This window comes from Globicephala melas, chromosome 12 (assembly GCF_963455315.2).
Source record: "Globicephala melas chromosome 12, mGloMel1.2, whole genome shotgun sequence".
Taxonomy (NCBI): domain Eukaryota; kingdom Metazoa; phylum Chordata; class Mammalia; order Artiodactyla; family Delphinidae; genus Globicephala; species Globicephala melas.
In genome coordinates this window covers 51,784,773-52,028,565 of record NC_083325.1, presented here as the reverse complement: position 1 = coordinate 52,028,565, position 243,793 = coordinate 51,784,773, and the positions used below count along the sequence as shown (strand labels likewise).

The window sequence follows — 243,793 nt, the reverse complement described above, 5'->3', positions numbered from 1 at the left end:
CAGCGGTGGTGACGGGGCCACCACATAAAGCCGGGTCGTCGGGGCGGGAGTCTCCCAGGCCAAGAGCCCCGATGGGATGGGGGAGGGGTGGCGAGCGAGGGGCCCCCGACCTCCGGGGCTCCGCGCAGCATTAAAGTGACGCGCGCCCGGCTCGCCGAGGCCGCGCCACGCCCCCGCGGGGGTGGAGCCGCGGCCGGGGGCGGGTCCGAAGCTGGCGGCGCCCAGGCCTGGGGCGGGGGCTGTGACAGCAGCTGCAACGGCGGCAGCGGCGGCGCCTGAAGCTGTTGCAGCAGAGGCGGAGGCTGCTCCTGGACGCGTCCGGGCCGCTCAGCCGGAGCCCCAGCCCCGAGGCGCCGGGGGTGCGCTGGTTGCTGCGGCTGCTGCCCGCCGGCCGCCGCCCGGGCCCCCGCTGCCACCCGGGCCCCGGCCGCCGCTCGCGCCCGGGTCGACCCCGCCCGCGTGTGTGCCCCAGCCGGGACGCCGCCCCCGGCCGGGTCTCCACTTCTCGGCCGCACCTCCCATGACAGCGCCCGCTCGAAGATGGCTGCGAAGGGCGCGCACGGCTCCCACCTGAAGATGGAGAGCGAGCTGGAGCGCTGCCGCGCCGAGGGCCACTGGGACCGCATGCCAGAGCTGGTCCGGCAGATGCAGACGCTAGTCGTGCCCGGCGGCGGGGGCGGCCGGCGAGCCAGCCCGAACGCCGTGCTCACCTCTGTGGACACCGGTGAGTGAGGGAAGGACGGGGCCGGTTCACAAGCGCGGAGCGCGCGAAAGGCGCCTCCTCCAGGAAGCGGGCCCCGACTGCGTGGGGCCGGCGGTGGCTGCTTTCGGTATTACCGTTCCTGCAGTGCTGGTCTTAGGAGCAACCAGGGTAGTAAGGAAGGTTCTTCTGCCCAAGGAGAAAACTCACATGCTTTGGGGAAAAGAGAGAAACGGTTTTTGCCCTCTGCCCTTTCGGATCATGTGGGCTGCTCCGACTGCTGTGAAATGGTGGTTTCGGCACGCATCAGATTGGGGCTTAGGCCGGACTCTTGCGCCGCGCCTCCAATCCCCATTCCGGTTCCTAAACTCCGTCAGGTGAAGGCTGTGCCTGTCTCTCCTTGCCCTCCCCCTCTTTCCCCCAAGTCAAATTAACGGCGAAGCTCTGTGCACAGCCAGTATGATTGGGGGCTTAACGAGCGCCGGGTGGAGTGGTGGAGAAGTGGGAAAGAGGCCTGGTAAGCCTCAGTTTCTAATTCTGAGTTCTGGCTCGGGACGCATCTAGCCCTGGCAGTCTGTGGCTTTAGCAGTAGGGCTGGTTTGGCTGGGCTGGGCTCTTGTGCTGGGGTTGGAAGGCACCCTGATGTGGCAGTGGGAGAACACCCCGCCCCAGTCTCCAACCTCAAACCTGTTCCTGGTGCCTTCAGCTCAGCCCTGAGCCCTCTCTTTGTGCGCAGCCAACTTTAGAGCCTTTGTGGAAGGAGGCAGGGAGTAAATAAATACAGATATAAAGAGTTTTAAAGACTGCCCAGCCTGTGGAAGGCTCTGTGAGGAGACAGAATGATAACGATAATAGTAACAGTAATAGCTAACTCGCTCACTCACTGTGTGCCAGTGTACTAAGCACTGTAATCAACTCAGTTTCTCCCAACAACCCCATGAAGCAGGTACTCTTGTTTGCCACTTACAGATAAGGAAACTGAGGCACAGTGAACTTAAATAACTTGATCATCCAGCCAATAAGTGGTGGAACCAGGATTTGAACCTAGGTTTCTGAGTACATCCTTTTAACCACTTGCACCATTACCTCTCCAAGAAGTATAACAAAATCCGAGCTTGAAGAGTTGACAAAATGAATGGGAAGGCAGAGGGGCGATCAGAGGGCAATTGTGTTAGATTATGGTGCTTAGAGGAAGAGGAGTTTTCAGGAAGCAGCAGAACTGGTACTGGCCTCTAAGTGGTGTTGGGAAGGGCCGAGTATGTTTGCCCAATGAGGAGGAAGGATAGATGGACATCGAGGGGGCTAGGTGGCAGGGATGGACAGTCGGTTTGAGGCTTTGAGGTAGGTCTGAGCGTGGCAGTGAGGGGTAGTGGCCAGAGCTAAAGATGCACGTTTGGTAGAAACTGATGAGACCCCGCCTTCCAGGGAAGGACAGATACATTTCAGGTTCCCCTCTGTCCCCTGTGTGGGGTGATGTGGTGGGGTGGGACTGGTGAGGGTGGAATGGAAGATGACCCATGCAGAGGGCACTGGGGCCTGGTCAAGTGTGGGAATCTGGGTGAGGTTGGCAGCACCACAGAGAAGCATGCTGGGCCCAAGACAGTAACCGGGGCCACCTGAGTCTATCCAGGGCTTTACTTCCTCAGCTGTTCTTCAGAGGTCCTAAGGAGGTTGAGTAATTAATTCCTTGGTATTCTAGGATAAAAGGGTTTGGGGAGCCAAACAAGCTAAGTCATTAGACCTAACAGATTCAATATTGTTAAACTGATCTTTTTTAACTGCAGGACTTCTCAGAGCCTTTAATATGCTCACCTGCGTATGATGTTCAAGCCGAGGTTAGAGTATAAATACCACATTTCTCAAACTTACTTTGACCGTACTCTATGAAGGATTATTGGGAAACACTGGTATGGCATAGTTTATAAATGGTATGGTATAGTTATAAAGTGCTTCTTCTATTTGAAAAAAACTTTTTTTGTAAACAGCCCTGTGGGGAGGGCAGGAATTATTGTCCCCATTTTAGACATCAAGGCCCAGAAAGGTCACATAATGAGTATGTGGCAGAGACTGTACCCAAACCGGAGTCCCTGACACCAGGTCTACTAGTGACAGAGGGAGGAGTGTGGAGCCTGGGTTGGCTTCACTGTGGGAACTGACTAGCACAAAGAGGGAGGCTAAGGTCAGTGGGGTCTCTCCTGCCAATTTTGGGGTTTGGTCCTATGAGCGATTTTCTCCCATTGTTATTTCCAGATACATTTATCCCAGAACGCACACATGCCTGCACGCACGTGCACACACAGACACACACAAGGAAGGAAAACAAATGACTCCCGAAGCCCATGCTTAGGGCATTTTTTGGATTGTCTGCTATTTTGGTTCTCTCTCCACTGGGTTCCTTGATCACTGGAGGGATCAAGGGCCTGTTTTTTTGAGGGGGTGTGGACACTGAGCCACCTGCAGCCCGGGAGGGAGATTCTTAAAAGCCCCACCTGGTGTGTTAGACTCAACGACTAGAAGCTTCAACATAATTACATAATTTGGGAGAGGTGAGGAAGGTGCTGAGGGAGGAGGACAAACCCCAGCTGAACGCTATTTTACAGACAGAGGCCCTGCTGTATCTGTGGGATTTCCCAAAGAAACGAAGGATAGCCCCCAGAACATGGGTTTCACTCCAGGGAGCACAAGGGGAAGACCCAGCTGAAGAGGGGGGACCTCTTTCTGGTCTGGTGGGAGTAAAGGATCAGGAGATGCTCCTGCGGAAGGGGCCCCCTTTTCCTGTCTGGGGAGGCTGCTCCCCACCACCTGCCCAGGGGGAAGGTGGTTACTACTGTTTGTACATTTTCTTTCAAACTCACATCCGGTTTAGATTTGGTCAGGATGGAGCAGGGGAACCCCAGAGGGTGGCTAGCTGTAAAGGGTTTTGTTCACGTAAAAACAAAGAGCCCCATCCAAGTGGTTTAAAAAGAAACAAAACACTTTATTGAGAAAAATTTCCAAAACGTCAAAAAAGTAGAGAGAAAAATGAATCCCATATACCCATCAACCAGTGTCAGTGATCACAAACTCATGAATAGTTTTGTCTGAGCTACACCCTGGGCCGTTTCTCCCCCACGTTGCAATATTTCAGTATGTATTTATTAAACAAGAACTCCTTTGAAAAATAAAACTACCATATTTTTACTACAGCTCCCTCTCATCTAATTATTTAATTTTACAGTTTGTTTGCTAGAATGAGGATCCAAATAAGGCCACACATTGCATTTGGTTAATGGGTTGAATCTTTCTTTTATCCCCAACATTTTATTATGAAAAGTTCAAACATACAAAAAGTTGAAAGAATTTTGCAGTAAACACCTGTATTCCCACCACCTACATTTGAATATTCTTTTACTGTACTTGCTTAAATCACATCTGCTACTCTCTCCATCCATCTGGAGTCTCTCCTAATCTGTAGTCATCCCCTATCTTTTTTTTAATTAGTGATTTTTTAAAAAAAACTGGAAATTGTTCTGAGCATTTTTTCAGTCGAAGTTAGCAGGAGTAACGTTTGAGGCAGGTGGCCTCTCACTAGTTTTGCCCTCTTCCTCCTCTTGCCGCGGTTGGTAGGTCCCAGCCCTTTGCAGTCCTGTGAAGTGAGCAGCTGCAGAGACCACCGTGGCCCCATTTTACCCAGTAGGGAAGGGTCTGGTCTGAGCACCTGGGCTGCCAGCTGGAACCACCTTTCCTGACTGAATTGGCAGGTGGAAGAATGGGGAGCACTGCCCTGCAAATATGGGTTCCAGGGAGGAGGCCGGTGTCCTTGAAGTGGGTCCCTGTGAACTGGCACGCTGCGAGAGGCCTGGAGAGGGGTGGGAGTGGAGAGGAAGCTAGCCGCCAGAGGCCTCCTAAACAAGGTGGGGAGACTGGGCGGGCCACTAAGTGGGGACTTCTTTGGACCTCTGCTAAGAGCAGAGGGCTGGGCTGGGCTGCCAGAATCAGGAGCCAGGCTCCCAGAGTCTGTTGTACTGTCTGGGAGGAAGGCCTTCCTAATGCCCCAGCAAGGGAGAAGCTGGAACACTTTACCCAAACCAGGACAGGGAGTAGGTTTCGTACGCTAGGATGATGAAGAGCAATCTGTTTTACCTTTGGAGAAGGATAGGAAAGCCTCGATCCACCTGGATTCTTATTTAACAACTGAAAACCTAGAACTTTTCATTCCAAACTACCCTTCAGTTCCATAGACTGACCAGTTGAGAACAGTGGGATGGAAAATGTGGAGCAGGGAAGAGAGTTAGACAAGGAAGAAAAGAAAGTAAATTCCCGATGTCTACTTGAGTGTACGCTAAACGGAAAAACAGAGAGACTGAGTTGGGTGTGAAGAGGGAGGGCAAAAAGGCTCTGGGCAAGGATCGGGAGTGTTAATCTACAGAACAGTCTGAAACTTACAAGTGTGTGACAGTGAGAACTACTCTTATTCCTGCCCTTGGAATTACGATTCGCTTTTAACCTACTGTTTACAGCTCTTAGACTGTTCTTCATTTCCAAACTCTCAGAAGCTCTGCTCTGTGTGGGAGGTGGGGAAGAGGGACTGTTCTTTGGCTGTGTTATGTTATGTGGGTTGTGACCATAACAACATTGCATCTTTATTGTCATCTATAAAATGGGAATCATTTCTACCTATCAGGGCTGTGCAGATCAAATGATACTATATAATAAAGTACCTGGTACTCAGTGGGCGGGCCATCGGCAAATACCAGCCCCCCTTTTTCAGTAAAAGGCACTTTTGAAGTTTAGAGCAGTGCTTCTCAAACGGTCTGTGGTGAAGGCTCAGTTTTATGTTCTGGTTTTTTTTTTTAGATTCCCAATCTGTTGTGTTCCGATACCTTCTTAAAATACATAAACTGATACCTGCTCCCCCCACCACCAGTTTTTTAGTATTTGATTCAACAATTATTCTGTCACATGGTTATCAGCGTTTCTGAACATATACTCTAAATTTCTGCACTCACCCCGCGGGACTGGGTCACAAAGACGCACAGACCCACCCCAGCCCACGGACCACACATGTGTTCAGAGGACATTTTGAGGAGAGGTGTGGGCCCTGGGGAGTATTTCAAGATTGAGGTTTGCCTAGAAGGAAGCTGGTTTCTCTTGGCATGAAAGGAAAGGAACCCTAGGGAGCTCTGGGCGGGGCAGCTGGGTGGCGGAGGCGGGACCCGGTGGCCGGAAGGCTGGGCTGCAGACTGGCACCTGCAGACCGCTGCGGGGCGGGAGCTGTGCGCACCGCTGCACCTGACGGCGGAGGGGCAGGACCAGCCCGGCAGGCGGAGCCTGGAGAGGGATGAGGTTCTGTGGGAAGGAGGAGGTTCATAACTCTACCTCAGGTTTTACAGATGCAAAACAGATTAGAAGGGGCCAGCCAATTGCCAAGTGGCCCACAGCTCAGGAATGCTGCTCAGGCACCCACTTCTAAGCAGCCCACTCCCCCTCCTGGCTGAGCTTTTGGAAACGTAGAAGATTCCTTCTATTCTTGGGTCGATTTAAATTTAATTTTGACTAGGTAATATATTCACATGGGTCGACCTTCCAAAGGTACCCAGAAGTAACGAGTGAAAAGCCTCCCTCGATCTCTGCCCCCGTCCCTGTAAGGTAGAAAAGTTAGCAGATGTTTGTGTTATCCTTTTACATATCTTCATGCATAAACACACAGTGGTCCACTGTGTGTGCTCTACTTTCTAATCAGTTTATCTTGAAGTTCATGTCATGACAGCCCATACAGAGCCTCCTCATTCCTTTTTATGGTGGCATGGTGTCCCTTTTAATGGCTATATCATGCTTTATTTAATCAGCCTTCTGTTGATGGACATAAAGTTTTCTCTGGTTTTCTGCTATTATAAACAGCGCAGCAGGAATGACCTTATATGTTGGTCGTTTTACACATACGTGTTTGAGGACATCTGTAGGCATGGGATTGCTGAGTCAATGGGGATGTGCAACAAATAATTTTGATATATGTCGCCCTTTGTAGAGGTTCTACCAACTTCTGTCCCACTAGTGATGGATGATAGTTTAAACCATCATTTTTGGCCATTTCCTCCTAATGTTACTTTTAGAAATCATGAGGTAGGTCGCAAAGGATGGGCTACTAGGCTGTGGCATCCATCTGGGCTTCCGGGATGCTCTGTGGGGAATCTCCCTCACGAAGAGAGACAATTATCCAGGGACGTGCAATTTTACACCTGTGGCTTTGAGTTGTGAGCAAACTGCAGTGGTCCTGAGAGTAAGGAGTGAGTGGCATTCTGAGTAGGTCTGAGAATGCCATCCTGGCAGCAGGAAGAGCACTAGAGGACGTGGGATCGAGCGCATGTTCCTGGAGGCATTTTGGTTTTTTTTATAAATTTATGTATTTTATTTTATGTTTGGCTGCATTGGGTCTTTTTTGCTGCATGGGCTTTCTCTAGTTGTGGCGAGCGGGGGCTACTCTTCGTTGTGGTGCGCGAGCTTCCCATTGCGGTGATTTCTCTTGTTGTGGAGCATGGGCTGTAGGCGCGCGAGCTTCAGTAGCTGTGGTGCACGGGCTTGGTAGTTGTGGCTCGTGGGTTCTAGAGCACAGGCTCAGTAGTTGTGGTGCACAGGCTTAGTTGCTCCGCAGCATGTGGGATCTTCCCGGACCAGGACTCAAACCCATGTCCCCTGCATTGGTAGGCAGATTCTTAACCACTGTGCCACCTGGGAAGCCCCCCTGGAGGCATTTTGGATGGGCACAGAACTCCCTGAGCCTCAGGGCTTCCCCATGGGGGAGTGGAAAGGATCCCATTACTCAGCGACTATTTATTGGGTGCCTGTATTAAATGGTCCTTGCTCTGTTTGAGGGGGACAGGCCAGGAGCCAGTCACGAAGCACAGCCACCCAAGGTGGTCCTGAAACCACCCTCAACCTCAAACCCTGCACCCTGAGCACCTGGATCCCCCCCCCACTCAGGTCGCCCCTGCTGTAGGTAGCAGGGATACGGTGGCTCCAGGATTGCAGTTTTCAGTGCTGTGGGGGAGACAGCAAAGTAACCCAAGCAGTATGAAATCACTAGCCAAGGGGTGAGGTCTGTGGACGAGCTAACGTGTGCGGGAACTCCAGAAAGTCCCAAGGATTGCCGTGCTACACCAGTAAATCTGCTTCCGGCCTTAACTCTCCTTGGTTGCTAGGTTATCCCTGGGTCATGCTAAAATACCTTAATAACAGAGAAAACCAATTCTGCTACATGGAAGATAGAGCACCTGACAATGTGTTATTAAGCCAGCTTGTATATTTTTCCTCTTCAGTTGTCTGGAGGGAATTCCTTCCTTGTGTAAGAACTTATCACCTTGGAGCATGGGTGTGACTTTGTCCCTCAATATTTTTTTTCCTTTCTAAAATTTAATTTAATTTAATTTTGAATTTTATTTATTTTTTATACAGCAGGTTCTTATTAGTTATCCATTTTATACATATTAGTATACATGTCAATCCCAATCTCCCAATTCATCCCACCACAACCCCCCCCCCACTGCTTTCCCCCCTTGGTGTCCATATGTTTGTTTCTCTACATCTGTGTCTCTAGTTCTTCCCTGCAAACTGGTTCATCTGTAGCATTTTTCTAGATTCCACATATATGCATTAATATACAATATCTGTTTTTCTCTTTCTGACTTACTTCACTCTGTATGACAGTCTCTGGATCCATCCACGTCTCAACAAATGACCCAATTTCATTCCTTTTTATGGCTGAGTAATATTCCATTGTATATACGTACCACATCTTCTTTATCCACTTGTCTGTCGATGGACACTTAGGTTGTGTCCATGACCTGGCTATTGTAAACAGTGCTGCAATGAACACTGGAGTGCATGTGGCTTTTTGAATTATGGTTTTCTCTGGATATATGCCCAGTAGTGGGATTGCTGGGTCATATGGTAATTCTATTTTTAGTTTTTTAAGGAACCTCCATACTGTTCTCCATAGTGGCTGTATCAATTTACATTCCCACCAACAGTGCAAGAGGCTTCCCTTTTCTCCACACCCTATCCAGCATTTGTTGTTTGTAGATTTTCTGATGATGCCCACTCTAACTGGTATGAGGTGATACCTAATTGTAGTTTTGATTTGCATTTCTCTAATAATTAGTGTTGTTGAGCAGCTTTTCATCTGTCTCTTGGCCATCTGTATGTCTTCTTTGGAGAGATGTCTGTTTAGGTCTTCTGCCCATTTTTGAATTGGGTTGTTTGTTTTTTTAACATTGAGCTGCATGAGCTGTTTATATATTTTGGAGATTAACCTTTTGTCCATTGATTCGTTTGCAAATATTTTCTCCCATTCTGAGGGTTGTCTTTTTGTCTTGTTTATAGTTTCCTTTGCTGTGCAAAACCTTTTAAGTTTCATTAGGTCCCATTGTTTAGTTTTGTTTTTATTTCCGTTACTCTAGGAGGTGGGTCAAAAAATACCTTGCTGTGATTTATGTCAAAGAGTGTTCTTCCTATATCTTCCTCTAAGAGTTTTATAGTGTCCTGTCTTACATTTAAGTCTTTAATCCATTTTGCGTTTATTTTTGTGTATGGTGTTAGGGAGTGTTCTAATTTCATTCTTTTACATGTAGCTGTCCAGTTTTCCCAGCACCACTTACTGAAGAGACTGTCTTTTCTCCATTGTATATCCTTGCTTCCTTTGTCATAGATTAGTTGACCATAAGTGTGTGGGTCTATCTCTGGGCTTTCTATCCTGTTCCATTGATCTGTGTTTCTGTTTTTGTGCCAGTACCATATTGTCTTGATTACTGTAGCTTTGTAGTAGAGTCTGAAGTCAGGGAGTCTGATTCCTCCAGTTCTGTTTTTTTCCCTCAAGATTGTTTTGGCTATTCGGGGTCTTTTTTGTCTCCATACAAATTTTAAGATTTTTTTGTTCTAGTTCTGTAAAGAATGCCACTGGTAATTTGATAGGGATTGCATTGAATCTATAGATTGCTTTGAGTAGTATAGTTATTTTCACAATATCGATTCTTCCAATCCAAGAACATGATATATCTCTCCATCTGTTTGTGTCATCTTTGATTTCTTTCATCAGTGTCTTATAGTTTTCTGAGTACAGGTCTTTTACCTCACTAGGTAGGTTTATTCCTAGGTATTTTGTTCTTTTTGTTGCCATGGTGAATGGGATTGTTTCCTTAATTTCTCTTTCTGATCTTTTGTTGTTAGGGTATAGGAATGCAAGAGATTTCTGTGCATTAATTTTGTATCCTGCAACTTTACCAAATTCGTTGATTAGCTCTAGTAGTTTTCAGGTGGCATCTTTAGGATTCTCTATGTATAGTATCATGTCATCTCCAAACAATGACAGTTTTACTTCTTCTTTTCCAATTTGTATTCCTTTTTTGTCTCTGATTGCTGTGGCTAAGACTTCCTAAACTATGTTGAATAATAGTGGCGAGAGTGGACATCCTGTCTTGTTCTTGATCTTAGAGGAAATGCTTTCAGTTTTTCACCATTGAGAATGATGTTTGCTGTGGGTTTGTTGTATATGGCCTTTATTATGTTGAGGTAGGTTCCCTCGATGCCCACTTACTGGGGAGTTTTTGTCATAAATGGGTGTTGAATTTTGTCAAAAGCTTTTAATGCATTTACTGGGATGATCATATGGTTTTTCTTCTTCAGTTTGTTAATATGGTGTATCACATTGATTGATTTGCATATATTGAAGAATCCTTGCATCCTTGGGATAAATCCCACTTGATCATGGTGTGTGATCCTTTTAATGTGTTGTTGGACTCTGTTTGCTAGTATTTTGTTGAGGATTTTTGCATCTATATGCAAAAAGTACTTTATTGCTAAAAATGCTAACCGTCATCTGACCCTTCAGTGAGTCATAGTCTTTTTGCTGGTGGAGGGTCTTGCCTCGATGTTGATGGCAGCTGACAGATCAAGGCAGTGGTTGCTGAAGGTTGGGGTGTCTGAGGCAATTTCTTCCAATAAGACAATAATGAAGTTTGCCACACAGATTGACTCTATATTCATCAGTGATATTGGTCTGTTATTTTCTTTTTTTTGTAGTATCTTTGTGTGGTTTTGGTATCAGTGTGATGGTGGCCTCATAGAATGAGTTTGGGAGTGTTCCTTCCTCTGCAATTTTTTGGAAGAGTTTGAGAAGGATGGGTGTTAACTCTTCTCTAAATGTTTGATAGAATTCACCTGTGAAGCCATCTGGTCCTGGACTTTTGTTTGTTGGAAGATTTTTAATCACAGTTTCAATTTCATGACTTGTGATTGGTCGGTTCATATTTTCTATTTCTTCCTGCTTCAGTCTTGGAAGGTTATACCTTTCTAAAAATTTGTCCATTTCTTCCAGGTTGTCCATTTTATTGGCATAGAGTTGCTTGTAGTAGTCTCTTAGGATGCTTTGTATTGCTGTGGTGTCTGTTGTAACCTCTCCTTTTTCATTTCTAATTTTATTGATTTGAGTCCTCTCCTTCTTTTTCTTGATGAGTCTGGCTAAAGGTTTATCAATTTTGTTTATCTTCTCCAAGAACCAGCTTTTAGTTTTATTGATCTTTGCTATTGTTTTCTTTGTTTCTAGTTCATTTCTTTCTGCTCTGATCTTTACGATTTCTTTCCTTCTACTAACTTTGGGTTTTGTTTGTTCTTCTTTCTCTAATTCCTTTAGGTGTAAGGTTAGATTGTTTATGTGAGATTTTTCTTGTTTCTTGAGGTAGAATTGTATTGCTCTAAACTTCCCACTTACAGCTGCTTTTGCTGCATCCCATAGGTTTTGGATCATTGTGTTTTCATAGTCATTTGTCTCTAGGAAGTTTTTTGTTGTTTTTTTTTTGCGGTACGTGGGCCTCTCACTGCTGTGGCCTCTCCCGCTGTGGAGCACAGCCTCCGGACGCACAGGCTCAGCGACCATGGCTCACGGGCCCAGCCGCTCCACGGCATGTGGGATCCTCCCGGACCGGGGCACAAACCCGTGTCCCCTGCATCGGCAGGTGGACTCTCAACCACTGCGCCGCCAGGGAAGCCCTCTAGGTATTTTTTGATTTCCTCTGATTTCTTCAGTGATCTCTTGGTTATTTAGTAACAAGTTGTTTAGCCTCCCTGTGTTTGTCTTTTAAGTTTTTTTCCCCTCAGTTGATTTCTAATCTCATAGCGTGGTGGTCGGAAAAGATGCTTGATATGATTTCAATTTTCTTAAATTTACTGAGGCTTGATTTGTGACCCAAGATGTGATCTATCCTGGAGAATGTTCTGTGCGCACTTGAGAAGAAAGTGTAATCTGCTGTTTTCGGATGGAATGTCCTGTAAATATCAATTAAATCTATCTGGTCTGTTGTATCATTTAAAGCTTGTGTTTCCTTATTAATTTTCTGTCTGGATGATCTGTCCATTGGTGTGAGTGAGGTGTTAAAGTCCCCCACTATTATTGTGTTACTGTCGATTTCCTCTTTTAGAGCTGTTAACATTTGCCTTATGTATTGAGGTGCTCCTGTGTTGGGTGCATAAATATTTACAATTGTTATATCTTCTTCTTGGATTGATCCCTTGATCATTATGGAGTGTACTTCTTTGTCTCTTGTAATAGTCTTTATTTTAACATCTAGTTTATCTGGAATGACAATTGCTACTCCAGCTTTCTTTTGATTTCCATTTGCATGGAATATCTTTTTCCATCCCCTCACTTTCAGTCTGTATGTGTCCCTAGGTCTGAAATGGGTCTCTTGTAGACAGCATATATATGGGTCTTGATTTGTATCCATTCAGCAAGCCTGTGTCTTTTGGTCGGAGCATTTAATCCATTCATGTTTAAGGTAATTCTTGATATGTATGTTCCTATGACCATTTTCTTAATTGTTTCGGGTTTGTTTTTGTAGGTCCTTTTCTTCTCTTGCATTTCCCACTTAGAGAAGTTCCTTTAGCATTTGCTGTAGAGCTTTTTTGGTGGTGCTGAATTTTCTTAGCTTTTACTTGTCTGTCAAGCTTTTGATTTCTCCATCAAATCTGATTAAGATCCTTGCCGGGTAGAGTAATCTTGGTTGTAGGTTCTTCCCTTTCATCACTTTAGATATAGCGTGCCACTCCCTTCTGGCTTGTAGAGTTTCTGCTGAGAAATCAGCTGTTAACCTTATGGGAGTTCCCTTGTATGTTATTTGTCATTTTTCCCTTGTTGCTTTTAATAGTTTTTCTTTGTCTTTAATTTTTGTCAGTTTGATTACTGTGTGTCTCGGTGTGTTGCTCCTTGAGTTTATCCTTCCTGGGACTCCCTGCACTTCCTGGACTTGGGTGGCTATTTCCTTTCCCATGTTAGGGAAGTTTTCTATTATAATCTCTTCAAATATTTTCTCAGGTCCTTTCTCTCTCTCGTCTCCTTCTGGGACCCCTATAATGCGAATGTTGTTGTGTTTTATGTTGTCCCAGAGGTCTCTTAGGCTGTCTTTGTTTCTTTTCATTCTTTTTTCTTTATTCTGTCCCATGGCAGTGAATTCTGCCATTCTGTCTTCCAGATCACTTATCCGTTCTTCTGCCTCAGTTACTCTGCTATTGATTCCTTCCAGTGTATTTTCGTTTCAGTTATTGTATAGTTCATCTCTGTTCATTTTTTAATTCTTCTAGGTCTTTGTTCTTTAATTCTTCTAGGTCTTTGTTAAACATTTCTTGCATCTTCTCAATCTTTGCCTCCATTCTTTTTCCAAGCTCCTGAATAATCTTCACTATCATTATTTTGAATTCTTTTTCTGGAAGGTTGCCTATCTCCACTTCATTCAGTTGTTTTTCCAGGGTTTTATCTTGTTCCTTCATCTGGTACATAGTCCTCTGCCTTTTCATTTTGTCTGTCTTTCTGTGAATGTGGTTTTCCTTCCACAGGCTGCAGGATTGTAGTTCTTCTTGCTTCTGCTGTCTGCCCTCTGGTGGATGAGTCTATCTAAGAGCCTTGTGCAAGCTTCCTGTTGGGAGGGACTGGTGGTGGGTAGAGCTGGGTGTTGCTCCGGTGGGCAGAGCTCAGTAAAACTTTAATCTGCTTGTCTGCTGATGGGTGTGGCTGAGTTCCCTCTCTGTTGGTTTTTTGGCTTGAGGTGACCCAGCACTGCAGCCTACCTGCTCTTTGGTGGGGCTAATGGTGGACTCTGGGAGGGCTCACGCCAAGGAGTACTTCCCAGAACTTCTGCTGCCAGTGTCCTTGTCCCCATGGTGAGCCACAGCCCACTCCCTGCATCTGAGAAGACCCTCCAACACTAGCAGGTAGGTGTGGTTCAGTCGCCTATAGGGTCACCGCTCCTTTCCCTGGGTCCCGATGCACACACTACTTTGTGTGTGCCCTCCAAAAGTGGAGTCTCCCCTTCCCCCAGTCCTGTCGAAGTCCTGCAATCAAATCCTGCCAGGCTTCAAAGTCTGATTCTCTGGGAATTCCTCCTCCCGTTGCTGGACCCCCAGGTTGAGAAGCCTGACGTGGGTCTCAGAACCTTCACTCCAGTGGGTGGACTTCTGTGGTATAAGTGTTTTCCAGTTTGTGAGTCACCCCCCCAGCAGCCATGGGATTTGATTTTATTGTGATTGCACCCCTCCTGCCATCTCATTGTGGCTTCTCTGCTGTCCTTGGATGTGGGGCATCTTTTTTGGTGAGTTCCAGCATCCTCCTGTCAATGATTATTCAGCAGTTAGTTGTGATTCTGGTGCTCTCGCAAGAGGGAGTGAGCGCACATCCTTCCACTCCGCCATCTTGAACCAATCTCTGTCCCTCATTTTAAATTCTGAAATTCTGGGCTTGTTCCAAGTCCTGGGAACTCCACCTCCTCAAACACTGAACTACAGAAAATAAACCCAAGGGGGCAGTTGGTGCTGTGACCATGGTAGAATGTGTGTTTTTTCTTTAAAGGCTGTTTTAAGTGCATAGAAACTATGTCTTTATTTTCTCAGATCCGAGCCTTTCAAATGCTGGCTTGGGGGTGTTGGGTGGGTACAGGGGCGTGTACCAGTCTCCACATCTGCCATGTTCAGGGGACTACTGTCCTCACGTAGCCACTGTGATCCCTGCCCTGTTTTCCAGATGGCTTTGGGAAATTGCTCCTGGCCGAGGCCCTCCTGGAGCAGTGTTTGAAGGAGAACCACTCCAAGATAAAAGACTCTATCCCTCTGCTGGAGAAGAGTGAGCCGAAGATGAATGAAGCCAGAAACCATCTGAGCAGTATCCTTAATCACGGGAGGCTGCCGGTAAGTTGTAGACCCCCCCACCCACCCAGCCTGGAGCTGTCTCTCCTCTCTCCTGCCTCGTCTCTGCTGTGAGGACCTTCTGGGGTCATTTGGTCACCTGAGCAGCAAGTGTCCCTTAAGGGTTGGCCTGCCCTGTTCAGTACAGTAGCCACTAGCCATATGGCTTGTCCAAACTGAGCTGTGCTGTGAGTGTGAAACACACACTGGATTTTGAAGACTTAGTACAAAACGCAGAATATAAAAGAGCATCAATTCTTTATATTGATTACATGTTCAAATGATAATATTTAGAATATATTAAATAAAATGTATTCTTAAAATTAATTTTACCTATATTTACCTTTTTTAATGTGACTAGAAATGTTTACTAGAAAAATCTAAATTACACTTGTGGCTTGCACTTGTGGCCCAAGTTATATATTTCTATTACACAGCGTTTGGTTGACCTAGTTTGTGCCTGGTCCTTTGGCTTCTTTGAGGATCTCAGGGAAATAAAACCTCAGTGAATGTATGATCTAGTTGGAAACAGGCAAACATTCTGAGTTGGCTAGCAACGGAAGCACTCCATAACATGGCAAGCCAGTTCGAGTCCATGTGCACTTATTGAGCAACTACTATATGCAAGGCACTGAGGGGCAGTATAGAGGGAAGTATAGTCACAGCTTTCTTTAGACCTTTACTGCTCGAAGCATGGTCCACCCACACGCAGTATGGGCATCATCTTGGAGCTGGTTAAGAATGCAAAATCTGATTCAGAACCTGCATTTTAACAAGCTCTCTTGGTGATTCTCAGGCAGTTTCAAGTTTGAAACTGTTCTCAATTACCATGTATCCTGAACTATAAAAGAAGTATGGGTATGTCATTAGAGACCCTAAGGGGAAATGATTTTTCAAGAGATGTTCCAAAGTAATATATTTCCTGACTTACATATTTTATTGCAACCTACTATGTGCAAGGCATTGTATCATGTACTTTCAGGGCAATAAAGATGAGTCCAGCGTGGATCCTGCCCTCAGGGAGGTTGCAAGGCTACTGGGAAGCTAGTCCTATTAAAAAATTATTCAAGGTGTACTGTGACACATGCTACAGGAGTAGCATACATGGGAAGGCAAGTCTGAGGGGGACACTCCCTGGGGTGAGGTGGGGAGTCAACTCAGGATTATGATAGTGCTGGAATTGGACCCATCTGGGGGCTGGACCTTGAAGGAGGTCAGGATATAGACATACACAGATAAGACAAGGCATTCCAAGCTACGGAAGCAGTGTATAATCAAAGAGCTCCTCTTAGAAGAATTTCCTTAAAGTATGTCAGTTAGCAAGAGTGTAAGGGACTGGTGTGTAATTGGTGTAAAGGGACATTAGGCGAGAGAGTGGGACTGGAACAGCAGGCCAAGAAGTGGGGGGCATTTTCTGTAAGCAGTGTGGGGAGACTATACTGGAAGTTTAAGGTAACTGCGTTTAGACTCCTTGACAGGGATTATTGTAGCTCTGGGAGGTTTTGTCTCGGATTAAAATAGCTGCTTGACCCTGAGCCTGTCCCCTGACTTCTTGGACCCTCCAGTTCCTCATCTGCCAATCAAGATGGTTGGACTTGATTCATGGGTCTCAAGCTTTTCCCACCAGGACCCTTTTAATTTTTTTCTTTCCAGTAGACTCTATTATATATTTAAAAATTCTTTTTAAAATAGAAATGACTCGGGCTTATTGTAAAAAAAAATTCACTAAATAAAATAAAGAGTTTGACTAATAAATACATCCTTGTTTCCACCCCTAGCCCCATGCCCACTTCCATCCCCAGAGTTGAGCGCTAGTCACCATTTGGTGTGAATCCCATATGCTTTCTTTGTGCGTTAACAAACACACATACACATGTGTGGAGATTTCTTTTCTTATTAGTCATAGGATTCATATTTGTCAAGTTGCACTTTTGCCCTGAAAACTTGCACTTGAAGCTTTCTGCATGCCGGTACCTCATTCTTTGTATTGGCTGAATGGTCTCCACGTGTATTATTGTGAAAACTATTTTGTCTACCATATCACATTTATTAAGTACAAATTTTACCATGCTTAGGAGTTCCCTGGTGGCCTAGCAGTTAGGATTCTGGGCTTTCACTGCTGTGGCCCGCGTTCAATCCCTGGTCAGGGAACTGAGATCCCGCAAGCTGTGTGGTGCGACCAAAAAACTAAAATTAAAAAATGGCTAGCGGTTAATTTTAAAATTTTACCGTGCTTTGTTAATCAAAGACATACATAGACACCAATGAAATCGAGAAATTCACTGTTTTCTGAGCCAAGGCCAAAAACTTGCTGTTGATCAGGGAAAATAAAATATTAAAAATAGTTTGTGGGATTCTCTATCTTACCCCAAAGGCCAGGGTGTGGCTGGGGGGATGCTCTTTCCTGGCAGCAGATGAAATCTCAGGTGGATTCCCCTGCATCCCGAGTAGCTCTGATGGGATGAGGAGGGGAGGTGGGTCCTGGGGCGCCTCCTCAGGGTAGTTTGGAACTTTCTACTCTTAGTCATCTCTGAGATCCCATACAGCTCAGTGCTTTGGAGGCTGGTGACAATGAGCCATTTGTCCTAACTTCTGTTATCCAGCAAGTGCCAGGCTTTGCACCCTCTCACTGGTGCCTCTCTGTAACCTTCTGCAATGGTATTTACTATTATCCCCATTTTCCAGATGAAGAAACTGAGACCTAGGAGAGGTTAGTCACTTAGCCAAGGACCACAGTGCAGGTCTTGAACGCGGGCCTATTTGCCTCTACTCCCAAGTTCTCATGCTGTCTGCCATTTCCTGGTGCTGTCTCCGTAGTGCTGGAGTAGAAATGAAATAATGACTGAGAAACCTGAGCTAACGGTGGTGGTGATGCTGCCACTCCTGCTTTTTCGGGTCTCATTTTGCATCTGTGAAGTGTTTCCTCATCTCTTCTTCCTATTACCTGGGTATCCACATGAGGTCATTCTTCCCTATTTATTGACAGATACATTGAGGCACAAAAAGACTAGGTGACACGCCTGACCCACCCAGCAGAGGGACTATTCCCCAGACCCAGTGACTTCCTACATAGCATCCTTCCACAGGGCCTGGGCTCTGTGGTTCCCTGACTGTTGGATTGACAGGCCAGGTTCAAATTCAGAGGCATGGGTTCTGCTGAGTGTAGCCAACTTTTCATTCTGCCAAGTAAGGACATTAAAAAAGCCCCAAAACACAACAGCAAAACCATACCATCTTCTATAACCATCACTCCATAAAAGAAAAAACAACACTGAAACACAAGACAGATGTGCTTAAGAATTAAGGGTAACGTTTTCAATAGTATAACTTTAGCTTTAGAAACATTCACCACATTGTCCTTAATTTTCTGCCAGCTTGGTGGAAGCTCTGTTGTCAACTGTCTTTGATCCACCGGGAACCACTCTGAGCCACACCCTGTCATCTTGCCCTGAAACGTGTCCTGAGCTTCGCTGCCCTTTTCCCCCTTTATAGTAGGACAGGATAATAATAATAATTACTCATGGCCTGTGTTTATCTAGCTCCTTTCTAAAGAAAAGTTCAAAGCTGTTTTCTGGACTTTGCCCTATTAATGCTCTTGGCATTGCTGTGCTGGGAGTTGAGGGGTGGCTGTTATTTTCTCACCCTCAGCAATGGGGAAAACCAGGCCAGAGCAGGGAGGAAATGTGCCTGTGGCTTGAGACCAGGGGAGCAGGGATGGCAGAGCTGTTGCTCAGCTTGAGGGACTGTGGGCCACATGCCTCTGGGGGGGTGTGATCTGTGGCCCTGGCCCAGGGTGTAGGCAGCCTGTCTGGGGAGACTAGCAAGTCCCCTTGAAAAATTCAGCCTTTGAGAGTTAATCACTAGTCAACAGGTCAGGCATGCAGAGGTCCAGTGGGTCCACTTGGTAGAGACGTTGTAGGAGGTCAGCAGAAGGGAGCTGTCTGGTAGTCAGGGAGGCTTCTAGGAGGAGGTGGGCCTGAGCAAGTCTCCGAAGGATAGAGGAGGATCTGGATAGACCGAGGGGAAGGGAAGTCTCTTCTAGATGGGGGCTTGTGTGAGCAAAGGAAGAACGTGTATTTACAAAAACCAAAGACCAGTGAGGAAGGAGAATTTGGCTTTGCCGTGTTCCATTTCTCTTCGTTGGCTTCTGAGAGGGCAGTAGATGGCGAGGAGTGGTGGACGCCTCCCCTGGGGTCACAGGTTCCCCAGACTACTCTGCTCTCCCTGCAGGGAGTCAGGGGCAACACCTTCCTGTTGGTGACAGAGGCCGGGGTGCTGACCAACGCTGCATCTCCTGGGAGCTCTGTGGACAGAATTGATGCTGTGTGGCAGGGGTGGCGCCCAGAGCCTGGCCAAGAGGGTGGTGGGTCGGCCGAGCACAGACATGGAAGTGGAGTGGCCTCAGAAGGTGGGAGCTCTGGGCCCGCGTCCAAGGCCAGGACTCTCAGGCAGGGCTGACCACACGTCCTTGGGCTCTGAGGGAGGCCCTAAGAGTCCTTGTATGGGGTGGAGATTTGGGCGTAAGCGGCACTTGGTCAAGTAGGGGAAAGAAAAGCGGTTTGAATGCAGGCACTTGATTCTGATAAGAGGGCAGTGGCCTCGCGGGCCTTCACTCTCCTCCTGTCTTCTGTCCGTGCCGCTGCTGTGGCCGTCTCCCCGCAGGGGCTCTGCTGCTTTGAGTGCGGGCTTCAGCTGCCTCACCTGCAGGACTCTTTCCAAGGCCTTTCACCTAGTTATATATTTGTACATATATGCATATATAGAGGAGCCCCCCAGTTACATAAGCTTTAGGCCCCGCAAAACTTGGCTGGGCCCCTGACTGCCCACTGGTGGGCCAAAGCTTCTGGGAGCTTCAGGAGAGAGGAGTCAGGGCCAGTCTGCAAGCTGCCTGCAGTCTAGTTGGGGGCATAAGGTACACGCACATGAAGCAATTAGGGACTCATAAGAATGTCACTAAGAGCCACAGCATAGGCCACGGACTGCAGGTGTGCAGAGAGGGGAGCTGTCCACATGTGTCTGAGGGTCGGGAAGGCTTCCTGGAAGAGGAGGGGAGTTCTGAGCAGGATCGTAGGCAAACCCTCATGGCTCGGTGAGGAGAGCGTTCATTCTCAGGTCCCCGGTGGGGGTGGGGCCGGCGTCTCTGGGGCAGGACCCTGCTGATGTGGTCCTTGGCCTTTCAGCCGCAGTACATGTGTGAGGCCATGCTGATCCTGGGCAAGCTGCATTACGTGGAGGGCTCGTACCGAGATGCCATCAGCATGTACGCGCGGGCCGGGATTGACGACATGTCCATGGAGAATAAGCCCCTGTATCAGATGCGGCTGCTGGCGGAGGCCTTTGTCATCAAAGGTAGGTGTGAGCACCGGCCGGGTCTCCCCACCACTGTGCGCAGCTCGTTACACTCTGGCCCCCATGTGCCGGGAGCGGGTGGCAGCTGCAGGGCAGCAGTGCTGTGTTGAGGGTGGGCCTGCAGGGCAGCGTTTAAGATACTTAACCCCCGGGAGTGCCCAGGCACTGACCAGCCGGGTGGATGCCAGGGTAACCAACCACATCAGCACATGCCGGCTGACGGCAGGCGCTGGGCCGGATGTCAGGTCAGAAGACTCAGGTTCCTGCCCTGGCTCTGTCGACAGATAGTCACCTGACTGTGTGCCCTTGGGCATATAGCTCTTCACCTTTCTTGGCCTCAGTGGCTTTACCTGAAAGATAGGGTCGAAATCCCTACCCTCACAGGGTTACCATGAACGAGAGGAATCAGTTGCGTAACCAGGGTGAGAAAGGCTTTAAGAGCATGCCACCCATTGTTAGAGTGGCACTAGTGACTGGCGTTGGCTACCGATCAGGTGCTCCATGGCACAGAGCAGCCTGGCTCTCCTCAGGTATTTGCTGGGCACCTGCAGTGAGCCGCCCAGGGAGGCAATGCTGGGTCCTGTGATGGGCAGGTCAGAGCCAGTTCCCAGGGCGAGTGATGCTGTGGTGGGGAGCCAGGCACACAGGGTCAGTGACGTAGGAATTTCATCATGTGCGCTGTGGATGCCCACCTGGGGAAAGAGTGCCCTTGAACTGACCCTGAAGGTGTTACATGGCAGTGAAAGCCTTCCCCCAGACTTTGTGCTTCAGGCACCACCTTCCCTGGATCCTTGAATCCTGGGATCAGAGCCTGAGTGGTGGCTCTTGGTGGCAGTGAGGTCCCAGGAGCCCCTCTGTCCACACTGTTGCCAGGAATCTTGGATGTTTGATCATCTCTTTATTCCAGCACAAACCAACCCCCAGAGAAAAGTCTAGAAACACATGTGACCCTGTGGGGATTTGGTGTCTGGCATTGGTAAAGTATTTGTCACCTTCTTTTCTCTTAGAGATGGGGACATTCTCCCATCTTATATACAGGGAAACTGAGGCCCAGAGAGGGGATGTACCTTACCTGGAGTCACCCAGAGATTTGTGGTGGATCCAGGATTGAAACCTCCACTCTCTGACATTGGCCTTGCACTATGAGTCCCCACTCCCACGCCTCTGTGTCCTGGGAGATTGACTGTGACATCTGTGCAGGGCACAGCCTCCTTTAACCATGGCCGATGGGGCTTCTTGAGAGCTGTTTGTCCACCTATGGGTCCCTGGGTCCCTTTCCCCATTGAGAGACTGTTCACACAATCCCAGGAAATCTGCCGAGATCTTCCCCCAGACAGACCTGGTGCCAGCCTGTGGGAGGCAGGTGCCCATCTGGGACAGTCCAGTGTGGGGTCTTCTCCCTTTGCTCTCTCATCCCCTGCTCTGTGCCCCCGGTACAGGCTGGTCTTGGGGGTGATCTTCATTTGGCATTTGGGTCTTTCTGGCCTCTTGGAAACCACTTATGCCATGGACTCCCGAACCTAACACCCTTTCTTAGGGCTCCTTTCCGGCACTTTTTCCTGTAGACCTGGCTCGGTACCTACTGCTCCCTGTCTCCTGCTCTCTACTCTTTCCAGCACGCCTCCAGCTTCTTGGGGGAACACAGGCCCGGTGGTCACAGGTGCTGCAGGGGAGGTAAGGAGCTGGGTGTCCCTGGCGTGGGCTGCTCGTTCATGGGCTGTACTGACTCCCCGCCCCCCACTGACTGCACTAGGCTTCCCCCTTGCTTGCCTCCTCTCTGCCCGTCCTCCCTGTCCTGTCGCAATGCCTGCGCCCTGCTGCTCAGCATGCTGAGGTTCTTCTGACCCTGCGTGTGCTTGAGACTGTGCACGTGGCCTCCAGGGTGTGCATGGTGGTGATTTTCCTGGGTTTGGCGGGACCTGGTGTGGCTCCCAGTGCAGAGAGTAGGGGATGGGGATGGCTGGTCATTGGTCCTGACTTCACTTTTGAGCATGGGGCTTGTCTTAGTCTGCTAGGTTGCCATAACAAAATATCATAGAGTGGGTGGCTTAAACAATAGGAATTTATTTCTCACAGTTCTAGAGGCTGGGAAACCCAAGATCCATGTACCAGCAGTGTTGGTGTCTGGTGAGGCCTCTCTCCTTGGGTTGCAGATGGCCACCTTCTTGCTATGTCCTCACGTGACCTTTCCTCCATGGGTGCTCATGGAGAGATCCCTCTCTCTTTGCCTTCTCATAAAGCCACTAATCCCATCGTGAAGTCCCCACCCTCATGACCTCATCTAACCCTAATTACCTTCCAAAGGCACCACCTCCAAATACCATCACATTTCGGGTTAAAGCTACAACATATGAACTTGAGGGGACACAAACATTCAGGCCATCATAAGAATGGTGGCAGCAGTATGCCACAGAGTTCACAGAATAATAATATATATTTATTAAACACTCCATGCCAGGTGTGCCCTCATTCAATCCACACAGTAACCCCCCTCCCTGAGCAGGTGTTCTCTTCAGTCCCATGTTACAGCCCAGGAGTTACGAGGAGAGAGGTGAAGGGACTCTTGTGGATTTCACTGGCATTGGCAGAGCCAGGATTTGAACCCAGGCAGCCAGAGCTTGTAAACACCCCTTGATGGGGCTGCTCAGAATTCTAGACTGAAAGGAAGCATAGAAATGATCTAGGCCAATTCTCAGGTTACAGATGAGAAAACTGAGGCCGGTGCAAGTGAGATGTCAGTTGGTTTGTGTGTGAACCAGAGTGCCTGCCACCAGGCTGCCTCTTTTCAGGCTGTCAGATGCCAGGCGGCCTCCTGCGGGAGCCTGATGTGCCTTCTCCACAGGACTCGGCCTGGCTAGGCCATTACATGTCAGCTCATTTATCATCTTGCATCGTATTCCGCTCCATGGTTCCACTTGGTATCTTCCAGTGGAGCAGGGAGTTGAGTTCTCAGGCACACCTGGTTGGCGGGAGGAGGGCGGGGCAGTGTGTCATGGTGGGAGGGGCCTGAGCAGCCAGGCCTGGAGGCTCAGTGGGGGCGTGTGTATGGGTGTCTCAAGAGCGGGCTCTGGGTCTCTTCACCCACAAAAGACATACTCAGTGCACCTGCTTTCCCCTTCAGAGCAGGGCTGGCAGGGCTGAGGGCCCTTCCCCTGCCTAGCACAATCCCCCATTTGGTCCCTTCTCCCCCAGTCTTCCAAGCTCCTCTGGTGTACCTGACTTCGATGGTGTACCCAGAAACCCGCGGTGTGGACCCTTCCCCTCTGGAACCTGAGCGTATGATTGTCGAGGGTGTGGGCGTGGTAAGGGTGTGGGATTATCACATGTGCGCCACCCAGGAGTCTAGAAATGTAGATTCTCAGGCCCCTCACCAGAAGTACTGAATCAGAATTTACGTTTTAACAGCATTCCCAGGTGACATGTATTCACCTTACAGTTTGAGAAACACGGCCCTGGAACTCTTGTTTAATAGATATTGATATTTGTGGGCTGGTGGGTTAACTTTCAATTGATCTCTGTAGAATGGGAGGGAGTTGTTATATGCCCACTGTATGGATGGAAAAACTGAGGCTTGTCCACGATCGTGCAGCCTGTGAATAGCAGAGCTTGGGCTGGCCAGTGGTTGTCTCCGAAGCCTGAGTCCTGCCTATGACAGAGGACCCCTCCAGAGGGGTTACCTCCGAGATGCATTCGCACAGACAGAGGAGGGTATGGGACGTCCAGAAGCCCTGAGAAAGGAGAGGTAGGGTCCTGACACTTACTGCAGAGCCTGGGGGCTGGCCAGGATGGATGATGCCTTTGGGCACTGTCATTCTGCCCCTCAGGGTAGCCCAGAGGGGGCCCTAAGTGGGCCCTGGGGACATAGGGGACTCTAGCAAGGTTAGACCCACATCAGGGTTCTTTGGGGGGTCCTGGAGGAATCAGGCCTTTCCCGGGCCGCAGCCTTAGCTCCTGATGGGGTCCGGTTTTCCTGCCCCTTCCAGCACTACCTTCAGCAGGAGCAGAGAACTGCCAACTCCGATTGTCTGATTTGATTCTCAGCCGTCTCTATTTTTGTCCACAGGCAAAAAGGGCCTGTTTGCAAAGCTGTGTCATTCCGAACGGCTGCCGGGAGCGCAGCTTGCCCCTTCCTGTAGGCCTCACTGTGGGCTCCAGCACAGGCTAGTTACCCTGCAGTGTTCTACCAGACAGCCTAAAGCTCCAGCCTTCGTGGCCCGAGGTCTCGCCTCAAGACCAAATAGGCTGCATTTCAACTGGCATTGCTGCCGCCTTGTATCTGGAATTCCAGTTTCTTAGCTGAGAAGTGGCACAGTCCTCACTCCCATGCCTGACCCCAGCTCAGCCAGTCCTGCATTTCCTCCCATGCCTGACCCCAGCTCAGCCAGTCCTGCATTTCCTCCCATACCTGACCCCAGCTCAGCCAGTCCTGCCTTTCACGACTTGTTCCTCTGACATCATGCTTCTAGGGATTGGTTTCTGTATAATCAGACTTACGGTTGTAATGACAAAAATGCAACCCCAGCTAGCTGGAAAAGCAACAACCAAAAGGGGGAGGGACTGAAAACGTATGGGCCTATGTAAGTAGTAAGTCGTTGGGGGCAGATAGCATCAAACATAGCTGGGTCCAGGGACTCCACGTGTTGTGGTCTTTCTCGACAGCTCCAGGTTTACGTGGTCCTGCAGCCTAAACTCACAACCTCAGGAGGAGAGAAAGCCTTGGGGAAGGTTCTCGTTGACCTGGTTTGGTCTCATGCCCACCCTGGAACCAGTTTCAGTGACCGGCATTTAGGTGGCTGGTTTGGTGCCCGGGGTGGGATTTCCCCACTTGAATCTTGTGGACTGAGTTGGAGGAATGGTTCCTCGAAGGAAAATCAGGGTGCTGTTACCAAAGTAGGTGAAAGGTATGGAGGACAGAACCCCAGAGCTCAGGCAGAATTGACTCTCCTCGGGTTACACCGGTAGTGACCAGGTGAGGATTTGAACCTGGCTCTCTCTGATTCTGGCTTTGGGGCTCGTCCCTGATGCCCAGGGAGTACTTGTTTGACTGACACACTCTGTTCCAGAGAGGGAAGTGAGTGAGACCCAGCTAGCTGTGGGGCCTTCCCATGTGAGCTGGGAGGTGAGGCTGAACTTCAGGAGGAGTCAGCTGCTGATGAGTGGAAGAGGTGCCTTCCAGGTAAAGGAAAATCCAGAGGGAGGCCCCTGGGAGATGGAGGTGGCTTGTTTGGAGCGGGGTGGTGTCTTACCTTTTTGGAGCTAAGAGAGGTTGTGCATGGGAGGACTGGGAAATGAGGGGGCACTGAGAGCCCAGCAGGAAGGCTCAGGGTCTCCCTTTTGCTGGTGTTCCAGAACTTTGGCCTTAGGTAGCCATACCATGAAGTGTGGCCCAGCCTGTTTCCCGTAAAGTCAGCTCACCTGTTGGTCAGCATGCTGTCTGGGTCCATCTGGAGCAGAGCGCTCTGGGCCCTAGACGAGGCAAAGCCGTTGTAGATCCAGGTGACAAACTGTCCTCTATTCTGTTGGTTTGAGTCCTAAGGGGTAGCCCCAGCTTTGACGGACGTGCAGGATGCTTCAGGGACTGTTCTTTCGACATCTCAAGCCTTACCCAGTTCAGCCCCCAAAAGCACCAGTGTCATTGTCCGCCTCTCAGAGGGCCGTTCTGTGGCGAACGGCTTCCTTCTCTCCTCCGGCCTGTGTTGCTTTCCTTTTTCTGGTGCTCGCTCAATGTGGTAATGATGTGGGGAATGACCCCCCATCTCTCCAGCCATGAGTCCTGCCCTGAGCCCTAAAGACCGAGTCGTTGCTGCCTAATTTGGGGCTTGTTGTGTCTGTGGGCCCCTTGAAAACCAGTGTTGCCCTGTGTTTCAGCCTAGCAAACCCCTTTGCCGCTTGTTCACGGCCCAGCACCAGCGAGGCCACTCTGGGCAGGCTTGCCTGCTGGCTCACCGATAGAAGACCTGCCTGGCTATGAAGGAAAATGCCCCCGGTTCACCCAAAATACTGCAGTGAGATGCTCAGTTGTGAAGGTGCTGTGAAAAGTAAAAATGTAAAAAACATTAGGCAGCTGTGAGAATTATGATCTGCAAATTCTCTTCTCCTCACCCCTCAAGGTTTTTTTTTTTCTTTTTTTCTGTTCTTTCAGCCTCTGAAACCCCCAGCTCCTCTGCTCTCACCTGGGATTTTATGGCTTTAGTAAAACTTTCAAAAATAAAAGAACACCAGGCTGCTCCTGGGGCAGGACATGGTGGGATATTGGTTTGGGGTTTTTTTTAGTCCTGGTATGGCAGGAATTAACTGTTTACTTTGGCTTCCTTCTCAAAGGGGCGTGGGCCGTCTGCCTTGTGGGGAAGCAGGTCAGCACTTTTGGTGCTGCTGCCCTGGCCACAGACTGTGGTCCACGGAGTGAGAGGCTGGCCTCCAGGTGGAGAAGAGTGAGCAGATGAGGGTGTCTTGGAAGGAGGCTGGGTGTGTTCATTGTGTGCTTACCAAGCCTTCATTGAGGTTCTGCCTGGACTGTGAGATACGAAACAGGGCAGGAGGGCAAGTGGACTCATGGAGGGAGACCACGGGGAGTTGGAGTGGTCTCCCCACATCTTCTCCTGGCAGGCCTTTCCTCCATCGTTGGAGGTCACCCCAGAGAGTAGTTGGTGGAGGTGTGGAGTATGGACAGGGTTTTGGGGGGTGTATTTGAGAAACCAGCACCAACACTAGGGCCCATTCCTGCCAGGTTAGACAGCTATAATTCAGCCGTTGGATACACATGGGAAAGGCAGGCCCCCGTGCGCTGGCCAGAAACCTGAGATGTGGGAACCCCTGGTGGGTTACCGAGGGTAAGGAAAGACGCGTGGAGTCTGGGCCGAGAGAGCGGACGGTGTTGAAGCCAGAAGACCTGGATCTAGTTAGCACTTTGAGCTGAGGGGTGTTGGAAGGAGTATCTTCTCCCTGAATTAGATTTCTCATTTGTCATTCTAGGGAAAGGCTAAACCCCTACATGAGAGGTCATTTTGAGCATCACTTGAAACGTTTTCTGAGAGTGTAAGACCCATCTAATTTAATTTTCACAGCTACCCTATGAGGTGGGCATTGTTAGTGATCTTATTTTGTCTTTGGGGAAACTGAGACTGAGATCTCTCTAAACATTTTGAGGTATATCCTTCCAGTCTTTTTTCCTATAGGTTTTTATGTTTTAAACGAAAATAAGTTCATACAATCATATATTTTATACACTTGTTTTCTAAAGTTAATATTTTACGAAATAGTTTCTAGTATACATCTACATCACTACATAAAATAGCTTTATAGCATTTCATTGTAAGAATCTATTGTAGTTTAGCAAACTTGTCTCCTGTTATTGAACCTGTAGGTTAAATCTCTTTTTTTTTTTTTTTTTGCCATTATAAACAATACTGCACTGGATATCCTTGAAGCTCAACTTTTGCATTTTTTGCATACATTATTTTTTTAAGGATAAATTTCTAGAAGTAGAGTTACTGGATTGAAATGTGTACACTTTTCAGAAACTTTGATACAAGGAGTCAAATTGTCTGCTTTTTTTTTTTCAATTGGTAAAATGTAACATAAAATTTAGCATCTTGGGCTTCCCTGGTGGCGCAGTGGTTGAGAGTTCACCTGCTGACGCAGGGGACATGGGTTCGTGTCCCGGTCCAGGAAGATCCCACATGCCGTGGAGCGGCTGGGCCCATGAGCCATGGCCACTGAGCCTGCGCGTCCAGAGCCTGTGCTCCGCAACGGGAGAGGCCACAACAGTGAGAGGCCCGCGTACCGCAAAAAAAAAAAAAAAAAAAAAAAATTTAGCATCTTAACCATTAAGAATTTTTTAGCTGCATAACAAAATTATTATCCTAAAAAATTTTAAGTGTACAGTTCAGTAGTGTTAAGTACATTCATGTTGTTGTGCAGCCAATCCCCAGAACACTTTATTTTGCAAAACTGAAACTGCACCCAGTAAACAGTTTTCCATTCTCCTCCCCCAGCCCCTGGCAGTCACCATGCTATCTTCTGTCTCTATGAGCTTGACTACTCTAGGTACCTCACAGAAGTGGAATCATACAGACTTTGTCTTTTGTGACTGGTTTATTCCACTCAGCATAATGTCCTTAAGGTTCATCCATGTTGTTGCATATGGCAGGATTTCCTTCTTTTTTAAGGCTGAATAATAGTCCATTGTGTGTATATACTACAATTAAAAAAAAAATAATGGTTTCTTTTTTTTGCGTTGCATTGGGTCTTGGTTGCCGCGCGTGGGCTTTCTCTAGTTGCAGTGAGCGGGGGCTACTCTTCATTGTGGTAAGCAGGCTTCTCATTGTGGTGGCTTCTCTTGTTGTGGAGCACAGGCTGTAAGCACGCGGGCTCAGTAGTTGCGGTGCACAGGCTTAGTTGCTCCGCGGCATGTGGGATCTTCCCGGACCAGGGAATTGATCCCATGTCTCCTGCATTGGCAGGCGGATTCTTAACCACTGTGCCACGAGGGAAGTCCTATCCTACATTTTCTTTATTCATCCATCAGTGGACCCTTGAGTTGCTTCTACCTTTTTGCTGCTGTGAATAACGCTGCTCTGATCATGGGTGTAGTACACGTGTCTCTTCTAGGCCCTCTTTTCAATTCTTTTGCATATATACCCAGAAGTGGAGTTGTTGGATCGTATGGTAATTCTGGTTTTAATCTTCTGAGGAATGGCAGCCTGTCCTCCACAGCAGCTGTGCCATTTTATATGCCCACAGTTGCCCACTTTTGAGTGTGATTTATCAGGGCTCTCTTCCCAACCCGGCCTTGAGGCTTCCTCCCTGAAGGCTGAAGCAATGACTTGCATTTCTTCCTCCCCCCCATCCTCCACCCCCACAGGGCCTACGCCTCTCGGGTGCCCTGTGCTTTTGGACCAGCTGGGTAGGCAGGAGGGCGGGGGTCCACGCATCTGGAAAGTTCCATCACAGGGGAGGCATCGTGCTCTCCATCTCCGCATCCAGTGCCCAGGGCTCCAAGGGCGGGGCCTCTTGGAAGGGCTGCTGTTTGGGATGTGATGAGTCACTGAGACCGCTGAGGCCCGGACCAGCCTGGGTGCTGAGCTGTGCCAGGGTCAGTTTGCCTCCAAACCGAAAGTTCAAAGTTAATGGAAAAGCAAGCGCTCCCCTTGAAAGGGGACCTCCCCTGGCTCGCACGACTGGGTGTTTTCACATAAAGGCCCCTCTGCCAGTGGGAATCAGGAGGCAGTGCCCGTGCTTCCTGACAGCCTCTGGCTTCCTGCCCGCTCAACAGGGCTGGGATCCACTGGGATCCTTTGGGGGCGGGCTCAGAAGCAGCCCGTCTCCATCTTGGAGCTAGTGTTGTGGTCTGGCCACGTGTGCAGAAACACACAGGGCAGAGGATGAAGGAACCCGAGGGTTGGAATCCCCAGTAGATTTCCCGTCAGATGTTTGTGACAGGAAAATGGCCCATCATATGACTCAAAGAGCAAATGTAAGGCAAAGAAACCTCTTTTTTTTTTTTTTTTATAAATTTATTTACTTTTGGCTGCTACTCTTCGTTGCGGTGCACGGGCTTCTCATTGCAGTGGCTTCTCTTGTTGCAGAGCACAGGCTCTAGGCGCACAGGCTTCAGTAGTTGTGGCACGTGGGCTTCAGTAATTGTGGCTCGTGGGCTCTAGAGCGCAGGCTCAGTAGTTACGGCGCACGGGCTTAGTTGCTCCGCGACATGTGGGATCTTCCCGGACAAGAGCTCAAACCCATGTCCCCTGCACTGGCAGGCGGACAAAGAAGCCTCTTTTTATGGGCAGAACTGGGGTGACTGGGCTGTGACCCTCACTAGGAAGAGCTGTTGCCAGCTCCAGGAAGCTTTTTGGTCTGCTATATGTTAGAAATTTTTTCACAGACCACTACCTCAGTGACTGTAGCCCGTTTACTTTGATCTTCATTAGTCCTCTGGAATCATAATTGCTTCCTTTCAAAAAGGAATATATTTATTATTTTTAGATATATTTTTACACAGTACATAGATCTTAAATGTGTAATTTGATGAGTTTGTCAAGTATAGATACCCATGTAACCAACACCGCAATAAAGACAACATTTCCATCTCCCCAGAAAATTCCCTCAGGTCCTTTGCCAATTGATCCCCTCCCCAGACCCACCCCAGACAATGACTGGTTGGTTTCTGTTAATATAGATTATAATTTTGCCCTTGTTTTGAATGTCATATAACTGAAATCACATGGCCTGTACTTTTTGATATGTAGCTTCTTCTGCACAATATAAGTTCTGAGAGATTCACCCGTGTTGTATGTATCAAGAGTGTGTCCTTTTCTTTATTTCTGAGTAGTATTCCATTGTATAAATACGCCACGGTTTATGAATTCCACAAGAACCATTTTTTAGATGGAGAGGGAGAAACGCCATCGGCCTCTACACTCGGCATGAGTTCGTCTGTGTGTCCATCCACTCACTAAGCCCCAGGCCTTGCTCTCGCTGGGTGCAAAGATCAACCAGAAATGGGCAGAGAGGGTGGTCACCATGTAGGGGAAAGGCATACGCAGAGGAGGCGCAGCTAAAACGTGCTGCTGGCTCTGAAGGCGGGAGACTTAAGAAGCCTTCAGAGAAAAGGTGGTGTGCTGTGAGCTTTCAAGGAGGATGGGGTTTAGAATTCTCAGAGAAGCCTGGTGGAGAGGCCCCTGCTGGGAGCAGAAGGAACAAATGGAGCACGGGGAATGTGGCGGCCCCACAGACTGCTGAATTCACCGCTTTGCCATGGCCAGCCCACTGGAGGCTTGGGACTGGCAGCCTGAACCTGGTCCATCCCAGTTCTGGGCCCAGAGGTGGGGCAGGAGGGAACCCAGACAGCAGCACATCTCGGGCGGGTGGGGGGGGGGAAAGCACAAGGATGTGTTAAAAGAGACCCTCTCTGTGTCTTCTGGAGTTGGCTCTGCCCTCCTGCCATTTCCACTTGGCTTCCAGGCCAGGCCCTGAACAGTTTCTATGTCCCACTGTCCTGTAGGGTACACAGGGGCCGTGGGTCTGGAGAGGAGTGGCTGGGCCAGTGCCGGCAGTGAGCCGAGGGGACCAGCCTTCTCCTGCCTTCTTGCCACGTCTTCTCCAGTGTGCCCTCTGTTCCTCCTCCCCCTTAGTCCTTTCCGGGTCGTGAGTCATTTGGCAGGAGGCACGTTGACACTTGGTGACCCGCGTAACTGAGTCTTTGTGTTGAGCAAGGGCCTTCGCGGTCTGTGTCCACCTTTCCCCAGGCCGAGGCATCCCGACCTTCGGACCCATTCACACCCCAGTCTGGCAGAGGGCAAGGTCACTGAAACCATATGAGTTGGGAATCTAGCCAAGGACAGCAGTATCTTTACCTTGTGTTTGTAGAGTACTTTGTACTTTGTCAGACACCACCAGGCTTGTCGTTTCTTCAGCCAGCCAGTGCTTGCTGAGCGCCTACTGTGTGGCAGGTTATAGAAAGGTGAACGTGTTAAGGTTGGTGCCTTTAAGGAGCCTATAGTCTGGCCAAGCAAACACGTGAACAAATAAGGATAACAAAATGGTGGGGCAGGAATACGTAAAGTGTAGATCAGGGCCCAAGGAGAGAATGGTTGGTTATACCAGGGTGTACTGGGGGGGCTCCCTAGAGGAGGGGGCACTCAGTGGCAGAAGGTGAGCTGTAATTTTGGGTGGCCTCTGGGGGGTGGGGTGGAGGGTGCATTCCAGGCAAGAGGCGCAACCCGAGCACAGTGGGAGCAGGAGGCTGGGCGTGGATGCAGCAGGTATGGTGTCATAGTCAGCTCAGGCTGCTAGAACAAAGCACCACAGATTGGGTGGCTTATACCAAACAGACACTTATTTCTCACAGTCCTGGAGGCTGGGAGTCTGAGATCAAGGCACCAGCACGGTCAGGTTCTGGTGAGAGCCCTCTTCCAGGTTGCAGGCTGCCAACTTCTTGCTGTGTACTCCCATGATGGAAGGGGCTCTCTGGGGTCTCTTTTATAAGGACACTAATCCCTATCATGAGGGCTCCACCCTCAGGACATAATCACCTGCCCAAGGCCCCGCCTCCTAATACCATCACCTTGGGCATTAGGTTTTCAACATATGACTTTATGACTTTCAAGGGGACACAAACATTTGATGTATAACATGATGAGAGACAAAGCTGGGGAGGTGACAGGGACGGATCTTGGAGGGCATGGTATGGAATGTCAGGAGTTTGGACCTCACCCTGTAGCAGTGGGGACCCCAGTGGAGGGTTTTAAGCAGTGGAGTTTTAGAAGGATCACCCTGGGATCCTTGAGCAGGATGGATGAGAGCGAGACTGGAGGCAGGGAGGCCAGCTAGGAGGCCAAGGTGGTCATCCACTCAAGAGATAAAGCCTAAGATAAGGAGATAAGAGAAGGGAAGGGGAGGGGGGGCTTGAAATGTTAAGGGCTTGGTCATCAGTTGGATATTGGGGCCAAAGGGCAGGAGAGAGTTGAGGATTCTCCTCTTGGACCTTCCTTCAGTCACTTCATCTTGAGCACCTACTACATATAAAGTACCATGTGGGCACAAAGGTGAGAAGGATCTGGGTTCTGCCCACCGAGAACCGCAGTCTAGGACAGTGCTCTCTAGTCAGGACTGTGAGTTGCACGTGACAGCAACACAATTTAAGTGGACTTTGACCCCACCCCTCCCTGAGAAAATGGGGGAAGGGGTTTATTGGTGCATGTACTGAAAAGTTTCAGGGGGTAGTGCTTCAGGCAAGTGTTCAAACAGTGTCTTTAGGAATCTGCCCTTTTCCATCAAGTCTCATCTCTGTTCTGTGTAGACTTCGTTTGTTTTTTTTTCATGACTGAGTTTATTCAATCTTTTTCCTGTCTCAAAAAAAAAAGCAAAATACCAAAAACCCAGACATAAATATAGTTGTTTCCCTTTACAGCTTTCCCTTCTTAGTTTCTTATAGTTTCGGGTTTTTTTTTTTTTTTTTTGCTTTAGAGCTATGCTTTTATATTTAAAATTTTTTAAATTTTGGTAAAAAACACAAAACATAAAATACACCACCTTAACCATTTTCAGGTGTACAATCATGTTAATGACATTCACGTTATGTAGCTTCATTTTAAGGCAGCCTTTCCCTAACATTTCCAGGCTGGCCTCTTAGCAGTTTAACAAGCCCAGTGGAAGGGGTAAGAATTCTGGGATTGGGTCTTCTCGGCACAAACCAGGCCACGTGCACACCCTTAGCCAATCACTGTGGCCCTGATGATGAGTCAGCCTGGATCACGTGCCTGCCTTTGAGGTGGGGCGGGGTCTTCGCCCTGTGAGCCACAGGGCTGAGCGAGGCTGCACAAATGGGTGCTCAAAGGGAAAGAGAGGTGCTGCTGTGGAAAGAATGGGAAATGGATGCCAGGGACGCAAAAACAGCAAATTCCACTGCAGGCGCATAGGACCCGAGCGGCTGACTTAGGTGAGGTAGAAACTGGTTCCACGGGAGGGGTGCATGTAAATGCTGTGTAATCAAGTCATCTAGCACGTGCTAGGGACTGTGGCAGTCCAAACAGGCTCATTTTGCCCCCATTGAACTACTGGGGGAGAGAAGAGCTAGACGTAAATAACCACTCCATGATGTAAACATGGTGAGTGCCTGGGGAGGAGGGGTCAGGAGTGCTTCCAGCAGGCAGGAGTTGGGCATGGGGGTGCCACCAGTGTGGTTCCCCACGTGGGGCATGGGTGCCTGCTGTCTGTCCACCCCTTGATCCCAACCACTGCTAATACCATCCTTGCTTTAGCCCCCTCCTTCCCCTCCCAGGACCTCTGCCTCCCACTGGCTGCTCCAGAGTCTCCTCGGATGAGCCCACCCTGGGCCCCTGGGAGGGGCCTGGAGTTGGGCCCCCCGTCCCCCACCGAGCAGGGCAGGTCCGAGGTGCTCCCCTCGTCCCGCAGGCCTCTCCCTGGAACGCCTCCCCAACTCCATCGCTTCCCGCCACCGCCTGACCGAGAGGGAGGAGGAAGTGATCACCTGTTTCGAGAGGGCCTCCTGGATCGCTCAGGTGTTCCTGCAGGAATTGGAGAAGGTGAGCTGGAAATAATAGCCCCATTGGTCATCACTGCCCTCTATTGAGCACCTGTATCTATCCAACCCCCCACCCCACTAAAACTGTAGGTCCTGCTTGTACAAATTAGAAAAGAGGACCCTCCACCTGCCCTGAAGATGCTCTGCTTTATCCATTGGAAAACTCATTGTAGTATCCTGATTCTGTAAGCATGAGACTCTCTACTGCCAGAAAAGAGTTTTAATAAACAGAAGAGTCCACGCCCCCTGCGAGCGGCTGGCAACCTCCTTGGTGAGCTCAACTTGTACGACCAAAAATGTGACAGCCCTGTTGTGTTCGTTTACTTGTTTACCCCTCACAGCAGCTCTCTGAAGTAGGTGTTACATTCATCCCTGTTTAATACATGAGGTTTAGAGAGATTAAGCCATTTGCCCGCTACCCTTCCCTTGGAAGGGTACAGTCAGGTCCATGTAGGCACTCTTCCCAGCTCTCAGGTGCTCTGGAAGCTCGCTACTGGACCCTTTAGCGGGGAGGAGGACCATTCTTAAAGCCTTGCAGAGGCTGGCAGAGCTGGCCACAGGGGTCTGGAAATTCTCAGGCCTACTTATCTCCCTGCTTGTGCTTCGGGGGGCCTGAACGAACTCTCAACAGGACAGCAGTTCCAGGTGTTAGCAGCATACTGTGATGTTACCCCAGTTCTTCCCTTCTGGGGACTCCTGGTTAAATGGGGGGGGTACAGGCAGCCATATTCAACAAAGATACTTACAGTGACTGCGTCCCTGTTTTCATGTCAGGCACTACTTTGAGTACTTTACTCGAAGTTGTTCTCTAATTTAACCTTCAAATAGTAACCAACTGCAACAGGTTACGATTGTTATTCCCATCGTGTAGGTGGGGAAACTCAGGTGTGGAGAGTTAAATAGCTTCCCGGAGCTCAGACAGTTCATAAGTGGCGTCGGCAGGGCTTGGACCCTGTATGACTTGTGACTTTGGGGTGGTGCTTAAGCCTTCTGTTTAGTAGATGTTTAGTAGATACTAGATGGCAGGCTTGTCAGAGGAGATTCAGGATTGGCATCCAGACAGAGGAGGTGGGCACGATCTGAGAGACTCAGCACTCAGGAGATATTTGAACCTCACCTACTTTGGCAAATGCCAAAATGTCAACCCAGCCCCTGTTTGTGACGGACCTTTTTGGAGGCGTCCTCCTCATGCCAGGTCAGTTCCCGTGGAGCAGGACTCTCAGCCTCAGGACTTCTGACGTTTGGGGCCAGATGATTCTGCTGCCCTGTGTAGAATGTCCAGCAGCACTCCCAGCCTCTACCTGTGGGCTGCCAGCAGCCAACCCCCCTCCAACTGTGACAACCAAAAGTGTCTCCAGATAATGCCAAATGTCTCAGGGGCGAAATTGCCCCCCTGTTGAGAGTCGCCGTCCTAGAGGCCCTCTGCTTGGCTGGACTTCAGTGGGAAGGAGGTGATTGGCGGCTCAGCAGAAACAGGACTCGAGTGTACTCCCTGGCAGAGGTCCACGTGGAGACTTGAGTTGACCTCTGCCAAGGTCACATGCAATGTTTCAGGAGCTCTTCGTGTTTGAATTACATATAGTTTGGGGGAAGCTTTCATGAAACATTGAAAGTCACCCATTCAGTCAGAAGCCTGGGTTTTGGACTCTTAAAAGGGGATTCAGGTGATGAGCTGGAATGGTGTCCAGGGCTGGAATCAGCGCCTCAGGGGCACTCTGTGGACAAATGGGCCCCGATAGCTGGTTATCTCAGGTCAAGGGAGGGCAGGCCATAGAACCCTGTGCACCCTGTGCACTGCAAAGCTGATGTCCCTCCTAAGACCCAGCACCAACCTCGGAGGAACTAAGAATCTCTCTAAAACCTATTTCAGTTTCTGAAAGAGGTGGATGGCTCGTTGATTTTTTTTTTCCCCCTCATATCAGAGAGGGAGGTGGCATAGTGAAGGCAGGCCCATCTCGGTGGGGCTGGGTGACCCTCTCAGAGCTGTGGCTTAAGCGACAGCTCAGTTAATAACAATTGTTCCTCAGCTTTCCCACGAACCAGGGGTCAGCTGTTGGGCTGTTCTGAGGTCATGGTTATGTGACAGGGACAGTGCAATGTCTGGCGTCCGGTAGGCGCTCGAGTATTGGAAGAATGCGCCAGGAAGTAGTAGAAAGAGCCTGGAATGTGTAGCTGGCCAGACTAGTGTTTGAGGTCCAGGCCCAGGCCAGCTTTGTCTCCTCGGGCACTCTCTGAGCCTCAATTTCCTCATCTATAAGGTGCCGAGAAAACCAGCCTTGTAGGGCTGTTATGGGCATGCAGCATTTGCACAGGGAGAGTGCTTTAGACCTATTTTGAATTAAAGCAAGTTAGGTTGAGTTTGGTCTGAGTATTGCCCTACGTGCCCCTAAGGTGGCTGGGGGCTTGGGTGGCGATGGGGCCGTCACCTCTGCCTGGGCTGACCCTGGCCCTGGCCTCTCGGCCTCGGAACTTAGAGACAGCGGCTCTCTCTGTGTTCCCCTTCCCAGATCACAAGTAACACCACATCCCGGCACCTGAAAGGATCTCACCCGGTCGACTACGAACTCACCTACTTCCTGGAAGCTGCGCTCCAGAGCGCTTACGTGACAAACCTGAAGAAGGGGTAGGTCGCTGGCCGCTGAGCAGGACCCGGACGTTTCTTTCAGGACTGGGAGCTGCTGACACTGGTCAGGCCTCCCTCTTCTCTGGGCTGTGTGCGTGCGGGCCCCCTGGAGAGACGATGGGGGCTGGCTTGTTCCCGACTTGTCAGGCTGAGCTTGCCCAGGCCCTGGTGGGGAGGGCCGAGCTTCAGGAAGCTGCTGAAGCAATAAAGCCTGCACATGTTGGGGGTGGTCATCTTTAGAAGGGGGAGCTCTGGGAGCCCGATGGTGGTGTGGGAAGAGTGAAGGACAGGGAGCTGGGCGGTCTGGAGGTGGTCACTGTCGCCTGAAGTGTCAGCTAAAGTCATTTTGCTTCTCTGAGCCTCATTCTCCCCAAAATTTAATGGAAAAGGTGATTCCTGATAATTCCAACTTTCAAGGGGCTGTGAGATCCGAGGAGAAGTGTGGTGAAAGTAAAGGCCTGGCATCATTTTGGGGGTGCGACTGCCCTGCTGGTGAGGTGGCAGGAAGCTCGTTTTCCTGTGCGTTGACTGGAGGGTCCTGGGACCCAAGAACATGGTGCCCAGAACCCCTTTCTTAGTCTTTTGCTCCTTGGGGTTAAGCAAGGCACCCTCCCTCTGTGAAGAGTCTGGTGGATGCTTCCATCTGGGTGGGAGGGGCTGGTGGTGTTTCGTGGGTGTGTTGTGTGGTGGTGGAGATGGAGGGAGAAGCAGCAGGGCCAGGAGGGCGTGTTGCTGGCCACCGCGGCTCTCTGGCGGTTCTGCAGGGCTGAATGCCTCAACCAGGCTGGAGACTAGTAGGTGGGGGCCTGGGTTTCCTGTGCCTCATCAGCTCCCTCCTCAGCATCATTACTACCCTCTGCAGACACCGTGGGCTGGGGCCTTGAGGACATCCGGGCAAGCGGAGGGACTCACGTGTGCCGAGTGCAGCCACTCACCGTGGAGGCTGGGCACACGTCTCGCCCCTCTCGAGCCTCCCAGGTGGAGGTGGGCCAGCCACACAGCTGTTCCCTCCTCCCCACAGGTGACGAAACGGAGGGTCAGGATCCCAGAGCTTTCTTTGCTTTGGCTAGAGTCCTTTGAAGCCCCTATTTTGTTTTTGGTATGATTTATTTTGTTAAATTTCACTTTATTCATCCTTTTCATTTAACAGTTTTTGGAATAGATGATTCTTGCACAGGATACCAAATTAAAAATGTACAGAAGACTAGACAATAAAACGTTTCCCTTCCATCTCCATCCCCTGCCTCCTGGCTCCTCTGTAGGCAGTGTTCCTAGGCTCCTGTGTCATTCCATGATAGCAGCATACACAAGCGATTATACGCACATATTATTTTCTTCCTTTTTTAAATGCATATTCTCCCCTTTGCCTTTTTTCATTCAAAATATATCTCTTGGAGGTGGTTCCACATCGGAGCTGCCTTTTCTTTGCACTGCTGCATAGTGTTTATAGTATCATACAGTACAGATCTCCTACAATTTGTTTACTCAGTTCCCAACCGAGGAACAGATAGGTCACTTCCAGACTTGGGCTCTTTTCAGCGTATGCTAGAGTCCAGAACAGAACCGTACCTATGCATTGTTTCAGTGGGGATCTGTCTGTAGGGTGGATTCCGAGACAGGAAAGTTCTGGGTCAAAAGGTAGAACACTGGTCATTTGGGTAGAGGTTGCCAACTTGGACCTCATAGAGGTTGTTTCAGTTTCTGTGCCGCCAAGATGTGGGAGAGAGGCTGCTTCGTAAGCCCTCACAACATAGTGCGAGCTTTTTTTCTCTTTTAAGTTTTTATTGAAATATAGCTGATCTACAGTGTTGTGTTAGTTTCAGGTATACAGCAAAGATTCAGTCATGCATGTATGTGTGTGTGTGTGTGTATATATATATATGTCCTTTTTTAGATTCTTTTCCATTATAGGTTATTATGAGATATTGAGTGTAGTTCCCTGTGTTATACAGTAGGTCCTTGTTGTTTAGCTATTTTATATATAGTAGCGTGTACCTGCTAATTCCAAACTCCTGGTTTATCCCTGCCCCACCTTCCCCCTTTGGGAACCATAAGTTTGTTTTCTATGTCTGTGAGTCTATTTCTGTTTTATAAATAATTCCTTTGTATCATTTTTTTAGATTCCACATATAAATGATATCATATGATATTTGTCTTTGACTTACTTCACTTAATATGATAATCTCTAGGTCCATCCATGTTGCTGCAAATGGCATTATTTCACTCTTTCTTATGGCTGAATAGTATTCCATTGTGTATATATGCCACATCTTCTTTATCCCTTCATCTGTCGTTGGACATTTAGGTTGTTTCCACATCTTGGCTATTGTAAATAGCGCTGCAATGATATTGGGGTGCATGTATCTGTCTGAATTATAGTTTTCTCTAGACACATGCCCAGGAGTGGAATCACTGGATCATATGGTAACTCTATTTTCAGTTTTTTAAAGAACTTTCATACTGTTCTCCATAGTGGCTGTACCAGTTTACATTCCTTCCAGCAGTGTAGGAGGACTAGTGCAAGCTTTTTGATGCTTTTTTGACGTTATTAGGCGTGATTGGTGAAGTATGCTATCTCAGCATCATTATTGTTGGCGAGGGAGATGATATTTATCTGTTCACTTTTCCATTGTTGGTACTTGGAAGGTAATTACTTCTTTTGTTTTTTAAAATAATTTCTGTTGAAGCATATTTGATTTATAATGTTGGCAGTTTCAGGTGTACAGGAAAGTGATGCAGTTATATATATATATATATGTACATATATATATACGTATATATGTATATGTACATACATATATATATATATCCTTTTTCAGATTCTTTTCCGTTATAGGTTATTACAAGTGATTGGGTATGTAGGTCCCTGTGCTATACAGTAGGTCCTTATTGGTTCAGCTTTTTTTTTTTAATTTGCACTTTTCTTAGGAGTGAGGTTCATTAAATTTTTATGTTTTAATTGTTTGCACCTTTAAAAATGCATAATTTATTTTTAAAAATCTTAATTGAAGTATAGTTGATTTACAATGTTTTAGTTTCAGGTGTACAGCAAAGTGATTCAGATATATATATATATATGTATATTCTTTTTCAGATTCTTTTCCCCTTATAGGTTAATACAAAATATTGAGTATAGTTCCCCTTATAGGTTAATACAAAATATTGAGTATAGTTCCCTGTGCTATACAGTAGGTCCTTGTTGGTTATCTATTTTATATATAGTAGTGTGTATATTTTAGTCCCAAACTCCTAATTTATCCCTCCCTCCCCAAAATGCATAATTCATTGATCCCTCCCTCCCTCCTAGTGTAAGTAATATAATTATAATGTTTATGGTGGAAAACTTGGAAAATACATAAAAATATAAAACGGGCAAATTTAAAAATCACATATTCAATCTTTAGATCAGGGACTGGCAGGTTATGACCTTCTGGCCAGTCACCTGCTTTGGTGAAGTTTTTTGGAACACAGCTTGCCTGTTGGTTTAGGTATCTTCTATATCTATGGCTGCTTTAGAGCAACAACTGCAGAGTTATATGACTCCAAGCCTAAAATGTTTACTGTCTGGCTCTTTACAGAAAAAAATTTGCTGGCCCCGTATTCTAGGTAATCACTGTTAACATTTTTTAAAATAAATTTATTTATTTATTTTTTATTTTTGGCTGCATTGGGTCTTTGTTGCTGCACGCAGGCTTTCTCTAGTTGCGCTGAGCAGGGGCTGCTCTTCGTTGTGGTGCACAGGCTTCTGATAGCAGTGGCTACTCTTGTTGCTGAGCACGGACTCTAGGCACGCGGGCTCCGTATTTGTGGCTCGCGGGCTCTAGAGCGCAGGCTCAGTAGTTGTGGTGCACGGGCTTAGTTGCTCCGTGGCATGTGGGATCCTCCCAGACCAGGGCTCGAACCCGTGTCTCCTGCGTTGGCAGGCGGATTCTTAACCACTGCGCCACCAGGGAAGCCCCCCACTATTAACATTTTGATGTATGTCTTTTCACATTTTTTAAAGATTTTATTTATTTATTTTTGGCTGTGTTGGGTTTTCATTGCTGTGCATGGGCTTTCTCTAGTTACGGTGAGCGGGGGCTACTCTTCGTTGCAGTGCGCGGGCTTCTCATTAACGTGGCTTCTCTTGTTGTGGAGCACGGGCTCTAGCACACAGGCTTCAGTAGTTGTGGCACATGGGCTCAGTAGTTGTGGTTCGCGGGCTCTAGAGTGCAGGCTCAGTAGTTGTGGCGCACGGGCTTAATTGCTCCGCAGCATGTGGGATCTTCCCGGCCAGGGCTCTAACCCGTGTCCCCGGCATTGGCAGGCGGATTCTTAACCACTGTGCCACCAGGGAAGCCCTCACATCTTTCTATGTACAGATATGCAGGTATATTTTTTTCTTTTCTTTTTTAAACAACAACAAAATAGTATCTTACAGCACTGCTGCTTTGTAGCCTGCTTTTTCCACTCAGGGCTTGGTTGGGAGCCTCTTTTGTGTGCCTGCTAATCTCTCTTCTGCATGAAGTTGCTCCCTGTGGCATCAGGGGAAGGTGCCAAGCCCACGCCTGCAGCTGGGCTTAGGGCTTGGTGGGCTGTGTGGCTGGGACAGTCATCCTTGAGCTGGGCCCCGAGGGAGGGGAGATTCCCAGAGACAGGAGGAGTCTGGGTGGGGCAGAAGAGGTAGGATGAGGCTGAGGAGGATGGGGAACTTGTGAGGGTCCAAGGCCAAATACACTTGGGAAACAGTGGGTTAAAGACTTCTCAGACCCTTTAGAATAGGAATTCCAAGGAGCATGGTTGCAGATAGTAAACTTTCAGGAGGAAGCAAAGACATGTAAAGTTTTCAGTTTCGTTTGACACCGAGCCCTTGTTTGGTGTGGGTCTCTGGGGACCACTCTTTAGGAACCAGCGCTCTGGGACTCCAAGGGGAACAGCTGGACTGAAACGCAGTTTCTGGCCCAGGCAGCTTTTCCATCCAGCAGGCATCCCTGTCCCATCAGAGCTACATCCCATTCGGGGTGTTGGAAGCCCCCCGAGCTTCAGCCCTCAATGCCTGGAAGAGAAGGAAGTGGAGTCCTTGCCCAGAATGCAGAGCAGGCCATGGTGAGGCCACTCCCAGGAAGCAGCGGTGGCTGAGATGGCTGGGGTGTGGGCGTGGGCCTGGGGGGAGGCAGTCCTGCCCCAGCTGGACCCCGGCCTGGAGGAGGCCTGTGTGCCCCTTCTCTCTCACCACCCTGCCCTCGTGTTAGAGAAGGCGGGGTGCCGCACGAATCCTGTCCTCCAGATGGTAAGAGCAGGGAGAACGTCCCGGCCGGGAAACAGGCTCTCTCCCTGCTCTCTTCTCGTACATGAACACCCACCAGAGCACCTGATTCGTCACAGCTGCTTAGAAAATCTAAGGCAGTATTATCATTTGTTTGTATTAGTATTTTTTTGAGGCAGTCCACAGCTGGATGGGCTGCTGCCTCAAGCTTCAAGTTTACACTTTAAAAAAAAAAATTTCTCAAGTGCTAGGCCGGGGAGGCAGTGGTGTCCCGTTTGGGACATGAGGATCGGGAGGCCCAGAGAGCCAAGGTGGTTTACCTCCCAAGGGTGGGACTGGCCTGGGAGCCCTGGGTGCCTCCGACCAACCACCCTGTGGCCAGGGAGGTGGAGCTGGGGGGGAGTCACCGGGACGCATGCTGCCTCTGCTCTAGCTCCACCATGGCTTGTTTGTTCCTATTCAGTTACTGCATTTCAGTTTCAGTGAAACGGTGGCCTAGCAGGCTGGTTCCTGTTTTTACTTCCCAGGCAGCTGCCACCCAGCTGCTTCTCTTTAGCTGGAGACTGTTGTCACCCTGTTTTTGCAAATAAAGTTTTATTGGCACATAGCCACACCCATTCATTTATATACTGTCTCACCCTCAGAGCTGAGAAGTTGGGATTGAGATCAGATGGCTAATCCTGAAATATTTACTCCCTGATCCTTTAAAGAAAAGAGTTTGCTGATGCCTGCTCTCTGTTTAAGAAGTTCTCCCTCCCAAGGCCTCTTGCAGAAGAGGTGCTCTTCTTCCATATGGCAGTCCCATGGAGTAGATTTTGTGGGAAGGGGACAGTTCTAATTTTAGTGTTCTGTGTCCTTCATTCATCCATTTAACAAATAGTTGTTATACTAATACGTGCCACCTATTAAGAGCTGAATTTGTGCCAGGCACTTAAGTGCTTTGCTGGCATGTGTCTTTAGTCTTTCCAGGAGCCCTCTGAGGTAGGTGCTGTTGTTAGCACCCCCATCTTACAGATGGGAAAACTGAGGCACAGAGAACATAAGTGACTTGTCCTGGACAGAGCCAGGGTTGTGTGTGCTGGTACTGTCTGACACCATTAACCACCAGTCTACACTGCCCACGGCAGAAACCCAGCAATTAAGGCCCTGCTGCCGCCCCCGAGGCGCTCACAGCCTAGCGTTTGTTCCCCCGAGTCTGCCTCTACTTGGTATGTGTGGTCCCAGCTTCTGGTTTGAAGAGTTGGTGGGCGTCAGGGCAGGGCCGGGGAGTGGAGGCCACTCAGTGATCCTGAGCGAGTTCCTCCTCTACTCCCCACCCCCACCTCTAATGGGGGGGTGTCTGTTTGTCCTGTATCCCAGGGTGTGAGGGCCCAAGAGGAGGGAGGGAACGAAAAGACACTGGAGTACGGAATTCAGAGCCCTATTAACTCCCTCTCCGCTGAGGTCCCCCCACCTCCACCCCTCAGGGCTGCCTGCTCCCTTCCCCACACCAGCTTCTCTGCAGATATGATGAGGTCAAGGTGAGCGTCCAGGGCAGTCAGGAGGGAAAGAGGGAGAGAGCCAGCAGTTATCAAGCACATGCTGTGTGCTAGGCTGGACCACACGCTCTGTGTACAACACTCTGTGAAGGAGGTCGTGTGACCCCAGCCCACTAGTGAGGGACTGGGGCTCAGAGAAGGTTGAGTCACTTGCCCGACCTCACCCACTGGGATTCCAGCTTTGGATCTGAGTGGCCTGGAAACCCATGCCGTTTCCAGTTTTGGGGGTGTCAAAGGGCAGCCTGGGCACCTGTGGGGTGTGTGGAAGGACGGGGCCCCGGTGATGGGGCTGATCCTTGATGTGCTGACTTACGGCTCTCCTTCCTTCTCCGGGACCCTGAGTCACATTCTCAGAGGGTGGGCCTGCTTCCTGCCCTGTCTTTGTTCTGCGCACTCAGGGCATGCGTGTGTGTGCGTGTGCGTGTGTGTGCGTGTGCGTGTGTCAATTGTGGGCAGAGGCATTAACCAACCGTCACCCCTCCAGGAAAGCCCAAGTAATTTTAGTTAGTTTTCTGTTGCTCTCACTTTGTTCCCCTGTCTTTGTCCTCTTCTTCCTGAAGCACAAATTTCAGTCCTTAAAGCTGATGCTGACTCCCTCCCCACCCCCGCCCTTTATTCCCAAATAAAGAGGAATGGAAACTGAATCATCATTTCTTTCCAAGCAAACAGCCCAAATATTTGAAGCCTGAATGTGAGGAGCAGTTCCCAGGACACGTGGGAACAACTCAGCCCCTCTCTCAGTTTCCTGTGAACACATCCAGCCCCGTGGTGGCCCTGGAATGTGACATACATAAAGTAGCCCTGGGTGCCTGGGTGGGCTTTGAATAATTTCTTTACACCTTTCCTCTTGATAGTAGCTAATATTGTTGAATACTTACTGCATGTCAGGCAGAATGTTAATGCCTTTACGTGTAATCCTGGGAAGTTGGAACTAGTAATATCCCCATTTTCCTGAAGGAGAGGTTAAGTAACTTGCCCAAGGTCACAAGGCTAACAGGTGGTATTGCCAGCGAGCCTGGTGCCGAACTGCGTCTGCCCAACCCCACAGCCTGAGGCCGTGCTCATTACATAGTCCCGGGCCCAGGATACCACCCGCCCACAGTAGGTCTGCATCAGTGAGCTCCTGTAATTATGTATCATGGTCTTCAGGTCAAAGTTACATCTTCCTGGGTGAATCACCGGTTCCAGTGTTTTTCTTATACATTTGTCATTATTAGGAAGTTAAAAAAAAAAGTCAGCTTAGCCCAGGGTTTTCAGCCTCAGCACTGTTGATGTTTTGAGCCAGATCTCCTTCGTTGTGGGAGCCTGCCCTGTACACGGTAGCTTTTAGCAGCATCCCTGGCCTCCACCCAACAGACGCCAGTAGAACACCCCACCCCGCGAGTGTGACAACCAGAAATGTCTCCAGACACTGAAAAGTGGCCTGGGCTGGGGGTAGGGGGCAAAACTGCCCCCACTTGAGAACCACTGTCTTAGCCCAAGGTGTGAGAGGCAGGAGGTCAGGGGGAGATGGGGACGCAGACGCCCGATATTGGGTCACCTTCTCCAGGGCCGCTCTGGAGAGTCTTTTAAAGGGCTCCAGAGCCATTTCCTGCAGGTTAAACTCACCCGCACTTGCCTGGGCTCTTGCGGTGTTTGGGAAGGGCTGGGGAGAAACCCTTCCCTGTGTTCAGAGAGGTCACAGCCCAGTAGGGGGGGATGGCGCTAAGGTGGAAAAGCCCAGCAGCTCATTTCCCAGCTGGCCTCCGCGAGCCCACGGAGTGTCAGGCCCCCTGCCCAGGGCAGGATGAGGACCCACTTCACGGAGCTCACGTCCCAGTGGGGAAATGACAGTGTGGGATCCAGATGTTGACGATGGACAGTGCTCTGTACTAGAGGAAAAGAAGGCAGAGAAGTGCGAGTGCTGTCTGGGACAGGGGGGACTCTAAAGAGACATTTCATCCTCAGGGGCCAGGTGGAATGGAGCCCCCGGGGCTCAGGCGCTGCTGGGTGTTAGAAGAGGTTCCTTAGGGCCTGAAGAACAGGAAGAGGTGGTGGGATCTGCTTCACAGATTCTGGGCTATAACCTGAGAGCCTGAGCTCATTCCCATGTGGGCATGGGGTGGACCCAGGTTCCAGAGGGCCCAGAGGAGCCCTTGCTGAGAATGGGGTGCTCAGCCCCAGGGGCCAGATGGCCACAAGCAGTGCTCTTCCCAGGGTCCAACTTGTCCCTCCAGTTGAGGATTTGACATAGTTTAAAGGGTGTGGTGTTCTCCACTGTGTAATGTGGGTGATGTTTTCTTGGCCTCCAGACAGTGCTTCTCCTTTAATTCTGAGCTTCGGTGAGGCCTGGACCTCCCTTATGCTGCCCACTTACTCATTCAGTGTCTGAGGGACATTCATTTTTCCCAAGGGCCTTGCCCTATTGATCCAGCAGTTAATTCCCCCAGCTGACTCCTGCCCCTTGCTCTTCCTAATTGACCTGGGATTGAAAGTGCTAGCCTGAAAGTCAGGAGCTGGGAGGCCCCTACCTGGGGTCCACTTCCCCTCACTGCCACCAGAGGGCAGCCGTGGACTCTGGTTGGAGCCTCGCCCCGGGCAGTTCTGCGGATGCTTCTGCCAGGAGGCAGCTTTCTGTTGGGCTGGGGGGTTGATGGCTACGGGGCCCGGGGGGTTGATGGCTACGGGGCCCAGGGTCTTGGCCGTGGGGGAGGCTTGGTTCTCCTTTGCACGAAGCAGCCCAGGGGTGAGGCAGCAGGGGACACCTGGGGGTGGTGCAATGCCAGGGAATCTGTTGATGACCCTGACCTCACTAGGACCGGGTCTCTTGAGTATCTCCCAAGAAAAGAATGTGAGCCGGGGCTTCCCTGGTAGCGCAGTGGTTAAGAATCCGCCTGCCAATGCAGGGGATACGGGTTCGAGCCCTGGTCCAGGAAGATCCCACATGCCGTGGAGCAACTAAGCCCGTGGGCCACGACTACTGAGCCTGCGCTCTAGAGCCTGCGAGCCATAACTACTGAGCCCATGTGCTGCAACTACTGAAGCCCACATGCCTAGAGCCCGTGCTCTGCAGCAAGAGAAGCCGCCGCAATGAGAAGCCCGCGTGCCACAACTAGAGAAATCCCGCGCACAGCAACGAAGACCCAACGCAGCCAAAAATAAATAAATAAGAAAAAGAACGTGAGCCAACTTGGCTCCTTCCCCCACAGCAGGCAAGAGGCCGTTTCTCTTTGGGGTGGTCTCTTTCTCTTCTCCCTCGACCTACAGAGCCAATTCTCGGCTCAGGGCTGAGAGTGAGCTTGGGCCATGTGTGTTGAACCAGGTGGGCTGCATGTTTTGTGCGTGCTCTTAAAAAAAATTTTTTTAATCACTAAAGCAATATATGCTCATTGTACCAAAACCAAACAATAGAGAAGAGAGTGTTTTCTGAGGGAGTTGCCCAGGACTTGGCAGGTTGTGCGGCCTTATGAAGACACTCTCCCTTTCTGCTGTGTGTGTGTGTGTGTGTGTAGGCACCTTAGAAAACCTGCTGTTGGGTATGACCCCGTAAGGGGTGTGTTCAGTCAGTAGTAATTTTGTATTCTTAGCAACCACCCAGTATCTGCAGTGCTGGGGGAGGGCACGAGACAGAAGGCTCTCAGGGGCATTCAGGGGCCAGAATCACCCAACAGTGAAGCCCAGGAGAGCCTCCTGGTGGTCACAGAAGAGACCTCTTTGGGCACAGGGAGACCTCTGAGGCCCATCGGAGAGAGCACATCCTTCCAGCATCTCTTAATGCACAGCCTTTGTTTATTGTCAGCACCCACCGCCCCTACCCCACCTCACTAGAAAGCTCCCCTTGCCTGGATGTCTTCAGTGTCCTGCAAAGGAATTGTCACAGCCTTTTTCTGGGGCTGGGAGTGAAGAGGGAGCTCTCAGTTTCACATTTGAAACTGATAATGTGAGTCTGTGGCAAGAAGGAATAGCTTCATAACCATTTGAACTTCACCTGACCTTGTCTCCTGATTCAACCCTCTAGCTGTTGGGATCTGCCAACTGGCTGAGCATTTCTGGGTCTTTGACCGGAAACCTCTCATACACGATTAGCAATGCCAGCCCTGAAACGGGGACTTCTGGCCAGTGTCGTACGTACCAGAGCCTGTTTAGGTTCCATTCAGTGAAAAATTCCATACATTTTCTCATTCTCTGTTTCAAATCCAACAAAATCCCCACCCCCCACCCCAAATTTGTTGAGCACCTACTGTATGCAAAATATTTTGCTAAGCTCTTGAATAAACCATGAGCATGTCTAATTTTACAGACTGTGAGCTCGTTATGTGCAGGGCTGTGAATAAGCTATTCGTTCACTCATTCGGTCTCTTAATTCTTTCTCTCTGCATTAGTTGGATGCCTGTTGAGAACAGGACACTTGGTGTACAGTATCCAGGCACTTGGTATACAGTAGGTACTTCGTAGAGACTTAGTTGAGGGAGTCCTGGAGTTCAAATAGGCAGGAAAGGAAAGGGTAACTGTGCCATTCATTGTCTTTCTCAAGGGTCTTGTTTAAAAGGGAGTGAAATCTGAACCCTTGGTACCTGTGGTGAACCCACCTCTCCCCTTGGGTGATTGATGGCCTGAAGAGGCAGGCATCCTCCAGGCTTTGATTTTGTGATTGGAAAATGAGGATTTATTTATTCCACAATGATTTCTTTTTTTTTTAATTTATTTATTTATTTACTTTTGGCTGTTTTGGGTCTTCGTTGCTGTGCGTGAGGTTTTTCTAGTTGTGCTGAGAGGGGGGCTACTCTTCGTTGCGGTGCACAGGCTTCTTATTGTGGTGGCTTCTCTTGTTGCGGAGCACGGGCTCTAGGCACGTGGGCTTCAGTGGTTGTGGCACATAGGCTCAGTAGTTTTGGCTCGCGGGCTCTAGAGCACAGGCTCAGTAGTTGTGGCACATGGGCTTAGTTGCTCTGCGGCATGTGGGATCTTCCCGGACCAGGGCTTGAACCCACGTCCCCTGCATTGGCAGGTGGATTCTTAACCACTGCGCCACCAGGGAAGTTCCCACAGTGATTTGTTGAGGGCCTTCTATGTTCTAAGCATTGTGCTGGTACCCGGGAATGTGAAGCTTCCCTCACCAACCTCATTAGAAGTTGCAAAGACTGGATAAGATGAAGTGCTTTGGAAAAATCTGCCCCGCTGCCTACTGCTGACCAGGGGCCTGGGGGAGCTTGCCGCCTCCTTGCATGGCTCCCCTGCAAGGGGAGGCCCCCCGTAAGATGAGCTGTTTCCCTTGACCCATCCCTGCATGTACATATCCTCTTTCTCTGCTCCTGGCCAGCCAGAGTTTACTTGAGTTGGAATCCATGACCTCCTGGCTTCTCCACATGCAGCCTGATTCTGAGCCAGGGTTTGTTTGAGGCCCTGTTTGGATATTGTTAAAAGTGGCAGCTTTGCTCAGAAAGGTCAGTGTGAGAGACCAGAACAAAAAGATCTTTCAAGCTGGCCTCTCGTGGGGCTCAGAAAAGCCCCAGCTCTACCTGGCACTGACAGTTTATACCCAGGACAGGATTACTCAAGCTGGTGGGAGAAACCCCATCTAGTTTCCCATTTCCCAGAGGGCTGAGCTGAGGCGGAGGGGCATTCCCGACATTTCAGAACAGGGCGGCACCATCCAGGAGCCCAGATCTCTCCCTGTCTAGCCCTGGCCCCTGGAACCTATGTTGGTTTTTCTCTTTACCTGCATTCAATAAAAAGTGGGATTTACCCCCAAAGATGCCTAAAGGTGATTATTTGCTTTGCTAAAGAATTCCTGGGAGCTTATTTAGATGTCAGAGTCCCATATAGATTTGAAAATAGTAAAAATATACAACTTTGGAGGCACAAGATCCTGTTAAAATTGCAGTTCTCATTCCTAAATTGAGTGTGTATTGGGGGAGGACCCTGAAACAAAGCAACTAGTATACCAAGTCCATGATTTCAGGTATGCTTGATTAAGGTGAGATATCTACTGAAGTAAAAAGAAAGAAGATATAAAGAAAAGTATTACACAAAATAATGACACTGATGGTGTACAGCTAGTAGCAAAAATTGTAGATGTGGTATGCAGATGACAGAAGCCGGGGGGATGCTGATTGCAACTGAAGACCTGATTTTATAGAGGAGAGCGCCGTGCATAGCCCACAGAGGTGAGCTCTGCCCTCAGTAGCAGTGCCCAGGCATGAACCGTCTCTAAGGACCCTGTGGAGCCCTGTGCTGGTTGCCCCTCCTGGTTCTTCAGAAGCTCTAGGCAGGCTGGGGAATATCGTTGTGACTCTGACTCTATTCCCCAGGTCTTTGTCTCCATCCTCAGCCTTACAGACAGGAGTCTGAGTTCATAGTGTTGGTTGTTTGCACATTTGGGCCTTGCTTGTATGAAACCAGAGGTTCCCAGAAGGCAAGGAATTGATCTCCTGTCCTTTTATGCCTCCAAGCTCCAGAGCCCCCAGGAATCTACTTCATTCATGAAAGCTGCAGGAGGGGCTCACGTGACTTTCCCGGCTGCCACCTTTGGCTCTTCACCCTCTGTGATCTTTCATTTCTAAATTTGCTGGCCTGGGAGCCTCTGCTTTCCCTTGCGAGCTATTGATCTAGGGAACCCCCCGGAACAAGTGAGGACGGCAGTCCTCAGACATCTGCTGAGCACACATGCCCGGGCTGAGCTTCAGGAACAAGACTGCCCTCGGGGGGTGCGCAGTGGGAAAGGGGTCAGCCTGTAAATGGAAAATGACTGCAATGCCGTGCTTGCTTCAAAAGAGGACTTAACACGGAGCGAGAGCTATGCAGTCAGGAGGGGTGGGTGTGGGGAGGGGCCCAGGGAAGGCTGCAAGGAGGAAGTGATGTTGGAAAGTGATGTGTAAAAACAGATTCTTTTAAGGATGTGTAGGGGAAGGGCTCTTTAAGGCAGTGGGGGAAGCCTGTTCCAAGACTTGACATAGGGAACTGTGGACGGTTGTTGAGAAAGGACTTGAGTGGTGGGAGATGAGATGGGAGAGAGCCAAGGGGCAGACCCGACAGCCCTGGGACACCGTACTGAGGGCCTAGACTGAATTCTGTAAGCCTGGGGGCACCGACGAAAGGCCAGCATGGGAAGGAACAAGATGACTTTTGCATGTCAGGTAGAGCCCTCAAGGGGCAGTGGGAGTTGTTTTTCAAACTCAGGCCACACCCATCAGTGGGTTGCAAGATTGTTCAGTGGGCTGCCGCCAGCATTTTTAAAATGGGGAAGTAGTGGGAGACGTAAAAGAGAAAATATCGGAGTGGATTGCATTGCACATAGTAGAGATAGGTAATATATCAGGAAACTTAACTTCAGTTTTATGTAAGCAGTGTGTGCATATATACAGGGTTGCAATGTCAGGTGTATTTCTTACCATGGATCACACTTTAAAAGCTCGCAAATGACTTTAAGGCACAGAGGGCTGACTGGAGGGGGTGAGACCAGCTGTCACTGTCATCTAGGCCCCAGGTGATGCAGGCCAGTCTAGGGCCCTGGTGGTAGGGCTTGAGAGGTGAGGATGGATTCCAGTGTAGACCGGATGTGGCAGATGAAGGTGGAGAATTTTTTTTTTTAATCTCATTAATAGCTTTTTTTTTTTTAATTTTTATTTTTTTTGCGATACGTGGGCCTCTCACTGCCGTGGCCTCTCCCGTTGCGGAGCACAGGCTCCGGATGCGCAGGCTCAACAGCCATGGCTCACGGGCCCAGCTGCTCCGCGGCATGTGGGATCTTCCCGGACCGGGGCACGAACCCGTGTCCCCTGCATCGGCAGGCAGACTCTCAACCACTGCGCCACCAGGAAAGCCCTAATAGCTTTTTTAATATGATTTTTTTAATTAATTATTTAATTTAATTTATTTATTTTTCGCTGCGTTGGCTCTACCTTGCTGCGTGCATGCTTTCTCTAGTTGTGGCGAGCGGGGGCTGCTCTTCGTTGCAGTGCGTGGGCTTCTCATTGCGGTAGCTTCTCTTGTTGCGGAGCATGGACTCTAGGCACACGGGCGTCCATAGTTGTGGCTCGCGGGCTCTAGAGTGCAGGCTCAGTAGCTGTGGTGCACGGGCTTTGTTGCTCCGTGGCGTGTGGGAACGTCCCGGACCAGGGCTTGAACCCGTGTCCCCTGCATTGGCAGGCAGATTCTTAACCACTGAGCCACCAGGGAAGCCCGAAAATGGAGGATTTGAGGTTGACTGAAATCAGAAAGTCTGGCACCAGCCCACAGCACTTGGGCCAAGATAACATCTTGTTTGAAATACTCGATCCTGGTCTCTTTCTGGTGGTAAACCGGATGCCTGGGTTTCTAGAGAGCTACGGTGGAGAAGGATCCTTTCTATTCTTTGATCACTGTTGTCCTGGGCCTCTAGGATCATGGTGTTACAATTCTGACCTTTCATACCAATTATTGGATGTTTTCAAATAACACTCAAATGGGCAGGCTCCTCCTAGTGTCTGCAGGTTTGATGAGGATGTCTGTGTGGGAACTAGGCTGGTAATGACCCTGCTTCTACTGTCTTCCTGCTAGGAACATCGTGAAAGGCATGAGAGAACTCCGGGAGGTCCTACGCACTGTGGAGACCAAAGCAACTCAGAACTTCAAAGTGGTAATGGAGGAGGCCCCAGGGCTGGGTGCTGGCTGTGGCTGGTTTATTCAGGAGTTGATTTCAGTGGGAGGCAGCAGAAATCCTAGCAGGCAGCCTCTGAATCAGGGGAGTGTGTGCTTCTCCTCTCCCTGTCATGCTCATGGCAGACATTGCTAGTCAATCTCAGCATTCTTTTCCTCCAAGCCTGGGACACACCCTCAGCATCCTTCTCGTCGCAGCACTGCACATAGCCCCTCATGTTAGATCAATACTGCAACCTCCTGTCATCCCTTCCTAGCAAGGTGGTGTGCTAATTCTTAGGGATTTGTTTATGATCTTACTAAATAACGTTGGCTTGCTTTCCTGCCCCAGTTCAGGCCTACCTTCTTAGGCTTCTACCCCTAATCAGAGCCACAGCTGCTTCTCACTCTAGACTTTTCGGTTAAATATCAGAAAGGTATCTGGTGGAGAGAGCTGCTTGCGCTGAGGGCTTTATGCTTTGCAAGGGCTACGAGTACTCTGAGCCGTGCTGGGCTCCGTGGGGCCAGGAGGAGGAGGAAATGTACCTCTTGTCTAGGAGAAGAGAGAGGACAAAAGATGAAGTCGGAGCCATCACAGGCCAACAGACGGGGTGGGGCAGCTCAGTGCTGGAGCTACGGAGAAGCAAGGGGGCTCCTTGGGGCACAGTGGTGGACCTCCTGGAGGGGCAGCGATTTGCAAGCAGGCAGATTTGGCTGGACGGTGGGTGGAGGGCACGGCAGGCCGCGGCCGGGCAGAGCCAGCACCTGCCTGCATCTGAGCTCCTCCCTCTCTGCCAGATGGCAGCCAAGCACCTGGCAGGGGTCCTGCTGCACTCCCTGAGCGAGGAATGCTACTGGAGCCCCCTGTCCCACCCACTGCCCGAGTTCATGAGCAAGGAGGAGAATTCCTTCATCACACAGGCCCTGCGGAAACCTCAACTCTACGAAGGAGACAAGTAAGCCTATCTGCTCTGGGGACCACCCCAGGCTCAGGCCACCATCCCCAGGGTTCGGTCCCCACTGGCGGCCCCTCTCTCTGCCCCATGCTCTCCTGCAGCCGCCGCCCAGCTCCCTGCCAGGCAGGCTCTTCAGAAGCAGCGGAGCCAAATAGACTAGAGAAGGCAGGTCTTGGGGTGGGGGGTTGAGGGGGCATCCTCTAAGGCACCCAAAGGCCAAACAAATTATTTGGCGGGCGGGGGGAGGGGGGACACCTGCCTTCCTAATGGTCTTAATGCACCGTCTGTCGTGTTTGTGCCAGTAATCGAAGGTGGGGTCTGTGAGCCTCTTTCTCGCTCTTGTCTGCTGCTGGCCCCAGCCGCTTCATGCAGTGCTGGGGGCTGGAAGGGGCATCCCCCTCAAGAGCATTGCAGTGTTTCCAGCCCTCGCCCACCGTAGGCTTTCAGATCCATGCCTCTGGGGCATGATAAAGAGCTGCAGGTGGGATCCAGTGCCTGTGAATTATGCAGGAGAAGGTCACCTTACCAGGGCGGGTGCTGACTCCGGGGCAGAAGGGCCAGCGTGGCAGGGCCAGCCGTGCTGCTTCGGAGGGCCGTGCTGCAGCCCAGGCTGCCATCTGTGTCTTCCAGCCTCTACTGCCCGAAGGATAACATTGAGGAAGCCCTGCTGCTGCTGCTCATCAGCGAGTCCATGGTAAGCTCAAGGCCTCTGGCCCGTGGAGTAAAGCTGTGGGGCTTGGGCACAGCCCACCGGGTCCTGGCCACGCTCAGCCCCCAGGGATGTCCCTGAAGCAGGCCTCTTGGGTCTGTTCCCCCTCAGGGGGTGCAGCTCCCTCATGAGATCTAGGTGTGGAGTACAAGGCCGCTTTCGGGGGCCTGGGTCCTACCCCTAAATGAGCAGGGACTGGGCGAGCTAACAGATTCCCACCTCTTGCTTCTGGAATTACAAAAGGTGTCGTCAGCAAGTCAACAGAAGGTTGCGTGGACAGTTCTGTGCTGGGTCAGTGATGATGGAAGGGGGTGGAAGGAACGTGTACTTTCACGGCAGGAGGCCTGGATTCAGCCACTCAGTAGCTGAGGGCCCTGGGCAGATCACCTAAGCTCTGTGAGCCTCAGCTCCCACCGCTAAGGTGATAGTAACTCACAGAGGTGAGGTGCCTGTACAAGGGATTCACTCATTCATGCCACTCCTAATACAGAGTGTCATCCACTTTGTGCCAGGCCCTGTTCTAGACTCCAGAGAAGCAGCAGCAAACAAAATGGAGACAACGTCCTGCCCTCATGGAGCTTACATTCTAGTGAGGGAGGTGGGCAATAAATGAACTAACTACTCAACTACCCAGGGTTGCGATGTCTAAGTGCTGTGGAAAAATAAGGCGGAGGGGGTAAGGTGTGCCGGATAGAGCACACGTGAAATGCTCTCTAGATTTTTTTCACAAGACCCGCTTCTCCTGCCCCGGGCAAACACACATGTGCACACGCATGCACACACACACGTGCCGTGGAGGCTCAGCGTCGGGGAGAAGTGTGTTGGGTCATCCGGGAGGTGATGAGATGAAGGATGGGTGGTCCAAGGGGGCTGAAGGAAGGGTGAGCAAGAGCATCAAAGCCAGGTGTCCTCTGACTGAGGGACCCCTCAGAGCTTATGAGCTGGGGACCCCCGGGTTGAGAACTAGGTTTTTTAAGATGATGCATCTGAGAGCAGTGTGTGAAAGTGGAGTTTAAGAAACTGGGTCCCCAAATAGCAAAAAAACAAATGTCCCTTTGGAAACCTGGGACTGTGTGATGCCAGGGTTTGTTTAGAGAACTTTGGTCAGTGGGTTGCCTCTGGCTGAGCAGGTCCCCCAGCAAGTAGACAGGAAGAGGGACACTGGACTCGGGGGTGAGAGAGTGTATCCTTCCCCAGCCAGGCGGGGTCCATTCGGATCCAAAAGTGCCGGGGAAGGGGCGTGGATATTTGGATCCCGAGGACAGACTGGCCGGGACATGGTCCTGAAAGGTTTGCATGGTGGGTGCTCGTGTGGAGGTTAGGTGGTTGCTGCCGGGTGGGGACATCTAGCTGGTTAGCCCAACGTGGAGGTAGAGGTACCAAGTGCCAGGTCTGATTGTCATGGGAGAACAGTGTGCTTCTCACAGACTGAACCCCGTTTTTAATTATGGAACCTCAGCCATAGACCGGTATCCTCTCCCTGCCCCCTTCACACACCTCAGCCATCTCAGCACCTACACCATCAGGTGTGACTGCACAGAACTCACCTGTCTCAGGAAACACAGGGCGTTATTGTCACTTTCCTATGCTGAGGGTTACAGTGTTGTCCGCAGGTGGGAAGTAAAAAGGTGAAAATGGGAACGTTTCTTAGTTCCTTTCTCTGCCAGATTCCAAGCTGATTATCTCATCTAGGTAGGCATTGTGTTGAGCGGTTTGAAAAATAACAGTTTCATATGATTCAGTCTAATACTAATATGTTCCCATCTTACAGGTGAGAAAAGTAAGGTCCAGGACAGGTACATGTCTTGGTCAAGGTTACATACTAATAATCCTTGCAGCCATGATTCAGATCACGTCTGTGATTCACTGACGGCTCTAAGTCTTGGTTTTCTCATCTGTCAGAGGCTTAAGGGGGTAACTTTGAGGATCAAGTGCGACAGAGCTTGGGGAGGGCTTTGTAAACAAGGAAGGCCTTGGCTGTCTGTGTGAGAATGGTCAGCATTTTGATCCCTGGCAGGGATAGAGGCTGGGCTCTGTCTCCCTAAGTATTTTCTGTGGCCATTGCTTGATCCGGGTGCCCAGAACCAGAGCTGAGATGCCTTTCCATTAAAGTTATTCCCCCCAAACCCTCAAGCTGCCCGTATATCTCAAAGTAGAGAATGGCCTTTTACTAAAAGGTGACCCATACTTGGAGCCAAGGTGGTTTCCCTCTAAGCAGCTCTCTCAAGAGGGTATGTGGCCGGCTGGCCTCCACCGGCCACTCGGGGGATCCAGGCCGGCTGGCCAGGCGGGTGTCGTGGGACTTCCCTGTGGCCTGCAGAGCAGCAGAAGTGCTCAGACGCCGAGTGTGCCGTAGCTGGGAGGAGGCAGTCTTCCAGGGCTGGCTGGTTGGTTTCCTCCTGCTCACACCCAGCCTGTCACACATCTAGAAGCTTCAGGTATTTGGGGGAGGATGTTGGCGATGGACGTAGCTTTGGTGTCTCATCTGTCGAGGGCTTTCCACCTGGGATCCGGATCTGGCCACTGTGGCTCCGCGCGGTTTCTCAGAGTGACCAGACCGCCTCTGACTTCTCACTCGCCCTTATTTTACGCCCTCCTTTCCTGCAGGTCACATTCTCCGTCAGGTGTGGGCGCCAGGTTCCTGCCCTGACCCTTCAGCCGACCCCTGAGGCTCAGCCCGGCCTCCATGTAACAGCAGGGTTTTCCTCATCTCCCTTTAGTGCTGGCTGGCTTTGGCTCCAGATGATAGGGAGAAACCTCTAGAAGCAGCAGCTGCCTTGGCTGCTCCTTGGGTTCTCCTAATCCCTGCAGAATTCTTTATGCGGCAGTAACAGCTATTCCAGCACAGCCAGCCCAGGAGGCATAATCATCACAGCTCTCCACTTCTCCACAGCTAGCTGCTTCAGGAAAGGGTGTTGCAGGTTTCCTGAGCACGTCCGCCCCTATTTTGTGGTTTGCAGCTCAGAGGAGTAGGCTGCCTGGGGGCTGGGTGTGGGGTTGGTGCCTGAAGTACGGTTTTTGTTTCGGGCTGAGTGTGATCGGAATGAATCGGGCAGCCCCTGTCTTTCAAGAGGTAAATAGAAACCTTACAGATGCTTTCACAGAAGCGCAAGGGACGTGAGTTATAACTGACTAAAGGAGATTTGTGTTTTGAACTCAGTTTTGAGTTTTCAGGACCGAAAGGACACTTAAAAATGCCCATCCACCCACCCACCTACCTACTCATCTCTCCACCATCCAGTCTTGCTTGAGCAGCGACAGTGTGCTGAGCTGTGCCCAGCACCGGGGGTAGAATGAGGAATAGTTAAATCACAGCGCTCGTCCCAGGAGTCTTCCTACCCAGTGGAACATGTGTCTGGGGACACGGAGGAAATCCTGGTCCCCAGATCAGAAGGAATTATCTCAGTCTGCTGAACCTCAAATGCATATTCTAGTTGTTTTTTTTTTAACACCTTTATTGGAATATAATTGCTCCACAATGGTGTGTTAGTTTCTGCTGTATAACAGTGTATCAGCTATACGTATACATACATCCCCATATGCCCTCCCTCTTGCGTCTCCCTCCCACCCTCCCTATCCCACCCCTCTAGGTGGTCACAAAGCACCAAGCTCATCTCACTGTGCTATGCGGCTGCTTCCCACTAGCTATCAGTTTTACGTTTGGTAGTGTATATATGTCCATGCCATTCTCTCACTTTGTCCCAGCTTACCCTTCCCCCTCCCCATGTCCTCAAGTCCATTCTCTACATCTGTGTCTTTAGTCCTGTCCGGCCCTTAGGTTCTTCAAAAACTTTTTTTTTTTTTTTTTTTTTTTAGATTCTATATATATGTGTTAGCATACGGTATTTGTTTTTCTCTTTCTGACTAGTGGTTGAAAGAACCATGTGTCAAAATCAGCCTGATTTTCTCAGTTGGGTAACCAGGAGGTACAGGACTCTGCCATTTCTCAAATCTTGATCTAAGGCATAAAAATATGTGTTAGAGCAAACTGAATCCTCGAGCCCCAGTTCCGTTCAGCTGGGGGAGAAGCTTCTGCCGGTGTCAGGCTTTGGGGAGCTGAAAGGACACAGAGGCTTGGGTTGAGAGAGGATGGGGGGGTAAGCCCCTGGGGCCTGGGATCCTGCAGGTTAACAAACGAACTGCCATCCGTGCCCAACATCAGGCCCCCAGCGACTTGCGTCTTGAATTGGCCGTTCACAACCTGTGCAGCCTGGGCAAGTCTCTTACCTCCCTGATCCTCAGTTTTCTGTAAAATGGGGCTAATAAGGTCTCTCTTGCAGGCATTGGGTGGATGAAGTAAGAAAATGAGCACGAAGCTGCCTGGTACATTGTGGGTGTTGAACATGTATTCGTCTTATCCTGATGACTACCTGGTTCTGAGTCATTAATTTTAGAAAACATTTAGATTCAGGTCTGGTTGGGAGAAAAATTGGTTTGAGGATATACTGTTTGGTTAAAAAAACAAAACAAAACAAAAACGCTTCTCGGGCTTGATTCCATTCGGGTCTCAGCAGATGAGCACAGATAGTTCCAGCTTCTGGCGCCTGGTTTGCTCTGACGTGAGGCCCTGCTGTGCTGCAGGCTGCAAGCGGAAAGGGTCTGTTAATGCTGCCAGCTCAGAACCCTCGGAGCAGTGGAGGTGGGAGAGCCTCGCGCCCTCGTTGGCAGGAAGATTTCTGCTGTAGGAGCCCGATGCGCAGGAGCGTGGGCTGGCGGGGGCCTGGCTGGGGCCGCCGTGTAGATGGGACACGGCACAGAGCATGTTATTCCTTAGCTCTGTGGACTGGCGGCTCGAGAGCCGGTGGTGATGATGGCTGCCGGTGCGGGTGACAGCACGAGCAGAACGGGACAGCATCCTCCAGGGAGGAGGGGCAGGGGCCAGGCAGACTGGCACCAGGAGACTCCTTTCTGGGGCGATTGCTGGAGGTGAGCAGTGGGCCCTGAGGCTGGGTCCTTGGCCAGCAGAGAGGTTGTCCCTGAGAACAGGGCTGACGTGGTCCAAGGAGCTTGTTCTCTGCAGAGAAGCAGCACCTGAGGCCTGACTGAGAAAGTCCAGCCTGTGTTTTGCTTTGGTGCTTCCCTAAGCAGAGACATCTGAGGGCCTCTGATGGCATGGGCGGGGCTAGTGGACACTTCCTTGGAAGCACCTGGAGGCAGGAGAAGAGCCAGGGGTGAAGTCAGAATGTCTAGGCTCTAATCTGGGTCCTAAACCCCCTATATGTATGCCTTGAGGAGCCTTCCTGGTCTCTCTGGGCCTCAGTTTTCTCATCTGTAAAATAGGACAGTAGAACAGGAGATGGTTGTTGTCAGTATTATGAGATACCACTTACAAAGTGCTCTACAAGTTAGTTTCCTTTCCTTCTTCTACCCTGCTTGTGTCCAGGCTCAAAGGAGAAACAGGACTGGGCGAAGTGAAGGTCAGTGCTGTCTGTGGCCCTGCAGCCAGCAGAGGGTGGGGACCAGGGCTGGCAGAGGAGCCCACAAGACAGCAGGTGCTCAGGGCAGCAGAAGCCATCCTGGACTGGCTATCGGAGGTTCAGCCTTAATTCCTGGAGACCCCGCACACGTTAGTACACCCTCTGGGGCTCAGTTTCCCTGCCTGCAAAGGGGGCATCAGCAGTTTCATCCTGCCCCTCTGTGGGGTTACTGTGAGATCATGGCAGGGATAATTCAGTTCCTAAAATGCATGGCACACACATGAGGGATGGCTGTTTGAGCAAGAACCATCTTGCCTGAGGTGTCACGTGGGCTGCCCCCACCTCGGGGAATGGCGATGCCCTTGTGGCCCCGTATTTGCTTCATGGATACGTGTCCAAAGACCACAAGTGGGTCACACTGGATGATGGTGGGGTGGGGAGGACCACGTTTCTTTGGCTTTTCCTCTTCTGACCTGCTGGAGGCCTGGGGTGAACGTCCCTTAGTCTGGGGAGACTGCCCCTGGGAGGACAGCAGAGGGTCCAAGGCTAGGAGCTTGTCTCAGGGACAGCTGCTGAGCCCTGCCTGGGATTAAATGCATGGATTAAATAAGAGCAGGGCACCCCCAGAGGTGGGGTACCTGGGGGTTTTGCAGGGGAAAACAGAGGAAAATAGCCTGCCATTATCCCCAAACCAGTAAGGAGTATGGTGTTGAGAAGACCATTTAGTTTCTGCACGATTCATGTCTCTCACTGCATCTGATCGGAGGATTTCCATGTGAGGACATTTAAATGGTGGAAGGGAAAGAGTGTGACTGGGACTAGTTAAAGGCAGGCTGCTGGTGGAGCTGGGAGCACTGTGTGGCCTGCGGGAGGTGAGTGCAGCAGCGGAGGGAATGGGACACCTGGGGTGCCCTGGGTGGGGACTTGAAGTCCCCAGAGGGTCTGAGGCCCTGTGCACTGAGGCCTGCTCTGGCCCCTGAGCTGCGCGTGAATTCCTACCCTGTTGCCAGCCCCCTCGAGGCTTCTTTTTTTTCTGCCCCAGTTCTCCCCACCCCACCCTGTTGCATGGTTACGTACACATGCTGCCCAGCTGCCCTGCAAGCACTGGAGCATTTCACTGCAGCCCTGCCCCGAAGCCACAGCAACCACTCGGCAAACTTCTGCTTTTGGCTTTCCTTTGGGGACCCACGCTTTCCTCTTGGCACAAATGCCAAGTCCTGAGGACCCCCGAGAAGATGCCTTCCCCACTGTCTGTGTGTTGGGGGGCGGTCCCCAGGCAGAGGAGATGCTGCTGTGAGCCCCTCTTCTGTTCCTGTCCTGCCGACCTAATGCTTGCCCAGAGCTGGAAATTCATGCCTCCCTCCCACCAGGCACACACATTCAGAGACGCTGTTCTCTTAAAGGTCAAGGTCTAGGGCAACAGGAGGAAGTTTCCACACCAGGCCCAGAGATCCTTCTCTTTCTAATGTCACTTGAGAGTGCTGTGTGCAGGCCTGTGCTGGGGCTGGGAGGCTCGAGATGAGCGAGATGCATCCCTGCCCCGAAAACCCATGAGCCAGTGGGGTGTGCAGGGGCCCGGGTGTGTTCCCAGGGTTGGGAGAGGATGGGGGGGTGGGCAGCCTTGCCTGCTGAGATAAGTCGGGGACAGTGGCAGAAGGAAGGGATCCTTGAATTGAGTTTGAGGAGCCAAAAGGCATCCACATTGACAGACGGAACAAAGATGGGCCTCGGTTAGGAGAGGGAGCTGCAGGGAAGGACTTGGGAGCTAGTGGAGAGAAGCTGGCCAGGTGGGCAGCGTCTCATGGCAGCCACAGAAAGTGGGGGAGTTGGGAGGTGGGACTTGGCAGGGGCTGCGCACAGATAGGGCGACCAGAGCTCACTGCTCACCATCCCCTGCATGAGACTAGTCTGCATGGGTGGGTCCCCGATCCTGGATGTGTCCTGCAGGCAGCCTTCCATCAGGACCTCTCTCTCCCACCAGAGTTCTAGGTCAGATCCGCTCACTGTGTTCGTTGTGTACTGCGGCTGCGTCCCGTTTCCAGAGCCCCTCCCTGAGTGCAGGGACCGTGTCTCCCATCCTCTCATTCCCTGACCTCCTGCCCCCGACCCCACCCCCATTGCTGCCTGGTGGGGGCCGCCTCTCCGGGGCCCACCCAGGGCGGCGAGAGCTGGGGCGTTGCTGGAGGTGGAGGAGTGGGGAGGTCCACGGCCAGGCGCAGAGCGAGTTTTGTGCTTCTCACTGTAATAGTTCCTGCCGTGGCTCTCCTTAGAATCTCTTCTCTCTTCCTGTTGCTGCCTGTGTGGGTGGATATCACCAGGAAGGAGGGGGATTTCTCTGGCCCTTTCCCTCTCCATTCCTCTCCCTTAACCCTTTGGCACCTGACCGTCAGCTCTTGTTTACCAGGCTGGCACTGGTGCTCAGCCTTTCTGGGGATACCTGGCATCCCCGGCACCCTTTCCTGGGGCAGGTCCACGCCCGTCAGGGCGGTGGGCAGCCCTTGCCTATTGTACCTAGAAGGGCAGCCATCAGGACCCCTGGCCCCTGGCCTGCCTTACTGAAATGCCCCCCCGGGTGAGTCGCGTCCTTGGGTCTTACAGGTATTTTGGTTTCCAGAAGCCTCTGTGGGAATGTGCTTCAGGCCTGCACGGTAGGACACGTCCAGAGCCTACAGTCTAAAGGCCGTTGAGCTTCTGCCTCTGCAGTCACCACCCTGGGGAGCCTCAGCCCCTGACCTGGAGGAGGGGATAGTAGTCCTGCCCGGAAGAAGGTTGTGAGGACCACCTGTTGAAGCATTGTTTGAACCTGACCAGTGGGGATCTGGGTTTTAGGAGTCAGCAGGTCCCTTTTATTCTGTCAAAAAGGCCAAGTTCTTGGATCTGCAGTCCTTTGTGGGGAAGTAGAGGAGGGCGGGTCCCAACTCATGGAAGGGGGTTCAGCCTCTTCTACAGACGGAGGGGGATGCTGGGAAGAGACCCCTTTGGCAGAGGGGAGAAGAGGCAGGAGAGGGGAGGATGCTGGGAGCAGCCAGTGGGGGCGTCTGGCCAGAACCCAGCTTCGCTTCAGCTCAGGCACAGCCCTCAGTGTGTGTGTGTGTCTGTGTGTAGGAGACATGGGGGGCCCAGAGCATCCCCAGCCTGGTCCCCACCCTGCGGGGGGTCCCCGTGACTCCTGTTTAGCTACTCTCGAGCCTGAGTGCTGTCCCCAGGGTGTGAGTGTACAAGAGAGGGTGGGACCACAGGCCACAGAACAAGGGTCCCCAGTTCCTGATGGGGAGATTTCACCCTGATGGGGTGATAGAGTTCCCCCCTTCAGATCGTACAGAATCGCCCACTCCTAAAGCACGTTTCCCCTCGCCCCTCCCCTCCCTGAGCAGCAAACCCCGCCCCGCCCAGGCAGCTCTGAGCTGCTGGACTCCTGAGGGCCACATGCCCAGCACAGAGACCCCGGGTTTTGAGGAGGGACAGAGAGAGGGTTCCGTAGTCAGAAGGAGTCAGGGATAGGTCTGGGCTGGACGCAGGTGTGATAGGAAGGAGGTATGAGGTTCCTTATCAGAGGGACTTGGGGGGCCTGCAGAGGAAGAGAAGGGGGCACAGAGGGGCCACAGCCCAAACGCCCGTCCTGTGAGTCCAGCTGCAGAGCCGCCCATCTGATCTAGTCAGTTCCAGATGCTATCTGAAGCTCTTTCTGTGAGTGGACGGTTACACACACACAAGGAGCTGTCCCCCAGAACAGCTGGCCTGTATCCTCAATAATGCCAGTATCCTGGAGCCAGGCAAGGGCTGCAGGACTCTTCCCATGAAAGGGGGCACGAGAAACATGGCACCAATCCTGGGTTGGATCCTGGCACGATGACTCTACCAGAAAGGCCATCAGTGGGACAGGCGGCGAAATCTGGATATGAGCTGGTATTAGAGAATAGGAATAACGGTGTTCCACTTCCTGAATTTGGCATTTCTGTTGTGGTTATAGAAAGACTGTCCTCTTTTCTTTAGGGGTGAAGGGCCAAGTTGCCTTAACGGACTACTACTACTACTACTATTACTGCTACTATTATTATTATTAGAGAGACAAAGCCAGTGTGGTCAGTGTTAACAATTGGGTTTACTGCTGTGGTACTGTTCTTGTGGCTTTTCTGTAGATTTGACTGTGTGCAGAATAAAACACTGAAGTTCAGGAGCACGGGCCCTCAGGACTGCCGTCTCACCCCAGCCCGGGCTGTGGGTGGAGGGTTTGCTCTCTGTCCTGGGCGTGGGGAAAGGCTCTGGCTGGTTCTAGGAGTGTGGCCTGGGTCAGTGGCGAAAGGGCGACGGTCACTGGGCCTCAGAGGCAGGGCCCCTGTGGGGACAGGCACCTGCTCATTTTCTGTCCTTGCTCTTTCCTAAACCGTGTCTCCCCACAGGCCACTCGGGATGTGGTGCTGAGCCGGGCACCGGAGCAGGAGGAGGACCGGGCAGTGAGCCTGCGGAACGCTGCGGCCATCTACGACCTCCTGAGCATCACGCTGGGCAGGAGGGGCCAGTACGTCATGCTCTCCGAGGTACAGCCTCCTCCGCTGCCCCTCCCCTGCCTCCACCAAGGGGTACAGCTCTGTTCTTGGGAGACCCAGCTGGGGACTGTCTTATTTCCAGTGCCGGAGAGGGCTGCCCTTCACTGGCAGGGTGGTTTTTGTTTGTTTGTTTTACAGATTTTTTTTTTTGTTGTTGTTGTTGTACGCGGGCCTCTCACTGCTGTGGCCTCTCCCCTTGCGGAGCACAGGCTCCGGACGCGCAGCCTCAGCGGCCATGGCTCACGGGCCCAGCCACTCCGCCCCATGCGGGATCCCGGACCGGGGCACAAACCCGTGTCCCCTGCATCGGCAGGCGGACTCTCAACCGCTGCGCCACCAGGGAAGCCCCGTTTTACAGATATTTTCATGTGTTTTTTCTTGTGAAAGAACGCATGGTGTTGTATAGAGAAGCACAGGAGGAAAGTTATGCACCCCTCAGTTTCCCGCAGAGGTGATGCTGGTGTTCTGTGACTACCTGTCCTGGCAGGGTTCTGAGCTGGGTGTGGTCGGGAGCCTGGAGCACGCCCACTGTACTGGGCAGACACTGCCGGGGCAGTGCTCCATGGGCTGGGCCCAGAGGGTGGTCCCTCTCCAGGATGTGGGGACCAGGAGCACAGAGCTGCCGCTCTCTCCTGCCCCCTCCCCACAGTGCGAATGGCTTGCGCGCTTCTTTGAGCTTTCAGATCCAGGCTGGGATCAAGGGTGGCATGGGGGCCCTCGGCCCCTTGTACAGGTGGCCTTCTCTTTGCACGTGTTTGGGAGGGCTCCCGAGAGGAGGGGCGGGCACGCCTGCTGAGCCCTTACTCATACCGAGGCACCGTGCGAGGTGCTTCCAGAAGATACCTTCTTTAACGTGGTGGGATAAGCGGTCTCTCAAGTTCACCAGTGAGGAAGGCGAGGCCCAGAGAGGTGGGTTTCTGCCCAGGATGGTGCAGGGAGTGTAGTTGAGCCAGCACGGGGGGACCCAGGCCACCAAGCTCTGAAAGTACCTGCTGTGTGGTCCTGTACCCCTCACCTCTGTCCCCCACCTGCCTGACCACGGCCACACAGTGAATCCTGGCCTCGAATGCTGGCTTCTGCCTCTGTCACCTGGAACCACTTCTGATGGTGACTGTCAGATCTCACAGGCAGCGTCTGACTTGGAGTGGCCCAGGATCAGAGTGGCCAGGGAACAGACGGTTTTTCTCGGTGGTCGTAGAGAAGAGCAGAAGGAAGCGTGTACATTTGGGCAGCGTTTTATGCATGGGCTTTAGAGTCGGTACGTCTGCCACCGACCGGCCCTATGACTGTGGCAAGTCGTTTACTGAGCTTCAGCTGCTTCATCTGTGAAGTGGGGGGTAATTAGAGAACCCGCTTCACTGGGTTGTTGGGAAGAGTAAATGAGTTAATACACGTAGAAAGCTGAGTATGGTGCCAGGCACAATAGTAAGAAGAATCGTCAGCTGTTATTATTTTTATTTGATGTTTACATTTTGAAAGCACTTTAACCAATCTCATTTGGTTTTCACCATCGCCCTTGTGAGGTGTTCACATGATCTGGAGGTGGGAACCGAGGGCCAGAGAGGGTGAGAAACTTGCACAAGGTCACACAGCATGCGAGTGGCAGAGACAGGTTACCCCTGGAGTTTTCTGACAGGAACCAAGTGTGAGCTCTGGCGACCTCCTGCGGGAAGCGACTTGGGCAGAGATTCCCCTGGAAGGGTATGGGGTGGGCTGGTGTGGGAAGGACCCCTGGAGGGGAAGTACTGACCGTCTCCCTCTCCCCAGTGCCTGGAGCGAGCCATGAAGTTTGCATTTGGAGAATTTCACCTTTGGTACCAAGTGGCCCTGTCCATGGTGGCTTGTGGGAAGGTAAGACCCAGGGTGCGCTGGGGGTTGTACACTCACCCTTGGCGGGGGAGGTGGTCTGCTCTCCTCTAGTCCTTCCCAGAGGTGGGCGGAGGGCGGGGCAGTGATTCAGAAATATTGTCCAGCAGCTGATTTTAATCTCCAGGGAATGAGGGGCAAGAAGGGTCCCACACAGACCCCTGTGTGAATCTGGTGCCTGCCTGTGAGTTACGGCCGTGCCAGGTAGGCAGGTGTGTCTGTGGATTCTTTTCTCCGAGTATATGTGCACGCCTGGGGCATCGTAGCATTTCCGCCTGTGAGTTGGTTGGTGTGACTGCCTGAGGCAGGCATGGACATGGGTTCCAGGGGAGGGGAACGTTGTTCCATTTGGGCCGCAGCTCTCTTCCTGCCCAGGATGGGGCGTGGCATCAGGAAAGGACATCCGGAACTCGCCTAGGAGGGAGTGTGGAGGGAGCGCTTCGAGGAGAGGAGGACGTGGCCGGGGGTGGTCAGGAGGAACCCTGCTCAGCGCGGGGCTGACCTTATTCCAGTTTCCAGAGCTGCATTTGCTCTCCACCCGCCAAGCTCTGCCCCAGCACCCACTGGTTTTCCCTCCCATGAGAATCACACTTACGTAAGCCGCTATTCTCAGCAGTGACATGAAAGGAAAACCTTTCCGGAGCTGGGCGCTGAGGGTGTTGGGGCCGAGGATGCTACGAAGGCAGGAAGTGAGGAGGCATGAGCTCGCAGATGGTTCCAAGAGCTGTAACACCCGGAGCCCATTTGTGGGGCTGAGGGGATTCCTCCCTGCCCCCCGTCCCGCTCCGACCGCGCCACCTGCCATTTCTAGCCCCGCAGCCATCTCTGAGGAGGGCCCTCCCGGCCTTGCCAGCCGCTCCTCCATGAATGGAGGGTGGCCAGGTCCTGGCAGGAAAGGGCAAGAAGGGCAGGTGCTGCAGCCTGACAGGTGGGAAGGGCCCAGAGAGGTGAAGCCAAGAATCAAGTGGGAGCCTTCTCTGCACCCGACTTCCCTTGCCAGGCATTTGTCTTCCCAAACCTCTTCCCCTTCCCCCATCACACGGGCCACCTCCCCGAACATCCTGAAGTCATGACATGACGTACCCTGGCTCTGCACTCCGCAGGGTCTCGTCGAGGCTCAGAGTTCAGAACACAGACAGGGCGAGGCCCTCGGGGTGGCGAGGTGCTGGAGCTCGTGTGGAGCCTGGGCAGACAGCTTGCAGTGGGTTGCGACAGCTTCTTCCCACCTCCAGGGAACAGAGAAGGAGCCTCTAGTCTTGTAATAGTGAGTATGGTCCAAGAGGCCCAGGGCCAGGTTCTCACCCTTCTGTGGGTCATGGACCCCTTGGAGATGCTGAGGAAAGTGGTGACCCCTCCTGAGAAGAGTGCACTGTGCTCAGAAGTTATCTTTAATTTCTGGGGGTGCTCCTGAAAGCCCCCCCAGTCTCAGGAAAAGGTGTCACGTTACAGGGTCTTCAACCTCCTTACTGAGAAGAGCCAGGCTCAGAGAGGTCCAGATGCAGCCTGGCATACCCCTGGCACACCCCAAGATCCGGGGAGCTGGTGCCCAGACCAGCAAGGTGGATACGAGAATGGTCTTACAGGCAGGAGGTTGGGGTGATCAGTGAGCTCCTCATGCGTGAGGCCCCACAGGCTGGGTTACACCCGCCCCTGCATTCAGTGCAGCAGGAGATTGTTCTGGAAGCGCACTCTCCACCCCGCCGCCCCTCAGGAACCCCGCGCACTGGATCAGTCTGCCGGGTTGGCTCAGGCAGCCCTCGGAAGCGTGGCCAGACCTCGCCTTTGTCAAGAGCCTAAGGTGGGAATCAAGGTTCTGCACCTGCGATTGTGCGCAGAAGGTGAGGCTGAGTGGATATCAATATATCTGGCACCTCCACCTGCAGGAAGAGAGGAGGAGTCCCACGGCATGATTTAGGTCACTCTTCTCGGTCTCCTCGGCAATCACAGTGACTGCGTTGCTAGGTAACCAGAATGACAAAAAAAGAGCCCGCAGCTCCGACTGTGGAGTCCTCAGATGGCTCCTTAAATAGCAGTGTTTTGTGGTCTGGGTAGGGGTGGGACGTGGAGGGTCAGGGTTAGAGAAGGCTGTGTTTCAGGGATGCAGAGGTCAGCAGCCGGGGGGGGGGGGGGGCAGGCCTGCTGGAGTGTGTGGGCAGAGGGGGCCGTGCTGAGGGAGCTGGGAGCGACCTTCACGGGAGGGGGTCTCCGGAGAGGGGGATGGCCTGGTAGCTCTTGCAGAGTCCCTCACCGGCCTCCCTCGCCCCAGCCCAGGCACCTCCCTCCCCCGCAGCCTCCCAGCCGGTCATATGCTAACACCCTCTTGGTCTCATAGCCTCTTCTTTCATGAGAGAGCAGTGTGGTGGGGACTTTGTCGTCTCTCCCCAGCCTTTCTGTGGGCACCTGACAGGCAAGAGCCATGGTCTCTTCCCCCTCCATGCAGTGACCCCACATCCCCCAGCCCCATGCTTGGGGCTGAGAAAAGCTCTCCTTTCTCAGGGGGGAAGGGAAAGGGAGCTAGAGAAAGGCAGGGGTCCGGAGTGGACACAGACCAGTGGGGCCCCAGGTCTCCATCAGCCAGTCTCCACACTGTGCTGTGGACAGGAGAGTCCTCTAGATCCCCCATTTCCCCAGCGGGGCCTGGGGAGGATGAGAGCTAACTAACGGCAGGGAGCTAGGCCCACTGCAGGGCCCAGCTTGTGGGAATTGTAGTTACACTCGCGCGCGCGCGCGCGCGCGTGCGTGCGTGTAGAGCAGGGAGAGAGAGGCCTCCTCTCTGGCCAAGGTAGTCACCACAGAGGCAGCATAGGGCAGTGGTTACAAGCTTAGAGCCAGACTGCTCAAACCCCAGCTCAGCCACTTAGGGGCAGTGTGGCTTCAAACACACTATTTAACTTCTCTGCATTTCAGTTTCCTCATCTGTAAATAGGGACATAGCTACCTACCTCATAGAGCTGTGAAAAGCAAATGACTTCATATTTATAAAGCAGTTAGAACAGGGGTCAGCACACTTTCTGTAAAGCGTCAGAGAGTAAACATTTTTGACTTTGCGGGCCAAACAGTCTGTCTGGGAACTACTCCACTCTGCCTTTGCGTCACAAAAGCAGCCATAGGCAATATCCACATGAATGGACGTGGCCAAGTTCCAATAAAACTTTATTAACAAAAGCAGGCAGAGGGCCAGATTTGGCCCGTGAGCTGGGTTTTGCAGACCTTCCGCACTTAGCCATCCTCAGCACGTCTAGTGTGGCCCCATCCCCACGGCTTCTCTCCTGCTGCTTCTCTGCCGGCCTTTATGTTCCCCGCACTCCCCACCACTGGTCCTGCCTCCAGTCCCCATGTGGGCTCATCCTCATCTTGCCACCTATAAACTGAGGGTGTTGAACTCAGGGGTCTGAGAGAATTCCTTCTACCTCTAAAATTTCTGTGGTTCACATTTGAATTCATTTTGAAGAGCTTCCCTCTGTTCTCACCTTAGCTCTTATCACATCACTTCTGGGCAAGGGTCACAGCCTTCATTCTCCAGATGAGGAAACTGAGACCCGGGGAGGGGGACTTGCCTGCCACCACCGCCTGCGCTCCTCCCGCTGGACCTCTTCCTGGCTTGGGAGGAACAGGGTGCAGAGCCGGGGCTGGCTGTTTGGGAGCTGCCCCCACTGTGGGCATGAGGCACCCAGTCTGCCACAGCCCAGGGCTGCGAGTGACTGTGTTGCCCACCCTTTCTCCTGCAGTCATCCTATGCCGTGTCGCTGCTGCGGGAGTGCGTGAAGCTGCGGCCCTCGGACCCCACGGTGCCCCTGATGGCCGCCAAGCTCTGCATAGGGTCCCTGCACTGGGTGAGTGAGCTACGGGCTCAGGGCCCAGGTCCTGGCGGCTTCCTGTGGGAGGATGGTGGCAGGTGGGCGCCAGGTGATCGTGTGGGCACCTCGCTGTGTGTGTAAGGGGTCGGGGAGCGTGGGGAGCTTCGAGGCGGGCAGGCCTGGAGGGGAGAGGGGGGTGGAGCATGGCTTCTGAGAAAACTCCAGCCTCCATCCCCAACTCAGGATGGTGTCAGGTTTGTGGTTCAGCCTTGAATGTCTCCAGGGAGCCAAATGTGGAGTCAAAAGTTGGGGTGCCCCCCGCCTGCCCAGCAGCAGGGGCAGTGGGCAGGACCTTGGAGTTACCTGGGCCAACGCACCATTTGGAGTCAGAACCAGCTCCTGGCCAATGGGAAGGTGGCCTCTCTGTCAGCCCCTTCCTTCCTCTGGGCTCCAGCCCCCTGGTCCCTGCCTTGTGCTCAGCTCCCTGCTTACCGCTCTGCTGAGGCGGCTGAACTAAAGATGAGCTCAACGTGTGCCCTCTGGCCAGCAGCACTTTCCCTGGAGGAGGTCAGCAGGGGGAGTGAGCAAAGAGCCCTGGGCCAGGAACCCAGAGCCCCAGGCCTCGCCTTGGTGCTCCCTCCGCCAGGCTCCCAGCTGCTGCTCCCAGCCTGGGGGGTCTAGCAGCAGGGCCTCTGCACGGCTGTCTCCTCTCGCTGGGAGCTCCCTTGCCTACATTCCTGGCTTCCTCAGGTCCACATCAGCCTCCTGATGTCAGGGGAGGTCCTATTTCCACCCTCTTGAGTGACATAGAACAGTGCAGCATCTCTCCCATGTGTTGGCTGTCAGCCCCACCCACATCTCCTCTCTTCAGGCTAAATAAGCCCCGTTCCTTCACTGGCCCAGCGTCTCCCAAAGCGGGAGCTTCTCCCATACATGGTCCTCCCCTTCCTGATGTCGTGACACCCCAGCCTACCCTCGCTGTCGGGTGCCCAGCTTGTTCCAAGGCAAAGGGGCCAGGCTCCAGGTGCCTACAGCAGGCACTTCAGAATTAGCAGCCTCTCCAGCTCCTCCAGTCCTGGGGAGGGAGACTCCGCCAGGTATCCTGAGGACCCTCTCCGAGAGGTCCCTGCCTCACGGCCCAGCGGGCCTCATCCCCCCTGTGCTGCAGGGACTGACTCCCTCGCACGATTGGTGGAGGGGGGAGGAAGCAGCGCCTTTCCCTCTGTTCCCTGGTCCTCAGGTCCCCATGTATGATATGCACACATGGCCCTGCCTTGGCCCCAAACGACTGTGGATGATGGGGGAGGGAAGAGCATGGCTTTGGCCCCAGGCTTTATGATGTTTTTCTATAAGACTGATCTATAATAGGCTCTAGGCATTTGGAAGAGGCTTCGGGATGAGGTGGGTAAGAGTTTCACTGTTCCTCATATGTGGCGTAAATGACATAAAGTATGGAGAGGGCTGGACAGGTCAGGGAGGCTTCCAGGAGGAGGAGGCCATGGACTGGGCTCCGAGGTGGGCCAGCGGCGGGCCCTTCCATCACAGCTTGCTTTCCTCAGCCGCATGATTAGTGGGGAAACTCGTCCCCCAAGTGTTTTTAGGGAGACTATTAGCGCTTACACCCCAGAGGGTAGGGTGCCGTTGAGATGTGGGTGCCGGCAGAGTGGGGACCCAGTCTGAGCGCATTGCAGCAGTGGGTGGTGGCGTGAGCCGGAGGGTGGGCTCGCTGACCCGTGGCTCACACCCCTGTGTGTTCCCAGGGCTCCTGAGAGGGGCCTCAAGTGCATCCCTGGGATGAAGCCCAAATACCCGCCTTGCCAGGAGCGGGGCGGGGAGGGCTTCTGTGCTCCCAAGGGCTGCCAGCTCTGAGTTGGCTGTGGGTCCACCCAGCCAATGGCCGCCCTTGCTGGGAAACCCTACATGTAGGTCTTTCCGCAGCGGAGGAGCTGTTTCCCTCAGCAGCATAATTACAGTGATTATGTGCATTCAGATTACATGGTAATAAAATTAGGATCCAATCAGTCCAAATTGAAAACAGATGAGTTAGGAGCAAAGTAATCAATGACAACATAAATAGAAAAGCCAGAAAGGAAACTTAAACATGCAGACTGGACCTCAGAATCGGGGAGGAGGGTGAGTTGTTTAACCTCAGCGGAGAAGTTTATTTGGGTTTGGGGGCTGGTTTGAGCCAGGGTTCAACTCGGGTACAGGCTAGAGCGTGGTCCTGCTGGAGGGCTGGGGCTGGGCTCCAGGCAGCCTTCCCTGCCCTGAACAAAACCTCCTGTGCCTCCCTACCTGCCTTGGACACTTAGCACAAGGCATTGCATTTTTTGCTGCGTGTGTGTTTCTTGAAGGCAGGAACTCGCTCTCTTCTTTCTTGAAACCCTAGCCCAGAGTTAATGCCTAGTGCTTACTGGATGAATCCTACTTGCCAGTGAGCACAGTCACTTGTCAAGGAATTCTGCCTTGTTTGGTACTTGCCTTTCTATCTAAACGGAGAGCTTCTTCACTTACTGTTTCTCACACCCTCAGCCCTTCTCTCCCACAAAGAACCCTGCACATAGTAGGTGTTCAGAAATACAGAATAACACCTGCTTCAGCAGTCCACGAGGGACAGGTGTGGGAGGTCTACATCTGGCTCACGGTTCTCCCTGGCTCCCTGGGTTGGTGCTGGGCTGAGAGCAGGCTGTAGGTGGCCCAGGGCAGCCTGTTCTCCTAGGCGGCCAGGAGAGGGGCAGCCCAGCACTCTCTGTCCTCAGGGCCGAGAGCAGGAAGAATGGGTCTGACGGGAGGGCAGAGGGGTGCTGGTGCTTTATAACGGGGCACAGATCCTGCAAGGCGACCGATGCCACCTCCGCCTCCTGCCTTCACAGCTGTCCTGGCTCACCTCAGCCCCCAGCAGGCCCGGCCATTGCCCAGCCAAGCCCCATGAGCTGGGGCCCGAGATCTGGGGATAAACAGTTTGGCCCGGGTTGCAGGAAGGGAGGCTGAAACTGGGACACTGGAAAAACGAGTTGTGCTGGGTGAAAGCGGACCAGGTGGCCGTGTGCCCAGAGGTGGAGCACCTGCTGTCCCCGCGTCCTGTCCTTATGCCCAGAGCCAGCGTAGGATGCTCCAGACTGGGTCTGGGTCTGAGATCAAGGTTGCCCCTGGGTGAGGGCAGGTGAGGAGGGGCCTGGGCAGAGGTGCCGGCATTGTCCCATGCCGGCTGCCCTGGGTTTGAGAGCACTGGCCCCGCTGCTTAGCCTGAGGCTTGCCTCAGTGGGGGAGGGCGTCCCAGGCTCTGACCCAGTGACAGCAGTGGGGCAGCCCCCTGCCTCAGCATGACCAGCATCTTGCCGGGGTCCCCAGCCAGTTATTTGGGGCAGGAGAAAAGGGAGCTGTAAATATTTTTTCACATCCCTCCAAACACAATTAGTTCAAATTCATTTAATTAAAAAAGTTAAAACCTTTCTAGGAGGACAGGAGATGGGGGTGTGCCTGTGTGTCACACACAGAAGGAGAGGAGGTTGTGGAATGGAAAAGCAGGCCATGCTCATCTTTGGAAAGGTCTGCGGTGCTGTCCCTCGGCCTCTTCCCCTAAGGGGGTGGGATGGGATGGTGGAAGGAGTGCAGGCTTTGGAGGCTGAGAGGATAGGGTTCAGATTCCTAGCTGTGTGACTTTGGGTGAGTCAGTTACCCTTTCTGTGCCTCATCAGTAACCTGGAAACAGTCACATCCACTGTTACAGGGTGGCTCTGACTATCAGAGCTGAGCAGTGTCCCTCTTATATAGCATGTGGGAGGTACCTGGTAAATGGCAGCCATCCCTGTAGCGGACTCTCAGGAAGGATGTGCCTTTGTGTTTTTGCCTTCATTTTTGAGATTCAGGGATGGGGAGGGCCAGGAAGATGGATTAAGTGTTCAGGAGGCCAGAAAGAATGCCAGCTCTCCTGCCACGAGCTTGTGGAAATTAGGAAGAGTACCTGTTCCTTCCAGGAAGAAAAAAGTGCATTTTCAGTAGAGCAGATAACAACAGGTCCTGGATCCTATGGGAAGCAACTAAGGAGAAACTGGAGGTGCTGTTTAAGCAGAGCTCTGGGGGCTCAGAAATGACCTTTCTCTGGTTCCCAGGGAGGGAAGAAGAGGTGAAGATTCCAGGGGTGCAAGCTCTTTGGCCCACTGCAAGATGAACCGGGCAGCCTGAGCCGGAGCAGAGTGTACAGGCCAGGAGCCTATCTGTGTGGGGACCAAATGAGGAGAACTGGAGAGATGCAGGAACTTGGAAAGGTGTGGGAATGCTTTCCGTACTTACAGAAAGCAAAAGCAAAGCGTCAAAACATTACATCCTTCGATGCGTCCTTTTCCCAAAGGGACAGAGAGGAGAAAAATGAAGACCCACAGAGGGCAGCCATGAATCAGGCAGCTCAGAAAGATCCAAACGTAGACTCAGAAGACCTGGGTTGGAAATTCAGTTTTCTCACTTACCAGCCGGGTGACCTTGGATAGGTCCCCTAAGCACCCTGTGCCTCAGAACCTAAGCTGTAAGACACCCATTCCATCAAGTGGCTGCCGTGCTGTGACACGCCAGGTGGGCACCCAGCTGCTCTAGAATTGCAAGGGAGGAAGAGAGAAAGGATCTCCGCGTGGGTTTTGTGACAAAGTTACATGGCCTCCACAGGAAAGGAGGTATTAAAAAGCGGTGTAGGAGGAGAATGGTTGAAAGTTTTGGAAACCCCTCACCCTGGAAGTATTTTGATGAGCAAGGAGGTCCCAGTGCTGTAACCCGAGCAAATCTTGCAGAAGCAGCAGCACAACTCCAGAGCCATTAGCTGTTAACTTTGGAGGCCACAGGAGGAAGTATATGGAGATTGGAAAGGGCAGGTGAGGTGCTAGACGGCTGGGTGGTTGTAGATGGGCAGGCGCTGGGTGGATCAGTCAGCCATTTACTTTTCACACTGTAGGTTGAGACCCATTAGTGGACTGTGAAATAGAACTTTTTCAAAAAAGAAATAGACAATCACAGAATAGCATAGAAAATATCCGAGTGTATTACCCACAGTAGAGGTGAGTATTGTGACAGGATGGGTGGGTGGTTACACGTATGTGTATCCCAGACCACGGGACAGAGATGTTGACCGACCTGGCGCAGCTGACTGCACAGGGAGACTCCACTGTCCTCGTGTAGAGTTGCTGCTTATCTGAGACGAAGGGTCAGGCCAGAGACAAAAGGCAGACAGTGGTGGCCCCTCTCTGGATTCCAGGAGGGTCTTTGATGCCACCTCCTAATTTGTCAGTGAGCTCGTGTAGCTTTAGGCGACAGGGGCTCTATTCAAATGGCACTCACCACATGCGTGAGGCTGAGACTTAAAAAAAATTCTGGAAGATTAACTATAGATCTAAAATCACAAACAATAATAATAATAGTAGTTTATGTTTATTCAGGCACCGTTCTGAGCATTCATTGTGTCTTTATCTCATTCAGTCCTCCCCGCAACCCTGTGAGACACACGCCCGTTATCCTCATTTTACAGAAGAGGGAACGGAGGCACAGCAAAGTGAAGTGACTTGCCCAAGGTCACACGGTAAATAGCCACGCCAGGGTTTGAGCCCAGGAAGCCTGGCCCCAGAGCTTGTGTTCTAAGCTGCTAGGCCGTCCTGCTCTCTGCATGGAAAATTTACCCATGGACATGGTGCTGACTCTGGATTTAGGTGGGATTATCATACTTCAGAACAAAGGTGGCAAAACCATATTTTCAAGGGCTTTAGGATTCCCCCTGCTGTCTTAGATGAACAGGAATTGTGCATTATGTATTTATATTTTTAATATATATTTTATATTTGAAATACATATTGGGGTTTTTTGTTGATTTTTGATGTGACTTTTTCCCTTTTGCTAGCTAGTTAGAGCACCCATGTATAAATCTGTTAATACTGTATGATATCATATCGTATATTATCACATTTAAGAGAATTGATGATACTTCTTTTTGTTCATAATCCCATGACTCCACATGCAAAAAACTGTTTTGTGGTAGGTAAGAGAAATCAAAATGGTGTCGGCCATGTAAGAAAAGGGTCCACGGAAGCCTTGTGGGTTTGATTTGAGACAGATGCTGACACCACACCTGAAGACCATTTTAAACTATGTGGGCAAGGCTGCAAGTACTGGCCAAGGACAGCTACTAACCTGGGGTCAGAGGGGACCACAAGTTGGACAAGCTAAGGATGTACGTTGTCACTTTTTAAAGCTAAAGGAGGGTGAGCTTTGTTAATCCGGGATATGATATGTATAAACTGGAGAGGAATTTTTCCCTGTTTGCCAGTAATTGCCGAGCTTTGTTCCTGGCACCCTCTGTACCTGGGCTGCCGGAGGTAGAAGCTGGCATTTGCTGAGGAAGGACATGGCCGTGAGAAGAGTGTACACACGTGGAGTGCAGGAGGTTTCTGAATTCTGTTTATAATTCGTACTTGGTGGTTTATAAAAAAGCTCGCTCCTGTTTGAATGGGGCATAATGATGCCTAGAGACAGTGTGGGAGACCAGCTGCGCCAGCAGTAGGGATATTAACAAGGAGGCAAGATGCTGTTGCTCACTTGCCCTTCCCTTGGTGCCTCCTGCCCGCCCCCTGCCATGAGGCCTCCTTGGACAACCCCAGCCAGGAGGTTGCCTGCTCCTGGGGAGCTCCCATGGCCCCAGGCCAGCACCATACAGTGGAGCCTTAATGAAGAGCCACCTTGTCCTGTGGGGTCTCTCCCTCCTTAGGGATTCCGTGCGTGCTCATCTGGGCATCCTGCCCCCGTGTCACTGGGCCTCCCCAGCCAGGCCCAGCATAGAGCCTGGTGCTGCAGAAGCCTCCGTGGAGGTTTGTAGGGAGGAGTAGTTACATTGTGGGAGGGGGTCCAGCTCCCCATTTTGCAGGTAAGGCCCTTTGGGACGTAGAACTGAAGTGACTTGCTCAAGGCCCCGTGTCTGTTGGGCCGAGCCTGTGTCGCGAGGCTTGTCCTGTGCTTTTCACTCAGCCTGGCTCCGACTTCAGGGCCCCGCGGCTCTCCTGAGTCCTGCTGGGCCACGTGCTCCAGGGGACAGATCTCCGCATCTACAGACTTGGGTCCACCCGGCCAGCGGACACTGGGCAGCAGGCAGCTGTGGGGTTTACTGAGCTTCTGCCTCCCCCGAAGCCCAAGTCCTCAGGCCTGATGGTGTTACAGGCCCAGCTCCCCAGACTCCCATGTCCTTTCGGTGACCAGCCCACCCACCTGGAGGTGGCCCACTACCCAGGCCGGCAGCTTGAGCCCTACCACAGGGGGGTAGAGAGCTGCCATTGTCGCCATTTGTCAGGGATGGTGGCCAGGCCGCTGGGATCCAGCCCCCCTTCCACCATCTCCCTCTGGGCTGTCACCTCACCTGCTCTGCCTCTCTTGTAGTTTGAGGTTTTTTATCCCCTCTGTTCAGTGGGTTCTCTGCTCCATCAGCCTTTTTCCTGCACATAGCGCACCATGGCTGTGCCCAAATGGTGAACTCAGCCCAACTCGCCTCCCCACGGCTAATGGCCTCTATCTCAGGGTCCCCTCATACTCCAAGGAGGGAGAGTCCACCAGTGCCCCCAGCTGTGGCCAGTGGTCAGGCCACAAGATGCACAGAACTGTCCCTCTCCTGCTGGGTGGGGTGTGCCTGAGCAGGGACGGGAGCAGAGTGCGGGCTCACTGGCTGGGGTGCCAGAACCCAGCTTCACTTTGTGGGCCCCTCCGGATGGGGAAGGGGAGATGTTCCACGTAAGGGAGCCCTGACACCTGGGCAGCAGTGGGGCTGTGGGCATGAATCATTCAGCCCCTTGGTGAGGGCGGTACCCGTTGTTCTTGGTGACACTGCTACAGCAGGCACACGGGCAGATGCCATCCCTGGGTGGGTAGGAGGGAGGAGACCTCTGGGAGGCCTGTGGGCCCTGAGTGGGCACAGCTGAGGCCCCCAGCTGTTCCCGGCCTCCCAACAGGCCTGCCTGCCGTGGGTGCCCCAGAGGGCTGCCTGCGTGCCCCTCTCTCCATGTCACACATTGTGTGTGATGTGCGCACACGTGACCTGAGCCAGCTGGTCCCTTTCCAACTGGAACAGTCCCTCCTGCTCTCAGGACAAACACAACCCCAGGCCTGAAAAGTTAGAGCTCCCGGTGTCAGGGAGCAAGCCCACAGCCGGAGCCAGCGTGGTGGCCTGCCCGCTCTGCAGGGTTGGCGGTGTCCCGGAGGCCCAGTCCCCAAGCCCTGCCTGCCCCCCGCTCCTGCTTCCCTCTCTCTGCCGAGCGGGGCAGAGACGGACACGGGCAGAGTGAGGAAAGGAGCTGGCACAGACTGGCCTGCTCCTGGGTCCAGGCTCTCAGCAGAGCAGCTGTCGGGGAGCTGGGATCCTTGGAGCAAGGGAAGCTTTCCCTGTGAGAGGTGGCGTCCCGTGATCTTGAGCACAAGGCCTCTGGGTGGGGGAAAAGGTCCAGGTTGGTGCTTGTGGAAGAAACAGCTCTCCTTCCATTCAGTGACTGTGTGGCCTCAGGAAGGCGCCTGGCCTTTGTGGTCGGGCGCAAGGAATTGCAGTTCTGAGGGTCCCGGGCTGGCGACTATGAATGGCGGCCCTCCGCGGTGACCTGCGCCTCTCCCCTTTGCAGCTGAAGGAGGCGCAGCACTTCGCCATGATGGTGATTCAGCTCGGAGAGGAAGCCGGGGAGTTCCTCTCCAAGGGCTACCTGGCACTGGGTCTCACCTACAGCCTGCAGGCCACCGACGGTGAGTGCTGGGGCCTAGGAGCCTCTGCTCGGGGTGACTCAGGCCTCCTACTTGCCCCCCGGCACAGCCCACGCGGACCGCTGCCCCTGGAACTCCTGTGACGCTTGCCGTCTGTGATGTGCCACCGGCCCTTGCCCGCACAGTGTCTTCTTTCTGGTTCACCTTTACCGTCAGCACCACTGTCATCTTCTGGGGTCTTTTAAATGCCCCCAGTGCATGGCATAGAGCTGGGTATGCAGCAGGCCATTTGCTGAATACTTGTGCTTGGTGCGTGGGTTTGCCGCCTGGAGTCTGGTGTTCCATCCCCAACCCCGCCAGCTCAGCCGTGTGTTCCCCTAGGGATCGGCAGCCACCTACTTCTGTATCCTTGCAGCTTGAGGGAAAGGGAGTGATAGGCCCCCACCCAGACCAAACCCGGAATAGTAATCAGCTCCAACCCACACCGCCTATTCAGGCGGCGCCCCCGGGAGCAGGCTTCAGAGGCCCCGCACAACGAGAGGTAAGAACAGCTGGCGCTGGCAAGACGAGGGCAGGAAGAGGGGTGAGATCCTGGTGCCGTGCCAGCCGCTCGTTCTTGAGTGACAGTAGTCAGTGTCTTCAAGGTATCGGTGAGGCTCTGATAAGGAACCCTGGGATCCCTCCACACTGGTCCAGTGAGGGAGTCATCAGTCCCTCAGTCAGAGTCCAGAGACCCTCCATGTGCCTTTAATCCTCTAGAAGCAGGGCTGCTTTATAAGCCGGGGACCCCTGACACCCATCCATGCCAGCAGCATCTTGACCTGGTCTGGTTGGAGGCTGACAACAGTCATTTTAAAGCTTCCCAGGGGTTCAGTGTGCTGCTAAGGCTTCGAATGCCTGTGCTCCCCTACTTAAAGATGATTTAATTTACCAGAAGGGTGCCCGGTTTGGGTTAAATCAAGAAGCCTCATGGGGAAAGTACAATAGAGGTTTCTGGTGGCCTAGTGGGAGGGGAGTTGGTGTTCAGTGGGTACAGACAGTCTGTTAGGGGCGATAAGAAAGATCTGGAGACGGATGGTGGTGATGGTGGCACGACATGGCGAACGTACTTAATGCCATGGAATCGTCCACTTGAAATTTGTTGAAATTGGTAGAAAAGAAGAAGCCTCATCAGTAAGGAAGCCCAGGGAGGCATGTGGCCAGGACAGAGGTGGTAACTTTTCCCTAGAGGCTTGGGCCTTTGGAAGGGTCAGGGTGGCCCAGGTGGCAAGGAAGGCAAAGGAGTACAAGGATCTGTTGTGTCAAGAATCATGCCAGGAGGCTAGGACCAGGGCGACACCTGCCCCCCTTCCCCCAGTAACCAGGGCAGACGGTGGCACCATTCTGGAGCTGCTTGAGTGCAAGCATTTGCCGGATGGGGTCCCGGGGGGGCCTCTCCCCGCAGAGCTCTGTGCCCTGGGTGGGACAGAGCTGGGTCGGCCCCCCTCCAGCACCCCCTCATGGCTTCGTCTCCATCCTGTCTCCTGCAGCGACTCTGAAATCCAAGCAAGATGAATTGCACCGGAAGGCACTGCAGACGCTGGAGAGGTGAGGGAGGCCCGACTGGCAGCGTTGCTCGAGGGGACTCCTTCTCCTGTTCTCTTAGGAGACCTTCTGGTGTAGACAGAGCAAAGGTTTCTGTCCCCATGTTGTTGACCAGCTGACCGAGGCTCTGAGAGCTCACACAGGAAGCAGGGACAGGCCTTTGGGGTTGGGTGGGCGGGTTGAGCCCTTCCACATGAGTAGAGCTCCCCCCAGGCTCAGCTCCCGTCCCCCTGAGCTCAGGGGACGCGAGCTATAGCAGGAAAGCACCTTGCACAGTGACCTACAAGTATAGCAGGGACTCAGAAAGAGTGTTTGCCTCCTCCCAGCCCCTCTGCAACCTGAGGGCTGTGAGGAGCCCTACCCCAGGTCCTCACAGAGATTTCCTGGGAGCCCAGAGTCCAGGAGGGAGGAAGGGAGGGAGGGGGCGGCAGAGAAGCCCCTCCCCCAGCAGCAGCCCTTCCTCCCTCTCCAGGCCCATCCTGGCTGAGTCCCCTCTCCACCACAGCCCGGGCACCCACCTGAGCACCCCTCCCCTTCCTTCCTCTGGCCCATCGCAGGGCTCTTCCCCATGAGCCCCGTGTGTCTTTGTCCCTCAGAGCACGGATGGCGGCTGCTGGGTAGGGGCCTGCCCTGGACTCCTCATGCCAGCTTCCTGGGAACTCCCCTCTGGGGCAGGCTGTTCTCAAGCCCAGGGAGGAAGGAGAGGCCCATCCTGGCAAACCCCCTCTGAACTCCCAGGATCAGGGGACATCTCCTTCCCTCCCCCGCTGGCTCTTCATTCCCAGCGCTTCTTGCCCAGAGAGGCCATCTCAGCCCCACATCCTCCGGGAACCGTTCCCTTCTGTCGTGCGGTGGAGAGGGCAGACTCCAGGCTCTGTACCAGGCCACAGCCGGGTCAACAGCTGCCCGGAGGAGAGGGCTTCCCCCACCCAGCAGTCCTGTCCTCCCAGACGGCCCCCACCTCAGCCAGAGCCAGCTCTCTCGGCACCCACTGCCCCTGCCTTGGGCTGCCCGTGGGCTTTCTGCCCCAGCCATGGTCTCCCGCGGGGCACCCTCCAAAGCGGGCCCAGGCAGAATCTCCAACATTGGGCCCTGCAGCACCCAGCACAGGGGCGGGCACGCTGGAGACCCACGTCACACACTGGTTGTCGACGTTGATGGCTGACTTGCTGCTCCCTTGCCCCATACAGAGCCCAGCAGCTGGCGCCTGATGACCCCCAGGTCATCCTCTATGTCTCCCTGCAGCTGGCCCTCGTCCGCCAGGTGAGTCCTCACAATTCTAACACCCAGTTCTCTGGGGGCTGCTGATCTTCTCCTGGCTCCACTGCCTTTATCGGCTGTGTGACCCTCTGCAAGTGACTTGACCTCTCTGAGCCTCTGTTTCCTTGTCTGCTATGTCAGCACCTTCATACTCCACCTCAGAGGGCCCTAGTAAGGATTAAGTCAGCTAACGTGGTAAAGCCCCTGGCCCACGGTGGGCGCACAGGAAGGGGTTATTCTCTGCCCTCACTCCTCCTACAGTGTGTCCGTCTCCTGAGAAGTTGACAGGTGACCACAGTAAACATTTGCTTGTGTCCTCACCTTCTGTTGAGCTTTCCCCAGGGGTCTAGAGTAGAGTGATTGGCACGTGGAGCTGTTTCTGTGTGACGCAGAGCTTTCCTCTGACCCTGTGGACGCCACCGGCAGGCTCGGCCTCTGGGGCCTGACGGGGACCTGCTATCCGCCAACCACCTTCGACCTACATGGCTCTCCAGGCCGACCCACCTTCCTTCTCCAAGCTGTCCAGGGAGTGAGGCCGGGCAACCCACCCAGCCATTGCCTTTCAGAAACGAGCGAGAGCTCCCGTCGCCCAGGCCTCTCAGAGCCTCTGCTTTCACATGTGCCCCGCAGGCTGGTGCTCTGTGTGAAGCAGGACCTCTCGGTAGCTTTGATCGAGTGAGCGTGGACGCTGGGCCACTCGGGACCTGCAGACGAGCCAGCAGGGACCCGGGCTGGGCTGCAGACTGTTGGAGAGGAGTCCACAGAGCCCCCATCTGCTCGTGGTCAGGTGACAGGCAGCCTGGCTGACGAGGGTGCTGCCGTACCCCCACTGGCCTGGGCGAGCCCTGCATCTGATGAGGAGGGCGCCGGTGGCCCCATTTGACACCTGAGGCGCTGAAGCTCTCCTGAGCTCAGGAACTGGGAACTGGCCAGGCCAGCACAGTGGCTGTTCCAGAGCCCACCCTGACCGAGTGAAGCAACCCCATGGGGCTCTAAGTATCCTGTCCCTCTGTCCCGTTTGGAGACTGGGCAGTTGGAGCCTTGTCCACCGGCCGGGTGGTTGGTTTTACTGGTCGATGTCAACTTCTAGCCCCCGGTCTCATCTTCAGGGAGCTGTGTTCCCAGCCCCACTCCCACTGTGCCCCTGGCTCCTGACTTCCAGGTCCTGGAGGAGGCACCTGTCCCTCTCTGCTGCTCTCTCCAGAAACATCGGTCTGCTCTGCTGCTCCCAGGGGCGTGGACGCAAAGATACCCGACATCAGTTTATTTTTAGCCCTCTGTAAAAGAACCGGTGCTTTCCTTGCCAATCAAGTTCCTGATAAACCTTCGGTGATGCATTTTTTAATATCTTTAAGTATTCAGCCGCCTCTGATGAATGGCGTCTGTCCTCCCAGAGAGATGGCTGGGCCGGGCCAGTGGAGCCTGGCACCCATTGTCCTTGGGGACCCAGATCTTGGTAACCTCGGGGTTGAAGGTCCCTGAACGAACTCTAAGCTAGTCCTGCTGCCTGGGTCCCTGAGCTCCTCTGGCCCATCCTGCCCAGAGCATGCATGGCTGCTCAAATAGTGAGGACCGAGGATTTGGACACCCAGCCCAGAATAACGGGGCAGGAGCAGCCCTGGGGAGGCATGGGCAGGCCAAGCCAGGAGCCACACTGACCTTAGCTTCCTCCTTTACTTTCCATGACCTTCCACAAAGGGAGGTCCCCGTGGGAGGACTCTGGGCCTGGCAGTAGTGCCCGCAGCCTGTGCAGAGGCTGGGTGGAGACCGGGCAGGTGCCGGGGACCAGAGGGCCCAGCTGACCTGTGTCCTGTAGGCCCCTCAAGGAGCCTTGGAGACCGGGGTCTGAGGTTTGGTGAAGAACAAGACTTCCTGAAAAGGGCTCCCGAGGTTCCTGGGAGGACGGGGTCCTGGTGTGGATAGAGTCACAGGAGCTGACACAGCTGCCAGGCCTGAGCGCCTGAGAGAACGCGTCCCTCAGGACTGAGAGAAAGTGTCTTACCTGTTCGTTAGCTGCCTGGGCTCTGGGGGCTTGAAGAGGGAAACTCACATTTTCAAACGTGTTCAGTACTCAGCAGGACATTTTTCCTACGTCGTCTCACCCTCTCGGCCACTGTCATAGGTATGACCGTTATCCTCACTTTGCAGCGTAAGGACTGCAGCTCAGACAGGCGAAGTCCCCTGCCCTGGGCGCCAGCTAGGAAGTGGCAGAGCTGGGATCCATGCCCCCATCTGACCCCAGAGCCTAAGCTCTTGCCACTGTGAACCTCTGAGTAGGAGGCAGCATCTATCTGTCAGCCCCCAGCACTGCGTGAATAGGTTCGGAGAAGAGTCCTGTAGCCAGTGGTCCGGGTGGCTTCTCCTCGCAGCCCCACTCCTCAGGTTTAGTTGGTGCTTCCCGGCCGATCCTTCGTGGTACTCTGTGAACCTGCCCCTCTTTTCCCTCTTGCGTGGGCACAGCGCTAGCTTCCAGGGCCTGACTTTGGACAGCAGATCCCTCCTGGCCATGTGATTTGGGGGCGTGTTTTCTCATCAGAGCCCCTGCCTGCCCCACAGTGCCTGGGGTCTCATTGAGTCTGCCGCACCCTTGTTGGCTGGCACCTGGCCCCAGAGTCCGGGGTGAGGTGTGGGCCTTGGGGAAGGTCGCTCAGCTGGTGCCTTTCTCCGGCAGATCTCCAGCGCCATGGAGCAGCTGCAGGAGGCCCTGAAAGTGTGCAAGGATGACGCCAACGCCCTCCACCTGCTGGCGCTCCTTTTCTCGGCCCAGAAACACTATCAGCATGCCCTGGACGTCATCAACATGGCCATCACGGAGTATCCTGAGAACTTCAAGTGAGTTCCCCACGGACACTGCTGGGCTGGCGGGCTGGTCAGTGCACACACTGAGCGTCAGGGTGGGGCGGGGACCTGTGGGGGCGGAGCCTGGCTCTGGCATTCTGTTCTGGCCAGGTGTGAGCAGAGGGCACACACCTGCTGTGTGGTGTGAGGACAGCTCCACATAGCCTGTTGTTTGTATTCGGGAGACAGCCCTGGCTCTTGGTCTGCACCCTGCATTTGAGAGATTATTAGAACTGAAATCGGTTCACTTTAAAAGACAGGTCGCTTAGGGAACACTACACGTAGATAAAACAACCTGTGCGGACAAGGGATTAGTTACCTAATCCCAAATATAATACAGCAAGACCTACTGTGTAGAAGTTTATTTTTTACTTTTATACAAATACACGAAGGACAAAGGTCCTCCTCTTCCAGTACCAGTTACCTGGCTTTTTTCCAAGCTCCATTCTCACGCCTATCTGGCAGGGTCTGACGCACGGTCTGCTGCCAGCCATGTGTGTGCACATACGCGTGTATGAGTGTGCCTCTGTGTGTGTGCGTTTATTGTCGGTTACGCTTCGGTGGAAACAGAAACTGTCACGATGAGAGGGTTAGAATCCTAGAGCGGGGAGGGGTTGCCTCACCCGGCCCCTGGGTCAGAGTGCGTGTCACAGAAGAAACAAGAGGCTGGGCCAGGCATCAGACACTGTCCTTTTTCTGAGTGAAATCTTGCATGCAGGTGGAAACTGAACAGATGGGAGCAGAGCTGTCCTGTGGAAGCCAGGGAAGGGGGCCCACATGCTGGCCCCTCGGTGCCCCCAGCCCCGTGCAGGAGCCTCCCGTGCCCGCGTCTCCCATCTGACTGCACGAGTTGAGTGGGGGGTGGAAAATCCACCTGCCACGCAGCCCTGTGGAGTGACCCTAGGGTGTGACCGTGGCTCTTCGCAAATAAGTCCGTACTTTTCCCCATGGATGAGACCCCTGGATTAGCAGGAAAGGTCGCTGAGTCCATTACTGGTCAGGGATCACTGAACAATGCCATTGCTCTTCAACTGAAAGTGCATCCTGCTTCTCCAGCTGCGTCCTGCATGGGGAACAAGCTGCGTGTGGCTTCCGCTATTGCCACGGCAGTTAATTAAACCCCGGATCCAGTAAATATCACTGCAGCCAAACAAAAGTCAGCCTCCTTCGCCCTGACCTCAGCGTCCTCAGCAAGGTCTGTATTGCAGGCACTTAAAGGCCCCTGGTCTGGGTCTGTCTGCCACCCAGTGCCTCGCTGGGCCCAGGTGGCTGAGACCTTGTAGAGGCTCTTCCTTTCTGCAGAGACTGCCTTAGTGTAGGAGAGGCTGGCAGGCTGGTGTCAGGGGTCTGGGAGGCCTGGCCCAGGGGGATGCTGCTGGGTGGAACAGACCCCTTTCCTCTTGCGCTTGTCCCCATGTGGGAGCCACAGCAAGTCCCCGACTGTCACTTACCTGTGGTGCCTCCCGAAGCTTGCCCCTGCATCTTCTCAGCTGCTGAAAGACTGACATCTGTCCCGCCTCCAAGGACTATTGTGAGACTCAGACAAGAAAAGATCTCACAGTCAATTTACAACTGGTTTCAAGGACAGCAGTGGGGGTGGGTCTGGAAGATGGTCCACAGTATAAGGCCGGGACCTGGGACCCGAGGGAGACGGGTGCCCTCAGTGGGCCGGGAGTGGGGGGAGGGCGTCCTGCACGTGAGGGCCGGTGTTCAAGCTCCTTAGCTGCACAGGAGGTTGCCGTTCCTGGGGGGCAGACTCAAGACTCCAGGAGAAAAACCCAGCTTTCGTGGAGTTGACTCTTGAAAATCTTCCTGAATTCGGGGATTAGAAAGCAAAGCAAAGAGAATCTTGATTTCCAAGCTGTGGGATGACCTTTAGTTAATGGAGCTTGAGTTTAAAAAGGCAGAAACGTGGTGAGGCAGAGACTGATGGGCCTGCGGGGACAGTGGGAACCTGGCACGGTGGGAACCAGACACCCGAGCAGCTTCCTGAAATCCTGAGGGCTTCCGACGGAGCCCTGGACACATGTGCTGGCCTGGCCGTTGCTGGCCAGTTTGCCGGGGGCCTCAAGGGGGCAGCAGGCTCCCTGTTTGCACCTGGGTTCCAAGCCAGGCCAGGCCTCAGAATGCAAGAGATCCGCACAGCAAGCTTGGAGATGCCTTTGCTGGTCCCTTCTCCAGTCCTGGGATTGGGAGGCTCAGCCGGGAGGGTCACGGGGAACAGGCCACTGCTAAGCTTGGTCCCTGAAGCCATGGGCTCCGTGGGGCGCTGGTTTTAGGTAACAGATTCCTTGTGCTTTAGTCAGGCCGCTTGTAGGGGAGGTCGCCATAGTAACCAAACAACATTCCTGGACTAATGATGGGAGCTTTCCAATAACCAGCCTGTCAGTCACTGCTCCCACCCCAGACCTGGCAGCCTGCCAGACGGGTTTTGAAAGCCCAGGCTCTTGGGCTGACAGAAAAGGAGCAAATTGGTTTGCCCTTCCCTTCCCCTCCCACCCCTCTTGGGTTTCTGGCCAGCCCAGCCCAGGTCCTGGGGGCCTTGGAAGGTCCTGGGGAGAGGGGTGTCGGAGCGCTAGGGAGCTCTCCCCAGAGCAGGAGCTGTATGGCCCTCTTGACAAGCCAGAGCTCACCACTTGTAAGCAAATGGAACCGGTCACAGCATCTCTCCCAGGAAACCTGGGCTGTTTTGGAAAATGTTTGAGCTGAGAACTAGGCATTAGCTGGGGCCAGACCGTGACTGAATCCAGCCAAGGCCGAGTTGGCCTCGAGGGTTACCCCTCTGATCTCTCCCTGGCCTGCCTCACCTTTTTCTCAGGTTGCATGTGATAAATTTCTAGTGGTGCATTCCACTGAGCAGAAGGGATCAGAGTCCTGGGGCTTCTGTTAATGTCTCTGACTTAAACCCAGCGTGTTTATTGGACGGTTCTTACTAGGGACTTGGAGTAGATCAAAGGGACGCTTAAAATACCAGCACTCCAGTGAGGGGGCTGGAATCAAAGGTATTAGCACAAACATAGTTTATCACTTTGCCAGGTTCATGAAACATTTTTGGCTGCCACATCCCCTGATGAGGACAGGAGCCATGGGGTAAACTTGCAGGCCATGTGGTGGAGGGAAGTGTTAAACCAGGCATAATCACTGGCACCGGCACACTCTTCCCCAAAGGTCAGTTCCTCATCGGCGAAGCTGGTCTGACATTCAGCGTTTCCCTTTGCTGGTGGTTCTTTGGGGCCCTCCTGAAACCTCACTCCACGTGACGCTGCGGTCAGAGAGTCTTCAGCTGACCCTCCAACTAGGAGGGTAGATGATCTAGGTCACTTTGTTTGGGGAAGAATAAGGAAAGGAAGGAAGACATATATTTGCAGGTTTCTCCAGAAGGAATTCTTTGTTTTAAAGCCATTTGAGCTCTTTGCTCCCTGATCCTCACGCCTATGAACATTTTCTGGTGGCAGGCACCGTGGCCTGGGGCCCTTGGCTTTCAAGCAAGAGTGGCCCAGCCTTTCTGCCCCTGGGAGAGGGCTCAGGAGGTGAATTCGTGCCCATGAAGTGGGGCTGGCCTCCCCTCTGCAGTGGGTGGTCTGCAGGTCCCCAGGTCTGCTCACTGGGCAGAGATTATAGACCAAGACCAAGGTGTTTGCTTCGTGGTGTCTTATACCTGGCTGGGAGCCAACTTTTGTTCCGTCTGAGGACGTGCTTTCCGGAAGTTCTTCCACCCCAAGGTGGTTATGGAATGGCTCTGTGTGGTTTGTGCTCATATCTTTCAAGGTCAAGAATTTGTGTTTGGAGAGTCACCTGGAGGTACCTGGAGGTGACCTGCAGCTGAGGGAAGCTGGGTCAGCCATCGGTCAGCACAGATAAGGCCGGGGATGCCGTGGGCGCAGGCGGCTGTTCTGCGGGTGGGCCAGAGCTTCTGAAGCAACAAGGCGCTAACTCCTGGATGTGGAAGCTTATGGGCTGTCGATTTTAAACAGCGGATCACATTGAATGAATTCATTAAGAGGTAGAGGATCAGTGTGAACCTTAAAAGGCTGGGGGACATGAGTCAGTGTCATCCTCCAGAGCCAAGGAAAAATTACTGTTTTTTTAGGTCTAAGAAAAGCTGCCATAAGTGTCCCTTGCAAGTTAGGGATTAGTCTATGGGAAGGTAATAAAGACGGGCCTGACTGCGGCCCTCTCCCTTTTAGGGAGGTCCCTCCTGTTAGAGCTTTAAAATAATATCCTCAACGAGCAAGTGTGTGAGCTTAGCCAGTTAATTGCCCTGGTGGAGTCTCTCCCAGAGGCATGGCATTTAGAGGAGCCTGAGACCTGTGTCCTTCAGCACTTCCCTGGCCAGGGTGAGAGCCAGGTGATGACAGCCCTTGGAGGCGAGGGAGCGGCTGGTTCCTACTCATATACGGGCTGCCCCTCCCCTTCTCCCTGAGCCCCACCTCCAGGCCTTCAGACCTGTCCCTGCCAGTCCAGCCCCAAGGAGTACCTTACCTCGCCTTGCTTCTAAATTCTGCCCATCCTCAGAGACTCCCCTTGGGCTCCACTTTGCCTTGAAGCTCCTGTACTCAGAGCTGAACCACTCAACTGAGTGTCTGATTCTCTTCTTCTGTTTCGTTTCGTAATGGCCTTGGATGTGTTTCTTGAGCTTCCCCGAGTGTGGAAGCACCTTTGGGGCAGAGATTATGGCCTGTCCTCTGCCTCCCCTTCCTCCCTGTAGGGAACCCACAGCTGGACACCCAGCACACCACTAGACCCCCCGACGGGTAGACCGTAGGAGTTGTTTTGTTCGTTGTTCTGGAAGGAGGGAAGGGAACACATGGGGATGTTGGCGCTTACAACCCTCAGAGCACTCTGATACCCCTTAACCCTGTTTGGTCGTTGCTTTGGTTTGATTTGTTTACTTGGTCTTTACAACCCTCCTGCTCTAAAGGTAAAGACGCTAACGGGAGAGTCAGAGGGTCTCTCAAGGTCAGAAAGCTGATGAGTGGCAAAGCAGGGACTAGAACCCGAGGCAGCTGATTGACTGAACAGCCCTGGTACGCTTGAACCCCAAGTGCTTCAATAATAACAGAATAACACACACCCGGTGCTTGCTCTGTGCCAGGCACTGCTCTAAGCACTTTCCGTGCATTAACTCATCTCATCCCCTCAGCAGCTGTGGGAGGTGTAGGAACTGTTGTTACTCCCACTTTCCAGATGAGGAAACAGAGGCACAGAGGGCTTAAGTGAGCAGCTGTACATAATAGGGGCTAGGTAAGTAGTAATGACAGGTCATACGTGGACTGAACCGTTTATGAAGTGCTAGGCCTTTTATGTGCATTGTTTCCTCATAACAGCCCCCAGGGTGTAGTGATACCATCATTCCCATTTTACGGACAAGAAACTGAAGCTCTGAGAAGTTGAAATGACTGGCCAGAGGGTACATGGCTACAAGAAGGGCAGCTGGGATTTGAACTTGGGTCATCAGACTTGGGCCCCGTTTTCCGGGACAAGACCCACTTCCTGTAGAAGCCCACGCTGCATGCAGGCTCTGGCCTCCTGGCTGAGGAGTTAGACTTTCCAGAGGCGTGGCCGCCTGACTCAGAGAATAGCCTGCTTTTTCCACTCAATTATGTGTTTTCTATAAAAATAGAACTCTTCATTAAAACAATGCAGCACAGCCATCAGCTGGAATTACTAATTACCGTCCTTTAAAGAGATAATACCCCTTTTGTGCATTCACCATGCTTGCCGCCACCCTCTCCTCCACGACAGAGGGCCAGGAGCCAGAAACCAGGGCCCCGGAACGCACATGGGGCAGTGGGACCAGAGGAGAGAGCTTCTGCAGGAGGCTCTGCAGCTTTGGCTCCTGGTCATGGGGACCCCACAGCTTTCCAGGCCTCCGTGAGTCCTTGTGACTCAGCTTTCTTCTTCTGTTATCCAACAAAGATTTGTTGAGTGACATTAGGTGAGGCACTGGGGAGACGGAGATAAGAAAGACGTGGTTCTGCCCCGAGCGTAGGGTCTGGTAGGAAAGACCGGTAATGATGGAGCGGTCTCAGGATGAGGGCTGACCTTTCTTGAGGGGTGGCTGTGCACCGGGGCTGGCTGCCTTGACAGTTTCTGTTGCCCTTAGTCCTCCCAACAGCCCTGCTTGGTGGTGCCGTTACCGTCCCTATTTGACCAACATCCGGTAGAGCTCAGAGAGGTGAAGGCACCTGCTAGGAAGCAGCGGGACCTGGGTGTACCTGCATTGCCTGATGCCAAAGGCCGTGTTTCAGCACGACCTCCTCCTGTTTGCTGGGGAGTGAGTCAGGGGCCAGAGGTGCTTCCCTCAGGTACACAGCAGGTATCGTGTTCAAGTGTTTACTGCACATGCTGAGTAAATTTTATAGGGAACTTCTTTCAAGGAACATGGAAGTAAAAACGTGGGCCCGTTGTGCGTGCCTCCCACACAGCCCATGTCCCTCCCTGCAGCCAGCTCTGCTCTGCCAGCATCCCCCTGCCACCGAGAGTGGGGTGCTGGGGTGAGCAGCAGGGAGGGAACGCCGGGGAAGATGGGTGGAGGCCCTGGGTGAGGGGGATGGACGAGATGACCTCTGACCCCAGGACAGTGCTGGCTTAGCCAGAGCTGCTGTCACAAAAATATCCCCCGTTTACAAAATAATTTTTTTTTAAAAAAAAAGGTTTTGGAAAGGCTCATGCTCACCCAGTTCTGAGGAGGCCCACCCTGAGATGGTTCCTCTTCACAGCAGTGGAAAGAAATGATTTGTCTTAGCCTCAAATGGGAATAGCTCCAAGTCTTAATCCTTTTGACAAATAATTAGCAGGCTGATCCCGGCCCAGGAGTTCAAGCCAGGCAGGGCCTGGGAGGAGAGAGAGGCGGCGGGTGCTAGGCCCACCCGAGCTTTCCCCTGGGAACCTCCATCATCAGCCCTTGGCCAGAGCTCTCACGAAGTTTGGCAAAGCCAGTGACCTGTGGCGACACCCAGAGACGCTGACCTCGCTGGTGTCTCTCTTCCCCCACTGGAGGAGGGCTGGCCCAGATGCAGACAGACTGACTGACTGACTGCAGGGCTGAGATCGTTCACGGTTCAGCAGGGGCTGGCTCTGTTCAGGTGTGATGGGCACCTGTCTTTGGCCCCAGGTGCTGACCCATATAGGTGACTCGGAAGGTGGCCGGCGTGGGCTGCCAAGGCTCCAGTGTCCGTGAGGGAGGGCGTGCGCTCTTAGAGGGTGGGCCCACGGCTACACTGGGCCTCCTTGCTAGGAACAGGGTGCACATGCCTCAGCCTTTGGAGTGCGCAGAGTGCCAGGACCCGGGACTCTTCTCCCCACAGCCCAGCAGCCTCACCCCTGCAGCGGGACAGAGGGCATGGCGTTTACACTGACGCTTGCTCCTTCGCCTTCCCCAGAGAGAACTCTCATCTTTCACATCTGCCTTCAGATGCAATGGCGGCGCTGCAAAGGCGTTCGGCCTTAAAAGACCTCAGTGTTTATTCTGCAGCTTAAAAAACAGGAAGGTGCTTGCAAGACAAGGCCACGGCCGAGGTTCGTTCACCCCGACCGGGTTGGCTGTGGCTCTGTCCCTCCCCTCTGATCCTCTTCCTTTCTCATGCCCATCTTTGGTCCCAGGAACCACCTGGAGCCAAAGGTGCCACCTGCCTTGCTGAACAGGCCATGAAGCTCTGGGGTTTTCTGAGAGCCTTCAGAGACACCTGGCCTGGACACTGCTTTTGGGGGTCTGCTAGGCCTGCATTTTTAAAGGAATCCCTTCCCTGAGCCTTGGGCAGGCCTGTGCTTAAGGACTTAGTACAGCTGTAGGTTTCTCAGCTGCTGCTTCTGGGTCATCACAGTTCATCCTGCAGGAGTCCCTGGGGCAGACAGGGCAAGAGACTCCACTCCTATTTCACAGGTTTGGAACCTGTGACATGCCCAGCTGGGTAGCAGCAAAGCTGGGACTTTGGCTCGGGTTTCTCACTCCTGGGCCAGTGTCTGTCTACCGAGTGACGTTACAGTGCAGGGTTAGGACAGCAATGTGGCCATTCCTCTTCCGGAATGGCTTTTGTCAGGTCGTTGGAGGACTGCAAGATTCCAATACCCCAGCCTTCCTGTCTCAGAGACTCTCCTCAGTTGTGCTGTTGGCTCTGCCTGGGTGACTGTCCTCTGGGATGAAGACCCCCAGTCACATGGAGCCAGACGCTTTCATGTCATGTCCAGAACTCCCTGTTCCTCCCCAGGCCCCGGGAAACTTTGCTTCTGGACAGCTTAAAGTGGAATCAGCCAGCACTTTGCTTGTGGGCTGCGTGAGTCCAGCCCTCTCTGCAGTTCTGAGACATCAGTGAGCAGATTCCTCGCCTGCCTCCTAGCCAGGAGCCAGCAGCGGGACGTGGGGCTGTCACAAGCCGGCTCTGATTCAACATGGGTTGCGAGACGCAGAGCGTGGCTGGAGGGTTGTAACAACACGCATTTTCATAGTGTTAAGCTAAGCGGACACCATGTGCTCAGCTCTGTGCCAGGCACTGGGGAGGCAAGGAGGGCACTGACATAGAGGGAGGCAGGGTCCTGTCCTGCAGGCAGTCGTCATCCAGGTGGGGACATGCGGCAGGACACGGGACGAGATAAATGGTAGTTTTGCCATCTATAAGCAGGACTGGCTGCAGACTGTTTCTAGAGTATTTGAATTTTTCAATGCTTGATATGAGTTTATCTTCATTGTTAAAAGCATAAACCTATGTGGCAAAAAAGAAAAAAGTGTGTGTACACACACACACACACACACAGATATATATATGAGAGAGAGTAATTAAGTGCTAACTGAAGATTGTCCTGAGCGTTCAGAGAAGGGCAGGGGTGGCCACGCTTCTTGGAGGAGGACTGGAACCGTTGGATTAAAATTGTGGGGTTTTTTTAAGTCTCAGAATCCTTTCTTCCGATGACATTTTAGACTCATTCAGCATATAAAACAGGTATGCCAGGGGCTGGGCCGTTTGCAGGGGGCAGGGAGCCCGGGCTTGCCCCTCTGTTCCCCAGCCCTCACTGCAGCGGCCTCCACACGGCCCCATCCACGAAGCACGGTGCTCTGATGAGGCTTTGGCCTGTTGGTGTGGACCCCAGCAGCCACAGTGGCACCTAGCGCACTGCCAGCCTCCTCGTACCGTTGTGTGAAGAACTGGGCCACCCGTCCCGGCAGATGGGATAGAGAGGGAGACCTGTGCTCCAGCAAGACCAGTGGTTTGGTTGTCTCAGAAGAGTGGCAAGGAGTGGGGTTGTTTGCTGATCCCCGTTGCCAGGCGGAAAGAGTTCAGTGGTGACTTAGAGGCGTGGCCGCTGTGTGTGGATGACTAAGTCCCTATGATGTCGTAAAGGCCGTGGGGGTTGGGGTGGGGTGCAGCCCCCATGGGGACGCACAGAAGGTCAGAGGGTGACATCTGGTTAGGAGTTGGCCAGATGTCAGAGAGGAAGGGTGAGCCCCAGCAGGGGCAACAGTGTGAAACAAAGCCTGTCCTGCACGGCAGGGAGCCGCTTATGGAATGGAAGGTGGCACGGACAGTCGGGGCAGGGCCCCTTGCTGAGGAGGACGGTTCTGGCAGCGCGGAACTGCGAGGCCAAGGAAATCTCAGGAGCTAATCTGGAGGCTCCCAGGATCTGGGAGTGAGGGATCCAACCGGAGTGTGATTGTCGGAGTGCTTGCCCCAGCCCAGAAAGGATGTGGTTGGGTTGAGAAATTCCGCTCTGGGTCACTCATGCTAATGGAATGTCAGGGTCTGCGTTGGTAGAAGTCACTGTAATGCCAGCTCAGCATTCAGCCGCTTCTGTTCCGGGCACACAGTGTGGCCAGGTCTGCCACGGACTCCCGCTGGCTCTCAGGGGCGCAGGCAGCAGTAGGGGGAAGGGACGGGGCGGAGAGGGCCGAGCTGCAGAGGAGGCCTGTCTGGCGGGATTTGGGAGCAGGGGAATGCTGCAGGGCTGGTCTGCCCAGGGGAGGTGCAGCCTTGGAGTGGACAAAGCCTGGGTGACCCGACCCTCCAGGGGGAGGAGCTTTCACTCGCACCAACACCTGTTCCAGCCGCAGGCCCTCCTCCTCCCCCATGCTTCTCTTCCCTCCCCCAGCTCCCAACTGTATCTCACCCCACCCTCCTCTTCATCAAACACCAGCCCCGGCAAGACCCCTCATCTGTTCTTTCCTTGCACTGAGTCTGATCCAAAAATACAGCCCTGGATTCTCTGGGCAATTTGTCATTTTTAGCACTGATTGTCACCTTGAAGGCAGAAATTATGTCTTCTATTTCACGTTCCTAAAGCAGAGGCTCCTAATACTTGTGGAGTGTCGGACCTTTTGAGAGTCCGGGAGAGGGGAGTGGGGATGGCAAGACCAGGGTCCCCAGCAGCTCCCACAGGAGTACTGAGACCACGTTCCTCACCAGGCCCGTGCAGTCTGCACTGCGGGGAACACACTTTCTGCCCTCTGGACCTCGTAGGCCTGCCGGGCGATTCGTTAGTAAATGTTCTAAGGAGGGTGCAGGGCATCCTGAGAATCTGGGAGGGCTTCCTGGGGGAGGTGGGATTTACAGTTGAGCATGGGGGAAGGGATGAAAAAGGAGAGGAGATGCCATGTGGTGGTGGGGACAACCCTGTGAGCAGGGGCAGAGAGGGACATGGATTTTTGAGGGAAAGTGAGGAAGAAAAATAATACTTGCCCAGAACCCAAACCCTCTCCACCGAAAAGGGGCAAATTCCACCCTTTTAATTCTCTGCCAACAAGTCACAATCTGAGAAAAACAAGGTGTGAGAAGAAAGGAATGGAGTGAAGCCATCCAAGTCCTTTGTGAGGCTGGAGGCCCAGGACTCAGTGCAAGCAGGGGAGGCCAGGGCCCTGACTGAGGGGGAAGGTCAGAGGGAGAAGCCCCCAGTTGGAGGCCTGGCCTCCCAGTGTGGGGCCTGCTCTCTGCTGCAGCCTCGGTCACGGGGGCGCACCCTGTCTCCAACGCAGGACTCGGCTTCTGTGATCCGCGAGGGCCCGTGTGCCACCCTCAGGTGGGCCGGCAGCACCGCCAGGCAGCAGTCAGATTCAGGGCCTGACACTCGGGTCTGCCCAAAAGCAGTGCCGTGAACGGAAGGGCGTCACTGCTCACCACCCACAGAGAACCAGGAGTCGCAGCCTTGTTTGGGCCTCAGTGGCTCGGCCAGGTTCTCCGCAGGCTGGTGCGCGTCAGTGTGGCTGGCAGTACCCGTGGTAAAAAGATGGCAGTACTTCCGTATGTGTGGGTAAACAGCCACTGCCTTGACCCTCCCCAGGACCCCAGGCTCCCCAGCAGTTAAAGATCTATCGCTTGGCACCACAGGGCATCCAGGCCCCATCCTGGTCCTGCTGAGCCAGTGTTCTGCCGGTCTGTCTGTGTCCTGGGCAGAGGGAGGCAGCCAGCCAGCCCTGCGTCCTGCCTCCCGGTGGGCCAGCACTTTCTCTCTCTTCCCAGGCCCTCTCAGGGCCACATCCCCACTGCTTTTAGCCCAGAGGACTTCAGGGTTGGGGGTTGAGAGAGATTCTCAGCGGTGACGGAATAAGACTTCACGTCACTTTCATCCTATTGAACGTATAAGGAGGGCTGGCAATTTGGGGCTATCCAGGGAAGCATCCTTCCACAGAGTACAACCTGACCCTCCTCAGGTGTACAGGGTCAGGATACAGTTTGCATTCAATTAGGAGATGTTGCCTGCTGGCGAGGCGGAAAGCAGAGCCCTGTGCCCTTCTGTGACCTTTTCACCAGCCCCTTGCTCAGCCTCATTCCTTGAGTCGAAGTTTGCTTCTGGGTCTGTCTCTTATATAAAGCCCCGTCGTGGGCCTGGTGGGCCATATAAGTAAAAAGATAGGCACGTGTTCAGTGAGGATGCTGCGGAGCCGAGGGTGTGGAGGGAGAGGAGGGGCAGAGAAAGCAAGGCCGTAACCACCCTGGACAGTGCTTCAGAGGCTGGCCGGGCTAGTACACCATCGGGACAAGCGTGAGCGACAGGGACACTGGTGAATGCAGAAGAGTGCTCTGCGCTTTGGCAGAGAGGATGGAGAAACTGAGGCACAGAGAGAACACGTGGTCCAGGGATACAGCTGAGGCCATTGTTCTTGTGGGCACTGTACCTTCTAAGGGCTGGGGAGGTGGGTAGAATCCCTCGGGGTTCCACCCTGGGAGGAAAGCCAGGGGAAGGGGGCCCCCTCAGGCATTCTCACTGCCGTGCTGTCTCCCCACAGCCTGATGTTCACCAAGGTGAAGCTGGAGCAGATACTGAAAGGCCCAGAGGAAGCCCTTGTGACCTGCAGACAGATGCTGCGGCTGTGGCAGACCCTGTACAGCTTCTCCCAGCTGGGGTGAGTGGTGGGTCCCTCCAGATGGAGTTGGGAGGCGGTGGTTGCCAAGGCAACAGCACACAGCTGAGTGCCCATGATGCCTGGTGGGTGGAGGTGGTGAGGATGTTTGAATGAGGGAATGGGACTTGCTGCTTCTGGGGCCTTTTACATCCCTGCTCTAATTTTAACCTTTTGACAGTCCTCGATGAAGGACAGAAAGAGGCTGTTTAGGAAACTAAAGTTCAGAGGGGTAAGAGGGAAGAGAAATCATTATTAAGCATCTCCCCCATCAGCTGCTTTTATCTTATCCACTGTCAGATGTTACCTCACCCCAGGGGGTAAACTGGGACTCAGAGACCTTATATAACATGCCAGAGCCGCTCCTGTAAATGGTAGCGGTGGAGCTGGAACCTGGCTCTCCGGAGCCCCAGCCTATGGAGCCTGTCACTTCTTTCCTGGTTCCATTTGGAAGCTGGGAGAGGAGGGGAGGAGGAAGCTGAGTTCTAAAAGGGCCCCCCACTCCTCCCCACTCACCCACTGTCCCCACACATCCCATCTCCTTCTCCAGTTCCCAGCCCAAGCTCTGGGATTCTCCTGGGCCAGAGCAGGGCACTCTTGTCCAGGCTGAATCTGCAGAAAGTCTTTGCTCAGACCTGCTGGGACACCTGGGCTCAGCCAATACAGCCCAAAGCAGAAATGGGCCTCATTTCCAAGTGGGGCGGTGCACTGCCCCTTCCGGGTCCCTGGTACCACCTCCTCCCCTTGTCTGGCTGTCATCTCCTCAAGGGACCCCACTCTGGTAGGTATATGTATTTTCACAGGGACCCTGGCAGCCCAGCAGCCTCTTAGAATCCCCAGAGGAATATCTCTAAAGGTGCAATTTACAGAGGAGGCCTCAGGATAATCTGATGGAATAATATCCTTGGGCAGGGTAGGGTCGGCCCTCTCTCTGCAGGCCTTTGGGCTTGGGAGATTCCAGGGCCCAACAGGACCGGTGGGTGGAAGCTGCCAGCAGGCAGCTCTGGGGTGAGGGACTTTTCAGAAAGGACATGGGGAACCACCTGGCAGCTGGGTGCTGTGAGGGTGAGGGCCAGACTCTGGTGTGAGGGGGGCCCACATTTGGATGCCCCTCGCTCTGCCACTCACTGGCTGTGACAGGTCCCGCAGGTGCACAGCCTGGCTCCCCTTGCAGAGAGGAGCTGTCGCCAGAGCTGGCAGAGAGCGCCTCTTAGCCGGGTGGCCAGTTGCCTGCTCATCCAGGCGATCATGATGGGGCCCCTCTGAGCTGCAGCCTCATCTCCAGCGTGTAGGGCTTAGCCTGGGCCCCCACTGCGGGAGCAGCAGAGCTGTGAAGCTGTCAGGTGCTCTCCAGGATGGGGCGGTCGGGTTTGCCTTGGGGTCTTTTCAAGTCACCACCCGCAGCCTCATCTCTGGGGAACTCCCCGGCAAACGGCCCCTGGCCCCACCAACCCAGGGTGGAGCAGAGCTCAGCCCGGCCAGCTACCTGCAGGCAAATTGTTGGGACCAAAGGATTGGATCCAGTCCCCTCCTGGCTTGCCCAAGAAGAGGAAGCATTCTTTCTGAACCTGGAGCCACAGAGCAGAAACTAGGGCTTGTAAAATGTGGGCTCGGGCAATCAAGGATCAAGGCCAGAATCCACAGCCTGAAGGTCTGGCCTGCCCCGCCCCACCCTGCCGGCTCCACCTCCGCTCTGCTCCCTGGCCGCCTTCCTCTGCTCTGCCTGGCGCCAGCCCGCCCCTCCAGGAGGCTCCAGTGCCCGGCCTCTGATGGCCCAGCACAGCCCTCTCTCCATCTGGGTCTTTGTTAAACGCTCAACTTGGACTGTCTCCTTCCATCTGGCTGTCAGGTTCTTCAGGGTAGGGGCCTAGGACCAGGAGGCAAGAGGTCCCCAAGATGAGCTGTTTCTGGAGCCCTAGGAGAGCCCGCTTCAGGACGAGGAGCTGTGTCTGTGCATCCGCTCCAGGCCAGCACAGGCTGGGCACCTGCCCACGTTCTCATTTAGTCCTCACAACGACCTCATGAGGTGGACATTCTCATGCTCATTAACTGCACAAAATAACTGTGATCATCTCAAGAAGAGAGGGCTAAGATCTAGAAAGGTTAAGCAGGTTTGGCGAGGCTCACATAGCTACGGAGGGCAGCCCCGTGGCTTTCCCCCAGTGTCCCTGGCTCTTTTGCCCTGCACTCAGGTGCCTCCCGGGAATGAGAAGTGGGTGTGAGAGGTGGGAACCAGCCCGACCAACTGTGTTTCTGTGGATGGTTTCCTCTAATGCCCACAAAGATGGCTGTGCACCCAAAGAACCAAGTTCAACATGAACCGGAGTTAGGATGGCAAGGATACCCCGGCTCTGGCGTTATTTGTGGGACCATCGTCTTGGTGCCCCTCTGAAGGGAGGAGGCCTCTGGCCCCCAGCTGGGCCTGCCTTCTCCTCTCCTCCCCTTTCCGCCTCAGTCCTCTAAGCTTCCCCAACCAGCAGGTTCAAGGCCACAGACCGCCCCCCCCAGCAGGGGGCAGGGGCTGCCTGGGGGCTGTGTGTGCTCCAGGATGGGCACAGGCAGTTGTGCTGCCTTTCTGAGCTGGTGGTCCCCCCGCATCCCCACTCTTGAGAAAAGAGGAGCCTCCCTAGCCCTGTGGGAGCTGCAGGGACCTGGGGAATTGGCGGGGCTTGTTTATCTCCCACCCTCGGGCCCCCTCTGGCTCTTCCGGGGCCACCCTGGCAGCCCCGGGGAGGGGGAACCTGAGGCAGGGAGCGGCATCTGGGCCTTCCTTCCCTGGAAGGTAGGGAGCTGCAAAACCAGGCTTCCCTTGGAAGCCGGTCCACAGTGCCTGTGGCTCTCTGCTAGACGTTGAGAGGGTAACGAAAAGTAGAAGAGGGAATAGATGGATGGGAGAGGTTCTCATCCTCGGCGTACGTGGTGCTGGGATCCACGCTGATGGAGAGCAGAGAGGGAAGGCAGCGTGAGGGCAAGGGAGCCACAGGAGGCCTCTGGATGGATGTTGGCCCTCGGGCTGGGTTCTAAACAATGCAGGGTTTGGGTGGACCGAGAAGAATGGCGAGAACATGCTTGGTGGCAGCGGCATGAGTAAGCATGTAGCTTTGGAAGCAAGATGTGGCAGCGTTAGGGAATAGCGAGGAGGCTGACAGCCCCACAGGCACACAGCGGGCACCCTGTGCGTGTGTGTGATCAGGACTAACATGTCGGTTTAGCATCTGGGGTGAGCCACATTCTAGCATCCCAAGCCTGAGCTCCGATCTGGCCTGCTGCTCTGGTTGTCTCCATCCTTCCTAGTGGTCTTTGGCTCTGTTCTCGGGCCTGAAGTCTTCAGCCCCAGAGCCTGCCTGGCATAAGGCTCCCCTCATTCTCCATGCCAGCCCCCTCCGCCTCACCGGGGCCTGGCCCTCCCTTACCTTCCAGAGGCCTGGAGAAGGATGGCAGCCTCGCCGAGGGCCTCACGCTGAAGAAGCAGAGTGGCATGCACTTGACTCTGCCCGATGCCCACGACGCAGACTCCGGTAAGAATGTGCCCTGTGGGCAGCCGTCCACGTGAGCCCGCAGCTCCCTCTCCCACCCTGAGCATCTGCCCGCCTGGTCAAACCCACCCCACCTCCTGCCAGCCGCTGTGCTAAGGGGCCTGTGCTACCTCGGGCCTCTTTAGGGCCCATCTTGGCCGGATGGCTGCTGGCCCTGGGGCAGGAAGTGGGCAGCTGGCGTAGGCGAGCGAAGGACCCCACCCCCTGTGTGGGGAGTGAAGAGAGTGGGGGAGACTGGGGTGGAGAGGGCGCCGTGGAGCACGGAAACCGTGTCCCCTTAGGAAAGCTCCAGGCCAAGGTCTGCCGTGATAATGTCCACCATAGATCCATCGAGTAGAAAGGAAGGGCTGAGCTTCTGGTTACAACTGCAGACCCAAAGCTGACTTGTTTCCTGGAAAAGCTCATCCTGACGTCCACGACTTGTGACATTCAAACAAGTTCGGGATCTGCAAACTTAACATGTTTTAACCCAGGACCTGATTAAAGCAAACACCTTCCTAAAACACAAGCAGAATTAGTCACGGGAATGGAAGCATCAGGGAGCTGTGTTTGGTGGCATTGCTCATCTTTTCCACTCCTGTGGCGGTGAACCAAGTTGTGCCTTCGTTGTCAAGTGATGGAGCTGATTTCCAAAGCCACGCCCAGCACCTGACTTGAGAGGCAGGTCTGAGGATTGCTGGGCTGGACGTGGAGCTGCGGACGCCAAGGAAGCAGTGGTGACGGAGAGTGTAGCTCCCTTGCAGTTAGAGAGGGAAGGACCTGAACAAGGTTATTAGGACTCTGTATACACCCGCCTTATAAACTGAAATCGTCTGTGGTTTGCCCTGAGGTCTCCTGAGTTTATTGGAGCCTCTACTGCCTCTGAGAGAGAGGGAAAAAAGTGCTCGCATTTCACCTGCACGTGAATTGTAAATGTCAACGGCTTACATATCCTGGACGGGGACCCATGTCACTCTGAACTGCCACATGGAGAAGTTCTCCAGAGGGCACAGGGTCTGGCCTGAGCTGCTGCCCAAGGATCCTTCACAGCCCAGCCACCAATGGGACCTTTCTATCAAGAAATAATAGGCACTTGTGAAAACAGGAAGTAAAAATGTAAAAGGAAGAAAGGAAAAGTCGTCCATCAGTTCATCACTCAGACCTTAATAAATGGCCTTTCAGACTTGCGGAAACATGGCCATATTTTCTTGTTTGTAAAAACGTGATCATACTCTTTTGCAATCTGCTTCTTTTTACCAAACTCTATAACGTCAGCCTCTTTCTGCATCGATACCCATATTTATGCATCGTTATTTTAATGACTGCATAGTCTTGTATGATTATACTCTCACTTATTTTTAATCAATCCCAGTTGGCAGACAGTCAGGCCATTTCTGTCTTCAGTATCCCAGGCAGTGGTAGAATGCCCGCAGTTGCCGACATTCATGGTGTTCTTCCCTAGTGATTAACTCCTAGAAGTGGGCTCACCGCCTGATTGCCCCTCAGAAAGCTCCTCTCTCCGGCCTGGGTGAGGGTAGGAGGTGGGCCCCTCCTAGTGGGTCTGTGCGCTGTTTAGCGGCTGCTGGGCCAGGCTGCCCTGCCCTGACACGGCGTGCCCTGTCGGTCCCGAGGGGCTGCGCAGCCTCTGTCCTGGGGCCTGCGGTGGGGCACTCGGACTCTGTGGCTCAGCCCCTCCCACCTTGCTCTGCAGGTTCTCGGCGGGCATCGTCCATCGCAGCCTCCCGGTTGGAGGAGGCCATGTCGGAGCTGACCGTGCCCAGCTCAGTTCTGAAGCAGGGCCCCATGCAGCTGTGGACCACGCTGGAACAGATCTGGCTCCAGGCTGGTGAGTGTCCCCAGCCCCCTGCCTGCAGGCCACCAGGGCCCCCTCTGGCTCCTCCGGGTCCGCCCTGGCAGCCCAAGTTCGGGGAGCTGTGTCCTGAGGAAAACTAGTTAGGACTCAAACCCCCGAGAGCTCATGGGAGAGCTAGAGCAGAGGTGAGATGTGGTGGCCCCAAGAAAGCGAGGCCTGGTGGTCAAGTTCGTTGAAGGCAGAGGGCTGGTAACCCTAGGGTTGCCGTTCGGGTGACAATCTCTCTTAACAGCTAGTGGGCACCGTTGCCACCATGGAGTTTGAGGGTCTGTTAGTACTGGGGAGGCCGGCGGCTTCAGAGTTGCACGGCTCACTTACTGCCTGTCCTGATCTAAAATGAGCTAGTGTGTGTCAAGCAGTTAGCACATAGGAGGTGCTCGGTAGATGGTCCTGGGCTTCTGTCGTGTCCACTATAGTGACGGTAGAGGCAGAGGCAGCGTGGTACCCCCAGCGGTGAGGTTCCTTGATGTTTGGCTAAGGGATGCTGAGGAGTGACTCGCTGAAGTGATAGAAAATTTAATCCCACAGTGGTGTGAGAGGTGGATTAGAGTGAAAAAAGAGAGAATCAAGGCCGGAGATGTACCTGAATGAGATAGAGTGGCAGCTTCAGAGGAAAGAAGAAGGCGGTAGGATAAGTGGAATCCTAAAAATGCACCAGGCCAACACGCTCCCTTGACCCAGGAGTGAAGCTCCTCACCTCTTACTGATTACCCTCCTATCTGCCCCGTCTCCAGCAAGGGGGTGGCGCCGATAGCCCCGAGGGCAGATGGAGAGGAGGCAAAGTAGATATTCCCTTCCTGGGACCTGCGGATTTTGCAAGTCAGAGTTAGAATGTGCTTGTTGATTGAGGATCTGAGGTTCCCCGCTGCATGGATTTCACATATGGACACATTAGTATGCAGGACGCCCCCGCTCTTCCCTCCACAGGCTCTAAATCTGGGGGAAAAGTTGGACCAGGATTCACAGAAAGACTAGACCGGGAAGCATGTTAATAATGCAAATATTGCCCCAGTTAGCACATCAGGTTCCCTTAGGATGCTAGGGATATGGGGCTGTGCTCCACCGTCAGCTTGTTACATCTGAAGTAGGAAGAGGAACTTTGAAAAATCCAGAGGGATAACAAACAAGGCCTTAGTCTGGTTCAAGATAAATTGCATCCCAGTCTGTTTTGGCAGTAAGTTCCGTCATTAACCCAGTCTTAGGTTGGTTAACGTTATATCCTTCATCTCCCAACTGTCATTCTCCTCCCCTCCCTCTGCAAGCCTCTTTCCCATTCCAGTCTGATGTGAGAAGCCTCACGGAGGGTTTCCGCCCGAGAGATGAGTTTCAAAAATGTTGCCTCTTTGCCAGTGGGTTCATGTGAAAATGGGAGAGGCACCCGGCCCCATAGATGCTCCAGGCTCCTGAGTGTCAAGAGATGCCTTCCCGAAGGGCAGGATGGCCCACCTTTCTCTCTCACTGCAGCTCATGTCTCTGGGAGCTAACAACGTGCTAGAGACAGGGAAATAGGTGTCGGGAGAGTTCCCCTGCCCTGGAGGTCCAGGGGCTCACAGGCGGCTGTGGGCTTTCCCTGGGTCAGAAGTTAGCCGGAGTCCCAGCTCCCAAATGGCAGGTCCACACTGTCTGGGCTGCCCTGGCTCTTTAGGTGGCCCCGAAGGTGGAAGCTACCCCTGCTGTCGGCCGGGCAGACTGGGGACCTGGGGTCGGGCAGTCAGGGCTGTGTCTAAGAGCGTATTTATTACAAAGATACGGTTGAGACGGAAGCTACGTCTGACCCTTGGTCCGACAGTCTTCTCTAATTCTAGTTTCCTTCTTTCCTCCTCATTTTTCCCTTATCTTCCTCCACGCTCCATTCTTTCCCAGCTCCCTGCCCTTCTCCCTCCGGCCTTCTGTGCCCGCTTCCCATGGCCTCTTTTCCTTTGCTCCTGCCTGCCCTTCTTTCCTCCTCTCTGCCCGTCAGCCCCTCCTCCTGAGTCCGTGAGGAGAGCGCTCCCGGGGCAGGAAGCCGGGAGCCCAGGCCCGTGCAGCCCTGACATCTGTGTGGCCTGAGGAAAACGGTGCCCCTCGCTGCATCCCAGGGATGGAGGGTCTCAGACCAACCCGAAAAATCCCTTCAGACCTTTGCGTTCTCTGTGTTACTCTCCCGGCCTTTCTCCCTTCCGGGCCCCTGCTCTTCTCTCTCATTCCTCCTCCCCCACCCTTCCTTCTCCTTTTTTCTGGGCATCCATATGTCCTGAGAGTTTGCTCCATGGGGAACTGCTTATTTCCTTTAGGGGACAGTTTGGGGGACCCCTCCTGGGGCTCAAGGTGTATTCTTTTTAGGGTCTAACCTTCTCTCCTGCCCTGGGGGCCCCTGCCCTTTTAGCTCGGGTGGTCCCCCTTCCTTTCTGGGGCCTCACGGAGGGCCTCTAGGAAGCGCATCTCCCCTGGCGAGGCCCCTACAGGCCTTAAGCGGGGCCCTGGGCCCTCCCTCACCCTGCTTCTCAGCTCAGCAGCAGCGAGCGAGGCCTTCCTTCCTGCAAAGAGGGCTCGGCACTGGCAAGACGGGCAGGAAGACTGCAGCCAGCGCTGGGTGCAGGGTTAGATCAGGATGCCTCAGAAAAACATCATAAAAGGGACTGTTGCAAAGCTCCAGGGAACAGATGTTTTCCATTTGGGGCCTGCTGAGAGAAAGCACAGAGGAGGGTGGGTGGAGAGGATGGAAGGAAGAAGAAAAGCCGAGACAGACAGACAGACAGGAGAGGAGGTCAGGAGCGGGCAGAGAGGGAGACGAGAGAAGTGAAAATCGGAAGGGAGGGGGAGAGAGAAGGAACCAAGGGGATCAGAGAGGGGCCTCTGACACGGAGCGGGCAGCAGGGCCCCTGTTTGCTGGAGGGGTGACCTCGACTATGAGAATTCAAGGGAAACCCAGTAACAGTGGTTGCTCATCCAGCCCTGGCCAGGGGAGGCCGGGATGGGTGTGGGCACCTCGGGGCCCTGGCAGCCAGGACTGGGACGTAGAGGATCGGGCAGTGGGTGGGCACCGTGCCACGCGGCTCCTGCTGCAGCCGAGGCCGGCTGTCTGGGGAGCACCAACTGCCCAGGGACGCTGAGGCTAGGAAAAAGGGGTGCATTGCAGCCCCCAGACCTGTGGGCCTGTGTGTAGGTCAGGGACCCCGCCCTGGAGGCTGGGCCTGCCAGGGGCTATCCATAAAGCGGCCAGGAGCCCTCACTTCTCTGGCTCTGTTCCGTGTCATCTGGTTTCCTGCCTAACTAGTAATGTTCATCGGAGCAAAGCAGTCCTACCTATTTTTCAGGGTATGTTCTCTGGTGTGGGCCCAGAACAAGGCCCAGGGCCCCTAGGAAGAAAGAAGGTGGAGGTCCCTATAATTGAAATCTGTTGATGTGAAGGCACTGTGAAGAGTTCCCAAGGGAGGGACCGGGGCCAGCCTCCAGAGATGGGGCTCAGGAGACAGGGCAGCACGTTGTAAACAGCTTAATGAGGCGGGCCAGGGCCAGGTGGGCAGGTGGGCCAGGCCTGGGAGGGTCAGCTGGGACGAGGTCCAAGGGAGTGGCAAGCTGGCCTCTGAGCTCAGCTCCTGGCGATGGAGGAAGCAGCCCCAGGGGCTGGTGCAGGACAGGCCTCCCCACGCCCAGCACTCACACCACACACTTCCTTCTGCTTCTCCCTTCTCCTCTGTGACCCTGAGAAGTCCTGCCGCAGGGGGTCCCAGCCCTCCACGTCAGCACAGCCTCCCTTCTCCTCTCTGCCAGTCCAAGTGTCCCTGTGCCTTCAGGCCCTGGCTCAGATGCCGCCTCCACCAGGAAGACTTCCCTGACCACACCAGCACAGCTAGCCTGACCCCGTCCGAGCGCCCAGAACACTCAGCGATGGCACTTGTCACTCCGCTGCCCTCGGTCACTCCAGTGGCTTGGTGGCTCAGCTGCTCTGCTTTCCCCTCCTCCTCATGGGAGGGCCAGGCACACGGTCAGTCCTCAGCAGCTGGACATTGGACCCACGTATGAAGGCAGCCAGCGGAGAGCCCCAGGCGGCAGCTCCAGAAGGGAACACAACAGCAGAGCAGAGGAGAGCGAGGCCGAGATAGCCAGCCCTCCCTGCCGGGCCCCAGGTTCAAAGCCCACCCCTCCTGGCCTGGCCTTCCAAGCTTTTCACCATGGGAATCTCCAGTTCAGGCCGTCTCTGAGGACAAGAGCCTGTGCTTCTCTCGCACCTTATCATGGGAACCTGGCTCCTCTGAGTTTAATTAATTCTCTGATTCTCCCAAATTCTCTACTCCAGAAAAGAGAAAGAGTACCCTGCTCAGAATGCCTTCTGCAGCATTCAAGCTACTTTGATTACAGTGGACCTTAGGCCACATTCATGCTGAGTGCCCCCTGTGCTGTGTGCTACAGTCAAGGCCTTAGGCCTCCTTCCTGCTTCTTGTTGGAACCAGAAGACGGGCTGCCTGGGCCCAGGTCTTCCACCTTTTCTGGGAGCTTTCTTTGGGGAGTCTGTTATCCGCCCCCAGCCCCTGGACCTAATCTGAACTCCTGTAACCTCAGCTCTCGGCCTGTGCTGGGAACAGCTCTTGGCAAAGCCCCCAGCCCGGCTCTGCTTGTCCTTCTGTGCTCCCTCCCATCTGTGCGGGGCAGCCGGGCCCGCGCTGCCACGAGACGAAGGCTGAGTGGGCTGCGAGGCACCTCCGGTGCTCCGCGCTTCTGAGGGTGCCTCCAGTAGGTGTGTACCTGTGCAGCGTGGGTTTGAAATGCGCGTCTGTGTGGGTGGGCCCGCAATTGGAGAAACTGCCCTATTTTCTACTGATCTGGGGGAAGAAGGCAAACTGGTTGTGGGGCGGATCTTCCCCACCTGTTGGTTGAAGGGCGTGTGCATCCCTGATTCCTCTCCATGCGACAGAAAGTCCCAAGTTTGGAGGGAGGCCAGGAGCTGCCCCTTCCAACCGAGGGACTGGGGTGAGGCCCCCCCCCCTCAGCCTGGGGCACGGGAGAGTCTCCCTCCCAGACTCCTGAGGATTAAATGAGAGGAGATGCTTGCTTGGCCCACGGTCAGCTCTCAGTAAGTGCAGGCGGGTTTGTAGCTCCTCAGCGTGAGCCCCACCCCTGCCCTCCACGGGCGCTCCCTGGGCCTCCTTCCTCCCACCCCTCCGTGGTAGCATCACTTGGCTGTCCTCGTCCTGACCACGCAGGTGGATTAGCTCTTTAGTCAGCAGCCCTCCTTGGAAAGCGACCTCATCTGCCTCCCGCCCCCTGTTCCCAGATACGTGATGAATAGGTGAAGTGACGGGACAGAAGAGTCCCCCGAGCAAATGCTTAGCTGCAGGGGATCCCACTCGTGCCCCCACTGCCAGGCTCTGAAGTCAGACAGCCCCCTGCAAACCCTGGCTCCACTGCTTACTCTCCCTGTGGCCTTACGCGAGTTCCTCACCTTCTCTGTGCCCGTATCCTCCTCCCTGAAGTGGGTAATAGAAGTGCGTTGTTCACATAGGGTTTTGTGAGTGTTGGTGGAGTCGGACCGCGTGTAGCACAGAGCATGAACTTGACACAGAGTGAGCGCTCAGAAACCACGGCCTGGTGCTACCGCCGCACCCCAGAGCGAGCCAGTCCCATGCTGGGTCTCGGTGGGGTGGTTTCCATCACCCAAGACCAGTTCCTAAACTCCGGGGGCTGATGGTCGGATGCGGGAGGGGGCCGCTGCCTCTGACTTTTCCCACCGCCTCACCTGCCCGTCTCGTTTCACAGCCGAGCTGTTCATGGAGCAGCAGCACCTCAAGGAAGCAGGCTTCTGCATCCAGGAGGCCGCGGGCCTCTTCCCCACATCACACTCGGTGCTCTACATGCGGGGCCGGCTGGCCGAGATGAAGGGCAGCCTGGAGGAGGCCAAGCAGCTGTACAAGGAGGCGCTCACGGTGAACCCCGACGGCGTGCGCATCATGCATAGCCTGGTGAGTCAGCCCCACACCCGCTCCGGAGGCCTCGGGGCCCCCTCCCTACCCCGCAGCCTCCACTGCCTGCAGCGCCTTGCTGCCACTGTTCCCTGCTGTCCTTCCTGCTCTGCTGGGAGAACAGAGACTGTTCTCTGTTCTTGTAGAGACAGGCCGTCCCCCTTCAATCAGAGCCTGCCTAAGGGGATGAGGAGAATTGGTTGATTCTTGGTGACTCCCTTTTGCTGTGTTTCTGTCAGGCGATCTAGCCCCAGAGGTTTTCACTGTTACTCATCAGGTCCCTGCCCTGGAGACTCTAGGCAGATACCAAAATGCGTTTTTTCGGGGGTCCCCAGGCCCTCCCTGATCACGGGGCTGCCTTGCCCTTTTGAGAGGAGCTCCATGCCTCCTTGTGGGATTCAGGCGATGTTTTGGGGTGGGCTGTCATGTCAGGCCTGACTCAATCAAGCACACGTTGAGAATGGCCTCGGGGTGCTAAGAGGGGCCGGCAACCCCTAATCCTAGGACACGGAGCCCAGGACTTGGGTGCCCAGGGCTCGGTGACTCTCCTGTGGGAAGGTTCAGAGGCTGGGAGCAGGATGCTGGTGCTTTTGTCCTGGCCTTGCCATTCTCTTCCTGGGTGATCACGGGCAAGTCAGCCCCTTCTTGGAACCTCAGTTTTACTCACCTGTGTAATGGGGATTCTCTGGTCCAGGAAACTTCTAACAGGTGGTATAGCATACCCTAAGGAAGACTGTTTTTCCTCGCCTTCCTTATCTGCTTTCAGAGAGCAGGTATTAGGATAAATGTCGTGATTGAAAGTGTACAGGCCTGCATATGCACAGTGATTTCTGAAGTATAATTTAGGAGCCCACAGCAACACAGTCTTTCCCAGTCTCAGGGTCTGGGTTCCACCTCAGATGTCTCACTTTGAGAGCTCTCTGAGGAGAATGGCCGTGAGGGTATCACTGATGTCTGCCCCATGGAGAACACAGAAGCATCAGGAGCATGGCTCCAGGTGGCTGAAGGATTATCATTGACAAAAGGGGTCGCTTTGTTCGTGAGTAGAAGCTACGAGGAGTTAGATGTCAGCTCAGTGTCAGGAAAAACGACTTAACTCTTGGCATAGTCCAAGCACAGACTCATGAATCAACTGGTGAGGATGTTGCCCAGAGAATGTAAATATCACATGTGGGAGGAGCTGGACCAGGTCATCTTCATAAGGTCCTTGCTAACCCTGAGAGTCCTTGAAAACAGACCAGTACGGAGATTCCCATCTCAGCCTGATCTCTTAAAGGATTTCTAGCTCAGGCCCACGTAGCAACAGCTTCGCCTGGTCTAGGTTCCCTCCACATGACGCCGTGTTGCCTTCCTGTCGGCTCAGCAAATGTTTGTTTTTTGCAAGGCACATCCTCCTTCCTCCCACAATTCAGACATTAGCTCCTCTGATAAATGCCTCCCCGGAGGTCACATCCAGAAACTTGATTAGGGATCTGCGAGGGGGGATGTGGGCTCTGTCGTTAGGCCTGCAGGCAGGCAGATGGCTGCCTTTCCCTGTGCTCGTGGATATGAGCCTGCCGTCTCGATCTCGAAAACCCGACCAAATCCAGTAACAAGTACAATTTTGAAGCAACGTGTACCATTTTTCATTTATGCTTATTATTGTTTGTAGCTATTTTCCTAAAACTGAAGCAGTTTGCAAGGGTGGGTTTCCATGGTAACTGAATAAGTTGTCCGGAGTGGCTCCCTACAGATGTTTCTGAAAAGGTCCCTTTTCTCTTCCTGGGGTGCCTTGCTGATTTGATATAATCGGAGAAGGGACTGCCCACTGTTAAGTTACAAGCAACCAGAGGGGCAGTCGGCTCCAGCGTGGGCAGCCCATCCCCTTTCCACACTCTGTGTTCCTGCCAGCATCCCACACATATGCATAAAGAATAGCAAATTTCAAGCCTGGGGAAGACTTACTAAGCACTGTTTTCCCAAAGACATGCGAACACTTTGGCTCATTGGACTCCAGTGTTCCCTGAGCTAAGTGTCTTCCCTGTACAGTCCTCAGACTCAGGGCATCTGGAATCTAATCCCGGCTCTGGCCCTAATTCACTTGGGTGATTTAGGAAAAGACACACTTCACTGCCATGCTCCTGATGTCTCCTTTTATAAATGAATAACGAGCTTCATCGTTACTAGACCAGTGTCGTTCTAATCAAATGAGGTGACGCATGTGAGAGTGCTTCTGAAAGTCTGCAGTGCTATATCAGAAAAGACAGAACACGCCACACGCCACACTGTCCAGTCCCTCGCCCGGGACAGACGTCGCTTATCGGTCACAGCATTTTTTCCCACTGAGCACAGATGGGATCTTGGGATCTTTTTCAGCATGGTGTACTGCATGATGGGAGTCACTCCCCGTCGGTCTAAGTCAGCTTGGCACTTATGTAAGGGATTCACAAATCCCTTAGATTTGATGTGAATCCCTTAGATTCACAAATCTAAAAATAGTAGCGAATAAGAGAGACACAGCAGTCGTCTCAGCGTGAGGCTGGTGCATCCTTGGAGAATTACCCAGAAAAAGGAATATGGAGGGGAACTGGTAACACACCCCACTGGAGTCGTTGCCAAGGCAGGTTCCCAGGGAGGACATCCTGGCCTTGCTATTGCCACTGTGGCTCTTGGAGGACATCGGCCTCTGCTAGGTACGAGGGGAAGGAGACACAGCCCTCCCCTGAGAGCACGGCCACCCATAGCCTGGTCTGGAAGAGCTCTGGGCTCCTCAGTGAGCCCTCTGATATAGTGGCTGAGTCCCGCGCTCCGAGTTCCGGAGAGAGGAGGGCAGAGATGCACTCAGTGAGCTGTGTGGGTGCCCGGTTCTGCCCTGCACTTCTTGGGCAGGATGGTCCAACACCAGGAGGCCGGCCTTGTGGCCTCTCCGGGGCTTTGTACATGGGACAGGAGATTTGGAGACAGGCTGGAGAAAGCCTCTGGGAGGGGAGAGTTGTTGTTTCCAGGAGCCAGGGTTCAGGCTTCCAAGAACATGAACTTCGGCCCAGAAGCATATCCTCTGCTCTTCCTGTCTTTCTGCCCTCCCGGCCCTGGATGTGATGGGGACGTTTCCATGGTTCCAGCTCCACCCTGGGCTCAGCTCAGGCTTTTCCACCCAGATCAGGCAGGAAAGAGACACATCTTTGGCAATGCTGTGTCAGCAAAGAGTTCCCGCCGCGCGCACAGCAGCGTCCCTGAGGAGTCTGTGCCATCAAGCCCCGATCCTGCAGGCTGCCACCTCCACCAGGCTCAGGGATGGCCAGGTGGCTTTGGGAGACTGCCAGGTGTGGAAAGAGAAAGACATGCTCTCTGCCAATGGAAATTCCCAGTGAAATCCCAGGAGCAGGTCCCGACAGTCTCTGCCAGCTCCGTCTCAGCCTCCCCTCTAGGTAGCCGGAAACCCCACTCACTCAGCCTGGCTGCTCAGAACTTAATTTACTGGCAGAGAATCCAGGTAAGAAGGGGAAACCTGAACTTTACCTGCCTGTCCCTGAGGAAACCTGAGAAAGGAAGCAGGGTCCTTCCCAAGATCAGCAGAGGAGTTGTCCCTCGGGTGACGCTGTTTTTCAGAGAAGGCTCCATGGGCTTGGCCGAGAGGGGACGTCCAAAGGAGCAGAGATGCTTCGGGAAGGCAAGGAGCCCAGGAGTGGCTGATGGAGTCATCAACTCCCTGAGAACCCTCCCAAGAGGGGGCTCCTTGGAGGTAGGTCACCTGACCTTAACGGCAGGAGGGTCGCCAGCCCTGGCCACACGCTGCCTCACTCTCTCCACCCTCTCCTTTGAGGTAGGTCACCTGACCTTAACGGCAGGAGGGTCCCCAGCCCTGGCCACACGCTGCCTCACTCTCCACCCTCTCCTTGGAGGTAGGTCACCTGACCTTAATGGCAGGAGGGTCCCTAGCCCAGGCCACAGGCTGCCTCACTCTCCACCCTCTCCTTTGAGGTAGGTCACCTGACCTTAATGGCAGGACGGTCGCCAGCCCTGGCCACACACTGCCTTACTCTCTACCCTCCACTTGCCTGAGCCGGGACTGTGGATGTTTGGTGCAGACTGTCTCACTGCAAGTGACAGCTTGAAAGCCTCAGCCAGGAGTGGGCAGGTGTGGCTGCGTCCCTGCCGTCTGTGTTTGTGGTGGTTGGCGTCCCGCCCTCCTCTCCCAGGGACAGATCCTGGGGGGTAGTGGTTTCCTGGCCCCTCTCTGGGCAGGCTTCGTTGCTCTTCACTGGCCTCTGCCCCTGGTCATGCTTTCTTCTTGGGACAGAGCTTTAGCTCCTGCTGCCCCCTCTCCCCAGAACCCTTTCCACGTCGGACACCTCAGCAGTAGGGGGAGACAGCCCTGCGTAAGCTTTGGCTCCTGTCATGTAACTCCCAGAGATGTGATTTCTGAAGCAATCCTGGCTGCGTGACCCAGCCTATCCTCTCTCCAGGTGCCCCTGGAGAGACAGGAAGACAGTGTTTCTGTCATCTGTTGCCCTCTGATGAGAGCTGGTGATGAATTATTCCCCTGCGTTCGTTCCCTCTGGCTCCCAGGATGGTTGTCTTTAAGTGGACTTGGGGCACGGCCATGGCATGCGGCCACCCCCAGTTGGCCCCAGAGCTCCTTGCCTCCCTCTCTCCAGGCTGGGGTGTGCCACTTCACGACTTAAGTCCCACAGAAGCTCCCTCCCACCATCGCTCTCCCTCCCCAAGGCCGGGCCTGAGTCAGCGAGGACCAGGGCTCTGCCCCACCCAAACCTGAGGTTCTGGGTTGGGCCTTTTGCAGGTGCTCCAGGAATCTAACCTGGAAGGCTCTGCTCTCTCAGGTCAAAGAGGTGAACTCCACCCACCCTCCGGGGACTGGTCCTGTCCCCAGTCCTGGAGGGTAGGACCAGACAGGAGAGGTCTGAGACACGCAGTCAGCCCTGCCGGCCTTCAAGTTAGGGGGGCACTTGGAGATTACTTCCTCTTGCTGGTTCAGTTTCCCTTCTATCAAATGGGGATAATAATTCAGGCCCTTGTGACCTGAAGGGGTAGTTTTAGGGGACGAGCCGAGAGCTGTGAAAAGATAAGTCAACACTGGGTATTTTTGCCACCATTCACGTGGAGACCAGGTGGCCTGAGTTTGAGCCCCACCTTTGACAGGGCTGCTTGACCTCACTGCCATGGGACAAGGGTCATTGGCCCAAATTTCCTTGTGCTGTTGGGTGGCCCGTGGTGCCAACAGAGCTGCCTTTGGGGTTGCCTCTGGGGCTGGGGTGGTTTTTAAGCCCCCAGTATCACGTCTGGAGGTTGGAGCACAGCATTCGAGTATGACTGAGCTGGACTTGAGTTCCACTTTGCCTACACTCACCATTTAACCTTGGCCAAGTTCTTCAACCTCCCAGAACCTCAGTGTCCTCCTCTGTAAAATGGGACTCGTGACGCCAAGCACCGAGGGCTCTTGTTAGGATCAGGTTAAAGAATTCTGTAAGTTAATGGCCCAGTAGACAGGGTTACTTTTACCTTTATTGATTTAATTTATTTTTTATATTGGAGTATGTTTGATTTACAATGTTGTGTTAGTTTCAGGTGTACAGCAAAGTGATTCAGTTATACATATACACATATCCACTCTTTTTCAGATTCTTTTCCCATTTAGGTTATTACAGCATATTGAGTAGATTTCCCTGTGGTTTTTTAAGTCTGTTTTGTAAATACATTCATCTGTATCATTTTTTAAGATTGCACGTGTAAGTGGTATCATATATTTGTCTTTCTCTGCCTGACTGACTTTGCTCAGTATGATCATCTCCAGGTCCATCCATGTTGCTGCAAATGGCCTTATTTCATTCTTTTTTATGGCTGAGTAAATAGTCCATTGTATATATGTACCACATCTTCTTTATCCATTTTTCTGTTGGTGGACACTTAGGTCGCTTCCTTGGCTATTGTAAATAGTGCTGCAGTGAACATTGGGGTGCCTGTATCTTTTCAAATTATCGTTTTCTCTAGATATGCCCAGGAGTGGGATTGCTGGAGCATATGGTAGTTTCTGGTTTTAGTCTTTTAAGGAACCTCCATACTGTCCTCCATAGTGGCTGTATGAATTTACATTCCCACCAGCAGTGCAGGAGGGTTCCCTTTCCCCACACCCTCTCCAGCATGTATTGTTTGTAGATCTTTTGATGATGGCCTTCTGACCGGTGTGAGGTGATTCCTCAGTGTAGTTTTGATTTGCATTTCTCTGTGATTAGCGATGTTGAGCGTCATTTCAGGTGCTTCTTGGCCATCTGTGTGTCTTCTCTGGAGGAATGTCCGTTTAGACCTTCTGCCCACTTCTTGACCGGGTGGTTTTTGCAGTTGAGCTGCATGAGCTGTTTGTATATTCTGGAGATTAATCCCTGTCGGTCGCATCATTTGCAAATGTTTTCTCCCATTCTGTGAAGTTGTCTTTTCATTTTGCTCATGGTTTCCTTTGCTGTGCAAAAGCGTTTACTTTTTCATTTCAAAGTGTGGCTCCCAGGCCAGGTTCAGATGCTCTTGGTTTGCAGAGGGCAGGGGATGCCCAGAGCCGAGCCCCAGACACTCATTGTAGCGAAGCCTCCCCGTCCTCTGAGTCCACCCAGCGACTCTGACCCAGGCACAGAGGTCTGGGACATCAGCCCCAGCTGCCCTGCGGGTGGGACAAGACTGTGCACAGTGCGAGGCCAGGCTGCCCCTGGCTGAGAGTGAGAGCAGCCGGCCCAGTGAGCTAGAGTCTGCGTTGAGGGACGAGGGGGATTTGAGACCCCCCTCTTGCCGTCGCATATGTCAGGTGAGACTCTGCAGCTAAAGGGGCGTGCTGGGCCCCGAGGCTGCTGGAGAGGAAGAGCAGGGAAGGCCAGGCTCGGGGAGGCCCTGCGCTCGGGCCCATAGTCTTGTTAGGCAGGTTCGGCCGCTGCTTCCTGACTTGAAGGAGGAAAGGTGTTCTGAGCGGCTGAGAAGTGAAACTCAGCACCCGGCCTTCTGGAGGTTCTCTGACGCTGGATGAGGCGGGCAGTAAGGTCTCTGGTTCCAGGGCCCCATGCCTCCGCATGCAGGACAGCCCGTCTGCTCTAGGCTTCTTCCTTGTTGGGCTTCCTGAGCCGTGGCAGAGGGCTGAGGGTCCAGGCAGCCTGAGGCAAGGGGAGGACCTGGAAGTCTTGCCTGCGCTCGTGAGCGGAGTCTCCCCAGCTCCAGTGGGGCAGGAATACTGCTGCTGTGGGGCAGGAAAGCTCAATAGGAATGTCTTCTTGGCCATGTGACCTCCTAGGTTTTATCGGGAGCTCTCTTCCTGGTCCCTCCGCAGTGCTGCCTGCGGTCTGCATTCCCTGATGGGGCAGTGGAGAAGGGAGGAGGGGTGGAAGGTGTGAGGGCGTGTCCCCTCAGCCTGGGCCTCCCGTGTCCAGCGGCCGCCCCCAGCCCGCCTCATGCCCATGACAGCACAGCCGCAGCACTGCCCCTGAGCCCGCGCCCCGGGCTCGCAGAGGCAGGTCCCCCTGCCTCTGACCCAGGACTTTAGGCAAACCGTAGGCCAGTGTGTGGACTCCTGAAGTCCACAGCAACCCTGATGAGGAAGTGGGCGGGAAGCTTTCTGGCAGTAGCACAGACTCAGCTCAGAGCCACGGTTAAGCACTGTTGGCTTAATTTAACCCCAGAATCAATGGTCGGAAAGACATGTCTGGAGGGTGTAGCAGGGTTCAGGTCTTTCCCCTTGTGCAGAAGGCCAGCACACCCCTTGGGCTCCTGCTTAGAGAGGAGCATCTGCCATGGGGTCCCCCTCTCGCTGCCCATCACAGGGTGTTCACTTCTAGAATCCAGAGTCCAGAGGCCTCGCTGCAGCCTCCTGACCTGGCCCCTTGGGCCTGGCCGTGCTCCAGGGTGGGCAGAGCCCCCAGCCAGCCCAGAGCCTGAAACCAACCTGAAAAGGCCCAGCCCCCTGCCTAGAAGCGGGACTGGCAAGACCCCCCTCCCCCGCAGGCCGTGCCCGCCCTCTGACCAAGCGGTGCTTGTCCTTGAGCCTGGCTGCGGCCCTCTGCAGACAGACACCACCCCCAGCCGAGGGGCCCGCTGGTGTTCATGACATGTCACCTGTGGAGGCCCTAGGAGGAAGGGACAGGCGTGAGTTCTGGTATGTGAAGAGCACAGCCACCTCTGCTGCCCCAGAAGCCCCCTAGCTAGGCTGGGCTCTGAGTGAGTCTGGGGGCTCTCTGGGCCGAGGCCTCTTCCTGTGAGAGCGCCAAGGGGAGCTCTGGGTGGGAGCTCATCAGCCTCAGGTGGGTCTAGGAGTCATACCCTTCCCCACAACAAGGAGGTAGGACCAGCCTGTGGGCCGGGAGCTGCCCCAGCTCCAGGAGGGATGTGGTGATGTGTGGGCTAGGTTCTCAGCCGGGACAGATTCCTCATTCCCAGTGTGGTTGGACAGGTAGGGGCTGACACACCTGGGAGGATCCGGGAGTGCACACGGAGAGAGTTGTGAGCTCGGCTGGAATGTGGGCCTCCCTGAAGGGTGTGTCAGCCCCCCTCCCCTCCCATCCCCGCCCCTGGGGCAGCCTCAGAGGTGGTCCTGCCCTGGGCTCCTTCCTGCAGCCCCATGGTCCCCAAGCAGGGGGCTCCAGGGACCCGGAGACTCCAGCAGCCTCCAGCTGATTCCCGGCTTCCCAGCTGGAAAGGCTGTTATAGAATCCCAGGAATGTGCCTTGAGCTCAGAAAGAAAATTCCCAAAATAACTTCTATAAATACTTGAGGGGAGGGGTGGGGAGGGAGCCCTCAGCCTGGCCTGCAGCTGGCCTAGCAGTCAGGGCTGCTTCCCAGGGCCACCCTCCCCCCAAAGAAGAAAAAGGCTCACACAGCGGGACCTTCCTGCCGCCCCTCCCCTCTGGGGTACAGCGTCAGGCACTGAATCAACCGGATGAGATGGTGTGCAGTGGTAATTCTCCAAAAGGCAGGTAGGACCCCCGCTCCCCTTCATCCCCATCCCAGGCTGTGGCTTCTGACCCCAACCTGTACTTCCCCAGAGAACCTGGGCTCCTAACAGGGAGCGTCCCTTCAGAGTCTCCACACAAACCGGAGACCAGACCCTAGCCAGGGAGGCGGCCCTCAGAGTGCCTGCCTTTGTGGCCCTAAGCAGGTCACTAAGTACGCATAAAGGCCTCCGGTGTGCCTGGCTTTGCACCCGCGACCACCACCATCCCCCCAAACTCTTGTGAGCTGCTGTCCTGTGGGAAATCACGGAGCAGGCAGGAGCCGGGGACCCTGTCTCTCTCAGCCTACGGGGGTGGGGTCAGGGATGGCGTTCGAGAGCTACAGTGAGGAGCATACCCTCCAGGCGCTGGTGTGGCAGCACGTGCTGCCCTTAGGCAAGAAAGACAGACTTCCTAGAGGAGCAGGGTCCCGTCAGATGAGATGAGGCCAGATGCTCCCTCCCTTCCTGAGATCCAGGAAGGGAGGGAAGGAAGAAGGAATGGACGACCTCGGGAATTTCTGGGGACTCCCCCACAGCCCTGCCCCTCCCTGAGCTCCGGTTATAGGCGCCGTCCTCCACCACCATCAGTGACTCGCACTTCTTTCTAATCCCTGTGTGGGCAGCACCGCGATGGCATCTCCCAGGTCAAGTGTCAGGAGCTGAGAGTCACTTAGCAGGTCTGGTCTCCTCTCTCGACACAGGGAGGGAAGGAGTCAGCCGGGATATTTGGATGGAATTGAGACCAGTTCTGTGTTCCCACCATCTCCCTGGAGACCTGTTCTCGGGGGCAGCTGGGGGTGGGGTGACTGACGGCAGGCCCTCGGCTCAGCACCGGGCTTTGGGAGAGCAGGTGAGACCTCACATCCTCCTGGGGCAGGGCCCTGCCCAGTTGTCAGGCAGCAAACAGCTCTGAGTTGCTACCAAACATGAACCCAACGGGCTGGTGTCTCGGGCAGGTGGCAGCAGATCCTGTTACAGGCCCTGGGCCTCCAGACCCCAGCCTGACCCCGGTGTCTCCTTTCAGGCTCTGAGGTCAGCACCCCAGGGTGGGGGGGATGTGATCTAACCCCACGCCAGCCCACACAGTCTTCCCTCACAGGGAGCCTTGCCCTCCAGATCTTCTTTGCCCTCCCTGCCCCTCCACCCAGGACCCTCTGTTCATCCTGGGGACACTTCCACTTGCTGTCAGCCCACCATGCACCCTGCTCTATAATTTCAAATTCATCCTTGCAGAACCCTCACAATAGCCTACGAGGTAGGACTGTTCTAGCCCCTGGTTTACAGACGAGGGAACAGCAGCTCAGAGAAAATGGGCCACTTCCCCATGGTCTTGGCACTTGTCAGTGGCACAGCTGGGATTCCAACCTGGCCAGGTCTTCCGGCTGTGTAGCCCTGGGCTGTTTTCCTCTACATAGAACATACAGAGGAGCCTGCCACAAACCTCCTAAACCAACACACACACACCCTGTTCAGCCTGCAGACACATCTGGCCCCTTCCCAAACACCTACACACTTCTTGAGATCAGGGGTTTTCAGGCTTGTTTTTAGCTATAAAGCCCTCTTTTCAAACAAAAATCTCACATGGAAGCTCAATATAGAAAACTTGGTGTGTAAAAGCCACTGTGGCCCCGCCCCCGCCCTGGGTGGCCCCGCTGGCCTTCCCCATCTGTCCTCTGTTGCTCCCCCATGGGCAGCACTCACAGGGCTCAAACCTTCCATTTTTGGTGCTTAATTTTGGTGTCTGGCGGCCTGTTGTCTCGCCTTCCTGCCCTCCTCTTCGTGGGCCCTGTTCCATCATGAGCTGCTCAGGGTCCAGCTCCCAGGCCATGTGGACAGAGCAGCTTGGCCTGGAGCCCTGCTGGCCAGACTGGACACTGCCCATTGGTCCTGGACAGCCCTGAGTCAGCACTGCACCCATCTGGCCAGATCCAGGAGCCCTGCCTGAGGCTCTACCCTGCCCCTGGTTCCCCTGCCCTCCTCCCCATCCCTGTGGTCCCCTGGGGACAGCTTCCCCCTCGGTTGAAGAGCCCCCCCCCTTTCCCTCCCCCTGGCCACCAGACCGCCAGCCAGTGCCTTCAGAGAAGGAGGCTTTTCCTAGGGCTTCCTGAGCACCATCTTTCACTCTTGCCTAATTGGTCGTATTCCAAGCCCTCGGAAGACTTCATGAAATCAGCCATGTGCATCTTCCCCAGTGGGTCTCCATAGCAACGGAGGGCCTAACTCTGGGGAGTGCGGCGAGGAGGAAAATGTTCCAGCTAAAAATGTACATGGCCGTCAGTGGGCGGGCACCCGAGAGGGGGCTCCTGGCACACGGAAGGCAGCTCCCCACCCGCATTCCCTGTCCAGGAAGTCGCTGTTGTTTGGGCTTTACCTCATGTCTGAATGAGAGGATGCCCCCCCCACCCCGTGCTGCGATACTGTGGCACCTTTGAGGGCTGGGACACAGATTAGTGGGAGGGTGCAAAGCAGTCTTTCTGGGACTGGAGGTCGAAAGAGGACCCTGGCCCTTCCCCCCCACCTCCCCACACCCCTCCCAGTGTGGGTGGACGTAGGGGGGACAAGGTGCCAGTTTCACTTCCCAACTCGGTGACAATTCCTGTCACTTCCTCTGTCTCTCCAAACAACAGGGCCAAGCTTCCCAGGCCCCTCCCAGAGGCCCTCCTTTCACCCAGCATCTGTCCCTGGTTCCCCGGCCATCTGACTCTCCTCCTGCGACCCTCACCCGCCTGGCCAGGCTGGGATGGGCTTTAGGTCCCAGGAAGACAGGCTACCGATGCGGGCACAGGAGCTGTCCATTCACCCACAGGCTTGAGGTCCTCCCCAGGCCTGTAGTGCACACTCCTTGGTCTCACAGGTCCCTGGGGAGAAGGGCAGCGCCACAGTGCAGCCCGGGGCCTTGGGGTAACAGATCCGTTGACTGAGAGCTCACACACATCAGGCACGGTTCAAGTGCTTTGCCTCTACTGTCGTGTAAACGTCATAACAACCCTAGAGGTGGACACAGTGGTCTTTCCCATTTACAGATGAGAAAACTGAGGGCCAGAGAGGGGTGACTTGCCCGGGATCCCTCAGCTGTAATGGGGAGACCCGAAGCCAGGTCTGCTGACCTTAAAGGCCAACTCCTGGGGCAAGGAGGATCAGAGCTGCCACAGTGGGTGACCGGGGAGGCCGGGCTGGAAGCAAGGCTGGGACGGACACAGGGAGGATTTGCATGGGTCAAGGGCACGGTCACTTGACAGTACCCGAGCCTGAGACGCAGGGCCCTCTCTGGCTCGTGGCTGTGCTGTTTCCACTCCTTACCCCGATGGCCAGGATGCCCCTGCCCCAGGACAGCCTCACTCACCCCACCCTGTGCTTGCTCCCCAGGGTGTGATGCTGAGTCAGCTGGGCCATAAGAGCCTGGCCCAGAAGGTGCTACGGGACGCCGTGGAGAGGCAGAGCACCTGCCACGAGGCATGGCAGGGCCTGGGCGAGGTGCTGCAGGCCCAGGGCCAGAGCGAGGCCGCCGTCGACTGCTTTCTCACCGCCCTCGAACTGGAGGCCAGCAGCCCAGTGCTGCCCTTCTCCATCATCCCCAGAGAGCTCTGATGAGGCCTCGCAGCTTTGGGGAGGGAGGGAGCTGCCCAGCGGGCCGGCGGGCAGCAGGGAGCGTGGGTCAGGGGAGGTACGGGGCCTCAGGGCGATACATCTCTAGGGAATGTGTCTGCAGGCTGCAGCCCTAATTCTCCTCGCCTCCCCCCGCCACCCCCGCTTTCCCTCCAGGGCCAGCTGGGACTGGGAGCTGCTCATCTGGAGCAGGGTGGACCAGGTCTGCATCAAAAACAAATCCCTTGTTCCTTGGGACTCAGACTGCATGGAGTTTGTGAGCAAGGAAGTAGCTGGGAGGCCACATCAACACGGGGGACGCTCCCCAGTGTATCTGGGCATCATCTAAATGCACAGGAAGGGTCTGTGAGGCTTGGGGACCCCCCCCGCCCCGTCTAAAAGCCCCTGTACTGTACCTGCCACCCTCCTTCAATATCTCTGACCCTGGATTTCCCGGCTTTGCACAAGCTTTAGTCTCAAACCTCAGCTCTCTGCTCCCCACGCCAAAGATGAGCTGCCCTTTGGCTGGGCCAAGAGGGTTCTCCTGGGTTCCTTCCTCGGCCCCTCGGGAGGCAGTCTGCTTGAACCCTCAGTGACTTAGAGTCATGGTGACTGGACTTGTTCCCCAAGAGCGCTAGTGGGGGAACCTCACCGCTGTACTTCACCACCTGCCCTCAGCAGGCCTCGGTGCCTGGGGGAGCCCCCTGGCCCTGGCCTCACACCCCACTCTCAGGTCGTGCCCAGGGCAGTCATGGCTTGAAGAATCTGCTGGCAGGCAGGAAGAGGACGGACCTCTGGGTCCTCTCCCACGTTTAAGTTAGTGGACAGTGCCTGGCCGTGCCCCTCTTTGCTTGGGCCCGCCTTTAATCTTCCCCTCTGTTGCCAAGTGCCTCTGGGGCCTCTGGTGTCTGGCCAGGGGCACTCAGTTCTGGGCCTAACTAAACTTCCATTTCTGCCCACCTCCACCTCTCTAGAAACGGGCCTCAGCCACCTCCTCAGGCCCTGGGCTGTAGCCCCTAGGATACAAACATGGCCGCTGGACCCAGCCCTTCCTTGCATCAACACCTCATTCCTTCAAGCCTTACCTTTCTGGGCAATGGGTACAGTGTAGCTCCCTCTAGGGGTTATAATGTGGAGACTGGCAATCTCTAGGACTGCCCTTAACACCATCCACAGCCCATTTTCACCTCAGGCTCTCTTGGGTGACCCAAGCCCCGCCCTAGCCATTCGGTTTCCCCTGCCTGGGGCCAAACAGAGCCTGTAATTAGAGACCCAAGGAAGGGCCGGAGCCTAGCCCCTCCCTGGTTGTGCAGGCCTCTGTGTATGTGACACCCGTCTCTACCGAGGTCCTGGGGGTGCTGGTGGGTGGTGTCTTCCCTGCTGCGTGATACTCTTGGAACTCTCCCCACAGGCCTATCGGGGAACTCCTTTCTTATCTGCACTTTGGGTTTCAGTTTTAAAGCCCCGTGTGGCGTATCTCTCACTTGAAGGTGTGTGGAAGGGTCAGCTGAGGGCTGCCCTGGCCCGTCAGAGCCCGGTCTGTTCCTCGGAGGCGAGGCAAGAGGCTGTTGGAGACCCACGCTCCTCCCAGCCCTGGCTCAGCACTCCACACCCCCAGGTGCCACCAGGGAGAGCCTGTGCCTCTAGCCTTCCCATGCCAGGCCAAGGGACACTGTAAGGACACCAGATCCTTCATCCCGCCTGGCTGAAGGATCTCTATATGTGTATGTATGTGTATAAATATATATATATATGATAGAGATCTATTTTTATTCTGGAATTCTGTTAGAAAAAAAATAAACAAGAAAAAGCAAATGCTGTTGGTTTACATTGGGATGCCCAAAGATGGTGGTAGTGAGTCCTTGGTAATAGGAAAGGCAAAGGCATTTTGACTTGAAGCATTCCTTTTAGGAAGCCTCAGCGGGGCTGGGCAAGTTGCTTGACAATTCAAAATAAAGGTCTTGAATAAAGAGGCCCATGAAGGGAAAGCAGGTTTGTGTGAACCAGTGTGTTCATTTATCTACCAGGTACCCATGGGACAGGCCTTGAGGGAGGGAGCCCTGGAGAAGAGGCAGAGGCCTGAGAGGTCATGAAGGCTGGGGGCGGGGACGCACAGGTGGGGAGGGCAGTGGGAGGGAGGGGCCCACTGAGGAGATTGTGATGAGTGCCTGGGGAGGGGACTAAAGACCTAAATTTAAGGCCAGACACTATCAAACTCTTAGAGGAAAACATAGGCAGAACACACTATGACATAAATCACAGCAAGATCCTTTTTGACCCACCTCCTAGAGAAACTAAAGACCTAAATTTAAGGCCAGACACTATCAAACTCTTAGAGGAAAACATAGGCAGAACACTCTATGACATAAATCACAGCAAGATCCTTTTTGACCCACCTCCTAGAGAAATGGAAATAAAAACAAAAATAAACAAATGGGACCAATGAAACTTCAAAGCTTTTGCACAGCAAAGGAAACCATCAACAAGACCAAAAGACAACCCTCAGAATGTGAGAAAATATTTGCAAATGAAGCAACTGACAAAGGATTAATCTCCAACATTTATAAGCAGGTCATGCAGCTCAATAACAAAAAAACAACCCAATCCAAAAATGGGCAGAAAACCTAAATAGACATTTCTCTAAAGAAGATATACAGATTGCCAACAAACACATGAAAGAATGCTCAACATCACTAATCATCAGAGAAATGCAAATCAAAACTACAGTGGGGTATCACCTCACACCAGTCAGAATGGCCATCATCAAAAAATCTAGAAACGATAAATGCTGGAGAGGGTGTGGAGAAAAGGGAAGCCTCTTGCACTGCTGGTGGGAATGTAAATTGATACAGCCACTGTGGAGAACAGTATGGAGGTTCCTTAAAAAACTGCAAATAGAACTACCATATGACCCAGCAATCCCACTACTGGGCATATACCCTGAGAAAACCATAATTCAAAAAGAGACATGTACCAAAATGTTCACTGCAGCTCTATTTACAATAGCCCGGAGATGGAAACAACCTAAGTGTCCATCATCGGATGAATGGATAAAGAAGATGTGGCACATATATACAATGGAATATTAGCCATAAAAAGAAACGAAATTGAGTTATTTGTAGTGAGGTGGATGGACCTAGAGTCTGTCATACAGAGTGAAGTAAGTCAGAAAGAGAGAGACAAATACCATATGCTAACACATATATATGGAATTTAAGAAAAAAAAATGTCATGAAGAACCTAGGGGTAAGACAGGAATAGAGACACAGACCTACTAGAGAATGGACTTGAGGATATGGGGAGGGGGAAGGGTAAGCTGTGACAAAGTGAGAGAGAGGCATGGACATATATACACTACCAAACGTAAGGTAGATAGCTAGTGGGAAGCAGCCGCATAGCACAGGGAGATCAGCTTGGTGCTTTGTGACCACCTAGAGGGGTGGGATAGGGAGGGAGAGGCAAGAGGGAAGAGAGATGGGAACATATGTATATGTATAACTGATTCACTTTGTTATAAAGCAGAAACTAACACACCATTGTAAAGTAATTATACTCCAATAAAGATGTAAAAAAAAAAAAAAAAAGCCTTGCAGAGGCGTGGCCAAAGCCTGGAGGGGGGTGGGAGGCAGCAGGGGGCGTCCAGACAGGGCCAGAGACCCCTGCTGCCTCCAGAGCCTGGCTGGGAGAAGCCAGGGCCAGACGTGCCACCTGAACAGGAGAGACTGCCCCAAAGGCACTGCCAATGGAGCAGCTTCAGCACCTGGGGGAAAACGCCAGGGTAGGGGTGTGTGCTGAGAATCCAGGCCACATCCAGATCGGCCACCTGCTCTGAGAAGTCCACACCAATATTCTCCTAATGGAAGTTATGCCACGTACAAATACACTATATAAAATGTGTATCAAATGATGACATCAGTTTACACAGAAGCCCTATTTTCTCCGTGTACCCCAAGGGATTATCTGATGGACCCCCAAGGCTGCACCCACACGGTCTGAAGACAGCTGCCCTTAAGGCTTCCCCTCGACCTCAGGGCCTGGCTTAGACAGAGCTGCCCACTCAGCACCCCGGCCACCTCCACCCTGATCCTCAGCCCTATTACTGGGGTTACGGTTTTGCTATTAGGAAGGGCCCTTCTTGGAGCTCCTGGGTGCCCAGCTTTGATTTCCGTGATACTTTTTTAGAAAACACGTTCAGTCTTTAGTGGTTTAACAATTAGTATCAGATTACTTGTCACACACCCTCATCTGCCAGCTCACAGCCCCCTGGGGTGAGAATTAAAGGCTGCTTTAGGCTATAGATGGTGTCACTTGTCTGCCAGCCTGGGAGAAAGGCCTAGAAGAGCTCATCCTACAAGGACAAGACGAGGGAATCTGGAGGGAGGGAGGGGCAGGGAGGGGCGGCCTTCCTGTCCCTGAGGAGGGCTTTGCTGAGCTGACCTCAGGGTGGTCAGATGTTGGAAAGTCAGGCAGTGGTGGAGACCCAGGCGCTTCCTGACCTCCAGCTCCCCATCTGCGGACCCCTCATTCACACTCGAGCCCTCCCTGGAGAGGGAGGGGGCAGCCCCGTGTCCAGCCCATTGTACCAACACGAGGGCTGGAGTTTGGGGCTGAGTGTCGGCTGCACTGTCACCCCCAGGGACCTCCAGCCCACAGCCCTGCAGTATTAATAGTGTTTATCTGCAGGCACAGGTATGAATGGAATTTCAGCCACCACCCCCAGACTCCTACCAGAGTACTCACTGTTGCATTCACACCCCGGACCCGAGTGCTCAGATGTCACTGTGCAAATATTTCTTGGCCTGGTTTTCGGGAAGCATCCAGCTAAACAAATATCCCCCAGCCCGTGCTGCCAGCTCTTGATGACAACCCACAGTCAGAGAGCCTCACGCATAAGCAACCTGTGGGACCACCCCCACGTGGTGCAGACTTGGACTCTGGAAGCTAGGGAGGTCCTACTGGCAAGGTATCCCATGCCAGAAACTCCTTCGAATTTTCATCAAGCTCTCTCAGTTGCGAAAAGCAGAGACCCACTCAAGGTAGCGCCAGGAAAGAGACAAGGGGGGTTCCCTGGAGCCCTAGGGCAGGGACCGCAGTGCACAGATATGGGGCCGAAGCAGCCATGCATCCATCTTTGGTGATGGAGTCAGCACCCAGACTGAGCTCGAAGGCCACTCTACCACTGGCTGGCCCTGTGCCCTTGAGCAAGTGACCTACCCTCTCTGTGCCTGTCTCCTCATCTGTAAAGTAAGGATAATCCTGGAATAGTGCCTGCTTTGTGGACTGTCATGATGATTAAGTGAGAAAAAACATGGAAAGAGCCTAGAACAGTGCCGGGCCCATAATAACCACTGGATACCTGTGTGATGATTTGCTCTGCCCCGCCTCTTCCCTCCTCCTCTCCCTGCTGGCTGACCTCGCTCACTCAGAGATGCTGCCATGGGACTACGTTCAATCTACATACCCTGGCTGGCCTTCCACCTCCAGTGCTGCAGCGACACCCCTCTGTGCATCTGAGCTTAGATTCTTGGATGAGACGATCCCACTGGTCCCGCTCATTTTTCCATGGGTCCCTAAGAACAACCAGCTGTGACCAGGGGATGGGCCTCAGGACACAAAATATGGCTGCCTGAGCAGCTGGAGTTCCGGGTGAGCAGTAACGGGCCCCTTCTGAGACCCCACATCAGCCCATCATTCCCTCAAGCCTTGCCCTCCTGGGCACTCGGTACGATGCAGGTCCCCCCGGAGGAGGAAGACAACAGAACTCACACCCCCTTGAACACCCACCCCACCCCTTCCCTATCATTGTCACTTATGGTACATCATGGGGGCTCCTGTCCTGTCTCTTCTCTTGATAGCAATGACAATCCTAACATTCTCCCTCTACTATACTAGGCATAAGGCACTTTGCTTATCGGTGGACTCTCTCTCCGACACTGCTCCTTTGGTAGTCAACAACCTAGGGAAGTGGGTTTTGTCCCCATGAAAGGTGACGAGACCATGACACCTCCACTTACAGCTAGGAATATGGCAAAGCTGAGAGTAAGGTCCTCACCCACAGAGCCAGCACCAGCTCACAAGAGGATGGGAGAGAGGCAGGCAGTGCCTGTCACTGAAGCAGCAGAATGACCAGGAATCCTCCAGCAGGGGAGAACGGCCGATGCTCAGTGCTACCTGCCACCCTAGCCCCTTCTGCAGCCGGAGAGGGGGTTCCTTAAACAGAGACCACTCAACAAGCTGGAAAGTCCCCCAAAGAGCAAGAGGGTTCTCAAGATGCCAGGCAACCCGGAAACAGGAAAAGGTCACCATGGGAGCTGTGCGCCGGGCCATGTGACCCCACTGTCCTGCCCACCAGCTGACTGAGCCATGGGTGGTTTCTAGAACCAAAGTTCCTCCTCTGTACACTGGCCCACAGCCTATGAGGTGGCCTGGGCATCCCACACAGAGACCCCCAGACTGGTGGTGACCGTCCCTGCTCTCTCACACTCTCACTCATTCTCTTCCCCCCTTAACTGTCTCTCTGGAATTTGGCAAGAAGTTAAGTCATTGTGGGCCTCTTTTAAAAACATATTTTTTTCCGAACCATCTGAGAATAGGTTGCATAAATCATGCCCCTTTACCCCTTAGTAATTCAGTGTGTTTTCGCTAAGAACAAAGGTCCTTGTCTTACATAACCACAGCACAGTTCACAAATGAGGGAATTTAACCCCGACACAGTATTTTTCTCTCCTCTCCCGTCCATATGCCAGTTTGTCACCACTGCTCCTTGTAGCACTGTCTTCCCCTGGCCGGGGTCACATATTCCACTTAGTTGTCACATCTCTTTAGTCTCCTTTAATGTGGAATGGTCCCTCCACCTCTCCTTGCCTTGCATGACAGTGCTGAAGGGTGCAGAGGGTCTGGCCTCTGCAGTGAGAGTTGGGACAGAGACAGAAGCAGTTGGTGGTGGGAGCAGAGGCTGAAAAGCAGCAGAAGCCAAGGGCCAGAGGCAAGAAGGAAGAACAGCTGGGCAAGAAGATAGAAAAACGCAGAGCAGGTGAATCTCCATAAAGATGGAGCTCTCCAATCAAAAGAAATGGATGCCCATTTTCAAGGGGGCAAAAGACGATGGACTCAAGAGAGCTCCATTCTATCCCAGACGCCCTTTCCAGCTCCTGCAGCCTGAAGTCAAGATTCCCATCTGAATCCTTTCCTCGGTCCTTGCAATGACCCCCTGATGACGTAAGGGACCTCGAGTGTGTTTGTTCCTAGTGGCCCTGCCCATCCCCAGAGAGGCACACTCTCCTTCCCCAGGTCTCCTCTCAGTGTGCACCTGGAGACCAGCCTTTGGGGGTGGAGGGGCGCATGCCAGGGCACCCACCTATGGGGGAGGGGCTCCGACCCAAAGCAAAGGGGCACCGGTGGGCATGGCGAAAGCCCATCTCACAGGGGAGGGAAGGCAGTGCAGGAAGGTGAGGTGACCGGCCCGAGGCCTGCAGCCAGCAGGGCAGTGAGTGAGTGACACTCGGGCGGTCTGCATGCAAGAACCTCGGTCTATGGCATTCTTCCTGGGACACCCGCCAACCAGAGGAGGAGCGTGTATGCTGAAACGGGGATCAGAGCAGGCATAGGGACACTGTCACAAAGACTAACTGGCCTCAGGTGTCAGCTGTGACACCTGAGATGAGTCCCTTCTCTGTGCGGAGGTCAGAGCATAGGTGGCTTCCCCAGCTCCCCGTCCCCAGGTCTCAGCAGCTGGGGCAGTCTCTGTAACTGACTGTGACCTCCATGGCCTCAGCTTGGGCCCAGGAGGAGGCCGCTGCAAGCTCCCTCTCACCTGTCTCGTGCCCAGGAGCCCACAGCTCACTACCCGACCCCCAACAAGGCCCCCAGCTCACTGGCTGTGAGTGGGGCCCCCGACACCGCTCACACCCCTGAAAGCACCCCGCCAAGGGTGCAGGGGCTTTGACGGCTTGGCCCAGTGCAGGCTGGTGTGAGCTCACAGAGGGCCCCGGCAGTTGCTAGCCTGGGGCCAGGCACTCTCCTCCATCCAGACAGTGTCTCCTCTGAGCTGGGAACACCCCATCCTGGGCCCTCGCCCTACCTGTGAGGGTGTCTCCTGTGCCCTCAATGACCCACACTCTCCCACGTCCACGCCACTCCTACTGGGCCTCTCTTCCCAGAATTCACCTTGTGCCCCTTCTTCTTCAAGACCCAGTTCCCACACCTCCCAGAAGTTTCTCTCCCTCCCTCCCTCCCCCCCTGCACCTCTCACCACTCACCTCATAGGACCCTTATGCTTTGTCAGAACTCTCGGGCTGGCACACAGGCCCTGGGGGTTCTGCTTCCCAGGTGTGGCCCCCACATCCCACACACCTGGGCTCAGCCACACCTACATGTGCCCTCATGAGCGGGACACCAGCTGGCCTTTAGGGAGGCTCTCCTGCCAGTGGGAGGCTTGGGGTACAAATGTGGAGTAAAGCCACCTTGGCCCCACCCACCAGCTGACCTTAGCCTTCCCTCTTGCCCAGCACACACACCATCCCAGTGCTTCACCCTGGGGGTGCCTGGGACAGGGCTCTGAAGAGAGACCTTAGCCCTCCTGAGTCTGTTATGGCTGTTCAAGGACCTACAGTTGGTCTCAATCCATTATATTTTCTTAATAGAGTTACATGTATGTTTCATCCCATTGTAGAAGTTATTTTAGAAATACTCATGCATCTTTGCCATTAGGATCTTCATCTGCACTACAGACATGTGGGTCATTAAACACAACTTTCCAGAAGCTTCATTTTCATTTCCATATAAGATAGGGCACATTTAAATTTTTGGAATAACGTGGCTACTGGAGATTTTAACTGGAGCCATAAGTACCATATGTAAAACATTAGAAGCTTTCTCCCCCCGCCCAACCCCATTCCCCAGAATGTGACTTTTAATGTGACTGCTTTTTTATTTTTTACTTTTTTAACTTTTGGCTGCTCCTCACAGCTTGCGGGATCTTAGTTCCCCAACCAGGGATCGAACCTGGACCCACGGCAGTGAAAGTGCTGAGTCCTAACCACCGGACCACCAGGGAACTCCCAACGTGACTGCTTTTTAAATGGTCTTAGAGAGCTTGTTTATAACATCTAACACCTACAATCCTAAGGTCAAACCTCCAGGAATGATTTCTAAAATCAGTACTAAGTTTCTTTACCTCCTCTTTTTAAAAACTTATTTCATCAGGTGACTTTTGTCAGCAAACACCAAAAATGGCTGATGATATTCAGGGTAACAGCCCTTCCCTAGACAATTCTTTGTGGTTCAAAATAATCAAAGGAACTTCCATAATATAAAAGATTTTATGAAACACAAAAGACCCCAAATAGCCAAAACAATCTTGAGAAAGAAGAACAAAACTGGAGGTATGACACTCCCTGACTTTCGGACTCTACTACAAAACTACAGTAATCGAAACAGTATGGTACTGGCACAGAGACAGTCACATAAATCAATGGAACAAAACAGACAGCCCATAAATAAATCCATAAATTTATGGTCAATTAATCTATGACAAAGGAGCCAAGAATATACAGTGGGGAAAAGACCATCTCTTCAGTAAGTGGTGTAGGGAAAACAAGACAGCTACATGTAAAAGAATGAAATTAGAACACTTTTCCCACATCATATACAAAAATAAACTCCAAATGGATTAAAGACCTAAAGGTAACACCAGAAACCATAAAACTCCCAGAAGAAAACATAAGCAGAACCCTCTTTGACATAAATCATACCAATATTTTTTTGGATCTGTCTCCTAAGCCAAAAGAAATAAAAGCAAAAATAAACAAATGGGACCTAATTAAACGTAAAAGCTTTTGCACAGCAAAGGAAACCTATGACAAAACGAAAAGACAACCTACTGAATGGGAGAAAATATTTGCAAATTATATGACCAATAAGGGGTTAATATCCAAACTATATAAACAGCTCATACAACTCAACATCAAAAAAACAAACAACTTGATTAAGAAATGGGGGGGAACCTTAATAGACATTTCTCCAAAGAAGACACACAAATGGCCAACAGGCACATGAAAAGATGCTCAACATCGTCAATCATCAGAGAAATGCAAATTAAAACCACAATGAGATATCACATCTGTCAGAATGGCTACCATCAAAAAGAACACAAATAACAAATGTTGGCAAGGATGTAGAGAAATGGGAACGCTCCTACACTGTTGGTGGGAATGTAAACTGGTGCAGCCACTGTGGAAAACAGTATGGAAGCGTCTCAAAAAGCTAAAAATAGAACTACCACATGACTCAGCAATTCTCCTTCTGCATATATAACCAAAAAGAAAAATAAAAAACAAAAACACTAATTCAAAAAGATAAATGCACTCCAATGTTCATAGCAGCATTATTTACAAGTGCCAAGATATGGAAGCAACCTAAGTGTCCATCAACAGATGAAAGGATAAAGAAGATGTGGCACATATATACACAATAGAATACTACTCGGCCATAAAAAAGTGAAATTTTGCCATTTGCAAAAACATGGATGGACCTGGAGGGTATTACGCTCAGTGAAATATGTCAGACAGAGACAGACAAATACTGTATGGTATCACTTATATGTGGAATCCAAAAACTAATACAAACTAGTGCATGTAACAAAAAAATAAACAGATTCACAGATATAGAGAATGAACTAGTGGTTACCAGTGGGGAGAGGAAAGGGGCAAGATAGGCATAGAGGACTAAGAGGTACAAACTACCGTGTATAAAATAAATAAGGTACAAGCATATATAGTACAACACAGGGAATACAGCCAATATTTTATAATAGCTATAAATGGAGTATAACCTTTAAAACTGTAAATCATTATGTTGTACACCTGAAACTTACATAATGTTGTATCAACTATACCTCAGTAAAATATAGTATTCAGTGAGTATCTACTATATGCTAACACTGTACTAGGCACCGGCAAATTCACCAATGCCCCAGTAGATGCCAACTCTATGATCTCAGAGCCTACAATCCAACGCTGGCCTCAGGCAAGGATCTGGGGACTACTGGAGCCCTTAGGAGAAGCACCAACCAGCTTGGGGAAGACTGGGGAAGGCGAAGATAGCACAAGAAGGGCCACGGGAGAGCAGCATTTCAGGCAAAAGGATGCCTCACATCCCCCCAGCTACAAGTTCGATAGATGGTGTGGAATACTGAATAACGCCCTCCCGAAGGTGTCCCTGTCTAATCCCCAGAACCTTAGAATATGTTCTTTCACATGGTAAAGGGACTTTGCAAACGTGATTAAGTTAAGGGTCTTGAGATGGGGAGAGTATCCAGGTGGGCCCAATATAATAAGGATCCTTACAAGAGGAGAGGAAACCAGGTGGGTCAGGGTCAGGAGTGGATGTGATTGTGGGAGCAGGAGTTTGCAGTGATTTGAGGAAGCGGCCGTGAGCAACAGAGTGCAGGTGGTCTCTAGAAGCTAAAGAAGAGAAGAAAATATTCTCCTCTCAGAGCTTCCAGAAAGAGACTCCTTCTGGAACCAGCCTGCCAGCACCTTGACTTTAGCCCAGTGAGACTGATTTGGGGACCCCTGACCTCCTGAACTGTAAGAGAATAAATTTGTGTTGTTTTAAGCACCAAAGTCTATGGAAATTTGTTACAGCGGCCATGGGAAACTAACAGATGGTCAGTTTCCACAGTGAGCTACCCCCGGCACACAGGTTCTCTGCAGTCCAGCTCCCATGCCCAGCCCAGGACGGGTTGGGGATTAGAAGCCTCAACAGCTGGGACCCTGCCTGGCGTGTTTCCAAGCGTCCCCTCTGGTCCTGATGAATAAGAGAAGCTCCAGCAACTTCCTTGCTCTGTGATGGCCCTCAGTTACCATGCAGGACCTCTGAGCTCTGGGACTTCAGAAAGGGGGTGAGGGGACAAAGGCCAGCCCTCATCAAGCCCAGAGCTCTGTTTGTGACCTGCACAGCTCCAGGGCACTGCTTTGCCATCCAACCCTGCCCCCTCCCAGGTCGCTCAGTTCCCTGGCTCCCCACCCCCATCCCCCGGAGCCCACTCTGCTGACCAGAGATGCAGTGTCACTGGGCCTGAGCTCCCTTCCTGCCTACACTTCTCAGGGACTAAGCCACACTCCGACCCAAAGCAGCCACATTGCCACCTCCCTCCCCTGATGGGCCTTTCTGAGCCCCTATCTCTCTTCAAAAGGGTGACACACTTTTCTGGGCTCTAATAGAGCTAAGGGTGCTGTCAACAAGGCAACGCGAAGCACCTGCTGGGAGACATCCTCCACGCGTCCACCCCCCGGGCCTCCCCTTCCTCTGGCTCCTCCTCCTTGTGTCCGCCCCCCTGCCCCCCCCACCCGCCTACTCGCCGCCCCCAACATCCAGGCCTCCATCAGCCTTGGCTCTTCCTGCCATCCAGAGTCGCCCCTTCTCTGGGGAGACGGTTGGCAAGCCGGACCAGCGTCTGGGTCTCTGGCACTGACGCCCACAAGCCCACCCGGTCCCCGCGGCCTTGAAACCGGAACCCAAACCCCTCCCTTTGGGCCTGGCAGGCTCTGTATGCCTGCAGCCCCGCCCTTGGCCAAAGCCAAAGATCTGTGAGAAACCCCGCCAAGAGTCAGGCTGGCGAGAGGTGCCTGAGTTCAAGGGCCCTGCTGACCTCTCCACGCAGAATGACCTCCACCGGCAGCGTTCCAGGAACTTACTTCGCTCAGACCATCCGGCCCGGCGCCATCCTCTTTCCTTAGGACTCAGCCAGATGGTAACGGACCAACCTCTTCTTAGCTGGAGCGTGACTTCCTAGGGCAACGGGAAGTCTTCTTAAACCTTCAGGGGTGGGGGGAACTACCTGGGGCCCCGCCCAGAGTTATTGGTGATTGGTGCCTTCACGCCATCTCAGCAGCTGTTCTCAGCCTTCGCTGATCATTGCAATCACCTGGGGGCGGGGGGGACGCGGAGGCACATTAGAAAAATCCTGGGCCTGAGTCCTACCCAAGAGAGTTTGATGTGATCTGTTTGGGCGCTGCCAGGCCCTGAGCTTTGTAAAGTCTCCCCCGGGGATTCTAAAATGCAGCTTAGAACAACTGATTCTGAACTTGTAGAAAGTGTTTTCAAGATAATAAGCCTTTCAAAGTAATCCTAGCCGCAGGGACCGGAGTCCAGGCAGCTGTGTGCTGCTTCGAGGCGGGTGGCACCGAGCAGGTGAGAGGTGATGCTGGAGGCCGGGCCAATCACCTGAGCAACCTATGGCCCTAGGTTTCCAGGTCTGCAAGGTGTCCCCTGTGGGTCCAGAAAGCAACGGGGGGGGGGCAGTGTGGGTGAGGAAGGAGGGAGAGAGATGCGGGGGGGAGGACAAGCTGTCCCCACGAGCGCTGCGACTTTTGACATGCTCTGACTTAACGCAGAGGGAATTTCACATGGCAACAGCAGAAGATATTTGCAGCCAGGAAAACCATTCGCTTTGGTTGAAGCCAAATTCAGAGGGCAGTTGGCGTGGGGGTGGGGGAGGGGAGAGGAACAGCAGGATACTCAGGGAAGCCAGGGCCAGACCTCGAGAAGCCAGTGTCACAGCGGTCCATGGGGGATGGAGGAGGGACCCTGCAAGGAAGGCCCCTCGGGACGTAGGATAAACACCACATTCCCTTCCATCTGCCGGCTCTTGGCTTTTCTAAGTCAGTTTGGACCTGTCACTGGATGCATACAACAGCAGTAGCTGCTAGGTGTTTATATCCCAATCTCAAAGCTCAAGCTCAAAGTCAGCCCCAGTCTGTCCAGTCTGCCCATGTTGGAAAGGACAGAAGGAGGCCTTGCTCTTCCAACATTGTCCCAGTTTTTAGGCTTGTGGCAGGAAAAAGCCATCCAGAATCCCTCTGGTCTATTTGGAAAAGCCTCTCCCTACCTGTATGAGCTACTATAAAAAATGCTGGAATATGTCAAAGAAGAGAAGCAAAACACTGCTCTCCTCGCCGCCTGGTACCTGCCAGCCCCTCTGCTAGCACCTAGGGAAAAGCCTCCGTCACATCACCACAGAGGAGACACAGAGGAGGGGGAGGCTGCATTATGGGCAGGTGGCAAGACTGGAAAGGAGGACAGGGCTGGGGTACCCCCAGCTGCAGAAAGAAGACAGGAGTCACAGGAGAAGGGCAAAGTTAGTGCATGGACTGGAGACTCAAGGGTGGCCCTGCAGAGTGTTCTCCAGCGGTTCCACCTCCAGGTGACGTCTCTGCAGGCCTCCCAAGCCCCCTTCTTGCAGGCCAGGCAGGAGACGCCCTCTCCTTATTCTGAAAGGGTCTTCATTCTCTTCTAGAACACAGTGGAGCTGCCCTCCATCCCGGCACAGCTGGCCCCTGCAGCTATGTCTGCACCAAGGGTCTAGGCCCTCCTGGCCACAGCTGCAGGGCCCAAGGGTGGACCCCTGACCCAAGCTGGCCAACTGGATTCTCTCTCCTGGGAACCTGATACTGGAACCAGGAGGGGCTGTTTACGTTCTTTAGGGCGTGGGCTCAGGAAATGATGGGAGGGGAAGGCTGCATTAGACCCTAAGCATGGGAAGAGGCTGGCCTGAGGGAGAAGCAGAGGGGAGACAGAGGGAGAGAGAGGCGGTTCCTGCCCGCCCCTGGTTCACACTGCTGTCGGGGAGATACCCCACATGCCTGCAACACAAGCTCCCTCCTGCCCTTGCCAGTGTGAGGGCTTCCCCTAACCTTCCACCCACGAGCCCCAAGACATGTGACCGCCTCTCACCTCCCTCTCTCTAGAACTGCTGCCCTGAGTGCCAGGCACAACCCGACACACTGCTTCCTAGAGAAACACGCTCTGTCAGAACTGCCAGCATTACCTTCTGATCCTGCAGGGGCCTTTGACCCACCTATCTGCCCTGCAGCCATCTGCTGATCAGAGTGGGACAGGAGCTGCCACCCCTGAGGCATCTGCCTCATCTTCCAAGGGGTCGTTTTCTGCTCTGAAGGAACACAGTGCAGGGAGTTTCTTCCACAAATGTGAGACGTGGATAAACCCAGGGAGATGATGACCTCCCCTTCCTTGAGCCCAATGCCTGCTTTATAATGGTGTTTATATGACTAGAGAAGAGAGCTGGGGTTTTTTTTTAATATAATAAAATATAGGGATTTATATTAGGTTTTCTTCTTTCTTTTAGTTAAAAAGAAAAAGATTCCTTCCTATTATTGATTAATGACTCTAGTCTGCCCATCCTTCATGAGACCCTGGCTGTCCAGCGTAGGGTCTGTCTGGCTGGAGCTCCCAGAGTAGGACTGACTGCTTGGCCTGTGGTCTGGGTGTTGCCCAAGCCCCCTCCCGCCCCCATCTGCACCCTCCACTCTAGTTGGGCCAGGCTCCCTCTGTTCCCCTCCAGCAAATGTTTCTTCCTGCTTTTCGCCCAAACGGGGTTCCTTGCCCTCCATCTTCCTCCCTCTCCTCTCTGCCTATCTCAGCCTCCTGGTCCCTTGGGTACCAGCCAAGCTGCCTCCTGCATCCGGCTGTCCTTCCCCGCTCGGGCCGTGCTGCCCTGTCCCTGCTCTGAGCGCCTGTTGTGGCCTTTGTTGTCAGAATTTGCTCCTCCACGCGCCGGGCGTGGTGATCTCACAGTTTCCCGAGACTAGGGCCTGTCTTGCTGGTGGAGCTGCCATCCACATGACGGCCACCTCTGAGCTGCACACACAAGGTGACCGGAAGGAGGCTCTTGGCATGGGTTTCAAAGCCTTCCTCAAGCCGGGAACTATTCCAAACTACCTTTCTGGCCTTGTCTCCCCTCCAACCCTCCCTAAACTCGGTCACATGCCTTGTTCATCTTTGTTTCAACCTCCACTCCCTAACCCCAGCACAGCACCTGACACGGAGCAGATCCTCAAAATATTTCTGTTGACTTGAAACTACAAATGCTCGTCGGGTTGAATCAATATTGTTCTCTTCAGGGAGTTGAGAAAGAGAAAGAACCATCTGTTGGGATCCCGTCAAGCTCGGGTTGGCCTTGGCTGAGTGCCGACCCCCCGAGAAAGTCTCCATGAGTCTGTGAGGCACGATAACCCCAGTGCAGTGGAGACCCAGCTAGAGAGCCCAAGGTCACACAGAGCCCACCTGACATATCAGGGCCCGTCCAGGTGCTGTGAGAGCAGCCCAGGGGCACAGCCTCTGGGGATACACCCTCTGACAACACACAGAGGGAACATATAACTGATTGTTCAAACTAGGAAACTTCTGCACGTGAACTGGACATTTTGCTGGGACTATTCCAGATAAGTGGGCTGGGTGGTCCCCGCAGGCCACCGATTATGGTCTGTGGTCAAACCCTCCTAAAGAAGAGACAAAATAGAGTTTTCTAAACATAAGAACTTCCTAAAACTCAAAGTCGCTTACGGCCAAGATGGGTTTATTTTAAAAGCCAATTGTGTTGTTGAAGAAAAGGCTATGTCCTCGGCCCATTTTGGCTACGGTCCGGGGCTGCTTGGGGAATTGTGCTGAAGATGTGTATGCTCCTGGGCCTGGCGTTTTCTGAAAACACAACAGAAAACAGGGAGTGATGAGATAGTGACGCCAGAACCTGAAGCCTCCTGAGCCTGGCTGTGCGCTCAGACGTGGCTGGCAAGTCCCTACGGAGGGAGACGAGGGCCACAGTGGCCGGGGCTGGGGCCTGTGCACCCTGGAATTGGAGCCTGTCCTAGGGGCTGAGACCTGATCCTGTCCACGGCTCTCCCCAAGGCTGCAGAGGTGCTGAGAGAAGAGAGGACAAGCAAGTGACAGCCCAGGGGAGGCGGGCTCACATCCCACCCTCACCTCAAGGCACGCTTTCTCCAGGGCAACCCCTGTCCCTGGGGATGCCAGCGTCTCCCCCTGCCCTCCGCCCTCAATGACCTCAGTCTAGTGGTAATGGGTTGGAGAGGATGGATTCTGAACCTGGGTGGTTGACCTCAAAAGCCCAAACTCGTGTGTTTCCATCGTTTTCCCCAGGGTAATAGAGTAAGGTGCTTCACTACCAGGGGCTGTGGACCTCGGGCTCAGAGGGATGTATTCTCAAGGGACTGACGAGTTCTAATTTTGAAAAGCCATGTTTTCATTTTGATGAAATTCTTGAAAAATTATTTAGCCAATTATTTAAACAAAGCTTCTCTTCTGTAGTGATAAGATATAAATGAATGTCATTCTCATAGACGAAGACTTTGATTTCTGAAGTCAGTGTTGCCCATGCTGAGGTGCACCCACACATTCTTGAATGCCCCAATATTTTATCTTAGCGACACACTGGTGTCTCTGGGTACCGTTAAGGGAAGGGTTTTAATGTCAGACGGGGCTGGGTTTGAGTCCTAGTCCTACCACCAATGGCTCAGTATGACCCTGGGCCACATGCTTCCCACGCCTCACCCAGCAAATGAGGTTTTGAGGTTCACTGGGGGCCCCCAAAGACAGACAGCACCCCCAGGCTGGCAGCAGGTACTGCTCCACACGCTAGCCACCACCGCTATTATTATCCCCTATCATCACCTGCTTGTCATTGCCATCCTCCCTTGCAGTTTGTTATCTCTTCAGGAAACAGTGAGAGTGGAAACAGGATTACTAGAGCGTCAGCCCAGAGTGGATGAGATCAGCTGCCTGCAGACGCTGCTTTAGACAGGATGTTTTCCTTGCCAAAAGCAGGGGAGCAGCCTGGAAATCTAATCAACTCCTGGCCAGACGTCAAAGGAAGCTGAAGCCTTTATTAGTGCTCTTAATGAGGAAGCAGCATGCGTGTGGAGTCCTGGAAGGCCAGTCCCCAAACAGGAGGTTCGTGGGCCTGGGCCTCGCAAGGCCACCCCTCAGGAGGCTACTGGGTGTGGTTCTCAGACCTTGAGAACATCCGGCTCCATCCCCCAGCCCTGATTCCACTGTCACCAAGCAAATTTCTGATTGTCGTTGGCTTCCTTCCGAGTTTCCTACAAGGGGAGACGCTCCACAGAGCAGCGGCCCCAGACACCAGCCCCCTTGCCGGACACTTGTAAATGAATACCACACCTTCCGGCTTCTCCATCAGTCTCCCTGGAGTTTGGTTAGCATGACTCCAACTTCCTGAGGAGCTGTGAGCTCTGACAAAAATCTGTGTTTGGGTCATGATAATGCCGCTAGGGTGTGAGGACCCGCTGAAGGGATCCACTAGCCTCCTGCTGTTGGTGTGTTTTTAATATTATTGGTGGGGCCTCCCCAGTATTCCTCCAGAGAAAGACCACACTGCTGCCACACTGTAGCACCGCAGCTGGCAGCTCTGCAGCGAGATGGCCTGGGACAACCCAGGGGGTGCTGGGGGAGGTGACCTGCAGGCAGCGGCCTCCTGCCCACCGCCCCAGCTCCTCCCACCCTCCTTGTTCGCCCCCCACCCCGGGGTGGTTTTGTTTTCTCATGAGCAGAATTCGTGTTTCTGTCTTCCTAACCATGTCCAATGAGGCTACAAACCACTGAGCTTGGGGGACTTTCAGACTGAGGTGCTGGCTAGGAACAAGGCCAGGGGAATTCAAACTTTTAGCATCAAACGAACAACAGCCCTAGCCACTTTCATAAGCTCCGTGTTATGCTTTTGCCATCCTTCTTGGTCTTCTCTAGGCCTCAGAGGCTCTCGCACACTCCCAGAATCCACCTTCTTTGTGTATCTCCAGGAACGTGAGCCTCTTCCCTGTCTGTCCAGAGTCCTTGGGGGCAGGATGATGGCTCAGGCCTTAATGGTGCCCTTTGGTTCAATCATAATGTTTCTGCTGTGACTTTTTGTTCCCAGAAGACACATACACAAAGAATGGCAGTTCTGGATGGGCGGGGGCAGCCTGTGCCCACTGCTGGCTTCAATGCGTTAAAGGAGTTTCCCCCCAGAGCATCCAGGACATAACACCGATGGCTAATTACTGTGCTGGCTGTTCGCACCTGGACCCATAATTCAGCCACGGCCTTCAGGTCTGGAGTCACTCTGAGCCTGAAGCTGGCCGAGGGCTTGCCGAGGAAGCTCTATGCCCTTTGCTGCCCTGAGAAGCAATTTTAGTGTATATATACTAGAATTGTATATAACTCTGCTACCCCCATCCGACCCCCAATGCCCACTCCCCACCCACCCACCAGCCACAAAACCTACAACCACATCTGTCTTTTAGGATACTTACTGAACAGGCCGGCAAGAATCGAGGTACTCTGGATTGAAAACAGGAAGTAACAGAACTTACTGAAGGTATTTTCAAGTCATAACGACCTGGTCCTGGGCCTTCACGCTGTAGAAAAAAAAATTTTTTTAAGTGTTTCATAAATAGTGATATCAGATATATTTTGATGCTATATTTGCCTTTTATGAATAAGCATATGAATCAGTGTGATAGGGTAGAAAAATCCCTGGATTGGGGCTCAGAAGATCTTATTAAGGTGTGCCCTGGCACAGGCCACTGTGAATGGGAATAATACCTGCTTTACCTGCCTCATGGATGACTGTGAAGACTGGAGTTAGGTGACCTGTGAAAGTCTCCCCTGTCCCTGCCTGGATGCCCTCTTCTCTCCCAGGCCCCCTGCCCACCCCTGCAGGCCTCACATCATTCTTGTCCCTCTGTTGACGGTGACTTGCTGCTCTGAGCTGTTAGCTTTATAAAACATGCTCATTCTTTCGTATAAATGCAGTACATGTTCTCTTAGTCCAAAAAAAAAAAAAAAGTATTCACAGCAATTCACTGACCTAAGTGTTGATACAATGCTATGAGGTTAACAGAAATGCATGAATACAATTTTAAAAAGACAAACACCTCTAAAGAAAAGTTAGCAAAAGGCAATTCACAAAGAGGAAATGCAGTGAGGAAACTGGGGGCTGGGGCGGGCTTTAAGGTCATTAATAACCAAATAAGGTGTCATTAAAACAAAGAGATACTTTTGTGGGGGCCAGGAAAGAAAGAGAGGGAGGGAGGGAGGAAGAAAGGGAGGGAGGGAGGAAGGAAGAGAGGGAAGGGGGAAGGGAGGGAGGGAGGGAGGAAAGGAGGGAGGAAAACTTTATCCACAGCGTGGACACTCCTATATGACTCTGGTGGAAGTATTAATTTGATTAGCCTTTCTGAAGCACACAATTTGGCAAGCTATGAAACATCTTAAAAACAGATATACCTATCCAAAGGGAGAGAAAGAAGAAAGGAGTCTGGTTACAAGATTGCTGCGGGAACCCAGAAGACAGATAATGAGTCCTGAGCCCAGGTATGGCAGGAAAATGAACACAGCCCAAACAGCACCGTAGATAACATAGACAAAATATTAACCTTTCTTTATTTTCTGGCAATTCACTTCTTTTCCTCTCCCATTTTCAAATACCTGTGCTATTTGACAGAAAAGAGTCTTTCTGGCATGATGTCTTGGATCTGTTTCTAAACAACACAGGAACTAGGGGAAGTGGGTGGGGTATGGACTGGCCAGGAGCTGGTCACTTTCGAATGGGTACATGGGGGTTCTGTCTATGTGGTATATATTTTTAAACTTTCTACAGTACAAAGTTAAAGACAATATATATTTATCATTTTGACCCATCAATTCCATTTTTAGGAATTCTTCCTAAGAAAACAATTGAGGATGTGTGCAAACATTTGGCCACAGAGACATTCACTATAACATTGTTTCTAAAAGACGTGTGCCTGGTTAAATAAATTGTGATTCTTCCATCCAGCCATCCAGGTTGATGAATTTTTAGGGACATAAACACTATTCCCAAATATCGTTAACAATGCAAGCTTTAAAAAGTGTGCATAAAAAAACTGGAAATGGAATGTTCACTGACAGTAGTTTTCTCCAGGTGGCGCCGTGTTGAGTAAAAAGAAACTTTTTTTTTTTTTTTTTTTGCTTATTGGCAATTTCTAATTTTTTTATGATGGACTTAAGTACTCTTGAAATATGAAAAAAAATTATACCTAATGTATAGATAAATGAATATGGAAATTGGGTAAGTGAAGAAGGGGGTAGGGAAAGAAAGAAAATGAGCAGTAAGGTTAGAACAGAAATGTTCCTGTAAGATCCTGTAACATACGAGGCAGTAAGGTTAGAACAGAAATGTTCCTGTAAGATCCTGTAACATACGAGGCTGAGCCACAAGGTAGCTCAATGGCTTTGGCTGAACAAGCACCAGCTGCAGCCCCTTCTCAGGGTTTAAGGGCAAGGCTTTCAAAACCCTGTTCTCCTTTGGGTGGCACAGCAGCATAATTCGGGCTGCCATTCTCAATTATCCACCACGAATGAAGTCTGTTATTATCAGCCAAGCACAAATCTGGTAATCAAGGGATGCGCCTCATCATTTTACAGTTCGTGGCAGAGAGATGAAAACAGCCGTGTTTTCAACCTGACGCATCCATGGGACAAAGGTCGCTGTCAGGGCAAGGCTCTCCGTACGACGTGACCAACCTCTGCACTCCCACTGGAGAAGTCCACGCCACGATAAGAACACAGGCATAGAAAGACGGGGAAATCTGGACAGGAATGGTTTGCACAAAGTCCCTTTGGTTTGGCCGTAAGAAATGTAAGCTCTCAAGCCAAAGCGGTAGCTGGGGCAAAAGATGCTGCTGAGGGTGCTACCACCGACTCTCCGCCTACGACAGCCTAGCTGTCTGCAGGATGGCTAAGAAATGCTGTGACCTGCACCCTTTCCCCCCAGGCCTCATGTGGTTTCACTTCTAAGCTTCCAAGTCATGAGCTGCTTGGGAGGCCAGGTGCCAGGCCTGGCGAAGCCTATGCCATCCAGCAGCCTCCCTGCATGTGCCCGGTCATCTGAATCAAAGGGCCTGAGACTTAGGGCAGAAAGAAATTACTAAATGCTATTTGCCCCCCATGTGTTACATGGGATCTTTTAAGTGGGGAACATTAAGGAAGTGGATATGGGCCCAAGTTCTTATTCCAGAAGCCACAGGAACCCTGCTCTAAGTGAGAAGTAATGGTCAGGCCAGGGCCCTGCAATGGGCGGGAAGCAGCTCCAGCAGAGTCCCCGATTCTGCCCTAACCAAGGATGGCAAGTGGGCAGAGCTGAAAGGAGGGAAGGGGACTTGGTCCAGGATGCCTCTGAATGTGTGTTGAGAAATGGACCTGGTTCAACGAGAGGGGCGTTTAAAACGAGAACAGGGAGGGGTAATACAGGGATAGGAGATTAAGAGGTTCAAACTATTATGTATAAAATAAGCTACAAGGATATATTGTACCACACAGGGAATATGACCAATATTTTATAATAACTACCCTTTAAAAATTGTAAATCACTATACTGTACATCTGTAACTTATATAATATTGTACATCAACTATATTATCGATTTAAAAAAAAAAAAAAAGAAGGACATTTAACTGTGTCCTACTCCTCCCTGAAGTTGGGGATTCTGCTCTCTGGTTTGCTGGCGATCTCTGAGCATGATCCAGAACTGTGGACCACATTACGTACGATGTGTGGGTGAAGGGTGGCACCCAGGTTCATCAAGCAGTGCTAAGCACCTCTTGCACAAATTGAATGGACCATTTCTTAAACCTTCCTATCATCAGGGCCATGCTTTGGCAACTCTGGGTTTCCCAAACTAAACTTTTCAGAGACCGTTGACATCTGGTGCCAAGGGAGAACAGAACTATCACCTTCCTAGAATCCCAGAACCTGCTGCCAAAAGAAACGACAGGAGCCTTTTATAGCTCCCCTTCCTCGATTCAGGGCGTGATTACACCTCAACACTCCTGGTAAGATGATCATATCTTCCTCTTGCCTTGGAAAAAGTCTTATCTAATTGAGTTTCCACTTGAGGACAATCTTAACCTTAAGGGATTACACGGTATTTTATGTATGATAGTATTTGATGATGAATAAAATACGATAATCGACCTAGAGGAGTTTATGGTCCAGTGAGGGACACAGGCAAACAGAAACACCAAAAAAGAAGAAATGGAGATGTGAGGAGCTACCATGGTGCTGAGGGAGGGCAGAGCTAGCTGCATGGCTTCAAGATTCCAAACCAGGTCCTTGGTGTACCTGGCCTGTGCTACGTAAGTTTGATCTCAGTGGGATGTTACAAAGAGCTGGAGTTTTCCACTTACTGCAAAGGACTCGGAATGCATGGGTCTCACTCATTTTTCTGGAGTGCTCCTGGGACCGTGTCGTACCATGAAGACATACCATAGCCTCCACCTTGGCCTTCTTGACCAATTTGGTTCCAACCCCTAATGTGCAATAATGCTCAGTACCGTTGTAGGCCTTTGGTAAAAGCCTTGCCACCCCCTCACCTGCCACTGAACACACTCCTCCTCCGGGGCTGAGAGGATGGGACTGGCTTATCTACACAACACCGCTCAGGAACTGAGAGGTGCCAGGTGCCTCTGAAAGACTGTGTGAGAGTAGATGAAATTATCCCACGATTTTGTGTATTGAATTATGTCCTCCCAAATCCTATGAGTTTTTGGTGTGTGTAGAAGAGGTGTATGCAAATTCTAAGGAGCATCCTAAAGGAGGGGGCAGCTCATCCATCTTCCCTGCCCTCCTGCCTGCTAGCTGGTCCCATGTTCTCAGCTCTCTGGGACCATGGGTGTGGAAGCAATGCTTAGCAGAGCAGCACACAGAAATCTGAGGCTGCAGAACTACCACACCAGCCCTAAACTGCCTACTGCAGGTACTTTATATAAGAGAGAAATAAGTTCATATCTTGTTTCTAATATTGTTACCCGTGGGCTCTGTTAGTGGCAGCAGAACTCAGTCTTAATTGACAAGGTAGGCATGTTTCCAACTCTCATGGGGTTTACATTCCAGTAGAGAATGTCTACCTTACAAAAATATGATGAATGTGTGGAGTATCACACAGAGGACATATATGGTGCCACGAGAGCATGTAAGAGGGTACACTGACCTGGCCTGAGGGGCCTGAGAAGCTCTTTAAAGAAGTACATTTGAGCTAAGACCAAAAGAACAAGGAGGAGGAGGAGTTTGCAGGGCAAAAAGGCTGGAGGAAGGGTCTGTGTAAGAAGAAGTAATGGGGGGCTTCCCTGGTGGCGCAGTGGTTGGGAGTCTGCCTGCCGATGCAGGGGACACGGGTTTGTGCCCCGGGCTGGGAAGATCCCACATGCCGCGGAGCGGCTGGGCCCGTGATCCATGGCCGCTGAGCCCGCGTGTCCGGAGCCTGTGCTCTGCAACGGGAGAGGCCACAACAGTGAGAGGCCCGCGTACCGCAAAAAAAAAAAAAAAAAAAAAAAAGGGGGCAGGGCCTCAGGGCAAGCCTGAAAGAAGGATACTGTTTATTCTAACCCTGTTGGGACAAAATCACGGCATCACAGGAATAAAATAAAAAAGTGCATAGGCTCCTGTCAAAAAATAGGGTTAGGGACCTGAAATTCAATTTGCTTGTGACAGTTGTTACCACTTTGTTGTTTTTTCATACGTGTATTAACACTAAGAACGGTTTTACGATTTAATTGCAGATGTAAACTGTCAAATGTCACCTATGTATGTCCAATCTACGAGTCCTCAGTTTCCTGGAGTCTTCTCGTTTGCAGGCAGGTGTGCTGGTCATCCAGGGCACCTCTCCAGCCTGGTCTGAAGCAGACTTAGCAGGCAGTCTCCACCACTGCCCATGCGAGCTCCCAAGGACCTTCTGCATGGCCAGAGGGCTACCCCACCCCTGCCACCATCTCTAGCTCCCAGCCTTCATTCACATACCCTCTCATTTGATGCTCACAACAGCCCTGTGGAGGAAATGCTATTACCTCCACTTAACAGACAAATAAGTGAGGCTCAGTGGGGTTAGAAACAAATGACTTAGCAGCTGCAGAAGCCAGAACCAGTGACTGACCTTGCTTCTCAGCGCTGGGAGGTATCAGTACTTAGTTCTACGCTATTTTCCTTTAAAATCATAAAGCTAAAGGGAACCTAGAAAGAGCACACAGTCCGTCCCTACTGATCCTAGGCGCAAACAACTTTCAATGAATCATACTTGAAAAGAGAAAAGGTCGGAGATAAAATGTATGGCCCCAAATGTCTATATATACACATGTAAAACATAAGAAATATGCAACATAAACTGAAATTACTAGACGTGGTGGTAAAAATGATCTCCCCCAAATTTGGTGTGGTGGATGGGTGTGATAGCTGGACCACACTGCCCAAAATAAAACAGACGCCCCAGCAAGGAGGGTGGAACCCTGTGTGGTGGTGGGCAAAGAGAGGAGCTAGAGCTGCCTCTGTGGGAATTCAGGAGGAGGCATGTGGCAGGATGTATCCAACTTGGGAAATTCTAGAATTCTGTAACTATCGGTCTACAGGTTCAGAGAAAGGAGACATGCCTGCTGGAGGGTGGGGTAGCAACAAACCTGGCAGGGGCCAAAAGTTATTCACATTTGAAATTAAGAATTGATGATACCTCTGAAGCCCCATACTTCTTAAAAACCCTAGTACATCTGTAGTTACATTTGAAAGGTTATATCGTTCCAAAAACGTTACCTACAAGCGAACTCATCTTTGAGGAGACTGACACTGGGACCTGTTTCACTCATCTAAACTTTCAGATTCCTTTCAGTCAGACGTCCATTTGGCTTTTTTTCAATGTGACCATGTTTACTAATTACTTTTCTGCTCCTCAAGGAATTTTAAACTAGCAGCTTAGTTTTTAATTGAAGTAATTCCTTAAATGCAGAAATAACTGAAATGATTCAGCATTCTTCCATAACGCTAATTTTAATGCAGGGAGTATGCCATGGATCTGCTATCCCCTTTTCAAACTTCTATCAAATGCGACTAAAACTGATAAATCCCATAACGCTCATTTGTGTCTGTACGGACTCTTCCCTGTTTATCTGATCCTTTCCTTATTTTTATTTTATTTTTTTTTTTGCGGTACGCGGGCCTCTCACTGTTGTGCCCTCTCCCGTTGCGGAGCACAGGCTCCGGACACGCAGGCTCAACGGCCATGGCTCATGGGCCCAGTCGCTCTGCGGCATGTGGGATCTTCCCGGACCGGGGCACGAATCCGCGTCCCCTGCATCGGCAGGTGGACTCTCAACCACTGCACCGCCAGGGAAGCCCCTTTCCTTATTTTTTATAGGCTTGTCTGGTTTTAAGAAATACAGAAACATCTTGAAACACTTCTAATATCAAATAAAAGAAACCCATTTTTTCATTTGACATTGTAAGATTTTATTCCTACTGTCAGGAAAGATGCGTGTGTCTCATTTTTTCACTTTATGTACAACTGTGAGAAGGAATCACTGAAAAGAACCTGCTCAGCGAATCATTGTTGGAAGCCCCAAATCATATGAATGACTGAGTCCTAATTAAGTAGTAGTAATGGCACTATTTTTATTAGAGTAACAAAATATTTTTATGTTGACCATTTCCATGGCTCTTTTCTTCAAACTATCATTTTTCTGACTTTTAAAAATTATATTTTGAAAAATTATAAAAGCAATGCAAAAGAGAGAAAGGAAGCAAACAACCACCCTTAATCATAACACCTCAGCATAGAAACTAAAAGCATTTTGGTGCATTTCCTGTTTTTTCATACACATAATTTTTTTACATTATTTTAATCATGAGAGACATACCAACATGTATCTTGCATTTTCTCACTATGCATTAGATCATAAATATTTTTGGTACTATTTTATAAATTTTAACAATAATTGTTTTAATAGCTGTAAAATATTCCTTTGTGTTGATATGTAATATTCTTTTTTTTTTTTTTTACGGTACGCGGGCCTCTCACTGTTGTGGCCTCTCCCGTTGTGGAGCACAGGCTCCGGACGTGCAGGCTCAGCGGCCATGGCTCACGGGCCCAGCCACTCTGCGGCATGTGGGATCTTCCTGGACCGGGGCACGAACCCGTGTCCCCTGCAACGGCAGGCGGACTCTCAACCACTGCGCCACCAGGGAAGCCCATGTAATATTCTTTTAAAATTATATCCTTCTCCTGAATACAAGATTGTTGCTATTGTTATCTTGCTATTATAAATAATCCCTTGATGATATTCTTTGTATAGATTAATATTACTGTATATAAATTATTACTTTATGAGGGTTTTCACACAATGGAATTAGTGGGCTAACAGAAACAGTTTTAATAGCTCAATACATACTCCCACCAGCAAGAGACAAGAAAAGCACTGATGTTATGGTCCAAGTAGATATTGGGGGAAAAAGATTTAGAAAAACAAAAATCTTCCTCACTCCTCCTCACTTTAATGGGAGTATTAAATAAAGTCATCAGTGTCCCCTATATGTTCAAAGTAGTTGTGCAGAATATCTGCTATCCTTAATGCCTGAATTTTGAAATGCATTCAGGAGGGAACAAAATTCATGCAATTTTTTTGTAGGTCAAGAGATTAATTTGAGTCATTTATAAAAGCTAAAATTAAAGGGAGGAATGAGGGGAAGAGAAACCAAAAATGACAAGTTTTACTTTGCCCACTTTGCTTGGATAAGAATGACTGGGGGGCTTCCCTGGTGGCGCAGTGGTTGAGAGTCCGCCTGCCAATGCAGGGGACACGGGTTCGTGCCCCGGTCCGGGAGGATCCCACATGCCACAGAGTGGCTGCGCCCATGAGCCATGGCTGCTGAGCCTACGCGTCCGGAGCCTGTGCTCCGCAACGGGAGAGGCCACAACAGTGAGAGGCCTGTGTACCACAAAGATAAAAAAAAAAAAAAGAATGACTGAGATTTGTTGCAGTTTGTTTTTCTACTCTTTAAAAAAAATCCTGCTATGAGGGAACTGTGCCTTTGGGTCTGGGGATTTGAGGGCCTTGGTCATTATTATCAAAGTGCTAAAAGGGACTGGTGGGGCTTCCCTGGTGGCGCAGTGGTTGAGAGTCTGCCTGCCAATGCAGGGGACACGGGTTCGTGCCCCGGTCCGGGAAGATCCCACATGCCGCAGGGCAGCTGGGCCCATGAGCCATGGCCGCTGAGCCTGCACGTACGGAGCCTGTGCTCCACAACCGGAGAGGCCACAACAGTGAGAGGCCCGCGTACCGCAAAAAAAAAAAAAGGGAATAGTGGCTGGTAGAATTTTCCAATACAATTCTTTTCTGTGGGTAAAAAAGGGCCCTTTTTACTTTTGGTAGAACAAATCTTCTGGTGTCTATCCCAAAATGCTCACATAAACACTCTTCACAGTCTTTCCTATGGACAAAACAATTATGCTGATCCATAATCAATTATTATTATTATTTCAACAATAACTGAAATAGCCAATAAGTATGCAACCTTACATTGGTAATCTGAAGATTAGAAACCATCTTCCAACCAGACAAATCCCTTCCCAACTGCTGCTCCTGAGAGCCACCTACACGTTGGGACAAAGTGTAATTCATTAATGGAATCCTTGACATAAACAAGAAGGCTGTATCTTTTTAACAAGTGATAATGGCTCGTCCACATGGAGGGGCCTTCAGGCACATAAGACCCTAGAGGATTTTCAAATTCCAAGTTACTGTACTTTTTACAACTAAAAAATGGTGTAGTAATCTGCCATGCCTTCACATGGTCATCCACTCATTTTTTGATAGACTGCTCCTGGAGATTCTAGGCATAAATGATTAACACATTTCAATGAGCTAATTTTCACAGATGATGGAAAGAAAGAAGGAAGAGATACACACCTGTATATATCCATCTTTTATAACCTGCCTCATTCCCTAAAGGGTTTAAAGTGACTTGGTGAATGTCTATAGGTTGTCGTACTCTATTGCACCTGATCTACAGGTCAGATTTCTGGTGATCGTAGGTTTCATGTATACCAACGGTGAGGCAACCCGTCCTAAATCAACAGGGCTCAAGTGGCACTGTGACCTTACACAAAACGCATTTCAGAAGAATTAAAGAGTGACAAGTTGGTTAAAAAAAAAACCAAAATGCCAAAAAAAACCCAAAGAAAATTAAAGTGACGTCATGTCTCTGGAGAGAATTTTTTAAGTGGTGGAAAGGACACATACAAAAGGAATGGAAAATTGGAAATTTGCTAAAGGAAAGGATACATAGGTTTCATTCATTCATTCAACACATTTTTGGAGCACTGTCCTAGGTGCTGGGGACCTTGCAGCACCATTGAATAAGACAGCCCCTTCTTTGATGGACCTTACATTCCAGAAGGTGACTACAAACCCTCTAATTTGATGACATAAACATTTTACATTTTAGGGACTTCCCTGGCAGTCTAGTGGTTAAGACTTCGCCTTCCAATGCAGGAGGTGTGGGTTCCATCCCTGGTCATGGAGCTAAGATGCCACATGCCCCGCAGCCAAAAAACCAAAACAAAGAACAGAAGAAATGTTGTAACAAATTCAATGAAAGCTTTAAAAATGGTCCATATCAAAAAAAAACTTAAAAAAAAAATTTTACATTTTAAACTTCTGTATATAAAAAAACACAAAGTAAAAGGCAAAAATCCCTGAAAAACTTCCACAAATAGAACTGCTAATGTCTCTTCACTATAGAGTTTATACAAATCAACAAAAAAAAATGTTAAAGCTCCACCCAATAGATAGCTGGGTAAAGAATGTGGCCAGAAAGTATGCAAGAAGGGCCACAAGGAACTGGCTAACAAATAATTAGAACGTGTAGCCTCCGATCCTACAGATTAAAATAATGAGATATCATTCTTTTGCCATCAAATTAACAATGATAAACAAGATTTATAAAAATTTTGTGAAATAGGCACTCTTTTTTTTTTTTGGCCGAGCTCTGTGGCACACGAGATCTTAGTTCCCCTGCATTGGGAGCACAGCGTCTCAACCACTGGACCACCAGGGAAGTCCCGGTACTCTCTTTTGTTAATCTATCTATCTATCTATTTATTTATTTTTGGCTGCATTGGGTCTTCATTGCTGTAAGCGGGCTTTTCTCTAGTTGTGGAGAGCAGGGGCTACTCTGTTGCAGTGCGCAGGCTTCTCATTGTGGTGGCTTCTCTTGTTGAGAAGCACAGGCTCTAGGCACGCGGGCTTCAGTAGTTGTGGCATGCAGGCTCAGTAGTTGTGGCTCGCGGGCTCTAGAGTACAGGCTCAGTAGTTGTGGCACACGGGCTTAGCTGCTCCGCAGCATGTGGAAGCTTCCCGGACCAGGGTTTGAACCCACGTCCCCTGCACTGGCAGGCAGATTCTTAACCACTGTGCCACCTGGGAAGTCCCCCGGTACTCTCTTGATTGCCGGTGGAGATATATAAATTAATGTACTACTTTTTTAAACAGATCAAGAACCTGTATATAATCTCTACTCTAGTAAATCCTATTTGTGATGATCTATAAAAAATGATTCCCAAGTTTAGAAAAGACTTTATGCGTTGTCTTAGTCTTTTGATCTATGTATTCAGTACCATTGTCCTTGCCTAACAAAACTGTGAATGTAGACAGAATTTGTCATAGCACAAAAGAATTCTCCAAAGAGCTGACCACTAATAAAAGTATATCCTATTCAAATATCCCTCCCTGCTTAACACTAGCATCCACTACCGCAGACAGGTGAGGTTCTTTGTGAGTCAGTTTCTCTCCCTCATTAAATATTCAACAACACACTGCAAATAAAATGCAAATCCACTTCACATGAAAATGCAAATTTTACCAAATAATGCAAGATTTAGTGAAGTTGATGTAAGTAATGAAGCGCCTAAATCACAGGAACAGTCTTTGATTGACCAGTGAGGTTCCAGCAAAGTTAGATCAGCTAAAAAGAAAGAAGAAAAGCTGGACAAGGATTGTGACATTATTGGCACTCCAGTAAAGAATGATTTACAATATCAAAGAAGACACCCTTGGGAAAACTGATGAACCTTCAAATATTTTTTTCTAAAATTTGTTCTTTATGATTTCATTAGAATGTCAAATATGAAATGAAGGATGTCACTATGCTATCATAAAATACTGTCAGAAAAAATAAACTAAAATCAACACAATTTCCTTTTTTAATATGATTTAGTACATAGTTGCAGTTATATTTTCATGATTTTTCGTTTAACTTTTTTTAATTGAAGTATGATTTATTTACAATGTGTTAATTTTTGCTGTACAGCCAAGCGATTCAGTTATATGTACATATATACATTCTTTTAAAAATTATTTTCCATTATGGTTTATCACAGGATATTGAATATAGTTCCCTGTGCTCTACAGTAGGACCTTGTTGTTTATCCATTTTATATATATAATAGTTTGCATCTGCTAACCCCAAACTCTCAATCCATCCTGCCCCCACCGCCCCCCTCCTTGGCAACCACAAGCCTGTTCTCTATGTCTGTGAGTCTGTTTCTGTTTCATAGATAGGTTCATTTAGTTTAACTCTTTTTCAGTAAAGTTCAATAACTTTATTGATTACTCTGATATTTTGATTCCATTTCAAGTAGGTTCACCTTAATAGGTCTTTTTTGTGGGTTAAGTTATACTTAGATAATGAAGACTCCTGTATAAGGAATAATTGAAAACGAGGTTAATCATCAACAGGAGAATGGGTGAATAAACTGAGATGTGATAACTTGATTATTTACCCAGTAAAAAGAAAGTTTAACAGGATTTCTAATAACATGAAAGTGGTACATACGCTAATTGAAAAAAAGGATATAAAATTGTAGTGTACCATAATCACAAGTATGTTTTTAAAACTGCACAGAAAAAAAGGGAGAAAATTACTTAACATTATTGGTTGCTTATGAGTAATAGGAAATTTTAAAAATATAATTTTCTATATTTTCCAAATTTTATTCACTCATTTTTATTCTAACTTAAATTTTTAAATATATTTTTACTTAAATTTTAAGATATTTTATTCACTTTATAGATAAAAATCGTTTTAAAAATTAACTGGAACCAAAAGCCTTATAATGAAAAACAGAAGTCTTTGGTCTCATCCCTCTCCAATTTCATTCCCTAATGGGTTTTGTTTTTAAGAGTGTATAACAGGCAGCACAGGATGGTGAACACAGTTCGTTCACTGAAATGATACTATTCTGATTCTTTTAGGCAACTAGCACTCTTAGAAACATCTTTTCCACATATGTCTTAGGCACACATGTCTGAGCAGGTTCTAGAGAGCCTAAGACAGCTATTTTTAACTCTTAGTTGTTCTTCTGGAAGTTATTTCCTTATCACTAAATAATATGTTCATATTGTTATTCTTTAATTTATATTTTAGAAATTATCTCTTGGTGATGTCCTGGAATAAATGAAGATATGGCTCTCTTGCTCTATCCACTATTTCTCCCTCCCCATCCACTCAAAATAGCATTTTAAATCACTAACCAATGTTTACTAAATAAATATTATTCCTTGCAGAGTCAAGTTATATAATATGATTTCTTGTCTTGCACCGTCTTTTGTTTTACCTGGAGTTAATTAGTGCCTTGTTTTTTCACTTGCACACTTTGCTATACATACTTTCTTAAATTTTCCCATCACATCAGCTGTTTTTGAGTCCCTTCTTCCTTAGAAACATTCCTTCTGGAGTTCTTTTGTTTCTTTCTCAAATGTGGATTGGTTTCTCTCTCAGCCTGCTGTACAGTGGTCCACTGGGGACATCTTTTAACTACTTTCCCAAATTGGATCCACTTTCTCCTGGATCCCATCCCTTACTCTTTCTGGATTACTCCTTTGTTTTGCTGTATTTTATCACCAATGGCATCTTTAAAAAGGGTATCTTGGAAATAAAAAATAAAAAAGGGTATCTTTTTTATTTAAAAAAATAAAAAAGGGTATCTTCATAATTCTTATGAAGTTTTACATGTTTGAAAATGTCCTTTAGGAATTTAGGATTAACATATATACACTATAAAATAGATATATAAAATAGATAACCAATAAGAACCTACTGTATAGCACAGAAAACTATACTCAATATCTTATAATAACCTACAATGGAAAACAATCTGAAAAATATATATATGTATATATATGTGTGTACGTATAACTGAATCACTTTGCTGTACCCCTGAAACTAATACAACATAGTAAATAAACTATACTTCAATAAAAAATTTTTTAGGGCTTCCCTGGTGGCGCAGTGGTTAAGAATCCGCCTGCCAATGCAGGGGACACGGGTTTGAGCCCTGGTCCAGGAAGATCCCACGTGCGGCGGAGCAACTAAGCCCGTGCGCCACAACTACTGAGCCTGCGCTCTAGAGCCCGCGAGCCACAACTACTGAAGCCCACGTGCCTAGAGCCCGTGCTCCACAACAAGAGAAGCCACCGCATTGAGAAGCCCGCGCACCGCAACGAAGAGTAGCCCCCGCTCCCTGCAACTAGGGAAAGCCCGCGCGCAGCAATGGAGACCCAACGCAGCCAAAATATTAAAAAAATAAATAAATTTATTTATTAAAATAAAAAGTTAAAAAAAGAAAAGAAAAGCCAGTGTAGCAAGGCTCTCAGCGGGAGCCTAAGCTGCGGCCCTCCATCGTAAGGATCTTCAATGATCAAGGCCCAGTAGGCGGGCTGGCATGTGGGCCTCGCAGGAGACAGAACTCATCCCACTGCAAACGGGGTCAAGCAGGCCAACCCGGCCCCATGAATAAGCCTCAGTCATCAGTGGGGAGTCGTGACTCCAGAGACGGTACAATGTCTGCCACTTGGATTTGACCCCAGATCAGCTCTACACATCTAAAGACATTAAGCAAGTCACTTGGTCAAGCTCACTCACGGTGCAGCTCAGGTTCTGAGTCACCATAGACTGGGTCTAAGTCCTGGCTCTACCTTGGGCCACTGCCTTCCATTTCCTAAACTATCAAAGAGAGATGATAAATAGCACCCTCCCCACACTGCAGTAAGGATGAAATGATATGGGGTATGTCAGTCACTGGGCACTGTGCCTGGCACCAGAAAACCAGTGAATGATGGTCACCACCATCATCAAAACTGACCCCAGCAGAACAGTTAAGTTTCTTCTAGTTCTAAGAGTCCTTGACAGTTCTATGACTATGACGTTAATATCTAGAACAAGGAAACTGAATGATAAAAGTGATCAAATCAGTTTCCAGATAAAGGCCTAAGGATTAATGCATTTATCTCCGGAAGGTCTGGGATGATGTCCTCCTAGCAAGCATCATTTCTTCACCACACTCATACTGCGTGCCACCATCTCCTACCGTTGGGATCAAAGCCATTTGCTCTGTGCCGTTTACAAGTTTGTGGATCTAACAAACCCGCAAGTCTGCTCCGGGAGTGTGTGTTTAGGACAGAAATGAATCACATCCCTGAGCTATTTCTTTGTCTTGGAACATTTTCCATGAAAGTATTCTTTTCATTTGGTTGAAGCACAAGATGCTTCAAATTGTGAATCACTTTTATTTATAAAATGGGATGAATAAGGTGACATCAATGAAAACGGCAGAATAAGGATGTCCGAAAAACTTCTCCTCCGTAAAGCAACGAGAACAAAGGCAAAAGCTGTCAGAATCAACTGCTTTGTGCTATTTCACGTACCAGGCTGCTCATCCTTCAGGATGCCTAACCTGAACTAAAACCAAATTAATTTTAACTGAGTCCGTCTACTAGTAGTAAATAAATCATTATTAACTCATGGCATTCATTTAACGCATGCATTTCAAAGGAAATACAATATCAGCCAGTGGAGGGGGAAAAAAAACTGATGTCTTGACTACTTGCTGCCAAAGCGAACTGAACACATGCATTTATCTCCATTCCTCCCCGATCAAATAAAAAAGGCACAACTATCTCCCCCCAGACATATACACCTGTACACACACACACACAACCAAGCGAAGAGACAACAGCCAACAGAGATCATGTGTTTGGGGAAGATGTGAAACGGTGTGGAGGAGTGGTCCCTGAGGTAGCAGCGTGGAGAATGCTAAAGCCCAGTATGTGGAGAGGGCCTGCTGATGAGAAGCAGGCTGATTTGCTCCACAGAATCTAAGAACAGCTCAGAAATTTCAGGCTTTAGACACCTGTGAGGTGGAGGTGAGGGTGAGGCTGAAAGCAGGAAGATTGACTGAGTGTCTTTTCCCCAGGTCCCTACCTACCTACTCCCAGCAGTCAGGTAGCTACCCTTCCCTCATCCCTGTAGGAGACGGAGGTTTTCATTTCCAGGGAGACTGAGCCAGAGATCTGGACCCAGGAGCCCCAGGCACTGTTAGGACAGGGGCTTTTACTGAAAACAGGAATTAAGAGAACTTCTAGACATAGGCAGGCACATGCCAACAGGCACATGAAAAGATGTTCAGCATCGCTGCAAATCAAAACTACAATGAGGTATCACCTCACACTGGTAGGAATGACCATGATCAAAAAGTCTACAAATAGGGCTTCCCTGGTGGCACAGTGGTTGGGAGTCTGCCTGCTAATGCAGGGGACACGGGTTCGAGCCCTGGTCTGGGAGGATCCCACATGCCGCGGAGCAACTGGGCCCATGAGCCACAATTACTGAGCCTACGCGCCTGGAGCCTGTGCTCTGCAAAAGGAGAGGCTGCGACAGTGAGAGGCCCACGCACCGCGATGAAGAGTGGCCCCCGCTTGCCACAACGAGAGAAAGCCCTCGCACAGAAACGAAGACCAACACAGCCATAAATAAATAAATAAAAATTTTTTTTAAAAGTCTACAAATAACAAATGCTGGAGAGGATGTGGAGAAAAGGGAATCCTCCTACACTGTTGGTAGGAATGTAAATTTGTGCAGCCACTATGGAGAACAGTACGGAGGTTCCTTAAAAAACTAAAAATAGAGTTACCATACCATCCAGCAACCTCATCTCTGAGCACATACCTGGAAAACATGAAAACTCTAATTTGAAAAGATACATGCACCCCAATTTTCATAGCAGCACTATTTACAACAGGCAAACATGGAGACAACTCAAATGCCCATCAACAGATGAATGGACAAAGTAGATGTGGTATGTATATATACAATGGAATATTACTCAGCCATAAAAAAGAATGAAATATTGCCATGTGCAGCAACATGGATGGACCTAGAGATTATCATACTAAGTGAAGTCAGAAAGAGAAAGACAAATACCATACGATATCACTCACATGTAGAATCTTAAAAATAATGCAAGGGAATCTATATACAAAACAGGAATAGACATAGAAAACAAACTTATGGTTACCATAGGTGGAGGGGAGGATAAAGTAGGAGTATGGGATTAATAGATATAAACTACTACACGTAAAACAGATAAGCAACAAGGATTTACTGTATAGCACAGGGACTATATGCAATATCTTGTAATAATAGCCTGTAACTGAAAATAATCTGAAAAAAAAAATATATATATATATAAAACAGAATCACTTTGCTGTATACCTGAAACTAACAAAATATTGTAAATCAACTATACTTCAATTAAAAAAGAGAGAGAGAACTTCTGCACAATGAATGGTGAGACACCACCACCCCAGCACAGCCCGTTCCCCCACTCAGTAACCAGAACACTGGCAACCAGCTGATAGCCTAGGCAGGAGGCTGAGGAGTCATTCTGAAGCAACTGAGAAGTTCAAAAGAGAAAGCCTAACAGATACAAACATTTATGAGCTACAGAGAGGAAAAGCCAGTCCTCATCTTAACAGTCTACTGTGAAATCCACCTGGAAATAATCCCCACCTGTATTAGTTTCCTGTGGCTGCTATAACAAATTACCAGAAAGTTGGTGGCTTAAAACAACAGAATTTTACTCTCTCATAGTCCTAGAGGCCAGAAGTCCCAAATCAATGTCACTGAGCTAAAATCAAGGTGTCGAGAGGCCTGTGGTCCCTCTGGAGGCTGTTAGAATCCATTCCCTTCCTCTTCCAGCTTCTGGTGGTGCCGCCTTCCTTGGCTTTTGGCCGCATCACTCAAATCTCCACCTCCCTGGTCACATTGCTTTCTCCTCCTTTCTTAAATTTCCCTCTGCCTCTGTTTTATAAGGACATTTGTGATTGCATTTAGGGCCCACTGGATAATCCGGGATAATTTTTCCATCTCAAGATGCCTAACATACTCACATCTGCAAAGTTTTTGCCATCTGGTAACATTTATAGGTTCTGGGCATTAGGACGTGGGAACATCTTTGTGGTCTATTATTTAGCCCACCACACCACCCACATACAGAGGTTTTCAATTAGCTTTTTAGTTTCTCACACTTAAGTATTAGTGAAATAAAAATTTTTTCACCTTTACTGGATATCTGAATTTCTTATTTTATGAATTGTCTATTCACTGCCTTCATCTGTTTTACTTTTCTATTGGTGTTTTTCCTATAAATCATCAAGAGAATTTCAGATAAGGCCATTAACCATTTATCTGCCATGTATGTTGAAAATACTTTTCCTAATTCACATTTGCCTATTAATAACTTTGTTTACAGTTTGTTCCCTGATGTACAAAAAATTCAAAATGCTATGTAATCAAATCTAAGACTTCTTTTCCTTTGCAATTCATCCACTGCTGTTATCTCAGAAATCAGCCTTATCCTAAAATTAGATATATGCTAATATATTTTCTCCTGGTTTTATAGTCTCAAAAGTATTTAATTCCGGCTTCCCTGGTGGCGCAGTGGTTGAGAATCCGCCTGCCGATGCAGGGGATATGGGTTCGTGCCCCGGTTCGGGAAGATCCCACATGCCGCGGAGCGGCTGGGCCCTTGAGCCATGGCCGCTGAGCCTGCGCGTCCGGAGCCTGGGCTCCGCAACAGGAGAGGCCACAACAGTGAGAGGCCCGCGTACCGCAAAAAAAAAAAAAAAAAAGGAATCATGGCACATTTTAAACATCAAATTCATCATGAGTTAATTGTCTACCAACATACTTACAGGAGTGAAGCAGCCTGTTGGAAACCTTTGAACTGTAGAACGAAATACAAAGCTCCTATATTAAAAAAACAAAAAAAGATATGATCTTCTAAATTTATTTTTTTTTAATGTGAGGATCTTTAACATATTCCCTGTCTCTCATTAAATATTTTAAAATGCTAATCTGGGGACTTCCCTGGTGGCACAGTGGATAGGACTCTGTGCTCCCAGTGCAGGGGGCCCAGGTTCGATCCCTGGTCAGGGAACTAGATCCCACATGCATGCCACAACTAAGAGTTCACATACCACAACAAGGAGCCCACGTGTTACAACTAACGAGCTCGCCAGTCACAACTAAGGAGCCTACCTGCCGCAACTAAGGAGCCCATGTGCTGCAACTGAGGAGCCGGCAAGCCGCAACTAAGACCCAGCGCAACCAAATAAATAAATAATAAATATTTTTTAAAATGCTAATCTAATATGATGGGCATAAATGAGGTTTAAAAGTCATTAGTGTTGGGACTTCCCTGGTGGTGCAGTGGTTAAGAATCCATCTGCCAGTGCAGGGGACACAGGTTAGATCCCTGGTCCTGGAATATCACACATGCCGCAGAGCAACTAAGCCTGAGCACCACAACTATTGAAGCCCGTGTGCCCTAGAGCCCACGCACCACAACTACTGAGCCCATGCGCCTAGAGCCCAGGCTCCACAAGAGAAGCCACAGCAATGAGAAGCCCATGCACAGCAACGAAGACCCAACGCAGCCAAAAAAAAAAAAAAAGTCATTAGTGTTGGTGGTTAAGCATGTAAATAGAAAGGCATGAGTGAAATTAGTAAAAGCAATTTAATAAGTATATAATTACCTGGAAGCATGCTTGGGAACTGGTGCAGGAATTAGCTCGTATTGTCCTGGCGAAAGCTGAACTGACTACACAGAATGGACAAGGACACCAATAATAGATTAATACAGGTCTCAAACTCACTTTATTATCTATCATTCATAATCCTTTATTTTATTACCATACAACATTATATAATTTATTTTCTATTTTGAGAGTGGAAAAGGTACACTTTCAAAGGTAGAGTTTCAAAACACTCAACAGCTATTCACTTTTCATGGTGAATATTATGACAGTATGCCTACAGTGGTATGGAGAAAAATGCTGTACAATTAATCATATTTTAAATGTACTAGATTCAACAAACCCAACTGATCACCAATTAGTGAGCCTGCTCTGTTGGTAAAGAACTGTGCTAGGTATGGTGGGGAATACAGGAGTGTTCTCATAATACATAAACAATGCTAATATAAAACACTATAATCGACACTAAAAAAAAGATTGGAGATGTCGGGGATAGGGAGAGATTAACCCAACTGGGTGACCAACAGCTAACATCACATACTCAATGGTGAAAAGCTAAAAGCTTTTCCTCTAAGGTCAGGAACAGGACAAGGGTGCCTATGTCTCCATTCCTATTCAACATAGTACTGGAAGTCCTAGCCAGAGTAATTAGGCAAGAAGAAGAAATAAAAGGCAACCAAATTGGAAAGGAAGAAGTAAAACTGTCCCTGTTTGCAAATGACATAATCTTATATATAAAAAACTCTAAAGACTCCACCAAAAAACTGTTTGAACTAATAAGGAAATTCAGTAAAGTTGCAGGATACAAAAACAACATACAAAAATCAGTTGAGTTCCTATACACTAACAATGAAGTATCTGAAAAAGAAATTAAGAAAACAGTCTCACTTACAATAAATAGCATCAAAACATAAAATACTTAGGAATAAATTTAACTAAGGAGATGGAAGATCTGTACACTGAAAACTATAAGACACTGATGAAAGAAACTGAAGAAGACACAAATAAATGGAAAGATATCCCATGTTTATGGATTAGAAGAATTAATATTGTTAAAATATCCATATTATCCAAAGCAATCTACAGATTCAGTGCAATCCCTATCAAAATCCCAGTAGCATTTTTTCAAAGATATAGAAGAAACAATCCTAAATTCAGTATGGAACCACAAACAGCCCCAGATAGTCAAAGCAATCTTGAGAAAGAAGAACAAAGCTGGAGGGATCACACTTCCTGATTTCAAACTATATTGCAGAGCTACAGTAATCAAAACAGTATGATACCAGACTAAAAACAGACACATAGACTAATGGAACAAAATAGAGAGCCCAGAAATAAATCCACACAGAAACAGTCAACTAATCTTTGACAAGGGCACCAAGAATACACAATAGGGAAAGGATAGTCCCTTCAATAAATGGTACTGGGGAGACTGGATATCCACATGCAAGAGAACAAAACTAAACCCTATTTCATGCACAAATACTAACTCAAAATGATTGAATACTTAAACATAACATAAGAAATGATAAAACACCTAAAAGAAAACATATAGAAAAATCTCCTTGACATTGGTCTCGGCAATGATTTTTTTAGATATGACACCAAAAGTACAGGAAACAAAAGCAAAAATAAACAAGTGGGACTACATCAAAGTATAGCCAAGGAAACAATCAATAAAATGCAAAGACAACCTAAGGAATGGGAGAAAATATTTGCAAACCATATATCTGATAAGGTGTTAACATCCAAAATATATAAGGAACTCATACAACTCAATAGCAAAAAGACAAGTAATCAAATTTAAAAATGGGCAAAAGACCTGAAGAGACATTTTTCCATAGAAGACGTACAAATGACCAACAAGTACATGGAAAGGTGCTCAACATCACTAATCATCAGGGAAATGAAAATCAAAACCACAATGAGATATCACCTCACATCAGTTAGAATGGCTATTATCAAAAAGACAAGAAATAACTAGTGTTGGTGAGGATGTGGAGAAAAGGGAACCCTTGTGCACTTTGGTGGGAATATAAAATTGTATAGCCATTATGGAAAACAGTATGGAGGTTCCTCAAAAAATAAAAACAGAACTACCATATGATCTAGCAATCCCACTTCTGGGTATATATCTGAAGGAAACAAAATCAATATTTGGAAGAGATACCTGCAGTCTCATGTTCACTGCAGCATTATTCACAATAACCGAGCTATGGAAATAACCTAGGCGCCCATCCATGGATGAATGGATAATGAAAATATGATATATATTCCCTTAATGCGTATACTATATTGGAATGTTGTTCGGCCATAAAAAAGAAGGAAAGCCTACCATTTGCAACAACATGGATGAACCCGGAGAACATTATGCCAAGTTGAATAAGCCAGAGAAAGACAAATACCATTTTGTAACACTTATATGTGCAATCTAAAAGGGTTGTACTCATAGAAACAGAGAGTACAATGGTGGTTCCCAGACTGGCAGGTGGTGGAAATGGGGAGATGTTGGTCAAAAGGTACAAACTTTATTATAAGATGAATAAGTTCTGGAGATAGAATATACAGCATGGTGACTACAGCTAATAATACTGTATTGTATACTTGAAAATTGCTAAGACAGATCTTATGTGCTTTATGGCTTTGTTTTCTTGTTTTTCTTTTAATTATTTGGCTGTGTTGCATGGCATGTGGGATGATAGTTCCACAACCAGGGATCGAACCCACACAGTACAAGTGTGGAGTCTTAATCACTGGACTGCCAGGGAAGTCCCCATTCTTATGTGCTCTTATCACACACACACACACACACACACACACACACAAAATGGTAACTGTGTGAGGTGATGGATGTGCTAATTAACTTGATTGTGGTAATCATTTCACAATATGTGTGTGTGTGTGTATATATATATATACACACATACATACATACATACATATAGATAAAACAAATCATCATGTCATACACCTTAAATATATTCGGTTTTATTTGTCAATTACACCTCAATAAAGCTGGGGAAAATAATTAAATAAATAAATCCAACTGGGGGATCTAAAGATGGTAAAGACAGTGAGATTTGAGTGGGGTTTTAAGGAAGGTAAGACTTCCTTGAGGGAGGCAAGAGAGGGATTCTAAGAAGGAGGAACACTGTAGAATCCTTCCATTTTGGGAAGGATTCTTCCCAGGATTCGGTAATATAACTCCTCCCTGCCAGCTCCTTGAACATAGGAAGTTCTGGAGGTCCGGTCAGTCTTCCCCTGGCTTCTCATTCTCTTCCCTTCCCTCCCTTCCTTCACACATCCCACTCTCTGTGCTTACCAGTTCCTGACACTCCCTTATTTCCCTTACCTCAGGGCTGATATCCACAGACCCAAGGATAGTGGAGCCACCCAGGTAGTTTGCAATGTTTCACAACGGGCAGAGAGACAGTCTCTTCTACGGTGGATTTTTCAGTCCATTAGAAATCCTATCAGGATACTCATAAGATGAATGCAGCCAAAAGACTGTCAGGTACAATATTTTTAGGTACTACTGGTGGAAATTTCATCCAGTGTGTCTTCTTTGAGAAATGGTCTCTTGCTTCACGTGGAAGTATCAGTGACTCACCACCCAGACATCTTTATGGTCTGAGAAATAGACAGCATTGGACTCTCTCAAAAAGATGCCTGCCTAATGGTACCAATGATGTTGTTCTTACCAGCATCCTGTAATTTTCATCGGCTCCAGAAACTATGTGAGTCCCAGTCCCTGAGATGTCTTCTGTATCCGTCTTTCAGATTCACTTTCATTTACCATTCTCTTCACAAATTTACTTGTGACAATCACTGCTCTGCCTTGCAGTTGCTCTATGAGAGTTCATCCTCAAATAATACCTGCTAAATGAGCCAACTTTGAGCACCATTTTTTTTTCTTTTTTTTTGAGGTACGGGGGCCTCTCACTGTTGTGGCCTCTCCCGTTGCGGAGCACAGGCTCCAGATGCGCAGGCTCAGTGGCCATGGCTCATGGGCCCAGCCGCTCCGCGGCATGTGGGATCCTCCCGGACCGGGGCACGAACCCGTGTCCCCTGCATCGGCAGGCGGACTCTCAACCACTGCGCCACCAGGGAAGCCCATGAGCACCATTTTTGTTTTCATTTAATTGCATGATGAATTGTTCCATCTTATCTATGCTTTGCTCTTCATTATTCTAACACTTAAGTCTTCGGTTCCCTGAAGTATTACCTGCCAGCCCCCTCCTAGGCACAAAATTTCTCTCTGTTGACACCTTGCTCAATGAAAAACCATCCTGTTGAAAATTCATTCTTTCAGCCATTATTTTACCATGGAGCACTTTGCAAATAACCATGTCTTCAGAGATACTTGATCACAGCTATGAACACAGCTAACAAAAACCAATGAACCGGTTAGATTTTCTCAACCGTCATCTCCCAATCAGCTGTTCAAGGATGTCTTTTGAACACATTGAAATGGATCCTTGGATTCATTCTCTGAGTTAATAGAGGTGCCATTCCAACCTGCCTACCTCCTTTTGACCTAAAACAGATATTGGGAGGTGGGGAGGGGTGGGCAGAATCACCACATTTGTATCTTTTCACATAAGTTTCATCTTCTAAGACAATGCTGAAGCTAACCTAGACAGAAGTTTGAGGCAATTTTAAATTTTGTTTAATTGTGCTTTTCATTGAAATGTCTCTAGCCTAGGAAGTGAATAAGTTTTAAAATGGAAAATGAAAAGAAATAATAGCAAAAATATTAGTTGGAAAATTTTTTGATTTCTACAAATGAACATGAATGAAAAGACTATTACTTGCACACTGAAAACAAGTCAAATCTATAGAAAGAAAAAAAAATTAAAGGTAAGTCTCTTTGCCCCCTACCTAACCTCTGCTTCCTTAATGGAAACCACTGTTAATGATTGCTTAAGTATCACCCGAGAAAACAAGTATGCATTTAACATCGTATATATATTTATTTTTATTTTTACAAATGGGATTATGCTGTAAATATTGGTCTGTTCCTTTTTTCATTTAATAATATATCTTGGAGGTGTTGCCATACCAACACAGATAGATATACCTCATTATTTTTAATGGTAGCACAGCATTGTATGGTTGTAGCATTATATAACTAGCCCTCTAGTTAGATAAATTTATGAACAATGCTGCAGTATTTTATATAAATATCTCACTGTACTTTCATAAGACTATTTGTAGGAACTATTGAGCTTGCGTGCCTCAAGGAGAGAGCCTGTGTGCCACAAACTATAGAGCCCAGGTGTGCCTGGAGCCGGTGTGCCACAACTAGAGAGAGAAAAAAAAAACCCACGCCACAACTAGAGAGAAGACGACATACCACAACTAGAGAAGCCCACACGCAGCAGTGAAAGATCCCGCATGCTGCAACTAAGACCTGACGCAGCCAAAAAAATAAAGAAATTAAATAAATAAAATTAATATATTTTTTAAAAAGACCATTTTTAGGGTAAAGTCCTCACAGTGGAATGGTCCCTATGTGCATTTAAAATATGAACAAGAATCGTCAAACCACCCTCCAAAATACTTGCAACAATTTGTATGCATACAGAATATCTCTTTCTGTACTCCCTTTGCCAATATAATGGGTATCATCCAACTTAAATTGTTGATCATCTGACAGGCAAAAAATTGTGTCTACCTGCTTTTGTTCTTTTGTAATTATTTAATAATTAGTGGAAGCCAAGCATCACTTGATGTTTTTTAGCAACTGGTATATCTCTTTGTGAATTGCTAGCTCGTATCATTTGTTCATTTTTATTTGCATTTCTCTGATCATTAGCAATGTTGAACATCTTTTCATGTGTCTGCTGGCCATCTGTATGTCTTCTTTGGAAAAATGTCTATTCAGGTCTTCTACCATTTTTAATTGTCTTGGTTTTGGGTTTTTTTTTTTTTTTTATATTGCGTTGTGTGAACTGTTTATCTATTTTATATACTAACACCTTCCTTATTGGTTATATCATTTGCAAATATTTTCTCCCACTTAGTAGGTTGTCTTTTCATTTTGTTGATGGTTTCCTTTGCTGTGCAAAAGCTTTTAAATTTAATTAGGTCCCATTTGTTTATTTTTGCTTTAGTTTCCTTTGCCTCAGGAGACATATCCAAAAAAATATTGCAGCAATTTATGTCAGAGAATGTTCTGCCTATGTTTTGTTCTAGAAGTTTTATGGTTTCTGGTCTTACATTTAGGTCTTTAATCCATTGAGCTTATTTTTGTATATGATGTGGGAAAATGTTCTAATTTCATTCTTTCAGATGTAGCTGCCCAGTTTTCCCAGCAGCACTTACTGACGAGACAGTCTTTTCCCCATTGTATATTCTTGCCTCCTTTGTCATAGCTTAACTGACCGTAAGTGCGTGGGTTTGCTTCTGGGATCTCTATTCTGTTCCATTAATCTATGTGTCTGTTTTTGTGCCAGTACCATGCTGTTTTGCTCACTATAGCTTTGTAGTATAGTCTGAAGTCAGGGAGAGTCATAATTCCAGCTTCATTCTTTTATCTCAAGATTGCTTTGGCTATTCAGGGTCTTCTGTGGTTCCGTATAAATTTTAAGATTATTTGTTCTAGTTATATGAAAAATGTCATGGGTATTTTCATAGGGATTACATTAAATCTGTAGATTTCTTTGGGAAGTATGGACGTTTTAACCATACTAACTCTTCCAAGCCATGAATGTGAAATATCTTTCCATCTCTTTGTATCACTTTCAATTTTGTTTCATCAGTATTTTATAGTTTTCAGAGTATAGGCCTTTCACCTCCTTGGTTAAGTTTATTCCTAGGTATTTTATTATTTTTGCTGTGATTTTAACTGAGATTGTCTTCTTGCTTTCTCTTTCATTATTAGAGTATAGAAAAGCAACAGATTTCTGTATATTAATCTTGTACCCTGCAACTTCACCAAATTCATTTAGAACTAATAGGTTTTTTTTGATGCCTCTGCTCATTTTTAAACCAGAATGTCCATTTCAATTGCATTATAAGAGAGCATGACTCATTTTTACCCTTTGATGCAAGAGTGTTGAAGCCATGCAGTTAGTGGTCGGTGTTTCTTGAAACTCCCTTGCAGCTTCACTACCTGATAGCACTCTACTCTTCTGCATTGGCTGACCTTGGCCAGTACTGACTCATTGCCTACAGACTGGGGCAGAGTCACTATCTTCTCCTCGCCCTGTTCATTGTAGGGAAACTCTGGCACTGACTTATTTGACTTTGGGTTGCTCTGAAACTCCCCTACCATGTTGATTTCAAGCTCAGGCTTTAAACTTTCCCATTTAAATCACTGGATCCAGGTTTCCAGTTGAAAACATAAACAGTGCATTTTAAATGGTCCTGGACTTATACTCTGCAAGGTGGAGTGGCACTAGGGCACAATTTTTCTGTGGGGCATTTTTGGCAATGCATCTCAGAAGACTTAGCCATCTACATGCCCGTTCCTCAACAACTCCACTCTCTGACTAAAAGCAGGAAATGACTGAATATGCAGTATTAGTATTAGGTTATGTCCTTACAGTAGAATACTATGCAGCTATTTAAAATGATGTAGAGAATACATGATGGTGTGGAAAAGATTCACAATATACTTCCAAGGGAAAAAAGAGTTCTGCTTTCTGCTAATGGCAGGCTAGGTTATTTGGATGATGAAACTTCGCACTGCAGACAACTACTAGAAATGAGAGTTGAAATATTAAAAATAGACAAGAGCTTTTAAAAAGATATGAAATTGATGACAATAAGGAATATAAACCCCTCAAACCAAGAGATAGCAAGAAACCAGACAGGCAAATGGCCCAGTTTTGCTCAGAGGATGTATGCTGGTCCAGACTAAACTCAGCAGAGGAACAGAGCTGGGTTTGAGTGAACTTCAGAGCCCTAGAAGGATCCAGAAGCCAAAGCCTGGACCATCAATGTCGCTGATTTAATGGAAGTCCTACCAACAGGAGTTGGAGGCCCTAAAAGGGGACTTCCTGAAAGCAAACCTACCACCTCACCCCAATGCTAGGGACTGCAAAAAGAGTTGTCTTGGTGCTAAGGAGAATTGGGAGAGGGGGAAGAAACACATCCTTGAGACACTGTAACCGTGGGCTGGTTCCTTTCATGGATTCAGTCCAAATGCCCATCACTAGAGTGATCCAAGAATACATAAGCAGTGTATTTCAAGTGGCACCAAACTGGTAGCTCCCCTAAGTATTAGCAGAACCAAAAGCAAACCTTCTCTGAAGGAAAAAGGCTTTCATCTTAGGGAATTCATGAAAACAACCTTTCAGTGGGAACGAGCAACACACAGTCAAAGGTAATCACACATCCAAGGAACCAAAATGAGTAAGGCCGAGTCAGATTTCAGAAATGTAAGCAATCATTAATTCGTTCATGCATTCAACAAATATTAACCATCAGACACTGTTCTAGAGGCGAAGATGTAGCACTGAACAAAGTGGGTAAGTATTCATGTCCTCATGAAGCTTCACTCTCACGGAAGGAGGCAGACAACAAATAATAAATGCAAAGTGCAAATAAATTATATAGTATATTGAGGGCTCTAGGTGCTATGGAAACCATGAAAGAGCAGGGTAGGAAGGTCAGAAGTGTCAGGTGGCCAATTTAAATGAGGCTCATTGAGAAGGTGACACTTGAACAAAGACTTGAAGGAGAGGGGATAAGCCATGCAGATGTCTGGGATAAGAGCATATGAAGGAACATCCAGTGCAAAGACCCTGAGGTCAGAGCGGGAGTAGCAAATTCAAGAAGCAGCCAGGATGAGGCCAGTGGGGCAGGATGAGAGTGAGGGGTGACACAAGAGATGAGGTCACAAATGAAGCCTATCCACCATCAACCTGTTGGCCCTGAAAACAGCCACTCAGAGATCGCAGCGACTATCACAAAGCTGAACCCGGAGGTTCTCAATCAGGAGTGTTTTTTTGGTTTTTGGTTCCCCCCTTCTTCAGGGGACACTTGGACAATGTCTGGAGACAGTTTCAGTTGTTACAACGGGGAGGGGGGGATTGCTAATTGGCATCTAATTATCCTGAAATGCTGCTAAACATCCTACAAAGCACTGAACCGCCTCCTACCACAGAGAATTATCCTGACCCAAGAGTCAGTAGTGCCAAGGGTGAGAAACCCTAAATTTCGACATAAAATGGAGAAGTCAAAAAGGCAGTTGGATATACAAGTCTGGAGTTCAACAGAGAAGGCTGGGCAGGAGATATACATTCAGAAATTATAAACAAATAACTGGTGTTCAAAGCCTTGAGACTGAATCAGATCAGCGGGGAGCGAGTGTAGATGGGGAAGAAGTGTTGTGTGCCTGGCGTTCCAACAGGAAGAGGGCAGGGAAGAGGGGCTGAATCGGCCAAAAGGCTGAGAAGAGGAAAACAAGAATGAAGATTGAGGAGGAGGTGTCAGGGGTTTGGAAAGAGGGGAGATGTAAGAGAAAGCTACCCTGGAGAATGGGAGAGTAAACAGACTAGGGAAGTCCATTCTGGGCCCACAGGAGGTGAAGAATTTAAAATGAGACTAGTCATTTGGTTACACAGATGCAGGTTCAAAGTTCGAAGAGAGATTTGACCAGGGTTGTGGCTTTGCCAAACAAGTAAGATGAGCCATCAGGGGCCAGGGAATTGAGGGCGTGTGCAGGGAATAACTCTAATGATTAACTTAAGCTTTGAAAGGAAGGAAAGCACTGAAAGTTGAGAGGCAATGAAAGGTGCTAGTATAAGCAGATAGGGTAGAGAGTCCCCAGAGAAAGAGAACGAGGCATGGCTTTCCTGACATAAGAGAAGCCATTTTTGGCCTAAGCCATTTTGTGATCTAAACCTGGCCTCGGTAATTAATGATCTTAAGGGAAGTGACGGAGTGAAGGAACAAAGGAAAAACAGTCAAGGAACAATAGGTCAGCAATAAAACAGAGTCCCAGTTCCTCCTCAAGGGATATACGTTAACAATTGGATATGCGTCTTTGAGTTCTGCAGGAACTAAGGCCTCCACCCAGGTGGAGGATAGGATGATGCTGACCCTCCTGACTTCAATCAACTAAAACTTGGACTCTGTCGACCTTTGCCCTGATCCTACGCTGAATTCTCCTCTGCTCAAGCCCCCTCATGAATATGCATGTACCTTTAGCTTTAGACTTCCCCAATTTTGCTGTTGGGGAGACATTGCTTTGGGAAAGATACCTGTTTTCTCCTAACTCGCTGCAAGTAATAAATCCTTCCTCCTCCCTCTCTTTGGCTTAGTTGTATCTTTTGGTTCGACACCCATCAGAAGGCAAACTCATTTTTTGGGCAACAGTGAGATCAATGGATTGTAGACTGGGTGAGAACAGAAAAATTGTTGAGGTTGGGATACTAGAGTGGGTAAGGCAGAAGATCAGGGGACAGTGATCAGAGTGGGATGCGTGCAACTGAAATTAAGGAGGGTAGAAATGATTGGTGTTGAAAAAAATTTAAGGAGTGAGGGCTGAAGTGCAGGAGAGTTCAAGGAACTGAGAAGCCAGATTGTTGGAAAATCATCATCTACGCGTGTACTGAAATTATGACAGGAGTAGTGGAAAAGAGTGACAGGGTGCAAAGGGAGCTAAAATCATCCAGAAATAAGGTGGAGTAACACAGGGGTTACTGGGATGACTGCAACACTGGGAAAAAGCAGGTCATAAAATTATATAATGGAGAGAAAAGTCCCACTTCTGTACATATATTCTAAAATAAAAACATTATTTCTCTAATAAGAAAAAAATTACTGTAAAAGTTGTAGGTCTATACCAAATACTCTTTGGAAAGAGCCAGATATAGATGAGTATGCACACATGCACATTCAAATGTGAATATAAATATAAATATATCTATGCACATATGATTCTTTGATATAGATTCTCCTCTTGAGTTACATGCTTCAGAATAAAGGTGTTAAAAATAGTAAAAACTTTCTTACAAATGAAGGACAGCACTAACAAGGTATAATGTGAATATTCTATTAAAAATCATGACGCTTGAGAATGCTGTTCTATCTTAATAAATAATAATGTATACTGTATCTACCTCGAATTCCAATTATTATTTTACTGAGTTCTGCTATTAAAAAAACAGAACTATGAATTTTTTTCTCCTCCTTCACTTCATACACTTTAATGCAAGCAGGATCATATGCCTAGATAGAACTATAAAGTTTCTAGAAGAAAGCATAGGAGAATATGTGTATAGCCTTAGAATAGGCAGGGATTTCTTTTATTTTTTTAATTAATTTTTATTGGAGTATAGTTGCTTTACCAGAATTATGAATTTTATTGGTCACTAAACAGGGTTACATCTGAATAGCTCTTCTCTCATGAATATATTATTATATGCCTTTGAAACAGAAAATTAGGAAAACATTTCATTCTTTCAGTTTCTGGAGCTCAAGCCTTTGTGGGAGGTAGGGAGAGAGAGGAGAAGGAAAGAAACAGGAAAAGTATGTTTTCAGAAGGTTTTTATCCATCCCTCTGGGTAAGCCACACTCTTTTGGTCTTTTAAAGCTTTAAATTTTGCCTAATACCAACCATCTATGTTTTCTCCTTTCAGCAGTGGGCCTGGGCCTACCCTTAGAAACCTCTAAAAGCCAGAAGAGAGGAAGCAGAAGAGAAGTAAATGGCGAGGGAGGCTAACGAAGAATGATTTTGTATTGGAGGCGGCCAGAACAATTTCACACGTTGCCTGCTTACCTGACACCAAGTCATAAAAGTCTGATTTAGTGTTTGTATTCAGCCACTGAACTGAACGGGATAAGATTTATCCCATGAACGTTTATCATCCTGTCCTGTCTCAAAGCTATAATTTGCAAAGCTGCAGGAAGGGTTCACGGTTGGATACAACACGTGCTCATCCTGCTGAAGATTCCTTGTCCACCCTACTAACCATACCCCTTCCATTTAATTCAACCTCCTGTGGCAATGCATCTTCTCAGGTTATCACCATATTATTCTGATAAGGTGGTGAAGACTGATACTATTATTAGCTCCTTTATAAATGGGAGATATTAAGGCCCAAAGTCCCAAATAACAAAGTCCAAGTCCCAACTCTGGCCCTTGGGCAGGCCCCAGACAGTGCTCTGCCCCTCCCGTGAAACGCCTCCCTTGGATTCCACCCCCTGAAATCCTGCCCCTCATTCAAGGCCAGAGGCGCAAGGTAGACTGGGAAAAGCACCAAATTGGGGCTCAGAAGCTCTCCGTTAAAAGTACTGCCTCCGCTCTTTATTAGCTATGTGCCTCAGAACCAGTTACTTCATCTCTATTCACCGCAGTTTTCTCATCTGCAAAATGGGGATTAACATCCGTTTTGCCTATCTCGTCACAGAATGCCTGTGACGAACTACTAGGAGAATATATGTGGAAGCTCACAGCAAACCGTTAAGAGTCACACGAATGTCATATGTTATCCAAGGTCCAGCTTGAGTCCTACTCAATCCAGGGAGCCTTCCAGACTTTCGATCCCACCCCCTGGCATTTTCTCTTACACTATTTATCTCTGTACTTGATCTATGGGCTCTTGTGTTGTTATTTAAATATTTCCAAGTCAGGAACATCTTCCCTCAGAAGAGTCTAGCCCAGGGCTATAAGCAAGCAGTTCTCTGTATTCTCAATGTGACGCATGAACTGGTGGAGCTGAGAGTACACCCTGACCCTCCTGGTACCAGGGTGCTCATTTCTACAAGAAATTCTTGCAAAAGCTTCCCTATGGTGTATAGTTATACTCACGCTCTAATAAGAGGACTACTGACTGAAAGGCAAAGTTTTCTCTTTAAAAGAAGAGGGCATACCATATCAATCAATGCTTGAAGAGACCAGAAGCATGGGCCCATCACAGATAAGACCCCAAGTCAGAGGAATCCTGCCAACAGTTCCCAGCGAGGGAAAAAAAATTTCCCCATGCATTCACCTTAGGTTGAGGAGGTCTCACAGGGATACACCTTGCTGGATATATTTGCAAATGAGACAGCCCTTTGTTTGATTTCTGGATGAAATAAGGCATTCTACAGGTTTTCAGTTTCTCCTGGGGAAGATACACTCTAAGTATAGAGAATATTTTCCTCAGGGCCTCTTGGTAGCTTTCCCATACAAAGCCAGCTGCTAGTAGTGCTTTACCTGATCTCTGTAAACCAGCGTGCTGGGGTTTGACCGTGGTTTGTCTTTAAACGAGTAGGTGGCCACGTGCTTCTTTAACAAGTCCAAGGAGTCAGGAGGCATGTACTGGGGAAGGTCATTTAGTACCAGATCGTTTCTTTGCAGAAGAGGTGGTTTTTTCCTTCCTTCATTTTTAAAACTGTATGTTGCTATCACTGGATTTGATAGAGATTCTTCAATAAAAGTTTTCAAGTGGTAAGTGCCAGGATTAGGAGTGTTCTGTGGAGAATTGACATCATTTTTAAAGTCAGTGTGTAAACTGGTTAACATCTCTTAAAGCATCATTCTTGCAAAGGTCACTCCTAAGTAGCATTTCTCTTTGTTTTACAGTTTAATGAGATTCTATCAAATAGAGTCAACACTCCCGCCAGAACAATATTTCAAGACAATCACAATGATTTCCTTTCTGAGACAATTGCTAAATTATAGCAAATGGGTTACGGCCATAGCTGAAGTTTTAACTTTTTAAAAAGCAGCTTCAGAGATACTTAAACTTGAGATTCAATTTGACTGTAAATGTCAGGCCTCTCATGAGACCCCTCAGGATAAGCTTCGTGACTAAACAGAAGTTATCCTACTTCTTCTTAGTAGATACCACGTGTTTCTTTCTAGCCCTCAAGTGGGAAGCTTAAGGATAATAACACGAGACTGAGGATGAATTGGCAGAACACATGGCCTAATTAGTCCCATAAGAGGTTTGGTACTTTCAAATCACAGCCACAGTATGGCTGAATGGCCAGACCTGACAGTTTAGTTGCTGCTGCTTTTGTGGTCATCTTCCCACTGAGCACTCAGCTCAGTTCTACCATTAAAATTAGTTCAATTCCAAGGAGGCTTTAGCTCCTGAGGCCCCTCTGTTATAGAAAGGTGTGAACAGAAAATATTTCTGCCATATAGAAACAATGTATCTTGAGAGGCAGATCTTCCAGTCATCTTTCTTTTGTATATTACCGTCTTGTTTTCATACACTGATCATGTTAACAAAAGTTATCATAGACTCTTACTTTTTATCTAAGTAAGATAACAACCAAAATCAAACACATTTCCAGAATGCATGCTTTTTCTTCCTTGTGTAATCTCACCAAGGTCATAAACTAGGTTGACTTTATCAAGATATCCTGTAAAACACCTGGATTCCTAGAGTTTTTACTTCCAAGCTTTTACTGCATTCAAAATTTAAAGTTAGTTTCTCAGTCATATGCTGATACTAAATTATAAATATGAAATAAGGCCCATGTAGATTTGAACAACCATTGTTTTCTTAAAATTAAGTATTAGTGACTTAATCAGGTTAGACTGATTATAATACTAATAAGAATGAGAATACTTTGAATAGGAAAGGATGAAAATATACATACTCTTAATGTTATTCTCCACCATCCTTCTCTTTCAAAAGATGACTTCTGGCTTGGTTTCTATTAATAAACATAAAATGTGCTTATTCATTTTAGAAGTGATCCCTGGAAGTTAAATATCACTTATAAAACATGTACTTGAAGAAATGGATACCAGTACCAAACTGGTCAGCCTGAATTAAAGTAAAAGCTACATAATGATAAATTTTGCCTGTAATACTTCCTTAAATTACTATTTTATGATCTTAATTGCTTTTTAAACAACTAAATTCCCTTTGGGTAAATTAGAGTAATAAACATCCCCATCTCACAGAGGTGTCATGAGAATAATTAGAGGTGACAAAATTTGGTGCTCTTAGGAAGAAAAGAGTTGTATGAACCCAAAATTGTGTTAGTATAATTGTTATTAAGATTTATGGCTCAGGGAGCTCAAGGTAAAAATGTATAGTCATCAAATTAATGGCATATTGGGATACAAATTCCTGGCGATATGGCAAATGTTGAACACTGCCATTTCCTGGATTTACATATGCTATGACTTGGGCTTGAACTCCAGCTCGGCCACTGGCTAGGAGCACTAGGTAAGTTAACCCTCATGAACCTCAGCTTCCTCTTAGGAATACAAAAAAAGGCACCAGGCCTGGCATGAAAATAAGGCATTGTAAAACCTGTACCCACAACCAGGGCTCAGTAAGTGGCAGCTTTTATTTTTAACATCTCATCTGTCAAGTTAAGAAGCAGATTATTTTGATATTCTTCAGTTTCCAAGGACGCTCTTGTCTTCCATAGTTACACCCACTCATTATCCCATATTTGTTTCAGCTTCACTGTCAACAGAACACGGTTGTTTAGTTTTTTCCTTTTGTGCTATTTGCAGTAGGTAAAAATCATTAAAATATTGAGTTCTACTTTCATTTAGAATACTTTTGTTATTACTATGAAATATAGATTATCTCAAGCAACAAGGCATTAAAAATAATAAACAATCTAATCAGTCAACAGATAAAATTGATTATTCCTGTCTAGCAACTTATAGCCACTTACAAGTACCCTTGGGTTTTAGTTTTACTGTGAAATATAGGCATTTCTCTAAAAAAGCATTGTTTCATACGAACTGCTAAGTCTGAATTTCTTCCTATACATTCCCTTTATTAGATTTATGTTGAATCTTCTCTGTTGCACATATATAGTCACAGAAATCAAACTTTTTCAGGCAGGTCGAGACAGGTCTCCACCTCTACCTAGGACCAAGGAAATGAGGTGGGAAGAAGGGAGAAGTAAACATGATACATCTAAAGGAAGGTAATGGGCAGCTGCCGTTTTGTTTTGCCCAAGACAGGTGATCTCAACTTCCCCTATCTCCAACTCCCAATTCACTTCAGGGGTGAATCACTTTACACAAGACGGGCTAGACATCCCTTGCCCAAATTTATTTAAAAACTAAACAAAGATACTTTCAAATATTTTATAAACACTAAAGTAGGAAGCAGGGCAAAAACGTGTCCAATAGACTAAGGAAGGACAAACGCATTCTCTCGGCAGAGGGGAAAATGAAAGAAATCTAATTACCCTATTAAAACAGTTGTCCAGTGCAATTAGCAGCAGGTAAGGGGTGGGGGGGAACAACACAGAAAACAAAGGGCGAATGTGAAGGATAAGGGAGAGCGAGGGAAAAGGAGAGCAAACGAAGTGGCACTCAAATACCTATCGGGAAGAAAGGACCGCAGGCGCCGACGTGAAGGTAGGGAGAAGCGGAGTGGCGCCAGAGCCCGGGATTAGAAAGAGGTGGGACTTGGGGCGGAGCTCGGTGAGGGGAACTTTGTTGTGGAGGTGGGAGGGCAGGGAAGGAAGGCGGTACCGAGGCCGCCCCGCCTCCCTTCTTCCCTTACTGCGGCAGAGGCGATGGCCATGATTGGCTGGTCCATTGCTGCCGCCTCGCTCCCTAGGCCGAGGCTGGCGTCCGGTTGCCAGGAGGCGCCTCAGTCCGCCGGTTCCTGAGCGTGCGCAGGGCACCCGCCAGGTTCGTCTCCGGATGCGGGGGAAGGGAGGCGGGCACACGCTTGGAGGGCCCGCAGCTAGCCTCACGCAGAGGAAATGGGTCGAGACCGTCAGGCACATGCGTGGTAAGGAAACCTAAAGAGCGCGGGGGTCGCCAGAGAGCCGTCGGCAACAAGTTTCTGCGCCAAGGGAGGCCTGCAAAGGCTAAAGCGCCCCAGGATCTCCATCAGCCCTTTCCCAAATCACCTCAGGCTTGATACGCATAGATTTAAGGCAAAAATCAACCTCAGCACCCACTTTATTTTTTGAATTTTATTTATTTTTTTATACAGCAGGTTCTTATTAGTTACTTTATACATATTAGTGTATACGTGTCAATCCCAATCTCCCAATTCATCCCACCACCACCTCCACCGCTCCGCCACTTTCCCTCCTTGGATAGCACCCATTTCCTGAGATTGTTTCTAAACTCCTCCAGATGGAAATTCTGGGGGTGTCACTTTTGAGAAGTGGAGTGAGTACTAGACACAACAGGCTGTAAAACCACGGATTACCTTTTACCATCCGTATAGACCCTCTTCATTTTCAACCTCTCCTGGCTGTAGCTTCTCAACCTATAAACATTACCATCTTTAAAAACAAACGTCCCCTTAAGCTTAACAGTTCCATTTTATGGAGTATCTGCTGTGTTCCAGATATTTCACACATATTTAATCCTCAAAACGACCCTGTGAAGTAGGTGTTAATCCCATTTATGAACAAGGAAACAAGCTTCCTTGGACAGTTTAGCATAGCTTACTCTGCATCACACAGAAGTGGCAGAGCCAGAGTTCAAATCCAGGTCTGACTCCAGTGCCCCACTGTCCACTACACCACGAAGTTTCTGCTTCCGTTCACAAACTTTCAAGAGTAATGTGGATTCAATACTTTCCTCACTCCCACCCCCATACTTTCCTAAAACCATCTTAATCTGACATGTGCAGGCACCTTTCAGTTAAAATTGCATTTAGTAACTAAGCTAGCCAGTTATCTAGTTGCCAAATCCAATGGGGATTTTTCAGGCTTTTAGCAAACTTGACCTCTATTTGTCATCATTGTATTGATTATTCCTCTCCCTGGCTGCATTTGCTGATTTATTGTGATTCTTTGTCTATAAGGAGGTGATAATATATTGGTACCTACATGGGGTGATTAACTTGAGTGAAATGTCTGGAACCACATCTGGCACAATGCATTCAAAACATATAATCACTGCCTTTAGGACAAAAGCAAAATTTACAAATTTACAATCCAGTCTCACCTCATTAGAACCTCATGATCTGATGTATACTTGCAAATCCCAAACATGCCATCTTCACACTTCTATTGTCTCCCCATATGCTAGCCCTTCTGCTTGAAATGCTATTCTCTTCTTCGATGGCCTGGCAGACCTCAAGGGTCAGCTCCTCTGAGAAGTCCTCCTAGGCCTAATCCCTCGTACCCCAAAGGACCCTGTTCCTCTCTTTACTGCAGGACTCACTGTGACAAATCATGTCTCCCCTAATTTTAAACATATCCAGAACACAGGTTTTTGTCTTAATTCTCAGCCCTTTGAACACAGGAAGAATTGAATATTTGTTAAGTTTTCCTTTTATAAATAAAACCAGAGGATGGACTACAGTAGTGGTTTTCAAAAACTAATGTGCATACAGATACCAGGAAATAATGTTAAAATAAAGATTCTGATTGAGATTCTAGGGCAGGGCCTAACCCTCCGCATCGCTAACAAGCTCTCACAGGTGATTCTGCAGGTGACTTTCTGAGTAGCAAGAAACAGGAGGACGCCATTAAATTTCTCTTGAAATACTGGGATTCTGAATTCAACACAGCCTTAAAAATAGCAGGAAAAACGGGAGGGGAGGAGCCAGGCACCAGGTTTGAAATCAAAAACTGAAAAAGACCAAGAGACAAGTAAAAAAACAGAACTTTCACAAAACTGATTAAGCCAGTCCGTCACTGTGCCTCATTTCATTTTCTTATTTTGGCTCAGCCTGTAAAACTGGCTCAGCAGACTAGGGACTGGTACCCTAGAGACTGAATATGATGAAAGGTACAGAGAAGTCCAGAAACCCATGCACAGTGTGAAATATAAGGAAACACCTAGATGAAAAAATAGTTTTGGGTATCGCAAAAATAGAAACAGCATGGGTAAATGATTTCAAGGACTTCACCAATAAAGCAGACTAAGTATGCAGAATAAACAAAATGTCCCCTTAAGAAAACACTGTCTTGCATAATATCACTGAGAAAAGTTTAAGATTTATTTTCAGGTTATCATTACAGCAGTTTTAAAGGGAGGAACCATTTCTCTTTGCAAATACGAGACTATACTTCGTAGTGATCAACAGTGCCTCTGCTACGCATCAGATTTTTAATAAAAATTCTAGGTAAAATACTTCATATTCTACATATTCCAGAATCACTTTTAACTGCAACAGTGATAGTTTAGGTTAGAATCATCTGAAAGCAAACATACTACAGACAGTATTTGGGAAAAGAATCATCAATTACCATGATGCTAATATAAAACAGGTAATACGGGTAAGATTTGAAGATAAGGTTTTAAAATTATAGTCCTGATTTAAGATTATGTAATGCTTACTGTGTGATTTTCATGAAGATTACAAGAATATAAAATCAGTAACATGATACACAAAGTACCCCAAAGACGTGTTTTCCCCTTCCACCTTGTTATCAACAACTTTACTTCAAACTATTGGAACTGGAAAAGCACCAATATTAACTTTGCCCAATTCCCTCATTTTACAAGGATCATAACTGATTTAACAGCATAGATTGAACACTTAATGCAAATACGAGGAACTATGCTAAGTGCTTTACCTAACATTATTATAAAAACAAAGTTAGAAACCAGCTGGGTAAATCACACCCATTTTACAGGTAAGATAACCGAGGCTCAGGTAATACTGATCTCTTCAAAGTTATACAGAGCAATGATCTGAATACTGTTGCAATGAAACTCCAAAGCCCATGTTTAATATTCTGGAGATTACTGTGCCTCAACAGCTAGACACATGAATCTTCTCCCACCTTTGACTAAACTCTTATCTAATGAAGCTCTTCCTAATTAGTACTGCCTGCCTATCAATTCCTGTTAACTTCCCTCATCCTACCTAAAACATACTTAACTCTTTTCCTTCACTGACCATCCAGTTTTCCATTTTCCTGTAGAACTAATAACAGTGATATTAAAATAGTCAAAGATGCACAGTAAACAAATTGCGCCCCTGGGAAATTAAAAACCTTGTGGCTGTAATAATCAAGTAACAATTATACTTAAATGTTTTAATCTTGGCTCTGCTTTGCTATGCAATCTTTCCTTAAGTATTTAAAAGGTAGTTAGAAAAACAGAAACCCTGATAACCACCTTTTGAGTAGTTTATAGAGAAAGCAACAGTTTAGAAGCAAGCAAATACTAAAACAAGGTTTAGTTACTGTCAATCCACTACTAAAGATACCTTATTTGTAAAAGTATGTTGCAGACAGGCAGGCACAACTGAAAATTCTCCTTTGTTTTCTGGTAGTAGAATTAAAAAGCACTGAGTAAAACATTAAAAAATAGAGGCAAAACATAATGACCCACCCCCCATTTGGATTTTTTGTGTTTTTAAACACAAACATTTAAAAAAATCACTGCATGGCTGAAGTCTATATGGATAAACAAATGCCAAAGTTGAAAAATATATTAAAAAGGTAGGCAGCAACACTGAACACCTACCTTATGCCAGTCCCCATGCTAGGTACACTTACAAAACGTTTCTTAATCTTCCACTTAAACCTTTTGAAGGAAGTATAATTTAAAAACCAAACAGTCTTAAGTAGTCAAAAAAATTACTTATCTAAACTTAAATTATACCAAGTAGAAACCACCTCCCCACTTGATTCTCAAAATTATTTAACCTCAAGTTAAGTAAATGACTCAGATTCAGAGCAACAGTTGGGTAAATTGTAATTTTTTTATTGGAAAACAAATATACAACTTGGAATGGATTTGAGGCAAATTGTGCCATTAAGCAGATTTTCTTTAAGTGGCTAAAACAAAGTTTAAAAAGCAAGTAACAATAAAAGAAAATGTTTCTGGTACAGGACCAGCAGTACAAAAAAATAGTGTACGAGTACCTGGATAAAACACCCGTTTTGCAATAGTGCAACTTTTAAGTACATATTGTTGACTGTCCATAGTCCACGCAGAGTTACAACTCCACACTTCAACAACAACATGCTGACAGTTCCTAAAGAAAACTACTTAAAAAAAAAAAAAAGGCATAACCCAGATGTTCCCTCATTTGACCAACTCCATCTAAGTTTAGATGTGCAGAAGGGCTTATTAGATATATCCAGAGTAAGCCACATGCAACATGTTACTTGATCAATTTTTCTAAAATAAGGTTTCAGGACAATGACAGTAAGATAAGGGAAGAAAACATGGAGGAATGAAGTCCTAATTACTATACATGCATATTTTTTTTGACAACAGGGGGGAAACCTTTTACAGATAAGTTACAAACAAAGAAAAGGCAAATAAACAATTTTGTACAAGAAATTTAACACATTCTGTACAATGTCTTCACTTTGCTGTCATCATTTGTACAAACTCTGAAAAAGAAGTACACAAAAATGTTGAGTCAGAAGTACACAAAAATGTTGAGTCAATGGCAAAAGTCTGACAAAACCAATCACATTTACTCAATCACTAAGCAGTCTCCATTCCCCTTTCTTTCCTCAAAATTATCATGAAGTACAGAAGCAAGCTAGTTTACTGCCAAGGCTGGACCTTCAAAAACCAAAATTATTTATGATTATTAATGAATAAACCAAATTAATGCTTTAGATAAGCTATTACAAATAAAAAGCATTCTTGCTCTTAGTTCAATATCACATATGATACTTCTGAACTGAAGCATGTATAATTTTAGACTTAAAGCTAATTAGAGGGAAGGAAAATCCAATGAAAGAAAGTCACCTTAACTTTCAGGATCTTGAAATAAGTTTGAAGAAGCTTTTCACACTGTTCCACAATTGTTAACAAAAATTGTTTTATCATAATTTGGAGTGTAGTGCTTCTCAAACTTTAATGTGCATTATGAAGTCCCCCAGGAATCTTATTAAAATGTAGATTCTAAGTAAAGGGACAGGATCTGATAAGAAATAGTTCTAAAAAGCTCTCAGGTGACAATGATGTTGCCTAATCTGTGCACAACACTCTGAATAGCAAAAGGTTGGTAAATATCAGTAACTGTTTTAGCATCTCCAATTCTGGTGGTGGGGGAATGTCACTAATTTTGACCTATCAGATACCTAACAAGAACCTCTACCTTAAAGTCAAAACACAGAATACGGCAGTGACAGTGAAAGACTTACCTTCATAGTTTACTTGACCATCACCATCGATATCTGCTTCCCTGATCATTTCATCAACCTCTTCATCTGTTAACTTCTCTCCAAGGTTTGTCATCACATGGCGGAGCTCTGCTGCACTAATATAGCCATTACCATCCTACAAAAAAAAGTAGTAAAACGTCTAAGCAAAATTATAGACGTAACGAGTTGGAATAGAAGTTTATTAAACTTCACATTAGGGAGCAAAATATACTTTAGTAATCTATACAAACTAAAGAGAGTTTACAAATAGCTGACCTATATATTAAATGTCACTGAGAGTCAAGCAGGATATTCTATATTGAAATCACAATTTCTTGGTTCCAAAGTCAAGTGATGCCTCTTTCGCCACAAAACTAATGCAATATATATGTTATTAGGAAACCTCCATCTACACTGAATTCTTAAAAAGCTTTTGCTTGATATTAAAATATGTTGGTAAATCTTCAGAAAAACAAGTCTTCACAGATTAAGAGGTCCTGATATCTTTTTATCCTCAAATTAAAATTGAACAAATCCAGTCTTTGGATACTTACCTTATCAAACACACGGAATGCTTCTCTAATTTCTTCTTCACTGTCTGTGTCTTTCATTTTTCTTGCCATCATTGTCAGAAATTCCGGGAAGTCAATTGTGCCGTTACCTGAAATGGTTTGTTTAGTTGAAACATTACAACAGAACTTAAATGCCAACTCCCCCTTCCCAAACCCTGAAACTAAAAAGACTTACCATCAGCATCCACCTCATTAATCATGTCCTGTAACTCTGCTTCTGTGGGATTCTGCCCAAGAGACCTCATTACAGTTCCCAACTCCTTTGTTGTTATAGTTCCATCACCATCCTTGTCAAATAGTGAAAAAGCTTCTTTGAATTCTGTTTGAAAGAGAGACCACAATCCAAATGTACAGGTTAACAATAAAAAAGTAACCTCCTAAATGAAATGTATTCATCAACCGTCAAAGCAAACATATAGAGAGATAGGACCTGAAATGGGATTTTGATTCCTGAAGGATCATGTGAGGAAACCTTGTGGTATTTCAAACATTTTTAGCTAATCATATGCTCATGTATTGATCTGAGAGTTTTTTCATCTAAAATCTTACAGGGAACTTCAAAATGTAGTCCAGATAAGAGTCAAACTATTGTTGAAAGAGGAAAACACTCAAAGCCCCAGATGACTGGCTTCTCTATTTTCTGTTGAAGCTGCTCTGTGGAACACAATTCAAAATTACAGATCTAACCTACACTCAGAATAGAAAAGGAAAACTACTGTTACTAAATACATACTTCTATATAGCAACTGTACTGCTTACAGTAATCCCCAAAGTTTAAATTAAGTCTATTTAATCACCTACTAAATTAAAAAGAAAAAAATTTAAATTTCAGAACAACCTGCAATAGGCCAGCTTCCTTTTCTCGAAGACAGAAGGGACCAAATAATCTATAATGATGTTAACAATGGGATGATCAAGATATGAATGGCCAGTTTTAACTAAGAGCTGTATCACTGAAAACAAAATTTAGACCTTTCTTCAGAATATAAAATCCCAAGCTTATAATAGAGTGAGATATATTATTGCCTAAAATCTTTTATATCTTCTTGTGAAATTATGTTGCTTTCAATTCACCACTAGATTACATGGAAAGCTACTGGAGCAACAGTCCAGAATACCTGAATATAGAGAAACTAAAGCAGAGATTTAATTTGGTAGTGCAAGGGCATATAAGTGAGCTAGTTAACAAAGCTAGCAAAGATATTAGGCCCAGTCAGCAAGCAAACACAAAAGCATACAGCACAGAAGCTAAAAGCGGACTTTGGAATTCAACTGCCTGGGCTAAAAAATTCCAGCTCTGCTACTTACTAGTAATATAAATAACCTTGGGCAAATTTTCTGCCTCAGCTTTCTCACGTGTGTTAAGTGGGGATAACTGTACCTACTTCCTAAATTTAAGAATTAGGATAGGTAAAGCACTTAGAACTATGCCTGGCAAATAAGTACTTAATAAATGTCGAGAAAAAGATGGTCTCATTTTCCTGCAGCATCCACAGCTACACTGGAAAACTCTCAAACTTCTCTTGGCTTTCACAACAGTAATTTACCTTCTACCTCCTACTGCCAAAGGGTCTTGCTCCTATTTGTCTCTTACATATAGACGTGACCAATTTTCTTATCCTTTTTTCTCTCCTTGGCCATTTCATCTATGCCCACTAATAATGAAGACTTCACATCTTTAGTCCACTCATCACTCTCAACATAATATTTTTATTTCTCACTCCTACAGGACATCTTCCCTGGCTGACCTCAAGGAAGACTTAATGAAAATCAATTCTATACTCCTCAGCAACCCTAGGAATGCAAACAAAAGCCACCTTAATTCTTTTTCCCTGAAACCTGTCAAGGCCTGCTGAATTCTGCTATTTAAATACTGCCTGATTCTTTGCTCATCTCTACATCCAACATTTTGGCTAATGACCCTATCATCTTTTATCTGGACTATCACAATAGCCTCCAAATGGATTCTTTATTTAAAATTACCCACACAACTACCTGAGTCCTATTACCTTTTTGGATTATCACACTATTTTCTTCTGCTTTGATTCTTTTAATTGCTTAGCTTTAGACCAGGTATCACTGACTAGTTATAGTTCGCTACACTCAGTAAGTAGTAAGTGCCACTTACTACTACTGAGTGCTAAACATTCCACTCCATTTAAATATTACTTGTCTTCAGAGGAACTCACCTGATATCAGAAGCTTAGTACCAAACTACTGACTGATCTTATGAAAATATGCAGTACTAACCTAGACCAACCCAATGACAAAAATCAGAGTCCTACAAATAGCAGAATTTGATGAAAACATTTCCATTTTACACTCAGGTTTTTTAAAAAAAACAGGATGTACAAATACTGTCTAGAAATATATAAACTATTAGGTTAGGAACACAGTAGCATCTATCACCTAATAACTTAGGCTCCAAGAAAATTAAAGTACTTAGAGATTTATATTTATTTACATTACATTCTCTGCTATAATACAGTTATCGTGTAACACCACCATCATGTACAAAAATTCCCAGTATAACTAGCCATAATCATTTTACTACGTGATTTAACTTAAAGGACAAATTCTGAAAGATGCATGCTATAAGTTTATGTATGTGTGTTCTAAATTTCAAGAAGTTTAAACATCTAATAACTCTTAAAATATTTGCTGGAATAAGTGAAAAGCAGAAAATAAAACCACTTCTATGCTGTAACTAGTGTTTACTTCATGCATACAAAAAGGAACGAATAAAAATACTTTGAAGGTCAAGGTTTATTCCAAATCTCTATTTGTATTTTTACACTAAAGAGGCAGAAACACCTGCAAAAACTTAAAATAAGAATAAACTGAAAAGTACAATTTTATTTCACCTGCTTTTATAGCTCTCCACCTGTGCTTCAGAACAGTTTAATCTTAACGTATAGAAGCATATCATTCTAAACAGTTATTTCCCAGGAATGAGTTGAATATAAACCTAGGAGTCAAAACCTCAATTCACGTAAGAAAACAGGTCCTGAATGTCACAGAACAGCTATCTTCAACATAATTGATGGAACCTCCCCAAATCCATTCTAGTTATGCCCAAGTTGAAACTTTCAGAAATCATACTATTACTTGTTTTATTTGTTCATTAGCAACCCCAGGGTACCTTTCTAAATATTTTTTACATAAACTTATAATTCTATTAAAACAGGTCATCATGAAACAATCACAAAAATCAAATGCCTGTTTATCAATTTCTATTTATTTATAAAAATTCCGAACTTATTAATCCTTTAAAGGCCATGTACCAAACCTTTATTGTTGAGTAAGATTAGTTTTTTATCAAATAAGTTTTATCCCTACACTGAACTTTAAAAGTTTAATGGTTTAGGCATAAATTTCTTTAAAGAAAAAAATTATTTTACATTTTTCCTTTAAATATTAAATACCAACAACTAATGACATCACGGCAGAGTCATCAACAAAACTAACTTGTTAGTGATGTCACACTAGACTGTTCTGGATTGCTCTTTAAGACCAAGGTAACGTAAACAACTCTAGAAACTTCACCTAAACAATAAGCATACTTTTTTCTAGACTAAGTTATCTGTTAGAGGAATTTCAAATCTGAAGTAGTAATGATTATCAGGTGAAGATAAAGCCAACTGAAAAAGTACCTTAGTATATTCAACCTTGCATTATATGTATGAAGCTTGTTAGCACAAGTAGAGCTAAGACTCTAAGATATTAACTGGTTACCAGCAATTACAATTTACCAGATTAAAAATATTTTTTGCCTTCACCTCAAAGGTAGATATTAAGAGGGGACTTTGGGAGGAGGCAGAATAATTCTTAGGAATAGGGTAGGTACTGTTCTAGAACATATATGTGTGGCACACCTCTGAAAATTTATCTATTCAAAGAAGTATTTATTCAAAGTTTAAGGGAATTTAATAAAACTGTAAATGGCAAAAAAGAAATATTTATTCAGTCCTTACTGTGTGGGAGGTACTGGAGATACAAGAGAAAATAAAAAGGTCCCCAATTTCACAGGATTTTTATTTTAATAGCATAAAAGCTTTGGCTCCTCTACCTTAAAGGTTTACTAAACCTAGGGTCCAAGAACAGCTTTATTAAAAGCCTAGGAAAAGGCAGGGTATGGAAAGAACCTAAAATAGATTTTCCTACCACTCTCACTAGAAATTTAATTGTATGACAGGAACCAATGAAAAGACAGACTTTATCTTAAAGACAATGTTCCATGAACTGCAAGTATTCTTTACAAAAATGCAATCAGCCAGAGGATTGAGCCTCTTATATTAACAGACACAAACTACTTTTTAAAAGAGTTGCATGTGTGTTTGGGAGAGGAGTAATGAGCATCAACTATGTGACTGGCACCTTGAGGAATACATTTTCTATCCTGAAGTGAACATGCTGTGCCATGCAGAACTACCTGACTCGGACAACCGAGAAATGAAAGGCAAAGACAGGTGTATTAGAGAAGGTAAGAACTTAAGAGTGGAAATAATACCCCAAGTCATTTCCTCAAGACATTATATAGAAAACTATTTCAGAATAATCTACATTTCATCAATACACTTATATATGAAGAAAGAAATTATTTCCAAAGCTGTGCTTGACTACTTCAACACACCCTATACATGCAAGTTTACCAACCCTAAAAAGCAAATTCCCAGTTTAAGTCAAATGCACACAGTAAGAAATAAAAATAAAACCTGCTTAAATTGGTCCTTAATGCTAATAGCTTTCTACTTTACACAGTCCTAGCAAATACTATTTTGTGATGAGTATTTGAGGACACTAATGATTTCTGGCTCCACCAATTTTGTGTATGAGGGGTGGAGCTTACTTTAAATGGGCTACATAGCTCAGTTCCAACTGGGTTTCTCAGTTTATTCTAGCATTTAAAAAAAAAAAAAAAAAAAAAGCTTTAGTGATTTTGAGCTCTTGAAATTCCTTGCCTACCAGGAAAACTATCGCAGCCAAAACTGCTTGATGCTTTTGTTAATAAGTCTATAAATCAAAGTCAAGGAATAGAGTTTGAAAAGCATTTCAACACTGCAATCAAAAAAACAAAACACCATTTATTAAGTTTCCCCAACATTTTGATGTTAACTAGCCATCTCAAAGTAGTAGAATAAAATCAAAAGTAGTAATGGTTCGGCATATTAACATCATCTCATCAAGTTTTATGTAGCAATTTCACATACTTCCATAGCAAATCAAAGGATGCAAAACTTAAAACTGATTTCAACAGCTGTCACTGCTTTTTAAGATAAAGTTCAACTTACTACATCTGTAAAGCAGAATGCTAACTTTTACTAGAGAAATGGTTATTCCCTGAATGACCATATATGCAATTCTAAAGTTAAAATATTAGCTACTTTAAACCAGGGTAAATTCAACATTCATTTTCTGATTTTACATTTCGAGTTACCTATTAACTATTATTTGGCCTCTTTTCCTATGGAGACTGATATGAAGTGTTAAAAACTGCCCAGAATTCATGTTTTACAGCAAGATAATCTCTAAGAAAAACAAAGACCACCCCTACCAGGCTCAAAAGTATATCCACATAACCTAAAAACATGTCTTTAATTACAGTTAGCCCCACACATCTTTCATAGTCAAGTTTACTTTCTCACTTGCCAGAGTAGGTTCAATTACTGTATTACACTCATTTGTTACCATCTACTACATAGATCAAAGTTAATTCTGTCATACAAGTACCTTATTTTGAGAACAGCGAATCAATTTATAATAAAATCCGATGGGTATAATCTAGTAAGTAATATCTCACCTGCAATCTGCTCTTCAGTCAGCTGGTCAGCCTACAAAGAGATCAAAGAAATAGTTAAGTGGCTTAAGAGTATGTAATTTAACACTTACAGAAATAAGTTTAAAAACATTCAAGGTGGGACTTGCCTGGCAGTGCAGTGGTTAAGAATCCACCTGCCAATGCAGGGGACAAGGGTTCGACCACTGGTCCAGGAAGATCCCACATGCTGCGGAGCAACTAAGCCCGTGTGCCACAACTATTGAGCCCATGTGCTGCAACTACTGAAGCCCGCGTGCCTACAGCCCGTGCTCCACAACAAGCTGCCACAATGAGAAGCACGTGCACCGCAATGAAAAGTAGCCTGTGTGCACCACAACTAGAGAATGCCCGCATGCAGCAACGAAGACCCAACCCAGCCATAAATAAATATTAAGAACAAAAAAAACATTCAAGGTTCACCCTGTTCCACAAACTTTAGTTCAACACTCCTTAGTACCAAACACAGGTGGGCAGAAAATGCACACATCTTATCTTCAAAGCTAAGCTAACTCGCCCCCAAGTTTAAGATATGAAAATATTTCAGAATATGTTTGAAAGTCTAATTTTACACAAATTTTTAAAAAGCAAATCTAGCACACTAGAAAGTTTAATTGGAATTGGTATTCTTCTAAAGCAAGGATAGATCCAATAGAAATGTTTCCTTTTTCAAAATTAAGATATCTAAACTTAAGCTCACTTCCTCAGGTAAATACAAACCATTAATACCAGAAATCTCCATTGAATCAAAAATAATGAACAAGGACTACATTTAAAACTCCCCTGTAAGTGGCTAAATACTTCACTTGGACATATATGTGATTTTCCAAACCTCAACAATAACAACAAAATTACTAAGCAAAACTACCAAAAAGACAAAAATCCAAACTGTCCTGGTTGGAGCAACATGAAAAGTACCAGTTTTTACTCCTCCTCACCTGCCATGCAACTGCAGAGAATCCAGGATTCTGAATATCTGAAGTACATTACTTACAAAATGTTAAGTCCAGCTACTTATTTTCTCTTGATGTTTGAAATTCCAAAGTGAGCATAAGATTTGTGATGTTTTTAGCAAATGGAGAAACGTTACTTGTTTTTACTTTAAAAAAAAACACACTCAGGCACTTGCTAAAACCCACTATATATGTTGTTTTTATTCAATCTTCACAACAACCCTTAATGGTATTAATAATATCATTAATACCCTATCTTACAGATGGGGAGAAAGGCTCAGGTTAAATTTCAGTGAGCAGGAGTACAAAACTAGTAGAGTCAGAATTAAACACTAAGGTGTCAGACATATTCAATACCTTCAATTTTAAATTCAGAGCACACCATAATATAATAAAAATATTTGCAAAATAACATGCCTCCTTGTTCTTCATGTGGCCTTCACCCTTGGACATTTCATTGCTTATTGGTACATATATCCAGAGACACTGACAAGAAATAGCCTCCTATCTAATATTCCTACCTACGGAAGTCAAGTGTACTATGATTAATCCATTCACTTATTGGTATGAGAAAAATAATAAACACTGCCTGGTTTCCTTCATTTTAAGTGAACACACCCCTGGAAAGGATAAAACCTTAATACAGGATAGCATCACATTTTTTTCTCTAGGAGACAGCATGAGAACATTTGAGAAGAAACCCAGAAAAGAAGAAGTTTCTTTCCCTGATAAACAATTTTGACTTGACCTTGATGCAAACTCAACTCGTTGCTTTAGAAAAAAAGCCAATAGTCTAGTAACTTAAAACTGAAGAGCCAATAATTAAGCTCAGATGCAGAAGTTTATAAAATAAAAATTATCTACTTTTTTCCTTACAAATCCCAATCCTCCAAGTATTTGGTATAAAATCAGTCGATTGTTTTCTCTAGGAATAAGATTTAAAACCCTGTAAATCCACTGAGTTAATTTTTACTTTGTTAGAGGCTATAGATGATTTACTTCTAGTCTCATTCCATTCTGCTGGATGTCTATCATTTTTGAAAGAAGGGCAACATGGCATGGTGCAAGAAAAAAGCATGGTGCTTTGAGTCATCACCGGGCTAGTATCCCAGCTCTGCCACTCAATAGCTGTGACCTTGGACATGTTACTCAACCTCTCATTGTCAACTTCACCTGTGACACAGAATATTAATACCTACCTTGCAGGGTTATTGTGCACAGTAAGTGAGAAGCTATGTAAAGGGCTAGCCCAAAGAGTTCAGTGATAACTATTTTATATAAATTAATTAACCGAAAAACCTACAATGTAATGTTAAACACCAACCTGACTAGGTCAACTTCCACACAGAAGGCAGACAGGTGGGGCATTATCAAGCCCTTTACAGCAACCTCACCACATTCCATGTTAACTTTAAGATGAGAAAATCTACTTCCACAAACTGAAACCATAAGGTGCAAGCCCACGGACAGATGTGGCAAGACACATCAGTTTAGGACTAGTTAAACCAAATGTGTGGAAGACACTGCAGCACATGTGAAAGCTGAAGGAATGACTGCTACGTGCAGAAACAGCAGGGATTTTTCTCTCGACAAGTTGTGCGGGAAGAGATTTTGAGAAGACTCATTTGTATGAAAGCTGAGAAGGCCTCAGGAAGAAAACTTTAAAATTATCCAATTTTGCTCGAAAAGTCAAAATTTTAATGGCCCCACACCATCCTGTCTGCGATCTCAGTAAAGATCACAAATGAGCTTCAAGGAATAAACAGGAGACTAAGTTACATAGCCTGAAAGTGCTGGATATTGCTTGTAATGTTTCAGGAAACTTAAAGACAATTTTTTTTGTATTTACTACTAACCCAGAGTTCAAGGTTTTAAAATAACCTTTATCAGCAACATTCAGATTAAAACCTACTAAAAGCAAGAACACAAAGCTCCCTAACACTGTAATTTGTAAGCCTTTTCCAAGAAATACAAATAAATTTGGTTCATTATTTCTGTCTGTGGAGAGAGTCATTTTCTTGGTAGAAGAACTAGGAATTATACTTTTGGGAAAACTCAAGCTCATCAAAATGTGTGTTTGTCTCAGTAAATAACTCACTAGAGAGATGACTAGTTCTTACTCCTTTGTTTCTACAAATACAAATATTGTTGTAATTCTTCCTGTTGCTCTTGTCAACTCTAGAGAAAGCTCCCAAGCATCAGTACACTCTCAGGTTCCACCTCAGACCTACTAGACTAGAATCTGCATTTTGGAGAAATGCAGGTGATTTGTCAACACTGAGAAAAACACTACTAATCTAGACTACATGTGTGACCTTAAGGAAATTACATACCTATTAAACATTTCCCAAATGGCATTCAAAAGTAGGTATGGATACCCTTGGAGTATATCTAGTGAAAGGTGGTATAAAAATAATCCAAAATTTATATCAGAGTAAGTTTATCAGTCCATAGGCTTGAAATGAAACAAACTTCCGCCCTTCATTGATTCCTGTTTACTTCAAGTGCTACTTAGATACAACAAAGGCTTCATAAGTAAAAATTTTTCTACCATTTCAGAAATCAGGGTATTTGTTTTATCTATATCAAAAGCAATCTCAGTAGAGTTTAAGATACCTTTCATTCTGATAGAACAGCACTTATACGGCATCTTGGCCCCAAAGAGAAAACGCTATTAGATATTACTTCTTAAAAATTACCTTTACTAAAGGCCTAATTTGATCAGTCTAGCCGAATCTAGAACTTTCTATATTTTAATAGAGCCTTGGTGAATTTCTTCAGTCTAGTAGAAACAGATCTTCTTGCTGTTCGATGGGATATTTAATTAGACTGAAGTGACCAAATTTTCTACCTCTTCACATCTTTTACTTATCACCCCAGCCTCAAGTCTTCTTAATGCCATCAATCTCCCTTCAACGAACAAGCCATCAACTATATATAAACCCAAGAGCCATGTGAGCAAACTTATTCCACTTCCACATCAAATACATGTTCATTCTTTGACTTTACAGAGTCCTAATTTTAAATCGTCAGGTCTTATAATTATAAAATTACCTGAGGACAATTCCCAAATTAGTTAACAATGACTGTCAATTTAACTGAACCCCCCCCCCCGCCAAACATCAATGATGTGAACAGTAACTACAAAAGCCTACCCTTGGCAAAGGACCCCGAAGGGTAGATACAAACTCTATGCCTCACCAAGACACTCCATTTGAGCTCTTGATTCAATTATCAGACTGATCAGGAAGAAACCTTACCTTTCATATGAGAAATAAAATTAAAAAAAATTTACCCCACAATTTTGAATCTTAATTACATGCCTATAGTGTACACCCTGTTTCACCTAAAAGTAAACTCAACCAGCACATTCAAATTTATAATAATTTAGAATATCAAAATGGAAGAGTACATCAAACAAATGCGAACTCCCCTCCCCACACCCATACATGGTGGAGGTTTCAGTTGGCAAGGATTCCCAACTGTTTAAGATGTCACCTTGCCTCCTGGACACACCCATCTCCCGTAACCACTTGGCAGAAAAAACGACAAAATAAGTATTGCAAATTACCGCCCTCATTAGTTGGTTTTTTTTAAAAAAAAAAAAACAGGAAAGAACTGGAGTTCCGCTCTCTAGTGACAGGAAAATGCTTTTTAAAATTCCCTGTTCCCATTTTTTCACGACGGTCTTTGACAGCCATTACTGTACAAATGAAGTGAACTGCACGTTAAGATAGCTGGCACTTTCTCTACGGAAATACCAGTTATTTTCAAGGGGGTTGGAGCGGGGCAACACTGTGTGTGGTAGGTAGTGGTTCTTTAACATTTCGGCGTGCACGTGCGCACTCAAGAAGAGGACTGAGGCCCTTCTCAAAAGCATCCTTCCAATTGTTACAGGAGAGTAAGACCGACTTTCACAACAGAACGACAGTCACCCCGGAGCTGGCGTTCGGTAGGTGAACAGGAAACGCCTTTCAGACCCTAGCTGAAGCCTCTGGCTTTCTCTAACGAGATGAATAGTGGGACGCTGCGCCTGACTTCAGATATACAGCCATTTCCTTCAACGACAAAACCACTTTAAAAATTTTTTTTAATTTTAAATGTCCAGCCTGGGAGGTGGAATTAGGTCTCAAGGCGCAGAGGGAGCAAAAGGATCAGGATTCACCGCTTCCTTCGCGCCGCCAGAGGGGGGTGGGAACCTGCCGAGGCTGCCCTCCCCAACCTATGCCGGAACGGCCGGCCTCGCAGCGCCGCGGGCCGCCCAGACCTCCGCAGTCCTGCAGGTGCCAGCGCAGCAGCTGGGGCGCGAGCCTAGCAGGGCGGGCGGCGGCCCCAGCCCCACGCCCGCCCCGCCCCGCCCCCGGCCGCTCCCCGCGCCGCGCGGGCTCGGCCCACAGAGCGCGCCCGCCCCTCGCCCCCTCCCGGCCTGACCCGCGGGGCTGCGGGCTGACGGCCTCGCGCGCTCCCGCCCGCCCCCTCGGCGCAAGGCGGCCGCGCGCGGACAAAAGCGCTTCCTGGCGTCCGCACCAACCGTCCGTTGGGCTTTTGAATCCGGCCCCGGGCTGACCTTTCGAGATGCCCGACCCAAAGCTTCTGCGCTCCGGCTCACCCCCGCCCTTCCACTCTCGCCTCTCGCGGAGGCCGACCTGCCCCCCACCCGGGCTCCATCCTCATCCAGCCCCTGAGGAGCTCCGCAGAGCCGGGGGCGGTGCGCCCGGCCCCCAGTACACTAGGGGACACCTCCCTGAGGAGAATGGGGGGTGGGGAAGCACCTGCGACACAACGGCCGCGGGCGCCCCCAGCCTCATGTGCGCCATCCCCCTGGCGAAAACCATTCCTGGAGGGTGTAAGGGTGGCAAGTTCCCTTTCTTTCGTCAATTCGCTTCAGCCTCTTCCCCCCACAGGCCGAGCGCCGGCAGCTTAGCGACACACTCACCATGCTGCAAGCGCTACCGGTCTCCGGGACTCGACTACACAACCACTCAGCTCGCTCGCTCCACACGGACTAATTCTCCCCCTCCGCCCCCAGCGCCTCATAAACACCTCCCTCCGCCAGATCCCTCCGCCGCACGCCAGATAACGGAACATCACAAACGAGTCCCGGCCAACCCCCTCCACTCCAACTCCTCTCGAGACCACTTTATCCACAGTTGTGTGGTCGACGATACAAGAAATAAAGGGAGGGGGGCGAACGGATGGCGTAAGTGGGTTTCGCTTCCCAGCGAGCCGTTGAAGGGCCGGTGGAGTCTCGCCTGAGAGGCGCTACTTTGCGGCGCGGAAGAGCATCGTGGTAGCGACGCGTAACGCGACGATCGTTGAACCGGCCTCTGATTGGCTGGTTCGTACCTGCAATGCGTCACTGGGGCTCGCAGCCACCGCCGCCGGGACGCGGTGTGGTTTCTGCCGTTTGTGCCGTTGCTGCCCTGGCCGCACTGTCTTGGCAACTGCGCCAGGCGGCGGAGTCGCTTGCTTTGCGCTTGGCTGGAGAGTCTTCCTCCTCCACCCATCCTTTCTCTCCACAGTCGTACGCACACTTTCCCGCCCCTGGTATAGGGGTCTACGAAAACGCCGATTAAGAATGAAGCTGAAAGACCCAGTGAAACCCCTACCCCGCGCTCTTTTTCTCAGCTTCGGTTATTGGCCTCGTGGCGGCCGCACGCTTACCATTTTACTCCCTCACAAAACCCGAATATCTGAGTAAGGGCGAACGCACCTGCTCAGCTGACTAATCTGAAAGGGTCTTCCGTTTATACTTCCCTTTCGCCGCGTTTGTCTGGGGTAATTTACCGGGGGAAAAAAAAATCACTGAAAAAGCGCAGTATCCCGGATTCTGTGGGATTAGTCACTCCCAATAGCCACTTGATGTTGTGGAATAATAGGGGTCTGGCTTGGAGTGAGACCTGGTTATGAGTATCGTGGGCCACTTTCTTAGATGTATGACCTTGGATGAGCCGTTTAATCTTTAGCCTCATTTGTGAAATGGAGGTTTTATAATACCTATATTGAAAGATTATTGTAAGAATTAGAATCATATAGAGACTGGCGTTCGGGTAAAATGTTAAAGTACCTGGCACAGGGTAGGCACCCAACAAGTGATTATTATAATAAAACCATAATACATATGGTCACAATGAATTTCATAATGAATTTGCCCCTTTGGGTCGCTAACCTCTCAGATTTAATAGAACATTTCTAAAGCCACATAAAAGTTAGCTCTTTGGAACTGGCACCCTTGTGCACTGTTGGTGAGAATGTAAAACGGTACAGCCACTGTGGAAAATAGTATGGTAGTTCCTTAAAAAATTAAAAATAGAATTACCATATGATCCAGCAAGTCAGCTTCTTGGTATATACCTGAAAGAACTGAAAGCAGGATCTTGAAGAGATATTGGTACACCCATGTTCATGGCACTCTTCACGATAGCTAAAATGTGGAAGCAACCCAAATGTCCATCAGTGGATGAATGGATAAGCAAAATGTGGTATATGCTTGTTGTTACATACAATGGAATATTATTCAGCCTTAAAAATTCTGTAATATGCCACAACATGGATGAAGCTTGTGGACATTATGCTAAGTGAAATAAGTCACACAAAAAAACAAATACTGTATGATTCCATTTATATGAGGTATTTAGAATAGTCAAAATCACAGAAACAGAAAGTAGAATGATGGTTGTCAGGGAAAGGGGGAATGGGGAGTTACTGTTTAATGGGTATAGATAAGAGTTTCAGTTTGACAAGATGAAAAGAGTTGGGATGAATGCTGGTGATGGTTGAATAACATTATGTATTCAGTACCACTGAACCCTACACTTTAAAATGGTTAAGATGGTAAATTTTATGTGCATTTTATCACACATGAAATTTTTTTTAAATTTTTGAACATTTTTATTTGGAAAACTTTAGACATAAGCTATATACAAGTGGAGAGAAAAGTATAACCATCACTTAACCAAGTAGCCATCACTCAGCTTTACCAGTTAACAGCATTCTGTCATTCTTGTTTCGTATATTTCCCCCCATTTAAAAAAAAATTAACTCCTTGGTCCCACCCAAAATAAACAAGGGTGTGCATAACCTGGAATATTTAACAAACGAATAGCAATAGTTTACCTACTGTGTAAACTCATTCGAATATAATGTCATTGTTACCTTAGAGGGGCCTTAGAAGGCACAGAGGTGAGGACCTTTGCTCACCACAGAGGTTCCAAAGAGGGTTCCCAAAGAACCTGACTCCTAAATTGAGTCTGACATGATAATGGGCTAGGAAAAAGTGAAAAGCCAGTGAGGAAGAGAGAAGCAAGTTTAGATGAAAGAAAGAACAGAGCAAAAGGCCCAGAGGCATGCAATTGCATGGCACAATGGAGGAGTGTCAGTGGTTAGGCATTACCAGGGCCAGCCGATCTCGGGAGAGGGTGCTGGGAAGTTAGAAAGGAACTAAGGGTCATGCTCAAACTGCAGTTCCTCAAGAAGGTTGGTAGAACCACTGTCCAGAAAGAATCCTCTTAGGCCACATCAAGGCTTTAGAATTTTCCAGTAAAAAGCACAGCCATGTGGACGCTTGAAACCTAGTGAACAGCATTTTCAGCAAGCCAAGGTAAAATCTGCCTACTGAGAAGGATCCTTCCAGAACACCTTCCTGCCCAGCAAGACCAAGATATTCTCTAACAGCTTATCTGCACCCACTTGGAAAGACTCAGTGGAATTTAACCTGCTTTAAACAATTTAGGCATTTTCTCAAGCCATCTAAAGTATTTCCTTTACTAGGCCGGAGATGGATTCTCTTTGCTTCAGTCATACAAATCAGACACAAAGTAAGTGCTCTTTCAGTTAGTACTGGCAACCCTGTGACCTTCCTTTCAGATGAATGACTGTTCAGTAAAAACTCAGGACCCCCATGCTTCTATTGTCCTTTCTAATGTGATATAATGATTCCACAGGCGGAGTGGGTGGGCTTAATTAAGTTACCCCACAAATGAAATACACTGTACCATTGAGAATGTTACTTAAAAGTGGGTACCTCTGCTTCAGAATTGAGCTGAAAACAGAGCCCTAAGGCCACCATTCCATCACTCTCCATTGTGGTAGCGCCCAAGTCTTTCCAAGATTTTCCTCAGAAATTTGTCCCTGATTCTTCCTCAGAGGGAAGGGCTATAACAGTTTTTTACCCCATCAGTATGCAGTGCTTCTACATATGAAATTTTTAATGATGGGAAATTGAATGACAAAACGAATAATCACTTCTTCTAGAAAAGGAATTTTTAAAAGGATTGATGCATAACGTATAACAAGCTTGAGTATAATATACAGGTTCATGCTTAGAGACGTATGTATTGAATCAAGGAGCTTTTAAACAAATATTTGGTAATGAAATATGTCTGTTAAAGAGAACACAGAAGAGTTCTTCCTGGTTTTTTAGGTTGAATTTCAGCAAGGCCTCTCTTGCAGAAACTTCCTTACTGAACTCTCCAATAAGAGAAAGAAAATGAGAAAAAAAGTCAAGACGTACATTTAAAGCCATTGTGGTTTTTGTGTATTTGAGACTGTTCCAAATCAATTTATTTATAGAGAATTTATCTTCCACAAGATGACATACAGTACAGCCTGACTTTGGCAACTTCCAGCTGAGAAGCAAAGTTGGTGACCACCATTACATCAAGGCCTAAGAGGTGGTTGGTTGTTTATTTTCCTCTCCTGTCTGGTGAGATATTACAGCTTTCTACCTTTGTCCATCCTGGGAAAATGAGAATGCACTTCCTCTCCAGGCCTCAGTTCCTCAATTTGCAGAATAGAGATGACACAAGCCCCATCCTTTGACACTTCCTTCCCATAGTTTCTCTCCTCCAGCCAGCTGTGCTATGAACAAGGGCAGAGGACAGTCACAGTGACATTCTTGATTGTAGGCCCTATGTGATTCTTGACAGGTGAAAGAATTAAGCCCTAAATTCTCTAAGGCACCAACAGTATGCATCAACTTCTCTCCTTTGCATGTAGGATGGAACTTGTTAACGTGCCAACCTGGACAGAATTCAGAAAATAGTACTCAAATGATCTTCTTGTTCTGTGGTTCAGATAAGGAGCCCTGGTTGAGAAAGTTAAGCTATCCCCTTCCAGGACTATGGGGAAAAACAGCTGGGACAGGAATCCAACCAGGTCATGATGTCTCGCCCACAGCATCCTCAGTATGATGAGGAGTGAAGAGTATAGGGAAAGCACTGAATCCTCCAGACTTACTGAATGGGCTTAGGCTCATATACGTGTGGGAAAAGTTGAGGGTCATTAACTTTGATATTGACACTCTGCCATTCATTCATTTATTCATTCAAAAAAATTGAGACGTCAATTTAGGGTGACTAACCATATAGGTTTGCCTAGGATTAAGGGGTGTCCTGGGACACAGGACTTACAGTGCTAAAACCACACAGTCCCAGGCAAACCAGGATGGTTGGTCACCCTAGAAACCATGACCACTCATTCAATAAATACCAGCAGTCTATTATGTGCTGTAAATGTGCAATGAGAAGAATGAGCTATGATAAGAATGACTCTGGGAGCACATAGGAGGACAACCTAATAGACAAGAGGAAGACTTCCTAGAGAATGTGATCCATAGGGATTTGGGTTAAGGGGGAGAAAGAGGAAAAGGTGTTTGAAGCAGAGAGAAGAAGCACAAACGAACAGAGACATCATCATGACCATCATCACCTCTATCATCATCGTGACATTCACAGCCATTGGTGATTTGATGCTCCCCACGGGCCAGGCCCTGTGCTGATCACTTTATGTACACTGTCCACATTATTGACCATTCCATTCCTCTTGAAACACTCTTCTTGCTTGGCTTCTGGAATATTACCCTAGTATTTCTCCTACCTCTGTGGTAGTTTCTCTGCAGCCTCCTTGGCTGGCTCCTTCACCTATTGCCTAAAAGATGGCATGCCTCCAGGTTTAGGCCAAGGCTCTCTTCTCCTGTGAATTTTGACACCCTCTCTGGCACCCTCCCCACTCCCACAGCAGTGGCTCTGTGCTGATCACCCCCAAATATGGATGGTCCGAGGTAAAATCTCTTCTCAAATCCTGATCAGTGTTTCCAGCTGCTCAGGCCCACCCTAACATTTGTGGACTCGGCCAGGAGTACAAACGGAGGCTTATACAGCATAGGTTGGATGTGTTAACGTTATAAATCAAGCTAACAAACAAAATATGTTCTATCCTCCTACCCTGACAAATAAACTTTCATAATACCCCAAAGGCTGAGGTTAATTGTAGAACTTCAGATTTCCACACCAGATCATGAAGTGTGAGGAAGTCATCTTCTAACCCACAGCCCACCGTTTCTCCTCTCACCGTCAGCCCCAACATACACTACAAGGGGGCTGGCATCCACATGTGCACTCACTCTGGTCCTTGTAACCATGTCCATCAACAGCCCCCAAAATAGCTGCTTCTCGACCATCCCTCAGGGTCTAGGGGCGTGCACCCTATAGAGACAGTCTGCTCCCTGGAGAGCAGACCTGAGAAGGAAGCCAGAACAGGCACTGGAAGCAGGCTCTGTGCTATCTGAGCAAGGAATTCTGTGATCCTGGGGACCTAGAGGAGTCTTGAGTAGGAGGGAGTATGGGCTCTGGGTAGGGAGGTCCCCTTGGCCCTGTATGGAGGTGTGCATCTGGAAGAGGGCCCTGTAAAGTGAGGCTAGGACACGGTCCTCTCTTGCAGTCCTGAAAATGTCTACTGGCAACTCCTCCTGGAGGACCTCAGGCCCTAAAACATCACATCAAACACTGAACCCATCATCCTTTCACCCAGATCTGCTCTCCTTTACTCTGGCCTCATTGAAAAGTGCCTCCCTCCACCCTGTCACCTAAGCCACACTACTTGCAGGTACCTGTGTCCTTGCTCATGCCACTCCCTCTGCCTGGAACGTCCTTCTTCCCTTTCCCACTGCTTGCTGCACATTCACTTATACTTGGCCCAAGCGTCGTATCCCCTGTAATGTCTTCCTAACCCCACCAGCTCTCTCTTCTTGGTCCAAAGAGAAAGAACCACTCTCTCTCAAAAATATCCTTATAACACTTCATGGTACTATTTCCTTACAGGTTAGTTGCCCCAACTGGACTGAGTTCCTTCAGGGACTTTAACTATCTTTGTACCCTCACCACATTGCATGGTACTGGGACATAGTTGATGCTCAGTAAATTTGTTGAATGACTAGGTGGATGACAGACAAAGATATTATTGTTTTGTACATGCTTTTTTCACGTGGCTTTACTAACACTCAGAAGATTTTTACAAAGTGTGAGTTGTCTTATGAATACCGAAATCTTTTTTATCAGAGAAAGTAACCAGAGGATAATTCTGACCTTCTTATGTAAGTTAAATCAAATTGAAAGTGCTAAATATGTTCTTAGTCAAATGTAATTTTCATCTTCCTTGGAATTTTTTGGATGTCATTATACAATAGTTGTTTATACAATTTTTGGATTGTATTTTTTTTTTTTTTTTGCGGTACGCGGGCCTCTCACTGTTGTGGCCTCTCCCGTTGCGGAGCACAGGCTCTGGACGCGCAGGCTCAGCGGCCATGGCTCACGGGCCCAGCCGCTCCGCGGCATGTGGGATCTTCCCGGACCGGGGCACGAACCCGCGTCCCCTGCATCGGCAGGCGGACTCTCAACCACTGCGCCACCAGGGAAGCCCTGAATTGTATTTTTTTCTCATCTTATTTAGAGAATTTATGGTTTAGACTATATTAGCTTGATGAAATTAAGAATTAAAGCAATTAATCACCACGTAATTAAGCTAAAAAAGTTGTGCTTTCAACTTCGAATGGTTTCACAGAAAAGAAGTAATTGATGTGGTTCACATTGTGTTGGCAGTGTGGGAGCCTCCATGGATGTGTGAATTCTCTACAATGGTACCTCAAATTTTAATTTCATTTTATTCATGCTAGCTTGGTTTTTTATTATCCTTTGTTTGGTTTACCAGGTAAAAATCAAGATTCCCATTCTCAAGACCGGGAAGTTGGCATTGTTGGGGATCCTGTCTTCCTTTCTCATTGTTTTCCATTCCCCATCTGACTAGCCAATATTTCTAGGTTCTGCTCATGGAACTTGGAGCAAACCTTTGTCTGCTTTGAAAAAAGATTTTTCAATATTCTAAACTAAACTTGGTGAGATGTTTTCCCTAAGTGACTCCCTTCTGCCTGAGAAAAATGGAGTCACACAGGGAAAACATCTCCTTTATCTTACTGCCACATTCTCACGTTCACTGGGTCCAAAGTAAAGTAAGTCACAGCCCCTGCCATTCATGTGGAGGCTGGGGAAGACATAGATGTACCCCTATTACAATAACAGGATTGATCAGGAATAAAAGAGCTTCTGTTTTTCCAGATGTAAGCTTTTTTGCTAACTGCCAAATATTTCCTCAGAAATTTGCTTCTCAATTTATTTTTTAAACTTTGGACAGAAAAGTTGAAAGAATAATACAATAAACCATTCATATACGGTATACCCACTTAGATTCAACAATGGCTAACATTTCCCATACTTGCTTTCTCCTTCTCAGTCTCTGTCTCCCTACACACGCATGCATGCACGCGTGCACGTGTGCGTATACACACACACACAAATGTGCAATTTTTTGGATGAACCATTTGAAAGTAAGTTATGGACATTATACTTCAGCTCTAACTTTCAGCATATTTCTCCTAAGGATACTCTCCTACAAAACCACAACACCATTACCACATTTTTTAAAAATTCCTTAATTTTATCTTTGATCCAGTCTATGCTTGAATTTCCCTAATTGTCCCTAAAATGTTTTTTATAGCTGTTTTATTTTTCCTGACTAGATCTGACAAAGATTGCACTTTGCAAGCTCATGTCTCTTTAGTCTCTTTTAATTCTTTTAATCTAGATCAGTTTCCCCACCTTTGTTTGCTCATGACATTGATATTTTGAAGAATCCCTTACGGTTTTCTTTCACAATGTCCACACTCTAGATTAGTCTGATTGTTTCCTTCTAGTGTCATTTAACTTGTTCCTCTAAAGGCTTCACAGTTTCAGGATGAAGACTTCTGGCAAAAACACTTCACAGGTAATGTTGTGTATTTCATACTGCACCATCTCAAGAGCACATAATAGCCATTGTTCCACTCTCAGTGATTACAAATTTGATCACTTAGTTAAGATGTCATCTAAAGAAGACGTGGTACACATATAAAATGGAATATTACTCAGCCATAAGAAGGAACGAAATTGGGTCATTTGTTGAGATGTGGATGCATCTAGAGAGTGTCATACAGAGTGAAGGAAGTCAGAAAGAGAAAAACAAATATCATATATTAACGCATATATGTGGAACCTAGAAAAATGGTACAGATGTACTGGTTTGCAGGGCAGAAATTGAGACACAGATGTAGAGAACAAACGTATGGACACCAAGGCGGGGGAGCAGCAGGGGTGGGATGGGGATGGTGGTGTGATGAATTGGGTGATTGGGATTGACATGTATACACACATGTTAAAATTGATGACTAATAAGAACCTGCTGTATAAAAAAATAAATAAAATTAAATTAAAAAAAGATATCTACCAGACCTCATCGTTGTAAGGGGACATTTTCCATTTTTAATCAGTAAGTAATCTGTGGGACAATACTCTGCCACCATGTAAATATCCTGTTTCCCAACAGCTCTTCACCTAGTGATTTTATCACCCATTGATGGTCCTTGCTTAATGCTTTACAACATTGCAGGTTGTAAAACGGTTTTTCTAATTCTTTGACCCCTTTGATATGTATTAGCTGGCATTCTTTTTGTAAAGAAGTACTTTCCTCTCCCCTTCTTTCCTTTTCTGAGTATTCCTATTAACTGGTGTATTTTTTAAAAATTGAGTGTAAATGTTATCAATTACATGCATTTTACTTTTTTGTCCTCAAGTTGTCCCAAATTTGGCCAGCATGCACTGTTCATGCCAGCTCCTGTGTCCTTTTGACACATCTCCATCAGTTTTTGAGTAGTTTCTTGCTTTCTGGCACAAAATGTTCCAGGTTTATCTTGTACTTTCTCTGCTCAGAACTGGAATCAGCCATTTTATGCAAGGATCCTCAGAGATTCTAAACGCATCCTTTTTTGTTTTTCATTCCAAACTTTCTAAAAGTCATCATTCTGTATTTGTTGCACTCAGCCAATCAATAAACACTTCAATGGCGCTCCCTAGGTCCTCAGAAGTTTTCCTCCTCAGTTCAGCCCTTATCCTGGACCCTTGCTCTCAGTGCTGTCTCTGTACAGCTTTTAGCATCTCCTTCAGTCCTCTCCCGAGGTGTCTTATCAGTGGGTGTAAAAAGTGAGCATTGAGTCAAACTGGAAAATGGATAATCTCACAAATGCCATCGGGAAGCTGCAGATGAAAGCTTAAACAAGCAGGGCCTGGGCAAGAGAAAAGCACAGACCCTCAACCAGCAGGATGCAGCAGCAGCTGCCCTTGACAGAGAGGCCACATCTTCCAGCAGCCCCTGCTCTCATCCTCACACCTGTTTGCTTCCAAGAAGACCGAGAGGACTGGGGGAGAGCAGAAGCTCTGCTTTAATCTCAGAGTTCAATGCTTGGGGTAGGGTGACCTCAAGATCAGGAGAGAAAAAGGAAGGCAGCTACTGCCCTGGGTCCCCAAAGGTCACTCCAATATTCATATGAACCCGTAAGACTATCATTTTGGCTATTTGTATAGAAAACTCCTTTGTTTATTTTTCTCTTGTGTTCATGTTTAAGTTTCTGTATTTGAAACTATTCTATCTGAACTTCCTATATTTTTAGTATCAATAGTAAATAAAACTAGAGTACTCGTATGTACCAGTGATTCCTAGTTATCTTCAACTTATTAAAACTCTTAGCTGTGGATCCAAGGTCGCCTTCAGCTGTGCCTTTCTGTGGCATTATCTTCCAGCAAGCCCTGCATTATGCTTTCCTTGCCCCAGGAAGTGCCTCCTGGCTATTCCCTCTTCTGCCTTTGAGTCGTTTGACATCATATAGAGGGCCCACCACTGCACAGGGACTCTGGAGGTAGGGATTTATATCGAAGTCACCACAAACCAGCTCTGTGATCTCGGGGTAAGTTCATAACCTCTCTGGACCTCAGACTGCAAACAGTCATGTAATCTTTTGATTCTAAGGTTCCTTTTAGTAAGGGCAGGGGGGGCAAAGGAGAGGGAGAGAGACATCCTAGAAATCGTTTTTCTCAAATTATACATTGTTTGAGTGAGAAGTGATTTCAGAGGTCATTTAATGTAACTTTCTAATGAGGAAATTAAAGCCCTAAAAATGAGGTGATTTGCCCAAGGTCCTGCTTCTAGTTGAAGGAAGAGCCAGGTCTAAAACCCAGTTTCCCTGATTCCCAATCTAGTCCCTTATATACTATACACGGCTGGCTCCCATCTCCATCCTCTTTAAAATTCTGCTAACCCTCTAATCCAGCCATAGTAACTCCTATCTCCCACCCTCCTCACCTTTCTGTCTGTGTTTTTGTCCCTTCTGATTATAACAGTAGCTAATATTTTTCAAACACTATATTCTAGGTTCTGTGCTAAGCATTTTACAGTGTATCACTTTTTTTTTTTTTTTTTTGCAGTATGCGGGCCTCTCACTGTTGTGGCCTCTCCCGTTGCGGAGCACAGGCTCCAGACGCGCAGGCTCAGCGGCCATGGCTCACGGGCCCAGCCGCTCCACGGCATGTGGGATCCTCCCGGACCGGGGTTACGAACCCGTGTCCCCTGCATCGGCAGGCGGACTCTCAACCACTGCGCCACCAGGGAAGCCCTACAGTGTATCACTTTTAATCCTCATGGCAAACTTGCAGGGTCAGTTCTACAATCATCCAAGTTTATAGATGGAATAGCTGAAGCTTAAAGGATTTACATAATTTTCCCAGTCACACAAGCTGGTAGATCTCAGAATTAGATTTCTAACTCATCTCTATCTGGCCTCCAGATCTATTCACAGCACTTTTCTGTCTGTGAATACAGTGTTCAGTCATTCATCCATTCATTATCCGGGTTTTTACTAAGTACCTACTAGTGCCCAGCACTGTTCTGGGCACTATGTGAAATAAGAAATGGAAGACCCTGTTCTAACTGGAGATACAAAATCTATAAACACAAACAACTAGAATACAATTCAAGGCAACGCACATTTCATAGGAATTCCAAGTAGTTCTTTTTGATGTCACTATCCTAAAAACTTTCTGAAGGCAGGATTTCAGTCTATGGTTTCTAGAATACAGTGGGCTCCAAATGGATAAAAGGAATAATCTCTTGTCAGACAGAAAATAGAGGCTGGGGCTGAAAAAGCAGGTTTACTGCTAAGAGTCAAACCTAAGTCCTGAGTTCATATAGAATTTGCAGATCCTCTAAAATTGTGTCAAGAAACTATCAGCAACCAGAAAAGTTGAGTATCTACTATATGCTACGTACAATCATGGGCACCTGTAAGAGAAAAAGACGAGGAAGACAACGGGAACACTCAGACCAATCAGAGGTAAAGCCAGACTGGGGTGCACGTAGTGCCTTATCGCTGATGCGATCAGAAGGGGCTTTAGGATTACCTAAGCATCTTGGAGAAAGAGAGTTATCGTCCAGGGAGAAGTGGAAAATGACAAACTTAGTATTTGGGGGGTTTAAGAAGAGGAGAGGAAGTGTGGGGTTTGAAGTGAGGACTTAGTAAGCCAGGAAGTCCTCCAGCCTTCTCACCACCCTCTACATCCAGGGGCAGGCTCCCTTAAGATGGGAATTTGATTGGCTTTCGTGGCACTCATCTGTACTGACTCACTCCTAGGTCGCCACGCATTTATGTATGAATAGTTTAACTATCTGTATTCCTTTGCTAGACTTTGGAATTATTGAGTCAACTTAAAATCTTAAAGTCAATACATTTAAAATCAGTTTGGCCTGTGGCCCGATGTAGTTTGATCTGAGACACCCAAGTCTCTTCACTGGAGACTGCGTTAAAGTTGTTGAATTATGGAATGAACATGCTACTGTCACTAACAATGGAATCATTTCTTCCAAAACTGATGTTGGGTGATGACTTCCTCTCCACTGGAACTTTGTATCCTTCAATCTGGAGTTTTATGATGTACTAAAATAGCAACAACAGCAACAAATGGAGTTTCCTGGAGAGAGGTAGAACCTTCCCTCTTTAAGCAATTAGCTTTTCTAGCCCTTTAGACAATAGCTTTAATACATTAAAACATGCCAACTGGCCTCCAGAAAAAGAAAATGAAAGGCCTCCCAAGGTCCTCCCCAGACTCAGCATTCTGAGATACTGTACTTCATGTAGATACTAATTCCCCTTTCAGTGTTTTCATTAGTCTAGGAGGGCTGTGAAAGTTACAATCCCTTTGTGAAAAGATTGAAATTGAACAGGTTTTTACAATATGGCTCGCTTCTGGAGGGCCATCTTCCCAGAGGCTCCAGCTCTCCCGACGGGCTGCCTCTCTCTACAAGGGTCCACTCTATGTAACTTTCTGAAGTGCACATGCAAACATTTCCCCTGACTTTGAGGTCAGCGTGTTGGTAATTCTGTGGTATGCAATGATCTAATACCCAGGGAGTCTGTTACCATGCAACCAAAGCTGAGGTCAATTATGATTCCCCATCAGTGACCCAGAGCAGCTCTCATGCCTTTCACTGCAGTCTATTTCGAAGAGCAGACACTTTAACATTTTTAAAGGGAACCAGAATTATCATTCAGATGATTAACTGCCACACAGACAGACATTCTCTTATGATTCACTGAAGTGCGGGTCTTAAGAGGTTATGCATTCCATCCCAGTGTATTAAAGAGAGTGAAGACAAATAGATCAGAGGAAATCAAACGTTGCACATCAGAGATGCCAAGCTCAACAGAATAATCTTCTAATGTTAATATATGGGCTATATAACCCCACTGGGCAAAAACATGTTTTATTCAGGAAAACAACAAATCAAGTAATCTCTCTATAGAAAGCCACTTACAGGTCATTTGGAAATTGAATCCATAATCTTTCATAAAGCCTGTTTATACCAACGATGATGGAGTCTCAAATAAATAAAACTGAAAGCAATGATAAATTAGCTTCCTAGCGTTTATGTGTTTATTACATTGTAATCATTCAAACCCAGTGAAGTCAAATCTGTTTTGCCCATTTCCTAAATTCAATCCAGTGAGCTCCTTGTCCTTACACAAAACCAATTCATATTGTCAAGTAAGTGACAGCAAGAAAAATTAATATTATGCTGGTTTATACCATCCAAAGGGATTTTACTAAGTGTAAGTAATAACACAAGCTTTTACCATCCAGAAATCTATTATTTAGATGTAAATTCTAGCCACACGCTCTGATACCCTTAAAATGGCAATGAAATAAAAGTTGACCCGGGGGAATATGTCATACCCAACATGTGAAAAAATCCCTAGGGCCTTATTCAGGAAATAAAGAGCTGTGCTAGAATTTTATTGAAAAAAATCATGATGACAAAGCCCTTTCCATTTCAAAATCACAGTTCATCAACATCATTGAATCAATGGCTGGAAATGAATGGAGAGGGTCTCATTTTGCTCTCTGCTTGGTGCCCAGCTTTGGGTAATGCATTCATATCACCAGCTACAAATCAGGTCAGGAGACTGCTCAGAAAATTCCCTAGGATGACAGGGTCCCTGCTCATCAGAGGCCCAAGCCGGGCTGAAGCTTCCCTGCTGCTGCTGGCTGTAGACCTACTTCTCACTGATCCACTGTCAGTCTCTGGAATGCCGGCTTCTCCCAGAAAATCCAAAATGCCTTCCTTTCTAGGAGCTCAAACACTGGCAGTCTTCCTTGGCATTGAGGCTGCGAAGGCCTCAAAACATTGATTCCTCCTAAGTCAGCCTTATTAAGGTATTTCTCTTAACTAGGATTTTCGGATAGAGGTTGCTATCTGAAATTAGACAAAGGAGACCTGGGGCTGCACAAGGCAGGTCTGAGACAGGCTCTCTAGAAGCCAGGCACCTTACTCAGTCCACTCTGCCTGGTTTGCAGTTGAGGGAAGGGAGGGATGATGATTCCTTGGGGGGGGGGGAATGTGGGAGGAAAGGTAATCAGTGCACGTGAACTGCTGAGAGCTGCCTAGAGCCAAGAAAGGAGCATTCTCCCCTTCCCAATCACATATTTACCGAGTTGGACTCCGTGTGCGCGTAGCACTGCAGGCAGCTGGGGAAGGGCCTCGCAGGCCTCAGGTTAGGGCTTCGGAGGGCTCCTGTTTCACCTAGCTAGCCCGGCTGGGGAACGGAAATAAGGATCTCAGAGGCAGGAAGGCCTGGTTTGAATGCTCTGGCACCATGTAACTGTGGTTGCCTTTGCTTGAATCACTGACTCTCTGAGCTTCCGTTTCCTCATTGCACAGCGAAAGCTAAGAGCGTCTTTGCTGCGGGGTGACTGTGAGACTGAGTCAGTGGCTGTCAGTTGCCTGGCACCGCAGAAACCTGTTTTCCATCATCCTGCCCTCACTGTCCCCACCCTTCCCGGACTCTGTATTGGACAGGACAGAGTTCTGCATCCAGCAATGTAGCCCTTTGTCACTTGCCTTCCTGGGGCTTATCTTATTTCCATGGCAAAGTTGCAAGGTCCTTGAGAGCAGGAGTTGCATCGTGCCCAGCTCTGCATGTCCCCCAGGACCAGCCCCAGCTTCACTGTGGGTTTCTGAATCACACGCAGACTGTCTGCTCAGAAACAGAGGAGAATGAAGCCATCCATCTCTCCCCCCTCTCTCTCTCTCCTCTGCTGCAGTCAGGCCTGCCGCCAGAAAAAGCCCAGTATCTCCCTTCATCGTTTCCCGCAGCCTCCACGAGCTTGAACAGTGGCGGAGGAGTTGAGACAAGGAGCCGCTTCAGACCATGGCTGCTACTCGAGAGCCCCCTCCAGCCTGCTGAGCTGCACCCCTCCTAGGTTCCCTGTGGAGTCCTATGGGAGATGAGGGAAGGGAGAGGCACCACGTATGGAGGGGTTCAGAGAGAGAGAGAGTTTCCTGCCCCTCCTCCGTCTGTGCCCTCCCCCACCATCAAATCAAGACGGTGTCCCCACATTCACAGCACCCTTCTTCCTTATGGGTAAAATCAGGGGAACGAACTCCCTTTCCTGAGCGCTAGCGGCCCAGGCCCTACGCGTGACGATTTACAGAGGTTAGTTTAGTTCATCCTCAGAACATGAGGAAACAGGGTAAATCTGACTGGCCCCATTTTACAAATGAGGAAACTGAGGCTAAGAGAGGCTAAGTGCCTCCCCCAAGTCACAGCCAGAAAGTGACTGAGCTGGGATTTGAGGGCCCCAGGCTGTCTGACCCCCTCAGCTGCAGCAGACTGCCTGCTAGCAGGTGGCAGGAGGGAGCTGACTCATGGCTTCGGATTCGTCCAGTTCTCTTTTCTGCATTAGCGTTGTTACTTCAGCCTGATGAACAGATATTGCAGTATGCACCTCTCACTTTGCAAAACAGCTACACGAGGCTGCTTGCCTGCAAGCCCAAAGAGTCACGGCATTTCCAGCTAACAGCCTGACAGAGCGCTTGTGGGTAAGTTAAAAGAGACTGAGCGCTTAGAGATCATCTAAATCAGGGATCTTCAGCTGGAGATCAAGGGTGGACCTCAGGGGAACCTGTAAAGCCCTGAATTTGTGTATACAAACATTCTTCTAGGGCAAGGGTGCAGAACTTTCATCAGATTCTCAAAGAGGTTTTAAGCCCCAAAGGGTTAAGAACTGTGCACGGCCTGGCCAACCAGACCTCACATTCCCAGGCTCCTGTCTTTGATCCATGAGGCAGCACAACTTGTGATGGAGAAAACCCAGAGCTAAACACCAGAAGCAGAATCTGAGCTCTGAATCTTCTGGCAAACATTTTAAAGACTCATGAATTATTAAAATGGTTAATTAAGTCAACCTTCACCAGAGAATATTTGCTTTTCCCTCTCATCATCGAGCTCCCTGTGAAGTTCGAGTTCGCTGCATCTTAAGCACAAGGTCAGTTCCCTTTGTTCGTTCCTCGCTGGTCTAGGAAGAACGTGGAGTGGCCTGCTACGCTGGACAGTCGCAGCCTGCTGTAAGCACCTCAGGGCACACAGCTGGGAGGCTCTGAACCCATTTTCTCTCCTTTGCCTGACACGATTCAGGGTTGGTGCAGCCAACCTCCCACCTTAACCCCACACCTTCCGTTCTGTCAGGCCTCTCACTCAGTGAGCCACCTCAGCCGTGCCTGTTCCCACATCTTCCCCTCTTACCAGGATGGTCCTGCCCTTGGAATGCTGTGAGTGAGCGGCCTTGAACCAAAATATGCAACAGTCATCGAGTCAGCATAAGTTCTGAGGTTGCGCTGGCTTCCCTACATTTTGTTTTGTTTTTTATAAATTTATTTATTTTTGGCCGCGTGGGATCTTCGTTGCTGCACGCGGGCTTTCTCTAGTTGTGGCGAGCAGGGGCTGCTCTTCGTTGTGGTACACGGGCTTCTCATTGCAGTGCCTTCTCTTGTTGTGGAGCACGGGCTCTAGGCGCGTGGGCTTCAGTAGTGGTGGTTCGTGGGCTCTAGAGAACAGGCTCAGTAGTTGTGGCGCACGGGCTTAGCTGCTCCGTGGCATGTGAGATCTTCCCGGTGGCTTCCCTACATTTTGGAACACATTGACCAGGTATCTTCCTTCCTCTCCTCCATACCTAAATCCTACTTTCAGGACCACTCTCTAATTCCACATCCTTGATGAAACCTTCTTGCTATTTCATCTATGTCAATTTCATCTATTTCCAACTAGATTAAAAATCCCTTGAGAGCAGGAACATATTTTCTTCTACTAATGTTTTTACTAACAGGTTTTATACCAAGCTAGATACTGTATAAAAACTCTATTCATCAAGAAGTTGGCTTCTTCCCATCTCCACAGTCTCTGAAGTTGACCACTTGCCAGCTAGGTCCATTGCAAAATGAAAATACAGGGCCCTGGCCAGGGGTGAGGAAATCAATCTCCCCCTTCCCATAGGCCCACTGCCCCAACCCACAGTCAACAGGTGATGCCCTGAGAGATTGCAGCCTCCATGCTGGCTGCACTCAGTACATAGATCAGAGGCTGCCCACTGCGGCATTGCCAGCCCAGGGCAGAGATTGCTGCCACCTCGCCCTGCCATGAGATGCCACGAGCACACACCCCACCTGGACCCTCCCCACACCTGTACCCAGACCCCTGCCAGGAACAGAAGGCAATAGTGGCACGCAGGCCTCCCCCAACCGATGCAACCTGGTCATCACTCCAGGTGGAGGGTGGCAGTGATCACAAGGCAGGGACGGGGAAGGGGAGGCCAGGTGAGGCTCAGGTTGCCAGGGGGTAGGGAGCAGATAGTCAAAAATCCATCCCAGGGAGGCAGGAAGACTAGGAAGACAGGACTGCAGGAGGGTAAAGGCTACCAGTCCCTGGGCACATGCTCCATTGTCCCATTCACTTACAGAAACAAAATCAAAGATAAAATTGCTAACAATTTCAAGACAGTGAACGGTGAGCCTTAACCACCAAGTGTGGGGTCCCTTTTGAGTGTGCAGCCCTGTGTAACTGCACTGGAGGCACACCTATGAAGCCAGCCTGCGGTTTCCTGAAATCTCTGCCATAACTCTACCTATAAAAATACAGAGGAACAATGGGTAATTCACTTAGGGATACAAAAAGTTACCCTAACAGCTATGGATACCCCCAGTTACTACCTCTCCTGTCGTGTATGGATAGGAGGATTCATGACTTGGAAATATATCTGTAGGGGGATGAGTAAAATTGGCCAATAAGGCACTCATTTAATATTTAGCAAACAGATACACAGCTTTGGTGGAAAATTCTGGGGTATTTTTAATAAAAAAAAAAAAAAGAAGTTGATTTAGCCATGACTTGCCTCCCCTTTCCCCACTGAAGTCATTCCCCTTCTTATCTTCCACAAAATTCAATAATTTTAATGATTATCAATCAGAACAGAAATGGTTAAAACAAATTTTACTCAATTCCTATTAGGCCTCAACAAGATTAATGCAGTGTCACTGGTTTTAAACCCAGTATTAACCACCGCAAGCTGTACACTATTTTTCTCTCCCTCACATCTTTAATTCATGACTGTAGCTGAATCTTTACCCTAAGAAGATTTTTAAAAGGTTGATTGATCCAACTGGCATTGGCCTGGATTGGATCCCATGATGGATAACGCATTTTTTAAAGCAAATAGTCCCTTTTCTCAATAACTGAAGTCTTTTTTAATTTATTTCTTTATTATTTATTTGGCTGCGTTGGGTCTTTGTTGCGTGGGCTTTCTCTAGTTGTGGCGAGCAGGGGCTACTCTTTGTTGCAGTGTGCAGGCTTCTCGTTGCAGCACGCAGGCTTCTCATCACGATGGCTTCTCTCGTTGCAGAGCATGGGTTCTAGGGTGCGTGGGCTTCAGTAGTTGTGGTGCGCAGGCTCAGTAGTTGTGGCGCACGGGCTTAGTTGCTCTGTGGCATGTGGGATCTTCCCGGACCAGGGCTCGAACTCCTGTCCTCTGCATTGACAGGAGGATTCTTAACCACTGCACCACCAGGGAAGTCCCAATAACTGAAGTCTTGATAGAGTGAGGTTGCCATCAAGAACTGAATTTCTGAGCTGGGCTGGGACAGGGCCTGCTGCCTGTTTGCACCAATGACATCTGAATTTCTCTTTTTCCTTTCAAGCATCCTGAGATTTTGGCTGGCTGTGTGTGCCTCATCCAGCACCCAGCTGCTGGGTTAACATCTGTGAGCTGCTAATTAGCTGGGGAGTTTTGTAGCCCACAGAGTGAACTGTGATGCCCAATAATTGTAACGGAACAAGGTCTCAGAATGGAAAAGAGCTGCTGGGATGCCGGACAGTTTTGCATAGTGGTGTCTGAAATCTGGGAAAAATTTCCTCTGTAGTTGCTAGTTCCTACTCATTTGCAAGTGTTTCCAGGGACAGAGAGGTTTTATTTATCTCTTGGTGTCTACTACATAGTTAGCATCCAGTAAGTGCTTATTGAATTGACACAGCCCAGCCCTCTCTCTTTTCTCCATTTCGCCTCCAAATTCTTCCCCTGGGAACTAGTATTAGTACCATTGGTCACATCCTTGCTGGAGATTTTCTCACTAAGAAAATCTTATCAATTGCTTCAAGGGTCAGGTGAGGAAGCACCGGCACTTTTTTTTTTTTTTTTTTTGCGGTACGCGGGCCTCTCACTGTTGTGGCCTCTCCCGTTGCGGAGCACAGGCTCCGGACACGCAGGCTCAGCGGTCATGGCTCACGGGCCCAGCTGCTCCGCGGCATGTGGGATCCTCCCGGACCGGGGCACGAACCCGTGTCCCCTGCATCGGCAGGCGGACTCTCAACCACTGCGCCACCAGGGAAGCCCGTACTGGCACTTTTAACACACTTTCCAGGCCAGTAAGAGTCTGCTGGATTTCTTCCTTTCTAGGTTTCCATACCACAGAGGTGATTCCTGATCCTAGGGGTCCCTGGAGAAATGGCAGGTGATCCCTTTCCTCACTGGCTCAGGAGATCACTACTAGGATCCACTGACCTTTTGTCTGTGGGTTGTTTCTCTAAGCTGAGGCAAAGAATCAAATTATAGACCCAAATCCCCATTAAGCCAATATTCATTTTCCCTGGGCTTTTACGGAAAGTAGTAATAAATCTTGCTTTGTAAGGCCTTTGCCTCCTTATTCAGTCCCTCAGCTAATAAGATCAAGACTATTCCTGGAATTAGATTAATTTGACTCTCCTCTTTCTAGAAGTTTCGGAGCTCTCACTGACCTTTCTTGCAGAAGCACAAGCTGTCTTGTTTTTTTTCTTCCCGGTGGCCTATGAATACCTTGTCATTTAAAGAGCAAAAGTAAAAAGGAGAAAGATAAAGGCAGGAAAACTGGGAGTCAGCTTCCACTAACTAGTTATATGGTCCCAAACTCTCTCAGAGCCTCAGTTTCCTTTATGTAAAATTCAGGACTCAGATGAAAAAGCTATCTTTAAAGGTTCCTTTTGACACTCAAAATCTAGATAGCTCAGAGGGTTGAAGCCTTCATAAATAGACTATAATTCTCTAGGCCTAAGGAAATTGTTTTCTTTGTAATGAGAACAATTTTTTTCTCTTCTTTTCTTTCTTTCTTTAAGTTCAGATGATTTCTTTCTAAACCACAGGATTCATTTTCTGAAATTGCTGTTTCTTCCTTCAAAAGCGTCAGTAGTCCTCAGACTTGTCAGCCAGCTCCATCGCTTTTATGTGAGGTCTGTGAAATAAGGGAGCGTTTTAGAGCAGAATGTGAATGAGCAGTGACAGGGCACAGGTGTGGCTGAAGAACCCCCAAGGAGGCCAAGTCAGCCCCCCTTCCATCATCTCCTAACATCCAGAACCCTGTCCAGAGTCTGAGTGAATAAAATGCTGTTTGTCAATGATGTCAATAATGATTCTTCCAGTGACTAATATGTGCATTAAAATATTGATCCCTCATATTTAGAACCCCAACAATCATGCTGGCCTTAGTTTTTATTTTTTTTAACATCTTTATTGGAGTATAATTGCTTTACAAAGGTGTGTTAGTTTCTGCTGTATAACAAAGTGAATCAGCTACATGTATACGTACATCCCCATATCTCCTCCCTCCTGCGTCTCCCTCCCACCCTCCCTATCCCACCCCTCTAGGTGGTCACAAAGCACCGAGCTGACCTCCCTGTGCTATGTTGGCCTTAGTTTTTACAATCAGAGCAAGCTGTCTTACTGAGATTTAAGGACAACATTTCCATGGAAGGAGATCATGTCAGAAGACTCCAGAGATTAAGAACATGGACTCTGCAGCGGTCAGGATAAGTTCAAGTTCTGATCCCACCATTTATTAGCTGTGTAAGTTTTAAATTCCCTAAGTTTCTACATCCTCATATGTAAAATGGAGACAATAAATAATACCTACTTCACAGGGTAGGACAAGAAGTAATTGAAAAAAATTGTGGAAAGAGCCTAGGAAAGTGTCTGGCACATAGTAAATGCTCAATAGATTCGGATATTATTAATACTGCATTAATAATACATAAGTACAATGTCCCTTGTTTGCCCTAATCTAGAGAAGCAACTGTGGCCTTGGGCATCACATACCTTTCTGGACTTATCTTGGGTCCCTGAAGCAAAGATAAAGTGGGAGAAAATGCTTTTCTATTTCAATCATTGAAAGTAATGGTAAATTTCTTTAAAATACCTAAGATTATGGTTTAATGTAAAAATAGCTTTCTTCAAAGAGACAGAGAATAAAGAATTTAAGCAACTAAAAAAATTAAGAAGTGCTTAAAAGAGAAAGAATGATTTGGGCCCTCCATTGATGACATGGGTGTGTTTCAACTCTCACCCTTGGTTGGGGTCGATGCTCTAGTTCTAGCCAATTAGAGAGGTAGTGAACCAGAGAAGAAGGGAGAGAATAAGGACTCTCATGGGCTGTGGCACCATATGGCCTAAAATAGTCCAGAACTCAGTAACGCTTGTTTGACTGAAAGCATCTATTCTTCTGTCATCCACACTCCCTGGAAATCAGATGGTGTTATAAACCTGGAGGGCCAAGGCCGATGAAACACAGTGACTCGTGCTAAATGGGGATGATGCCCTGACGAAACAGCAGTCTTAGTTTTTACTTTAGAATACAGATTCATGTTTGAGACTATGTTCACATATTCCCTTGGGTCAGGGGTGGCCCAAAAAGTCCCAAAGAATTTGTGTTCAGGTTTGTATCTGCCCTAGCTCCTAATGAAAGCCAATATAGTATTGGCTATAACCACCAGAGGGTCCCTAATGGGATTTGCTTATATTACAGAATCAACAGTACATTCAGTCTGCCCCCAGTCAGAGAAGAATAGACAAACACAGAAGTGTGGAATTGCTTCACCAAGTCTGGCTCCAAATTGTGAAATGTCTCAGTCTGAGGTGTAGCTCAAGCAACCCTTGGAACAAGCTTGACAAGCTCGCTGGCTAGATCCAGAAGATGGAGATAACATAAGTGGAGAGGGAAATCGTGTCCACTCAGAAGTGAAGACAGTAGGTAGACAGACCCAGCCAGCCACTCAGGTACAGTGAGAGGCCATTTGAATTGGAAAAAAAAAAAAGGTATCATGCAAATCATAACTAAATCATTGCAGGGAAGACATAGCAGAACAGGAAAGTGTGTGCAGATAAGTGAAGCCTCCATTAATGCTTTCCCTGCACTTATCAGAAGGGGTTTCAATTAACCTGATGAAGACCAAGGCAATCACAGTAGGGAGAAGGGATGGATTTAGGATTAATCTCCTGTTGTTTCCTACACTAATTTATAAGGGAAATGCTTCTAATGAGAGCCTAGTTGGGAATTAACCCCAAGATGATTAGATTTTTTTAAAAAAGAAGAAGAACCTTAAAGACAGTGATTCCCAAACCTGGCTACACACTGGAATCATTTAGAGATCTTTATAAATTTCCAAAGCCCAAAACACACTGCAGCTCAGTGACATCATAATCTCTAGGGATGGGACACAGGCATTAGTTTTTTTTTGGTTTTTTTTTTGGCATTAGTATTTTTTGAAGCTCCCCTTGAGTCTAAGGTGCAGACAAGTTTGGGAACCACTGTCTAACGGACCATGTATGTACACTGTGGAGACTTGTTAGGAAATGGCGTGTTAGGTTAAAGGAAAATTAAACACAGTCATTAAGAAATAGCAAGAAGTTAGCCTGCCTTAAAACAGAACAGGATGCATGTCTCTCATTTCCTTTATTTGTAATTTTAAAAGTGTGTGTCAGTGTCCAAGAGAAATGGATGAAGAAACAGAGCCACATTCAAAAAAGAAAAAAAGGGGTCCAACATGGCAGTGTAAGAGAGTCCTGAACTCACCTCCTCCCACAAACACACTGAATGTACAGTTACCCGTGGAACAACTTCCTCTGAATAAAAAAGCCTCAGAACTGACTGACTGACTCCTACGCAGCTGGCAGAGGAGAGGAGACCCACATTGAAGCTGGTGCCACTGCAGCAGGAAAAATGCCTGGAGTGTTTCACCGCTAAAGATGAGCAGGAATTGCCCTGGTCACTGTGGACCAGGAAAGGGAGCTGTGTGGATCCAACACAGTCACTATCTTGTCTAGATGTAATCTCTCCCGGTTCAACATCATCCAGCTCTTAGAAAGGGGAAAGTAACCTGTTTGGTCCATTTTAATCTTGTCAGAGGCATCACGTGGTTAAGAGCACAAACTCTGGAGCTAGAATGATGGATATGATCTTGGGTAAGGAACATTCCATGCATTACAGACATTCTCTCCATCCTCAAACCACAAATGATGATAAGATGTCACAGAATCAACCGAAGTATAATGATCCCTGCAGAAGAAGCAAGGCAAGATTTTCGAATTGATAAATTCTCTCTCTTTCTGAGGTTCGAGCTGTAAAAACCATATAATCTTGGCACTTCTAAAAAACATGTTTTCTACTATGTGTAGAGGGCATGGCAGCAAATCAAGTCAAAGAAAGGCATGGAGATTACATCCTTAATTTCACTGTTTTCCCCATAACACATGATCCATGAGACATTGAATTTCAGCAAAAAATTATACCTAGAGGCAGAAACTGTTACCTGGTCAAATAAATTAAGATAAAGATGTCTTTTTTAGTGTGGATTCATCTTATCTTTGCTCCTTTTTACATATACTATCATTCCTCAGTGTATCACTCTTCTTCAAGATAAAGTAAAAAAAATCTATGCCTAACACACAGAAGAAGTGGCTAACAATCTTAAGACAAGTTGGGAAGCGGACAGTGAAGTTTCTTTTTTGTTGTTTTTGGGGGTTTTTTTAGTTTTTTTAATTTATTTAGTTGGTTGCACTGGGTCTTAGTTGTGGCAGACAGGCTACTTAGTTGTGGCTCGCGGGCTCCTTAGCTGTGGCAGGTGGCTCCTTAGTTGCAGCTCCCCAGCTCCTTAGTTGTAGCATGTGAACTCGTAGGTGCGGCATGCGTGTGGGATCTAGTTCCCTGACCAGGGATCGAACCCCGGCCCCCTGCATTGGGGGTGTGGAGTCTTATCCACTGCACCACCAGGGAAGTCCTGACAGTGCAGTTTTTCAGAGTGCTAGTCTCACCTCCTGCGGTCGGCCAGTCGTGAGGACCAAAACATTTCCCTTCTTGTCAACGCTGGATATATTGAGAGTAGGTGAAGGATCGGTGGACGTTAAATGTGGCAATCTGGGAAGTGTTCAACCCCTCAGGACAGTATGTAAGGTGGGAGGTTCATGTCATCTTGAAGGCTTTTCTACCTAGTATTCCACCATTGCTCACAGGGAAGATGGTAGTGGGCCTTTCTCCCCATCTCCTAGATGGAAACAAAGTCTTAATCTGAGAGGGTAGGGTAATAGAGACTATCACCCTTAAGGTCCTGAGGAAGGGGAGGTGAAACACACACACACACACACACACACACACACGCTTCTATTCCCAGGGAAGAGGCGAAGCATGTACAGAAGGAACTACGACAGGCAAGGCTGGAGCACTGAACAGGCCACACCATGATACCAGCAACACAGGGCCTTCCCAGGACTGAAGATTAACCAGGTCTTCAGGACACACTCTCCCCTTCTCCCCACCACTAGGCCACGGAGCGTCCAGAACAAGCAGCAGTGGGATGCTGCTAGCAGAGTTGGAAGAAAGACGCTTAAACTGAAGCACAGCATGAGGCCAAGAGCTAAAATTGAAATTCAAAAACACACGAATTAAAACCCTCTGGAAAACCAGCCTCTACCCTAAACATAAGACATCTCTCCATGATCTGAGGTCTGTGGTACGCTGAGGGTAACAATAGCAATAACAATTCTCCAAGGCAGCCTAACTCCTGAGGAAGAATGAATGAAAAACCAACACTAAAGGCCTAGCAGAAGAAAAGGCATAACACTTTCCAATCGTAAGATTGACTTTCCTCAGTCTCCACTTACTGACACCACCTGTCTAACCTACGACCAAAAAACTACAAGGCAGAGAGACCCAGGCTTGCCATCCCTGTCATGCACGCATGGGGGGCCCGCTGCTCACCATGCCCAGAAGAGCCCAGCCCGACCCCTTTTCCTGCATTTTCATCCAGGATTTCACATTACATTTAGTTGTCATGTCTCCCTACAGAGCTGGAACTATGGTGAATTTTCAAAGGCATCAGGCCCATCCCAGCATGCCTTCGGAGACACCCCAGGCCGAAGGGGAGTCTGCAGAGTGCCCCTACCTCTCAGGGGCTCTCTAGATTTTTAATATAGTCATTATGTATCTTAAAAGAAAAGAAAAGGGGCTTCCCTGGTGGCGCAGTGGTTAAGAATCCACCTGCCAATGCAGGAGACACAGGTTCGAGCCCTGGTCCAGGAAGATCCCACATGCCACAGAGCAACTAAGCCCATGTGCTACAACTACTGAAGCCCGCGCATCTAAAGCCCGTGCTCCACAACAAGAAAAGCCACCACAACGAGAAACCCACGCACCGCAACGAAGAGTAGCCCCCACTCTCCGCAACTAGAGAAAAGCCCATGGGCAGCAACGAAGACCCAACGCAGCCAAAAATAAATAGACAAAATAAAATAAATTTATTAAAAAGAAAAGAAAAAACAACTAGAGTTAAATCCAAGTAATTATTAAACGAGGACCTCGAACTTGGTGTCTGAGAGTGGGATAGAAATCAAGGGAGTTCATTGCCATTTTAGATACAGCAGTTTATATATCTCTGCCTCATAGCATGTTCACATCCATGACCTAATTTTAGCTTGCATCTCTGTGAAGTAGGCAGAGAAAGTATTATTTTTCTCTCCCACTTCCACAGATGGGAAAACAGATCAAGAGCATTTCATGATTTACTCAGCATTACAGAGCAAAGCGAGTGCAGGATAGGACTGGAATTTGGTTTTGCAAAACTCCCTGCTGAGTGTCCTTTCCTCCATGCTGTGTTACCTTGCTGCCCTTGAAAAGCTCTATAAGAGTGGGAAAAGTTACAGTGACCACCAAATCAAGAAAACATGACATTGGGAGAGCTGAACGAAAGAGTTCTGCTATCAGGGGAAAAAAATCTAGAACAGATGCCAAAAGACACATCAAGGTGGTAGCAAAGTGCTGGACACCCTGCCCTTCAGGATGCTTCATGAATATTAGGTGAGGTTAACAGACTGGATTGCCTCCAAATTTACACTGGGTTGGTGGGCAAAGGTAATGTCAGTGAGAGCACAAGAAATGACAAAAAAGATGGAAGTAACCTTACAGATATTTTCTTTTGGCCTACAGTTTGAAGGCCCCTCTTCAGTCAGGTAGGTTGTGAGAGTGCCAATGAGCTGTTGCCGCCCTGGATTCTATTACTTGCAAGAAATAGAAATTCACCAGAGTTGGCTTAACCACAGTAGGATGGAAAGGTGATTTATTGGCCCTAAGGACAAGAATGTGTCAGGCCCAAGGAAAATCCAGAACTGAGAACTTGTAGGCTGTCAGAAACTCAGGGGATATGTGCTCTCCCCAGCTTTCATTTCTGTTTCTGAGTATTTGTGTTCTTTTTTTTTTTTCTGGGGAGTTCCCCCTGTTGTTCTGTCTACATGTGGGATCAAAGACAGACCGCCACAGCTCCTAAAGTTCATATTTCAGCCATATGAACCCAGGCTCTCTCCTCTCATCCCTCTCTCTCAAACAAAGCCCCCATGGAAGGAACTCTTTTGGCCCAAACTGGCTCAGGAATCCCTGATCCAATCAACTATGACCAGGAGTCAGGGTCCCATTAGGCATAAACAGCTGTTGGGAGCCACTCTCTACAGATGACAATAAAGCATTTATAGATAGGAATCATTTAACCTTAGCATGTACTTTGATATATATCTACCATACATGCCCACCAGCATGGCTACGCTAAAAAAAAAAAAGGAAAATGTAAAATGTTAGCAAGAATGTGGAGAAATTGGAACCCTCATGTAATGTAAATGGTATATGAATATACATGTAAAATGGTGCAGTTGCTATGGAAAACAGTTTGGTGGTTCCTGAATAGATTAAACACAGAATCATCAAATGACTCAACAATTCAACTCCTGGGTATACCTCCCAAAGAACTGAAAACAGGTGTTGAAACAAAAACATTCACAGATCTTTGTAGCAGCACAAGTCACAGCAGCCAAAAGGTAGAAACAACCCAAATGTCCATTAGCTGATGAGTAGCTAAACAATGTGGTATAGCTATTTGGCCATATAATGGGATACTATTTGCCCATAAGAAAAGAAATGAAGTAATACATGTTACACCAGGGATGAACCTGAAAGACATTATGCTAAGTGGAAAAAAAAAAAAACAGATATAAAAGACCACATATCGTATGATTACATTTATATGAAATATCCAGACCAGGCAAATCCACAGAGACAAGCAGATCCCTGATTGCCAGGGGCTGGGGGAGATAGGAATGAAGAATGACTGCTTGACAGGTATAGGGTCTCCTTTCTGGGGTGATAAAAATGTTGTGAAACTAGAAAGTGGGCATGGTTGCACAACATGGTGAAGGTACTAAATGTCACTGAGTTGTACACTTTAAAATTTCATGTTATATGTATTTTACTGCAATTAAAGTACATTAGATATATAGGGACTTCCCTGGTGGTCCAGTGATAAAGAATCCACCTTACAATGCAGGGGACTCGGGTTCGATCCCTGGTCAGGGAACTAAGATCCCACATGCCACAGGGCAACTAAGCCCGAGTGCCACAATTACTGAGCTCGTGCGCCTCAACTAGAGAGCCCGCGTGCCGCAGACTACAGACAGCGCACACACCGTGGAGCCTGCGTGACACAACTAGAGAAGAGAAAACCCACCCGCCACAACTAGAGAGAAGCCCATGTGCCACAACGAAGGATCCTGCATGCCTCAATGAAGATCCTGAGTGCCACAATTAAGACCCGACACAGCCAAAAATAAATAAATAAACAAATCTTTTTCAAAAAAAGTATATTAGATATATAAAATCACCTAAAAATGCTCCAAAAAGACTGATCACATCTACTACCCTGGAGTAGCCTAGTTGAGAATAATAACTAATACATTAACTCATTCACTCACATTCAGCAAACATGAATGAATTGAGCATGTATTATGTGTATCCGGCTGTGCCAGGCATATGGGAGCTAAGAGGCTCAGTCCCCAGCATCAAGGGGCTGACAGATTAGTGGAGCAGACACAGATAGATAGATAACTTCAATATAATGTGATAAGTGCTAAGACTAAGACATGCTCATGGTGTTTTGGGAATTCAGATGAGGCATGAACATGATAGACTGAGTTAGGGATGAGGCAATACCTGAGCTGATCCCTAAGAGATAAACAGGACCTGTCCTGGTGAGGTGGCAAGGAGGGAGAAGGGCATTCCGGACAGAGGAAAGAAATGCACTAAGGCCCACGACAAGACAGAAGGTCACCAGCAGACGAGGGGGCGAGCCAGGAGCAAGAGAGCACCAGGGGGAGAAGCAGAGTGTAAGAAGGTTGGAATGTGAGGGGTGGGAAGCAGGAGAACCACGTGTTCACAGAGGGTGACAGTGGAGAGAAGGGAGAGAAGCCAGAAGAGAAAGGGGTCAATGATATCATGAGTTCAGCAAAGTCAAGTAGACAGGCTGAAAGTGACCATGGACCTGACAACGTGTCCTTTGCACACTTTCGGTCGTGGCAGGCTACGGTTTCACCAGGTATACCTTGAAGTTTGGCTGGGAAGGAAGTCTCAGTGTGATGGAAAGGGAACGTATTTATGTGCTCAGGGGAAAGACAAGATGAGCCAGAGAAAAAGAAGGTAGAGAAGAGAGAGAACCGATGACGCCAAGGAGGGGCCACAGCTGTGGAGCTCTCAGGAGGGGTTAACTTTGGCCAAGTCAGGGAGTCCCACAGGCTCTCAGGTGAGGAGAGGCAGGAAGGATGGAAGAGGGCAGAAGGGGGGATACATCAGGGTGAGGGAATTCCTACCTGATGGGCTTATGGGCTTCTATTTTCTCAGCAAAACTCAAGGAGGGGGAAATGCTTAGAAGAATCACTGTGGGGAAGGACAAGTCTGCTGACAGGGACTCTGAAAGGGTTTCCAGGCTGCTCAGCACCACGGAGGCTGGTAGATGACGGCTCTGTAGTAGCGCCAATCTGCGTGGGCTGTGATTTCTCCAGCAGAGCTCAGGAGCCCAGATGTCAGAGAGAAGAAAGGGCCGACCTGAGCAGGCTTGAGTACAGCCAGACAGGAGCAGCAGCAGGACCTGCAGAGGGCAGGGAGGGTTGAGGCCAAGGAGGGTGATGACGTGGCTCCTGAAGCTTAGGCTAAATAGGGACGGAAATGAAGAAGAGGACGGGAGGGTTCTGAAGCAAGGACAGAACATGGCAAGGGAAAGAGACTGCAGGTTTTGAGGAAGTTGAAAACCCAGCATACTGGGAGGTAGGAGTGGGTGGGCTGCAAGGTGGGAGGCTCTGATGGGAGTGGGCTGGAGAACAATTCGAGGCAATATGTAATCAAGTGCTAAACAGGATGATATGAAATGTAAGTGGGCATAAGTGCTGGGGAGGAGGGGGTGTGTTCCAAACCGAGTGCTCCGAGCGATGGAGGAGAAATCCAGTGCAATTTGCTGCATTAACATTACAGCTGGCGCGGCACCCCCAGTGGGGAATTCAAGGTGACAATGTAGCAAATGGAATCTTGAAGCCTAGAAAGCACTGGGTGGATCAAACCTTTCTGAGGACACAGTTTCTTTAGTCTCAAAAGAGGTGGAAAATGAACAGTAGGAGAGACAATTAAAATACTCTTAATCCTGCCTATGAAATGCTGCTGTAAATTTCAGGAAATCCTGAAATTTACTTGGCCTGTTTCATTCGCTTCCTGCTTCAAGCCGCCTTTAATACAATGTCCACACTCCCCCTCCTCAGCTAGTCTGGAAATTTCAAGAAGCCTAATGCATGCTGTACATTTCTATAAGATAAGGCCATGAATTAATGTGCAGGGGGGGCGGTTTGGGAGGGGGGATGAGAAAAATCATCGAGGTGGTCTTTGATGAAGAGAAGGTTTACAGCATTTGCTCTAGTCCATAGGAGCCTGGAGCCAGAGAGGTTAAGCTGTGGCCTGAAGTAGCACAGCCAGTGAGCAGCAGAGCCCAGACCAGGCCAGCACTCTTTCCTCAAATCAACTCAGAGGGAGCCAGCCGATTCCCTTCCCTGCCCACTTCCTGGTCAGGCAAAACCAGAGCCTCTATTTCATTCACCTCTTAAAGTCTATGCTGGAATTGAGTGTAGTAACCGTGGTTTTTTTGCCCCGTACCTATTTTCTTTCTTTTTTTTTTTTTTTTTGCAGTACGCGGGCCTCTCACTGCCGTGGCCTCTCCCGTTGCGGAGCACAGGCTCCAGACGCACAGGCCCAGCGGCCATGGCTCACGGGCCCAGCCGCTCCGCGGCACGTGGGATCCTCCCGGACCGGGGCACGAACCCACATCCCCTGCATCGGCAGGCGGACTCCCAACCACTGCGCCACCGGGGAAGCCCTCCCCTTCTTTCTTTTGATCTCAGCCCCTAATTTGACTCATGTGAAGTACCTTTCCCTACCCACTCCCCACCCATCCATACATCTGGTGGCTCTGCCCACGGTAGTCTTACTAGCTCTCCCGCAGAAATTTGAATCCTGAATTGGGACTGCTAGAGCTATTCGTCCATGAATGGGGCCTTACCTGAAGGATAACTCCTGGTACTAAGATCCCAGACTCATCCTTTCAGCACCCATTTCTAAAGCTTTTCCTTCTGGTCTGCATATTCTTCCAGAAAAATCCTTATTTGTAACTTCATGTAAGTGGGATTTGATGTTTGCTGAAGACCCCGCAGATCCTTTATCATTAAATGAAAACACAGTTTAGACCAAGTTAGGACCAGGTAATGCCACACAGTCCATCTGTCAGCAAACCCTACCAGCACTACCTTCAAAGCACATCTGGGGCCTTCCCTGGTGGTCCAGTGGTTAAGACTCCGTGCTCCCAATGCAGGGGGCCTGGGTTCAATCCCTGATCAGGAAACTAGATCCTGCATGCCGCAACGAAGATCCCGCACGTGGCAACAAAGATCCCGCGTGCTGCAACTAAGACCTGGCACAGCCAGATGAATAAATAAATATTAACAAAAAAATTTTAAGCACGTCCATAACTGGAACAATGCTTTTCACCAACCGGATGCCACCACTCTGGTCCAGCCATCAAGGTCTTTGGCCCAGACTATTGCAGCTGCCTCCCCACTGGAGGCACTGCTTCCACTTGCGACCCTGAAGTCTATTCTCCACACAGCAGCCGGGGGAATGCTGTGATAGTGTAGGTTGGACCATGTCACTCCTCTGCTCATGTCCTCGCAGTGGCTCCCATACCACCACTCAGAGTAAATCCAAAGCCCTAACTATGACCTTCACAGCACACATGGTCTGGCCCCATCCCTAACCCACCTCCCCTTCTCCTCCCCCGTCTGACGCCTCTGCCCCAGTCACACAGACATCTTCACTGTTGCTCCAACACCCAAGGCACGCTCCCACTTCAGGGCCTCTGCCTGTGCCATCTCCCCCACTAGAAAGTAAGCACCGGGGGCTTCCCTGGTGGCACAGTGGTTGAGAATCCGCCTGCCGATGCAGGGGGACACGGGTTCGTGCCCCGGTCCAGGAAGATCCCACATGCCGCGGAGCGGCTGGGCCCGTGAGCCATGGCCACTGAGCCTGCGCGTCCGGAGCCTGTGCTCCGCAACGGGAGAGGCCGCAACAGTGAGAGGCCCGCATACCGCAAAAAAAAAAAAAAGAAAGAAAGTAAGCACCGGGACTTTCCTGGTGGCACAGTGGTTAAGAATCCACCTGCCAATGCAGGGGACTTGGGTTCAATCCCTGGTCCGGGAAGATCCCACATGCCGCAGAGTAACTAAGCCCGTGCGCCACAACTACTGAAGCCCGCGCACCTAGAGCCCAAGCACCACAACAAGAGAAGCCTACGCACTGCCAAGCCCGTGCACCTAGAGCCCATGCTCCGCAACAAGAGAAGCCACCGCAATGAGAAGCACGCACACCACAATGAAGAGTAGCCCCTGCTCACCGCAACTAGAGAAAGCCCATGCGCATCAACGAAGACCCAACACAGCCAAAAAAATAAATAAAAGAAAGAAGGGAGGAAGAAAGGAAGGAGGGAAGGGGAGAAAGAAAGAAAGAAAGAGAGGAAGGAAGGAAGGAAGGAAGAAAGGAAGGAAAGAAAGAGAAAGAAAGAAAGCTCCAATGAGGGCAGGGATTTTTGTGTTTTATTCATTGCTGTATCCTCAGCACCTGGCAAAGTGTATGACACAAAATAGGTGCTCCATTAGGATCTGATGAATGAATGAGTGATCAAATATGAACTGGGCAGCCTGGTGCTTCATCCTTCTTTATCTTCATGGCTACCCCCAACGGGCAGATCTTCTGACAAACAGTGGAACTTTGGGTGGGTGATTTTAACACTGGAGGAGTCTGCCTTGTGTTACTTTTTGACTGCAGCTATAAGAACCAGAATCACTTTTTTTTTTTAAAGACTATTTTTTAGAGCAGTTTTAGTTTCAAAGCAAAATTGAGAGGCTATGTCTCAACTAGGAGGACATATCTCATATATTTCCTACCCCAACACATGCATAGCCTCCCCCGTCATCAGCACCCTCCACCACAGTGGTGCATTTGTCACAGTTGATGGATGTACACTGATACATCATTATCACCCAAAGTCCATAGCTTTAGAGTTCATTCTTGGTGGTGTACATTCTACGTGTTTGGACAAATGTACAATGACATGTATCTACCATGTATCATACAGAGTTAGTTTCATTGCCCTAAAAATTCACTGTGTTCCACCTGTTCATCCCTCCCTCCCTAATCCCTGGCAACCATTGATCTTTTTACTGTCTCCATAGTTTTGCCTTTTCCAGAATGCCATATAGTTGGAATCATAGAGTATGTGGCCTTTTCAGATGGGCTTCTTTCACTTAGTAATATGCATTTAAGGTTCCTCCATATCTCTTCATGGCCTGGTAGCCCATTTCTTTTTAGCATCATACACTGTATGATGTACTAGTTTATCCGTTCACCTACTGAAGGACATCTTGATTGCTTCCAAGTTTTGGCAATTACGAATAAAGTTGATGTAAACATCATGTACAGGTTTTTGTGTAAACGTAAGCTTTCAACTCCTTTGAGTAAATAGCAAGGAGTGCAATTGCCGGACCATATGGTAACAGCATGTTTAGTTTTGTAAGAAATTGTCAAACTGTCTTCCAAAGTGGCTGTACCATTTTGCATTCCCATCAGCAATGAATGAGAGTTCCTGTTGCCTCATATCCTCACCAGCATTTGGTGTTAGCAGTGTTTTGGATTTTGGCCGTTTAGTAGATATGTGAACAATCACTTTTTATATTTGTTTCTAGAGGTGAAACTCAAAGCCTACTGAAATATATACAAAAAATAATTTTAAAATCAAAGAGAAGAAAACAAACCTAAATAAAAGTGCATAAACATATAAATACGTCTTTCTAAACTGAAAAAGCCCAAAGGTATGGACTTTGTGGGACCTGGCTTCTTAGGAGAGCAGAGCTGGTAGGGAGAAGTTTATATATACGTGTAAAATATATAAATATGACCTTTGGAGATTGTTACATAAATTCCCCAGACCCCTTTCTCGGAAATGTTTCACTTTGCTTAAATACTGCCTTGCACTGGAGAAATCTACAAGCTTTCTAATTGCCCTTGAAGATGTCTGCTTCCTGGAAGCACATTATAAGTTATAAAGACAGACAACTAGGATATTTTCATCCTATCCCGTGGCAAGCACCTGAGAGACAGCTGCCCCAGCTGCAAACCCACTGGAACACCTTCAGGTCTCTACTATTGGATAATTCTGACAGTTTTCAGGGTCCCTTAGCTTTAAAAAGTGACAATGTCCATTCTTAGCTTGTCCAACTTGTGGTCCACTCTGACCCCAGGTTAGTAGCTGTGCTTGGCCAGTACTTGCCAGACTTGCCCACATAGTTTAACACGGTCTCCAAGAGTGGTGTCAGCATTTGTCTCAAATCAAACCCACAAGGCTTCAATGTACCATTTTCTTACATGGCCAACACTAGTTTGATTTCTATTACTTACCACAAAACAGGTTTTTGCATGTAGAGTCAAAGCAGTAATTATGAATGAAAAGAAGTATTATCAATTCTATTAAATATGACTGTATACAATACGATAACATAGTTTTAATATATTTATACACTGGAGTCCCCAAGGTGGATGGATGTGAGTCTGGACTGAAATGGCCAGAGACCTCTCTGAGATAGGTTTTGCTCTGGCCCAAGCAACACCCCCAGAGGTTCCCCTAGACTCAGGGACTGCTTTCTCCCTCAACCCAGGTGCTTCTCAAAAACAAAGACGCAAAAACAGAATTCTCTGGAGCTCTTTATGACATTCCCTTTCATTTCCATTCAACCAGGCTTTTTTAAAAAAAGTACAGGAAGTTCCCTATTGGCCCATGAAAACTCGCTTTGAAACTCCTTAACTCTATTGCGGGTGGGTGATTCAGGCAGGGCCCGCAACACTTTATCTTCAGTGTGGATCGTATTTACCCATGCCCCCCTCTTCATCCTTCCCCCATCAAAACCTGCTCTCAGGAAAGGTTCTGCAATGTATCAGTCATTTACACTTTGGGATTAATTTCAATGGCAGTGTTTTCTCTTTTCCAGAGATGATTATGTTTTCAGCCACATTTCTCAGATTAAGCATCAACACTCTGGGGAGGAGGGAAGCGAGAGGAGCAAGAGGCCTTCCTTGTACCTCTGAAATAATACAATAGCAGCAAATACTGAAATAGAGTTTATACATACCAGGCACTTTGCAAATATTATACCATTTAAAAAATGGGCTTTGATTACATGATTTAATATATGTAAAGTGTTTAGCACAGTACCTGGTGCACATAATAAATAATCAATTAAAAGTGGCTATTATTCAAAAAAAATAATCCTCATAACAACTCAATGAGTTGTATATTACTCCATTTAACAGGTGAAGAAACAAAGGTAAATGACTTTCCAAACACACTCAGATGATAGATGTGGGGCTAGGATTTAAATCCAGATTTATCTGACTCCAAAGATGTGCTCTTCTTATAACACCATTTGGATTTCAAATAACAAAAGCCTCAGCTGAATCTGCCTACCAGTGAGTCTGGTCGGAAATTTAGGCACACAGGGAAGTGTCATAAAATGCTTTTTCTTCAACTTCCCTGTTGGCAATAGTTAAGAATCCGCCTGCCAATGCAGGGGACATGGGTTCGAGCCCTGGTCCAGGAAGATCCCACATGCTGCGGAGCAACTAAGCCCGTGTGCCACAGCTACTGAGCCTGCACTCTAGAGCCCGCAAGCCACAATCACTGAGCCCACATGCCACAACTACTGAAGCCAATGCACCCTAGAGCCCGTGCTCCTCAACAAGAAAAGCCACTGCAATGGGAAGCCTGCACACTGCAACGAAGAGTAGCCCCTGCTCGCCACAACTAGAGAAAGCCCACGCAGCAACGAAGACCCAAAGCAGCCAAAAATAAATAAATATTTTTTTAAAATGTTTAATGCTTTTTTCATATTTTAATTTTGTTTATTTTTATTGCAGTATAGTTGGTTTACAATATCATATAAGTTTCAGGTGTACAACATAGTATTCACAATTTTTAAAGATTATAATCCATTTATAGTTATTATAAAATATTGGCTATATTCCCTGTGCTGTGCAATATATTCTTGTAGCTTATTTATATTATACATAGTAGTTTGTACCTCTTAATCCCCTACCCCTATCTTTCCCCTCTCTTTTTCCCTCTCCCCACTGGTAACCACTAGTTTTTTCTCTATATCTGTGAGTAAGCTTCTTTTTTGTTGTCACCAGTTTTATTTCTTAGATTCCACATGTGATATTATATAGTGTTTGTCTTTCTCTGTCTGACTAAGCATAATACCCTCCAAGTCTATCCATGTTGTTGCAAATGGCAAATTTTCATTCTTTTTAATAGCTAAGTAGTATTCCATTGTGTATATACACCACATCTTCCTTATCCATTCATCTGTTGATGGACACTTAGGTTGCTTCCATATCCTGGCACTTGTAAATAATGCTGCTATGAGCATTGGGATGCATATATCTTTTGAATTAATGTTTGCATTTTCTTTGGATCTGTACCTAGGACTGGAATTTCTGGATCATACAGTACTATTTTTAGTTTTTTGAGGAACCACCATACTGTTTTCCACTGTAGCTGTACCAATTTACATTCCCACCAGCTGTGTACAAGAGTTCCCTTTAATCCATATCTTCCCCAGCATTTGTTATTTGTGATCTTTTTTTTTTTAATAAATTTATTTATTTATTATTTTTGGCTGCGTTGGGTCTTCGTTGCTGCATGCGGGCTTTCTCTAGCGAAGACCGGGGGCTACTCTTCCTTGTGGTGCGTGGGCTTCTCATTGCGCTGGCTTCTCTTGTTGCGGAGCATGGGCTCCAGGCACACGGGCTTAGTTGCTCTGCGGCATGCGAGATCTTCCCCAACCAGGGCTCGAACCCGTGTCCCTTGCATTGGAGGCGGATTCTTAACTGCTGCACCACCAGGGAAGTCCTATTTGTGGTCTTTTTGATGATGGTCATTCTGATAGGTGTGAAGTGATATCTCATTGTGGTTTTGATTTGCATTTTTCTGGTGATTACTGATGCTGAGCATCTTTTCATGTGCCTGTTGGCCATCAGTATGTCTTCTTTGGGGAAATGTCTATTCAGGTCTTCTACCCATTTTTTAATCAGACTGTTTTTTTTGATAGTGAGTTGTATGAGCTGTTTATATATTTTGGATATTAACCGTTCAGTGGTCATATCGTTTGTAAAATGCTTCATTTTTTATAAGACTTTACTTACCATGAAAAACTTTTCTATCAGTTTTCTCACCCTCACCACTTCCCAGAACAGGGGAGGTTATTTCCCCCCGACCCCTGGTACTCACAGCACTTATTGTTGGGGAAGTGACAGCCTGAGAAAAGACGAAAGTCCCTAACATCCTGGCATGTCAGAGTCAAGCGCCAGCATAAGCCTCTTTGATTTACTTCTGTTCCCAAGCAAGCCGGGAAAGAGACAAGTGTTGTTCTAATTTCTCTGAGACGAGACCCAGGGCCAAGTGGCAAGTGAGTATACGGTGATGCTAACCCATGCCTCCTTCCTTCCTTCTGCTTCCCCAGTCACATCCACGTACTCTGTCCATTTGACAAGGCCCACGAGCGAAGCAGGCTGTGTGCATCTCCACTTCCTGCCAGGGGTGGTGGGGACTTGAGTTAGGACTTGGTGTTAACGGGATCATCCCTGAATGAACCAGTAGGACAACACTAACATAAAACTCTGTTTCAGGTCTGACCACCTCCCAGGCTAGAGCTATTGGCTCACAAAGGCAAGAGCCTAAGGGCAGCTAGTGGCTGAAGAAACAACTCAGAGACCAGGGCCCACGCAAGACATGTTCATTCATGGTGTCTTCCCTTCCAGCCTCTTGGATATGGAGGGATATTTATAGTAGGATATATATGGCCTCCCTCAAATGTTCCCCCGAACATATGCTAACTACAGGGATTCTTTATTCCTTGTGGAAAATGTTCTTGCCACATGATAAAGCCTTACCGTTGATTTGGATGTTCTGTGCCGTGTCCTCTTTTAACTGGATTCAAAACAAAACCCTTCCAGAAGTCCTTCTTGCAGACTGCTTTGAAGGTCCAACATGAACAGTCTGGGAGGTAAGCTGCACAGCCCCTGCTGAGACCAACATCCCCTGGGTCCACCCTGATGGATACAGAGTGATGTCTCTCAACAAACTTGACCCACTCTCCCAGTCTTCCAGATTGTCAGCGAAGTCTAAACAATGGAAAGAAGTCACCCCAAGGCTTCTTCCAGGTTTTGTTAATCAGACGTGATGGCTGATAGGCAGAAATCACCACTGTGGTCCTTCTGCCTCTAAATCATATAAGGATACATGGGCTCCACAGTGCTGTCCTTGAAAACGGATGCTTAATAAGGTTTTCTTTCCTTATGGGAAAACACTGATCTGCAAGGCTCTGCATTTCCCTTGTTCAGGTTATCCATCAACATTTTGTCTGCAATATCTTATTTCTGGATTTAATGGGGCCTCCATGACCAGGGAGGTCTTGAGAAGGTCATTTGCTATGAGGGCTGGTTCTCTGGGCTCCCATATCAGGGTTTCCTGAGTAACTGGCTGGGAAAGTCCACTGTGCTAGAGTTCCCTGGGCCCTGAGCTGGGCCCATCTGCAGCCCTTGCCCTCCAGGACTCTGACGGCACCAAGGCTGTGGGCAGCAGCGGGACCCAGGTGCTGGGCACAGAGCCCAGGCAAGGGAGGCTGCAGCAAGGTTGGCTGCAGTTTAGGGGACAGGCAAGAATTAGGTCATATCTGGAAAATGCCACTAAAAATCTATCAACGCGTGAGGAGGGAAGGTCAGAGCCAGATCAGTGCAGAGTGACAAGTGGGGGAGTCTATACAGGAAGACAGTATGTGAAGTCAGAAGGTAACCTGTCAAGAGTTAGAGTGAAAAACAAACCAGAAAAATAGTGGAAAAAAATTGATTTTTGACAAAAGTGTCAGTGTAACTCATTGAAAAAAGAATGATTTTTTCAACAAATGGTGCAGGAACAAGTGTTTAACCCTATACAAAAATGAACCTTGACCATTTCATAGGCAAAATTTACTTCAAATTGATCTATAAGGGCGAAAATTGTGAAACCTTTAACAGAAGACACAGGAGAAAGTCTCAGTGGCCGTTAGCTTGCCAAAAATTCTTTAAAAGGACTGAAAAAATACAAACTATAACAGTGTGTTGTACTTAATGTCACTGAACTGTACACTTAAAAATAGTTAAAATGGGGCTTCCCTGGTGGCGCAGTGGTTGAGAGTCTGCCTGCCGATGCAGGGGACACGGGTTCGTGTCCCGGTCCGGGAGGATCCCACATGCCGCGGAGCAGCTGGGCCCGTGAGCCATGACCGCTGAGCCTGCGTGTCCGGAGCCTGTGCTCCGCAACGGGAGAGGCCACAACAGTGAGAGGCCCGCGTACCGCAAAAAAAAAAAAAATTTAAAATGGTAATAATTCAGCAGAAACTGCACCAAATGAACAGTTAGTTAAACCTCTTTAAGGTCTCAAGTATAGTAAACCATTAATGGGAACTATGTTGCTTTTGTGTTATGTATATTTTACCACAATAATCGTAATAATAAAAGAGAGAATACCTTCTCTTCAGACAATTGCCAGGGGAAAAAAACTCACAAACTGTCAAAGAAAATTTAAAATTCAAAACTTTTGTTCTTTAAAAGGGAAACTTCCTACACTGTTGGTGGGAATGTAAATTGCTACGGCCACTATGAAGAACAGTATGGAGTTCCTTAAAAAACTAAAAATAGAACTACCATATGATCCAGCAATCCCACTCCTGGGCAGACACCCGGAGAAAACCATAATTCAAAGAGCTACATGCACCCCAATGTTCATTGCAGCACTATTTACAGAACATGGAAGCAACCTAAATGTCCATCTACAGATGAATGGATAAAGAAGATGTGGTATATAGATACAATGGAATATTACTCAGCCATAAAAATGCCATTTGCAGCAACAGAGATGGACCTAGAGATTATCATACTAAATGAAGTAAGCCAGACAGAGAAAGACAAATATCATATGATATCATTTATATGTAGAATCTAAAATATGATACAAATGAACTTATTTACAAAGCAGAAACAGACTCACAGACATAGAAAACAAATTTATGGTTACCAAGGGGAAAGCGGGTGGGAGAGGGATAAATCAGGAGTTTGGGATTAGCAGATACAAACTACTATATATAAAAGAGATAAACAACAAGGTCCTACTGTATAGCACAGGGAACTGTATTCAATATCTTGTAATAAACTATAATGGAAAAGAATATATATATGTATATATATATGTATATATACACATATATATGTGTATATATGTATATGTATATATGTATATATATACATATATATGTGTATATATGTATATGTATATATATGTGTGTGTATATATATATATATATAACTGAATCACTTTGCTATACACCAGAAACTAACACAACATAGTAAATCAACTATACTTCAATTAAAAAATAAAATAAAATAAAACTTCTGGTCTTTAAAAGAGGCTGTTATAAAAATGAAAATGTTGCATATGAAAAGTTGCAAAACCTTATCTGACAAAGGACATGTTCCAAAATATATAAAGAACAGTTACAACTCAATAATAAGACAAACAATCCAATTATTTTTAAAATGAGCAAAAAATTTGAACAGACATTTCACCAAAGTAGATAGGTAGATGGCAAATAAGACCTGAAAAGATGTTTGATATAATTAGTCATCAGGGAAATGCAAACTAAAATCACAGTGAGAAACTGCTATATATCTACTAGAATGGCTAAAATTAAAACGACTAACTATACCAAACGTTGGCAAGGAAATAGAGCAACCACAACTCCTCATAAACTGCTGAGAGGGAAGTAAAATGGTACAACCACTTTGGAAAATGGTTTGGCCGTTTCTTATCGTATTAAATATATACCTACTATATGATCCAGCTGTTCAACACCTAGATATTTACCCTGGGGAAATGAAAGCATATGTCCACAAAAGGCTTGTCCTTGAGCTTTCTTAGTAGTTTTATTTGTAATCATCAAAAACTGGAAACAATTCAAATATCCATCAAGACGAGAACAGATAAACAAATTTAGTATATATGTACAAGGGAACACTACTCAGCAACAAAAAGGAATGAACTATTGACACATGCAATAACATGGATGAACCTCAAAATAATTATGCTGAAAGAAGCCAGACCAAAAAATAGGACATGCTGTCAGCTTCCATATATAAAATTCTAGAAAATGCAAATTAATCTATAGAGATGGAAAGCAGACAAATGGTTGCCTAGGAACGGAGGAGGGGAGAGTGAGGGATGGATTACCAAGGAGCACAAGGAAGCTTTGGGGAGTGATAGACATATTCATTATCTTGATTATAGCAATGGTTTCATGGCTGTATACATATGTCAGAATTCATCCATTTGTATTGTTAAATATGTGCAGTTAATTGTATACCAATTATCATTCAATAAAGCCTTCAAAAAAAAGAAAGAGGGAAAAACCCACCCCCTGCCATCAATAGGCAATACAGAGTCATGGCTAGAATGTGGGCTCTGGAGGCTTCTCCAGGTTTGGATTCAGGATCTTGTATGACTTACTGGCTGCGTGACCTGGGCCAAATCATGTGATCTCTTTAAACCTTGCTATCTTCACCTGTGAAATGGGATAATAATAGTGTTGTGAAGACAAAATTATCTAGAGTTTATAAAGTACTTGGAATAGCAGCTAAAGTATGGAAAATGTTGGCTATCGTCGTCGTCATCATCATCTGTAAAGCTGCTGATTGAAATGCAAGGCAGACAGATACTGGAGATCAGTGTCCAGGTGGGTGGGTGGAAGGGAGTAGGTGAGAAGGCAAGAATTCAGGTTTGACAGGGATACCCAGAAGTTCCACCATCCTAAGGAATGGTGTTATGGTGCAACCTTCCAAGCAGCCACGTTTAGCAGGTCTAGAAGCTGCAGGGGAAAGAGAGACACGTGGACACACCCGGATGAAAGCGTGCGGATAGAAAATACAGTTTCACAGACTTCGTGGGGGCCCTTTCAAATGTTCCTGAGTTTCTAGCCAACACTTTCTTGGTGCCACATTAGACACGGTGGAAGATAAACTCTTCTCCATCCCTTTTGCCCTGAAAGTGGTTTCCTGACATATCAGAGGGACCACCTTTCAGTGTTCCAATGCTTTCCAGTCAACCATCCCTTGTGGCTCACACCAGATCTGGGGTGCCACCCCAGAAAGTCAGCACTGCCTCAGCTTCTGTCTGGCCTGGACAATCAGAACACTCACCTAGTCCCTGCCCAGAAGAACAGCGACAGGGCAGCGGTAATGCCACCAGCAGCTGACCGCTCACGGTAAGGGCAGCAAAATCGGTAGAGGAATGCAAGGCTTAGGGGGAAATACTGAGCTGGTACTGGTGGAAGGTGAGGAGGGAAAATGGCTGGTTAGAAACTGGAGGAGATTTCTCCAGGATCCATCAGCGAGCCAAGTAAGCACAAATCCCCAAAGCAAAAAAACCATGAAATCAGCAGTCAGGGCCGTAGTGGGATCCAGCTGGCCAGAAGCCTGTGTCCAGGCAATTTCATTCTCTGGGAGAGGTTCCTACAGGAGGAAGGAGGAAGGGAAAAGTGGGAGAAGGATCATACTAATTAATAAATAGGTGAACCAGGCCAGTGCGTCTATCGGAGGCTGCATGGTAAAAGGGCGTCTCAGCTTGAAAGAACTGCAACAAAGGACAAGGACTCTTAAGAGCTCACGGCTCAAAATCTGGCTGCACTGCTATTCTGGTTGCACTCCGTTCGCATACACACACACACACACACACACACACACACGTCCCCTCCTCCACCCTCCTGCTCTGTGCCCCGATGACTGACCCCTTTAGGCTGCATCACCTGGATTCCGGATGGGTTTGGCCAATGGGAGCCACGGGAGGGATGGGAGAGCAGGAGAAATGAGAGTCGGGGTATTTCTTGCCTGTTCCCTCCTTGCTTTGGATCCTGGTACTGGCAGTGGCTGGGTCCCTCTGTGACTCTAGGCCGACCCCCATGGGTCCAGGTCTCACCCACCTCTGGTCCCACTCTTTCCACTCCTTGATCCTTTAGGCTTGTGGGTGTTCAGAACATCTTGCGGTTGCTTGTCTCTGGGTAACTCAACAGTCTTGTTTGTCCCTTAACCCTGCCCTCACGTCTCGAATTGAAATCTCCTTGAACCACCTTTAGTGGATCCAGTTGTTAGCTGTGTAATAACCGGGAACAGTCGATCTCTGGGCTCCACTTTCTCATCTGTGGGTGGGGATACTAGAGGCTGCGAGGACTTAGAGGTTAATGTACACGGTTAGCCACTGCTGTTATCCCAGGAGATGCGCCACTGGAGGACCCTCAGAACGTGACTCTTGGATTCTCTAGGTCTTCTAGTCCCTTCTCCTGCCGCCTCCCTACCACCAAGCCTTTTATCCCTTGGATAATCCCTGCTCACTCAGACTGAAGGGGAGAGGAGCAACGTTCCTCTGGCTCCTTGTCACACAGACCCAGAAAGGCAGGAGGGGCAGTCTGCCAGCCCAGCCCATCAACCTCCCCATGACAAAGGTCAGCCTGCCTGGAATAAGGAAGTACCCACAGCCAGGAAAGGGAAATCCAAACCCGAAAATACAGGAACTGAGCATGTCAATCAACATGGGCCTGCAGCGTCCTTGCGGAGTGCTGTTTATGAGGCGATAAACCATTTCAATACTCTGTTTTGGAACCCACAAGGTCTCCTTGAATGGCTTTTGAGAAGGTACTGCTAATAAGAGCCTCCAGGAGGACTGGAGGGTGAGATGGGGGCACCTTTGCCTTGAAGCTGCAGGTTTCCTGTGGGGGTGGAGGGAGCACCAGAGCCTGGAGAGGATACCATGAGGGGGGTAGCCCTGGGGGTGACTCCAGGGTTCAGGTGGGCAGCTGGAATCACAGGTACTAAAGGCTAATTTTGTGTCCTCTGCAGAGTTGTGAGGAAGAGAGACATTACTTTTTGTAGCGGGCAGGGAGACAGAGGGCTATACTGCGGTGGTCAAATCATGGTACGGGTCCTGAGCTTAAATCCTGGCCCTGCCATTTGTTTGTTGTCTGACCTTGGCAAATATACCTACCCTCTCTATGACTCAGTTTGGTCACCTGTAAGATGGGGATGATAATAGTAATAATATGCCTGTCCTATTGAGTTTTTGATGATTAAATGAGAGAACATATATTATGTTCTTAGCACGGGGCCAGCACAGGGTAAGTGCTCAAAAAATTAGTATTATCAAGAATGTTACCACCACTCCCATCTCTTCCCATCTACCCTCTTCCCAGCTCCAGAGACAGCAGGGGTCCCTAGGGGGTTAACACATAATAACTTGACACCTATTTGGGGGAAGGTGATAAAGCAAAACAAATTCCAGGTCCAGATCAACTCTCACAGCCCAGCAGAGTCCAGAGGCTGCTGGAGGGAAAGGGCAGAAACCGGGGAGAGTAAAGCAGCCAATGCCAAGTGAACTACGTGCAAACGGCCCAGAACAGGGCCAATGGCTAGTGGTCCCGTTGGGGCAGCGCCTTAGGAACTCTTTGACACAGGACTGGCAAAACTGGACATGACTACACACTCCTTTGTAGAAGGCAAAATAGTCGGGAGAGGGTCTCCGTTTTGAAGACCCATAATAACCCATAAGAAATACAATCTGCTGATGTTAGACAGAAAATGTGTAGCAAGAGAGAGGGTGGTGCCAGGGGAAGAGGCCAGCTGGTTCCCAAGAGGGTTCCCAAGGCCATAGCATCCCTTAATGACTTTTCCAGAGTCTGAGGCTATCCCTCATCAGGCTCCAAAACTTGATGTTGTCAACAGGCTGAGGGTGGATTGTCTTTTAGGGATAGACTAACATCAACCAGAGTAATAAAATACTGATATATAGACCAGAATGCTAATTCTTTCCTCCTTTCTTTCTTTTCTTCCTTTCTTTCTTTTCTTCCTCTTTCTTTCTTTCTCTCCTCTCTTTCTCTCTTTCTTTCTTCCCTCCTTTCTAATATTTAATGAATACCTACTATGTGCTAGGCAGCTATAAATAAAAGTCTCCAATCTCACAGAACATACATTTTAGTTGGGGAGAAAAAAATAAACATCTATCAAGAGAATCAGAAAATAAGCCACAGACTGGGAGAAAATATTTACAAAAGATATATCTGAAAAGGAGTGTTAACCAAAATGTTAACAAAGAACTCTTAAAATTCAACAATAAGAAAACAAACAACTCGATTAAAAACTGGGGGAAAGATCTGAACAAATAGACATCTCACCACAGAAAATACAGTTGGCACATAAGCATGTGAAAAGATGCCCAACATCGTGTGTCATTGTGAGTTAAAACAGCAATGAGATACCTCTACACACCTATTAAGAATGGCCAAAATCTAAAACAATGACAACAGTACACACTGGTGAGGCTGCGGGGCAACAAGAACTCACATTCATTGCTGGTGGGATTATATAATGGTACAGACACTCTGGAAGATGAGGCTGCGGGGCAACAGGAACTCACATTCATTGCTGGTGGGATTATATAATGGTACAGACACTCTGGAAGACAGTTTGACAGTTTCTTACAAATCTAAACGTGCTCTTACTGCACGATCCAGCAGTCTCGCTTCTTGATATTTACCCAAAGAAGCTGAAAACTTATGTCCACACAAAAACCTGCACACAAATGTTTATAGAAGCTTTATTCATAATTGCCCAAACTCGCAAGCAACCAAGATGTTCTTCAGAAGGTGAATGAATAAATAAACTGTGGTACATCCAGACAATGGAATATTATTCAGCCATAAAAAAGAAGTGAGCTAATAAACCATGCAAAGACGTGGAGGAACCTTGAATGTGTATTACTAAGTGAAAGAAGCCCATCTGAAAAGGCCACACACCGTAAGATTCTAACCACATGACATTCTGGAAAAGGTAAAACTATAGCTATGGTAAAAAGATCAAAGGTTGCCCCAAACATTGGGGGAAGCAGGGATAAACAGGCAGAGCACAGAGGATTTTTAGGGCAATAAAACTACTCTGTATGATACTTTAATGTCGGATATATGCCATTACAAATTTGTCAAAACCCATAAAATGTACAACAAAAAGAGTGAAGCCTCATGTAAACTATGGCCTTTGGTCAATAACGAGGAAACAAAGGTGTCACACTGGTGCATGGGGGAGGTACGGAGGGGAGGGCTTATGTGGGAACGCTCCATACCTGTAGCTCCATTTTGCTATGAACCCAAAACTGCTGTAAAAAATAGTCTGGTAATATTTTTAATCTATAAATAATTAATAGAGCATGTTAAGCACCAGGGTTAGGTGTGGGGAATATGAGGAAGGGGGGCCACTTAGCTAAGGCAAGACCACCTCCTCAGAGCCACGATCAGAGGCATTCCAGGCAAAGCGAACAGCAAGGGCGGGAGTCCTGAGTAAACTGCCCAGCAGACTGGGACCCCTGCCTCTACGGGCCTGCATCCCTTCTCTGCAGGCACCCAGTGCAGGGAGGTGAGTTATAGGCAGAAGGCCATGTGGTGAGCAAGGAGCCACAGCAAGGGAGGAAAGGACTCCAGGTGCTGACTGGCAAAGGCTGCAATGGCCTCTTGCCAGCCCGGGCCTCTCCCTGCCCGGGGCCAGGATGTCTGTGGATTGAGGCTGCTCCCACAGGCAGTGCTGGGGAGTCTGCCCCCTTGCCCCTGCTACCCACACATGTCCCCAGGTTGGTTAATGCAACTTAGTTGGCTACTGTTAAATCTTGCTTGGGCAAATTATCCAAATGATTTCACCTCTCTGTGTCTGTTTCCTCATCTACAAAATAAGGAGAATAAGAGCTAACTTGCAGGGTTCTGAGGTGGAAATGAGGATTCAGTGAGGTAACCAAGCTATGTAAAGCCCCTTGTGCTTGATATTAGCTGTTCAAGAGATGGTTAGTTTAATTGCTGTTATTCATATTATTTTGACTATTCTGGCGCAGCCTGTGAGCCTTGTTAGCTCTTTAAGGAACAGCAGTAGAGCACAGGAATGGCCCATAGGGCATGGGCTCTGGGCATACAATCTGTATCAGGCAAGTTATTGAAACTCTCTGCCTCAGTTTACCCATCTGCATAATGGGGCTACTGATGGACCCTACTTAACGGAGCTGTTGTGAAGATGGAATGAGTTAATGCACATAAAGCTGTTAAAACAGCACCTGGCACATGGTGGGGGTCCAGATGTCCACTGTTGTTATATGTTGTGTAGATCATTTCCAAAGATGGCTGCAACAATCCCACCCATCCCACATGGAGTCTGTTTCCCTTCCGCTTGAATCTGGGCTGGTCCTAGGGTAGAAATGACATTCTGGGACTTCTGGGCCTTAACAGTCCTTGCAGCTTCCATTTCTGACTTCTAGGAAACTAGTTTCCATGGAAAGAACTCTGGGCTAACCTGTTGGAGAGGCCACATGGAGAGAGTGTGGAAGATAAGAAGCCACATAGGAAAGAACCAAGACACCCCAGTAGACAGCCAGAACCCAGATATGTGAGTAAGGCCATCTTGATTCTTAAGACGCCACGGCTGACAGCAGGGGAAGCAAAGATGAGTGTTGCAGCCGAGCCGTGCCTAAATTCCTGCCTCAGAATCCCGCACAATCAAATGACCGTTCTTCTGTGCCGTTGGGTTTCGGGTGGTTTGCTACACAGCAATATGTTACAGCAATATGTATATCTTTATATGTATATAAAATAACTAAATACATAAAACAGACACACACACATGACTGCATCCATTATGTGTTGATTTTCTAGTTTCATTCTCACAGGCCAACCTTATTCCCCAGTTCTTAACAACTCCTTTATATCTCACCTATACAATCAATGAGGGAGCTGATATTTTCTGGTAATGAATCAAAAGAGTGAAATAATCCAGAAAAGGTGAGAAGGTGTGGTCTCTGCTCTTGAGAAACTTAAAGTTAAAATGGCTTAAAAAAATAATAATAAAGGGGGCTTCCCTGGTGGCGCAGTGGTTGAGAGTCCGCCTGCCGATGCAGGGGACACGGGTTCGTGCCCCGGTCTGGGAAGATCCCACATGCCGTGGAGTGGCTGGGCCCGTGAGCCATGGCCGCTGAGCCTGCGTGTCCGGAGCCTGTGCTCCGCAACGGGAGAGGCCACAACAGTGAGAGGCCCGCATACCGCACACACACACACACAAAAGTACCATGGAATACAGAATAAAAAACCCAATCCCTCACATTTGCATAATGTTTTGGCCTTTCTAGGAATCATCAGAAACCACATGATTTTCCTTCAAAGCATCTAAGAGCAAACAGTTAACACTGGCTGACCATTTCCTATCTGCCTGGCACTCATCGAAGCATTTACATGTTATAATAATGAAACAAGTTGTACTTTCCAGAAATGGCTGCCATGGGACTTCCCTGGCAGTCCAGTTGTTAAGACTCCACACTTTCACTGCAGGGGCCACGGGTTCAATCCCTGGTCAGGGAACTAAGATCCCACAGGCCACGCAGCACAGCCAAAAAAAAATCAAAAAAAAAACCAACAACAAAAATGGTTGCCACAATACATCCCATCCTACATGCTCTTCTTATGACATGATGTTGCCATTCCTCTCATTGAGGTGGGATCTGTGTCCCTTCCCTTGAATCTAGACGAGCCTTTGTGACTGCCTTGACCAGGAGACAATGTCACAAGTGAAGCCAAATGACTTTCAAGTTTGTCATAAAAATGCCATGCTCTTCTGCCTTGCTTTCTTGTTTGGGAACCAGTTGCCATGCTGTGAGGAAGCCCAGGCCACATGAAAAGACGACATGTAGGTGTTTCAGCCGACAAGTCCATCTGGGATCCCAGCCAACAGGGCAGGTATGAACAGCCACACATGTGAGCGAGGAAAACTTTGAGATGCTTCTAGCTCTAGCTCCAGCCAATGCCTGGCTGACACTGCATGAGAAACCCTGAGCAAGAACCACTAGCTGAGACAGGGAATAATAAAATGCTTGTTGTTTTAAGCCACAGAATTTTGAGGTGATTTGTTACACAGCAATAGATAACAAAGACACATGGTTGTTTCGATGATGATTTGATTCCCTATGTCCCCTACTGAAGCGTAAGCTAAAAGAAAGTGGGAACTGAGCTCCTCTTATCCACGGCTGTATCCCTAGGGTCTAGCAGAGAACACTCGCTCATTAAGAATTTGTTAAATGAAGGAACATGTCATTGCTCTTGATTCTTACAAACCACTGGAAGAGGTCAGTAAGGTAGGCACTCTTATATTTGTAGATAAGGAAAACAGCCCAGAGACATCAAGTGACTTGCCTAAAACTACACATCCAGTAACCGTAAGAGTAAGACTAGACCCCTAGGACTTCCCTGGTGACACAGTGGTTAAGAATCTGCCTTCCAATGCCAGGGACACGGGTTTGAGCCCTGGTCCAGGAAGATCCCACATGCTGCAGAGCAACTAAGCCCGTGCACCACAACTACTGAGCCTGCACTCTAGAGCCCACGAGCCACAACTACTGAGACTGTGTGCCACAACTACTGAAGCCTGCACGCCTAGAGTCTGTGCTCTGCAATAAGAGAAGCCACAGCAATGAGAAGCCTGTGCACCGCAACGAAGAGTAGCCCCCGCTCTCCGCAACTAGAGAAAGCCTGTGCTCAGCAATGAACACCCGATGCAGCCAAAGATAAATTAATTAATTTTAAAAAAAGACTAGATCCCTAGTCTCCTGACTCCTCCAACTGGTGTGCTTTCCCCTGTGCCATGCTGATTTCAAGCAGATCCCATGTACATAGCTCTGTGTAACTGTCCTAAAGTGGGTGGTACCCTGGAATGATGGCGACCAGATGAATCCAAGCCTGGCATCCTTCCTGGAACAGGTAGTCTTTACATTAGATGTTGAAGCAAGCATGGAATATGGCATGACTCTGAGAACTGAAGAGCGAATTCCAGGGGGAGAAGAAGCATTTTGAATGACTTAAGAGTCTAAGTGAACTGGGCACGTGTAGAGTTGGCAGTGGCTTTGCTAGTTAAAAGAGAATGGGCATGAGAAGTCTGGCATGAGTAAAGATAGGGAATCAAGGGCTCTAGATTGAGGGGGGGCTCCTCTACTGAGCTTGACATCTGCAGAAACCCCGAGTTGTCCTCCTTCTGGCCCAAAGTAACTGGCTATCCGAAGGGGGATGCTGGCCCCAGAAAGGGATCTCTGTTCCTAGCGCACCACAACACAGATGAGGAAGATGACATGACTCCATCCGTCCTGAATACAGAGGTGAAAGACCAGGGGAGGGGAGAAATGCTCTGCGTTTTCTCCGCTATTCCTTCTCTTTTAGGCTTCCTGAATTTCACAGTCTCCATTTTATTACCAATGGAGGGAAAAATGACAACTAGGATCTCTTTTGAATCTTGGCAACAGAGTTCAGGCTTTTATTAGCATGCAATAAAAATGGCATTGACCTCAGGAACAATCAAATTAAATCCTGGTTGGCTTGGAGTTTAACATCTTAGCCTTTGGAAGTTCACTTACCAAGTGATTTACTTCCTCAGCTCCTTTAACCCAATATACTCAGCAGCTGACCTTCCAGTTGTTGCCATTTATCTTACCTCAGTGATACAGATCACAGACAGACCTGAACATGGGTCTCAGAAATGATTCATTAAAGATTAAACATGTTTTAGACATGCACACCATGGAGCAGTGAGAGGCAGCTTGGGGGATAAGAGTGCTGGGGTGGTCTCAGGAGTTTGGGAGGCCAGTCCTGACCGTGCCCTAAACTTCTTGAAGCCTCAGTTTTTCCATCTGTCAAAATGGGAATTGTGTCACATTAGCATGGAGGACTACTCCCTAAAAATAAAATTCCATACTAAAGTATTTAACTTGTCTCCATAAGAACGTACTGAGTACTTTCCATGAAGAGATTGAGATCCCCAGTGGATTATACAATGGAGTCCCTGTTCTCAAGACTCCCTGTCTA

The 243,793-nt window shown here is 48.5% G+C and overlaps 3 protein-coding genes across 9 annotated transcripts; 1 reads left to right on the top strand and 2 right to left on the bottom strand.

Annotated features, from left to right (window-relative positions):
• Window positions 1-461: 461 nt before the first annotated feature.
• On the top strand, window positions 462-122,115 carry TTC7A (tetratricopeptide repeat domain 7A). 6 transcript variants are annotated; one of them, XM_060309132.2, is made up of 21 exons: window positions 603-724; window positions 13,768-13,933; window positions 14,739-14,902; window positions 20,080-20,248; window positions 34,166-34,296; window positions 36,803-36,918; window positions 52,219-52,297; window positions 53,095-53,252; window positions 53,883-53,946; window positions 63,779-63,916; window positions 65,693-65,776; window positions 69,520-69,624; window positions 78,219-78,336; window positions 79,824-79,881; window positions 81,069-81,141; window positions 83,810-83,970; window positions 96,191-96,307; window positions 99,725-99,822; window positions 101,531-101,665; window positions 107,429-107,631; window positions 119,957-122,115. In XM_060309132.2, exons 3-21 carry the CDS (start codon window positions 14,849-14,851, stop codon window positions 120,176-120,178), a joined length of 2,283 nt encoding a protein of 760 aa, XP_060165115.1. In that variant the 5' UTR covers window positions 603-724; window positions 13,768-13,933; window positions 14,739-14,848; the 3' UTR covers window positions 120,179-122,115. The 6 variants fall into 6 exon arrangements, with proteins under 6 accessions (XP_030713603.1, XP_060165114.1, XP_060165113.1 ...); XM_030857743.3 differs by lacking the exon at window positions 13,768-13,933 and having other exon boundaries at window positions 462-724; XM_030857745.3 differs by lacking the exons at window positions 603-724; window positions 13,768-13,933 and adding an exon at window positions 21,865-21,922 and having other exon boundaries at window positions 14,763-14,902.
• Window positions 122,116-136,558: 14,443 nt separating this feature from the next.
• On the bottom strand, window positions 136,559-175,172 carry STPG4 (sperm-tail PG-rich repeat containing 4). The gene is made up of 8 exons (XM_030858364.2): window positions 175,152-175,172; window positions 174,832-174,966; window positions 173,266-173,322; window positions 171,869-172,126; window positions 158,716-158,780; window positions 157,873-157,927; window positions 139,297-139,401; window positions 136,559-136,675 (listed from the first exon to the last, which is right to left on the bottom strand). The coding sequence occupies exons 1-8, from the start codon at window positions 175,170-175,172 to the stop codon at window positions 136,559-136,561; spliced, it is 813 nt and encodes a 270-aa protein (XP_030714224.2).
• Window positions 175,173-179,257: 4,085 nt separating this feature from the next.
• CALM2 (calmodulin 2) lies at window positions 179,258-193,050 on the bottom strand. 2 transcript variants are annotated; one of them, XM_030857749.3, is made up of 6 exons: window positions 192,958-193,050; window positions 187,054-187,084; window positions 181,429-181,572; window positions 181,236-181,342; window positions 180,682-180,817; window positions 179,258-179,916 (listed from the first exon to the last, which is right to left on the bottom strand). In XM_030857749.3, the coding sequence occupies exons 1-6, from the start codon at window positions 192,958-192,960 to the stop codon at window positions 179,888-179,890; spliced, it is 450 nt and encodes a 149-aa protein (XP_030713609.1). In that variant the 5' UTR covers window positions 192,961-193,050; the 3' UTR covers window positions 179,258-179,887. The 2 variants fall into 2 exon arrangements, with proteins under 2 accessions (XP_030713609.1, XP_060165062.1); XM_060309079.1 differs by lacking the exon at window positions 192,958-193,050 and adding an exon at window positions 192,794-192,853.
• Window positions 193,051-243,793: the final 50,743 nt, after the last annotated feature.

What these genes read in the sequence shown, in the direction of transcription:
- TTC7A (XM_030857743.3), top strand. Translation starts at nt 541, where the DNA reads ATGGCTGCGAAGGGCGCGCACGGCTCCCACCTGAAGATGGAGAGCGAG. An exon ending in GCTCACCTCTGTGGACACCG is followed by an intron (nt 725 to 14,738) that starts GTGAGTGAGGGA and finishes CCTGTTTTCCAG; the next exon opens with ATGGCTTTGGGAAATTGCTC. An exon ending in GCACTGCAGACGCTGGAGAG is followed by an intron (nt 79,882 to 81,068) that starts GTGAGGGAGGCC and finishes TGCCCCATACAG; the next exon opens with AGCCCAGCAGCTGGCGCCTG.
- STPG4 (XM_030858364.2), bottom strand. Translation starts at nt 175,172, where the DNA reads ATGGCCATCGCCTCTGCCGCA. An exon ending in TGGCCATCGCCTCTGCCGCA is followed by an intron (nt 174,967 to 175,151) that starts GTAAGGGAAGAA and finishes TCTTCCCGATAG; the next exon opens with GTATTTGAGTGCCACTTCGT. An exon ending in GATTCTTGCCGGCCTGTTCA is followed by an intron (nt 136,676 to 139,296) that starts GTAAGTATCCTA and finishes TTGTGTTTTCAG; the next exon opens with AAAACGCCAGGCCCAGGAGC.
- CALM2 (XM_060309079.1), bottom strand. Translation starts at nt 192,838, where the DNA reads ATGGCGCACATGAGGCTGGGGGCGCCCGCGGCCGTTGTGTCGCAG. An exon ending in GACTGAAGAGCAGATTGCAG is followed by an intron (nt 181,573 to 187,053) that starts GTGAGATATTAC and finishes TCTTTCAAACAG; the next exon opens with AATTCAAAGAAGCTTTTTCA. An exon ending in TAATGAGGTGGATGCTGATG is followed by an intron (nt 181,343 to 181,428) that starts GTAAGTCTTTTT and finishes AAACCATTTCAG; the next exon opens with GTAACGGCACAATTGACTTC.